General features: G+C 43.3%; 2 protein-coding genes across 2 annotated transcripts; one reads left to right on the top strand and one right to left on the bottom strand.

Annotated features, from left to right (window-relative positions):
* Nucleotides 1–37,837: 37,837 nt before the first annotated feature.
* On the bottom strand, nucleotides 37,838–183,432 carry PUS10 (pseudouridine synthase 10). The gene is made up of 19 exons (XM_073628101.1): nucleotides 183,192–183,432; nucleotides 181,411–181,612; nucleotides 178,789–178,924; nucleotides 173,740–173,955; nucleotides 159,120–159,206; nucleotides 140,167–140,201; nucleotides 129,959–130,070; nucleotides 123,443–123,504; nucleotides 121,060–121,105; nucleotides 114,495–114,559; nucleotides 109,994–110,079; nucleotides 107,964–108,089; nucleotides 95,797–95,853; nucleotides 93,357–93,433; nucleotides 88,626–88,678; nucleotides 86,010–86,127; nucleotides 71,946–72,088; nucleotides 51,722–51,821; nucleotides 37,838–38,067 (listed from the first exon to the last, which is right to left on the bottom strand). Exons 3-19 carry the CDS (start codon nucleotides 178,912–178,914, stop codon nucleotides 38,029–38,031), a joined length of 1,548 nt encoding a protein of 515 aa, XP_073484202.1. The 5' UTR covers nucleotides 178,915–178,924; nucleotides 181,411–181,612; nucleotides 183,192–183,432; the 3' UTR covers nucleotides 37,838–38,028.
* Nucleotides 183,433–183,655: 223 nt separating this feature from the next.
* PEX13 (peroxisomal biogenesis factor 13) lies at nucleotides 183,656–201,350 on the top strand. The gene is made up of 4 exons (XM_073628102.1): nucleotides 183,656–183,845; nucleotides 188,925–189,631; nucleotides 197,470–197,595; nucleotides 200,126–201,350. Exons 1-4 carry the CDS (start codon nucleotides 183,769–183,771, stop codon nucleotides 200,419–200,421), a joined length of 1,206 nt encoding a protein of 401 aa, XP_073484203.1. The 5' UTR covers nucleotides 183,656–183,768; the 3' UTR covers nucleotides 200,422–201,350.
* The last annotated feature ends 2,039 nt before the right edge of the window (nucleotides 201,351–203,389 follow it).

Below are 203,389 nucleotides of genomic sequence, written 5' to 3'. Positions count from 1 at the left end.
TATCACCGTACTCAAGAGGAGTAGGAGAATCTATTTTGGGGTGTAATTTTTGGTATGTACATGCTATGTGTTAGAAACATTGTGTAAATGGACAACTTTGTGTAAAAAAAAAATGTGTTCTCGTTTTCTTTACACATTTTCCAAAAACTTGTAGAAAAAAAATGACATGTTCAAAAGACTCGATATGCCTCATAGATTATACATTGGGTTGTTTTCTTTCCAAAATGGGGTCATTTTTGGGGAGTTTTCATTGTCCTGGTTCTCCAGGGCCTTTAAAAGTGTAAGAGGTAGTCGAGAAATTATATGTGTAATTTATGCTCCAAGAACGCCTGATGGCGCTGCCTGCATGTTGGGCCTCTGTATGTGGCCACGGTGTGTAAAAGTCTCACACATGTGGTATTGCCATACTCAGGAGGAATAGTAGAATATGTTTTGGGGTGTAATTTGTGCTACGCATATGCTGTGTGTGAGAACTAACCTGCTAATATAACAATTTTGTGAAAAAAAAAAATCTTGATTTTGCAAAGAATTGTGGGGAAAAAATTACAACTTCAAAAAACTCACCATGCCTCTTACTAAATACCTTGGAATGTCTACTTTCCTGGCTTGTTAGGGTCTCAAGAAATGAGATAGGCCGTCAGTACTTCAGGTGCAATCAATTTACAGAGATTGGCACCATAGCTTGTGGACTCTATAACTTTCACAAAGACCAAATAATATACACCAATTTGGGTTATTTTTACCAAAGATATGTAGCGGTATAAATTTTGGCCAAAATATATGAAGAAAAATTACTAATTTGCAAAATTTTATAACAGAAACGAAGAAAAATGCATTTTTTTTACAGAATTTTCAGTCTTTTTTCTTTTTTAACGCAAAAAATAAAAAACCCAGTGGTGATTAAATACAACCAAAAGAAAGCTCTATTTGTGTGAAAAAAGGGACAAAAATGTCATATATGTACAGTGTTGCATGACTGAGTAATTGTCATTCAAAATGTGAGAGCACCGAAAGCTGAAAATTGGTCTGATTAGGAAGGGGGTTTAAGTGGCCAGTGGTCAAGTGGTTAATATGTTCCTAAAGCGTTCCTATTTTTCTTCTGTGTTCAATATTTCTAGGATTTGATCCCATTTGATGTATTGTAGTATTGAGCACAGTTCAGAAAAGTTTGCTCGTTTGAAATTTAGAGTTCGTGTACTACCCTCATGAATCCTTTTCTTATGATTTACTCTAAATGTGATCATCCTGTGATCTCTAGATCCCAAGTTGTCCTGTACTGCCACATCTGAGATCATACTTAGATCGTTTGTAATTAACCACTTCAACCCCAGAAGGTTTTACCCCCTTAATCACTTCCCTACCCGCCCATAGTCATATGACGTCCGCAGGTGGGATCTCTCATCCTGGGCGGACATCATATGACATCCTCGGCTTCCCGGTGGTATAGGGGGGCGCGTGCGTGTCACTCGGGAGCCGTTGCACGTGCCCGGTGGCTGCGATGTCCGCTGGGCACCCGCGATTGCTGGTAGCAGAACAGGATCGTGGATCAGTGTGTGTAAACACACAGATCCACGTCCTGTCAGGGGAGAAGAGACAGATAGTGTGTTCCTAGTATATAGGAACACTGATCGGTCTCCTCCCCTAGTCAGTCCCCTCCCCCTACAGTTAGAATCACTCCCTAGGTAACACAATTAACCCCTTGATCGCCCCCTAGTGTTAACTCCTTCCCTGCCAGTGAAATTTATACAGTAATCAGTGCATATTTATAGCAATGATCGCAGTATAAGTTTTACTGGTCCAAAAATAGTGTCCGATCTGTCCGCCGCAATGTCACAGTCACGATAAAAATCGCTGATCACCGCCACTACTAGGAAAAAAAAATTTATAATAAAAATGCCATAAATCTATCCCCTATTTTGTAGACGCTATAACTTTTGCACAAACCAATCAATATACGCTTATTGCGATTTTTTTTATATTTCTAGAAGAATATATATTGGACTAAACTGAGGAAATTTTTTTTTTTTTTTAAATTTGGATATTTATTATAGCAAAAAGTAAAAAATATTGTGTTTTGTTCAAAATTGTCGCTTTTTTTTGTAGCGCATAAAATAAAAACCGCAGAGGTGATCAAATACCATCAAAAGAAAGCTCTATTTGTGCGAAAAAAATGAGTGTTGCCTGACCGCGCAATTGTCATTCAAAAATACAACAGTGCTGAAAGCTGAAAATTGGCCTGGGCAGGAAGTGGGTGAAAAAAGGCCCTATATTAAAATGGTTAATGACCAGCCATTTTTTGCGATACGGCACTGCGTTACTTTAACTGCCAATTGCGCGGTTGTGCGACACTGTACCCAAATAAAATTGATGTCCTTTTTTTCCCCATAGAGCTTTCTTTTGGTGGTATTTAATCACCGATGCAGGTTTTATTTTTTGCGCTGAAAAAAACAGAAAGACAATTTTGAAAAAACATTTTTTTACTTTCTGCTATAAAACATATCCAATAAAAAAAAATTTAAAAAATCAAATTCCTTCCACAATCTAGGCGAATAAGTATTCTGCTACATATTTTTGGTAAAAAAAAAAATCCCATTAAGGGTATATTGATTGATTTGTGCAAAAGTTATCCCGTCTTCAAAACTATGGGATATTTTATGGCATTTTTATTTATTTATTTACTACTGGTAATGGCGGCGATCGGCGATTTTTAGCGGGACTGCGACATTGCGGTGGAGAAATCGGACACCTGACACTTTTGACACTTTTTTTGGGACCAGTGACACTATTACAGTGATCAGTGCTAAAAATATGCACTGTTACTGTACTAATGACACTGGCAGGAAAGTGGTTAACAGGGGAGATCAAAGGGTTAAATGTGTTCCTAGTGAGTGCTTTCTAACTGTGTGGGGGTTGCTCTGGGTGAAGACAGAGATCAGTGTTCCTGCTTAAAAGGAACACAAGATCTCTATCTTCTCCCCTGTCAGAACGGCGATCTGCCTCGTTTACATAGGCAGATCGCCGTTCTGCCTCTCTTGGGTATGATTGCGGGTGGCTGGTGGAAATCGGGTCCGCCGGACCCACTGATTGGCTCCCCCTTTGTCCAATCAGCACGCAAACATGCCAACAGTGGCGCGTGTGCGCCACCCAGTGGCTATCACACGAGCAATAGAGCCGACCTGTCACAGTGCAAGTACGTTAGGCGGTCGGCAAGTGGTTAATAAATCTAGCAATGCATTCTTTCTAGTCGGGGAATCCACCAATTAAGACATGAAGTTGTCCTGTAAGACATTCATAAAATGACGGACCTTTAATGAGTGAGCTGTCCCCTCAGCCCAGACAATATCGGAATAATTGAAGTCCCCCATTGTGATGACATTTCCCTGCCTTGCTGCCATTTCTAACTGTGATAGGCGGTCCAGCTCCTCCTCCTCCTTCAGGTTGGGGGGCCTGTAACATACCCCCACTATCAATTTCGCACTTCTTCTCTTTGGAGTTCTACCCACATGGGTTCCACCTCCGCCTCGTCCCATTCACAATGTCACCCCTCTCTACCACCCTTACATAATTTCTGATATAATGACACACCCCTCCCCCTCTTCAACCTTCCCTGTCCCTCTGATACAAAGAATACCCCTGAATATTTGCCAGCCAGTCGTGTGAGCTGTCAAACCAAGTTTCTGTTATTCCCACAAAGGCAACCTCGGCCCTCCAGCTATGGTGAAACTACAAATCCTATCATTCCTCTGCCTCTAGGAGTCATGCCTGTGATTGTCAGGGTCTTGCAATGTCTCATGGGACTTGTAGTTTTTAAAACAGCTGGAGGGCCGAGGTTGCCTACCCCTGTACTAGACTGTCCTTACTGCTTTTGTTTGCCAGTGTCCAATCTCCTGAAGGCAGCAGCATAATAACCCAACGTGTGTGGGCTCCATCGGACATTTTCCATCGGATTTTCCGACACACAAAGTTGGACAGCAGGAGATAAAATTTTCCGACAACAAAATCCGATCGCGTCAATTCCGACCGTGTGTGGCCTGTTCCGACGCACAAAGTGCCACGCATGCTCAGAAGAAATTAAGACACGGGACAGCTCGTTCTGGTAAACTTAGCGTTCGTAATGGATAAAGCACTTTCGTCACACTGCAATGTTCAAAATGGTTTAATACAGCGCACTCTCTTCTTCTTTATAATGTGACAAGAATTAAGTCGTTTTGATGCTCATATTCACACACACTTCTCACAAACTTTTTTCGTTACTATTTATCGGGATTCCCTCAATATATTTTGATTTCTCCCATCTGACAACATATTTTTTTTTTTAGGTTTTTTTACTTTAATGTAGAATCTTTTTTTGTGTTTCTCTTTTTATTTGTTTTTTTTTGGTGATTTGGATTTGTATTCCCGAAAATGTTTGTGTGTTTTTGGTGACAAGTTCCCACAACACCATTGATATGTTGTTCTATTTAATCTGTAGGAGATTGTTTGTTGTTGTTGTCTCTTGTTAATTTCACATTTTATGTTAGAAATGTACCTGAATCGTCACCAACAAACTGTCCTTTTTGGATGAAAACACACACAGGAGAGTAGAATTTCCCGAAAAATATTTTATTAAGGGCTCACAACTAAACAAAGAGGGAGGCAACGCTGGAGAAACTGCAGAAGTGGGTGAAGCCTTGGACCCCCAGGGCAGACATCAATTATTTCAAAGCAAAATTGGTGGCCTGAGGAGTCCATATCTAAGGGAGGGCAGTGTGGTCCAGAAGTCCCAGAGATCCGGAAAGCAGCAGATGACATCCATGTCCCCAGGCTGTGGTCATACGAGAGACTGCATCTTCTGTCAGACCAGACTGAACCAAGGGCAATCACTCTTTGGTCTTCCTTCCACGCTTCCTTACAGGCTTTGGCTGTGGTGGTGGAGTTGTGGCAGCAGGAGGAGGAGGAGGAGGATCGTCCCTCTCCATGACATCTGTCTTGTGTGTCAGTTCCCCACTCTCCCCCTTACGTAGGACTTTATAAATCAGGTCCTCAGAGATCTTGCGTTGGCCCTCCTGCATGCCCTGCAATTTTGTGGCAGCCATGCAGGCAAAGGCCTCTTCAGGACTGGGGAAGGCTCGGAGGGACGCCGAAGCCTCCTGGATCAGCCTGTATGCTGAATCCTGCACGGGACTCGGAGTGGCCTTCCTGGCCCTTTTGTATGGCAGGCGGAGGGGAGGAACCTGAGACTCAGTCAGGCTGCGACTGGTCCCAGGCTTCTCTTGGCTGACACTTAGCCCCGCCTCCTCCTGGCTGCCACTAATCCCCGCCTCCTCCTGGCTGCCACTAATCCCCGCCTCCTCCTGGCTGCCACTAATCCCCGCCTCCTCCTGACTGCCACGTTCCACAGCCTCCTCCTGGCTGAGGTCTTCCTGTGTATGAAAAAGGGACATAGTTTTAGTATTTTATTCATCAATCACACACAATTTTCACCTCCTGACTGCTGCAAATTGAATGTTAACAAATATAACAGACTATCCTTCTGAGCCCAGCAGTTTTCATTCTTGTCCCAATTTTGGGTGCCCACTACTGTCTATTGATATGTAAAACACTTTTTTCAATCAGCAATTAGTGATCAATAATAACATATAGTAAACATCATTTATTTATTGCCCAGAAATCTGTAGAAGAATTCTATACCTGACTCCAGCTGGGCTCCTCCACTTCTTCCTGGCTGGAAGGCCCAGGTTGGACATCAGAAGCCTCAGCTGAGGTGGAAGGAAGAGTGGAAGGAAGCGTGGAGAGGGATTCCCTGACTTCAGTGTGGTCTGACAGAAATCGCAGTCTCTCATAGTACCACAGATGATAAACATCATCTGCTGCAGCTCCGGATCTCTGGGAATCTGTGACCTTCTTGCGCTCCCTAAGATAAGTGCTCCTCAGCCCACCAATTTTAGCTTTTAAATAAGGGATGGTTGCTGTGGGGACCACCGGCTTCACCAACTCCAGCAGTTTCTCCAGCGCTGCCTGCCTCTTCTGTTTGTGATTATAGTGGGGGTGTCTCACCTGCCACAGACAGGGCAGCTCTCTGTACTTGTCTATGAACAGGGGCAGGAAATTGTGGTCGTTGAACCCATCCATTTTCTATGCAAGACACAACACAAGACAAAGCCTAATGTCAGGCCAAACTCCCCTAATCTTGTTACAATATAGGCTTCAATTTCAAAGCAGTATAGGGCCAAGTTTAGATCCTACCTTCGTTAGCACGATCGGCGTCTCCGATGCTCCTTCCTCCGCTCACAGATCGTACGTAAGACGCGCGCGTTACGATTTATACACACTGCGCATGCGTATAACTCCGCCCGCCCCTGACGTTCTTTCTATTCTATTCCCCGCCCCTTTTCGTTCGGCGCAGTGGAGGAAGAGCACATGGCGGAGAGACAGCAGGATCCTGAGAATTGGAGCAACGAGGAGGAGGAGGAAAGGCCGGAGCCTGAAACGTCCCGATCCAGAAGGAGATTAAAGGACTCAAATATGTCCTTTGGGGAGATGTTGGAAATGGTGGACATCCTGAAGAAGGCTGACTATGATGGAAAGTATGGGCCTTACCCCAACCCCAATGTCCGAAAGGCCAAGATCATGGCGAAAGTGGTCAGGAGTCTGCACCGGAAATTCGGGGTACGACGATCGAAAGATCAGCTCAGGAAGCGGTGGTCGGACCTGAAATTACGAGAACACGAGCAGTACAGAAAGATCCGGAGAGTGCTGCAAAAAAGTAAGTATTTGTGCTGTGTTCCTATTGTTCTTGTGTTTATTACGTTCGTGCTGCTCCATGTGCTTTTAGGAACTGTTGTACAGTTTAAAATGGCAACTTTCATGTTCATGGGCACATTATTCGTTCGGATCACACTTTTTTTTGCGGACTAGAAAATACCATTGTTTAGGCCATATGCATTTGGCCACCATTTTGAGGCCCTATACTTGTCTTCAAAGAATTGGGTTGTGTAGATGGCTTTGTTACTAGAATGAAATGCAAACTAGATTGTGTGTAAGGAGAGGACACTCAGCAGCTGTTTTCACATCTGGACACTGGAGCACTAGTGTGGGACACAAGAACACCATTTTTATTAGGGGGGCCACACAGGTGCTCCAGTGTATACTATAGGGGGGCTACATCTGTGAAGCTTGTACTAAACAGGTAAAGTATTGCAGCTTGACAAAGGACACTAAAAAAGCTACATGTTGGAACTCTGCTAAAATATATCATTGTACCCCACTTCCAAGCAATGTTTCATCTTTATAGTTCTGACATTAAATATCTGTGTGCTAATTATACCATTTTTGTTTTACGTAGGGGAGAAAAGACTCGGAGGACACCCCTCATCCGAGGAGACCAGAGCCCCCCCCCTCTGGAAGAAGGTGAAATCCCCCCAACACAAGATGAGCAGGAGGAAGAAGACGTTGTGGAACTAGTCCCCACAACAGGTGAGTGTCTGCGACCACAGGCTCAGATAAGAGATGGATGGCGGCATATTTTTTAGACCTAATTTATTTTGGGTTCCTCTCTTTTTAGGTGATCGTGAGGTTGTGGATGAAGATCCTTTCACATCCGAAAGTGCCCAGATCCTGATCGGGGAGATCATGGGGTGTAATTTACAATTGGAAAACATCAAGCAAAACATCAATGATGTTATTCCAAAATATAAAAACATCATTGATGTTTTGGAGCGAGTTTAAAGCCCCTCCAAATCACTTTCTTCTTTTGTCTGCTACAATGTGCGAAATGTTTTTGTGATTTTTCCCAAAGCCAAATTTGGAGGATGCACACAGTGTGCCAACATGTGCTATCTGCCATCACGGGAGATCAATGGACGCGTTTTGGGGGTGCAACCCCTTCCTCAATAATAAAGTAGCGGTGAGGAAGGGCTTTCTCCCCCAAAACACGTCCCTTCATCCCCCGTGATGGCAGATAGCACATGTTGACATTGTGAAATTTGTGTGCATCTTCCAAATTTGGCTTTGCCAGGGGTGATTTCCCCCCATCTGAACGCAATATCAAACACAGTTCCTAAATACTCATGTCTGATATTGCCTTCAGGTTCTACCAAATGTGAACTTTGTAAGATCAAGATTTGTGTCTTTCTTGTGGGTTTTACACAGGCCTGTTTTCTATAAAATGGACATTTTGATTTTGGATAATGACACCACAAAAATTGTTATACAACAAACATGTTGGTTTGTCAGAAAAACCTTTGGTAAATGCACATGTGATTGTGCAGGTAATAAAAAGATTGTTCATCAAGAATGTGTGGATTATTGTCTCAACGCTACAACACTTTTGGGGTGATGTAATTGTTGTTTTATGAGAAAATGGGGGTTATTTCCTAAGGGGAAATCCACTTTGCACTACAAGTGCAGTTTCAGTGCAGTTGCAAGTGCACTTGTAGTGAAAAGTGTCTTTGCATTTAGTAAATAACAGCCAACAGTGCTTTGTATAAGGTTACACAATCACGACATTTTCTGGACTCCACACATTTCTGTCAGGGTCAGCTCAAAACAAACACAAGCAGTAAATGTCCACAAAGAAGAGCCTGGGGGGAGATGCCTGTCGAGAACTTCAAGTCCTGCAGACTTCTCCCTGTGGCCAAATACCGCAAGGTAGCGACCAACCTCTGCTCCGGAGTGATGGCTTGCCTCATGCAGGTATCCTGCCTGCTGATATAGGGGGTCAGCGAAGCCAACAAACGGTGAAACACGGGGTCCGTCATCCTGAGAAAGTTCCTGAAATCATCAGGATTATTCTCACGGATCTCACGGAGCAAAGGCATATGAGAGAACTGGTCACGCTGAAGCAACCAATTCTTGGTCCATGAACTCCTCCCCACCCTGTTCATGGACTGGACTTGTGTCAAGGTCAGGACCCCAACACCAAGCCCCCGCACAGCACGAACTCTACGAGGAGTACGCATACGAAACATGGCTAGAAAACGGTCGGCTGCTCAGAACGAAGTAACAGAACGCACTGAAGAACAGCAAGGCCTGTGAAGAGCGACCTGAAAAACAGCAACGAGCGGGCAAGATCACACAGAAAACTCTGATACGAACTGACTGCACGCACTGAAGAGCAGATACAAACCCACAAGCACAAACTGAACGTCAGAAAACGATCTGAAAGCCACGAGTCTGAAAAAGCGCGAATCGTCTCTCACCAAACTTTTACTAACACGAGATTAGCAAAAGGAGCCCAAAGGGTGCCGCGCTTGGTTCTGAACCGGCCTTTTCTAGTCTCGTCGTACGTGGTGTACGTCACCGCGTTGTTGTCGATTGGAAATTCCGACAACTTTGTGCGACCGTGTGTAGGCAAAACAAGTTTGAGCCAACATCCGTCGGAAAAAATCAGAGGATTTTGTTGTCGGAATGTCCGAACAAAGTCCGACCGTGTGTACGGGGCATAAGGCTCTACATGTTTAAGCTCTGTATGGAGTAGGGAGAAGTTTTTTTTTAATTGGAGTCTAAATCTTTGATAGGGAAATTTCTTCTTAAAGCGGGGGTCCACCTATCTATCGTTTTTTGTTTTTTTAGTTCATTCACAAACTTTTCTTCTCAGCATTACATACTCACATATTGTGTGTAATATGTCCGCCTGTGTCAGATTTCGTCGGAAAGAATAACTTATATTATTCACTGCAGGCGGTTTCCATCTTCATTGTGGGCATTTGAAGCCCACAAGCATTTATTTCCTGGATGTGGTGAATGCTGTGCTCCCAGCATTCACTGCTCATTCCCGCACATGCTCAGTGGCATCCTGGGAAGCCTGAGACTAGCTCCCAGGAGTCTGGGAGAGGCTAGAAACACACCTACTCCCACGGGAGGAGAACCAGGAAGTGCAAGGAAGAATAGAAAAATAAAAGGTAATTACGGAGATTTAAATTTTTTTAAACGGCATGTCAGCATCTAGGCAAGGAAGAGAATACATACAGATATTGTTCAAAATTTGGGTGGAACCCCGCTTTAAATCCTGTCAATATAATCTCGTAGGAAGTGAGGAAAATGCCATAAAAAACAGACAAGGTACCACATCATTTTCTTTCTATGAAAACACTGCCTATTTTGCTAATGGTCTCCTAACTGTTGAGATCTACCTTACTGTTGTCTGTTGATGATGAGAAACAGAGGATGTGGTCTCCCTTATAGAGATACAGACAGCAGGAAAAATCTGATGTAGTATCTAACCCCTCCTTGCTCAATTGACAATAAAAAAAATGGCTGAAATCTTTTCAGTTACAGAGTCCAGAGCTTTATCTAACTTATTGATCACAAAGCAGCATATTCAAATACTACTTCCCCTTTGCAGACTCTGCTTCTCCAAAAAGAGTTTACCTTTTTAAATCAGTTAGATTTATATTTTTAAAGAACAAAAGTTCCTTCCATTTTTTTGATTATAACATAGAAAGGAATAAGGGCAGAGAGACATATGCATACATAGTGGAGACCGCCCATAACGTGGTTTAAACCTGTCAAAGTACTTTAAAATTGCTCACACTTTGAAAGTAAAGAGAAATAGGATCATAAAATAAATAAAGCATTAATAGGGAAATGACAGGACACAAATTGATATAGCAAAGAAGAAAAAACGACTCCTGCGCACAAGTGGATCACCATATAACTGGTACGTCAACACAGGCCTTGCTGCCCTCAAGGATGGGGGATCCTAGTAGAAACCGAAAGAAAAGAGAAACAGGGGCGCACCAGCCTTGTGCATTATCTTTTAAAACATTTATTTATTTATTTATTTTCAATCTTTATTTATCAAAACATTTTCAATAACACTTTATCCAACTTAAATACATCCAAATCATAAAATAGTTCTATTATTCTTTATGAGACATTATTCAAATTTCTTTTTCATTTTAAGTTTTTATACTGTTAAATCAAGGATGTAAAACCCATATTTTAAACCTACCTTCCCACCCACATCCCCACATTCATACCCATTCATACAAAAAAAAAAAAAAAGCCCTTTTAAAGGGGGTCTCTTCCTATTATGCTTCCTATTATGTTCTTTGTTATTACTATATTGTCCTCAGAAATCTCGATGAGGCTCTGAACTCCTCCCATCTAGCCCATATATTTAATATTTGTTTTCTTTAACCCTTCTTCTATCATCATTCTTTCCTCCAGGGCACGCATTTCCGTCATCTCACATTCCCATTCAATAACAGACGGTGCAAGTGTAATTCCCTTTTTTATATTTTTTTTGATCCTGGTATCATGGATAGTACTGCTACTTGAATTTCTGGATACAATTTGGTCCCGGTCAATGCTCTAAAGATCTCAAATATTTTTTGCCAGAATGGTTGGATTTCTAAGCAATAGTACCAACTATGTGATATTGTACCCTGAGCTAAATGACACCTCCAACAGGTGTCTGTATTATCCGGATTCATTTTATGTAAGTCCACAGGGCATCTATACCATCTGGCTAGGATTTTGTAGTTTCTTTCCTGATGTTTAGCCGATATTGAGAGTTTATGGGTCGCTATAATTGCCTTTCCCCATGTTTCCCTGGAAAATTCTCTTCCAATCTCTAGTTCCCATTTTTTAACATATGGTAACGTCTGTCTATTATTTTCTGAGATTAAACATTTATAAATCTTAGATAAGACGTGAGTGGGTCTGGATTCTTGCAAAAAATGTTTTTCTAAATTTGTCAAAGGTCTATCTATTAAGGACTCTTTTGTTAGAGATTCTATATACCGCTGGAGCAGACCATACTGCATCCATTTATTTTTATGTTCTACCCCCAACTTTTCTAATGGGAGGAGTTTATTCCCTTCCATCATTTCCACTATCCTAGTGTCCCCACTTCTTTTCCATTTAAGGAATGTTTTAGATTTAAGTGCCAGTGGAAACTCTGGGTTGCTAAATAATGGAGTCATAGGGCCTCTATAAGTAGATCCGCTCCCTCTTTTTATTATTGTATCCCAAGCTTTTAGTGTTGATATCACCAGAGAGGGCATCTCCCTCTCCGGCGGTCTTTGCGCTCTTTTAATCCAGGGAAGGGATTTTAACTTAAGAGCTGTAATCTCTTCTTCAAGCTTCACCCACTGTTTATTATCTCTGTTGTGAAACCAATCTACTATTCTAGTTATCATTATTGCTCTAAGATACATATCTATATCTGGAAGGGCGAGACCCCCCTCTTCTTTTGTTTTATTTAACACCGTTCTTTTAATTCTGGGGGTCTTGCCTCCCCAGATAAATTTTCCTATTAATCTATTCAATTTTTCCAAAGTATTTGTTGAAGGAAAAATGGGTATTGCTTGAAGAATATATAATATTTTGGGCAGTATATCCATCTTTACTATACTTATTCTACCCATCCAGGAGAACATCCCCTTTTCGTATTGTTGTAACGTTCCCATAGTTTTTTGCACCATTGGGGCGTAATTATACTCTTGCAATTTGTCAAGATCAGTAGGGATATAGGTACCTAGGTATTTAATTGCATTCTCTTGCCATTTGAATGAGAAATCTTTTTTAAGGAGTTCCACCATGGCGCTTGGTAAGTTAATATTCAGAGCTTCAGATTTACTATAATTTACTTTGAAATTACTTAATGCACCAAATCGATTAAATTCAGATATCAAATTTGGTAATGATATCAATGGATTTGTAATATATAGCAGAATATCGTCTGCATATACAGACATTTTATACTCTATATCTCCTGCTTTAATTCCTTTTATATCCCTATTTTTTTGGATCGCTATTAATAGATGCTCCATCACCAGTATATATAATATTGGGGATAGTGGGCAACCCTGTCGGGTTCCATTTGTTATAGGGACTACCTCCGATAGATCACTATTCGCCCGTATCTTAGCTGTTGGATTCTTATATAAAGCCATTATTTTATCCAAAAGTATGGGACCCAATCCCCACTGTACTAAGGTCTCCCTAAGGAAGCTCCATCCCACCCTGTCGAATGCTTTCTCAGCATCAATCGCTAACAGGCAGGATGGGATGGAGCTCTTCTGTGCGTGTTCCATTAAAGTGGAGTTCCACCCAAAAGTGGAACTTCCACTCATCAGATTCCTCCCCCAATCCGGTGACACAGTTGGCACCTTTCAGGGGGAAGGGGGGTACAGATACCTGTATATTACAGGTATCTGTACCCACTTCCGGCATAGATAGCCGCAGAATCTGCGGTTATTTACGCCACTTCCTGCTCCCTCCCCGCTGCCTGCTGGGAAACACACGGGTCCCAGAGGCAGCAGGGACCATCCGTATTGCGCTGCGTGACTCGCGCATTCGCAGTAGGGAACCGGGAAGTGAAGCCGCACGGCTTCACTTCCTGATTCCCTTACCGAATATGGAGGCGGCAGCACCCGAGGACGGAGAGACGCTTCGGCCTTGGGTGCCGACATCGCGGGCGCCCTGGACAGGTAAGTGTCCATGTTTTAAAAGTCAGCAGCTGCAGTATTTGTAGCTGCTGACTTTTAAAAAAAAAATTTTCGGCGGCGCTCCACTTTAATGTAAGTGTTTTTAGAGTGTTATCTCTTGCTTCTCTTCCCTCTATAAAACCTACCTGATCTAAGTGTATGTATACTGGCATTAATGGGGCGAGTCTATTGGCAATTATTTTAGCATACAATCTCAAGTCGATGTTTGTTAAGAGATATTGGTCTATAATTTCCGCATAGAGTATGATCCTTCTCTGGTTTAGGTATAAGTGAAATATAGGCCTGCATACTTTGTGGGACAAAGGGCAGTGATGTAGATATTGCATTAAATGTCTGCTTCATAATGGGGACGAGTTCTTTAAAAATTTTATAGAATCTTGGGGTAAAGCCATCAGAGCCTGGACTTTTCCCTGGTACTAATGCATCAATTACATTTTGTATTTCTATCTCTGAAAAGTCCTGGTCTAATTGTACCCTATCTGTCGGAGCTATTACAGGAAGTGCTTTTTCCCTCACGTAATGTTCTATACTTTGTTGGATTCCCTCTGGATCACTATTCATGGGATAGTTAGGAATATTATACAGTTTCGTGTAAAAAGTCTGAAACTCCTTCAATATCTCCTTTGGGTCGTATCTCATATCCCCTTTTTCTGACTTAATCTTAACAATAGGCTGTGTATTGCCCCGATGGTGCAAGGCTCTAGCGAGAAGTTTACTTGGTTTATTACCCTGTTGATAGTATAGGGCTTGGTTACTGTCTCTTATACGTAAAGTTTGCTCATTTACCAAAGTTTTTAGTTCTGTCTTCATTTCCGTTAACTCTATTAATATTTCACGCACTGGATTTTGTTTATGTTGAGCTTCTATTTTGGGTATTTCTTTTAATAGTTGAGCTATTCTATTGCCTTTTAGTTTTTTCAATCTAGCCCCGTGTTTTATAAAAAGGCCTCGTATTACGCATTTTAATGTTTCCCACTTGATCGGTAAGGATGTAGTATCCTCTCTATGATCATGTAAGAAGTCTGATATTGCCTTCCTTATTTCTGTCATACATGTTTTATCATGTAGCAGGTTATCATTAAGATTCCAGTTCCCTTTATTCTTATTATCTTTAAGCAGGTCCAGAACCAAAAATACTGGTGCATGATCTGACCATAACGAACTGCCTATTTCGGTAGATAGAGTTACCGCCATCCCCATTTGGTTTATCAAAAAAAAGTCCAGACTATGGTATGTCTCATGAACTGAAATGTGAAATCCTTTTCTGTTGGGTGTAATACCCTCCATATATCAATCAGCTGATGTTTTACTAACATTTCTAAAAAAATTTTTTTTCTCCCTGCCCATCTGTGCTATTAAAAGGTGCTGTAGTATCCATTTCCCTATCAAGGACAAAATTGAAGTCTCCTCCGATTATTATTATCCCCTCAGCTTTTTCCATAAGCTGTGTCAACATTTGTGTTCCTATTTTATGTTGTCCTTGATTAGGTAAATATATATTAATAAATGTGTACTTTTTGCCATATATAATAAGTTTGAGTAGTATTGCTCTTCCATCCTTATTATGCCATTCTTCCAGCACCTGATGAGGTATTGTTTTATGTATTGCTATAGAGACGCCTTTTGATTTTGAGTACCTATAGGAGTCATGATACCAAGTAGTGTAGAATCTATTTTGTAAATTCGGGACGTGATCCGTACGGAAATGTGTCTCCTGGAAAAAGATTACCCCAACTTTTTGTTTATGAAGAGAATACAGAACCTGTGACCTTTTTGTTGCTGAGTTAAGACCTCTAATATTATAAGAGCATATTTTCATATCTTAGGACCAGTAGGGCCAACAAGAAGAGAAAAAAACAAAAAAAAAACAAACAAAAAAAAACCCGCCCTCAAAAAAAAAAAAAAAAACCCACAACCCGCACTCACACTCCCCTCACACAGTCTGTCCTAAATCTATTTGACTAAATAAAAAAAGTCTTTCTTACTATCTAAGTAAGTTCCCTACTATGGGGGGTTTTGAGTCTGATGACCAAGGGTCGCCTCCCGATCGCCGACCTCCCGCTGCATTTTACCATTTCTTTTGTCTTTCTCTTATTTTGGGTCTCTTTCGCCTCTATTTTCTTTAACTCCCCTTTTCCCTTCCTAACCTCTCTTTCCTTGGGGAGGGGTGTAAAAGGGGGGGGGGGGGGGTCATTGTAATACTTCCCAAATACGTTATTTATCCTTTTAACCTTATTGTTTCATGATACAACTTTTGGTCCAAGGGGAAACGTGCAAATATAATTATGATATAATTATTTCCTCTATAAAAAAAAAAAAAAAACACCCCATACTCCTATTTTAATTCCTATTTTCCCTTTCATGTCACAGCGTAAAAATTGCGTAAAATTAACATATTTCAAAATGATTACATAATAAGGCTTACCGATATCATTACCTCCAAACACATTTCATATATCCCAGTGTGATATAACATACAAATAACTTTTAACTTCTTGGTGTCATTATTCGAGAAAAAAAAAAAAAAAATCCGTCCTGTGCTACTATTTACTGTGTACCTTCTGTGTTCATAGTTACTTTTTCATATCATTTAATGTATAAGCTTATAAAAATCATTATCTACCTATGTGTATATTACCTATCTTTTAGTGGGAACAACATAAAAATAAATATTATCTCCTCCATCTAGTGCTTCTATTTACTGTGTACCAACTACGTTCATAATTATCTTTTCATATCACTTAGTGCATGAACTTATAGAAATCATTACCTACCTGTGTGTACAATACATATCTCTTAGTGCAAGCAACTGCCTATAATCCTACAAATAAATATTATCTTCTCCATGTTATGTAAGGAGAGAGAAAAAAAAAAAAAAAAAAAAACACCAAACGACCCCCACCCCCTAACCACATTTCAATTATACCTCCATATTCCAAATTATCCAGTTATTATATCACGTTTCCCCATCCTTTCATCTCATTCCCCCCTCCCCTCCTCCCTCTCCGAGGCCCACTTATAGTTTCTTAAATGTTTGCATAAAATTTATTGGCCAGTCTGGTAATGCTAGCTCTGAAATTTCTAGAACCGCTAAAAATTCCGGTAAGTCCTCCAGATCTCTGAATGAAATAGTCTGTCCTTCCTTTTGAATTTGCAACTGAAATGGAAATTTCCATCTATAATGGATATTATTTTTTATTAGTTGCTCCACTAGGGGCTTTAGCGCCCTTCTGCGATCCAGTGTATATTTTGATATAATTTGAAAGAGCAGGAGAGGTCCTCCTTCAAATTGAATATTCTTACTTTGGCGGGCTGCTAGCATAACTTTATCCTTAATATGAGCATAATGCATTTTGCAAATAACGTCTCGAGGTTTATTTATATCTGGTTTCCTTATTCCTACTACCCTATGCGCTTGATCAATAACCAGATCTTTTATATCAATGTCCTGGGTAATTTCCTGGAATACTTTTTGTAGTGTTGTTATAAGCTCTTTTGGTAAAGGTAGATAGGTCCGCGCTTAGGACAGTGTGAGAGCTGCTGCCTATCCCTAATTAGTACCCCAGGGGGTCCAATTATTAAATAAGTAAATGAAATGAGAATAAAAACGGCGCTGCCCTCTAATTTAATGAATGCTATATACCAGTGTGGTAAGTGAATCCTAATGATTATAATGTATGAGAGCTCAGTTAATAGCTATCAATGGTGCGGTCTACACCAAATATTCAGAGGTAACCGAAAAAGGCAATAACACCAGTATATTTTAGATACTGCTGAGTAAGTCATATCCCTCCAGTGGGGTGAATGTATCAGCCAAAGTAGGATATAAAGTAAAGAGTGAAAAAAATATGGTGAACTGTGTGGTTAAATAGGAAAAAAGTAATAGGTTTCCACAGGATTCAAAAGTTTTGGGACAAGATGGCGCCAGGGATAATGTTGATTGTATAGTAAAAAATTATATGTGCATATAGTGTTGGTGTGATGTCCGTGTTGCCCCTTCCATGTGTATGTACAAAATATATTAACTTGGGTCGTGAGTTACCCCAATGTTCAAAAATATTGGGACAACGTGGCGCTTGTGGGACGTGAGATGTCTTTCTGTGACACACTACTATCAAACTCCCTGTGTGTTAAATACAATAAAATAAAAAAAAATATATATATATATAAACATACATAAACCATAAATTCCAATTTCTTAAGTGTATAACAGACAATCGTTAGCTTTTAAAAGGTTTGATATATAGTCCATGCAAAGAGTTGTGTATTTATAACCAAGTGGAAAAGCAAAGTTCAAATATAAATGCTGTTTATTTCATCCTTGGGGACACACCACAGTGACTTCTGTGCGTTTCAATCAAGATGGTGACTTGAAGTGCTCACCCCCCAATGCTACCCCACTCACCAGAAATGATCACCCCTGCAGGGGTACCGAGCGACAGAGTGGGAGAAACTCCGATATGTGTGAACCCAGCCTTAAAAACCAAGTTAACAATAGCAGATCAAATACTTGTGTCCTGACAGATTCTACTATGAAGTCATCTATATCTGCTGCACATGGCCATTGCCAGGTTCCTCAGGCTGGGGGAGAAGCCGACCCACACCAGGAAGCAGTCCTGCAGGCTCATCACATGGAAGTGCACCGCTTTGTCGCAGAGCTTGAGTTTCTCCCACTCTGTCGCTCGGTACCCCTGCAGGGGTGATCATTTCTGGTGAGTGGGGTAGCATTGGGGGGTGAGCACTTCAAGTCACCATCTTGATTGAAACGCACAGAAGTCACTGTGGTGTGTCCCCAAGGATGAAATAAACAGCATTTATATTTGAACTTTGTTTTTCCACTTGGTTATAAATACACAACTCTTTGCATGGACTATATATCAAACCTTTTAAAAGCTAACGATTGTCTGTTATACACTTAAGAAATTGGAATTTATGGTTTATGTATGTTTATATATATATATATATATTTTTTATTTTATTGTATTTAACACACAGGGAGTTTTATAGTAGTGTGCCACAGAAAGACATCTCACGTCCCACAAGCGCCACGTTGTCCCAATATTTTTGAACATTGGGGTAACTCACGACCCAAATTAATATATTTTGTACATACACATGGAAGGGGCAACACGGACATCACACCAACACTATATGCACATATAATTTTTTACTATACAATCAACATTATCCCTGGCGCCATCTTGTCCCAAAACTTTTGAATCCTGTGGAAACCTATCACTTTTTTCCTATTTAACCACACAGTTCACCATATTTTTTTCACTCTTTACTTTATATCCTACTTTGGCTGATACATTCACCCCACTGGGGGGATATGACTTACTCAGCAGTATCTAAAATATACTGGTGTTATTGCCTTTTTCGGTTACCTCTGAATATTTGGTGTAGACCGCACCATTGATAGCTATTAACTGAGCTCTCATACATTATAATCATTAGGATTCACTTACCACACTGGTATATAGCATTCATTAAATTAGAGGGCAGCGCCGTTTTTATTCTCATTTCATAAGCTCTTTTGGGCCCACTGTCTCTTTTAAACCTCTAATTCTAATGTTGGATCTTCTGCTTCTATTCTCCTGTTCGTCTAAGTTATTTATTACTTGCTTTAGTTGGATTTCTTGCTTCTGCATTTTTTCTTTTACTTTTAACAGTTCCTGTTCCGTTTTTAACACTCTCTTTTCTATTATGTCCATCTTTTCTTGCGTATTTTTTGTAGATATTTTAAGCTGCTGAATCTCCTCTTTATATGATTTTTCCAGCCTATGTACATATTGATTCATATCTGCCCTAGTTGGAAGCGAACGGATGTATGCTTTTATATCCCATTTTTCTTTATCTTTCTCTTTTTGTTCATTTGAAGATCCTGTTGTGTCCATTAGTGAGCTATTTCTGGGGTGATTTAGTTGTTCTTCCCCTGATGATCTAGATATTTCTATCGGTTCTGCTATATTTGACAGATCATGTGATGTTTGTAATGTTGCTTGAGGGGAATGTAGCTGTAGCTGTAACTGTTGAAAAAATTCCTTAATATCAGTTGTTTGTGTTGGTTGTACCCCTGTAGTGCTTTTGTTAATACCTTCTGTTTTGCCCTTTTTACTTTTTTGAGTTTGCGGTGTCTTACTGCTTTTCTTAGGGGCCATGCTTCTTTCCTTTCCCTTTCTTTCCTCTTCTTCCTTATGCCCTCTACCCCTCTTTCTTTCTTTACTCTTTTACCTTCACTCTCTTCACGCTTTTTTTTCAATTCTTTCTTTTGATGTTCTTTTATTTTTGCATTAGGGAAATAAAGAAAAATAAGAGGCAAAGGGGTATTTAAAGGAATCCTGTTGTCTGTTACCTGCTACTTGCTTTGTGGTCCCTTTAATTCAGCGGTTTTATGTTTATTCACCTCTAATATAGGTATCAATCTGTATAAACAGCTGTAGAATTTTCCTTCTCCTTTCACTTTTTCTTTCTTTTTCTTTTTCTTCCCTTCCTTCTTTCTCTCCTCTTTTCTCCTTCCCCTTCCTTTCCTTTTCTCTCTTCCTTCTTCCCTTTATGTATTTGATTTATTTAGGAGCTATATCCTTTAAGTCTTTAGTATGTTAGTATGCTACAAGGATTTCAAAACATCAGAGTGTTTCAACAGGTGACATAAGAAACAAGGAAAACAAGATTTTATGCCGCTCCTGTATCCTTCCTGCAGCTCCGATCTGTATGCAGTGACATTCAATAGTTTAGTAGTTTAGTAGTGAGGCGGCTGACCTTTATGCTTTGGAGCTGCCGGGTCCGTCTGTTCTCTGCCGTTCCGTTCCGTTCTTGATGACTCTGCCGGAGAGGACGCCCTCAAGCGGGGACCACTGCCGTCCGCTTCCGCAGACCCACAGAGGCTCCCGCCCCCCCCACGTCCGCTGTCTCCTGACACTGTTCTCGAGGGAACTCCCGGGACTCCACAGGCTTATCACCCGTTGTGTCTCTCGCAGGTCTCCGCTCCTATGAGTCACGGATGCCGCCTCTACCGCTCTCGCTGCCACCCCTGTTTTGTTGCAATTCAGCTAGGTAGGTAAGAGGGGGATTGCTCAAGAGGAAGCCGGCAGCATATCAAAGGCATGCATCGGCTGTATAGACGTCAGACGCCCAGTGTTTGCAGCATGTCAGTCGATGATCTGCCTAAGCGGCCATCTTGGTCAACAGCTCCTCCCCCCAATCACTTGTCTCTCCCAAAACTTAAAACATTTATTGAATAAAAATAGTAATGCATAGCTCTGATGAAGAAGGGACGTTCCCTTCGAAACGCGTTAGCTGATTGTGATGCCTGTGTGTTCCTCCACGATCCTTGGAAGGTTTTGCTCATCCTAAGTCGCATGCTGTTTGTCAGTGCACTTTTATGTTGTGCCTCCTCTACCAATTGCTTGTGAGTTGTTAATTTTTACTATTTTTATTCAATAAATGTTTTAAAAGATAATGCACAAGGCTGGTGCGCCCCTGTTTCTCTTTTCTTTCGGTCACAAATTGATATACTCATGAACAGTAGAATGTTGGAAGTTGTGCCAAAAAAGTCTTTTTTGATGTTCGTTCCTTGACAGGGATTAAAAACCACTAAGCAATTTCAATAAACATATCTAGCATGAGTGTCGTTAAAAACAGGGATGAGAATTTACTTTAAAGTCGTCCTAAAGGTAGAAGGTTTTTTATCTTAATGCATTCTATGCAATAAGATAAAAAACATTCTGTGTGCAACTCCCCCCTCAAACTTTCCTGAGCCCCATTAATCCAGTGATGTTGCATGAGAGCCTTGGCCGTCCCCCTCCTCATTAGCTGAGACAGCAGTGAACACAATTGGCTCCCGCTTCTGTCAATCAAAGGCAGCAAGCCAATGAGGAGAGAGAGAGCGTGTCAGAAACCACGAATCAGACCGAGACAGAAGTACAGTTAAATCACACTTGTTTAACCACTTGCCTACAGGGCACTTTCACCCCCTTCCTGCCCAGACCAATTTTCAGCTTTCAGCGCTCTCACACTTTGAATGACAATTACTCAGTCATGCAACACTGTACCCAAATGAAATTTGCGTCCTTTTTTCACACAAATAGAGCTTTCGTTTGGTGGTATTTAATCACTAGTGTTTTTTTTTTTTTGTGTTATAAATAAAAAAAGACTTAAAATTTGGTGAAAAAATGCCTTTTTCTTTGTTACTGTCATAAAATTTAGCAAATTAGTAATATTTCTTCATAAATTTTGGCCAAAATGTATACGACTACATATCTTTGGTAAAAATAACCCTAATTAGTGTATATTATGTGGTTTTTGTGAAAGTTATAGAGTCTACAAGCTATGGTGCAAATCACTGAAAATTGATCACACCTGATGTACTGAAAAGCTCATTTCTTGAGACACTAACAAGCCAGGAAAGTAGAAATACCCACAAAATGACCCCATTTTGGAAAGCAGACACCCCAACATATAATCTATGAGGCATAATGAGTATTTTGAACTGTTCATTTTTTTTCCAGAAAATGTGGAAAAAAAATGAAAACGCAATTATTTTCCACAAAGTTGTCCATTTTTTAAGATATTTCCAACACATAGCATGTACATAGCAAAAATGACACCCCAAAATACATTCTGCTACTCCTCCTGAGTATGGTGATACCACATGTGTGAGACTTTTACACAGCCTGGCCACATACAGAGGCCCGCCAGGGAAGTAGCACCTTCAGGCGTTCTACAAGCATAAATTACACATCTCATTTCTCAACCACCTATTACAGTTTTGAAGGCCCTGGAGCCTCAGGACAATGGAAATGCCCACAAAATGACCCCATTTTGGAAAGCAGAGACCCCAACGTATAATCTATGAGGCATAATGAGTCTTTTCAACTGTTACTTTTTTCCAGAAGTTTTAGGAAAATGTAGAAAAAAAATGAAAACGCATTTTTTTCCCACAAAGTTGTCAATTTTTAAGATATTTCCAACACATAGCATGTACATAGCAAAAATGACACCCCAAAATACATTCTGCTACTCCTCCTGAGTATGGCGATACCACATGTGTCAGACTTTTACACAGCCTGACCACATACAGAGGCCCAACATTGAAGTAGCACCTTCAGGCTTTCTACAAGCATAAATTACACATCTAATTTCCTGACAACCTATTATTTTTGAAGGTCCTTAAATTTCTAACACATAGCATTTACATACCAAAAATTACACTCCAAAATAAATTCTACTGAGGAAAGGGTAAAAAAAAGTATTACCTGTGGTTTTAGTAGTGTCCCCAAAAGGAGAGAATTGGTGTAGGCAGCAGGCAGGGATGTGCTTAGCAACAACAGTAATTATCCAGGCAGCAGGCAGGAATATTGTCTATAGTCAGCACAAGGATTTCGTCAGCACAGCCAAAGCATTTGTCCATAGAAATTGTCCAGGCAGAGACAGCCATAATAGTGGTCCTGGTACACTCATTATTGTACCGCTCTCCAGCCCTTCGTAAACATACTGCCTCTTGCTACAGCTAATTATTTCCATAGTCCAGGTAGCAGGCAGAGGTGTGGTCAGTTTATGCTGCAGGCAGGGGGATGGCGGCAGTAAGTCAGCAGCAGGCTGAGGGCCACAATCAAGTAAGACCTGTGCACAGGGGTACAGGGGTAGAGGCTTCGACCCACCCAAATCTCTATGAAGCCTCCAGAATACAGACCCTAATCCGGAGATTACGAAACCCGGAGACAACAAAAAAAATAGTTTTCTCCATCCGGAAAAACATTTTTGGAGCCCCTCACGTGTGAGACCCCTGTGTCCTACAGTAGCAGGGCAACAGATCAGTCCAAGCGGTATGCAAAAGCATAGTCCAGGGGGGCGTGGTCTGGACATGACTGAGTGAGGACGCATGTTTTAGGAGCTCCTGGTCCGACTCGTCCTTAAACAGCTTTTTTCCAGTTTATCTTATCTCGGTACATTTGGAATGTACTCCGCTGGGAAGCGGAGAGGAAAGCAGAAGAAGAGGGAATCCCCTAAGTCACACAGGAGTGCAGATATCCAGCAGTACCTCCGACACAATCAGGGGGCCTCTCCGGCCACCAAGATGGCGGATACCACGAGGCCTGGCCCTCCAACAGAACAGCAGCCGCAGACTTCCTCTACCTGCCTGCCACTGCCAACTACCCCAGAAATGGACCTCACCACCCCGGAGGTGTTCCGACTGGAATCACAAAAACTATCACAGCCATGTCCCACGCCGTTGCTCCTGAAAGCTGACGCCGAACTGAGAGCACTGCTGCAGGCTCTCACAACATGCTCGGACATAGAAGCTATAGTCGGCAGAATGGAAGCAACCCACCGCAAAGAGATGGCAGTGGTGAGGCGGGAGGTACGGACGCTATCAGAACGAATGGGGAATGGAGAGACCTCCGTCTCTGCATTGGAGCAGCGGATATCGGCGGTCGAGGCAACTCAAATATCCCAGGCTGAAGCTCTCCTTACACATCAGCTTCACATGGAAGAAATTGAGGACCGCAGCCGGCATAATAATTTAAGCCTGAGGGGCCTGCCAGAAGCCACAGGAACAGAGGACCTAGCGGCATCTGCCCTCGCAATGTTCAGAGTCCTGACGGAAGACTTATTCCCCCCCAATCTATCCTTTGATCGGATCCACAGAGCTCTTGGTCCCCGCTCGGCTGATCCAGACCGACCAAGGGATGTCATCTGTCGAATCCACCAGTATACCCACAAGGAGTTAATACTTCGCACAGCATGGGAAAAGGGAGACCTTGATTTTGACATCGCTGTCATCCGTATCATGCCGGACTTATCCAGAGCGACCTTACAGCGGAGGGCTCTCCTGAAACCAGTATTGGAAGCTGCCAGGCGCGGTGGGCTCACATACCGGTGGGGCTTCCCCATCTCGGTGACATTTAGAAAGGCTCAGCAAGCTTTTATGCTCCAGACCCTCGCAGAACTTCCTGCTCTATTCTCTTTTATGGATACAGATCCCATCGAGGTACCCGATTGGCTGCAGATGCTACAGCGATTCACCCCCCGCTCCGGAGAGTCAGGCATAGGAAGAGCCAGATCACCTAGACCGCAGAGGAGTCGACGCAGGTCCCGCCTCACCTCGGCGGAAGCGCCGAGGGAAGACTGATCGTCGCCAGCCATGCGGTGAGATATCAGTAATAGCTCTCCACCCTGATGCACCTTCTCCCTCCTCCGTGTTCTTGTACACTCCGAATGTCCTCCTCCTCCCCATGTTATATTTTTTTATCCTCCTGGTTTACAGCTGTCTGCCTCTCCCTCCTGGGACTTTCCCCTATGGATTGAGACTAGTCATGCTCCCTCACCCCACTCCGACCGTGACACTGGATGCCACCAACCTCCCAGAGACGATGGCAGTTTTGCGGAGAAGCTGAGTGAGGGGAACGCTTTGCGGGCACTATACATGGGCAGACCCACATTCGTGCCTTCTCTGCACTTATAACAAGTTTTACAGCAGAGCACATTCATCTCTCGTATTTGCTTCCCTCTCTCCTCTCCCCGCCCTCATTACCTCTAGTGGACACCCCTTAACAAAGAACTCAAACAAACTCTTTTCGAGCAGGAGGGCTTATGAGCCGTTATGCTGCCTACCCAGAGGGCTTCGGATATGGGGACTGGAGATGTCTGAAGATTCAGTAATCCTTGAGGACTGAGGATACAAGGAGACTGTGCTTCGACCTGTTAATGTGCATAGAGGTTTGCTATTCTATATAATCACTATATGCTATGGTCTGAAATGTGGGGGGGGGGTAAATAACTAACTGAAAATTACTGTACTGTGCTTATCTCATGCTGCTATGGTTATTTTATACAGAGAGCACCCACATTTTATAGGTTAAATATAGGGCAATATCTCAAGAAATAAGCTGTACCCACAACATCACTAATGTCCCCAGGTGACCCCAGAGGGTTTGTTAAAATGGGGGAGGACTGAGATTAGGTTGGTCCGTCTAGATTAGGGGGAAGGAAAGCTGCAACTTCCCTTATACTACTAATAGACGAACTAACTATAATAATAGGAGGGGGGATGGGTAAGCAATCGGGTCTGCTTTATTTTCAAAAGCATGGCCACACAACAAGACACTTAACAGAAAGCACCGGCTCCAACGATCCTTGGATGGCCCGGGAGGAAGTTCAAGGGGACAAGGGGACGGGTTGAATGGAGGGGGACACCAACCTTGCGATTTGGTGGAGGGCCCCCGAAGTGGGACATACATCACGCTGCCGTACACGCCGCATCAGGGAGGTGGGGATCCCCTGTGGTTGTCTTTCCACACCTCTTCAAAAATGTCTTCCTTTTTTCCTTTTTAGTTACGCAATTCAGTTGTTAAAGAGTTAATTGTTAATATAAGTTGTCAAGCTGGGAGGACGGGAGTGGATCGGGAGACTCTCTCTCGGTCAACTCTTACCTCTTCTCCATTAGGACGAAGCATCTCCCCGGTGAGAGTCGGGACATGCTTCTTGGCAAATAAATTTATTTGCATTAAAGGACAGTGAGATTTCGCTGTTTAGTATCCGCCTTGTTGATCGGGTACATACTCATCTTTTCCGTCTTATTTCTCTTTTCTTATCTCCTTTATTTTCACGCCTTTACTGACATCTGTCTATTCTAACACTCTTGACTTTCCCCCATCCCACTCCCCTCACTCCACCTTCTCCACCAAAAACTCCTAAGCCTGGGTGACAATGGACACCATCAACATCTTTCGCTAAATACAAAAGGTTTAAACATACCAGAAAAGAGGCGCATGCTGCTACATGACCTTAAAATAGCACACGCTGACATAGCGTTCCTTCAGGAAACGCACTTCAAGACGGGTAATCCGCCGTGCCTTAAAAAACGTTATTTCCCACACTCCTACCACACCACTAATGTGGTGGCCAAATCAAAAGGTGTGTCCATACTCTTATCCGCAGTGGTACCCTGGACGTGTAGTGACACCTTGGTAGACCCCGAAGGCCGTTATGTGTTTATTAAGGGATGGATAGGGGACAAGAAGGTCACATTGGCCACTATCTATGCTCCCAATGACAGACAGGACGCCTTTCTGCATCGGATTTTGAATTTACTCGCAGAATTCAGGGAGGGTCAACTGATATTGGGGGGTGACATCAACATACCTTTAGTCCCAACGGTAGACACGTCTTCACGTACTTCCTCCGTCCGCACAAGCACACACAAACGTATAACCCAGGATCTTCACACCGCCCAACTGATAGACATTTGGAGATTACACCATTCGGGAGAGAGGGACTACACTTTTTACTCGTCTCCGCATGAAGTGTATTCGAGAATAGACTATTTTTTTGTCCCACATAGTCAACTAGAAGCCGTGCACAGTGTGGAAATAGGCAATATTACATGGTCGGATCACGCGCCTATTACCTTGCGTTATGGTCTGTCATCCGCCTTGAGCACTAGATCCAAATTCTGGAGACTGAATGAAAGTCTACTCCAGACCCCTGCAGTCCTGACAGATGTCACAAACGAGTTAAAACATTACTTTCACACTAATGACACTGGAGAATGTGACCCTGGTATCTTATGGGAGGCCCATAAGGCTGTGATGAGATATTAATTAAACATGGCACTCGCATCAAAAAAGAAAGAGAGCAGCAACTCCTCCAACTCCTCCAACTCCTCCATAAGATACATGTAGCTGAATCGAAACACAAACAAACACCAGTTGCCTCACTAGAAGTGGAACTACTGTCACTTAGAAAGCAAGTAGTAGACCTGCTACATTATAGAGCCAAAGCGGCGCTACAAATATGCCGAAAACTCTCTTACGAATCAGGGAATAAATGCGGGAAACTACTTGCGAAAGCAGTTAGAAGTCATAAATCAAACACATACATCCCCCACATCATCACTCCATCGGGACAGAAAAAGACCACACAAACCTAGATAGCAAAAGAATTTAGAGACTACTTCTCTCTTTACAACCTCCCTGTGCGACACCTGAAGGACACGACGATAAATGATTACATATCAGCAGCTCAAATCCCCCAAGTTTTGACAGCAATTAGTACAGAATTTCCATGGAGGAGCTGCAACGAGCGGTAGGAGGGATGAAAACTGGGAAAGCCCCGCGCCTGGACGGGTTTACTTTACAATATTACCAAACCCTCCTGCCACTCCTGGCCCCTCACATGGTGAAGTTGTTTCACAGTCTGGGAGAGGGAGCCCCTCTACCCAGAGATACTCTGAGGGCACATATTTCCCTTATACCGAAAGAAGACAAAGACACGGCGGCATGTGGAAGCTATAGACCTATTTCCCTGTTGAACGTAGATCTTAAGCTATTTACAAAAATTTTGGCTAATAGATTGACTCCACATGTACCGAACTTGGTACACTTGGACCAGGTGGGGTTTGTCCCTGCCCGAGAGGCGAGGGACAACACCACCAAGGTACTCAACCTTATTCATGTAGTCTCGACTACTGAAACCCCATGCGTCTTCCTTAGTACAGACGCAGAGAAGGCGTTTGACTGGGTCAATTGGGTTTTCATGTCCTCAGTTCTCAAACAGATTGGCCTGGGACGTAAGATGCTACAGTGGATCCTCAGCATATATTCCAACCCCACTTCCCAAGTCAAAGCTAACAGCATACTATCAGATGCATTCCCTATATCAAACGGCACCAGACAGGGATGCTCACTTTCACCCCTCCTGTTTGCATTAGTCTTGGAACCCTTCTTGTGCACTGTACGATCTAACCCGGGTATCTCTGACGTGACAGTAGGAGGCACCCAATACAAGATCTCAGCCTACGCTGATGACCTGATGTTTTCCCTAACCAACCTAGTGGTATCCCTACCAAACATCCTCAGGGAATTTGATGTATTTGGGAACCTATCCAACCTAAAAATCAGTTTCGATAAATCGGAAGCGATGGGGATTAACATCACACCGAATAACTTAAGCTCCCTAAAATCACAGTTTAGATTTAAATGGTCAGACACCTCCCTTAACTACCTGGGAACCCAGATTCCAAATGACCTAAAACACGCTTTCAGACTTAACTTCCCACCGCTACTGACTAAGACCCGCTTACTTTTGGAAGAGTGGAACAAAGGACTACACTCCTGGTTCGGTAGGTGTAATCTTCTCAAAATGTCCATACTCCCAAAATTTCTGTATTTGTTTCAGGCACTGCCGGTCAGGATTCCATCCCAATACCTTAAACAAGTACTTTCCCTTTTTGTTAAATTTGTTTGGGCGAAATCGAAATATAGGTTGTGCAGGCACTATTTAACATTACCCAAACATTTTGGAGAACTGGCCCTCAAGATCTACGAAACTACTACCGGGCAACTCATCTAGGTAGAACTATAGATTGGAACCGGCACGGTCGGAACAAACTGTGGATACAATTGGAGCAGGCCCAATCCGTGGTCCCACTGAAGGGAGCGGTTTGGTGCTTTGACCAGCTACCGCCAGTATTGAAGTCGCACCCGGTAATAAGCACGACCCTTAGAATAGGCGCATCTCTTTTATTCACTAACTCCCTCTCCTCTAAAGACTCCCCCTTGTATCCGATATTGGGGAATCCTTCTTTCCCCCCGGTTTAGAACGGTCGGAATACAAGACACTTACATCATCCAACAGGGATCGAGCATCACATTTTTTGATTGCAAATCATTGGCCCTCTATACCTGACCTGACTGATCCTGGGGGACAATTCCGACTGCCATTCTGGAAAGCAATTCGCATACATCATTATCTACATTCGATCCCCAACCCAGCACAATTTAACCGCGACCTGACGACTTTTGAAGCTTATTGTACAGACGAGGGAATACTACCCCGGGTATTATCTAAATCCTATGAATTAATCAATTCCCCACTTGAACAACCTGACCTGACATTCATACAGAAATGGGAAACCGACTTACAATGCAAGTTTACTACCGCCCAAATTCAAACGATTATCAGATTCTCCTTAAAATCGTCTATCTGCACAAAGACACAAGAACTCAATTACAAGATCCTGACCAGATGGTACTATACTCCTCAAAGGCTACACAAATGCTTCCTGACTACAACAGACAGATGTTGGAGATGTCAGACAGACATAAGGACACTCCTCCACATCTTCTGGTCTTGCCCTCTGCTTCGACATTACTGGACAACAGTCCGGATGATCACTCAAAAATTTACGGATCACACGATAAGTGATGACCCAGCTTTCATTCTGCTCCATGCTACCACAATACCAGCAAGAAGTTACAAAAAGTCCATAATAAGACACTTGCTGAATGCAGCTAAACACTGCATCCCACTTATGTGGAAGAAAAACTCACCACCGACTATTGGAATGTGGCTACACAGAGTGGAGGAGATCAGGAGGTTGGAGGACCTAGTCCTGACGGCTCAAAATAAACAAGAACAACATTCCAAAGTTTGTAGGCTCTGGAACTTGTTTATACTATCCGATGAAGGAACAGCGCTGCTTGCCACATGAATATTAAAATCCCACAGGCCTGAAGATGTCCTGCCTTCTCACCTGGGCTTAATCCCTCCCTAAACTCCCTGATCCTCCCTCCCCTCTCAATCCCCCCCCTCTCTGATTTTCTCTCTCTTCCTCTCTTTACCTTCTCCCCATCTTCTCTCTCCTTTCCCCTTTCTTAACCTGTACTTTCTTCCTCTCTCTAGCTACTCTGGCATTACACTCCCTCTTTTCCCTTTATAAATGTTTCTTCTTTTTTATTAAAAGAAAATTGGAAAACAAGAATGGGCAGCCTATTACCTTACTGACATCAACACATGATTTTCATAGAATATAAGAGGATATAATAATAAAAAGATCATACATGAGAGAATGTAAGCTTATGTAGTGGAATGCTTTTGGTTGTATCACCATCTGACGGAAGATGTTGACATGAGGCTGCGACCTCATCTGTTTACATGTTGTTACTGTTTTACTTGGGCTCTGCCCTTTCTTGAAGTTTGATAAAATTTATATTTGAAAAAAAAAAGCATAGTCAATAAAACAGGCCAGGGTCAGATGACGTGTAAGCCGTCCAAGTGGTTGGCAAAAGCGTAGTTGGTAAAACAGGCCATGGTCAGTTCACATGTAAGCAGTCCAAACAGTAGGCAGAAGCGTAGTTGGTAAAACAGACCAGGGTCAGTTCACATGTAAGCAGTCCAAACGGTTGGCAGAGGCATAGTCAAAAAACAGGCCAGGGTCAGTTCACGTAGAAGGCAGTGGCATGGTTATTTGAGGAAGCATGGGAAATGGTCAGCACAGATGATGAAAATGGGGAAATGGTTAAGAATATGGGCTGATATTTTAGGGATGTGTGATATAGTCTGAAGCATTCATCAATGCAAAGGTTGGGTTCAAGGGGACACTGGGATCAATGGTAGCTGGTATCTCTTCGAAATCCTTTACTGCTGCATACTCAACATCTTTTTTGGCGTTTTCGGCCTGCTTCAGATGGTGGAACGTGGTCCGGTAAGTGGCGTTCATGAAGTTGGCTAACAGCATCAGAGCGAAGGTTTTCTGGGGGGGGTCTTTGATGGTAGATGAGGGACGTGACAACTTCTTCAATTAATTTTAGGAAGTGGGCAGGGCTTTCGGTGGATTTGGTGTAAATTACAGTGGGGACGGAAAGTATTCAGACCCCCTTAAATTTTTCACTATTTGTTATATTGCAGCCATTTGCTAAGATCATTTAAAGTGGAGTTCCACCCATTTTTATAGCTCTTCAGCATCCCTCACTAAACTGTGCACTGTAAACGAATTGGATATTTTTAATTTTTTTTTTCTCAGCACTTACTGTATATCTGCTGTATTCATTTTTCACTTCCTCTTCCCTGGCCGCGGCCCATCGCATCATTTCCTGTTTGCAATGCCATCTGGGAGGGGGCGGCAACTTCCTCTGACACTGCCGTTGCTATGGAAACCTGACCTGAATCCTATTACACTGCTTGTGCTGCACTGAGCATGCGCGAGATCTGCAAGGATGAGATCCAGGAAGAAATACAGTCTGGCTTCAGATGCCCACACTTAAGATGGCCACGGCCTGCTGTAAGTTTATAAAATAACAAACTACTGCTATAAACAAACAAAACTGACCTTAGTTTACAGACGAACTTTACTAGAATACATTAAGCTTGTGCATTATAGGGGTATTTTTATTTAAAAAATATAATTTCGGCCGGAACACCACTTTAAGTTCATTTTTTTTCCTCATTAATGTACACACAGCATCCCATATTGACAGAAAAACACAGAATTGTTGACATTTTTGCAGATTTATTAAAAAAGAAAAACTGAAATATCACATGGTCCTAAGTATTCAGACCCTTTGCTGTGACACTCATATTTAACTCAGGTGCTATCCATTTCTTCTGATCATCCTTGAGATGGTTCTACACCTTCATTTGAGTCCAGCTGTGTTTGATTATACTGATTGGACTTGATTAGGAAAGCCACACACCTGTCTATATAAGACCTTACAGCTCACAGTGCATGTCAGAGCAAATGAGAATCATGAGGTCAAAGGAACTGCATGAAGAGCTCAGAGACAGAATTGTGGCAAGGCACAGATCTGGCCAAGGTTACAAAAAAATTTCTGCTGCACTTAAGGTTTCTAAGAGCAGGTTAAGGTTTCCTTAAATAGAAGATGTTTGGGATGACCAGAACCCTTCCTAGAGCTGGCCGTCTGGCCAAACTGAGCTATCGGGGGAGAAGAGCCTTGGTGAGAGAGGTAAAGAAGAACCCAAAGATCACTGTGGGTGAGCTGCCAGAGATGCAGTCGGGAGATGGGAGAAAGTTGTAGAAAGTCAACCATCACTGCAGCCCTCCACCAGTCATGGCAGAGTGGCCCAACGGAACCCTCTCCTCAGTGCAAGACACATGAAAGCCCGCATGGAGTTTGCTAAAGAAAACACCTGAAGGACTCCAAGATGGTGAGAAATAAGATTCTCTGGTCTGATGAGACCAAGATAGATCTTTTAGGACTTAATTCTAAGCTGTATGTGTGGAGAAAACCAGGCACTCCTCATCACCTGTCCAATACAGTGCCAACAGTGAAGCATGGTGGTAGCAGCATCATGCTGTGGGGGTGTTTTTCAAGGTTTACCTTCCAACAAGACAATGACCCTAAGCACACAGCTAAAATAAGGAGTGGCTTCACAACAACTCCGTAACTGTTCTTGAATGGCCCAGCCAGAGCCCTGACTTAAACCCAATTGAGCATCTCTGGAGAGACCTAAAAATGTCTGTCCACCAATGTTTACCATCCAACCTGACATAACTGGAGAGGATCTGCAAGGAAGAACGGCAGAGGATCCCCAAATCCAGGTGTGAAAAACTTGTTGCATCTTTCCCAAAAACACTCATGGCTGTATAATGCTGGCCATACACTATACGAAAAATCGGCCGAAAAATCGTTCGTATGGACACTTCGTTCGTTTTTCGGCAAGTTAGTGGGTACAAATCGATAATCGTTTGTGACGTTTTTGTGGAAAAAAAACGAACGGCATGTTTGGAAAATTTCTGCCGAACGTACGATAAATTGCAAGGTTAATGTGTTTCCCGTCCGAACTGCCTGCACTAGGTATATGTAAAAAAACGAACACAAAATTATTTATTCATGTCCACTGAACAGATTATCGGACATTATATGATGGCACGATCGTTTGCGGTCACGGTCGAACGTTCGTTTTTCGAAAATGGGTTCGGCCGATTTTCTGTATAGTGTATGGCCAGCATTAGATCAAAAGGGTGCTTCTACTAAATACTGAGCAAAGCGTCTGAATACTTAGGACCATGTGATATTTCAGTTTTTCTTTTTTAATAAATCTGCAAAAAACAATTCTGTGTTTTTCTGTCAATATGGGGTGCTGTGTGTACATTAATGAGGAAAAAAAATAATTTAAATGATTTTAGCAAATGGCTGCAATATAACAAAGAGTGAAAAATTTAAGGGGGTCTGAATACTTTCCATCCCCACTGTATGTAGGCATTATAAATGGCCAAATTAATTAAATAGAGTGCTACTTTCTTGTATCAGAAACGGGACCTCCTTATTGCTAAATAGGGCTGAAGCATTTGGTCATTGAAATCCACCCCCCCCCCCCCCCCCCCATGTACAGATTGTAATCTTGTACACATTTTGGCTTTACTATGGGACCTCGTCTTCTCTGAACTTCAACTGTAGTGTCGTCATGGATGGTGGACATCATTTACACATTCCTGGTATCCTTCCACCTCAAGGCCAGCACTTTGTTGCATCTCAAAGTTGCTCTTTCTCCCCTTCGCAATTTCTTATTTACTATGGCTTGTGGGAAGCCCTTCCTATTCTTTCTGGAGGTTCCACAGGCCAGGGTTTGTGCGAGGTATAGGTGTTTGAAAAGGGGTAGGCGTGTGTAGAAGTTATCCAGGTATATGTGGTAACCTTTCTTCTGCAGTGGGTATGCCAGGTCCCATACAATTTTACCAGTTGTGCCCATGTAGGCTGGGCACTCAGGGGGCTGGAGCTGGGAATCTCTTCCATCATATATGCAGAATGCATACAGATATCCCATGACTCTCTCGCAAAGCTTATAAAATTTCACTCCGTATTTGGTCCTTTTGCTAGGAATGTATTGTTTTATTCCTAGCCGGCCTGAAAAGGGTACCAGGGACTCATCTACACATATATGCTTATCGGGGACATAGAGTTCTGCAAATCGTTGGGAAAAGAAATGAATGAGTGAGCGAATTTTATATAATTTATCGTAATTTGGATGATTGCAGGGAGGGCACTGGCTGTTGTCACTGAAATGAAGAAAGTGCATTATCATCTCGTATCAGGACCTGGACATTACAGAAGAATAAATGGGCATGTGGTGAATGGGGTGGGTGGACCAATAGGGATGTCCTTCATTTTTTTTTTGTAAGCCCCATGTTTATGGTGAGGCCCATAAACATTTTGAACTCCTCCAGAGTCAAATCCTTCAACTAGAATGGACGGGCGTATGAAGATTAGGGGTTGTTGGCAATATGCTGCTGGGCATATAAATTGGTCTGGTCCACGATGAGTTGCAGTCAAGTGTTGGGCAAAAATAAATTAAAACAATCAATTTCAGAAAAATTTTGGGTATTGGCCTGCACACCTGGCTGTGCGGTGAAAGGGGGAATTCTTGCTGATCCTGAGTCAGAAGACAGCCATGTTGGACTGGCAAGACCATCTGGGAGATATGTAGCGGCCCTTGCTCTTGGGGGACGTGACACTCCAGTGCTGGTAGTTGGAGTTCCTGTGCTGGCATTTGGGCATGATGCTGCGAAGTGCTGGTACTGGGCATTTCTTGTGGCCTTTCTCTGGCGGCAGCTCTGGTACTGGGCCTTTGGTTTTGGGGTCTATCGCTGGCAGCAGCGCTGGTACTGGACCTGGGAATTTGATCCTGGGGTATATTACTGGTGGCTGCCTGGTTTCCAGAGCACCGTGCTCTTTTAGGAGGGATCCATTCTTCCTCGGATTCATTTGCCAATCCACTACTATCAATCGGTTCAAAAGCTGAATTTAATTCACCGGAATTGGCATTTGAATCTGATGAGAACTTCCCGCTGCTCTCATCAGTCATGGAGAGGATCTGGAATGCCTTCTCACTTGTATAGAATCTTTTGGACATTTTTTCTGATGGGCTGTGCGACAGGTGACAAATTACAGTTACTGGTGGGCGACAGGTGATGGGTGGCAGGTGACGGTCACTGATGTGCAACAGGTGATCAGTGACAGTAACTGATGGGTGACAGGTGACGTGTGATGGTCAATGGTGGGTAGCAGGTGACGTGCGACGGTTACTGGTGGGTGACAGGTAACGTGTGACGGTCACTGATGGTGACTGGTGCACTTTATGGGACTGATAGGTGACAGATGAGGGTCACTGATGGATGACAGGTGCACCGCTGACGGCAGTCTCTGACGGTGACAGGTGCACTTTGTGGGCACTGATGGGTGACAGGTGCACTTTGTGGGCACTAATAGGTGATAGGTGCACTTTGTGGGCACTGATGGGTGACAGGTGCACTTTTATAAGCACTGATGTGGTGACTGTTGGGTGACAGCTGTAATGTGGGGGGGGGGGGCGATGTGACAGGTTCTCTTTGTGGTGTTGGTGCAGTACACTACAAAACACACATAGATCGGTCACTCACTGCTCCTGGCTCTTTTCTCCTCACACTGGAAACGGTGTGTGAGGTGAAGAGCCGGTAACAGCTAGTAACCGGTCTATGTTTACATTTAGTGATCGGCTGTGAATGGATCACAGCCGATCACGTGGTAAACAGCCACCAGCCATTGGCTGTTTATCCTTGTTGGTGACGAGCAGTGTTCCTGGGAACACACCGCCACCGACGTGACCGCGCTGCGCGCTCCCAATCGCGCGCATGTGCGGTCTAAGGTGGGGAATACCCCTTTGTGATCGGCCATGACGTAATGCCCAATGGCTGTTCACCCCTGTCGGTGACGCGCTGTGTCCCGGGGACACGGCGACACCGACAGAGCAGGGCTGCGCGCCCGCGTGCATGCCCTTTGTGAATCAGCCGCTGTCATATGACGGCGGCCCAGAACAAGAGCCGCACTGCTCCACCGTCATATGACAGTGGGCGGGCGGCAACAGGTTAATAAAAGTAAATAGAACAAACATAATATTCAAAACATAGCCAAAGTTCGGTAACCGGAACGGATAGTCAGACAAGCCAGAAAGTCAGGAAGCCCGGGATCAGCGTAGTGGCACAGCAAACAGGATCTGGTGCCAGAAGCAATGTCAGCAAAGCAAGTCTTTAACAGGAACACAGGAGATAGTCTCTGTGATGTTAACCAAGGTGAAGGCAGAGATCATCTAGGCTGGATGGCTTAAGTAGGCAGGACTGACGAGCAGGATATCATCAACAGGTGAGTCACTGTGAAGAGATAGGAGCTGGCAATTAGCTGACAGCTGAGCAGCCAGCTCAGAGAAGGAAGGGCTGAGCCCAGCCCTGACAAAGGGGGCGGCTCGGCTAGGGTGCCCCCATAACAAGCTGCTTGTTGTGGGGGCACTCAGCAGGAGGGAGGGGCCAGGAGCACCGGCGAGGGACCGGAGAAGAGGAGGATCTGGGCTGCTCTGTGCAAAACCACTGCACAGAGAAGGTAAGTATAACATGTTTGTTATTTTTAAACAAAAAACAAGACTTTAAAGTGGCTGTAAACCCTAAACATTCCTTGCATTAAGGTAAAAAATGTTTAGGTGTCAGCATTCCCCCTTACCCCCCCCTTTTACTTACCTGAGCCCTCATTCGATCCAACGCCGTGCACGTCTGCAGCTCTTCTCTCCCTTTACTTCTGCGTCTCACTGGTTTGGCTGGGGCACCAGGAGCCATTGGCTCCCAGTGCAGTCAATCAAAGCCAGTGATGAGGGAGTGGGGCCGAGTCCTGTTGTCTGTGTCAATGGATGCAGGAGGGGGGCTGGGATGCGAGCATGCACGAGTGCCCCCCCATGGGAGGTGGCTTCCCATGGAGGCTTTGGACAGAGGGGAGGGGCCAGGAGCGTCGGCGGGGACCCGAAAAGAGGAGGTTCGCGGCTGCTCTGTGCAATTCCATTGCACAGAGCAGGTAAGCATAGACATGTTTGTTATTTAAAAGAGAGAAAAAAAAATTACCTCTACAAATCACTTTAATATCACTTTAAGGCTCCATGAACACTGGGCTTAAAAAAAATGCCAGTTCCCCTGGCAGAAAAAAAAAAGCTCATATAAAGCGTTTTTGTACACAGTTTAGGAGAGTTTCGCGTTTCTTCTGCCAGAAAGCGGCAATCAGAAAGGCAAACCAGAAAGGTTGTTTTTTTCCTGCCTCTAAGGGATCGTTCACACCATATGTGCATGAAAACTGATGGGAAAACCGTGCAGATTTCACTTGCAGAGACATCAGTTTATATCAGTCTTCATGCGCGTCAGTTATGTGCCCTATTCACACCAATGTTGATGTCATGTCAGTTTTTTCCCGTGCAGAAAACTGAATACACGTCGCAGATTCCTGTGCAGAAAAAATCCACATGGTGTGGTGTGAACAGGGCACATCGAGAAAAATTGTTTTTTTTGAGCTCTTGCAGAATGCGTGCAGAAAAACTGACGTCTCTGCACCATGGTGTGAGCATTAAGCTTAAAATATGCCTGTAATCATCCTAATGTGCATGGACACATAGGAGAACATTGAGTTGCTTCTACAGGCAGAACACAACACTCCTGCAGAAGCAAAGTTTTTTAAGCCGTGTGCACTGAGCCTAAGGTTTCAGGAATCTTCAAGGAGTATTTCAAAAGAAGATAAAGTAGGGGCTTTACAACATAGAGCCATAGAGAATGTCATCTGAAATTATAGCAAAAATGCAACGGTGATACTGGATTTTCCACTGCAGTAAAATTGTTTATTTCCTGTTCATGATTATCACAGGCTAAGAACATAAAAAGATTTGAATACAAGTAAAATGCATTGTGAAAATAAAAAGCAGATCAACATGATCCAAATAATACTGCAGTGTCCTGCCTGTGTCTGCAAGATTGGTCTTCAGGGCAATCCTCCATCGAACAGAGTATTCAGTCATCCAAAGCAGGAGGCCAGTCCACGTCCACAGACTGAAGGAAGAATCAAAGAGAAAATACAATTAGCACAGGCTACTACTGTAGCAATGGTTACTGCCATTTGGTATAACATGCTACACTGATTGATAGCTACTTCCAACTGCTAGCAATTTTTATAGAGTGAATAAGCAACTAAAAATCAATTGACCGACTAACAACCGGCTTTTGCCGATGGGACATGGTGGAAAATCAGCATCCGATCAGTGCCAATGGCTGCGAGTGCTGATCAGTGTATTCAGGTGGGGAAGGGAGGGTCCTGTCAGAATACAATAGCACAGCAGGGGAGATCGCTGCATCAACATCACTTGTGTTGGTACGGCGATCTGTCAGTTTATCAGCATTTTTCGTTGGGTTGAATAAAAAAAAAAACTTGCAGTATGTACCAGGCTTTAGGCTAATGCTAAACAACAGACCTTTAGTTAGCTTAAGCCTGGTACACACTATTCTATTTTTGTTTTGTTCAACCCAGCGGTGTTAGTACAGCAATCTCCCAGCTGAGCAAGAGGACTGTCCACACTATGGCAGACTTACATTAAAATCATGCCCTCCAGGGGCATGCAGGCACCGCTGTTGGCGCTTCCATCTTCACCCGATCTTCTTTCTGGGTTTGCAGGCTCTGGCTGTTTGAATGGCTGAGCCATGATGGCGTCACTCCTGTGCATGTACACGGTAGTCACAGCCATGGCACAACGCTCTCAACTGACGGCATACTCAGTGTGCTGTCAATTCAGAGTGCAGTGCACCAGCGCCTGTGACATCACCGGCTGCTTCCTGTGGGAATATCTGCTAAACACCGCAAGTTTAGGAAATATTCATTGTACCTATAGGTAAACATTGTTATAGGTTGGTACAAGTTCAAAAGCAGAGTTTACTACTGCTTTAAGGCTAGGTGCACACTAGTGCGGCTGCATGCTCAGAGAAGGGTCTGGTATGGATTTTGGGGGACCTCACACCATTTGTTTTTTGGAATTGGGTGTCCTCCCTACATTTGTGCCTCCTCTATTTTAAGTGCATTGTGGGCAGAAGTCATCCTTTGGTGAGAAGTTCACATTTATTACTTTTTTACAGTTGCAATAGACACACACATTATGGCCCACAATATTTACCCACCTGGCAGCCAATGACATAGGTCAACCAACACCTACTGGCAAATTTTGATCACAACTTGCTAGTGTTATGACCATCCATGATTGACTTGTGTGCCCCACCCCTTATTCCTCCATCCCCACCTTTCTCAACTTGCCTTACCTTCTTGCCCCCTCTTATCTCCCTATGGTTGTTACTACTACTTGATTAAACAGGACCTGATCTGTGATGCATTAGGCAACACTCTCTCTGAGAATCCATAGCTGTGCTTGCCTTCTTTGATTCAAATGAAACTTCTCATCTCGAGACCCTGTTGCCACATCATTTATTTTCTTTTTCATGCATATTTTACAAAACTGAGGCTAAATATGATAGCTTGTTTGAGCTCACTGTAGTTTATGGATGCTTTGATTTTACAGTTTTGCGTGCTTTGGGTTTTATCACATTTTAGTGAAATATTTTAACCACTTGACCTCCAAAAGATTTATCCCCCTTCATGAGCAGGCCATTTTTTGAAATATGGCACTGCGTTACTTTAACCAACAATTTTACGGTTGTGCCACACTGTAAAATTTATATCCTTTTTTCCCCCACAAATATTTCTTTTAATGGTATTTGATCACTGCTGCATCTTTTATTTTTTGTGGTATAAACAAAAAAAGACAGACAATTATGAAAAAAATAAATATATATATTTTATATATATATATATATAACTTTTTGCTATAAAACACATCCAATAAAAAAAATTGAAAAAAATCAAATTTCTTCATAAATTTAGGCCAATATGTATTCTGCTACATATTTTTGGTAAAAAAATCCTAGTAAGCATATATTGGATTGGTCTGCGCAAAAGTTATAGCATTTACAAACTATGGGATATTTATTTATTTTTTTACTAGTAATGGCAGCAATCAGCAACTTATAGCAGGACTGCGATATTGTGGTGGACATTCTGACACTAACACTTTTTGGAAACCATTGACAGTGATCAGTGCTAAAAATATACACTGAAAAGATCAGTGGGGTAGTTCCGCGCTATGGACTAAATGGTAAGACCCCTTTCACACTGAGGCGCTTTACAGGCAAAAATAGCGCCTGTGAAGCGACTCTCAAGCCACCCCAGTGCTTTCACACTAGGACAGTGCGCTTACAGGACATGACAAAAAGTCCTGCAAGCAGCATCTTTGGGGCGGTGTGGGAGCGGTGTATACAGCGCTCATCCACCACCCCTGTCCATTGGAATGAATGGGCAGCACAGCCGAGGCGCCAGCAAAGTGCTTCAGCAGCGCCGCAACAGGGGCACTTTTAACCCTTTATTTGGCCGCTAGCGGGGGTTAAAAGCGCCCCGCTAGCGGCCGGTATAACAGTGGTAAAGCCCAAAACTACAACGCTAGTCTTTTCAGGGCCATAACCTATGTACTACTATCTACCTGTCTAGCAATGTCAGAACAAATGTTGCATATTCCAGTACTGGACATAGTTAAGAACTGTGTGTCCCTCCCACAGCTCTGCTAACTGCACAGGCTATGTACAGCACAGTGATGATGTCACTGCTATTTCTACAAGGTAACACCTGGGCTTGCAAATACATTTGATGCACACAAAAAGGATTTATATTCTTTGTGGCTATTTATGAATATATTTAAATTAAGATTTTTGTGGCTGGATTAAAATGTAAAATTCACCTATGTGCTATAACCAGAGGAAGGTCTTATATGATGTGGGCACAGCAGCTCATTTTCAATCCTTTATCTACTTGAGACATTTTGAAAAGCTGTTTATGATGACCTGCGTGTTTACGTGCGACTTTTCATGGGTGTTATGTGTGTAGAGAACGATCCATTATATAGAACTGGCAGTTGTCAGAACCAGATTTTCCAGTCTAGTCAACAAAGCTTACTTACATTAGCCCCTGGTCAAGTTGTTCTGTAGAAGTGATCAGGCAATTAAAAAAAAAACACTAATTGATGCAGATAAGTACTAAAAGCCATTAAAGTGTTACTAAACCCACAACAGTAAAATCAGTCTGTATATGCAGCAAAGCATACTTGTTATACTCGCTGTGGATCCTAAGGGGTTAATCCTGCGCATTGTCTAAAAAGGCTGTTTGATCCGGTCTTCTCTGATCCTCCCCTTCTTCCACTGTTCCCAATCCATCTCCTGATAGAACAGAGCCTTGGGGGCACTCTGCACATGCTCAGTTTGGTGTGTATTGCTAGAGAGCTTTTTTTTTCTTGGGAGGGTGCATGTGATCAGCACAGGGCCAATCAGCACTGTCCAGACAGAGGATCAGGGGTCCTGCAGCCTCATAGGACAATCAGGAGAGAATGAAAACTCCTCCTGCGAGCTTTAACCAGACACTGATAGAAGTCACCTGACTGTTATATACTGCTGATGAGAAAAGATATTTTTAGTTTATATTTACTAAAATAATTGCTTTTCCATGTTCTGTGTACTGTAGGAGACCAGATAATGATGAATGCAGGGTCCTGGGTTTAGTAACACTTTAAGAGTATTTCTGAGAGCAAATGTTTTAGCCTCTTCCAATGCCTTGCACAGCACAGCTCAGATTGAGAGTAGTGGGGAGAGGTGGAGGTGGTCATCAATGTGTCCCATCGCCAGCACACACCCTGATCTGTGGTGACAACAGGAATGGCATAATCTTTTCCACTTTATTGTAATGCCAATACCACAATCCACAGGAATGGTTACATAGATCAGGACAGTCCTTAAAGCTGAACCTTCAGTCTTACACATGTACAGTATTCCATTCCTGTTTGGAAATTGCTCACTCAAATTTCACTGCATACTGTGACAGTTCACCATGTGCGTTAGAAGCTGCAGCAAGTCATACAGAGTCGGCTTCATTTCCTAGCTGGTGGTCATCCAGCATCATTTAGCACTTTCCTCCCTAGCATGACTGTCCCTGGTCCACCCCTTTTATCCCAGCATCACATGTGGGCATTGCTTGACAAATGCAGCCTGCTTAGGAATGCCTACTCTTGCAGACTAACAAATCCTGCCTAAAACAGCCCACTGCTTGCATCAAAGCTGAGGACTCTTCAGAAGAGCACTAAAGCACAGTGCTGTGATTCTTTTCAGAAAGCTATATACGACACCCTAGTGGCCCCTCCCACCAGACATGATCTGTCTGCATTGCACAGAGAAGCAAAGAGGCCCGGTGATATCACTGGGTCTAAAATAAGGTACATAAAAAAATGTAAAGGTTCTATTTAAAAACTTTATTAGCATGTTCAGGAGGGTGTTAAGAAGAGCCATGGATAGCAAAATATAAGCAGATTAACTTTAACGGAATGCGATGTTTGCAGAACAAAGTTGTAAAATGTAAGCCACAATGATGTGTTGCATTGACTTCCACTTTAATGAGGTAACTTTGATTGGCTTAGCAGCAGCACTTAGGCCCATTCACATTTGGCATTTTGTGACCTCGGGCAGAATCACTGCAATTCTGTCCATGATCCCAAACCGCACTGCATTAATGACAAAACGCTCCACATTAATTTTCAATGGCGCCTAAACGCTGGATGATAAATTGCATTGGAAGTGCACAGCATACTAGCACATTATGAAAGACTTCTCTTGAAACTAGGCTCACCAGCGGCGCGCTGTCACCACTGCAGAGGCTTTCATCTTCACCGGGTCTTCCTTCCGGGTTTGCAGGCTGCGGCCCCTTGAATGGCCGAGCCGCAATGACGTCACAACCACGGCACAGAGCTCTGCACTTAGGCCGTTCCTTCAGAGCGTATGTGCTGGTGACGTCACTGGCTGATGTTCACTGGAATATCGCCTAAACAGTGCACGTTTAGGAGATATTCATTTTTCCTACAGGTAAGCTTTATTATATAAGCTTACCTGTAAGTAAAAATCAAATGCAGGAGTTTACTATCACTTTAAGCTCTGGATTGACAACAGCTTGTATAGCACCAACCATAGTAAAACCCAAACAGCATCAGGAAGAGGCTTAGACAAAACGTGACAGGTGCTGTATAATCTCTGATTTCTACTTCCCCTTTTTTACACCTGTAGATCCTTCCTCACCTTACACTGTGTATAAAAACAGCAACAGCAGGAAACCTGCACGTCAGCAGCAACATGTTAATCTAGATTCATATACCTCTTTCTAACTTACAGTCTACTCTTCTACATAGGATGGAATTTAAAGCAGTATTAAAACCAAAAACAAAAATGTAATACAGTTGTGCTCATAAGTTTACATACCCTGGCAGAATTTATGATTTCTTGGCCATTTTTCAGAGAATATGAATAACACAAAACATTTTCTTTCACTCATGGTTAGTGTTTGGCTGAAGCCATTTATTATCAATCATCTGTGTTTACTCTTTTTAAATCATAATGACAACAGAAACTACCCAAATGACCCTGATCAAAAGTTTACATACCCAAGTTCTTAATACCGGTTATTGCCCCCTTTAACATCAATGACAGCTTGAAGTCTTTTGTGATATTTGTGGATGAGGCTCTTTATCTTCTCAGATGGTAAATTCCTCTTGGCAAAAAGCCTCCAGTTCCTGTAAATTCTTAGGCTGTCTAGCATGCATTGCACGTTTGAGATCTCCCCAGAGTGGCTCAATGATCTTGAGGTCAGGAGACTGAGATAGCCACTCCAGAACCTTCATGTTATTCTGCTGTAGCCAATGACAGGTGGACTTGGCCTTGTGTTTTGGATTATTGTCATGTTGGAATGTCCAAGTTCGTCCCATGCGCAGCTTCCTGGCTGATGAACGCAAATGTTCCTCCGGTATTTTTTGATAACATACTGCATTCATCTTACCATCAATTCTGACCAAATTTCCTGTGCCTTTGTAGCTCACAAATCCCCAAAACATCAGCGATCCACCTCCGTGTTTCACAGTAGGAATGGTGTACCTTTTATCATAGGCCTTGTTGATTCCTCTCCAAATGTAGCGTTTATGGTTGTGGCCAGAAAGCTCAATTTTCGTTTCATCAGTCCAAATGACTTTGTGCCAGAAGGTTTGAGGATTGTCTCTGTGCTGTTTGGCGTATTGTAAGCGGAATACTTTGTGGCATTTACGTAGTAATGGCTTTCTTCTGGTGACCCGACCATGCAGCCCATCTTTCTTCAAGTGCCTCCTTATTGTGCATCTTGAAACAGCCACACCACATGTTTTCAGAGAGTCCTGTATTTCATCTGAAGTTTTTTGTGGGTTTTTCTTTGCTACCCAAACAATTTTCCTGGCAGTTGTGGCTGATATTTTAGTTGGTCTACCTGACCGTGGTTTGGTTTCAACAGAACCCCTCATTTTCCACTTCTTGATTAGAGTTTGAACACCGCTGATTGGCATTCTCAATTCCTTGGATATCTTTTTGTATCCCTTTCCTGTTTTATACAGTTCACCTGCCTTTTCTCGCAGATCCTTTGACAATCCTTTTGCTTTCCCCATGACTCAGAATCCAAAAACATCAGTGCAGCACTGGATGAAAGATGCAAGGGACTGTCAGGAGTCCAGAAACTCACTGACCTTTTATACACACACACTAATTACAAACAAACAGTTCACAGGTGAGGATGGTTACCTTTAATAGCCATTCAACCCCCTTTGTGTCAACTTGTGTGCATGTTATCAGGGGCCAAAATCACCAGGGTATATAAACTTTTGATCAGGGCCATTTGGGTAGTTTCTGTTGTCATTATGATTTTAAAAAAGTAAACACAGTTGATTGATAATAAATGGCTTCAGCCAAACACTAACCATGAGTGAAAGAAATGTTTTTGTGTTATCATTCATATTCTCTGAAAAATGGCTAAGAAATCATAAATTCTGCCAGGGTATGTAAACTTATGAGCACAACTGTATATTGCAGCTTATCGGTCATTAGATTTGGTAGCCTTCTTTTTTTTGTTAAGCTTTTTGTCTTTTATTTCACCTAGTGATCTAGCCAGTAACACATTTCCAGTCTTAAGCTGGCCATACATTAGTCATTCAACTGTCTGGTTGAACTAAACAAAAACTGATCAAATTCCCCCACATTTAAGCTGGATGAGAGAATCCTCCCTGCTGTTTCATTGTAATCTGACAGCGGGGACTCTTCCCCGTCAGAATACACAGATCCGTGCTGCAGCCATTGGCTGCAAGCACTGATTGAGTGCCGACTGTTCAACAGAAACTGGTCATTAGACGAGGTACACACGTTCCAAAATTTAGCCAGTTCCTGCTGTATCAGCCAAATTTTGGTACGTGTATACCCAGCTTTAAACTAACAGATTTGGATGAACTTGATTAACAAATTGAAGCTGAACTCCAGGTAAAGCTGGCCATAGATGGATCAAAACTTGGCTGGTTCAGCAGGGATTGACTAAATTTGATCCATGTGTGACCGCTCCACAGAAGTTGATCTAAGGCTGGCCACAGATTATTCTTTTTTTTTATTTTTGTTTTTCTAAACAGCCAGTGGGCTGGTCAGAAAAAGGATTCCCCCATCCATACATTCGAGGTGGATGGAGGAATTCTTCCACTGCGCTATTGCTTTCAGACAGCGGGGACTCTTCCACTGTTAGAATATACTGATCAGTGCGGCAGTCAAATGGCTGCAGCCCGCTGATCAAGAAAAATTTTACAATATCGTTGGATTGACTTCTGTTGAGCAGGAACAGCGGTAGATCAATCAAAATTCATCTGGTCCCTGCTGAACTGGCCGAATCTATGGCCAACTTGACAATCAAATTCTTTTGAAGAGGAATGTAAGGAAAATGTTCTCGATCAGTAGCTGCAGTGCTGATCAGAGTATTCTGACAGCGGAGGAGCCCCCACTTTCACAGCAGAACACAGTAGTGCAGCGAGGAGAATTGCTCCATCCACCTTCAATGTGTGGAAGGGAAATCCGTTTTATTTATTTATTTATTTTTGATTGACTGCTGGCTGATCAATAAAAAAAGAATAATCTATAGCCAGAAATAGATTGACTTCGGTTAAGGTGGAGTGGCCACATATGGATCGAAATTCAGCTGGAGCGTCCCTGCTGTCAGAAAACAATATCTTAGTGGGTAGAGTTCCTCTATTCACCTTGCTTGTCTGGATGGAGAAATACGTTTGTTTTCTGTTTAGCCAACGCTCCATCTATGGCCAGCTTAAGCAGTTACAGCAATAGTTTTTTTTTCTTTTGGAATGAAGAAGGTTTTCCATAATTAAATAAAGGCTGACCATTGTAAGCTCCCCTGCCAGTGGTAAATGGTTTGTCCCAACCCTCTAACTGCTACTAGAAAATAAAGGAAAAAAGCCTAAAAAGAGAAAACGAATACAGCCGTCACATTAAAAGAGAAGTATGGGGTTTGGGTTTTTTGCAGATTTATACTTACCTGGGGGAATGCAGCATCAGTCCAATGCTGCATCTGTCCCCTGCTGGCTCTAATACTGAGAATCAAGCGATCTAACACCACAGAGCGCTAGGATCTCACTGCTCCCCAAGCAGAGAGCTGGTGGCTGTCAGTCACCGCTCTCTGCACTGCCTCTTCTTCGATCACTGTGGATGGGGCGGGAGGCTGAGCCATGGTGCCATTCCAGGCATGTGGGCGGATCCCAACCCCAGTGTTGCGATCTTGCTCGAGCCTGGACCAGCTTTGTGAAGTCAGAAGATAGGGGACTTTAGCCCGCTGTCTGCTGAAAATGGGTCACAGGAGTGCAAAACTAACTGCACTCCTGTAATCCACAGGAGACGTACAGCCATATGAGCTTTGGCTGTACTTCTTTAAAGTGGATATAAACCCTCATACATACCCAGTGAAGTGAACGGCCTCAGACAATACACAGGGATGAAACAAATCTCCCTACATAAGTTATACATGTATATATGCTGTCTTCAACTTTCTAGACTGTTTAGAAAGTGCACATCGTGTTAGAGATTTTTTTCTTCCTGATCAGCACTGGGTGTGGATTCTTGGCATACACTGTGTGACAGCTGATTGGATTAAAGGCACACACCCCCACTCCACATACGCAGAGGAAGGAAGAAATGCGCAGAGCTGTGCTGTGAATAGACCAGCTGTCTGCTAATCTATTTCTATGCACCATCCCCGACGCAAATTTTAGGCTGGTTTTATCTCAGTTGTCAGAGAGCTTGTCAGAAGTTATCATGCTGTTAACAGAAGAACTGAGCAGCAGAAAGACATGGGACTTAGAGCTTTGGAAAGCGATAAGTAAACACTACAAATAGATGTGCCCAGATCAAATTCCATGAATGGGGTTAACATCCACTTTAAAGAATTGGTAGGCTGCAATTTAATACATTTTTGTTTTTAGGTTTTGGGTTTAATACCTCCCTTACCCCTTCTAGGGCACATTTTACCAATATTGTTTTATTTTAACTTGTTTGTTTAGAAACAGCTTGTATTAGTCCCTGTGACATCAATGCCAAGATAATAAAATTCTTGCAGGAGTAGCTGCTGGGAGCTCACTTCCTAATGACATAGGCACACTCCCAGAACTACTTCTCCCAAGAGGTTTTTCTCTACACACAGGGGTTGATTTACTAAAACTGGAGTGTGGAAAATCTGGTGCAGCTCTGCATGGTAGCCAATCAGCTTCTAACTTCAGCTTGTTCAATTAAGCTCTTACAAAAAAACATGGAAGCCGATTGGTTTCTATGCAGAGCTGCACCAGATTTTGCACTCTTCAGTTTTAGTAAATCAACCCCACAGTGTGAGGACAGGCTCTTGGGAATTAAGGAAGGAGCTTTGTTTTGCTGGGAATGAAATCAAGGTATGCATGTGGAGTGGGACAGAGATGGGTGAGGATAGGCGGAGTGCTGACAACACTTAGGAAGTTCAGTGTCCTTTGCTGTCAGCCCAAACAGGAAGTTAGAAGCAAACTGGATTTTGTGCAGATTTTTCTTGTACTAGCAGTAATTTATAGACAAAAAAAAAAGGACATCTCCCGTGGGATTTTGTTGCAGCAATTGGATTAAAAAACAACCGATTAAAAAAAAAAAAATAAAAATAGAAAAAAGTTTTGAGCACAAAAACATAACTTCATACGAATTTTTAAAATATAAGGCAGGGATATGCAATTAGTGGACCTCCAGCTGTTGCAAAACTACAAGTCCCATCATGCCTCTGCCTCTGGGTGTCATGCTTGTGGCTGTCAGAGTCTTGCTATGCCTCGCAGAACTACAAGTCCCATGAGGCATAGCAAGACTCTGACAGCCACAAGAATGACACCCAGAGGCATGATGGGACTTGTAACAGCTGGAGGTGCGCTAATTGCATATCCCTGATATAAGGCCCAGTCTAGACAATTCCTGGTCTATTTCGCAATGGAATACAGAAAATGTAAAAACATGTACTTAGTTACTATATATATATATATATATATATATATATATATATATATATATATATATATATAGCCACCAAGATACCCAACGCGTTTTGACTAATTCTAGTCCTCCTCAGGGGTCAGTATGGTGGGAATATACGTAATAGACCAACTAGAGTCAGAGAGGCTATGATGCACTTCAGAGGTCACAGACAAGAGGCTGACTCAGGAGCTCACAGGGGATCAAAGGTAGTCATATACGAGTGGCCACACCCAGAACCACACCACCGCGCATAGCCAATTGTTAACAGATATGTACATGCAGCAAATGCTGGAACTGATTTTAAATGAGTGTACGTATGCAAGTAGATGGCTTATGTTTAGAGAAAATTAAGCTCCATATGGGCCTTCAAACTGTCCATCATGTTGAATGACCACGGTGGACAGTTTGAAGGCCCACAGGGAGCTTAATTTTCTCTAAACATAAGCCATCTACTTGCATACATACACTCATTTATTATCAGTTCCAGAATTTGCTGCATGGGCATATCTACTAACATCTGGCTATGCACAAAGGTTTGATTCTGGGTGTGTCCGCCTGTATATGACTAGCTTTGAGCTCCTGAGTCAGCTCTTGTGTCTGTGACCTCTGAAGCGCATCATAGCCTCTCTGAATCTAGTTGGTCTATTACGTATATCCCCACCATGCTGTCCCCTGAGGAAGACTAGAATTAGTCAAAACGCATTGTGTATTTTGGTGGCTATATATAGTAACTCAGCACATTTTTACATTTTCTGTATCCCATTGTGAAATAGACCAGGAATTGGACTGTCTAGACTAGGCCTTATATTTTAAAAATTTGTATGTACAGTAGTTATGCTTTTGTGCTCAATAAAACTTTTTTCTATTTTTATTAAAAAAATCCAGTTGTTTTTTAATCCAATTGCTGCAACAAAGTCCCATGGGAGATACCCTTCTTTTTTGTCAATGCCAATACAGGGATGGAGCAGATATGTTACCCACTTCACACACACCATTTTTATTTTCTTTAGCAGTATTTTATAGGGATAAAACGATAAATTATGCAGTCATTTCAGAGAAGAACTGAATATGGTTTTTTTGCCCTGATATGAACTTTAAGGGCCAGTTCACACCAGATACAGTTCCGTGTGCTTTTTTTTCTGCACTAAAAATTCATGCAGAGTGTTTTCCATGTATTTCAATGGCTCTAGTTCACACCATGCAGTCAGTTTCCAGTTAGTTTCCGGTGCAGAAACTGACCGGAAACTGACTGCATGGTGTGAACTAGAGCCATTGGAATACATGGAAAACACTGTGCATGCATTTTGTGCAGAAAAAAAAAGCACCGAACTGCATCTGATGTGAACTGGTCCTTAAGGCTCTTACTACTTGATTGAACATAGACATCTTCCTGCCTGTTATCTCAGGAAGACATCTGCCGATCTATGGCCTATCTTACAGCAGAAATCAGAACGTTTTTTTTTTTCTGTTAATAACTGCATCAGTATACATTTTACAGGATGTTCATCTTACTGTGAGAGTTTCTCATTTCATTAAAAATAAGATTGATAGTTGTGGAGGTATTTATGAATAGTCCGAGGTGTTTATGGAACGTACAGTACGTTACCAAATAAAGGATGTTGTACTTTATCTAATGCACCCAATATAAAGCAACAAATGTTTTTTTTATAAAAACACTAAATTATTTTTGCTTGTATGGTTTTGTAACCCTTTGCCGCAAATAAAGGAATACACCAATAAAACGTGTATTATTCAAATATATTCAAAGGATAATTGTATGTTTGAGATACTGAAAATCAAAACTGCTTGAACAAGGCATAACTTACATGAGTTTAGTAAAGCCCTACCCAGGTCTTTATTACATGTGATTCCAGAAAAACAATGGTGGAAAATAAAACTTTGTGATCTACAGCAATTCCATGAATGCAGTGCAACATCTATTAACCACTTCCATACCGTGTCTATTCTGGCACTCCTCTCCTACATGTAAAAATCATCTTTTTTTTGCTAGAAAATTACTCTGAACCCCCAAACATTATATATTTTTTTTAGCAGACACCTTAGGGAATAAAATGGCGGTTGTTGCAACTTTTTATCTCACACAGTATTTGCGGAACAATTTTTCAAACGCTTTTCATGATTTAAAAAATAGCAAAACAGTAAGGTTAGGCCAATTTTTTGCATAATGTGAAAGATGTTACACCAAGTAAATAGATACCTAACATGTCACGCTTTAAAATTGCACACACTCATGGAATGACGCCAAAATTCTGTACTTAAAAATCTCCATAGGTAACGCTTTAAAATTTTTACAGGTTACATGTTTAGAGTTACAGAGGATGTCTAGTGCTAGAATTGTTGCTCTCGCTCTAACGCACGCGGCGATACCTCACATGTGTGGTTTGAACAGCGTTTACATATAGGGGTGGGACTTATGTGTGCGTTCGCTTCTGAGTGCAAACTACCAGGGACTGGGGCGTTTTAACTTTTATTTTTTTTTTTTTTACTTTATTTTTACACTTTCTTTTACATTTTTTTTGTATCACTTTTATTCCTATTACAAGGAATGTAAACATCCCTTGTAATAGGAATCGTTCGTGACAGGTCCTCTTTATGGAGAGATGCAGGGTCAATAAGACCCCACATCTCTTCTCCAGGCTGGAAAGCATGAGATGGGAAAAAAAAAATCCACGATCTCATGCTTACCAGCCACGATCGCGGCTTTGTTTACATCCGCGGCCCAGGAGTGACGTCATAACGTCACGCTCCGGGCCTCCAACGGTCATACAGATGACTGGTGACCATCTGGTCACCGGAAATATCTATGGTCGTCATCCGGCGGCTGACGATTCTTTCTCCGGGTCCCAGATGGCACGGGAGAGCCCCAAGAAGCACCAGATGGCAGCAGGAGGGGGGGGGATGTTCCCTCCCGTCACCTGTAAGAAAGATCAAGCGGGGGAAACCATCGCTATGATCGTTCTTATGGTCCACAGAATCGCCGGCTGAAAACAAGGATATCTGAATGATGCCTGTAGCTGCAGGCATCATTCAGAGATTCCCACTGAAAGTCAAAGACGTCATATCGGGAAGTGGTTAAATAGGAAAGTATACTTTGAAGAATTCCATTTGCTGTATGATAACATACTATATAAACATGAACTGCCAACACAAAATAAAAGATGAAAAACAAAAAACCAAAACTAACCTCCACATCCAGCTCCAAGATATCAGCAGTAGTCTTCATTAGTGACTCAATATTTGGAACCGTTCTCCCAAAGTCACTATGTACAAATTCCTTTATATAGCTATCGATTTGTTAAGTACATTAATATATAATGACAAGTAATGCTACAAAAGAAGTATGACAAGCTGGCGAAACCGGTCCATATCATTATTTATTTTATTTATTTATTACAGATACTTATATAGCGCCGTCAATTTACGTATCACTTTACATTTATATATTGTACATTCACATCAGTCCTTGCCCCCATGCAGCTTAAAACCTAAGGTCTCTAGCTCACATTCATACATACACATACTAAGGCCAATTTAGACAGGAGCCAATTAACCGACCAGCATGTTTTTGGAGTTCAGGAGGAAACTGGAGTACCCAGAGGAAACCCACATAGGCACAGGGAGAACATGAAAGCTCCAGGTAGGTGGTGCAGTGGTTGCGATTCAAACCGACGACCTTAGTGCTCCTAGGTGGAGGTGCTAACTACTTAGCCACTGTGCTGCCCTATATCAACTACTGTACATTTGCATACGTAGAGTATTTATGCTAAATAGAGGTTTTAGGGCTGGTTCACACCTAAATACCACAGGGATGCTTTCATTTGAATGGACTGAAATTGCACTGGATCACGCAAAAAGTAGTGCACTACTATTTACAAACACACTGCAGTACCATTCGATCCGGTGCAGACAAATGCACAGTGTTTGCGATCTGTGTTTAGGAATAAATTGCCCCCCCCCCGCTCCGCAGAAAAGAGCACACTCAGTGCACTGAACACATTGTGGAAAACACACATAGAATGCGAGTTTCCTGCACCGCGTTTTAGTGTGAACGAGCCATTATGCTGACCATACACTGCACAGTTCCTGGTGAAAAGGGGTAAACTGGTGATCCTACCCATCCCACTTTGACAAGAAACAATTGTTTGATTGACTTTTGTCGATGAAGCCTGCTGGAAAATTCTGCTCCATACAGCTGGTGCATCCAATCAGATGCATTCGCTGTTCCGAGTATTCTGACATCAGAATACAACAGCCCTGCAGGGAGTGTTAGAAATATCTGTGAAGATCTCTTTTGCTCAGCCAGCAGGCTGAATGAAAGAAATCTAACAGTGTATAGCCAGCTTTGGTAGTATAAAGCTGGTCATAAACATTAGATAATCACCACCAAATACTTCTCAGTCAGGTTGGCCCTGACCTCTCGACAGGAAAAAATGATTGGACAATTTAGAATACTAGTTCCGATTATATCAGTGGGTTTTGGAACTCAGGTCTTACACAGGACCAGCAGCATTCAGCGCAGGAATTTAAAGCCTGATAAGCGTGGTAAAAATTAAAGCGATCAGAGCAACTTTCCACAAATTTACATTGATTCTTTGTTTGACAGAATCTGCAAACACCCTTTATTCAGTTATGCTTGACCGCTTTTTTTTTTTTTTTTTTTTTAACCTGAAAACAGATCTGCATAAAAATTAAAGCGGAGTTCCGCCTCAAAAAAAAAATTAAAAGTCAGCAGGTACAAATAACGCAGCTGCTGACTTTTAAAAGAAGGACACTTACCTGTCCAGGGCTCCCGCGATGTACTCACCTGAAGCCGATCCGTCCCCTCGGCTCTGGGTAGAGGCGCCGGCATTGCGGCTTCACAGCCTGGTCCCCTACTGCGTATGCGCAAGTCGCGCTGCACGTTCTGAGTGGTCCCTGCTGTCTTCTGGGACCTGTGTGTCTCCCAGAAGACAGTGGGGGAGGGACATAGGAGGGGCCGGACATGGCGTAGATTGCCGCGGATACTGTGGCGATCTTTCGCCAGAAGTGGGAGCAAATACCTGTATTAGCCAGGTATCTGCTCCCACCCTGAAAGGTGCCAAATGTGACACTGGGGGGGGATTCGGACAGCGGAAGTTCCATTTTTGGGTGGAACTCCGCTTTAATATAAAATGTCTTACCTTTTTTCTTTATTATGTTTGAATAGGATGGGGAATGATAACAAAAATCCCATCATCTTTTTACAGAGAAGGTGAAACAAAAGGAATGCAATTGCTGTACTCTGTCAGGATAGGCAGTGCCTGTGCTTAAAGGAATGTAATATACCACGGCATAAATAGTTATATAGTTGGACTGTTTCAAAAGAGTCAACACATTTCGTGGATCTGAGTCACCTTCATCAGGACAATAAACCTATTGATAATTAATACAATATACATATATACTGTAGTCCTGTAAAAAATGCATAGAAAAACATGGAAATTCTGTAGTCCTTTATGTATTTCTGCAAATTTTAAATAAATTATATATACAGTATCTCACAAAAGTGAGTACACCCCTCACATTTTTGTAAATATTTTATTATATCTTTTCATGTGACAAAACTGAAGAAGTGACACTTTGCTACAATGTAAAGTAGTGAGTGTACAGCTTGTATAACAGTGTAAATTTGCTGTCCCCTCAAAATAACTCAACACACAGGCATTAATTAAAACCGCTGGCAACAAAAGTACACCCCTAAGTGAAAATTTCCTAATTGGGCCCAAATTAGCCATTTTCCCTCCCCGGTGTTAAGTGACTCGTTAGCGTTACAAGGTCTCAGGTGTGAATGGGGAGCAGGTGTGTTCGATTTGGTGTTATCACTCTCTCACTCTCTCATATTGGTTACTGGGAGTTCAACATAACACATCATGGCAAAGAACTCTCCGAGGATCTGAAAAAAAGAATTGTTGCTCTACATAAAGATGGCCTAGGCTATAAGAAGATTGCCAAGACCCTTAAACTGAGCTGCAGCATGGTGGCCAAGACCATACAGCAGTTTAACAGGGCAGGTTCCACTCAGAACAGGCCTCACTATGGTTGACCAAAGAGGTTGAGTGCACATATTTAATCATATTTAATTACTAAAAGGCAGTCCATGAGCTCCAGTCAATTGATTTTGTGTGTGATTATTATGTACGGCAAGCAGGAGGCAGTCCTCTCCACCTAACTGATCATCCTGCAACTCTGTAGTACAGTGGTTCTCAATCTCCCTAGTGTCGTGACCCCTTGGTAAAATTTCCCAAGTTGTGGGGACCCCTAAAAGTAAAATTATTTTTGTAGCGTGGGTTTTCAGCACCCAAGGCAAGACAAGTAATTTGCGCCCCTAACCCACGGACATTTAGTGCTCCCTGAGTCCCTTCCACTCGTACAGTATTAAAACCTCTTATGGTACATTTTAGGATGTACCACTCTCTTTGTTCTCCTTTTAACGCTCTCTATCCTAATTTCTTGTTTTGTTTTTCTCCATCCCTCTCTCTAGCCATCTTTTTTTGTTTTTTTCTCTTACTCTTTCTCTCCCTTTTTCTTTGCTCCTTTCCCTCTTTTCCTCTCCCTTCCACGTATTCTCTATTTTTATTCCTTCTCTTACTCTTTGGTGGGGATGGGATGAGTGGCAGTGCTGGCAGGGAGTTGGGATTAGTGGCAATGTTCTGATCAGCCAACTTAGGTGCTCTTGATTGAGGTCATCTGCTGATCTGAAAACTGTAGTGGGGACTTTTAATGGCAACTATAATCACAGGTAGTGTTACACACTGTGTCTCCGACTTTGTGGTGTCTCACAGCAGGGACACCTATGCCGAAATCAGGAGATAGGGTCTCCTCCAGCCCCTTCCACTTCACATTCCACACCAGTCAGCTGACCTCTAGTCTCTGCCCCCCAACCATGTCGTGAACTGAATGGGTGGCTGCAAAGAGGCTGAGTGGGCGGCTTCGGCCTCCAGGAACAGCCCTACTGGGCAGCTGCGAAAAGGCTGGGAGAGCAGCAAAGGCTTCGGGAACAGCCCAGGATTCGGTGACCCCTGGCAAATCGTCATTCGACCCCCAGGTTGAGAACCACTGCTGTAGTATCTTATGAGAGAGATTGTAGCAGGAGCTGATCTATGTCAAATATTTGTACACACAGCCAAAGCACAGGCACCACAATTTACTTATTAGCTTGGAGAATTGCCTAAACAAAGATTGTGGTGCCCTGATGAAAAGTAGATAAAGGTGTCAAGGAGAGAGAAGACTGGAACAATTACTTGTATTTGTATTTTATGTGAAGTCATAGATAAGATCCCTATTGCAGGTTTATCAGACATGGAAATTACCAGTGAATATGCAATGTATGTTCAGGTATTTGTATAGTTCGATGGACGTTTGAAAGAAGGAAAAACTGGTTGGTTTTCATTACATGTGCTATGGATGGGTGGAATGCACACACATTCAAAGACATTTTTAAAATGGAATTTCTATGGTAATTTACCGGGTAATTCCTTAAAGCTGAAGTTTATCCTCCTTATATTTTGTTTTCTTTGGTTCCTCATTTCTGCCCTAGTCAACATGTCAACAACATTTTTAACAAAAACTTTTCATTACTGATTACAAGCTCTGATTGATTACTGATTACATACCTTATTTTAGAACCAGTGATTTAAATCACTGGATCTCTGTATGCAAAGCAGATAGATTATAGCCAGTGGGAGGAGCCAGCAGGCTGCTGTACATAGTTTCCTGAAAACCTCAGCATTCCTTTAAAGAGCCCTCAGCCAGGGCCATCTTAATAACATCATGGGCCCCTGGGCAAAGTAATGCACTAGGGCCCCTACCAGGGAGATGGTGACCTGTGGCACGTTATGTGCGTGGTGGCAAGGAGAGGGTGTGGCTAAATGATGCTAAATATTGGGCGTGGCTTTTGAGTCTGATTAGAAACAAAAAATACATACAACCAGGGAATTATCCCAAATTAAATTCACCCCCTATACACACTGCCCCGCCTTCTCTACACACTGCCCCCCCCCCCACCCCATATACACTGACTCTTTTTCCCTGTACACACTGCTTCCACTAATTTTTGAAACTATCCCCCTCCCTGTACACAATGCCTCTCCCAGCCTATCAGCGGCCTGTATTTATGTATGACTGTATACAGTTGGGGGGGGGGGGGCAGGAGGGCACAGTACAGAGGGGTTGGGGGACACAGTAAAGGGGAGGTCAGGAGGGTACAGTATAGGGTGTAGTAATGTATAGTGTCAGGTTCGGGTAGTATAGTGGCAGGTTTGGGTAGTATAGGGTGATATAGTGGCAGGTTTGGATAGTATAGTGGAAGGTTTGGTTAGTATAGTGGGAGGTCTTGGTAGTATAGGTGGTATAGTGGGAGGGTTGGGTATTATAGGTTGGTATAGTGAAAGGTTTGAGTAGTATAGGTGGTATAGTGGCAGGTTTGGGTAGTATAGGGTGGTATAGTGGAAGGTTTGGGTAGTATAGGGTGGTGTAGTGGAAGGTTTGGGTAGTATAGGGTGGTATAGTGGCAGATTTGGATAGTAAAGGTGGTATAGTGGCAGGTTTGGGTAGTATATATGGTATAGTGGCAGGTTTGGGTAGTGTATATGGTATAGTGGTAGGTTTGGGTAGTATAGTGGCATGTTTGGGTAGTGTAGGGGGCATAGTGGCAGGTTTGGGTAGTAAAGGTGGTATAGTGGCAGGTGTGGGTAGTATAGGTGGTATAGTGGCAGTAGGGCAGATGGAGTCGGTAGTTTTTATTATTTTATTTTTGTATTGTATTTTTTATCTATTTATTTATTTTTAAAATTTTTCCTGCGCTTTACTAAATCGGGGGTTGACGTCTGTCGTAAGGGCCGCATAGTTGGTAGAAATAAGCTTATTAGGGTCTGGTTGTCTTAGTAGTCTCTCTAGCGGGGGTAAGTTAGTGGGATTCTTTAAGGAGCCAAACTGAGCTCGTATAGCATGCCTAAGTTGGTAATAGTGGAACAAATAAGAGCGTGATAGGTCAAAGTCTAGTCTCAGTTGTTGAAACGTTTTAAAACCTTGGGTATCATACAAATGACATAGGTATTTTATTCCCTTGGAGTACCAGCGCTTAGTGTCGGGCAATGAGTATAGTTCCTGCAGAGTAGGTTTGAAACACAGGGGGTTATTTGGGGATGTTGACCAGGAATGTCTAGAAATTTTTGTAACGCTATATCGAAAAAGTAAGACGGGAAGTGGCTAGCATGGAGGTGCCTGGTCGATTTGGGACTTTACCTCTATAGACAATGTTATGTAGGGTTTCCATAGAAGACGCAATGGCTCCCTCAGTGGTAGTACATGCATTTGCCGAGACTGGGCATAGCCAGTCATGCACATGCACTAGCTGTGATGCTAAGTAATAAAGAAAAAAATTTGGAAACGCCAACCCCGCCATGTGTGTTGGCAATCTTAACGTCTCCAGTGCCACCCTGGGGGTCCCCCCACTCCACAGGAACGTTGTACAAATCATATCTCTCCGTTTAAAAATATATTTGGGAATTTTGCAAGGGGAGTTAGCCAACACGTATAGCAGTTTTGGTAGGTAGATCATTTTAAGTAAACTTGCTCTTCCCATAAGATCCAGGGCAGGGCCGTCTTTAGCGCAGGGCAAACGGGGCACTTGCCCTGGGCCCAATCTTTGTTGGGGGGCCCGCGCTAGCCGTGAATTGGGGCCCCGATTACAGCTTTGCAGAGCGCACAGAGGACACGGGAGGATGTATTCCTCGCTAGCCAGCTGAGAGGGGGCGGGGCCGGGAGCTCCACTGACGCTCTGACCCCGCCCACGTGCAGCCTGTGTACTCGGAAAAAAGCTTCTGTAGTGAGAGCCAGTGATCGGAGTAGGAGTGTCAGTGGAGCTTCCGGCCCCGCCCCCTCTATACTGGCTGCTGAATACAGAGGTCCGGGGGCGGGCCGGGAGCTCCAATGACACTCCCACTCCGATCACTGGCTCTCACTACAGGCGCTCTATTCCCAGTACACAGGCTGCACGTGGGCAGGGACAGAGCGTCAGTGGAGCTCCCGGCCCCGCCCCTCTCAGCTGGCTAGCGCGGAATACATCCTCCCATGTCCTCTGTGCGCTCTGCAAAGCTGTCATCGGGGCGACCATTCACGGGTGAAGTGGGCCCCCCAACAAAGCATCAGTGGAGCTCCCAGCTGCTTTAGTGAGAGCAGAGACTGGAAGCCCCGCCCACAGTCCTGAATGTATGTAGTAAGTTTGGCTGGCCAGGTATGTCCTTACAACCATAGAATGCCTGCATGTTTAAACCCTGAGCTGTGTTATTTAACTGTAAAGCTGTGCATTGCTGAAAGTTCTCTGACCATCCCCTGTATAATGTCTGCAGTCTCTGATTGTCTCCTGCAGTATGTCTGCAGTCTCTGATTGTCTCCTGCAGTATGTCCGCAGTCTCTGATTGTCTCCTGCAGTATGTCCGCAGTCTCTGATTGTCTCCTGCAGTATGTCCGCAGTCTCTGATTGTCTCCTGCAGTATGTCCGCAGTCTCTGTTAATCTCCTGCAGTATGTCTGCAGTCTCTGTCTCCTGCAGTATTTCCGCAGTCTCTGATTGTCTCCTGCAGTATGTCCGCAGTCTCTGATTGTCTCCTGCAGTATGTCCGCAGTCTCTGATTGTCTCCTGCAGTATGTCCGCAGTCTCTGTTAATCTCCTGCAGTATGTCTGCAGTCTCTGATTGTCTCCTGCAGTATGTCCGCAGTCTCTGATTGTCTCCTGCAGTATGTCCGCAGTCTCTGTTAATCTCCTGCAGTATGTCTGCAGTCTCTGATTGTCTCCTGCTGTATGTCCGCAGTCTCTGATTGTCTCCTGCAGTATGTCCGCAGTCTCTGTTAATCTCCTGCAGTATGTCTGCAGTCTCTGATTGTCTCCTGCAGTATGTCCGCAGTCTCTGATTGTCTCCTGCAGTATGTCCGCAGTCTCTGATCCCAGTACACAGGCTGCACATGGGCGGGGTCAGAGCGTCAGTGGAGCTCCCGGCCCCGCCCCCTCTCAGCTGGCTAGCACGGAATACATCCTCCCATGTCCTCTGTGCGCTCTGCAAAGCTGTCATCGGAGCGACCATTCACGGGTGATGTGGGCCCCTCAACAAAGCATCAGTGGAGCTCCCAGCTGCTTTAGTGAGAGCAGAGAGTGGAAGCCCCTCCCACACACATGAATGTATGTAGTAAGTTTGGCTGGCCAGGTATGTCCTTACAACCATAGAATGCCTGCATGTTTAAACCCTGAGCTGTGTTATTTAACTGTAAAGCTGTGCATTGCTGAAAGTTCTCTGACCATCCCCTGTATAATGTCTGCAGTCTCTGATTGTCTCCTGCAGTATGTCTGCAGTTTCTGATTGTCTCCTGCAGTATGTCCGCAGTCTCTGATTGTCTCCTGCAGTATGTCTGCAGTCTCTGATTGTCTCCTACAGTATGTCCGCAGTCTCTGATTGTCTCCTGCAGTATGTCCGCAGTCTCTGATTGTCTCCTGCAGTATTTCCGCAGTCTCTGATTGTCTCCTGCAGTATGTCCGCAGTCTCTGATTGTCTCCTGCAGTATGTCCGCAGTCTCTGATTGTCTCCTGCAGTATGTCCGCAGTCTCTGATTGTCTCCTGCAGTATGTCCGCAGTCTCTGATTGTCTCCTGCAGTATGTCCGCAGTCTCTGATTGTCTCCTGCAGTATGTCCGCAGTCTCTGATTGTCTCCTGCAGTATGTCCGCAGTCTCTGTTAATCTCCTGCAGTATGTCCGCAGTCTCTGATTGTCTCCTGCAGTATTTCCGCAGTCTCTGATTGTCTCCTGCAGTATGTCCGCAGTCTCTGATTGTCTCCTGCAGTATGTCCGCAATCTCTGATTGTCTCCTGCAGTATGTCCGCAATCTCTGATTGTCTCCTGCAGTATGTCCGCAGTCTCTGTTAATCTCCTGCAGTATGTCTGCAGTCTCTGATTGTCTCCTGCAGTATTTCCGCAGTCTCTGATTGTCTCCTGCAGTATGTCCGCAGTCTCTGATTGTCTCCTGCAGTATGTCCGCAGTCTCTGATTGTCTCCTGCAGTATGTCCGCAGTCTCTGATTGTCTCCTGCAGTATGTCCGCAGTCTCTGATTGTCTCCTGCAGTATGTCCGCAGTCTCTGATTGTCTCCTGCAGTATGTCCGCAGTCTCTGATTGTCTCCTGCAGTATGTCCGCAGTCTCTGATTGTCTCCTGCAGTATGTCCGCAGTCTCTGGTAATCTTGTGCAGTATGTACGCAGTCTCTGATTGTCTCCTGCAGTATGTCCACAGTCTCTGATTGTCTCCTGCAGTATGTCCGCAGTCTCTGGTAATCTCCTGCAGTATGTCCGCAGTCTCTGATTGTCTCCTGCAGTATGTGTATTAATGTGCCCCTTTACTTGCTCAATTATTTGGGATTGCTCCACTGCTCAGTGAGAGGTAATGATGTGCATGAACCTCTAGCAACCAATCAGCAAACAGTAGTGATCTGCTTTAATCTCTAGCAACCAATCAGTAAGTGCTAATGATGTGCTGTAACCCCTAGCAACCAATTAGTGAGCGCTAATAATGTACATTAACCTCTAGCAACCAATCGGCAAGCAGAAATTATGTGTTGTAACCTCTAGAAACCAGCCATTGAGCAGTAATGATAGGCTGTAACCTCTGGCAAACAATTGCAATCGCTGCGTGATCTGCTGCAGTAAACTGATTTTGAGTCTACCTGCTATTTTTTGTATGTCTCAGAATGGAGGGGGGGCCCCAAGAAAATGTTTGCCCTGGGCCCAATCAAAATTAAAGACGGCCCTGATCCAGGGGCAGGTACATCCACTGTCTAGTTTGTTCCTGTAAGCGACTCAATATGGGGTCTAAGTTGTTAGTAATGTAGGCGGATAGAGGCGATTGTACCAAGATCCCAAGATATCGAAAGGAGGATACTACCTGTAAGTTGGAGTCTGGGTGGATCTGAGAGATTGCTGCAGAATCCAGAGGGAATAGGCTGGATTTGTCCCAGTTCACCCGGAATCCGGAGAAATCTCCAAACCTATTGATCTCAGCCAAAAGCGATTGAAGTGATGCATTAGTATCTGCCAGATACACCAAGGTGTCGTCTGCATAGAGCGAAATACGCTCAATGGTAGCAATAGGCAGGCCTTTAATGGAAGGGGGTGTACAAATTAGTGCCGCCAACGGTTCCATAGCCAAGGCAAACAAAAGCGGGGACAATGGGCATCCCTGCCTCGTGCCCCTTGTAATGGAGAATGACTCAGTGATTGAGGAATTAACTCGCCCTCGGGCTCGGGGGGATACATAAAGTAGTCTAATCCATGCCACCATGCGAGGACCGAAACCATACACCTGCAACACCCGAAAGAGATATGGCCATTCCACGCTATCAAATGCTTTACATGTGTCTAGAGACACAATGGCACGTATACGGGAACACTCATGGGGGTATTGCAGGTTGTGGAATAATCTGCGGATATTCATTCTGGTGGACCGTCCAGGTATAAAATCCCCTTGGTCACTATTGACCAGAGATGTAACTACAGCATTTAAGCAGTTTGCAAGCACTTTTGCTAAGATCTTAACATCCACATTTATGAGGGATATTGGGCGGTATGATTCACATTTAAGTGGATCCTTGTGGGGTTTCAGCAGGAGCACGATCAAGGCTTCTCGCATAGTGGGGGGAAGAATACCAGCATCCAAGGCCTTATTATATGTACGTAGCAGAAATGGGCACAGTAGGTGCCTAAATTGTGAAAACCATTCAGTGGGATAACCATCCAGCCCAGGAGTCTTGTGGGCCGGCATTTGTGCAATGGCCACCGCAATCTCTTCAACCGAGATGGGGGCCTCTAACATATCCCTCCCCTCAGTAGAAAGGGAGGGGCGAGATATGTCAGCAAGGTATTCATTTAGCTGGGATTCATTGTACTCAGCCCTGGAAGTGTAAAGTTCTGTGTAGAAGTTTAAAAAAGTTTCCATAATATCCCCAGGAACCTCACTTATTTGACCTGTCTTAGTATAGATACGAGGAATAGATATCGGGGGGCGATCAGGCCTTGTTAGATATGCTAAAAGGCGTCCAGCCTTATTACCATGTTCAAATGATTTCTGTGCCGTGTGTAACAATTTCTTTTTTGTAAGGTCTAACAGACGTATTTCATATTCCCTACGTTTCAATAGTCATGCTTCTCTTGTGTCAGAGGTCGGGTCAGAGGTATATACAGATTCTGCTTGTACCATGGCGGCTTCAAGTTCCGCCGTGTGCTGTTGGTTATTTTTCCTCAAGGCCCCAGTGACAGACATAAAGGTGCCCCTCAATGTGGTCTTGAAGGCCTCCCACTCTATAGAAGGGTCCACTGTCCCTACATTGTCTCTCCAGTACTCCCTGATACCTTGCCTACATGTTCCCTGTACCACCTCATCCTCCAGCCAATAAGAATTTAACCTCCAGATGGAAGGGCCAGAGCCCGGGAGGATGGTGAGGTCCACAGAAAGGGGAGCGTGGTCTGAAACACCTCTAGGTAGGTATGAAACCGCAGCGACAAAGGGAAGAGTGTCCGCTGGGGCGCAGGCCATATCAATCCGAGACATAGTGCGGAATGAGTCTGAATGACAAGAAAACTGACTATCACCTGGGTGTTTCCAGCGCCATAATTCAGTAAGGTCATAAACCTGCATCCAGTTCAGAAGGGAGGGAAAGGGTCTACCCCCACCCCCCAAGGGGTCCATGGCTGGATCCAGTATAGCATTAAAATCACCGATGTAGAGTAGAGGTCCGGGGGGTCTATTCAACAAGTAAAGTGACAATTTCGATAATACCTCCGCCGAGAAAGGTGGAGGAACGTAAAGGTTTACAATAGTAAACGTTATTGAGGAGATTTGCAGAGTAAGTATGACATATCTCCCATTTGGATCTGTCTTGACCCCCCTAGAGTAATTTGTATGTGTAGCGTGATAACCCTGAGCCAGCCATGGACGCTTAAGGGCCCTCACCCTAGTATCAGTTAGGTGGGTCTCCTGGAGACACACCACATGAGGACGGCACTTCTTTAGGACTGAAAAACGAGAGACCGTTTTTGAGGGGCATTCAAACCTCTAGTGTTCCATGACACTATTTTTAAGGACCCTGTCACTGTAAGACAAACAAAATATCATGGTCATAAGGACATGTAAACACATTCTTATCTAGTACCTCACAGGCCGCGCCAGGCCACATGCATTTAATTATATCTGTACCACATTTCAGATATCTGTTTACTCTAATCTGTATTGTTAATAGACAGACCAGAGTAAGCCAATAAACTGCTCCGAGCAACATCTATATAAATTGTAAAAAGGAAAAAAGGGAAAAAAAAGAAGAAAAAAAAAGCACAAAAAAAAAACGTACCGTGCTTGAAAAACCCATAGCCCCCACCCCGCTCGGCCATCCCCAACTTAGCGAGCCTTGGATCCCGAAACCCAAATAGACCCCTCCTACCCCGTAAAAAAGGGGGGGAAACGTTATTGAGGGTCCAACTATTCCGTGGTCACACCACTGTCCGGTGGGGAGGTAACATGGAGGTCGGTGTGGCTCTCAACTGACAGTAGAAAAAATAAAGTTATGTCCTGATCCAGGATGTCGTTTCTGCACATTTTATGGGAAGACAAAGATAAGATCAGTCCTTCTTGATAACGAAGAAAAGAAAAAGAAACAGCAGGTCAAGAAGAAAAAAAGGGGGGAAAAAATAGTAATCATAACTATAACGATAATTCTTTGGGTAGGGTACGGGTCCGGTGTGTAAACCGGTAATGTTCCTTACAGCTTACTAGGAATGTTAAAGGTTGTTGCAGGATTACAGGTTTTTTTTTTTGTTTTTGTTTTTTGTAGGACCTCTGGTATAGGTGGGTAGCCCCATATGATGAGGTTGGCAGTTAGTGAATGGGGGACTGCAGAGTTTCGTCCATAGGGAGTTCAACAGAGGGGAACATTAAACAGGTGAAGCCGTCAGTGACCTCTGCGTCTGTCTGCGGGTCCATAGCGGTCATTTAGCCATGCCATGGCTTCTTTAGGACTGGTGTAAAAGTGAGCTTTACCGTCGAATATGATGCGAAGCTTGGCAGGAAAAAGCATGGCGTATTTCAATCCCTCCTCATGTAGTCGATTCTTCACTGCTGAGAATGATATGCGCTGGCGCTGCACCTCAGCAGAGAAGTCAGGATAGATAGAGATATTGTTGCCGTTGTACTTAAGCGGACCTTTCTCTCTTGCTATTCATAAGATGGCCACTTTATCCTGGAAGTTAAGGATGCGAGCGATGATTGAACGCGGAGGTGCTCCCTCTGGGGGAGGACGTGGAGGTGTACGGTGTGCCCTCTCAATCACATATGAAAACGATGGTGCATCAGTGCCAAAGATATCCCTCAGCCAGGAGTATAAAAATTTTTCAGGGTGTGAGCCCTCTGCGCGTTCAGGGAACCCAACAAAACGTAAATTGTTCCTTCTTGAACGATTCTCCAAATCGTCAATTTTGGCGCGGAGGGCTGCTAGTTCCCCAGTATTATCTCTCACTTTAACAGTTAGGGGGTGCACAGTGTCCTCCACAGAACTGATACGTTCCTCCACATCCCCAGCCCTGTCACGGAGGTTCTGGACATCCTGTTTCAGGAGTGAGAAGTCCATCCGTATAGAGGATATTTGAGTAGTGCGTGAGGCCTTACAATCTTGTATAGCCAGCATAATGGTGGCCAGGGTTGGTTCAGCAGGGGGATTCAGCTCGTCATTATCAGCTGATTGCTGGGGGTCCTGAACTGTCTGGGGGTCTTGTGATAGCTGGGAGACAGTCTGAGTGCGGAAAATAGCAGGAGTAGAAGCACTCACCACACTAGCAGAGCTCCGGTCGTCAGATAGATGTGCCTGCAGCGTGTCTGCCTGAGAGGCCTGTGTCCCGGCACCATCTTGCCTCCGGAAGCCCGCCAGTAGGTCCGACGTGGATGGGGGCCAAGCCGGCCCGTATTTCACCATGGTAGCCAGCCTGCCTTGTGCCCACCGCCGTGGGGAACAAATTGAGACCCTCAGTGAGGAGATAGGACTCAGGATGCCTGCAGGATTTTAGTTAAGAGCCGGAGCGATGTAACTATGCGGCCGCTCGCTCCACCATCAAGCCACGCCCCCTAGAGAATACAGTTTACTATGCTTCAATTATAAATGAACACAGTGAAAGATTGCTACAGATTCCGAAAAGGAAGGGGCCAGTAAATGACATATTTACCAGCCCCTTTCACCCTCTGTCCATCCTGAAACATTCCCTGCAGCAGCCGGCAGGAGAGGAAATAGGTAGGGCTGTGGGGGGGCATTCAGCAGGGGGAGGCTGCAGCACACAAGATGATTAGGGTGTGCTCAGGCACGCCTGTGAAACACATATAATAATTTAATAAAGAATATTGTGGAAATCTCTTACATTTTGCATATATATATATATATATATACCTGAAGTATAAAAACCACTTAACCATCTTCTTCCAACTATTTGCCTTCAGAACTACTTCATAGAGCACCAGGTGTGAAATACCTAACCATTATGAGAGAGTGAAGAGAAACCAATAACAAACAAGGCCCAGAGGGTCCCACAATCAAGCGGCGCACATGTGGGGGAGTTAAAAGACACAACAGGAAAGGGGAAAAAGAAACAGCATATAGGCTACCACCAAAAAAACAGCAGACAGAACTTGCACTAGTTGCTTCTACCTTGCCCTCAAGCATGATCTACATGTCAGAGATGCAGGCGAGATGACATCATGCAGACTTGCCTGTGCTTTTAAGGAGAAATGGCATACTTGCCCTTAATTTATCTATTGCTATACAATATATATGCTCCAACATGGAGACTCTCAGACTGGGGTTAGGACTGCACTATATAGAGGAGCCTCGGTGAGGCAGTGTGGCTTTTTTCAATGGCGGCAATGTAGATTATGCACCTTTTTAGCATCAGGCTGGGTTCCCACCTCCGATGAATGCGTCTCACAGCAGGGGTCCGGTGCGTCCCTGTTCTCCATTTCAGGGACAAATCAGGGCCAAATTTTTGCCTGACTTCGGCCCTGAAACGAAGCCAAAGACGCACAGCGTTCCTGTGCAAGCCACTCCACAGCCGTAACGGAGATATGTGAAGTGGCTCCATAGAGAGACAGTCACAATCTCCTGTCATGCGAATTGGATGCGGGGAAAACTGCATCCAATTCGCATAGATGTGAACCCAGCCTCAAGCTTTGCGTGTTAAATGTGCAACTCAGTGTCTGCTTTCCTATTGACAATGAACGGCACCATAAGTGCGATGTGTGTTTTGTAAACACATACGCAATTGTGCGAAAAGACCCTACTGTGTAAACGTGGAACATTATCTACCGTCTCCTAACAACTAAACAGCAAGTATATGAAATGTATGGCTACCTGAAATATGCACTCTGTTGACTTCTTCTCAGGGTAAAAAAAAATTCCGCATACACATCTGACCTCTGGCTGTTTGACGAGTCCCTTCACAGCTTTCACATAACACACTACTCATTTGCCTGGGAGGCTGCCAGGGCTGTGTACTGTACAAATCAATCTGTGTTGACCTCTTTGTAATGCTGCTTAGACAACCTGCACAAACATCTAGTTTAGTCTAGTGCATGATTACTAGCACTATGAATTATGGGAAGGCACAAAGGAAAGGAAGAGGCATCCAAAGCAAGACTTGGTTGATCATTACACTCACGGCCACTTTATTAGGTATACCTGTTCAATTGCTTGGTAAAACAAATTGCTAATCAGCCAATCACATGGCAGCATCTCAACGCATTTAGGCATCTAGAGGTGATGATGAAGACGACTTGCTAAATTGCTAATCAGCCAATCACATGGCAGCATCTCAATGCATTTAGAGGTGATGATGAAGACGACTTGCTGAAGTTCAAACTGAGCATCAAAATGGGCAAGAAAGGGGATTTAAGTGACTTTGAACATGGCTTGGTTGTTGGTGCCAGACAGGCAGATCTGAGTATTTCAAAAACTGCTGATCTACTGGGATTTTCACACACAACCATCTCTAGGGTTTACAGAGAATGGTCCGAAAAAGAGAAAATATGCAGTGAGTGGCAGTTGTGTGTACAAAAATGCCTTGTTGATGTCGTTGGAAAATGGGCAGACTGGTTCAAGATGATAGAAAGGCAACAGTAACTCAAATAAGCACTCGTTACAACCAAGGTATGCAGAATACCATCTCTAAACACACAGCACATCAAACCTTGAAGCAGATGAGCTGCAGCAGCAGAAAACCACACCGGGTGCCACTCCTGTCAGCTAAGAACAGGAAACTGAGGCTACAATTCACGCAGGCTCACCAAAATTGGAAAAACGTTGCCTGGTTTGACTAGTCTCCATTTCAGCTGCGACATTCAGATGGTAGGGTCAGAATTTGGAGTAAACATGAACGCATGGATCCATCCTGTCTTGTATCAACGGTTCAGGCTGGTGGTGGTGGTGTAATGGTGTGGGAGATATTTTCTTGGCACACTTTGGGCCCCTTAGTACCAACTGAGCATTGTTTAACCACTTCAGTACCTGTCCATTGTCAAATGACGTCCACAGATGGGATCTCCCATCCTGGGTGGATGTCATATGACGGTCTGAGCTTCCCGGCCGCCTAGGGGGCGCGCGCGCCCGCCGCGTTGCTCGGGGACCCAGTGCGTGTGCCCGGCTCCGCGATGTCCGCCGGGCACCCGCGATTGCGTGTTAACCGGGCCGGACCGTGGATCTGTGTGTGTAAACACACAGATCCACGTCCTGTCAGTTGAGAGGAGACCGATCTGTGTTCCCAGTACAACAGAACACTGATCGGTCTCCTCCCCTTGTACGTCCCCGCCCCATACAGTTAGAATCATTCCCCAGAAAACATATTTAACCCCTCGTCTCCCCCTAGTGGTTAACCCCTTCACTGCCTGTCACATTTACACAGTAATCAATGCAATTTTATAGCATTGATCGCTGTATAAATGTGAATGGTCCCAAAAATGTGTCAAAAGTGTCCAATGTGTCCGCCATAATGTCGCAGTCACGAAAAAAAAAAAATCGCGATCACCGCTATTACTAGTAAAAAAAAAAAAAATAAAATGTTTTTTTAAAAAATGCCATAAATCTATCCCCTATTTTGTAGACACTATAACTTTTGCGCAAACCAATCAATATACGCTTATTGCAATTTTTTTTACCAAAAATATGTAGAAGAATACGTATCGGCCGAAACTGAGGAAAAAATTTGTTTTTTTTTTTTTAAAAATTGGGATATTTATTATAGCAAAAAGTAAAAAATATTGTGTTATTTTCAAAATTGTCGCTCTTCTTTTGTTTATAGCGCAAAAAATAAAAACTGCAGAGGTGATCAAATACCACCAAAAGAAAGCTCTATTTGTGGGGAAAAAAGGACATCAATTTTATTTGGGTACGTCATTGCACGACCGCGCAATTGTGGTTTAAAGTGCGACAGCGCTGAAAACTAAAAATTGGCCTGGGAAGGAAGGGGGTGAAAATGCCCTGTATTGAACCGGTTAAAGCCACAGCCTACCTGAGTATTGTTGCTGACCATGTCCATCCCTTTCTGACTACAGTGTACCCATCTTCTGATGGCTACTTCCAGCAGGATAATGCACAATGTCACAAAGCCTAAATCATCTCAAACTGATTTCTTGAACAGGACAAGGAGTTCACTGCACTCCAATGGCCTCCACAGTCACTGGAACGGGAGATTTGCATCATGGATGCGCAGCCAACAAATCTGCAGCAATTGCATGATGCTACAGTGCATCCGGAAAGTATTCACAGTGCTTCACTTTTTCCACATTTTGTTATGTTACAGCCTTTTTCCTAAATTTTATATTCTACAAACAATACCCCATAATGACAACGTGAAAGAAGTTTGTTTGAAATCATTGCAAATATATTAAAAATAGAAAAACGAAAAAAAAAAAACACTTGAACATAAGTATTCACAGCCTTTGCCATGACACTCAAAATTGAGCTCAGGTGCATCCTGTTTCCACTGAACATCCTTGAGATGTTTCTACAACTTGATTGGAGTCCATGTGTGGTAAATTCAGTTAATGGGACATGGTTTGGAAATGTACACACCTGTCTATACAAGGTCCCACAGTTAACAGTGCATGTCAGAGCACAAACCAAGCCATAAAGTCCAAGGAAGTGCCTGTAGACCACAGAGACAAGATTGTATCGAGGCACAGATCTGGGGGACAGGTACAGAAAAATTTCTGCAGCACTGAAGGTCCCAATGAGCACAGTGGCCTTCGTCATCCGTAAATGGAAGAAGTTTGGATTCACCAGGACTCTTCCTAGAGCAGGCTGCCCAGCGCCAAACTGAGCGATCGAGGGGGGGGGGGTGTTTTAGTCAGGGAGGTGACCAAGAACAAGATGGTCACTCTGACAGAGCTCCAGCATTTCTCTGTGGAGAGAGGAGAACCTTCCAGGAGAACAACCATCTCTGCAGCACTCCACCAATCAGGCCTGTATGGTAGAATAGCCAGACGGAAGCCACTCCTGAGTAAAAGGCACATGACAGCCCAACTGGAGTTTGCCAAAAGGCATCTGAAGCACTCTCAGACCATGAGAAACAAAATTCTCTGGTCTAATGAAACAAAGATTGAACTCTTTGGCCTGAATGGCAAGCGTCATGTCTGAAGGAAACCAGACACTGCTCATCACCTGGCCAATAACATCCCTACAGTGAAGCATGGTGGTGGCAGAATCATATTGTGGGGATGTTTTTCAGCGGCAGGAACAGGAATACTAGTCAGGATTGAGGGAAAGATGAATAAAGCATTGTAAAGAGACAGCCTTGATGAAAACCTGCTCCAGAGTGCTCTGGACCTCAGACTGGGGCAAAGGTTCGTCTTCCAACAGGACAACGACCCTAAGCACACAGCCAAGATAACAAAGGAGTGGCTGTGGAACAACTCTGTGAATGTCCTTGAATGGCCCAGCCAGAGCCCAGACTTGAACCCGATTGAACATCTCTGGAGAGATCTCGAAATGGCTGTGCATGAACGCTCCCTATCCAACCTGATGGAGCTTGAGAGGTCTTGCAAAAAAGAATGGGAGAAACTGCCCAAAAATAGGTGTGCCAAGCTTTGTAGCATCATATTTAAAAATACTTGAGGCTTTAATTGGTGCCAAAGGTGCTTCAACAAAGTAATGAGCAAAGGCTGTGAATACTTATGTACATGTGATCTTTTTCGTTTTTTATTTTTAATAAATTTGCAAAGATTTCAAACAAACTTCTTGCACGTTTTCATTATGGGGGATTGTCTGTAGAATTTTGAGGGAAATAATAAATGTAATCCATTTTGGAATAAGACTGTAACATAACAAAATGTGGAAAAAGTGAAGCGATGTGAATACTTTCCAGATGCACTGCATCATGTCATAATGGACCAAAATCTCTGAGGAAGGTTTCCAACACCTTGTTGAATCTATGCCATGAGAAATGAAGGCAGTTCTGAAGGCAAAGGGGGGTTCAACCTGGTATCAGCAAGGTGTACCTAATAAAGTGGGCAGTGAGTGTATATGCTTCTGGGTTCACAAACCTCTGGCCTACAGATTCAGTTTTAAAAGCAAGTTTGTGCAGTCAAAGCTCCTGCGTGGGCGGACTAGGGGCTTTCTTTGTATTACTGCGAATTTTCTGACATGTTTGCAATAAAATTATTGAACCAGAAAAGCAAGTTCGTGAATCTTTAGTTAATTTGCTCTCAGTAACTAAAGCAAATTGTACAAGAAAAAAAAACAAAAAAAAAAACAATGAAAATATATGTATAATGCCCATTCAATTTTGAATAGTAACCGAAGCGTATGAAAGTATCATCTGTGTCTCTACTGGTTTACAACGCCTTGTTTCAGCAATACTTGGAGAAAGACAATCAACGCAGTTGATACAGTTTCTGATATTTTTATTTGATACATAATATCAGATGATAGAGTGTCTGATATAGTATGTTGGTTATGTGATACGTAATATCAGATAAAAGAGTGATATGTTGGGTATGTGATACGTAATAATATATAATAGAGTTCCCAATGTGATATGTAATATCAGCAATCTCTCACTTTCTGCCTAGGATCATATTCTGTATGACAAAGAATGTCTTTCTTTAGCCACAAGCCTCTAAATGTCTCAGTCTTAGAGGACTACAAGGGCAGGAAGCTCCAGAATAACAATTTGCAGAGAGGATGCATATAATGTATGCATCAGCAACTCTGATATGTATTTATACTGTTTAATTATGTACAGGTTTTTTATCCTGTTAAAAAAAAATAATTATTCCCATCAAAAATTAAAGTCAAGCAAAGTAATTTTAAGGGAACTGAAAAAGGATACGTTCCTGCCTGTGTCTTTAAATATAGTCGGAAATGGTGCTCATCGACATATTCCGTAGTCATGGCATGAATCAATCGTACTCTTGAAGCCAGTGGCCGCCGGTGAAGAACACGAAGAGGAGTCTTCTGTACAATCTTCAACTCCTGAAAGAAATGTTCTTTTATTCAGAGTAAATATGCCGCTTTTTGGATCTAAGGATTTGCTCTATAGTGTAGATTTAAATCCTATCTGAATAACAGTTAAAGTGGTGTTCCGGCCGAAATTATACTTTTTCAATAAAAATACCCATATAATACACAAGCTTAATGTATTCTAGTAAAGTTAGTCTGTAAACTAAGGTCTGTTTTGTTGGTTTATAGCAGTAGTTTGTTATTTTATAAACTTACAGCAGGCCGTGGCCATCTTAAGTGTGGGCATCTGAAGCCAGACTGTATTTCTTCCTGGATCTCATCCTTGCAGATCTTGCACATGCTCAGTGCAGCACAAGCAGTGTAATAAGTTTCAGGTCAGGTTTCCATAGCAATGGCAGTGTCAGAGGAAGTTGCCGCCCCTTCCCAGAAGGCATTGCAAACAGGAAATTATGCGATGGGCCACGGCCAGGGAGGAGGAAGTGAAAAATGAATACAGCAGATATACAGTAGGTGCTGAGAAAAAAATTTTTAAATATCCAGTTCGTTTACAGTGCACAGTTTAGTGAGGGATGCTGAAGAGTTGTAAATGTGGGTGGAACTCCACTTTAAAGTGATACTAAACAGAGAAGTGTTAATTGTATGGGACTGTATGTTGTTTTTTTAAAGTCCTCTAAGTAGCTAGTTCCTGTAGCACTGTTGAGTGGTCACATGATACTCCCCTGCTCTTTGGAATCTGCAGGGAGAGAACTTTGGGAGGGGCTTCTACTACTCTGCTGATGTATGCTCTGTGCAGTATGAGTCTGCCTAGCCAGCCCTGATTGGTGCTGTGCCAGTCACATGACAAAAAAAAAAAAAAAAAACAGTTTCAGAAGAGCAATTAAAGTGTTACTAAATCCAGGACCCTAGATTCACTATATCTGGTCACAGTACACAGAACATGAAAATTAAATTATTTTAATAAATATAAACTGCTAAATACCTTTTTGCATCAGCAGTATATTGCAGTCTTGTGACGTCTATCAGTTTCTAAAGTGTGTAGGATGAGTTTTCATTCTCCTCTGACTATCCTATGAGGCTGCAGGGCCTTTGACCCTCTGTCTGGACAGTGCTGATTGGCCCTGTGCCGGTCACATGCACCCTCCCAAGGAAGAAAAAATTCTCTAGCAATATACACCAAACTGAGCATGTGCAGAGTGACTCCAAAGGCTCTGTCTTATCAGGAGATGGATTGGGGACAGAGGAAGGAGATGATCAGAGAAGTCAGGATCAAACAGCCTTTTTACACAATGCAGAGGATTAATCCCTTAGGTTCCACAGTGAGTATTACAAGCATGCTTTACTGCATATACAGACTGATTTTACTGTTTTGGGTTTAGTAACACTTTAAAATTAGATTATAAATATCAAATAACTGATTTACAGTTCCCAATAAATCTTTATTGAACATCAAATGTGTATTTTTAGTGCAATTATATGGTGTAGGCAAAGTCTGATTGCATCTACATCCAAGGCTCTTTTTCTTTTACTTACTTATATTAGCAATTACATTAGATACATTTAATACTGATTTATATGAAAACTAAGTGTTTATGTGAAAGGAGATGTATAGTTACATAGTTGGTAAGGTTGAATAAAGACACTTGTACATCCAGTTCAACCTGTGTGGCTGTGTGTTTATGTCAAAAATATTTTTCTAGATCCCTGTATACGGTGTTCCCTAAGATGCCCATCCAAGAGTTTTTTTGAAACTATCAATACTTTCCACTGACCTCACCGATTATGGAAGCGAGTTCCACATCTTTACTGCCTCAACAGTGAAAAACCTGCTACGCAGTTTAAGGTTAAACCGCTTCTCCTCGAATTTCATTGAGTGGCTCTGTGTCTACTTACACTCCCTGAGACTAAATAGTTTATTCCCTAAGCTAAAGATTAAGATATTTGTTTTTCACCATCATATCCCCTCTCAGGCGTCTTTTCTACAGGGAGACTAAGTTTAGTGTTTGTAGTCGTTTCTCATAACAGAGGTCCTCCAGTCCCCTTATTAACTTTGTTGCCCTTCTCTGGACTCTATCTAGTTCCAGCACATCCTTCTTGAGGATTGGTGACCAGAACTGGACAGCATACTCCAGTAATGGCCGAACTAGAATAATCCTGCCACTATAAAGTGGCAGGATTATACAGTAGTTTTACCTTGAGTAAATCCCCTTTTTTAATGCATGCTAATATTCTGATGGCTTTGCTTGCTGCAGCTTGGCATTGCATGCAATTGCTGAGTCTTTCATCTACTAGGACCCCCCCCAGATCTTTTTTCGTCCTGGATTCCCCCAGAGGTTCTCCCCCTAGCGAGTAACTTGCATTAATATTTTTAGCCCCCAAGTGTATTACTTTACATTTTACACTTTACATCATTAACCTCATTTGCCATGTGGTTACCCACCCCTTTATTTTATTGAGGTCTTCTTGTAAAGTTTCCACATCCTGCTGTGAAGTTATTGCCCTACTTATCTTTGTATTGTCAGCAAACACTGAGATTGAGCCATTTATACCAACCTCTATATAATTTATGAATGAATTAAACAGAATTGGTTCCAGGACAGAGCCTTGGGGTACCCCACTTACCACTCTAGACCAGTCTGAGTACACACTATTTATTGTCACCCTTTGGACGCACCCCTGTAACCAGTTTTCTATCCAAACGCTATAGTCCATGCCCATGAGAATAATGGACATCTCTTTTTGCAGCATGTAAAAGGAAAGGAAATAAGGATTTTTGACTTACCTGTAAAATCCTTTTCTTGGAGTACAGGACACAAGTTCCTTTTAATCCTGACCATGGGTTATATAAACCAGGAGACTGGACCTGGGGTGTACAGTCCATATTCCCATTGCACACGTTCTTGGAATAAGCTCTTAGAGTACTGGATGCTGTAGCGACTGCCAGCTGGGGTGTCCCGCATTGCACTCCAAGAAAAGGATTTTACAGGTAAGCTGGAATTATTTTATAGTTAATTATATATTTTATCATTAAAGTTTATTTGAAACGTGTTTCTCAATCATACGCTACAGGGTGCAGATTTCTTTAAATCCTGACCATTAAACATCCCCAAGCAATACAAATAAGGGGTGGGCAAACGTCAAACTATGCCAACAGGCCTAAAAACAAAGGAATCCCAGCTCAAAGAGTGGCTTGAAGCACCTTACGGCCGAAGTCAGTGGAAGCAGAGGCTTAAACATCTGCCTGAACTTCACAAATGTGAGAACAGAGGACCAGGTGATGGCCTTGCAATTCCTAGAAGCCTGGTGCTGAAAAGTCCAAGAGGCACTGACTGAACAAGTTGAGTGAGTCTTACCAGGGAAAGGAAGAGCTGTATCCCTCAAGACATAATCTTTTATAACAACCTGCCTTAAACCGCCTAGATATGCCTGCAGGCAGGAGAAACAGAGAATCTAAAGTTCATATGAACATAGTAGCTGAGAGTTAAACTCACGCTGTGCGCAATGCATCTAAATTGCACTGAATTCTGTTTGGGGTGCTTCAGAGCAGGACAAAGAGAAGGCAGAACAATGTCCTGAGAAGGTGGGGGAAGAAACACACCTTACGAAGAAAAAGAGGCCCGGGGGCCTCAAAACCACCTTGTGATTTTATGAAGAACAAGGAAAGGTTCTTAACAGAAATAAGGTCACTGATTCTGGGACCTGCCTAACTGATGTGACAGCCATGAGAAAACTACCTTAGGAGTAGTAGGATGCTAGACCAGTCCAAATGGCAGCAGGTCTGGATGGTCTGGTAGTGTACATATAGTGTCTTTCAGGAGTCAGAGAATGTCTGAGTATTGAGTTCTTCTGGGCTACTTTGGTGCCACCAAGATCACTGGAAGATGCCTTCCATCTTGTTCCTGCAATGCAGTTAAGCAAGAATCTGTAGCAGAGGAAAGGCACATATAAACCGGAACTGATCCCACAGGGTCATAGGTGTGTCCACTGTAAAGGCCTTTGGACCCTGATCCTGAACACAATCTGTTCACTTTGTTGTTGAATTGGCATGCCAAGAGATCTAAATATGATGTCCCCCAGCAGTGAGAGATGTCTTTGAAAACCTCAGGGTGAAGAAACCAATTCTAGCACATCCAGTGGCTGATAACTGACAAAGCCTATCTGCCAAATTACTTTTACAGGAATGTGGACAAGACTCAAACGTGCCTTTCAGTCAAAGGGTTAATTAGGGCCACTTCTTGAAGGGTTTGCACGGCTTCTGGTGCTGCCCTGACACTTGATAGAAGCCATGGCTGTGGTATTGTCTTTTTGAATCCTCAATGATAGCCCCTGAAGCTAGTTGGAACAACTCAGCAGGGACAGGCAAATAGCCCTTAGTTTGAGAATATCAATTGGAAATCTGGATGACCATGTCCTTTGAACCGTTTCTATTTCTAGGACACTTCCCTAGCTCAACAGGCAGGCATCTGTGGTGAGAACTGTACAGGTCAATTGGAGATATGACTTCCTCAATTCCCGCTCAAGGCTAGTCAGCCACCAGGTCAGAGATATCCTGGTCATTGGATAGAGGCTTGCCTACTGTCAATTGAAAGAACGACTGCTGCAAGCAAAAAATGGAGACGTGTAAATACGCATCCTTGATGTCTGTTGATGCCAACACTTCCCCTTGTTGCAGCAATACAATTACAGACCGGGACAATTCTAATCCATTACAATTGGACCCACTTAGAACATGTCTACAACCTTCAGCCTCAGGAGTGTATACACACCAAAGTTCAATATTGAAACCTTTTCTCTTAAACCTATTTATAAATGATAGAGTTTGGATTTAAAAGTACCATTTCTGTGTTTGTAGATGACACCAAGCTGTGTAGTGGAAAAACATCCTTCCATGATGTCTCCAACTTACAAGCAGACCTTAATGCACTGTTTAATCGTGCAGCTAGGTGGCAAATGAAGTGTAATGTTGATAAATATAAAGTTATTCACTTGATGGCTAAAAACATGCATGCATTTTCTATTTCTAGGAGTACAACTGGGGGACTCAATGGTCAAGAAAGATCTGGGTGTTCTGGTAGATCATAGACTTAATAAGAGCATGCAATGCCAAGCTGCAGATTCTAAAGCAAGCAAATTAGGTGCTGCCAAGGGGTGACTAACCCAGAAGCTGCCCAGCAGTCTTCTATTTTCTAATAAATTTGGAACTACAGACCAGAAACCTGCTCTCAGGAGAGAGAGATAATCCACGATCTAAGGACTATAGCAAAAAACCCAGGACTGCTGATAATGGTGGTGGTTGGATGGGGGGCTATATCAGCTGTCATAACAACTTTGTTTGCTATTGTTCTCACCTGAAGGTGACAGCATATATCCCAAAGGTCAAGATTTCATAAGCCTGTGCCCTGTACTGTACAAATAAGAAAATACAATTTGCTGCTTTAGATTCCATGCCATACCATATAACTCAGATAACTTTTCTGTGATACTTTCATAAGTGAAGCCCACTCACTGTATATGTAAAATACATTACAGCCTGTGAGACAATTTAATTTAATATGCTTGGTGGAGTCCCTTATACCCAGCAAGGAGGAGCCCATTGTCTATTAACATTTTTCCCTCCAGTGCAACACTTGTCAATGTAGGAAATTTCTGCTGAACATATAAATTCAGTTTTTCATTACCACACCTGTTTTTAAGAAATATATCACACAAATGCATCTTTAAAATGAAAATATTGTAATAAGGTATATATTTTATCTCCTATATCCACTTCCTCTTCATGGGCTAAATTAAAGATGTAGACCCGAAAAATAAATTTTGAATGAAGGCTTGTACCTTGTACAGTATAGGATTTCATGTCATCTGTGCACATTCTTGTCACAAAGAGTTAATCTTGCTCTCAGCAATCCTATCTTTTTCGGTGAGATAAAATGGACAGACAGAGAAATAGGAGTCAGTTTCTCCCCCTTGCTGTGAGTGACAGGTGATTGTCTCTCTCAGGCTCATGCATGAGATATGTAATTCTGTGTACTTCAGATCCCCTCCTCCTTTCTTCTCCAGCTCTCCCAGGATTGGCTGCTCTACACCTCAGCAGAGGTGACCTTTCTGGGTTTTGACTGAATGTTAGTGATCATAGCAGAAGTTCAGTGTAAGAAATACATTGGAGAAAATGCATATTTACAAGGGGAGTGTAGAGATGGGCAGGGAGTCTACTGACATCACGACTTCACCCACCGAGCTCCGGACAACAGACTGCAACAATCTGCAGTTTTTCAGGTCTTATAACAGACAGAAGGGAGACATTTGACAGGTAAGGATACATGCAGGAGGCATGTATATCCTTATAGATAACCACTATGGCAGTAGTTTAGAAAGGATGAGAGTGGGTTTACATCCACTTTAAGGTTTACCTTATACCAGTGATGGCGAACCTTGGCACCCCAGATGTTTTGGAACTACATTTTCCATGATGCTCTACTACACTGCAGAGTGCATGAGCATCATGGGAAATGTAGTTCCAAAACATCTGGGGTGCCAAGGTCCGCCATCACTGCCTTATATAGTAGTAACTTTATACAAAAGGTCATTCTTTGTAGGTTTATTATTAAAAACAAAACACCATAAGTTATAAAATTAAATCAATAACATCCATAAAGATTACCGCAAGAATGACCACAATCTATAAATATAAATTATTAACTATTTATATAAATCTACAAATATATTAAGTAAATATCAGTGAGCTGATGTCACAGCTATGAAAAGTCCCAATCAATACAGGGTATGGTATTATTACCAACTGCAGGACGTAGAAATAGGAGGAATATAAGCAACTTTAAAGTGTTACTAAACCTAAAAAATAGGATTTTTTAAAACAGCTTACCTGTAAAATCCTTTTCTTTCGAAGGACATCACGGGACACAGAGCCACAGTAATTACTGATGGGTTATATAGGTATCACTGGTGATTGGACACTGGCACACCCTATCAGGAAGTTCAACCCCCTATATAATCCCTCCCCCTTGCAGGGATACCTCAGTTTTGTAGCCAAGCAATATAGTGTATTAGAAGAGGGGCGGGACCTCTGTGTCCCGTGATGTCCTTCGAAAGAAAAGGATTTTACAGGTAAGCCGTTTTAAAAAATCCTATTTTCTTTCTCGAACATCACGGGACACAGAGCCACAGCAATTACTGATGGGATGTCCCAGAGCAATGCTACCTGAGGGGGGGAACCACGACCAAGTAGGGTGCACTCAGACCTGAGGACCCTGTACCGCTGCCTGCAGCACACTACGCCCAAAGGCGATATCCTCATGCCTTCTCACATCCACCTGATAGAATCTGGTGAATGTATGAACTGAAGACCAGGTTGCGGCCTTGCAGATTTGAGCCATAGAGGCCCGGTGATGCACTGCCCAAGAAGCACCAATAGCCCTTGTGGAATGTGCCCTGATCTGAAACGGAGGATTCTTCTGTTTCAAACCGTAAGCTTGAATGATCAACTGTCGAATCCATTTAGAAATGGTAGCTTTTGACGCTGCCTGTCCTCTATTGGGACCCTCTGGCAGCACAAACAAAACATCCGTCTTGCGGATCTGAGTAGTTGCCCCTAGATAGGCCTTAACTGCTCTTACTACATCCAACGAATGTAGAGATCTCTCTTCCGGAGAACAGGGATCTGGAAAAAAGGAAGGTAGAACAATGTCTTGGTTTAAATGAAAATCAGAAACCACCTTTGGTAAAAAACTAGGATGAGGGCGTAGTACCACTCTATCCTTGTGTATAATCAAATAAGGCTCCTTACAGGAAAGAGCTGCTAATTCTGATACTCTTCTAGCAGAAGAGATGGCCACCAGAAAAATTAATTTCCTTGTCAACAAGACCAAAGGAATCTGACTTATTGGTTCAAAAGGCTGTTTCTGTAACACAGCCAGGACCAAATTCAAGTCCCAGGGGTTTAGGGGCGCTTTAACCGGAGGATTAAGACGCATCACCCCCTGCATAAAGTTTCGGACCAAAAAATGTGAAGCAAGTGGCCGCTGAAATAATACTGATAAAGCAGAAACCTGGCCCTTGATGGTACTCAAGGCCAGCTTCATCTCTAATCCCATCTGTAGAAAATCAAGGATTCTACCTATGACATATTTCCTGGGATGCCAACCTCTGGATTCACACCAGGTTATATAAGCCTTCCAGACTCTATGATAAATCATCCTGGAAGCTGGCTTCCTTGCATTAATCAAGGTAGATATGACAGGACCTGAGAGCCCACGACTCTTCAGAACGTGGGTCTCAATAGCCAAACCGTCAAATTTAGCGTTTGTAAGGCAGGATGGAACACTGGACCTTGAGATAACAGGTCTGGGCGTACCGATAGGGTCCACGGGGAACCCACCGTCATCCTTACTATTTCTGCATACCAAGTCCTTCTGGGCCAAGCGGGGGCCACCAGAAGTACCAACTTCCTTTCCTGCCTGATCCTGCGAAGGAGTCGTGATAGTAGCAGAATAGGCGGGAATGCATAAATCAGTGAGAACCGATGCCACGGAATCACCAACGCATCCGTCCCGCATGCAAGAGGATCTTTTGTCCTTGACACAAATCTGTCTATCTTTTTGTTGAATCGGGATGCAAAGAGATCTACATCTGGAATCCCCCATCTTTGGCATATGGCCCAAAAGACGTCGGGATGCAGAGACCATTCCCCTGGAAGTAACTGCTGGCGACTTAGATAGTCCGCCTGCCAATTTTCTATTCCCGGGATGAAAACTGCCGATATGCATGGCACATGCATCTCTGCCCAGACTAAGATCTGGTTCACCTCTTTTTGAGCAGCTCGGCTCCGGGTGCCTCCCTGATGATTGACATAAGCCACTGCTGTGGCATTGTCGGACTGGATCCTGACCGGACAACCCTGTAGCCTGATAGTCCAGGCTTTTAGAGCTAGATGTATCGCCCGGATCTCCAGAATGTTGATGGGTAAGGTCCTCTCTGTCTTGGACCATACCCCTTGGACCGCAGCCTGTTCCAGAACTGCTCCCCAACCTGACAGACTGGCATCTGTTGTTACCACCGTCCAGGTAACCGGTAGAAAGGATTTCCCCTTCTGCAGGTTTTCGGGTATGAGCCACCAATTGAGGCTCTGACGCACCGCATGCGACAGGTGCATCGAAAAGTCTAATGCCTGAACCTTCTTGTTCCAGGTCGACAGAATACTGTGTTGCAGCATTCTTGAGTGAAACTGAGCATAGGGTACTGCTTCGAATGAAGACACCATCTTCCCTAGTAGCCTCATACAAAGGTGGACTGAGGGACCCTTCTTGGTCCTTACTGTCAGAATCAGCTCTCTCAAAGCAGTGATCTTTGCCTGGGGTACAAATATCTTCTCCTGGCTTGTATCTATAATCAGACCTAAATACTCCAGTCTTCTTACTGGTTTTAGGAAAGACTTTTCTAAGTTGAGGATCCAACCCAGGTGTTCTAGATACCTGACCGTGGTCCTCAAGTTTCCCTTCAAAGAGGCTACTGACCGGTCTATCAAGAGCAGGTCGTCTAGGTATGCTATGACAGCTATACCCTGAGCCCTTAATCTGGCCAGAGGAGGAGCCAAGATCTTTGTGAACACTCGAGGTGCAGTGGCTATCCCGAAAGGCAGAGCCACAAACTGGAAATGGCGCCCTCCTACCTCGAAGAGCAGAAACTTCTGATGAGCAGGAAAAATGGGCACATGCAGATATGCATCTCTGATGTCTATTGATGCCAGAAATTCTCCTCCCTGCAGGGTGGGAACTACTGTTCGAATTGATTCCATGCGGAAGGATTGAATCCTTAGGAATCGGTTCAGATCCCTTAAGTCCAGAATGGGCCTGACATCCCCATTTGGCTTTTGGACCGTAAAAAGGTTGGAATAGAAGCCCAATCCCTGGTCCTTTGCGGGAACTATCATAATGACCTCCTGCGACAAAAGTCGCTCTAACGCTAGAAGGAGCGACTGCTTCTTCTCTGGGTCTCTGGGAACATTTGATCTGAGGAACCGAGGAGAGGGGAATTCCTGAAACTCCAGCTTGTACCCTAAGGTTACCGTGGAGATTACCCATCTGTCCTGGAAGTCCTCCTGCCAGAGCTCTGAGAACTGTCGCAGTCTTCCCCCCACTCGAGTGAGCGGGGGCGCCCCCCCAGGGGGAGGTCTTAGTGTTTTGCCTAGTAGGCTTCTTTCCCCAGGACTTCTTTTGTCCCTGGGGTTGACTCTTGTCTCTGGACCCCGATGGAGGCGGCCGTCGAGACTGCCTGGACGCTGAAGCCCCCGGCGCTGGGGAAAGAGTCCGTTTGAAAGAGGGACGCTTACTCTTCTTCTTGACAGGTAAGAGAGTGCTTTTCCCACAAGAGATTCTCTTGATATAGTTATCCAAGTCCTCTCCAAACAACCTTGCACCACGAAATGGAAACCCAGCCAGTAGCTTCTTACATGGTGCTTCGGCTGACCAATTTTTCAACCATAGGATTCTACGTATATGCACCAACCCCAGTGAAAGACGGGAGGTTTGCACGATAGAATCTCTAATGGCGTCAACCACAAAGCATAAGGCCGCTGGAAGGTTAGCAAACCCCTGGGCCTGCTGTTCAGGTAATACTTTGATGACCTGCTTAACATGGTCTCTTAAGTATTGACAGACTCCAATCGCTGCTACTGCAGGTTGGGCCACTGATCCTGCTAAGGAGAAAACATCCTTCAATAGGGATTCCATCCTTTTATCTACAGGATCCCTGAGCATCTGAGCATTGTCTACAGGACAAGTCAGGCTATTATTTACGGAGGAAATGGCGGCATCAATAGCCGGTATTCCCCACATTTTAATAAACTTTTCTTCCATCGGATAAAGTGTTGAAAACTTTCTCGGCGGAAAAAAACGTTTGTCTGGGTGATCCCACTCAGAATAAATAAGCTTTTCAAGTAAAGTATGAACAGGAAAAGCATGTGCTGCTTGGAAAGGTTTCAGTGACCCCAAAGCAGAAGAGGATTCTTTAGCAGTTTCAGGTATGGGCAACTTAAATGTGGAGCGGACCAATCCAGTGAGGATCTGCACTAAGACTTTCTCCTCTTGGGAAGTCGCAGAGGGTCCCTCTCCACCTGAATCCTCCGAAGAGGAATCATCCATCCCATCCCGATCCTCTGAAAGGGATTCATCTCCTTAATCCCAGAGCTCCTCTGTCTGAGGGTCTTGGGGAACAGAGGAAAGCCTAGTGCGTTTTCTTCCACTGAGTGAAGACGTAATCACGGCCATTAATATTTCCTCTAGACCATTAATGGTTGAGGAAAAAACCTCTTGTGTAATATATACAGGGGCTGAAGTGCCAGAAGCAGGTGTAGCCCCTGACCCCGATGGCTCTCCCTGGCTAGCCATCCCTGGCCCATCTTTAGGGGGGAGGATGCTGCCGACAGGGGGCCCTCAGAACCTGAACGAGATCCCCTAGTGTCTCTGGTTCCTGGGGTGCTTGAACCTCTTCTACCCATAGTGCAAAGCAACAAGGTGTGAGGTATACAAATGAACACTGCCCGCTGAGCGATGTAGTCTGGCTAAAAGCCTTGCTACCCAATGCTCAGTCTGGTGTTACTTCAGTAAATGCTGCCTAGGAGAATGCCTGTGTCCCACCTTACATGCGACCGTCAGCTCTGTGTCTCTCAGAAGGCTGTGTGCACCTGTACAGAGTGCCTTTAATAGCCTGCAGCTGGCCTGAGTGGGAGTCTAAGCACCTGTGCTGACGTCCCGCCCCCTCCTCTACCGCCCCCCCCCCCTCGAGTTTTGAAAAAAACGAGCGCTTCCCGCGCTGCCGACTCTCCTGTCATGCTTCCGGAGAAAGGCTGGGGATGGGGGGGGGGAGGGAGGGAGGCTGGTAACAAGATCTGCCTGAACGGCTATCTTGAGAGATGGTGGCCATTAGGCCGCAGAGCCCAGGTGGTATAACCACTTTCTAGACCCCTGTGGCCCCTCTCTAGCCTGGGGGGGAACATTCAAACATGAGAAATCCCCCTTTCCACCTTACCTGTTTGCAGCCTGCTTGAGACGCTGGGACATAAACAGCGATGGAACACCTGAGACAGACAGTCAGCATGTGTAGGTTTGTGCTCTTGGCAGCCCCCGGTGGTCACAATAGGCATAGCATGCATTTACCTTAAAGGAGAAAAGCCACTAGAACTCAAAAATTCTGTGGAATCTACTCTTACCTTATCCAGCCGCAGGGTGCTGTTTACACAGACCCAATCTTCACCTCTCACGGTGGGCTCCGTTTGAAAAAACTGTCAGAGACTGGGGCCCCCATCAGTAGGGGGATCCAACAGTTCTGGGACCGTAAAGCACCTCGCCAGAAATTAGGAAGTTTAAAGCCATTTTCTGATCTGCGGGGTCCAGCTCTCTAAAAAGAGAAGCATTACGGGTAAAACCTCGTTTCTTCGGACACGAGGCCCGGGTACCATTCAATTCGGCCATGAAAAGACACTTTGAATGGATCCGGTTCGCCTGGCTTGCCCCAGTATAGGATCTTAGGATATTCCCTTTGGAGCTCAGCACAGGACATCTTTACACGTCCATCACCTAAGACACTGGCGTAAAAACTGAGGTATCCCTGCAAGGGGGAGGGATTATATAGGGGGTTGAACTTCCTGATAGGGTGTGCCAGTGTCCAATCACCAGTGATACCTATATAACCCATCAGTAATTACTGTGGCTCTGTGTCCCGTGATGTTCGAGAAAGAAATGTTTTTTACCTTAATGCATCGTTTGCATAAAGGTAAAAAACATTTTCCGTTTCTCTGTGCCCCCACATTCCCCTGTGTGAAGGGGAAGAGAAGGGAGAAGAGATCAGCGCTGTGCACAGCTGCATCCATTCTCCCCTCTTTTCCTCTTTACATAGCACTTGAGCAGCAGCAGGAGCCATTGGTTCTTGCTGCTGTCAATCAGATGCAGTGAAGAGGACGTGGGGGGTGGGCCTAAGTACCGCGGTGTAAATCTATGGAGTGCAGCTACATAGACACACAGGTCGGGAGTGGGCAAACTACGCTCTCCCCATAGCCAGCAGCTGGCTATGGTAGTCCCTAAGAAGAAGAGGAGGAGGAGGAGCCAAGGTTACTGCCGGGGACCCCAGAAGAGGAGAATCGGGGCCACTCTGTGCAATACCACTGCACAGAGCAGGTAAGCATAACATGATTGTTATTTTAATAAAAAATAAAAAAATTACTTTAGTAACACTTTAACTAGTTGATTAGTTGTTTATGACTAGAAAAATAGGTATTGATATGGTAATCTATAATATACAATTATTACCAATGGTATGTACATTTTCTTGGGTCCCATTTGGTTATTTTTAAAGAAAACTCCCAAAGACATTATACAAGAACAGTTATCAGAAATGTTCCTCTAACTAGGGAGGAATAAAAGTCTAATAAAGTAAAATTGTGGAGCCCAGAAAATTATGAAGGTTCTTCAATGGATGCTTGGTCAATCCATTGTCTTCCCAGTGACTTAAACTAGCCCTACACATAAAGATGTCTCTCATTCAGCTCAGGGGGCTGAACAAGGAGAAATCCACAGATTCCTCCCCATCCAAGGCCAACAGCATGGATGGATTAATCGGCCGCTGGCAGATAATTTTTTCTGATAGCAGGCACCCTTGTCTGTCAGAATAAATGAAGAATGACTGCAGTCACTGTTCGGGTTACTTTTTTTCCGCCTGGCTTCATCAAATTCTCAATAGAACTTTGTTGACCCCGATGGTGTTGGCAGGGCCATCCTCAGCTAAGATTTTGTCTGAATACAGTAATCAGCTGCAATCCAAGCCACGTATGGAAGCTCAAGACACACTAGAGTTGCACATGTAGTGAAATGTAACAGACTTGTTCCACAGAAATATTCTTTATTAATGCACAGAAACAAAAGGCACAAACCTTAACATTATCTAGAAGGTCAAGATCTTCTTTTTTGATGTTTTTTTCTGTCCATATAAGAGCGCTGTAGCATTTTGTCTTCTCTTCCTCCCCTTCCTTCATATGAGCAACTGCCTCCCTATAACAAAGCACTATTTCATTATTCTATTTTTCATGGAATTGTATGCACTTCATTGGCCCTAAACTCATCACATACTGTATTTGTGTAGCCAATTTGTGGTTAATTTAAAAATAGCCAATTCTGTTCTTTTCGTTTCCAATGGAATCAGTTTATAAACCCTTCTTCCATCTTCATGGCACTCTTTGATTTAAATAACCTTTAAATCACCTTTAAAAAACTTTTTTATGAATTATTGTAAAACCTCCTTTATTCATTTGCAGCTTTAAATTAATACCATGCACAATATCATAATGCTCCTCTCTAGGTCTCCATACAGCTCAGTCTCTCCACTGCCGGGTTTCCAGCATTGTTAAAGGTCTGTCCTCACCGACCAAAGTACAGTTAGAAAAAGATACAAGTGCTGCATGCACCTCAATGTCTTCCACTCAGTAGCCTATTGAAAATAAGTCACAACACCCGCCTGAACACCTCCCTTTGTTTTGTTTTTTTCTACTTTTAGGCAGAGATGTTAGGGGGCTAAAATCTCAACTCAATTTTGAAGAAAGGAAGTCAAATCCAGATGCCTTGGTTTGAAAAATACATGTGATTATTTAATAAGAAGAGCTGCATTACTGTGTCTTTTATATCTGCCTGAAGATCTGCTTTAACCTCCATACATACCAGGATCACGTGCTTCTTGGCTCAATACATCAAGTCATGCAAACTTACACAGAAATACCTTATTTGCTTCAAGTCCATACTTTGCTACTACATAAAACACAGACCTACACTTGGCCATTAAAGTAGTTGTAAACCCTCACATATACCCAGTGACGTGAATAGCCTCAGATGATACACAGAGAACTGAAACAAATCCTTCTACATAAGTTTTACTTGTATATCTTTAGTTTTCTACACTCTTGGAAAGTGCAGATCGTGTTAGATATCTTTCTTCCTCTTTCAGCAGCACATAGGAGTGGGTGGGGAGTCTGGACTCACACTGTGTGAGAGCTGATTAGAAAAAAAGGGACACACAGACCCCCCCCCCACAGGCAGGGGAACAAAAGGAACATGCAGAGCTGTAGCCTGAAAAGACAAGCTCCCTGCTAAACACCCTCTAAGACACAAATTTTCAGCTACTGTTATCTCATATCGGAGAACTTGTCAGAAGTGACTCATGCTGATAACAGAGGAACAGAGTACCAGAGAGAAACGGCACTTAGAGCTTTGGGGAGAGATAAGTAAACACTACAAATAGATGTGCTTAAAGTCAAATTTCATGAATGAGGATTACAACCACTTTAATGTCCTGTAAACAGAAAGCTCCTAATTCCGAGTTTTGCTTGCACAAATCAAGATGGTTATCACTCCATAGTCAGTGATAATGAAAATCTTCAATGATACTTATTTTTGGACAAACTTATACAAAAATCTCTCTGCGTGTTGGCGCATTCTTTCACTCTTCTGGGTCCATCTGACATTACACACTGACAGGCTAATTGCTCTAGGGTGGATAACTTCCCCATCTAAAGCCGGCCATACCCATGCCAAAGTTTTGTTTGTGGGTGGTCCTGTCCACCTCCCCCATCCTAAAGTCCTTAATTAAAAAATGAAAAGGTACCGGGCAGAACAATCGGCAACTGGACAGCAGCTGAATCAGCCACTGTACGGTTATTCTGACAGTTATTCCTGGTGGCTGTCAGAATACAATAGCTGCAGAAGGAGATTTGTCCATTTGTGCTTTATAGCATGGATGGAGGAATCTGCCTTCAGGCTAAAAAAAAAAAAAAAAAATAAAATCTATCAGTATACAGTATGGCCAGAGTAATGCAGGGTACATCCTGAACGGAAAAAAATGTACAGATTTCCATACTAACACATCCGATGTTAGTGCTGTATGAACAGACTGAACCGACCGTTTACCTGCAGAACCGACCGTTTATGGACGATTTTCGTGCCCAGTGTCTACCCAACTTAAAGATGAGTTCTGCCCCCCCACCAAAAAATTTAAAGTCAGCAGCTACAAATACTGATGAGCTCTCGGGTGCTGCCACCGCCGTAGTAAGGGAAACTGGCAGTGAAGCCTTTTGGTTTTTACAGCTGGCTCCCTGCTGCACATGTGCGAAGTGCTCTGAGCTTTCTAACTGGCCCGGCAGTAGAGGAAGGAGGTGGGGCCGAGGTTGTCTCTGCGCAGTCTCCCGAAAGTGGGCAATGTGTACCCCCCCCCCGAAAGGTGCCAAATGTGGCACCGAAGGAGGGGGGGGGAGAGGAGGCAGATAAGCGGAGCTTCCACTTTTGGGTGGAACTCCGCTTTAAGACTTCATGGGCATGTTATATAGTGGCAAACCACCACAAAAAAAATGTGTTAATATTTTAGACAAAAACACACACTGCAGTAATTCTGCAGGGACTAATCAAGAAACGTAACCAATACTGACACAAATCTAAAATGCTGCTGAATGAAGAATGCCTTTGTAATCAATGAAATCAAAACAAATGCAGTAAAATACTCTCACCTGGTGACTATCTGCAAGTCTCGGACTTTGATTTTGTCAGAACTGTTTATTTTCTGCAGAGTAATAAAAATGGAAATGTTCACCATTAAAACACAAAACATCCTTTACAATGAAATAGTGATTATTAAAGATTAGAAGCAACCTGCTGTGACAATGAAGATAATAACAATTTCAGACAATACAGGAAAGAATGAAAAACATTGTGCTTAAAAATATATATTTTTTCAAAGCAGACTAAAAAAAAAATTGCATACATAGAACAAGAAACAGGATATAAATAAAATTTGAAATATAGGTAACACAGGAAATGTGTATAAAATGACATGTAATCATGTGTATTCAAGTTGCTACAAAGCATAGGTGAATGAAAGCAGAATAAAACCATAATGGGGTTCGTGTAAATTTAACAAGCCATTGGTTAGTTATTTTCAAGACATTCATGAATAAAACACCCTTCCCAAATCAAACTGAAAAACAGATATAAATGTTTTAGAAGAATTAGTTGGTTACAATACAAACAAAAACCAAGATAACACATAAATCGTTTATTAATCAAGCACCGTAAAAAATGTTCTCTAAAACGGATCTCAATTGACCAATTTTTTTATTTATTTTTTTTTACATTTGTTTCCTCTTTTATTGGTTGAACTAGATGGACTTGTGTTTTTTTTCAGCCAGACTAACTATAAAACTATGGTATGTAAAATTCTAATACAAAAATGCACAAATTTCTGGCTTTACCTAGAGACCCACTAATTCAATGGACTTGTTCAAACTAAAATATCAATAAGATATTGAATGGTTGTCATGTAACCCCTCCTCAAAGCTGGGTTTTTATAAAATAACACTTACCACTTCTCATCATTTTTAACCCCGAATGACATAACAAACCTTAATGCCTCAACCCTGGTTTGCAACTTTGGCATGGGTATGCCCATATCATTGCAACTGCTTGGTGTAACCATGTGAATTATACTTTGTAAATTTCAGGACAAACTGAGCTTTCATTTGATGATCTATGTTAATGGATATCTCCTGACTTCAGAGGAAAAAAATCATCAAAAGAAAATGAAAAATAGACTTCAGCTGTATATAGCTTTGTCTTTACAATGACCCATAACAAAAACAAAAAAAACATCAACACTGCTTGCCCCACGGCCCCCCCAATATATGCCCGATCCAGTGCTGTGCACGGGTGCTTCAGCTCTCCCGGGTCTCCCTACCCTCCTTGCTGTGATTGGGGGGGGGCAAGCCACGCTCTGTAGGGGGAATAATTCTATAAAACTGTTGCGCCACTTTTCTGCCGTTATTACTTCTTGTTAACGTATTGCACCAAATTCATGAAGCATCTGACACACTTGTTTCCAACAGCAACTTGGGCAGAAAATACAGGTTTCTAAAATGCGCCACTTTTACAATGTGTCGCATTTGATGCCCCACTTTTACACTGTGTCGCATTCGATGCCCTACTTTTACATTGTGTCGCAATGAATGTGCCAGATGTAAAAGTGGAGCTAATTAAGTCCAACTCTCTTTTGACATACAGACTAAAACTGGCTCAGACAGATTTTGCAAAAGTGTCTCAAATGCATTCTCAAAGTGGCGCAGCATGAGCCAAATTTAAGTACAAGTTCTAGACAAGTACATGAATTTGATGCATTCTTTACCACTTTTAGAATGCATGAGGGACACTTTTGCAAAATCTGTCTGTGCCAGTATTTATGAATTCCAGGGTGTGTGTCTTATAGACACACAGAGGCGGCTCGGGAGCGAGCACGCACAAGCTGCTTGCTCTGGTGGCACTCAGCAGGGAAGGAGGAGACAGGAGTGTCAGCGGGGGACCCTCTGTGGGCGACTGCCCTGTGCAAAACCATTACACAGGGCAGGCAAGTATAACATGTTTGTTATTAAAACAAAACATTTAAAGCTTTAGTGTCACTTAAAGGCCAGGTTCACACTAACATTCTGTTTTTCTCTGCAGGTAATGATCATGCTGGGCAGACTTTGGGGGGGGGGGGGGGGTGCAAAGCACTTTCCCCCTTTTTTTCCCTCAACTTTATAGGAATGTCACAGCTGTGGTACATGAAACACAGGCTGATGCAGAGAGCTGCGGAGCAGTGTGGAAAAACTGCAGAGATGTTGAAGTGTTTAGCGACACTCTGCCCCGCATCTGACAGCTGAGTAGAAATGCGAATGGAGCACACAGAAAAACCATTGTTTTCTGGCGCTCCCTATGGAAATCTGTATTTTTATTCTGCAGAAAAATGCAGCTCTCTGACAAGTATTAATCAACAATGACATCAACAACTTTCCTGGGTTAGCTGCACTTTGCCATAGACTTCCAATTATATCCTGCAGGTGTGAACCTAATGCTATCACTGACACTCATTAACCTAGATCAGGGGTAGGCAACCTTAAAGAGGTGGAGATCTACCTGAACGACATAGGAGATGTCAAAGATCCCCAGGCACAGTGTCGCCTCCTCACACCTGATTTAAATCTCTAGTTGCCGTACTACCTCGTCACAAACGCATGCATTGCACCACAATCATGGGTTTAAATCTGGTAGTGCGGAGGCAACCTATTGTCTCCTCACCACCTGTCAAACACACTCAGATTGCTTTTCAGAGGAGCAGCAGGGCCTGCTGCACTTGTGAATAAGCCCTTAGTTGCATTTGGCAGCTGCACCCTTAATGCTGATTCACACGTAAATTTGGGGGGGTTGCAAAACCCTACGGTTGAATCGTGGTTTTACCACCCCCAATCCCTACCCGTTTAGCTCAGGGGCGGCGTGTCCATTGAGGGCGCACAGGCCCCCCCCCCCCCCCCTACATGCGTCCGGTCTGTTTTTTTTTTTTTGAAGCACCCGATTGGAGCCAGAGGCTCTAACAGGCTTCAAAATAGGGTGGACTCGGGATTCAGAGCAAACCCCCCCCCCAAAAAAAAACACCAGCTGCCACTGCTTTAGCTGCTGAGGCAGGCAGCAGCCAAAATTGTACACATGCTGCAGCAGGAATTAAGCATCTTGGTTGCTACTGCCTGTCAATTGCAACCCATTCAAGTAAATAGGGTTACTCTGCAAGCGCCCGCAACTGCATTCTTCTGGGGGGTCCAAGGGGTTAAATCAAGTGGTGAGAAAGCAACACGACACTGCCTGCTTTAACCCCTTGTTTGCTGTACTGCACAAGGTTGCAGGGTAGATGCAGAGCGGCCTCATTCACTTGTGCTACACTCACCCACCATGACAGGGCGTATAACTCTTGCTGCGGCTGCAACACGTCTGCACCCCTGGCCACTGCAGCTAAAGGGGGTGCGGTTGGGAAGGGGCAATAAAAACACGTCTTAATTATGAGGTTTTACAATTCCCCAAACTGGAAATGTTAAATGACCCCATACTGTTCTGAGCCCCCTATAAGGCTGCTTTCACAATGATGTGCTGTGGTTTACCTGCACTGCGGGTGCAGTGCAGTGCATCTGCAACTTTCCTGGGTTAGCTGCACTTTGCCATAGACTTCCAATTATATCCTGCAGGTGTGGTGCACTTTCTGAAAGCACACCAAAACTCCTGCATTCAGAAAGTGCACCAAACCCCACAGGATATAATAGAAGTCTATGGCTAAGCGCAGCAAACCCACAGGAAAGCTGCAGGTACACTGCACTGCATCCGTGGTGTGGGTAAACCGTAGCACATAAGTGTGGAAGCAGCCTTATACTATTATGCCCAGTGTATTGCTTCATACTGACCTGAAGATCTCTTCTTTCTTGCTGCTGGCACCACTCTGGAGATCGCTAGCCGGGATAAGAGGTGGAGTGCAGTTGGTATCACTCCACATGGGACAGAAGCCAGCACTTCAGAGGAGGCATTGGCTTATGCGGCTCTTGCTCCCTACTAAAGCTCCACCTTTACAAGTAGTCCCTATGCATTGCGCTCTGTTTGATGCTCTGAGATGGTGGGTCAGCAAGCCCAGACCGTGATCTACCAGTTGCTGACCCCTGACCTAGATCAAACCCTGATCTTTTTTTATTACACAGATTTCATTTTAGTGAGGAGGAAATAAAAAATTTAAGAAAATTTACTAATGCTGGAGCAGACAGGATCTGGAGCAGCTGTGCGGAGTAACCAATCAGCTTCTAACTTCATCTTGTTCAGTAAGACCCCATTCACACAGGGGCAACACGACTTGCAGGTCGCCTCAGCGAGGCGACCTGCAAACGAATGCCCGGGCGACTTGCAAAACGACTTCTGCATAGAAGTCTATGCAAGTCGCCCCAAGTCACCCCCGAAGTCGTACAGGAACCTTTTTCTAAGTCGGAGCGACTTGCGTCGCTCCCCTTAGAACGGCTCCATAGTACAGAACGGGAGGCGACTTGTCAGGCGACTAGGTCGCCTGACAAGTCGTCCCTGTGTGAATGGGGTCTCAAGCTTTGAAAATGTTCTAGCATTTGACAGTTGAATGATGGTGAAGCGGTTTCCTTAGTCCTTTTAAGGGCCAGGGCAGGTACACTTTCCTGTCTGCAACACACCGAGATACTGTACTTGAGAGAGGATGAAAGTCGCGATAAAACCAGGAAAACAGAGCTGATTGTTCAATGTTCATGAAAAAAGTCTTTTTTGCACGGACTGAAAAAAATTGCTTATAAAACCAACTATTTACTGTTGTGTTATAAATTTCACTTGGGATAACACCAGAAATGGAAAGGTATGAGTACACTGTAAAAGGATCTTCTTACCTCCTGAAGATCCTTCATGTCTTGTTTGGTAAACTGGACTTTATGAGGATTTACAATTTCAACTGCAAAGGGTCTTCCTAAAAAACAAAAAAACAAGCTAGTAAACATGATATGTGAATGTGGCTCAGCTGAGGTTCTGGATAAATATCTAAAAAAAAGGAGGTGGCATATAGTATCCATATCTAAATACAACAACACAACCCAAAAGCTTCAATTATTTGCTTTCTGTGTTTGGAAACAATATAATAAAGGGTTACCCAAGAAGCAACCCCACACCCTGATAAAAGCTATATTTGGTACCAGGAAGCCCTCCAGGCTTTCTGAAAGCGGTTGTAAACCACTGCACCTTTTTTTTTTCTTACCTACAAGGCAAAGGCATAATGTGCTGGTATGCATCGCATACTAGCACAATATGCAAAGGTTACCTGAAAACTAAGCCTTCCAGCAATGCAATATAATTGCTGGAGACAGCTACCATCTTTACCCATCTTGTTTCCGGGTTTGCGGACTCCGGCTCTGTGACTGGCTGAACCCGCAATTACGTCACTCCTGCGCGTGTGCGTGGGAGCCACCTGTCACGGCATAGGGCTCTGAAGGTGCAGCTTCCCCTGATCAGGCTACCACTGGCTCATGCTGCTCTTAAGACAACCAGAAAGTTTTAGAGTCCATTCACACAGGGACGACTTGTCTGGCGACCTAGTCGCCTGACAAGTCACCTCCCGTTCTGTGCTATGGAACCGTTCTAAGGGGAGCGACGCAAGTCGCTCCGACTTAGAAAAAGGTTCCTGTACGACTTCGGGGGCGACTTGGGGCGACTTGCATAGACTTCTATACAGAAGTCGCCTTGCAAGTCGCCCGGGCAGTCGTTTGCAGGTCGCCTCGCTGAGGCGACCTGCAAGTCGTGTTGCCCCTGTGTGAATGGGGTCTTAGGCTCCATGGACACTAGCATTTTTTTAAAGCTCTTAGAAGCTGTTATGAGCATTTTTTCTGCTCCTATAAGCTAAATAGTGTTATCCTATGTGTCCATGCACACTACTTTAAGCCATTAGCATTTTTTTGAGCTTCAGAATCTAGGAGCAGAAAAAAAAAGTTTTTTGTAGAGTTTTTGGGAGCCTTTACCTGGCAAAAAAATGCTCCTAAATGCTACTAACCGCTTTTTTCGAGCAGTTTTTATTTTTTTATTTCTTCATGCACTGTAAAAATGCTACTGCTTCTAAAAGTTACTAAAATGCTACTAGAAGCCGGCACAAAAACGCTTATCAGCATTTTAATCCAGCATTTTTTTGAGCTTATAAAAAAACGCTAGTGTGCATGGAGCCTAAATGTTTTCAGCTGCTGTAGGTTTGGAATAAGGTTAGTGATACTGTTTGATGGATTTTTAAACTGGTTTCACACAGAAGCAATTTGAAAACATTTGTATACACAGTCAAGGACATAGAGACCACTGCACAGACACCAGGCTTTATGCAATTGTATCAATCCTGAGCCAGCATCTTAGTCTAGGAAGTAGATACCAACTCTGGATAATGCTTCAACACAGAAGGCACCTTAAGCAGAAAGGAACCAATGGAGAGTTACAAGGGGAAGTACTTCGATATTTGAAAGGTAATAAATAGGCACACTAATGCCGCGTACACACAACCGGACTTTCCGGCAGAAAAGGTCAGACAGAATTCCAATCGTGTGTGGGCTTCATCTGACTTTTTCTTTCGAAAATTCTGATGGACCTAGAAATAGAACATATTTTAAATCTTTCCGACAGAATCAGTTCCTATCGGGAAAACCGTTCATCTGTATGCTATTCCGACGGACCAAAAACAACGCAAGGGTAGCTATTGGCTACTGGCTATTGAACTTCCTTTTTCTAGGCCCTTCGTACGTCATCGCGCTCTAAACGATTGGACTTTGGTGTGATCGTGTGTAGGCAAGTCCGTTTCCGCAGAACTCAGTCGGAAAAACCGTCAGAGTTTATTCTGACGGAAAAAACGGTCGTGTGTACGCGGCATTGCAAAATTATGCAGCATGCATGTACCGAACGTGAAAAACATAATATGATAGGTCAGCTTTAGGTTAACAAAAGAAACCTGTAGCGAGAAAAATAAGCAGGAAGGGGGAGGATGGTGTAATTATTTGCTGAACTTTTTCTGAAAATATTAGCTTTCTTTTCTTTTCCTTCTGTTGTATTCAGCATACCAAAACCCAATCAAAATCATCCTGAAAAGGTAACTAATTAACTGGGTGCTTCTGGCTTAAAGTCACTGCCCAGGCACTGGCATGCAGGTTAAAAAGTCATAGTGCTGTCCAAATGCTTGATCTGCATACTTTTTACAGGTGTCTCTGAGAAAACTTGAGCCATTCGAAGAGCATAACAGAAAGGCAACTAGAATTTTTGGACAGCGAGGTCAGGTTTCTAAAACCAAAGGCTTCATATTTACAGTACCTCTACCAAGGGTCCTGACGTCCACATCTTCCCTTCCAGAAGATGAAAAGTTGAAGCCTAAAAAATATTGAGACATAAAACATATCAACCATCATTATAAATGACTGCTTGCCTTTTGCATTGCTTACAAAACAGCATTACTGGCTTTCATTTTGTTATACAAAAGTAGAATGAAATTGAAGAGATGCAATGTCAATATATATAATTGTGCCAAAGAACATGTGGTTGAATTATTATTTTGTTTGTACATATTTTAACTATTGCCTATATAAATTACCCCTGCATGCCTTCAGAGTGGGACCCATATGTTCTTGGCAAAGAGGATCCCAGGAGAAGATAAGTTGTCTGTGCAGCAGAACAAGTGTTAAAATGCCTTGGAGAGGGGGATTAGGGGCTCAGTCACACCACAACACTGTGGGGGAGATTTACTAAAACTGGAGCACATGGGGCGTGGCCTGGAGCGGCATGCAGTAGGACGCAACTAGACAGAGCTCCGCCGGCCATTGATCCGTTTCTCACATCCTGGGACCGACAAACGACTTTCTTTAGCCCTGAACATACCGCCGCTGTACCGGCAACTTACAGGAGCCATGTCACCTACCAAAAAGGCATCTGCTGCGGCCGCAAAACTTGAGCAATACCGCCGGCCAGGCACGGACCCCTCCAGCCAAGATGGCGCCGCCGCGCCGGACGAAGAACCTCCTGCTGGGACTGACACAGCGAGGGTGCTGGAGGCGATCTCATCATGCCAGGAAGCCGTAACAGTATGCCAGACATCCCTCACAGCGCGGATAGAAGAGGTTAAGGTGGACATTTCACTGGTAAGACAAGATTTTCAAAAACTAAAAGGCAGGGTCACTGAGGCAGAGAACAGGCTGAGCAATATGGAGGACTCCCTCCCCCCCCTGCAAAATACAACATCTGAGCTGCAGCATCAAGTGAATCAATTGATTCAGAAACAAGATGACATCGAGAATCGCCTCAGGCGATGCAACCTCAGATTTGTGGGTCTCCCTGAGGGGTCAGAGGGGAGAGACCCCCCCACGTTTCTTGAAAATCTGCTCTGCGATACATACGGCAGAGATTCCTTTTCCCCTACATTTGTAGTAGAGCGGGCACACCGCATGTCGGGCAGACTACCACCACCTGGAGCCCCCCCACGCACCTTTATTGCGAAGTTCCTGAACTACAGGGATAGGGATGCCATACTTCGCCTCAGCAGACTGAAAGGGAACATCCCTTTGGGAAACAAAATGATAGCGATTTATCCAGACTTTTCTGCAGAGGTGCAGCGGAAAAGGCGCACATTTATGGAGGTCAAAAGGCGCCTCCGCATCAAAAACATCAAATACGCCATGCTTTTCCCGGCCCGCCTCCGGGTAGAGGGAGAGGACAGAGCACACTTTTTTGAGGACCCGGAAGCCGCCATCGCCTGGCTGGAACAGAGGGAAAACCACGGATAAGTCTCAGCCTCACTTTTGCTCACCTATATGCCCCTGTGGTCCCTGGGGATCTTCCACTCTCCTGCACTCAGTCCCTCTCTACGGATTGAATTTAAGTTTGAACCTTCACGCAAAAAATCATGGGATGGATTGCCCGTCCCTACACTCCCTTCTTATTCCCCCTCCTATTCTCCGGGGACGGATAACCTCTTTTCACCTCTACAGGGACTGGATATACCCTTACACATCATGGACTACGACCGGACTTTAACCAACACCGCAGCAATATATCCCTTCAAGAGCACCCAGATGACAACAAACAATGAGATCTTATACCACATACCACCTAGAGCAACTGTTCAATGGGCGTTTTGCAGCCCCACGCCACCAAGACATACCTCAGCTACTTACCCATACTCACCCTAACAGGGTCCACATAGGCAACCGACGGAGCTTGACAACGTCTACAAAGTACTCACCAAGAATGGCGAGTAAAGTCCTAAAATGCGCAACGACACGCAGCGTATTTTCGCCCCACGCAATACAGTTTACCACCTGAAATGGAGCAAACCATCTCCGGCAACGCTACGCATGCGACTTGGGACTTCCAAGACTATTGGTAACCCTAGTATAGCAACTGCCATTCACACATGTTCATGTTCTAACCTTTTTTCCACAGGTGGGACAATGTTTATGCCCAGTTGGCAGTTCGGGATTGAAGCTCGCACCAGGTTTGGAAGGTGCAGAGCGGGGAGGGGGGAAGGGGTTTTCAGATTTCCGAATGTTCTACTATTCTACCCAAAGTCTAAACCATTTGATTGCTATCACAATAACCTCATGGTGTTCTTGTTACCGGTCACATTTTTCGGTGTATGTGCTAGGCAATTTGGGGGATGGGGGGGGGATCTGGGTCCTGGGGCTCAATACTACATGCACACATCCAAATGACTAACTTAAAATTTATTACATGGAATATCCGTGGGCTCAGGGAGCCCATTAAAAGGTCGGCGGTGTTTTCAATACTAAAAAAACAGAGAGCTGATGTGGTGGCTCTGGTAGAAACACACGCTGAAGGCCTCGCACATAGAGTGCTTAAGAGACCGTGGATTGGATGGGCGTACCATTCAACACACACTACACTATCTAGGGGAGTCTCAATTTTAATCGCTAAAAGCACTCATTTTGAGCTCCAGGACTCAGTGGTCGACTCATTGGGCAGGTATGTTTTACTGAAAGCTAAGATACACGGGGATACGCTTCTCCTTATGGCGTTCTATGTACCACCGCCGTTCAGCGCGGGTGTCATTGCTGCTGGGTTCGACTTCATGGCTTTGCATCCTGGCACCCCTGCTGTGTGGCTCGGTGACTTCAATAACGTTCTAGATCCAGCCATAGACAGACTCAACACGTCGACTACAGAACCAATGGCGTCACACCCCACAAGATTTGCCAGACTCCTATCTGATTTTAACCTAGTGGATACGTGGAGGACCAGGAACCCTGCAGACAAGCGATTTTCCTGCTTCTCCACGTCCCACCGAGCCATGTCCCGAATAGACCTAATATTGGTATCTAAAGTGCTCCTCCCTAGACTGTTGGACGCGGGCTTCTCTCCTAGGTCCCTATCGGATCACTGCCCTTACTGGGCCATGCTTTCCGTCCCCCACAACCGTCCTCCGACGTCGTGGAGGTTAAACCCCTTCTGGCTGACACTGTTGCCGGAGGAGGATGACCTCTCGACGGAGTGGGGAAACTACTTTCACATCAACGAGGGGTCCGCCTCGGTTCAGGTAGTGTGGGAGGCATTCAAGAAACACGCACGTATGATACTAACCAACAGAATTAACAACCTTAAAAGAGTGTCAGAATCGGCTATAATTAAGGCGGAGGAGAGCCTCCGGGATGCTGAAAAGACATTTCTCGAGGCCCCCACTGCAGATAGAGCTGACAACCTCAAACTTTGTTCAAGGGTGTTGACCCAGCTACACTACGAAAAGTCCAAAAGAAAACTTTTTTTCCATAGGCAAAGGTCATTCGAGCATGGGGAACGGGCGGGAAAACTCCTTGCATATTTGATACATAGCGAGGATAGACCCCCTGTGGTAATCTCACTGCGTTCATCCAGTGGAGCTATAGAAACAGAACCACATAGAGTTACAGATATCTTTAAAAAATTCTTCCACAAACTCTACACAACAACAGCCTCACCCGACACCACCCCAATAGAAACATTCCTAGGAGAGCTGACAATCCCCCAGCTCTCTGCGGAACAAGTTGAGGAACTAGAAGCCCCACTGACAATAGACGAGGTATCGGGAGCCCTGGCGGAATTCCCGGCCTCGAAGTCCCCGGGCTCGGACGGCCTACCAGTGGAGTTCTACTCCACATACTCGGAAGTACTGATCCCCAGACTGCTACAGCTATATGAGGCCATATTCAAGGACTCTAGACTACCAGCATCCATGAGAGAGGCCACCATAGTATTAATCCCCAAACCTGGGAAGGACCCACTTATTCCCGAGTCCTACCGCCCCATATCTCTACTTCAAGTAGACATAAAAATCCTTGCAAAAATTCTAGCCATCCGCCTCAATAAAGTAATCCTTTCCTTAATTCATAGTGATCAAGCGGGGTTTATGCCGGGCAGAAATACATCCTTCAATCTTAGAAGACTGTTCATAAACCTACAAGCCACACATGACAATATAGGGTCCAGAATAATCGTCGCCTTGGATACAGCCAAGGCGTTCGATTCAGTGGAATGGGAATACCTGTGGAGGTGCCTGGGCAGATTCGGATTTGGCCCTAATTTTATAAAATGGGTACAACTCTTGTACCAATCTCCATCAGCAAGGGTATTAGCGAACGGACTACCATCTGACCAATTCCTGTTATCTAGGGGCACGAGGCAGGGGTGCCCTCTGTCGCCTCTACTGTATGCACTGGCGGCAGAGCCCTTGGCCGAGGCCATCCGGGCACACCCCGAAATTAAAGGACTTAGCAGGGGAGATGTGACCGAAAAAATCAGCACCTACGCAGACGACACCCTGCTATACCTGGATGACTCTGAGAGTTCCTTACCCCTAGCACTGGACCTTATAGAACGATTCGGCAGGTTCTCCGGCCTCCGGATCAACTGGGACAAATCCCAGATATTACCTCTTGACAGCTTCCCGCAACCCAGGGACAGGGCCGAACTACCCCTGCAGAGAGTAGACACTATAAAATACTTGGGTATAAAAACCACAAAAGACCCAGCAGACTACGAGACACTCAACATAACCCCACTGTTTGCAATGCTTAAGCACAAAACACAGGTGTGGGCCCGCCTTCCACTGGGAGTAATGGGACGAATTAATTTGACCAAAATGGTCCTCCTACCTAAAATTCTCTACATGATCTGGCACTCGCCAATATACCTGGTGCTTAGGCATTTCAAGCTGATGGAAGCCATCATAAAGCCATTTGTATGGGGCAATAAAAGACATAAAATAGCATGGCAGAAACTTAAAAACCCCACGGACCTGGCGGGAATGGCTGTGCCGGACCTTAATATTTATTACATCGCAGCGCAGCTATCCCAGCTATTCCATGTGGATAAGACAGACAGGAAAAGATTCCTACACTTAGTGTGCCCAGGGTGGTCCCAGGTGTCACAGGACCCACTAACTGTGATAGCGGGGAAAGCCACAGGGGCAGACAGGAACACCAACCGTAAAACACTACCTTATCACTATACCAAAATATGGAATCTGTCCATGCATAGACTCCAACTACCAACAATTAACGAGTTCACTCCTCTGTGGCACAATTCGAACCTCCCTGAGTTTGATGTGCTACCAGACAGTGAACTATGGAGCTCCAGAGGGATCATTTATCTACTACATATTGTACACCACGACAGGCTAAAAACGTTTGATAGGCTAAAAACAGAATACATGCTCCCAAACCAAATGCTTTTCAGGTACATGCAATTGCGTCATGCTTTTTACGCGCAGTTCCCTTCGGGGGAATGTCACATGGTAGGCAACCCATTAATGGAAGCAGTGAAATGCCCTGACCCAAAAAAACTAATCTCCCAGTTCTACTCAATGCTAACGATACCACAGGCTACTTCATCAGCCTACGCCCTGAAAACAAGGTGGGAAGGAGAGGTAGGCACACTGGCAGACGACGAATGGAGTGATGCTCTAGACGCATGCAAACTAGTGTCCCCCAGACTGTCAGACCGCTTGACCCAACTTTTCATGATCCACAGAGCATACCTCACGCCATTAAGATTGTCCAAATACAGGGAGGGTCAATCCACAATGTGCATAATTTGTAACCAAGCTACCGGAACCTTTTTTCATTTATTGTGGCAGTGCCCCCAAATCCAGGCATACTGGGTACAAGTGGTGAGATTCCTCCACGACACAATGGGCTCCCCCGTAACACTGCAGCCCAAACTCTGCCTATTGGGTATTTTATCAGATCCCGAAATAAATAAATTCCAAAAGGTCTTTGTGCACGAAACACTCTTTTCAGCTCGAAAAGTCATCGCTAGGGCCTGGATGAGACCTAATCCTCCGGAGTTCCCACACTGGCTAGCTGAGGTCAACAATACACTACCCTATAAAAAACTGATCTACATACACAGAGGTTGCCCCCTAAAATATGAGCAAATATGGGACAAGTGGACACAGTCACCTGACACCTGTACTTAAAAACAAATTAGGTGACAAGGTAGCCCGGGGGCTGAGCCCCCCCCCCCCCCCCCCCGGCCACGTATGCTAAGATACTACAACACGATCAAGCCAAATTAGCACAATAAGACAGAATGGCTTTACAAGCACACCATGGGTAAGAAGGTAACCAAAAGGAAAAAAGAGCCGAGACATGGGTTAAAGTATTGAATAAAACTCTACTTATATGTTTTGGAAAAAATACTGTTACTCTTTATGGTTCTCACAGGGTACACCATACTCCTTTTATTTCCTGTCTTTATTTTTTGTTAATCCTCAATAAATCTGCATTTAATGTAATAAGCTTTGACAGAACATACCTGATTCAACTACATTGTTAGAACTATCACAACTTTGTTCCGTGCAAGGCCCAACAAACTGGCATAATACTCTTGCTAATGTATAACCTGCAGATTTTACAAAGTATTTGTGCACAATGTACCTCTGTAATTCTTTATTTTTTTATGACAAATAAAACTTTTCTGATTAAAAAAAAAAACTGGAGCACATAGAATCTGATGGAGATGTGCATATTAACCAATTAGCTTCTAAGTTTTAGGCTGCATTCACACCTGAGAGTTTCAAAGTCACTCGTTTTTGTTCAGGCCACCAATGTAAAAGGCAGAAAAATGCCTGTAATCTGCCCCAAAGAAGCTCATGTTCTTTTTTGAGCTTTGGGCATTTTTCAGGCGCTTTGCTTCAGGTGACAAAATGCTCAGATGTGAACAGGTGCCATTGAAATGAATGGGATTTTGCTTGTTGGGCTTTTTTTCTGGCATTTTACGAGCTGAAAACGCTCAGGTCTGAATACAGCCTTAGGCTCCATTCACACTAGCGCGTTTTTTGATGCATTTTGCATTTTGCAGAAATGCATGGGAATTTTTTAACATGGGTTCCTATGGAACATGTTCACATCAATGCTTTTTTGTATCTCTGCGTTTTTGGAAAGGGTCGGGGACTTTTTTTCATGCAAAAAGCAGCGTTTTGCATGTAATGGATTTCAATGGACAAGCATCAAAAACGCAAGTGCACCGTTTTTGCAGCGTTTTTGCAGCGTTTTTGGTGCGTTTTTGGTGCGTTTTTGCCGGTTTTTTTATTTATTTTTTTTTTTTGTAATTTTTTTTTAAGACTGTAAAAAAAAATGAAAAAAAAAAAAAAACGCAAAACGCAAATCGCGGCAAAAACGCGGCAAAAACGCTACAAAAACGCTGCTCAAAAACGTGCCAAGCATGAAAAAAAAACCTCCAAAAACGCTCAAAAGCAACATGCATAGGTGTGAATCGAGCCTTATGGTCAAAGTTAAATTGAGCAAGTTGAAGTTAGAAGCTGATTGGCTACCATACACAGCTGCACCAGATTGTGCACTCTCTAGTTTTAGTAAATTAACCCCTATGTGTTAAAACACACATGTTGCTATGCATTGCATTGTGTTAAACAGCCTATGGAGCTGAAACACACCACAATGCATACAGAAACAGGACAGGATGCATTTTCCCACAATACAATGAAAGTCACAGGGCACCGTGCATTGTTCTGCTTTGAGGTGCGTGCCAGAGCACACGTTTTAAGGTGTGCTAGGATACCATTTGCAATGACTGGCAAAGCAGGTAACAATATCGCGCGTTAGTTCAGTGCAACGCCGAGAATGGGCCCTTATGCCCCGTACACACGATCAAACTTTCCTCCAACAAAACCCTGGATTTTTGTTTGAAGGTTGTTGGCTGAAAATTGTCTTGCATACACACGGTCACACAAATGTTGGCCAACAATTATGAACGTGGGAACGCGGTGACGTACAACACGTACGACGAGCCGAGAAAAAGGAAGTTCAATAGCCAGTGCGCCCCCTTCTGCTTGATTCCGAGCATAAAAATAAAGATAGTGTTGGCTGCGCTACCCCCAATATTATAACATAAAATAGACCACTTTTTTCTGTGAACTAGATCATATAAGTGACATAAATAAACAAGATGTAAATATGGCACAATAGTATATGGTCGCTATCACATATCATCACTCTTAATCATAACCATAAAAACAATATATACTTCAAAATAACACCACTTAAACTTCCAGTATCTCTGTATTAAATTCTATATAATAATGTCCAATTTATGCTGATGCTTGCGATGTGCCAATTGGACAGTGAATCCCTGTGTGGACGGTCCACTGTGAATGTGCTATTTCTGTGCTCTTAATTCCTCCTTGGTAATTCATTGTGACTATTACACCACTTCAGTGACAACACCACCACCACATTGATCGGCCACTCACCAGATAATGGTATTAATGCGCCTTTGGTTCATTTAAGAAGGGATAACCATTCCACTTGTGTTGCTTGTTTATGCTGTCCCCAATACAATTATGAGCAAGTAGTATCAATCCTCATAAAAAACAAACAATCAACAGTGATCATTGTGCAATATGCTAGCACTGTTTATTTATGAACAATTAAAAAGAGACTGTAAAACTCACATGTTCTGGTGCCCAGGAGCCGGCACCAAGCTTATCCAGCAGTTTGAATGGATAAAGATGTCGCCGTGTGTTTCCTATGCCGGCGTGCGGTGCAAGCCTCGTTCTCACCCGGCTTGCGGTTCAGATCTCGCTTTCGCCCGGCAGGAAGTGATGTGACATATTGTGTTTTCCCAGAAGGCTGCTGGGAAAACACAATACGTCTTTATCCATTCAAACTGCTGAATAAGCTTGGTGCCGGCTCATGGGCACCAGAACATGTGAGTTTTACAGTCTCTTAATACACAGATATTGGAAGTTTAAGTGGTGTTATTTTGAAGTATATTTTGTTTTTATGGTTATGATTAAGAGTGATGATATGTGATAGCGACCATATACTATTGTGCCATATTTACATCTTGTTTATTTATGTCACTTATATGATCTAGTTCACGGAAAAAAGCGTTATGATATTGGGGGTAGCGCAGCCAACACTCTTTATTTTCATTTCACCTATTAGAGGAATTTATTTCTTGACTGCAGCAACCAGCTTTATATGTTTTTTGGTATTGCTTGAAAATTAAGAGTTATTTTGCACCGGTGACTTTCACACACTTATTTTGATTCCGAGCATGCGTGAACTTCTGTGCGATGGACTTGTGTACACACGATTGGACTTTCCAACAATAAAGTTTGGTTGGCGGAAAACTTGAGAACCTGCTATCAAACATTTGTTGGCGGAAAGTCTAACAGCAAATGTTCGATGCAGCATACACACAGTCGGACTTTCCGACAACAAGCTCACATCCAACATTTCCTGTCGGAAAATCTGACCGTGTGTACGCAGCATAAGTGTTTAGGATATACTTCAGGGGAGGTAAAAGAGGAAACTAAAGCTAAATTTTTTTTTGCCCCCCATTTTAGATAGCGTAAAAGGAGGGGTTTTCTTTCACTTCCTGTTCTGTAGACCTCAACAGGAAAAAATAGTTTGCCTTTAGCTATACTTTAAGTGTAAAGAGCACCCTTTACAGATCAAAGAAACTCTGAGGGTCTACGATTTCTAAACAAAAAAAAGCACCGCCATCTGTAAGAGAAGTGTTTATATACTCACCTGTCCCACTTCCCATTTCTCCGAACCTTACTCAACTCTCTTGCAGAGCTACAGCCTCCATAAGCCACCAACAGAATCTTCACATCTGACCTTACCAGGAGTGGAGGTCACTCTGCCCACCGCCACTTGCTGTGGTTCTATCCACCAGTCCCTATGTCAGTACTGTGTCCTCTAGTAGACAGGGGTTACTACAGCATGCATAGGCATCCGACCTGTAAGTGTATTGGAATATTCTGCCAAAGTCTGTAGCTCTGCAGGACACGTAATATTAGAGAAATGGGCAGCAGGACAGGTGAACATTAACACTCTTGCAGGTGATGCTTTTTATTTATTTTATTTTTTAATCAGCTTCAGAGTCTCTTAAACAGGTACAGGAAGTTTAGTGATAAGGCTTCTTTAAGGTGTTACTTGAGTGCCAGTGTAAGAGTTGGGAGGGGGGAGTGTTAGGGCTTGTTCAAGGGGTTAGATTGGATGGTAAGTTTTTGGTAGGGAATGGTTAAAGCATAAGTTTGCCTTTGTAAAAATAATTAAATAAATAAATAAAGAAATGCACATCTGTTTGCAGGTATAAAAAATGTGCATTTATTATATTTTTTTTTTACTAGGAGCCTACAAAGCATTGCACCTGCGAACAGCAGATCATAGGTGCAATCTCAGGCTCATGCAGACTGTCAGTGTATCGGTCTGCTCGTATCTCATACAAGCAGTCAGTTGCACACTGACAGGAAGCATCAATGAACTACCTAGTGTGCTCAACAGCACCCTGTTAGTTCACTGAAACTACAAACCAACACCTCTGTGAATAAATGACGCATTTGGGTGGGGCCTAGGACGGCTGCAGTTTTTTTAAACGTGTGACAGCAAGTGCAGGGAAATCAGGGGGTGTGGGGCTGCTGCTAAAACAACATGTTACATAGAGCTGGGTTTGTGTACCTTGTACTGTACGGACTCTGGATTTGATTATCTTATTAATTTATTTTTTGTGGTTTATGTTTTTGAGTTTTTTTAACCATTTTTAATAAATTGAACTGTGTGGATAGTACACTATGAGAGACAATCTCTTCTTTCCATGAGGAAATTATTTGGATACATCTGCTATAAGGGACGCCTGAGATACTGCAGAGGCTGGAAGCTGGGAACATCGGCCTAGATTGCGGATCTATATGCGCACTACCCCTGTAGGGGTCAAAGGAGCTGGTGAGTGGGGACCCATAAAGGGGAGCATGCAAGTCACCTGTCAAGAGTTATGAACACTAAAGTCACCTGCAATTATTTCTTTTAAACACAAACTTTTATCTGTTTAAACACAAACATTATTTATTTTTGGAATGGGTGCACATATATGTGTGTTTCTTTGTAATTGATGCAACTTATTTTTGGTGTAACTGGTGCGATTCTTTTCTTTTGATGCATATATTTTTTGATTTTTTTTTATATATTTAAAAAAAAAAATGTTTTGGTCACTACATATTTTCTTCTTTCTCACTACACCTAATTTTGAAGGACTTTTTGTTTTTATCACTTAGTGGTGTTTGGACATTTTACAACATTACAGCCACAGGATATACAAGAACTTTGGACTTTATATCACAAACATGCTTTTTTTCTGTTTTTAATACCAGGGTGTATTCACTAATACTACCTATTATTTAATTTATTATATTTTTTTCAAGTATGTTTTTAGAGGTGTCAGAAGGAGCACTATTGTACACTTATCCTTATTTGAGGTTAAGATAGAAGATTCCTCAATAGGTGGACCCATACATCTTCTCACCCCATATGCTGGGTGCGGTATTATCATATAATATTGTGACCCAATTGCCCATGACATATAAAGAGTGACCTGGGATATTACTCTTCAGGGTATTGGTGTAATTTCATCAGCGTGTATTCAACCTATAGTGTTTTTTTAGGTATTAGTTTGCCCTTATTTAGGCGCACTTACACACCCACTTACCTCTTATATAGGGTGTGGACCTAGTTATACCACACTGACCCTATCAGCTGTAGAGTCTTTTTGGGTTATATATAGGGTGACCTGATAGAATGCCTCTTTGCACATAGGTAGCGCCAACCACCCCACCTTTGGTACACTTTCACTTTTAAGAGCTTCCTTTGGGGAGTTTTTTAGGGGAGGCTGCAACCTCATTTTACATATACTCCTTTTCCTAAGCGCAGTACCTTTTATTTGTAAATCTGAACATGTTACATGTTACACCCTAATTATGGGTGTAACATGTTGAGAAAGGTGAACTTATCCCTTAAATGTTATGAGGATGTTTTCACTTAGGGGATGCTGTGCTTTAATTTATTGATAGGATAGCTGTGGAAGGGACTAGGTAAAATGCGAAATCACTATATATTTTAATCAGAGACATTCACTAAGTTTTAAAGGTGTTACACACACATCACCAATGTCCTGAACTTTGATATACTTACTGTCAGCTTTAAAAACCGCCATAAGCCTTTCTGTTATCAGCTCCTCTACTGAAGACTCCATCTTCCTCTCTCCATCAATAACCCAAGGGGTCTGTGGTAAATTCCGGGAGTACTTATTGTATCTTCCTGCAATGTGGTAATAGGTATAAATTTCCTAAATCAATGCATTAAGTCACATTAGGCTCCTCATTAATGTACACACAGCACCCCATATTGACAGAAAAACACAGAATTGGTGACATTTTTGCAGATTTATTAAAAAAGAAAAACTGAAATATCACATGGTCCTAAGTATTCCGACCCTTTGCTGTGACACTCATATATTTAACTCAGGTGCTGTCCATTTCTTCTGATCATCCTTGAGATGGTTCTACACCTTCATTTGAATCCAGCTGTGTTTGATTATACGGATTGGACTTGCTTAGGAAAGCCACACACCTGTCTATATAAGACCTTACAGCTCACAGTGCATGTCAGAGCAAATGAGAATCATGAGGTCAAAGGAACTGCCTGAAGAGTTCAGAGACAGAATTGTGGCAAGGCACAGATCTGGCCAAGGTTCCAAAAAAATTTCTGCTGCACTTAAGGTTCCTAAGAGCACAGTGGCCTCCATAATCCTTAAGTGGAAGACGTTTGGGACGACCAGAACCCTTCCTAGAGCTGGCTGTCAGCCAAACTGAGCTATCGGGGGAGAAGAGCCTTGGTGAGAAAGGTAAAGAAGAACCCAAAGATCACTGTGGCTGAGCTCCAGAGATGCAGTCGGGAGATGGGAGAAGGTTGAAGAAAGTCAACCATCACTGCAGCCCTCCACCAGTCGGGGCTTTATGGCAGAGTGGCCCAACGGAAGCCTCTCCTCAGTGCAAGACACATGAAAGCCCGCATGGAATTTGCTAAAAAAAACACCTGAAGGACTCCAAGATGGTGAGAAATAAGATTCTCTGGTCTGATGAGACCAATATAGAACTTTTTGGCCAAAATTCTAAGCGGTATGTGTAGAGAAAACCAGGCACTGCTCATCACCTGTCCAATACAGTCCCAACAGTGAAGCATGGTGGTGGCAGCATCATGCTGTGGGGGTGTTTTTCAGCTGCAGGGACAGGACACTGGTTGCAATTGAGGGAAAGATGAATGCGGCCAAGTACAGGAGTATCCTGGACAAAAACCTTCTCCAGAGTGCTCATGACCTCAGACTTGGCCGAAGGTTTACCTTCCTACAAGACAATGACCCTAAGCACACAGCTAAAATTACGAAGGAGTGGTTTCACAACAACTCCGTGACTGTTCTTGAATGGCCCAGCCAGAGCCCTGACTTAAACCCAATTGAGCATCTCTGGAGAGACCTAAAAATGGCTGTCCACCAACGTTTACCATCCAACCTGACAGAACTGGAGAGGATCTGCAAGGAGGAATGGCAGAGGATCCCCAAATCCAGGTGTGAAAAACGTGTTGCATCTTTCCCAAAAAGACTCATGGCTGTATTAGATCAAAAGGGTGCTTCTACTAAATACTGAGCAAAGGGTCTGAATACTTAGGACCATGTGATATTTCATTTTGTCTTTTTTAATAAATCTGCAAACATGTCAACAATTCTGTGTTTTTCTGTCAATATGGGGTGATGTGTGTACATTAATGAGGAAAAATATTAAGTGATTTTAGCAAATGGCTGCAATATAACAAAGAGTGAAAAATGTAAGGGGGTCTGAATATTTTCCGTTCCCACTGTATGTGTGTGTATATATATATATATATATATATATATATATATATATATATATATATATATATATATATTTTTTTTTTTTTTTTTTTTTTCTCTCATGCTTTCAAAATGTATTTGTCAAATGCTTTTGCTACCAGCATAACTCACTGTGTTAACAGACAGTGCTGGGCCCCCTGTGCTTTGGGTACTCTGGTAGTCACATGGTCTGCTAAGACTATAGTACTTGGTTGCATGAAAGTGAGAATCTGATTTTCTTCTGTCTGGATAAGAGGCTAAAGCTGAAAACCACTTAAAATGGAAAATATAGTACCTGCCACAAAAACTGAAGCATGATTACACTGCATGTCCACAACTTCACAGGTTGTCTTTGGAGAAGATGGTGGCCATGGGAAATGCCTAAAAAAAGAAAACATTTAAGATGCATTGACCTGGAATTTAATGCTAAAAGCAGACATTATTATTAATAGTTGCTATTGGAGACGGTAAAGCCTTCTGTAAGTAAATCATTTAATACTCAAAAGTACTCTTAAAATGGGCCTGTCATACATTCTAAATGTCAGAAACCAGAATTTTGCAATTACATCCCCTGTCGATAAAAACCTCTTCAGTGCCCGGTCTGAGATTGCTTGCAGCATTCCATTGAGGCCACATCTTTCCTTGGTTTCAGGCCATTAAGCCCAGCCTGTAACTGTTACCCCCTCCTTGTCCCATGACCATGCCTTTATTGGGTAGCTAGGCCAAAGCATCATTTCAGCTGGGAAACTAGTATTCACAAAGGAGAGTTCATCAAAGGCAGCCCTTTAAATCATTCTTTAAATCATTCTCAGATAGGACACTAGAGGCTTTTGTGGACAGGAGAAGTAATAGCAGGCAAACAGCAGGGACCAGCTGAGATTTAAACCATCTATGGGTAGGCTGAATGTACCCAAGTTAATCCATTGACTCCATACAACCAGTATGGTGGATTTTCAGCATGCGATTATTTCCAGCGGCTGCAGCGATGGTCATTGTGTTCTCCCAGCAGAGATGGCTCCCCGCACCTCTCAGCGCACCCCCTGCCATGAAATTGCAATATCTCAGTGGGAGGGATTCCCTCATCAACAATGACTGTGTTGATGGGGGAATCGAGCGATTTTTCTTCCTGCAACCCATGGCTGCCCTAAGCCAGCCATAAATGGATTGAATCTCGGCCAGTTTAGCAGGGACCGGCTGAGATTTGAACCATGTATGGCCAGGCTGATTATACTCAAGTTCATCAATTGATCAACTTGGGTACAACCAGCCTGTTGGATGTTTCATGTGATTACTGCCAGTGTTCTCCCGGTTGGGACATCTCCCCCCCGCCGGAAGAACACATTAGCTCCTTGGGAGGATGGGAGTCGAGCAATTTTCTTTCCTGCAACATGTGGTTGCATGAATGAAAAATCACTCCACCTATGGCCAGCCTTTGTCTCAGATTTTCAGAAGAGAGGAAGAATGGACCCCTGGGGTGAGATTTTTAAAGGCACTCAAAACGTGTAAGTTCCATAAAAATATAACAGTTTGAAAACCATGATTAAAATCGTGTAAAAAATGGAAGCACATGGAATTAACAGAACACACTGGAAATGTACATATACAAAATTGTACTATCGATGGATATCCTCAACCCAACGCATTTCGGAGTCTGTGTTTGTCTCCTTCGTCAGAGATAAAGGAGGATACATACATCTAAAATGTAAGCACAGCGTATCAGCATACCAATGGCTTATGTTCATTACAAAAAGTATATAGAGCAAAAGATAGAAGGATTGCCCTCTACTTACAGCAATTCCAGCAGTGTATACATATACAGTCCATGACAAGTTTAAGAGCAAAACACGGTCTCAGGGAATCCCTGGTCACCTTGCTCGTGGTAGGTTTAAGTTATACTGATATCTACAGATAGATCGTTTTGAGTGCCTTAAAAATCTCACTCCAGGGGTCCATTCTTTCTCTATTAGATTTAGGGATGTGGCACATTGAGGAGTGATAAACCACTAAACAATTTTTGCCGATATTCAAAAGAGCTCATTTTGACAGCTGACAGACTTGACCGGCATGAACGGCAATCATCTGATAACGCAGTTTTCAAGTGGCCTGGGGTGAAATCTATCTCTACAGCCATGGTCAAGAGTTTTGAGAATGACATAAATATTACTTTTCACAAAGTCTGCTGCCTTAGTATTTATGATGGCAAATTGCATATACTCCCGAAATTTATGGAGAGTGATCAGATCAATTGCAATTAATTACAAAGTCCCTCTTTGCCATGAAAATGAACTTAATCCCATAAAAAACATTTCCACTGCATTTGTGAAGAAGGCTTCAGGGCACCCAAGAAAGTCCAGCAAGCACCAGGACAGTCTTCTACAGTTGATTCAGCTGTGGGAAAGGGGCACCACCAGTGCAGCGCTTGCTCAGGAATGGCAGCAGGCAGGTGTGAGTGCATCTGCACGCACAGTGAGGCGAAGACTTTTGGAAGATGGCCTGGTGTCAAGAAGGCCACCAAAGAAGCCACTTCTCTCCAGGAAAAACGTCAGGGGCAGACTGATATTCTGCAATAGGTACAGGGATTGGAGTGCTGAGGACTAGGGTAAAGTCATTTTCTCTGATGAATCCCCTTTCAGATTGTTTGGGGCATCTGGAAAAAAACATCCTGAGACCATTCATGTGTAGGGTTGCTTCTCAGCCAAGGGAGTGGGCTCACTCACAATTTTGCCCAAGAACACAGCCATTAATATAGAATGGTCCAAAAACATCCTCCGAGAGCAACTTCTCCCAACCATCCAAAAACAGTTTGGTGACGAACAATGCCTTGCATGATGGAGCACCTTGCCAGAAGGCAAAAGTAATAACCAAGTGCCTTGGGGAACAAAACATCAAAACTTTGGGTCCATGGCCAGGAAACTTCCCAGACCTTAAATCCCATCAAGAACCGGTGGTCAATCCTCAAGAGGCGGGTGAACATAAAAACCTCCACAAATTCTGACAAACTCCAAGCATTGATTATGCAAGAATGGGTTGTCATCAGTCAGGATGTGGCCCATAAGTTGATTGACAGAATGCCAGGGCGCATTGCAGAGGTCTTGAAAAAGAAGGAAGGGTCAACACTGCAATTATTGACTCTTGGCATAAACTTTATAGTAATTGTCACTAAAAGCCTCTGACACTTATGAAATGCTTGTAATTATACTTCAGTATATCATAGAAACATCTGACAAAAAGGTCCAAAAACACTGAAGCAGCAGACTTTGTGAAAGTGAATATTTGTGTCATTCTCAAAACATTTGACCACGGCTGTACATTGGCAAGAAGATGCTCACTGGCTGACTACTCAAACTGATTGTAAGGGTTCGTTTTTTTTCTTTTCAAAAAACCAACAAATCATACTTACCACCACTGTGCAGCTCGTTTTGCACGAGTGCCCCCTAACATCCTCTTCTGGGGACCCCCGGCGGCTCTCGTGGCTCCTCCACACATCAGATAACCCCCTAGGAGAAGCGCTCTCCCGAGGGGGTTACCTTGCGGGCACGCTCTAGAGTCCAGCATTCAGCGTCCATAGACGCCGAATGTATGACCCGACACCGCTCCCGGCGCCCGCGTCATTGGATATGATTGACAGCAGCGGGAGCCAATGCCTGCGCTGCTATCAATCTATCCAATCAAGAGCCGAGAACCCCCTGCAGAGAGACAGCGTGTTCCCGCCGGGTCAAGTTCCAGGGCTCAGGTAAGTAAAATGAGGGGCTGGGGGGGCCGGTCACTGCCAGGTGTTTTTTCACCTTAATGAATTAAGGTGAAAAAACACGAAGGTTTACAACCCCTTCCCTTTAAGCCCCGTACAAACACGGGCCGAATGTCGGGAGACATCGGCCAGTTAAAATAAAAATTAAAAAAAAACGGCCAATATTCGAGTCGGTGGGCTGTTGGAAAACCAATGGCGGAGAGCACTGACTGAAGTGTTCTGGGGGGGCTACCCCCTCTCCCCTGTCAGAAGAACACAACAGCTTAGCAAGGGAAATCGCAGTACTAACTTTGCATAGTTAGTACAGCGACTCTGACCAGAGCTGACACATAGGAGATGAAACATAGTGTGTGTACCAGGCTTTCAGGGGAACACTGATCAAGCAATTGACATTTTTATTTCCTGAAACAAGTAGAATAAGCATAGTCTGAGTGCATTTATCTCCTTCCTCCTCTCTTCTGCAGTGACAAACCTGCTTAGTCAGCAGAACCAAACATGTTTATGGAGCACCCTGGGGCGCTTTCATTTGCTGCTCTAAGGACAAATAGGAGAGCCACTGACGGCCTGAATTTCAGTCAATTCCTGCAGAAACACCAAGTAGATCATTGTCCACCTTGGAACCTGCTTAGCAAGTCTTTGCAAATTCAGCAAATCTATCATGCCTGTTAAAAAGCACCTATTCATACCATACACAGAACTATATCAACAATGGGTAATGTGAGATTCTGCTCATCAACCCCAACAGAAAACAAAAAATTAGAATTGCTGCTTTTTTAAGAAATATTTGCTTTGTCAGTGCAGGTTTTCCACCAGTAACTAGAAGCATTATGCTATTAACGACACAGCCCACATAACCATCTAAGTAGACAGATTCGGCTGGCCAGGAAAAGACTGCTTCTTTGAAGTCTGAACATCTTCCAAAAACTCAAGACAGAGAAGGCAAAATAAAGTGATTAATTTGCAGATCATTAACAAATGGTAGATACTCCTCCACATTGTTCTGTTAATAAAGACAGCTATACTGAGAAGACAAGTTTACAGAACTTACCTCCAGAAATCATTTTCTTTTATCTTCTCTAGAGCTTTCACAACTGCCATTCTGGTAAAGACAGACTGCAGATATAAGAACAACTAATATTAAGGCTGTTATCTAATGGGGGAAAAAAAGATTTAGATCCATGTATGGCCAGCCTAAAGTAGAAGTCCAGTCAAATCCTATCTAAACCTAAAGTGGTTCTAAAGCCTTAAAGTTTTACACCAGAATGCATTCTATGCATTCAGATGAAAAACCTTCTGTGCTGCAGCTGCCCCCCAGACCCATCTTTTTCTTACCTGAGCCCAATCCAATCCAGCGTTGTGCACGAGGGCAGTGGCTCCCGCCACTGTCTCTCTCCTCATTGGAGAGATTAGTAACAGCGATAGCAATTGACTCCCACTGCTGTCAATCAAATCCAGTGACACGGGAGCGGGGGTGGGCCCGAGTTCTGCTGTCTGTGTCAATAGACGCAGCAGCAGGACTTAGGAGCGAACAAGCTAAGGTGCCTCCAGGGAAAGCCGCTTTCCCTGGGGGCACCCGATAAAGAGGAGGGGCCTGAAGCACTGGCAGAGGACCCCAAAAGAAGAGGATCATAGCTGCCTGATCCAAAACCATTGCACAGAGCAGGTAAGTACAGTGCCTTGAAAAAGTATTCATACCCCTTGAAATCTTCTACATTTTGTCATGTTACAACCAATAACGTAAATGTATTTTATTGGGATTTTATGTGATAGAGTTAGACCAACACAAAGTAGCACATAATCATGAAGTAGAAGGAAAATGATAAATAGCTTTCAACATTTTTTACAAATAAATACGTGAAAAGTGTGGTGTGCATTTGCATTTAGCCCCCGAGTCAAAATTTTGTAAACCACCTTTCGCAGCTGCAAATCTTTTTGGGTATGTCTCTACTAGCTTTGCACATCTAGAGAGAGACATTGTTGCCCATTCTTCTTTGCAAAATAGCTCAAGCTCTGTCAAATTGGATGGAAAGAGTCTGTGAACAGCAATTTTCAAGTCTTGCCACAGATCCTCAATTCGCTTTAGGTCTGGACTTTGACTGGGCCATTCTAACACATGACTATGCTTTGATCTAAACCATTCTATTGTAGCTCTGGCTGTATGTTTAGGATCGTTGTCCTGCTGGAAAGTGAACCTCCGCCCCAGTCTCAAGTCTCTTGCAGACTCTGACAGGTTTCCTTCTAAGATTGCTCTGTATTTGGCTCCATCCATCTTCCCATCAACTCTGACCAGCTTCCCTGTCCCTGCTGAAGAAAAGCATCCCCACAACATGATGCTGCCACCATGTTTCACGGTGGGGATGGCGTGTTCAGGGTGATGTGCAGTTATTTTTTCGCCACACATAGCGCTTTGCTTTTAGGCCAAAAAGTTCAACCTTCTTCCACATGTTTGCTGTGTCCCCCACATGGCTTCTCGCAAACGGGACTTCTTATGGCTTGCTTTCAACAATGGCTTTCTTCTTTACACTCTTCCATAAAGGCCAGATTTGTGGAGTGCACGACTAATAGTTGTCCTGTGGACAGATTCTCCCACCTGAGCTGTGGACCTCTGCAGCTCCTCCAGAGTTACCATGGGCCTCTTGGCTGCTTCTCTCATTAATGCTCTCCTTGCCCGGCCTGTCAGTTTAGGTGGACATCCATGTCTTGGTAGGTTTGCAGTTGTGCCATACTCTTTCCATTTTCAGATGATGGATTGAACAGTGCTCCGTGAGATGTTCAAAGCTTGGGATAATTTTTTTTTTTTATAACCTAACCCTGCTTGCTTTAAACTTCTCCACAACTTTATCCCTGACCTGTCTGGTGTGTTCCTTGGATTTCATGATGCTGTTTGTTCACTAAGGTTCTCTAACAAACCTCTGAGTGCTTCACAGAACAGCTGTATTTATACTGAGATTAAATTACACACAGGTGGACTCTATTTACTAATTAGGTGACTTCTGAAGGCAATTGATTCCACTAGATTTTAGTTAGGGATATCAGAGTAAAAGGGGCTGAATACAAATGCATGACACACTTTTCATATATTTATTTGTAAAAAATGTTGAAAACCATTTAGCATTTTCCTTCCACTTCACAATTATGTGCCACTTTGTGTTGATCTATCACATAAAATCCCAATAAAATACATTTACATTTTTGGTTGTAACATGACAAATGTAAAATTTCAAGGGGGATGAATACTTTTTCAAGGCACTGTATAGGCAAGTTTGTTATTTAAAAAAAATAAAATAAATTAAAAAAAATAAAAAAGGAAACTTTATAACCACTTTAAACCTGCTCCCACCCCCATTCTAAGCCCAATACTAACTACCCTGTAGAGCAGTGGTCCCCAAACTGTGGCCCACGGGCTGGATGTGGCCTTTTGCTTGCTTTTATCTGGCCCTTGGGGCACTAGGGGCATCCGGGGAATAGGCAAGTATAATGGCATAGAATGGGGGTGAGAGCAGGTTGAAGATGAGATTACACTTGTGTTTTAAGCAACATGTTTTGTTAGCTTTTCCCAGTTTTACTTTTGTAATCAGTTTTCTGTGCTCCAGGTAAGACTGGGAACTTTTGGCCTGCGAGGCCTAAAGCCTAAAGAGGAACATCTCCCCCTCACACCCATAAATATTTTCATAAAACAGATGCAAATAACACAACCTATATGTATTATCTTTTGTTTCTATAAATGATCTCCTCTGAGTTTATGTTTCAAATTGTCCCCCAGCTGCACTGACACATTCCCTGCTCTAGCTCTGCCCCCTGTGCCTCCAGGACCCTTTTGCCTACAAAACAGCATCAATTCTTCTAGGTACACTTGCACACAGTTTTTGAAGAAACTCGACAGGTAGGTTGTTCCAGACATCTTGGAGAACCACAGATCTTCTGTGGATGTAGGCTGCCTCAAATCCTTTTGTCTCTTCATGTAATCCCAGACAGACTTTATTTTATTGAGATCAGGGCTCTGTGGGGGCCAAAGCATCACTTCCAGCACTTTTGTTCTGCTGCAGAATACATTTGGGGTCAATCACACACCTCACTGATGGTATGGCATGATGCATCAGCCTTCGTCTGTATTTCTCGGCATTGAGAACACCATTGATCCTGACCAAATCTCCAACGTCATTTATAGAAATGCAGCCTCAAACTTGCAAGGAACCTCCACCATGCTTCACTGTTGCCTGCAGACACTCATTATTGTACCGCTCTCCAACCCTTTGTGAACAAACTACCTCCTACTACAGTCACATATTTCATATTTTGACTTATCAGTCCAGAGCATCTGCTTCCATTTTTTTGCATCCCAGTTCCTATGTCTGTTTGCATGGTTGAGTCGCTTAGCCTTCTTTCCATGTCCTATTCTGTCTGAAGGTAAAGATCACAGGCCTCAAGAACAACAAAGGTTCGGCCTTGTCCCTTGAGCACATATATTTCTCCAAATTCTCTGAACCTTTGGATGATATCATGTACAGTAGATGATAGATTTAAAAGTTGTTGCAAATTTACATTAAAGAACATTATTTTGATATGGTTTGACAATTTTTAGATGCAGCTTTTCACAACCTTTGCCCATCTTTACGTCTGAGACACTGCGACTCTCTAAGATGCTTTTTTTATACCAACTCATGTTATTGACCTGTTACCGTTTACCTAATTAGTTGCAAAATATTCTTCCAGCTCTTCCTTGTTAGCACCACTTCTTTTGCCAGCTTTTTGTTGCCCTGTCTCAACTTTTTTTGAGACATGTTGCTGCCATCATTTTTAAAATTACATTTTTTTTAAATTAAATTAAAAATTAAATTAAATTACTTTTTTTCTTAAAATGGTACATTTTCTCAGTTTAAACATTTGATATGTTTTCTATTTTGAAAAGAAAAACATGGGTTTATGAGATTTACAAATCATTGCACTTTGTTTTTATGTAGATTTTATACAAAGTCACAACTTTTTTGGACTTGGTGTTGCATATTGTGGGGTTCAGCTTCAAGCAGAGAGCTCGCAGAAAGATAATCCAGGCATTCAGTGAATTTAAAGGCTTCCTGCCCATTTCTTTTAGGTGTGCTGCAGCTTGCTTAGTTTCTTGCTGTTGTGCAAGGTTATGCTTATAAGCCTGTTGCTGTGCAGCATTATTTTGAAGCAAGGCCTTTATCAAGTCCTCCATACTAAATTCACAATTACACCACACAGCAGTGTGCCTTTAGGTGGTATAGACACAATCTGCTGTCCATTTAACCACTTGCTTACTGGGCACTTAACCCCCCTCCTGCACAGACCAATTTTCAACTTTCAGCGCCGACGCACTTTGAATGACAATTGCGCGGTCATACAACACTGTACCCAAATTAAATTTTTATAATTTTTTTTCACACAAATAGAGCTTTCTTTTGGTGGTATTTAATCACAGCTGGGATTTTTATTTTTTGCTAAACAAACAAAAAAAGATGGAAAATTTTGAAAAAAAAAAAATCATGTTTCATAGTTTGTTAGAAAATTTTGCAAACAGGCGGCACTGGTGGGCACTGATAGGCACAGTTAAGGCGGCACTGATGGGGACAGATAAGGCGGCACTGATAGGTGGCACGGATAGCTGGCACTGATGGGTGGCACTGATGTGCAGCACTGTTGTTGTGGCACTGATTGTGGGCGCTGATGGGTGGCACTGTGGGCACTGATGGGTGACGCAGGTGGGTACTGGTAGGCGGTACTGCTCCTATTACTAGGTGTCACTGGCAGGGAGCACAGATGATCGCCGTGATCGGGACTGATGTCCCTCTCACGGCCGCCGGTGATCGCCTTTTTTTTCCCTCCTCACGCTGTCAGCGCGAGGAGAAAAAATAGCCGATTACCGGTTCTGTTTACATCACATGATCAGCTGTCATTGGCTGACAGCTGATCATGTGGTAAGGGGTCGGGGCCGACCCCTTACTCTGATCTGTGATCAGGCGAGTCTCATAGACTCGCTGATCACCGAGCGCGCCGTGCGCGCCCTGCAGGGGGTGCGCAGGCCGCTCGTGCACGGGACGACGTCAATAGACGTCGTCCCGGCAATGTAGGTCTGCGCTGTTGCCGTCATTTGTCAATAGCGCGGATCTGAAGAGGTTAAGCACTGCCCACACAATCGTTTACACTCCTCACGTCAATGCATCTTTAACATCAGATACACAGCGTAACCAGCAAACATGCCTTTCAGAGAGAATCACCAGAGTGACTGCTTGCATTTGAGCACCAATTGGGGGGTTCAGCTTCAAAAAGAATGCTTGCAGAAAGGTAATCCAGGCATCCAGTGGGTTTAAGGGCTTCCTGCCCTTTTTTATTGGTTAGTGTTGCAGCAAAATAAGACCCAAAACAGGAACTTCCCTCACAAGGGTAATAGTCACATATAAAACAAACACAAAAATGATTAAGCCTCCTGGCTAGTAGCGAGACCACACTGGGTCTGCTTCAGATCTGCAGACATGTTTCTTCACAGCCTGCTTGCATCCTTTCCCCAACAACTGATTAACCTAGGGAAAAGACATAATATACCCCAGGTGGGGAACAAGGTGTGGCCAGCGCTTCACCCCCTGCATCCTGGCAGCGGGTGACGTGCAGTGTGACGTCCCCGGGGAAGGAGCTTATACTATGCACGTCACCCGCTGCAATCTCCCAGCTGTTTGCATGAGAACATGCCTTTTTATCCATTGAAACTTTTCATTGATAATTTTATTGCGTGCGCTTGTTAGCGCCATATTTTATGCTTTTTACTTACTTGAATAAACCTACGGAGTACACTTAGAGCGTTTTTTTCTTTTTTGGGGACCGTTGTGTCTCCACATTTTTATTGCCAGTATTGGGAACCAATACTGCTGCATCTCACTGCTGGATCGGTGTTTCATGGTGTTGGATTGGGGACCCCCACAGCTGTATTGGAGTGTTCCTTCATTTCTCAGTGGATATATGCGTTTCTGACCTCCTATAATAAGAGGTCCACCTGATCCGGTAAGCGCATCTGTTTGTCTGTGGTGGAGGGTATTGTGACCGACTTACCACTGGAGAATTTATTTCCGTTTCCAACACGAGGGAACTTGCCATTCTTCATTTTGGACACCTGAGTCCCTATATTTCGAAATGGACTTTTTTCCTCATATTATTGCGCTGCACTAACATTGTTTTATAAATACTGTACTGATTAAACAAAAATCGTTTGTTCTGGTATCTTTCAAGAAAAATTTTGCTTGTCCCTTCGGATAATCTTGCATGAACTGTCGTGATAGGCTATCGAAAGCTGTGTACTAACGATCAGATTATCGTACGATCGCTTCGAAAGCGGTATTTTCCGTCCTCACCGTGTGTACTAGGTAATCCTTCCACCCCTTTTAGCTTTGGCAATGCTAAAATCTAGTTGGTCCTGCCAATAAAGTTTATTCTTTACTTCAAAATTTGAAAGAAACAAAGAAAGGAATAAAGAAAGGAATTAAGAAACTGAAATGAAAGGAAAGGAAAGAAAGATTGACACAATATCAAGCATTTTCCAGAAGGTACATATGTAGACACACATCTGTACCCTGAGTGTGTTTTTCACATCAACTTCCACTTACGTGTTTATTCTTAGCAGGTTTGAAACAGTCCTTGCACACGGTAGCTCTAGGAACAGATGAATAGTAATGTATGACTGGGAAAAAGGCAACTGTTGCATTTTATTTAAAAATTACAATCTCCGTTTCAATTTTCTTTTTCAGTTTCAAATAATTTTTTTCAAAATCAAAAAGTATAAACTGACATCCCGATGAATCTGACACTTCAGAAGGGGGAAACTAATCATGCAAAATTCATTCTCATTCATTCTCATTCTAGTTTTCAAATGTAAGAACATGAAAATGAACCTGATTGCAGGGAATGTACCACTACCACTATTTATGATACCAGTAGTCCCGGTATCATGCCCTCTAACCATTCTGTTTAACAGTCAATGTGGATTAAAACAGCTCATTCCTAATTATATTTCCAAATACTAAATATAAATACATATGATTTGTTCACTTTCTTTTCTTTCCTGCTTCCTTTTCAATTGGGAGGAAACAAACATTTGGTTCTGAAACCAGACAGCCCCTCCAAAACCACTATGAAGATTGACAACTGTACAGTAATGATTTAAAGCAGGGCTCGACAAATCCCAGGCTCCAGGTCACCATGGCGACTAGAAACTGCGTCCTGGCACCTGGGTTCACACCTATGTGTACTGAAATTGCAATGTAATTCTGTGCGATTTCAACACGGGCACGATTTTGTCTCTCATTCTCTCTCCAAAATTGCCCCCCATTGACTTCATTGCAAAATTGCGCCCTATTGACTTCAGTGCCAAAACACCCCCCATTGACTGCAGTGCAAAAACTCCTGTTAAAAGCTACCCCATGTGAACCATTATCTCTGCATGCATGATGTGTTCCAGACTCTATCACTTGAGAGTCTGGAATGCACCACTACAAACTCGCACAGGAGCCTTTCCTTAATGGCACTCAATGGCAATGCGTGTGGATTGTTTGAACCACCTCAATAAGAACACATAATATCTAGCCTGTTATGCGAATCTGCAAGTTTGAAAACACATCCAGAATCGCCTATGTGTGATCCAGGGCAGATCCATTCAGACTTGGGCATTTTGGGATTGCGGCAAAATCTCTGTGATTCTGCCTGTGATCGCAAAACGCTGGTTCAAGTGCTGATATTTCCAATGACACCTAAAATGTGGTGCAGTTTTGCCGTGATTGTCATACAGCAAATCGCATCTCGTGAAGCTCATCTCCCAAAAGAAGCTCCAGCTCTTTTTTGGGCTACAAGTTTCACGCGATGCAAATTGCAGTGCAGTAAATTGCACGACAATCGCAGAAAGTCGCATTGCAAAACACATGTCGCCCAAAAAAAACTCTGCTCCTTTTTGGGTGACAAGCTTCAATTCAATTTTCTTGCGACAATCGTGGCAAAACCACACCATAAAAACATAAAAAGATGTCATTAAAAATAATGACAAATAGTGCGTATTGAGATTGCAGGCAGAATCGCAGCGATCCCAAAACGCCCAGGTGTGAACGGAGCCTAATGTAGTGGAGTTTCCCCCAATAACAAGTTTTTATTGTCATTCTTTTTGGTCAGCCTACATCTATGACATAAGGGTATTACGTTGAGGTTATTGGCTGGTTATTGGCTGAAAGCAAGTTAGGGTTAGGGGGCGCAAATTACTTGCCTTGCCCAGGGTGCTGACAATCTATGCTAAGCTAAAAAAACCTGGCTCCTAACTTTTTTAGCTGGCTCCTAGATTCAAAGCAAATTTGTCAAGCCCTGATTTAACCACTTAGCGATTGCCCCACCTACAACTACTGCGGCAGGGCGGTTGCTCTGTCCACTTGAACCACACATGTGATTGTGAGTCATGGTGATTGTGATCATGTAGTCCTAATGTTGGTACTCCTGGCATAACTGTAGTGAATCTGCAACACAACACCCAAAGGAACAGCTAAACGGCGCAAATGCTATAGCAAAAGTAAATGGGGCACTTATCCATCCTTGTAAACAGGGTCAGAATTATAGGTGGGACTTGGACCTGGCAATGGTTAGGAGGGAGATGCACAGCTGATAAAGGTTTGGACCACACCATTGTAGACTATTTATAATTATCAATCACAAGAAATTATATATATATATATATATATATATATATATATATATATATATATATATATATATATATATATATATATATATATATATATATATATATATACACACACATATATTTATTGACATTGAGTGACTCATTCAGTTGTTAATTCTAGTTTTCTAGTTTAAGTATATAATTTTCTAATGACTTACAGTATATTCTAAACGCCCTCTACAGTGCTTTCCCTAGTCTACTAAATGAGATGTATTTGGTGAGGTGCTGCAGTAAAACCAACAGTTTCAAAGCACTGGGGCAGTGTCACTTACAGGAAGTGGCAGTCCTCGTCAGTTTCTTGGTGACAAAACACCACCCCGACTTCAAAGGCACTCTAAAAACAAAACAACAAAATATATACAGTATATATATCAGTAATAAGAACGAGGTAAACAAGCATGGGTAGTGATCATGCCTGCACAACAAAAGAGGAAACTGATCCCATGTCACATTATATCATATCACAATTAAAACAAGTGTAAAGAAGAGGAACATCAAGAAAACATGAAACAATAAACAAGTGCATTCTGTGAAACAAATACCGTATTTTTTGGACTATAAGACGCCCTTTTTCCCCCCAGAAATATGGGGGAAAATGTCCCTGCGTCTTATGGTGCGAATATGACAGGCACCGCCCCCCCCTCCCCACCGCCGATGGCACAGCCCCCTGCCACGGCTCGCATCGCCTTCCGCCGCCACCACCGGAAGAGAGGCAGGAGAGCGGAGGACGGACTTCCAAAACCCCTGTGGGTATCGGGCGATCTTCCGGCTGGTTCCTGAGACAGAAAATAGAGCTTTTTGGCCGCTCAGTCTGTCATGTCTTCTGTTAGGTGGAAGGGATAACATCAGGTAAGGCTGCGTTTGTGGCAATATTCCCTCTGCATTTCTATGGCAACGGTCACTCTGCATTTTCTATGGCAACGGTCACGCTGCATTTTCTATGGCAACGGTCACTCTGCATTTTCTATGGCAACGGTCACTCTGCATTTTCTATGGCAACGGTCACTCTGCATTTTCTATGGCAACGGTCACTCTGCATTTTCTATGGCAACGGTCAGGCTGCATTTCATGGGCACTGGAAAATATTTTAGTACACCATTTGGTTCAGAATATTTTTTTTTTTGTTTTCCTCCTCTAAAACATAGGTGCGTCTTATGGTCAGGTGCGTCTTATGGAGCAAAAAATACAGTAAGTAAAGCTGAAAGTCAGGTAAACAGCTAAATACAGAGATGAAATGTATATGGTCCCATTTACACTACCCTGAGACTAAACCAGTTTAGTGTGCAGGCAGCAGCTGTTTTGGGCAGAGGAGGCAAATGAAAACAAAAACAAAACATCAAAGTGAGTCCAAGAGTCACCAACGTGACATGAGACGTGAACAGATTCTCAACTGTTGTGTCACCGACTGCCTCCACCTCGTGCATGAACCACCAATGATAAAGATGTGCTCTTACCAGAGAGCGTTGACCCCCTATTACGGGAGGTCAACAAGGACTGTCGTGTATAGGATACTCCAACTCCGTTAAGAGATCCACATAGGGTATGCAGGTGATACAGCTCCAAATAGCCAGTTGGAAAAACAACGAATCCTCGCAATCCAATCGTAGCACCAAATAGCATACCCCAAATGAGAGATAAAGACGCCAATATAGTGTATAAATTAGGAAAAGAAATGGGAAAGGGACAAGTGGTTGAATGGAGGACCAAACCATGGTATTCATATGCCAAATAAACTTTATTAGTGCAAAAAATATAAAGATAGAAAAATTACGAGAGACAACGTCGTCACTCTAGAATATTGGACAACCAAGACATGGCTGTAAACATGTAGAATAACTGCATAATACATGAATCTCATATATTTCCATATATCTGAGCCACAATGGTCTACGAGTGGATTTTATCCTGAACACCGAGCCATACTTGTCCCTTTCCGGCTGGTTGTATGCTACATGTCTCAAAGATTTCCACAGATGGTGACCGATTAAGGACTAATTGTTCAGGGCTTCCTGATATCTGAGGAAATAGTGCACCGTAGCATAAACTATAGCTAATTGTCAATTGGTTATACAAGAATTATTGCAAATAGCTCAGCAACTGTATTGCATGAAATGGGGATCCCGTTTAGAAAAAATCCAGTTGAGTAAAGTGTCATTGCTGTAAAGTTGCACTTACATAGATTTGATTAGTGAGATACTGTACATATGTACTTATTTGCCTTAGGATACATACAAAAAGGCTTATGTGCCTTGAACACATCAATGCATGAACGGCAAGAATACCTGTATACCTGCATGTTTGCATACCTAGGTACCTACATAACAGCATACCTGGGTACCTGTATACTTACATACCTAAGGGGTTGCATAGCAGTAAACCAACGTTGTTTTAGGCCTGCATCCTGGCGGTGTCTACATCTCCCGATGGACAGTGGTGTTAGGTCCATCTGAGCCACTGTGATGTTTGGCATTGCAGTGTTTACTGACGCATTCATTTTTCACCAGATGGACTGCGGCCGCATCACCTTGATCATGCCTGATCTCTGTTGATCGAAGAATAAGCAGCATCAGGCCTGCTTAGTATATGGATGGGAGACTGCCCGGGAATACCAGATGCTGTGTGAGGGAGGCATCTGAGGCTGCTGCGTTTTCAGAGTATCTCAGGCCAGAAGACCTTAGGGCAGTGACTGAGGTGGTTTGCTCCATTTTTAGCCGGCAGAAGCTTGGTAGGTTAGGTACGCCTCTTTGGGCCTTCTGGGTCTGCCACAGGGTCGTCAGTCTTTTGCCTTGCATTTGACTCTTGGAGCAGAAGGTATTGGCTCATTATTAATAAAAAAAAAAAATCAACTGGTAGCGGTCCCAAAACCAAATGGGGATAGAAGGTCTAGCTTAGATCTTAAGCCGCTGGACATCCTTCTGTTTCTGTCCATTTAGAGAGGTAGATTTCGGAGTCCATAGTCATCAATGACCCATATCTTCATGCGCCGCTTTTTTCCAGGCTCACCAAGGGTTTTTGCAATTGCAATGCAAAGTTGTCTTTTTTATTTTTGTGACTCTGCTGTTCAGGCTGGCCACAGCTCCGAGGGTTCACAAAGGACTTGCTGAAAACTCAGGGGGTGCCAATCTCAGTATACCACAATAATCTTTGTTCAGGAAGCAGTTGGTTCCAGTTTTTCCTTTGATACATTTCTACGTACAGTCCTACTCCAGGTCTTTTGTAGATGAACATTCTCTCTGTCTGGAACACGAGGATCCAAGCATTGGGGTACCGGAGGACTCTGTTCCCGGGGTATTGCAGAGCTCAAATTGGTGGTTGATGGTTCAGAATCTGCAGAAGGTGAAATTCTTCCTTTCAGGAATTTGGAGGATAATAACCACTAGTGCTAGTCTCTCCAGTTGGTTTGAAGGTGACTACAGTGGACTTGGTCTCCACAGGAGAGGTTACTGCCCTGCAATATCTTGAAACTTTTGGCCAGTAAACCAGGCTCTGTATTATTGAACAAATCAGTTGTAGATTCAATCCAACATTGCCTCTACAGTGGCATATATTAACCACCAGGGTGGCACCAGGAGTTGTGCGGCTCAGGAAAGTGAACCACATTCTGTCTGGGGCAGAACAACGGGTGCTGTCTCTGTCACCAGTACATATTCCAAGTATAGAAAATTGACAGGGGGGGTTTCCAGTTATCAGCAACTAATGCCGGGACCATGCGGTCCTTGCTTCCCAAGACATTTTTTGGCAATTTGTCAATGTTGGGGAACTCTGCAGGTGGATCCAGTTCTACCTAGATGACACCTTCCCTCTGTTTCAACTACTACAGCATCTTTGAATCCGGGAAGTGGTAACACCGATAATAGGGTTAGCCAAATAAGGCCAGGAGGGCTTGGTACACCGACATAGCCTTGGACATTTCCAGTCCAGCTGGACCTAATGGTCTTGGGTCCTGTTATCTCCGCACTGTTGAGCATCTGGAAGCCAGCTTCAGGGAGCTTCAATTACAGGACTTGGAAATATTTTATGCCTGGGGTGAAGCCAGGTAGAGGCAGCTGCAGATATATGTGAATGGAAGTCTTTTTCCTTTCTCCAAATTGGTAGGGGAAAGGATATTGGCCCTAAGTACCATTAGGGGTCAGATTCGCCCCTATCCATTTTTTTTACAGCGCTGCACTGTGCTGTGACATGCAGGGCTATCCAGAGAGGTGCGATATTATGCAAACATCTTGCATAATATTGCACAGCCCTGGAATACAGAGAAACCCCATGCTCTGGTGTGAACAGGACACACAGAAAACTTTTGTTTTCTGTGTCACTGCAGTTACCCGTGTTTATCCATGAGGAAGAACACAGGTAACAGCATATCGTATGAATGGGCCCTATAAGAGAATATATGAGAGCTACAGTATTTTAACTGACAAATGATTTGTATTTCTGTCTATCCATTTCTGAGATTTACACAACCTTGCCACACAGCACAGCCAGGTGGATTACATAAGTTTCTCTGCAAGGTCCCTTTTACACAAAAGGTCCATAAAGGACAATGGAGGGGCTGATCGGGTCCGGCTGAAAAACAGACAGCCGGACCCGATCAGGCCTTCCATTCGCCTTTATGGGCAGTCGGATGTAAATGGACCTGGCTACCTTACCTGAAAGCAAGGTTCATAAAGACATGAATGAGCAAGTTTGGGGTGGAGGAACTTGACTCACCTGCATAGAATCCTAACCTCAACCTGATAGAACACCTTTGGGATGAATTAGAGCGGAGACTGTGAGCCAGGCCTTCTCGTCCAACATCAGTGCCTGACCTCACGAATGCGCTTCTGGAAGAATGGTCAAACATCCCTGTAGATATGCTCCTAAACCTTGTGGACAACCTTCCCAGAATAGTTGAAGCCGTTATAGCTGCAAAATGTGGGCCAACTCAATATTGAACCCTATGGACTAATGCTCCGTACACATGGTCGGATTTTCCGACGGAAAATGTGTAATAGGACCTTGTTGTCGGAAATTCCGACCGTGTGTAGGTTCCATCACACATTTTCCATCGGATTTTCCGACACACAAAGTTTGAGAGCAGGATATAACATTTTCCGACAACAAAATTTGTTGTCGGAAATTCCGATCGTGTGTACACAAATCCGACGGACAAAGTGCCACGCATGCTCAGAATAAATAAAGAGATGAAAGGTATTGGCCACTGCCCCGTTTATAGTCCCGACATACGTGTTTTACGTCACCGCGTTTAGAACGATCGGATTTTCCGACAACTTTGTGTGACAGTGTGCATGCAAGACAAGTTTGAGCCAACATCCGTCAGAAAAAATCCTAGGATTTTGTTGTCGGAATGTCCAAACAAAGTCCGACCGTGTGTACGGGGCATAAGACTGGGATGCCATTAAAGTTCATGTGCGTCTAAAGGCAGGTGGCCCAATACTTTTGGTTATATAGTGTATGTCCTGGTGATGTTGGCATTCCCTGGCACAATATAGATACGTGCAAGCCATTTTTTACCGTTTATACCAGACACACAAGTTATTAAAAGCACAGACATATACATGTAAAAGGAGTATTTGTGTCCAAATGTACTGTATTACATTTTGCTCTTTTTCAAACTGATCCTAGTCCTTTAAATTGTAAGCTCCTTGAGGGCAGGGACTGTACAGGTTCATAAAGTGCTATGTAAGTTGCAGTGCTTTATAAATACTTATAATCGAAAAAAGAAATAATAATTATGATTACAGCAAAGGTACTGAGAATCAAAACTTCCTCCGGAATTCACAAAGAGTGTCGTGGATGCTTATTAGAAACCGGTCTCTTCTTTTGGTGCAACTTGCAACAGGCTCATGTCATGTGACACAATTTACTCCAACCTAAAAGAGGTCTTTTTCACCTCCACTTTTCTCTTCACCAATATGGCAGGAATTCTTAATGAATTTGTCACAGTCATAGCGCCAGTATGTAAAAGTGTCACAAAGTACCTGAATTTGTTACACACAATGGAAGGCAAACTGTCACAAGGCTTTCATGAAATTGACACAGGACTTTCTAATATGGCCATAAGGCCAGAAATAGTCACCGAATCTTTATTTAATTGGTCCCTTATCTTCCAGCTAGTGATGACCTGGCAAAATAGGGTTGCAAAAAAGTCTGTGTGCTTGTGTAATGAATTCACACAGGCGATAGCACACCTTACCATTTCCAACAACAAGAACTCGTGGATTCCTGCATCTAGATTAACAGGTGTGTGCAAATAACTGGGGCAATTCAGCCCATACAATGCAATCACAGGTTACAGCAGTGACTGTTCCCACAACCAGCATTTACTTGCAATGATCGTGGCTGGATGTATATGTGTGCACCCAGCTGATTAAGGAGTGATCAGCACCAATGACTGGCATTTAAATAAATACAGATACTATGTAATTCATGTGTATTCAATTTTAAAAGGATGAGACCCCTAAGCCCCGGTACACACAGGGGCGATTTGTCAGGCGACTTAGCCGCCTGACAAGTCGCGTCCCATTCTGTACTACAGAACCGTTCTAATAGGAGCGATGCATGCAAGTCGCTCCGACTTAGAAAAAGGTTCCTGTAGTATTTTTGGGGCGACTTCAGGCGACTTGCATTGACTTCTATACAGAAGTCGATTTGCAAGTCGCCGCTGAAGTAGTGTGCAGGTCGCCTCGGTGAGGCAACCTGCAAGTCGTGCCGCCCCTGTGTGAACCGGCAGTAAGGAGAACAGAGACAGAATGAAAGAACCATGCATGGGTTTAGTAAACTCTGAAAGTTACCTTGCTCACAGCTTGAACCCCCAGTTCATCAGAAATCAAGGGGTGGATTATCCACTTATAAGCCTCCTTTAGCTGGATTATGTCCCCTTTGTCCAAGACACGGCCATTTTTCCTGTTTAGAAACAAAACCAGGTATATTTAGGATACCCATTACATATACATTACATAAAATATCTGCATATTGCCACTGCAGTGCCAGTAGTCTTTCCCTAAAATAGAACTACAGTCTCCATTTAAGAAAAAAAAAAAAAAGTGCTGCAAAACAGGTGTACGTGTGTGTGATTAATTATATTTAAATGAAAAAACACAGAGAATAGCGCACACATACAAAAATGCAAAAAGAGTAACTTAAATCTTACAAAGCTGCTTAAAAGCACCTATAAATATGAGTATTTAGTCACATAATATAGCCAGACCATGCTTAAGCCCACCACTGCGCCAAAGTACCCCATTTTCAGGGGGTCCTACACTATTCATAAAAAAGAAAGATAAATCCCACTTCTTCTTTTGCCATTTTTTGTATGTGTGCGCTGTTCTCTGTGGTTTTATTGATATATAGGTCTTTATAGCAACAGTAGTGTTTGATATTCAGGTTTATGCCCCTTTCACACTTGTATGACTTGTCCTACGATTTAGGACTGCAAAGTCATATGACAAGTCATTCCCCATGATTTCCAATGACTACTATTCATATTAATACGACGTCAAGTCGTGCCGACTTCAAAGTAGTCCCTGCCCTACTTTGGTCCGACTTTGATCCTACTTCAGCCTATGATCCGAATTTGGCATGCGACTTGTGCTCTGATGATTTTGAAGAGGAACTCCACGCCAAACTAAAAAAAACCGCTTGGTTTCCCCTTCCAAGAGCATACCAGGCCCTTCGGTCTGGCATGGATTTTAAGAGGAACCCCCACACCAAAAAAATGGCGTGGGGACCCCACAAAATCCATACCAGACCCTTATCCGAGCACGCAGCCCGGCAGGTCAGGGGAGGGGGAGGGGACGAGCAAGCGGGGTCTGCGGGCGGGGAGCTTATCTGAATCTCGAAGCCCCCTTTAACAAGAGGGCCCCCAGATCCCGGCCCCCCACCCTATGTGAATGAGTATAGGGTACATTGTACCCCTACCCATTCACCTGCAAAAAAAGTGTCAAAAATAAAACACAGTAAACAGGTTTTTAAAGTAATTATTAGGCAGCTCCGGGATCTCTTCCGGCTTCTTCTCCACTCTCCGGCTCTTCTGTCTCCTCCGCTGATGTCTTCTAGCCCTCTCCGGTTCTTCTCCCTTTGTCCGCTGTCTTCTGCCTCTGCTGGGGCTTCTACGCTGTCTTCTCGTTCTTTTGCCCGGTCTTCTCCGCTGTCTTCTCCCTTTGTTCTTCTTCCGATGTTGACTCAATGCTCTCTCCCGCTGTAATGATGGGTGCGCGGTGTGCCACTACTTATATTGGCATGGGGCGGGGTCACCGTGCGTCCTCATCCGGAGGCCCGCCCCATACCAATATAAGTAGTGGCACACCGCGCACCCAGCATTACAGCAGGAGAGAGCGTCGAGTCAACATCAGAAGAAGAACAGAGGGAGAAGACAGCAGAGAAGACCAGGTTCCAGATTTTGATAAGCTCCTTGCACGCAGACCCCACTGTTGAGGGCATGCGGCCTAGTACGGTTCGGGGGGGGGGGGCTCGCTCGTCCCCACCCCCTTTCCTGACCTGTCGGGCTATGTGCTCAGATAAGGGTCTGTTATGGATTTTGGGGGGGGGGGGCCCACACATGCCAGACCGAAGGGCCTCATATGCTCTTGGAGGGGGAACCCATGCCATTTTTTTTTTACATTGTGCGTGGCGTTCCCCCTAAAGATTAACACCAGGCAGTGCCTGGTATTGTCGGGGGTCAAACTCGGATCCCTGTTCATTGAAGTCGGACGCATGTTGGACTTCAAGTCGCAGGGCAAAGTCGGATCCACAGTCGTACGACTGTCTTGTCAAAATCGCTGCAAAATTGCGCGACTTTGAAGTCGCACAAGTGTGAAAGGAGCCTTAGGGTGTGCCCCCCAACTTTTTGTCTGTTTGTTACACATTGAGTCCAGAACAGACTCCTTGGGGTGGAGCACCCCACCCTCCCACACCAGTATTTCATTGTCAGTGTCCACTAATTAGTTGCTCAAGGAAGTCCTTTCATAGTGCAATTTAAGCAATGTAGTCTGCAGCTTGCACACATCTCCCATGTAAGGGGAGAGTATCTCCCACGGTTAAGAGAAGTGGGATTTATCTTTCTTTTTTATAAATATTGTAAGACCCACTGAAAATGGGGTACTTTGGCACAGTGGTGGGCTTAAGCATGGTATAGCCATATTATGAGACTAAATCTTTATTTACTCAATAAGATTAGGTGCTTTTAAGCAGCCTTGTAAGATTTAAAAGTTACTCCTTTTACATTTTTGTATGTTTGCGCTAGTCTTTATAGCAGCATCAACTTTAGATATTCAGGTTTAGGGTGTGTGTCCCCCAACTTTTTGTAGATTATATATATCCATATATACACACACACAGCCTTGAAAAAGTATTCATACCCCTTGAAAATTTCCACATTTTGTCATGTTACAACCAAAATTAAAATTAAACGTAAAAAAAATAAATACAAATAAATATCTGAAAAGTGTGGCGTGCATTTGTTACAGCCTCCTTTACTCTGATATCCCTAAGTAAAATCTAGTGGAACCAATTGCCTTCAGAAGTCACCTAATTAGCAAATAGAGTCCACCTGTGTGTAATTTAATCTTAGTATAAATACAGCTGTTCTGTGAAGCCCTCAGAGGTTTGTTAGAGAACCTCAACAAACAAACAGCATCATGATGGCCAAGGAACACACCAGACAGGTCAGGGATAAAGTTTTGGAGAAGTTTAAAGCAGGGTCAGGTAATAAAAAAATATCCAAAGCTTTGAACATCTCACGGAACACTGTTTAATCCATCAATCGGAAAATGGAAAGAGTATGGCACAACTGCAAACCTACATGGACGTCCACCTAAACTGACAGGCCGGGCAAGGACAGCATCAGTCGCAGAAGCAGCCAAGAGGCCCATGGTAACTCTGGAGAATCTGTCCACAGGACAACTATTAGTCGTGTACGCCACAAATCTGGCCTTTATGGAAGAGTGGAAAGAAGAAAGCCATTGTTGAAAGAAAGCCATAAGTAGTCCTGTTTGCAGTTTGAGAGAAGCCATGTGGGGGACACAGCAAACATGTGGAAGAAGGTTTTCTGGTCAGATGGGACCAAAATTTCACGATTTGGCCTAAAAGCAAAACACTATGTATGGCGGAAAACTAACAATGCACATCACTCTGAACACACCATCCCCACTGTGAAACACGGTGGTGGCAGCATTATGTTGTGGGGATGCTTTTCTTCAGCAGGGACAGGGAAGCTGGTCAGGACTGAAGGGAAGATGGATGGAGCCAAATACAGGGCAATCTTAGAAGAAAACCTGTTAAGAGTCTGCAAAAGACTTGAGACTGGGGCGGAGGTTCACCTTCCAGCAGGACAACGACCCTTAACATACAGCCAGAGCTACAATGGAATGGTTTAGACCAAAGAATATTCATGTGTTAGAATGGCCCAGTCAAAGTTTAGACCTAAATCAAATTGAGAATCTGTGGAAAAACTTGAAATTTGCTCTTCACAGACGCTCTCCATCCTGACAGAGCTTGAGCTGTTTTGCAAAGAAGAACGTGCAAAAATGTCACTCTCTAGATGTGTAAAGCTGGTATAGACATCCCCAAAAAGACTTGCAGCTGTAATTGCAGCAAAAAATGGTTCTACAAAAGTATTGACTCGGGGGGGCTGAATACAAATACACGTCACACTTTTCACATATTTATTTGTAAAAAAAATGTTGAACCATTTATCATTTCCCTTCCACTTTACAATTATGTGGCACTTTGTGTTGGTCTATCACATAAAATCCCAATAAAATTAATGTCAAGGAGTATGAATACTTTTTCAAGGCCGTGTGTGTGTGTGTGTGTGTGTGTGTGTGTGTGTGTGTATATATGGTAGCGTGTCAGCATAAGCCTTGGTCATGAGAGGACATGCAGGCTCTGCTCCCAGTACAGGCAGAAAACTGACTGTGCTGGTATGGATGTGCTTCTATGCTCTGGTGTGGTCAGTTTGAAAAAAGTTGGGGGATTGGGAGGATCACCAGGTATTTCACACAAAGGGAGAAATACAAAAGAGAACAGGATACTATTTTAGACAAGTACATGGTACAACAGACACATATCAGGAATGTGAAATGTTGGAATAACATACTCTTTAACTATAAGTGCATCTACACTTAGTTTTCTCTCACAGCCCCCTGCAAAGTCCTACAAATACCTGCTGGGTCTCTGACAGGGAAGTAAACCTAACATGGTTTCTTGTAATAGAGTGGCAACAAAGGTATACTGCTCCTGAATTCAGAGCAAAGTTGCCACTCTCATGTATGCTTGCACTACAGTGAGATGAGTAAATGTTGCAGGGGGCATGACTATTGGATATTGACTTTTGGCAGCAGTGGGAGCCATTGGCTCCTGCTGCTGTCAATCAGACAGTGAGCCAATCAAGAGACAGAGGGGGCGGGCTGAGCCGCTGCTCCGTGTCTAAATGGATACATGGAGCAGCAGTTTAGCTCGGGTGCCCCCACAGCAAGCTGCTTGCTGTGGGGGCACCCGGCAGGAGGGAGGGGCCAAAAGTGACAATGTGGGACCTGAGAAGAGGAGGATCCGGGCTGCTCTTTGCAGAATCACTGCACAGAGCAGGTAAGTATATGTTTGTTTTTCTTAAAAAAAAAAAAGAAGACTTTAAAATCACTTTAAACAAAGCAAGGTTAAATCAGAACTCCAGACAGATATAAAAGACAGGAATTACTGCATCAACATGTAATCATGAATAAAACATTACATTTATATTTAAATCAAAAAACAGTTTTAGCACCTGAATTTGATTCCAAACTCTTTTAAAACAGCACTTAAAGTGGAACTTCACTCTCCCAATCAACATTGATTATTTTTAATTCTCATGCTGCTAGCTAATGTAAATAGATAGGAAAGTATATCATATTTACGTCTTTTAAACTTTTTTTTTTTTTTACATTTCTTCGATTACAACCTGGTTTCTTGCCTAGGCAAATTATGTCATACATCCCAGGAGTCTTCAAGAGGGGAGGAGAGTAGGAGGGGTTTTCTCAGCTAAGCACACTCTCCTGCATGCATGCTTGAGCTAAGGGCAGATGGCTTCCAGGAAGTAATTGCCACTTGAATCATTTGCCCTTACTCAGGATGGCAACGGCCAGAAATGCTAGGGCTGGGGGGAGGGAGGGGTTCAAAGTGGTTGCTCAACAAATAAAGCATAGGAGACATGGACGGATGGGGAAGTTTGCTTTGAATATTAAACATTTATTAAATAGTGTTGGTTTGTGGTGCTCAGATGCAGTGAAGATCTGCTTTAACCACAACCAAGGCACTTTCACCCCCTTCCTGCTTAGGCCAATTTTCAGGACAGTCACACTTTGAATTACAATCGTGTGATCATGCAATGCTGTAGCCAAACAAAATTTGTATCATTTTTTTGAGACAGATAAAGCTTTCTTTTGTTGGTATTTATTCACCACTGAGTTTTTTTATTTTTTGCTAAACAAATGAAAAACAACCGAAAACTTTGAGAAAATTTCTTTGTTTTGGTTATAAAATTTTGTAATTAAGTAATTTTTCTCCTTCACTGATGTGCGCTGATGAGGCGGCACTTATCGACACTGATAGGTGGTACTGACAGGCATCACTGATGGGCACTGGCAGGTATCGTTGATGGGGCTGCACTGATAATCATTGCACCAATTATCAGTGCAGATTTCCCCTGTGAGAAAAACCACTTATCAGCTCTCCTCTACTCACAAACTGTCAGCATGAGTAGAGGAATGCCGATAACCAGCATTGCCTATTTACGTAGTGATTGGACACGTCGTAGGCTCTTTACCGTGATCGGAGATGTGGTGTGTCTGAGCGACAGACTGCACCACTGATCGCCAGGCTGCGCACCAGCAGCATGTTCTGAAGGACGTCATAGGACGTTCAGTCAGAACATTTAAACCACTGCCCAGCGGTCGTTTTGCTATAGGCTGGACAGAAAGTAGTTAAACAATTACATGTCAGAGGCCACAAATATTGTAACGGCTGACTTTTATAAAATAGGCACTCACCAGTCCAGCACTGTCTACTCCCAGGCCGGTTCTTCACCGGTCTTTGGGTTCACTGTGCCGCTCTCTTGGCTGTGGGAAGTCAGCGGTGACTTCCTGCTGTTTCACCAATGGCACACAGGTGACGTGCTGCGTTTGCAGACTGGTCCTGCAGCCTCCTGGCACGTGTGACGGGGCTATGGACCTATACAAGAAAAGCTGAAGTGGGAGCGGATACCTGTCAAAAATAGGTAGCCGTCAGGGCTGGCTCAGCCCTTCCTTCTCTGAGCTTGCTGATCAGCTGTCGGCTAATTGCCAGCTCTCATCTCTCTCCACATTTAACCAGCTGTTGTGGATCTGCTCGTCAGTCCTGCCTTCTTAAAGATCTCCAGCTCACTTCATTCCTGCCTTCGCCTTGGTCACATCACAAGAAACCATCTCCTGCGTTCCTGTTTAAGGACTGGCTTTGCTGACATCCCTTCTGGCTCCTTATCCTGCTTGCTGTTCCTCTACTTGGATCCCTGACTTCTGGCCTGGCTGATTACCCGATCTGGTTACTGAACTCTGGCTTGGCTGACTACCCGATCCGGTTACTGGATATGCTCTGACTACACTTACTCTATTTATCTGTTTATTTTTATTAATAAACAAATGTAATTTTACTGTAGTTCTGTCTCGGTCTGGTTCATGGTTTCTGACAGTAGCTGCTCCCGGAAATATATAAAAAACAAAAAGACAAAAACAGAAAAAAAATGTTTTTTCCAATGATGGCAGAGAGAAAAAAAGAGGGAGGAAGGATAAGCAGAAATTCCCATTTTAACTGAAGTTCCACTTTAAGCTAGCCATGCTCCAGTAGAATTCCATTTAAAACGTTTGTTCAGTTTTCTAAGAGCTAATAGGGACAAATCGACAATCTTTTTTTGATCTTAGAAATCAGAAAAATGTTCTCAATTGTTATCAGAACACCAAAATTCTAACTGTGGTTTTTGGTCGGGCGAAATTGTGCTTGGAAAACTTTAATCTGGAAGTGAAACTTTCCTTATCACAAGCGTTCAATCTTTCATGTAAACTATTGTATATGCTATAGGAATGTATGAAAGATCATTGCAAATAAAGTTTTCAGTGTAGGGGATCGAGTGCATTTAAGTGAACTGAAGTATAATTTTAATCAATTCAGAATATCAAGTATTACCAAAGTTGACGCATTGGCAATCAAACTAGCATATGAAATTTGCTGAGTCCATGATGGTGCCATCAAATGTTCTGGCAAAAGATTTTCCTGAATTTTTATAGGAAAATTACAAACTAAATATTACTGATGTATGACTAGCTTTAGAATGGGGAAGTGAGAGGCAGGACTTGAGGCCAAACTGGGGAGTTGCATGTAAATATGGTAAGAAGGAACATGCTGATAGGAGGAGAGGACAGAGTGAGCAGAAAGAGCAAAAAATTACCTCATCAATCTGCTGCCACTCTTTCAGCCTAGGTTCACACTTGTGAGATGTGGGAACCAGAGCGATTACAGCACCGGTCCTGGGCTACTAGCCAGGCCTTAAGAGTTACTCACTACCAGTTGCCACATCCACCCCCTACCCTGCCCTGCCCCTAATTCTGTCCCTAAACACGCCTTCATAAATTATATCATGAAATGGCACCGATAAATGTTTTATGCAGAATTAAAGCGGACCTTTTTTTTTTTAAAATCCAGTAAATTCTTTATTGAGATATAATACAGTGAAAAAAAAGTCAAAACACAGTACGTACAAACTACCCAAATACCATCTCAATACATATATCCTCAATAGACCATGAACACCCCTAAACAAAACAAAAAAACCCCAACCAATACTTACTATAGAGCTCCTTCCAAATTGGGGCCTAGAGCATCCATTTTCTCCATATAGTCTCAAATTTCCCTTGACAGCCTTGATGCAGTTAATATATGTTTCTTTTAGTAGGATTTCTTTTATTTGCATTCTCCATTCCTCCACTGTTGGTGGATAAACTGAGATCCATTTTTGTGCTATTAAAGCAGACCTTCAGTAATTTTTTCAAGTTTCCATCTAATAAATCTGCTGCCCTTGTTGTTTTTAACTTTGGATAGTAAAACATTTTTTTTTTTTTTTGCCAGTAAATACCTTATACAGCCCACTTCCTGTTTCTTGTCTGGTCATTAGCCTAGGCTTAGGACATTATGCACAGCTCTCTCTCATTTCAGAGTTTGCCAGGAAGGGAGGAAGGGGGGGGGTGAGTCATAAGAGGGCCAATGAGAGCTGCAGAGCTGGAGGTGTGCCTCTGTGTGTCTGTGTAAATCCAGGAACTGAACAGGCAGCAGCTTCAGCTGCCCACAGTTAAAATGAATGCAGCCAGACTTAGTGGAGGGAGATTTCTGCAGCATATTTGGCAAGTACAGAATCACAGTATATATAAAATAATATGTATAAGTGGTTGGAGGGAAGCTTCAGAATGACAAAGATGTTTTTATTACAAATTATGTGAGCAGACTGTAGCACTGTTACAAAAATAAATATTAACCAGCCCATAAATGCAACCTCATCGGTGCCCACCAATGCAGCCTCATTGGTGCCCATCAATGCAGCCTCATGGGAGCCGATGCTCCTCCCAGCGATCGGCCAGGAAACTATGGGGGAAGGAGAGGAAGAGGAGAGCCGGCCGGATCACACAGAGGGGGAACTCTGCTGTCAAAGTCCCGCCACACCTGAATTGGCTCCTATGATAGTCGTCAGACTACTTCAATTTTCCGGCACTGGATCAGTGTGCGTTCTATCACAGGAGGCGGGACTTTGACAGTGGAGATCCCCATTCTGTGTGATCTGGCCAGCTCTCCTCTCCCTTCCCCACAGTTTCCTGGCCGATCGCTGAGAGGAAAATTGGCTTCCATTCAACCATGCCCCCCCACCTTCGATTCTGCTCCATGCTTGCCCTCAGCTAATTTCTACTTGCCGAATGAGAGCAGGCGAGTGTAAATTTTGAGGCCTGGTTTAACAGATTCACATGCTGCTAAAAACAGAAAGGCTCATCAACGATGAAACTCCATGACATTGAGCGGCTTCCATATCCATGACAGTAGCTTTCACATGAACCCTTCAGCGTTCCTCTACCGAGAGAGTGGCAATCGTTCCTGAAGGTTTATCATTGATGAGCCTTCCTGTTTTTAGCACAATGTGAGTTTCCCAACTTGTGAATCTACTGAACAGTCATACAGTCTACACTTAGAGATACTTTTCCTATTTATTTTTGTTTCCATGTTGAGTCAGCTTCTGCTCTTAGGGCAAACTTGCCCGGGTGGATGGACTCATAAAACTTTTTGTTTTTATACTACAACTCACAAGAATTTAGGACTGTCTTCTATTACTAATGTGGACAAAGCTTGTGGCCATGGGGTGTATAATCCAATGCGCCTATTTTTATTTTGTTTTTTAGTGGAAGGAAGCTACTATTTTATTTCTGAACTGTAATTCGAGTTATCCAGCTAGGGGTGCAGTGTGATGGGGCTGTGTAAATATCAGGATTGGATAGCAATACAAATCCTGTGTCAAGTAAACCGGCTCCCAAATATTTGATCTGTGTATTTAGTTGTTTGTCTGGAGTTTAGCTTTATATTACCACAACCAATATGGTGGTTCCCATTACTAAGAAACATGAGGGTATGCAGCAAGTCAATCAATTGAACTGTACAGAAGGTGCTAATGGGTGGACTAACTCCTCTATTTAATTTAAGGAGTGATATATTGGGGCAGATAGGGAGGAGGGGGGGGGTGAGGAATTACAGTTTGGCAGTTTCCCATTAGGAAACGGGTTAACAGGAGAAACTATTAAACACTAATTCTGCCAACTGGTGACCTAATCAAATGCTCAGAAATCATTGACCCAGTCCACTCTCAGAGCCTGACAGATGCATTTCACTTTCATTATACATATATAAACAAAAATGTGTAATATCAGCAGGGCTAAGAGTTAAACTCACAAACAGCATTACTCACTTCATTTCCTGTTGTGCTTGCAGCCACGCACAATGCTATGTTCGAGTCACACCCCACCATGAAAAAAAGAAAAAAAAAAAAAGAAAGGAAGATTTTTTCATTATTTCTATGTTTGTTCACATTTCTTTTTCATAAGTAACAGTGTATGGTTACCTTTATACTATATCTGAATAATAAAACTTGCCAAACATTTTTGCATTTGTCTGATGTTCTTGTATACAATGCCTTCACACTCCAAAAATGTAAATTGAAGCGCCACACCAGTGCTAAAAGCTCCAGATACAACAGTTTCCGATAAAAGTCAGGGGGACAATACAAAGAATAGCCAGTGCATTTTGGGGGTCCAAAAAAAAGCTCCCTTCACTAGGACTAGAATCTTCATATCAATACAATGGGGGAGATTTACTAAAACCAGTGCACACAGAGTTTGGTGCAGCTGTGCCCAATCAGTCTCCAGGTTTTATTGGCAAAGCTTAATTGAACAAGGTGAAGTTAGGCCCCTTTCATACGGGCGGACCGTTAAGGTCCGCCTGTGAGTTTTTTAGGCAGACCTGAAAGGACGCTCCATGCAGGTCTATGGAGTGACGGATGTCAGTGGTGACATGTCCGCTGACATCCGTTGAATCCAAACGGATGGAAACTTTATTTTCCATCCGTCTGGCGGAACAATCCGATTAAACAGACAGGCGGTCCGTTTTGATCCGATCCCCCATAGAGGAGAGTAGAGCTCTGACAGGTCCGTCCCTGCACAGTGAGCGGATACGGACCTGTCATCTGCCGGCTCAGCGGGGATCAATGGAGCGATTCCCACTGAGCAAGCAGAGTCCGTCAAAACAGAAAGCCCCAAAAGCTTTTTGTTACTATGCACAGCTGCACCAGTTTTAGTAAATATCCCCCACTATCCGCTTCTCAGGAGAAGTATGGACTTAAAAAAAATCCCAAACATTTATACTCACCTAGGTGGGTGCATCATCGATCTGACGCTGCATCTGTCCACCTCTGGCTCTGCAGTGAGAACTGAACGATCAAACACTGCTGATCGCCCAGTTCTCCCCTCTGGTCTGAGAAGGGAGCAGTGACCATCAGTCACTGGCTCTCTGCTCTGCCCCTCCAGCCTTCTCTGGAATGGTGGGCTGTGGAGGGGGCAGGAGGGGCTGGCTCAGGCTCCCAGCGAATTGCTGAGAGACTGAGCCAGGTGCCAGTCCAGACTTCTGGCGGCCAGTCAACCAGTACAAAGTAATGGCAGGCTGACAGCAGCTGTCACTGTTCGCATGTAGCCACACACCAAGCGGTTACCTGCAGTTGGGGAAGGGTATCCAAGCCAGATATGGATATGATATGGAGATGTCCTTGTGCTTTTTCTAGCCCTGGTGAATAGGGCGTTTTTGGACCACCAAAATGAGGTGGCTACTCTTTATGTTGTCCCCATGACTTTTATCGGAAAAAAGTAATATCTGGAGCTTTCAACAGTGGTGTGGCGCTTCAATGTACATTTTTTAGCGAAGACTGAGGCACGGCAACTTCTGTTAAGGTCAGTTCTGTCAAATTCTACTAATTTTATCCTAATGGAAATTAAGAGAGGGAGCCAGCGAGAGAGGGAGAGATACAAAAGCTGCCATTGCAGGCCTCCTTTAAAAATTTTAGTTGCCTGGCAGTCAAGATAAACTTCTCACCTTGACAAGCATACAGCAAATGAAGCCAGAGTGAAGAAAGGCCTCTTAATCTGCATATTCACTTCAAGAGGGTCAGCATGTCACCCAGGAGACTATCATTTTAAGAAGAGGGGGTCCAAAATAATGCAGTCAGATATAGCCAGCTTCACACAGGGCATTTGAAAAGAACCTAGACTAGACCTTGGGTGGAACCAACTAGGCTCAGACAGATAATGGTTTTGAAATGAGGGGCACAATAGCCTGCATTTTCAAAGGTCTATAGTCAGTCATTCTAAGCATGAGGAGGACAGGTATGAAGTGAAGATGAAAAGAATATCATTCAATGGGTAGGCTCTGTCTGAGTCAGCTAAAAATAACAATTGTAATAACAACCAAGCCTGGAATTAGACCATGTACACCTGAATGATGATGCCCTTTAGCAAAAGCCCTCCCCCTTATCTCAAGATTATTTTGGCAAAAACACTGCTAGAATTAACTGCTTTATAAAAAAAAGCCACCTTTTATTTGTAGGGGCCACGAAACAAGAGAGAAGAGAGATGGTTTCACATTTCTTGAACTGTAAGGATCCACAACACCCCCTTATCGCTACAGTTTTCTTACTAAATTTACCGACCATGTCCACAGGTAGCCAGAAAAGAGAAACAAGAAAAAAGTTATTGCAAATAGTTAATTCTGAGGCCTAGTTCGGCCTCTCCAACCATGCTGTCCTAGGCACCAACTTGTGAATGCAGCCCTGATAGCAACTGGTGTGTACAGCTAAAAAAAAAAAAAAAAAAAAAAATGCAAGTGTTGGTCTGACTGGAAAATGTATAGAAACATTTGAAAGGGAAATACTCTTTTTTTTAAGTTTTGTTAAATACAGTATCCCACAAAAGTGAGTACACCCCTCACACTTTTGTAAATATTTTATTATATCTTGTTTATATTTCTTCATGTGACAACACTGAAGAAATGACACTTTGCGCCACCTTCCGTTTGAGGATGCCCCACAGATGCTTAATAGGGTTTAGGTCTGGAGACATGCTTGGCCAATCTACCACCATTACCCTCACCTTCTTTAGCAAGGCAGTGGCCGTCTTGGAGGTGTGTTTGGGGTTGTTATCAAGTTGGAATACTGTCCTGCGGCCCAGTCTCCAAAGGGAGAGGGATCATGCTCTGCTTCAGTATATCACAGTACATGTTGGCATTCATGGTTCCCTCAATGAACTGTAGCTCCCCAGTGCCGGCAGCACTCATGCAGCCTCAGACCATGACACTCCCACCACCATGCTTGACTGTAGGCAAGACACACTTGTCTTTGTACTCCTTACCTGGTTGCCGCCACACACGCTTGACACCATCTGAACCAAATAAGTTTATCTTGGCCTCTTCAGACCACAGGATAGCCATGCAGACCAATTTGATGCAGTGTGTGGCGTATGGTCTGAACACTGACAGGCTGACCCCCCCAACCCTTCAACCTCTGCAGCAATGCTGACAGCACTCATATGTCTAGTTCCCAAAGACAACCTCTGGATGCGACGCTGAGCACGTGTACAAACAAGTGTAGCGCTAAAGATATAGCAAGCTTATGAAATAACACATATGCAAAAACGTGGAAACAAAAAGCTGTGTCAGTCCACAGTATGCAAAAAATACAGTCTCTAACGCTCTTCGGATATCTCTTCAGATGCACAAGACTGCTGTAAATCCAGAGGGTATATGGAATTGCTTAATCACCACGTGGATAACGCATGCAAAAAAATATGGTGTGACAAACCCTCCACACAGAAAGAGTGAAGGCTTACCAGAGGAATTGAACTCATAAGAACATATGTTCAATGAGTCAATCTAGCTTGTATCACCAACAGGTAATAAAGGAAGGGACCTCCAAATTAAATGGCAGCAAAACTCCAAACGTGTCCAGAGCCGTGAGGGAACTCTCTTTATAGTAGATGGCAAACCTTCCAATGGATCATCTCAGACGAATAGCCCATATGAAATAAAGAGGGGGGGCCACATAGCATAATACCGTTTGTAAAATAAATTTATTTAAAATAAGTAAACAACTTACATTTCTGTAGTAAAAAAGCGCTTATAAGTAAAAATTATGGCAGGCAGTGGAGTCTCCCGACGCGTTTCGTCTTATAAGACTTCATCACCCCAGATGGGGTGACAAGCTTTGGCTGTACTTCTCCTTTAACTACTCAGTATAAAAATATGATTGAGTTATGCTGACACATAACTTTTTTGATTAATGTACAATATGAATTTTAATAATAGGTCCATTTTAGATGTGCACCTTTTATGAGAGGAATACAGGGGCCGCCATCATTGCTGGCCTTTTGCTAAAAATTCTTATTACTTGCATCTGGCTTTTGTCCATTAGCCTGTGTCTTCAATATTCTGAGTCACAGACCTGACAGAAGAATGCTTCAAACAGATGTTAGAAAAAGAGTCTGTACTTGCTTTTGGTCCGTGACCCTGGAAAAGTAAAACTAAAGCATCAGCCTGACAGCTATAGAACAAGAACTCTTAAAAGGAGATGTCGGTAATGGCAGCCTTGATAATTCTCTTTATAGGGGTACTTAAAAGGGAGTCTTTTGGAAAAGGAATAAAAAGGGACCTGCCACAGTTTTGTACTGCGCATGCACCAAGGCTGTCATCCCTATGCTTGCTCTAATCACACTTCATAATCCAGTGAAGTCAGTGCTACCTGGTAAATACAACGAGTGCCTTCACTACAGTCAAGAGATTGGGACAATTCAGGGGAATGGAACTTGCTAAAGGTGAAACATAACACATTTACAAAGCACTGAAAGCTGAGAGGGGCTTTTTCTCTTTGTTTTTTTAGTCTCATATGTCATATTAGTCTCCCTGAAGCATTCAAAGTGATGCAATAGACTGAGTACTGAATCCCTATGTGTGTTTTATTTGCTGTGGGAGGGAACAAGACTTAGGGACTGTTAAGGGGAATCCCTCGAAAGTTGTCTAACACGATGTGTGTGAATCACCGAGAACAAGTGAGGGCAGGAAGTACATGCAAGCAAAAGATGACGTATAACACAGTAACAAGAGGATTAAGATCTCTAAATATAAGTATACGATTAGAAAACTGCCAAATATTCACACTTTCATATGTATTAACTGGAAAATAAGTGGGTATCTAGTCCTTTCATATATAATGAAAACTGACAATGTTAATCCCATCCTAAAATTTTTTTGATCTTATGGAAACAGCTATAACTACTGAAGAAGTACAGCAGACTATTAAATCACTGAAGGTGTGAAAAAAGCTTGGACCAATTATTATTTTTGGCAATGTCTTACAAAATTGTATATGACATTTTTTTCCACGTTTGACAACAGTGTGGTCGATTTTCCTAAGCCCAGACTATCAAACTATTGTCCAATAACCCTTTTATAAGCACTGACATCAAGCTCAAGCTCTTGGCCAAGATCCTTGCCTCAAGCCTCAAAAAATGAATACACGTGGGATTCGTCCCAATCAACAGGCGGGTGACTATGTACTTAGGGCATAGTTTACTGCTACTTGCTCCAAGATGGAATCAGGAATGCATTTTTCTACCATTGGATACGCAGAAGGGCTTTCAATTCAAATCTCCTGGCCTGGTGAGCATTTCGCTTTCCGTAAGTGAGAATTTAGAGAACATTTATAAGACTATATCAGTTTCATCCTTACAAGAATCTTAGGCCCCGGGAACTGAAAAATTATAAATTTTTTCAATAATTAGAAATAGAAAGAAATATTAAGCTTCTCACAAATTTTAAGCACATCTTAAGTGGGAGGAGGAAATGGGAAAATTCCTGTCTATTAACAATATTTGGACATGCATTTCCAGGAGCGCCATTAATATTACTTCTCTGGAGAAGTCAAATAAGGTTATGTGCTGGTATCTTACACCCTCACCTACACACATTGGCAAATGTGTTCTATCTTACAATCTGTCATGTTTTCCTAAATGCACAGACCAAGGCACAATTTAGATATTAAGGGCCTTTCTGAGGGTGCAGAGACTGCGGTCACGTATATATACCATTTAATTTAAACAATCCTGCATTAAAACTTATGCAAGGATTCATGGGAGGTGCTTTTGTACAAACCTACTGAAGTTCTGATAAAAACCTGAACATAGTTTAGTTTCGATCACGGCCACATACACTTTCAGATAACATATGGGTGACAATGAGATTGTTCGCAGTCCCTTGGAAAATGACCGACCACTCATAAACACTAGAAAATGGACGCCACGATACCAGATTAGACTAAATGTAAATGGCCGCCGTAATACAATCTAGTAGGAGATTACTGGAGAATGGCCGCCGCATTATGAATACCATATATAAGGACATATTGTATACCATCCGTTATCCCCTGATAAAGTCACGTAACATGTAGGGCGTAACAGAGCGGAGGTATACCGAAATGAGGTGCTATTTCAAGCTCGCCGCTCGTGGAGTATTATCTGTATTATACTGTCAAAAGTGAGTAAAAAGGCTGTTTTTATATACAATAAATGCTTTTAAAATGTTACTACACTATGAGGAGTCTCTTACATTGCCAACTTACCCGGACCACATCGGGAGGGACCCCCCAGGTGCACTATAAGGAAAAAAACTACCATCACAGAGATTCATCCACCTGACAAATAGTAGGACAACTCCTAGAGGCAGGAGGACATATACCAAGGATATATACCAACACATGCTGTTACCTTACAGCAGTAAGCTGAGGGGCTTGTGAGCACTTAGGTGTCACAGCACTATAAAGAAGAGACACCAGATCAACACTTTACGCATGGTGAAGGGATATTTATATTCATATTGAGTCATTATACGGACTTTGTTCAGATACACTTTTATTGTTCTTTATCTTATCATATAATTTTGTTTTGTGCATTTCTGATCCTATTAGCCTCCACTATTACGTTGCACTAGCACTGTTTGCACTGATTAAGAATTTATATGTTTGTGGATTCACTTATACGGATAAGCAATATTAGAATATGTATGTTTAGTAACATATCTAGTCTTTGTTTTTCTGAGGAATTGTATATACATTTTGGCATCAACACCATTTGACTAGAAGAATTGATCACAATAAGACCATTCAAACTAACAGCGCAGCACCAACACTGTTTTATAGAGTTTAGTATCTGGGATGTTTCCCCGCACTTCTTTTTCTCTTGATCAAAATAATAAAAACTCACAAGTTATCATTCCTCTGTACTCTACTGATACAGCTATGGTAAGTCCAACCACAATGTCTTTTATCCCTCTCACTTCCATTCCAATTTATTAAGAAATGATCAAACCAAGAGATTGAGAATTTTCAAATTGCCATGTGCTACTCTTCGCAGTTTGGTAATAATTTTAAATATACATCCTTGGAAATATTGGTTAATTTCATGTAGTGTATATTCATACCATGTATGAGGACAAACACCCTGCTACATTTTGTCAGTTTTGATATGTGATCTTTCAGAATTGAAATCAATACAAGTTCTTCTGAAATAAAACAGGGCATTATAATGAAGTCTTAAGTAGTATTAACCCAAAAAACAAAAATATGTTATATTGCAGCTTTCCAATTCTTAAATATGGCGCTGCGTAATTTTTTTATAAGATTTTTTCCTTTGTTTTTAACCAACTGCCCACCAGGCGAATTCTAGCACCCCTCTCCTACATGTAAAAATCATAATTTGTTTTTTTGCTAGAAAGCTACTCAGAACCCCCAAACATTATATATATATATACACATATATATATATATATATATATATATATATATATATATATAATCTGAGACCTTGGGGGGAAAAAATGGCGGTCATTGCAACTTTTTTTGTCACACGGTATTTGCGCAGCAATTTTTCAAAAGCAATTTTTTTGGAAAACACTTTCATGAATAATAAAAAAAAAAAAAAAAAACACAGCGAAGGTAGCCCAATTTTTTTGTATAATGTGACAGATGATGATATACTGAGTAAATAGATACATCACATGTCACGCTTTAAAATTGTGCACACTTGTGGTATGGCGCCAAACTTCAGTACTTAGAAATCTCCATAGGCAACACTTTACAATTGTTTACAGGTAACTTGTTTAGAGTTACAGAGGGGATCTAGTGCTAGAATTATTGCTCTCGCTCTAACATTCACGGTGATACCTCACATGTGTGGTTTGAACGTTGTTTACATATGCGGGCATGACCTATGTATGTATTTGCTTCTGCGTGCAAGCTCATGGTGACTTCATTTTTTTTTTTTTTTTTTAGACTTACCCTTTAAAAAAAAAAAAAAATTTGATCACTTTTGTTCCTATTACAAGGAATGTGTAATCCCTTGTAAAAGGAATGGTGACAGGTCCTCTTTATGGAGAGATGTGGGATCTATAAGATAGATCAATACGTTGTATAGTCACATAGTTAGTAAGGTTGAATAAAGACACCAGTCCATCCAGTTCAACCTGAGTGAGAGTGGGTGCGTGTTTACAATTGTCCCTATCTCTATACATTGTGTCTCATTAAGTATGCTCATCTATTATTAGATATTTAGGGTACCCATATAGCGCCGTCAATTTACGCAGTGCTCCACACATATATCGCACACTCACATCAGTCCCTGCCCTCAAGGAGTCCACAATCCAAGGCCCCCAACTCACATTCATATACTAGGGCCAATTTATTTTGGACAGAAGCCAATTAACCTACCAGCATGTCTTTGGAGTCTTTGGAGTGTCGCCCCAGTCGAAGTGCATCTATACCATCTAGTCACTATCTTGAATCCTTTTTCTTGAGTCTTGGTGGCTAAAGATAGTTTGTGTCAGGATGAAGCATTTTTGCCCCATTTGTTTTTTAAGGGTAACTTTATTGTACACAATAAATAAGTACAAAATGGAGTAAAACACAGAAAATTGAGCAAACAATGGTCAAGTATCACCAAAATATACGTTATGTCCATTCATTGCACTTAAAACAAATATTGAAGAAACCATTATATAACCCAGACCTTAGTCATAAGCTTGAAGTATAAATTAACGGTACGACAGTGTAAATCAATACAGTAATCAAGAAAAAAAAGATTTAAAAAAATAAAAATTGTAAATGATCCTTAATAGGTCCCTATCTTCGGTCAGTGTCTTGGACAGTAGGTGGTATAGTGCGATCTGAACTCACCCATAGACCCAAGATTTTTGCAGGCTCGTAGTTACAAAAATAATAAATGCACATCTCTTTACCTGCTAAAAAATGTGCATTTAAAAACATGAACAAAACATGAATAAAATTCCTGGGTAAAACAATCTGCAGATTGTGTAACAACTAGCGTAGTGTGAAAGAGCATAAACTCCACCCAACTCAACTTGGGTGGAGTTTATGCTCTCTCACAGCATTTGGGATATTTCACATAATATGCACTGTGGACTTTTTCATGGACTGATTACTGTGATTCATTCAATCATTTACCATTTCACATTAGCGCGACAATTTTTTATTTTTTAGGGTTATAGGTAACACTGAAGGCGCACTGTGATAGGTAGGATGAGAACCAGGAGAGAGCAGAGTCTTGAAGGCCAAGAGAGTGGTGTTTTTTGGAAGAGGAGGGGATGGTAAACAGTATCAAAGGCCGCACAGAGGTATAGAAGTATGAGTATGGAGAAGTGGCCATTGGTTTTAGCAGTTAGTAAATCATTAGTGAGTTTTATTAGGGCAGTTTCAGTGCAGTGTAGTAAGCAAAAACCAGACTGTAAGGGGTCAAGAAGGTTGTTGTCAGTGAGGTAGGAGCTAAGACGGTTGTAGCCTAAGCATTCTAAAAGTTTAGAGGTAAACAAGAGCAATGAGATGGCTCTTAAGTTGTTCAGGCTGGTGGGGTCCAGTGAGGGCCTTTTAGGTATGTGGGGTGATTAGCGCATGTTTTAGAATGGATGGGAAGGCACCAGTAGAGAGGGAGAGATTGAAGATGTGAGTGAGGGAGCATAGGATAGAACAAGGGCATAAACACAAAGCATTGTAAATGTTGCCCACAGGGAATAAGCTTCAAATGTTCATTTTTCTAGATCAGAAAATGGAGGTAAACCTATAAAATATAGGGACTTTAATTAAAAGGGTCTAATAGGTGCCTATAGACATCAGAGAATTTTCACATAATCTTGCTATGAGAACATTCATATATGCCTGTAGGCCCTACATACCATGGTAGTGTCCTCCTGGCAGAAGAGTTGGTCAGCCAGGTCGGAATTTTCCCAACCATTCACTATTGTTTTCATCAGAGAGAGGCTGGTATAAGGGGATGTCGGCTAAGCAATCTCTCTTCACTCTACATAGTCAGACATATTTATCCAATGTAAACAAATGCTTAATTTGTAAAAGATCCTTTATCAAAGTTTTTTGGTTGGCCAGGACCTGCATGTAGCAACTGTGGTGCTCAACCACTTAAGTAACAATATCTCAATTTTTGTGGTGGCCTGGTAACAAATTTTTGTAAAAGATCACCATCATATGTCCATCATATCACCATCACCTATGTGTGTGTGGGCTACGTTCTCTTGGACATGGCAGCCCATTCATTTGAGTAAGCTGCCATGCCTGCATTTCCCACAGAAAATGCGGCATGCACCTTTTTCAAAATGCAGCCTGCAGGGAAATCACATGTCAAGCCTTAAATTTGCATGCGCCCGTGAAATTGCGACATACTTCATTACCCTATATTTTCCATAGATGATACATTAAAAGCCCCCTATAAGTCATTAGTTTAGCATTACGGAGGAGGTCAGGTGGTAGAAATATTGCTGTGACTCCGACACGTGCGTTTACGTTCATACGTGCGTATCTGTGGGGGATTTTATGTACTTGGTGTAACTTTACATTTTAACAGTTTAAAAAAAATATTTTTTTAATTACATAGGGGACAAAAAAAAAGTCCCCTATGAGTTGATTTTTGCAGTGACAGGTTCTCTTTAATGAGACATCCAAGGTCAAAAAGACCCCAGATATCTCCCCTGTGCTCCACTGAATGTAATACAATGCAGATCACATTTCAATACATACGTTCCGGGCCGTACATACCCGGGAACAGTTTGCTTTCCAGGTTAGCAACAAGTTGGGGAGGAGAGCGGCCTGGTATAGAATTCTAATTGCTAAACAGTCCTGGGTCTTCTTTGTCATATTTTTCATTTCAAGATGTGCCAAATATTTTCAATTGGTGAAAGGTCTGGACTGCAGGCAGGCCATCTTGTTCGTTTCATTTCAAATCCATTGTGGTGGTGTATAGAGCCAAAAAGATTAGAATTGTGTCGATGTCCCAATATTTATGGACCTGACTGTACCTGTCTGACTGTTATTATTTGTGGGTCTCTGTTTGGTAATTGGTTTATTGTGCACTGTGTTATATTGGAGGTTGTTGTATTTATATTTTCACGTATCTTAAGAAATCACAATATTTTCACTTTACATGCGTTTGGTTTCCTCTGTTGCTGTCTTTTGGAAGGTGACTCCACATACTTTTTTGAACATTACTCAGCTTGTTTCCAAAAGGTGATAATAGAGTGTGAGTTGATTCTGTACAGTCCCTTGTCAGACAGGCAGAATGTAAACTGCAGTTTGTGAAACTACTAGCATGGTCTGATATATTGCAATCAGCCCCAGCCAGCCCACGACAAACCATCTCTGTTACCAAAAACCTGCCTGCCCAAATGTCTTTTTCCCCCCATCACCCATGGCAACCTCAGTCTCAGCCCAGTATACTCTGCTTCCCACCAAATATCAATACCCCTACACCTGTCCTGCCTTTAATCCACCTGCCTCTTCTCTGCTACCTACAACTACCCCACAAAACGTCCTCTAGCCACTGTTCCCCCTTCCTTACCATATTCCAGCCCTTCTCTTCAGTCTTCTTCACCCCTTACCTACAGTCACCTACAGAACTTCAGTAGCTAAGCCAAAGAAGAAACTGAAGGTTTTTCCAACTCATACGATCCTGCCAGTAACCCAACCTGCCTCCACACCAACCAATCTGCTCCAGCCTGAAGTTCCGGTGCCTGTGTCCTGGCCTGAAGTTCCAGTACCTGTGTCCCGGTCTAAAATTCCGGTGCCCGTTTCCCAGCCTGTGGAGCCGGTGCCCGTATCTCAGCCTGTGGAGCCGGTGCCCGTTACCCAGCCTGTGGAGCCGGTGCCCGTTACCCAGCCTGTGGAGCCGGTGCCCGTTACCCAGCCTGTGGAGCCTGTGCCCGTTACCCAGCCTGTGGAGCCAGTGCCCGTTATCCAGCCTGTGAGGCCGGTGCCTGTTACCCAGCCTGTGAGGCCGGTGCCCACTACCCACTCCGCTGAACCGGTGTTCGTCACCCAGTTTGCTGAACCGGTGTCCGTCACCCGGCCTGTTAAGCCGGTACCCTTCATCCGACTTGCTGAGTCAGTGCCCGTTACCCAGCCTGCTGATACGGTGCTTGCTGCCTAGCCAGATGACCTGGAGCCTGCTACCCAGTCAGACGTCCCAGAACCTGTTGCCCAGCCAGACGACCTGAAGCTTGCTGCCCAGCCAGATGATCCGAAACTTGCTGCCTAGCCAGATGACCCGAAGCTTGCTGCCCAGCCAGATGACCCGAAGCTTGCTGCCCAGCCAGATGACCCAAAGCTTGCTGCCCAGCCAGATGACCCGGAGCATGCTGTCTAGCCAGATGGCCCGGAGCCTGCTGCCCAGCCCGATGTGCCTCTGTCTGCTGCCCAGCCCGATGTGCCTCTGTCTGCTGCCCAGCCCGATGTGCCTCTGCTGCCCAGCCCGATGTGCATCTGTCTGCTGCCCAGCCCGATGTGTATCTGTCTGCTGCCCAGCCCGATGTGCCCGTTGTCCAGCTCGATGTGCCCCCAGCCCGGCTTGATGTGTCCGCTGCCCGGCTGGCTTGATGTGCCTCTGCCTGTTGCCTGGTTTAAAGCCATGGACCTTTTACATGCCCAGCGTGGTGTGACTCTGCCCGCTGCCCAGCTTGATGCTTTGGACTTTTTTCTTGCCTAATTTAATATGCCTCTGCCTGGCTTGATGCCATGGACTTTTCCAGCAGCGGCTAGTTGGAGCGGTTAGCTGTGAGGCCGGTGCCTGTTACCCAGCCTGCGGAGCCGGTGCCCGCTACCCACTCCGCTGAACCGGTGTTCGTCACCCAGTTTGCTGAACCGGTGTCTGTCACCCGGCCTGTTAAGCCGGTACACGTCATCCGACTTGCTGAGTAGGTGCCCATCACCCAGCTTGCTGAGCCAGTGCCCGTTACCCAGCCTACTGGGCTGGTGCCCGTTACCCAGCCTGCTGATATGGTGCTCGCTGCCCAGCTAGATGACCTGGAGCCTGCTACCAAGTCAGACGTCCCAGAACCTGTTGCCCAGCCAGACGACCCGAAGCTTGCTGCCCAGCCAGATGACCCAAAACTGCCTAGCCAGATGACCCGAAGCTTGCTACCCAGCCAGGTGACCCAAAGCCTGCTGTCTAGCCACATGACCTGGAGCCTGTCTAGCCAGATGGCCCGGAACCTGCTGCCCAGCCTGATGTGCCTCGGTCTGCTGCCCGGCCTGATGTGCCTCGGTCTGCTGCCCGGCCTGATGTGCCTCGGTCTGCTGCCCGGCCTGATGTGCCTCGGTCTGCTGCCCGGCCTGATGTGCCTCGGTCTGCTGCCCGGCCTGATTTGCTTGCTGCCCAGCCTGATGTGCCCGCTGCCCAGTTTGATGTGCTTACTGCCCAGTTTGATGTGCCCGTTGCCCAGCTTGATGTGCCTGCTTCCCAGCTTGATGTACCTGCTTCCCAGCTTGATGTGCCTCTGTCTGCTGCCTAGTCTGATGTGCCTCTGTCTGCTGCCCAGCCTGATGTGCCTCTGTCTGCTGCCTAGTCTACTGCCCAGCCTGATGTGCCTCTCTCCCGTTGATGACCCTGGCCTGGCTACGTTTATGATTCTGGCATTCCCATTTATTGTATATATTTGTCTGACTGTTATTATTTGTGGGACTCTGTTTGGTAATTGGTTTATTGTGCACTGTGTTATATTGGAGGTGGTTGTATTTATTTTTCACGTATCTTAATAAATCACAATATTTTCACTTTACATGCGTTTGGTTTCCTCTGTTGCTGTTCACGCAGTTCTGGTCACACCCGATTCATGACAAAAGGTGTCTAGGGGTTCCTTGAGCAATGACCAATTTTTAGTTTTTTTTTTTTGATCTTATATAGATATGTTCCCACTGAAACCAATTATATTTTAACCTATCTGAAAGGGGGAAATTCTTCCTAATGACCACAAAAACAAAAAAGTGTTCTTCCCAATGACCATCACAATAATGTATCATGAGTTGTAGATATTTAAATTTTTAGTAGGGGTTCCCTGAGACCTGAAAGTTATTTCAAGGGTTCCATGTTGAAATGGTTGAGAAAGTCTGCTCCAGTAGGAACAAAACAAGTCTGGGACTTTTATTCTGCAAATGCTCTGAAGAGTCAGAGTAAAACAGTTAAGATCTTGAGCGTGAAGCTGAAGGTATTTAGGTAGATGGCTTTAACGAAGGGCGTGGAAAGAACACTTAAAAGGACAACTTCATCAAAACAGGACTCATCTGATCATCGAAAGCCTGCCCCTGAAAAGTCAAATTTGAACATGTTGCTTGTGTATGAGCTCCCTCTGCTGGCAGCTGTAATGCCACTGATAGTAAAAGGAAACCTGAATTGAAAGGAATATTATTTAGATTGTTACTTTTTATCTAATTCTCAAAATGCTAGTTGACTTTCTCACCAGGCAAAATAAAGTACCAAGAAAAAGTAATCAAGAAAATCAAGACAGCCAGGCAGTTAACATTTTCAACAGGGTAGTTCAGCAAAGGCTACCTACAGCTCTAAAAGGACGGAAATATGGGAGCTGCCATTGATTAGTCAGTGGTAGGGAAGTCAGGAGGGGCACAACAGCCCCTGGAGTTCGTAGATTCAGGAACAAATCAGAAATGACAGCTGAATTATTTATAATCTAACAAACTCACTTTAACGGCAAAGTGTAGTTTTATAGTACTAATAGATGAATATAAAATTCAGACACAGTATAGAAACATTTTATTTTTTGGATGGTGTTCTACTAAGACCTGAGCATATTTCTTTAGTATGTTCATTTTCTTCCTGTGCATTTAAAAGACCAAAATATGATATTCAGGCTAAGCGTGGAATACATCTTTCCTCCTTCATCAATGCATGCCTAAATTTCTGGACTATTGTTACCATCATGTCTCGAAAACACCAAGGCCTTTATTAAATGCCAACGCTATCAGCCCACATACCAGTAGGTGCCCTCTCCTACAAACTTCATTACCCTTACACCAAAAAGGTCTAGAAGTATCACTTCAGCCACATTTGGCTCAATGTGGATTTGACCACTTGACCTCCGGAAGGTTTTATACCCCCCTTCAGGACCAGCCAATGTTTGCTATTCAGCACTGCGCTCATTTAACTGACAATTGCTCGGTCATACAACACTGTACGCAAATGAAATTGACATCATATTTTTCACACAAATAGAACTTTTTTTTGTGGTATTCGATCACCACTGGGTTTTTTATTTCTTTTTGTATAAACAAAAAAAAAAAATTTTTGAAGAAAAACCCCACTATTTTCTACTTTCTGTTATAAAACTATTTTTTTTTTAAATCTAAATTTCTTCATAAATTTAGGCCAAAATGTATTCTGATACATGTCTTTGGTAAAAATCCCAATAGGTGTATAATAATTGGTTTGTGTGAAAGTTATAGTGTCTACAACCTATGGTATATTTACTGGAGTTTATGCAGCTTTGACGCTATACTGGTATTGGCAGTGATCAGCAACTTAAAGTGGGACTGTGATAGTGTGGAGGGCGATCTGGCACTAACAGACCCTTGCTGGGAGATACACTAACTCACACTGAAATATATAGCGACACTAATACAGGTGATCAGATACAATACTGTTGGGAAGCACAACATGTCTTAATGTGAGACATTTCTGGACTGTTCCATGGAGGCTGCTCTGAAGAAGGGGTATGGTGTGCCATTCAGGCACAAAGCGGCATATGTTGGAAGGTGCAAAATGTTCCTTTCCATCCAGATATTTCTGGACTGTTGAAACCTGGTAATACCCAAGCCATCTGGATAATGCTGGGGGGTAGTCTTGGGATGCCAGTCAAGCAAGATTTTATTCTGCACATCACCAGGTGTTCTGAAGCAAAGATCTCGTATTCCCATACCCCACCACCGGGGGTATGCGTGAATCCTTTTTCCAGATGCAGAATTCTGATATGCACTCTTCCGTTATACACACCCTGCTGGGTAATCCTGCTTGACTGGCAGCCCAAGACCATCTCCAGAAGTATCCAGATGGCTTATGTATAACCAGGTTTCAGCAGTCCAGAAATATCTGATATTAAAAAAACAATGGTGTCCCAACAAATACTGTACACTGTATTAATGACACTGGCAGGGAAGGGGTTAACATCAAGGGGCAATCAAGGGGTTAACCATGTGCCTAAATGTACTGTGTGTAACGTGCTGCTTTTACTAATAGATCTAGCTGTTTTTGAAACAGCCAGATTGCTGATCTCTGTACAGAGCTCTGTGTGTTTGTGTGCTATGATTGGCTACAGCTGATCAGCAGGTCTCAGCCCGAAGGGCTGGTTCCCACTGGTGCGATGTCCGACATCGCATGCGATTCGCACCACAATACAAATCACATGAGATCTCTGTGCGATGCGATTTCAGCCATACAGACAGTATGGCCTAATTTGCATCGCATTTGGACCAAACTCACACAGGACCCTTTTTTGGTCACACCCATGCGATCTGAGTGTCAACCAGCCCTAAATCAGTGGCCGGGACCTGCTGACAAAATTCTGTTATAGCAAGTGAAAGCGCGGGTTAGCAGGGGGCGCCCCTAACTTGGTACAGGCTGGATGATGAACATGTGCATGATCCAGCCTGCTGTACTGTGGGCAGGCGAGAACTTGTTATGACTTAACAGTTAAAAAGTTGAAAAAACAGGATCTGCTCAGCATTTGAATTTTTCATCTGGGTATTGCTGTAGTGCACCAAGCATCCTAGCTTGCCTTTTGTCAGTAAATTCATGACCTGAAACCCCTTGCTGGAGATGAAGGAACTGCCTTTTCTCCTTACATTATTACTGGTGTAATAAAAACATGTCAGTACTTTGAAGTTTCTAACAGTCACCAAATCTTGAACTTTAGAATTTGATTGGTGAAACAACTGGGTAGTATTGTTTGGTTGCCAGTGGGATCCATCGATTAATCTCTCCAGGTCTCCTGAAATTCACAATACTTATCCCCAGGAGATCCAATCCCAAGTAAGATCATCTTGCCTTTTTTTGTTTCTCCTGAAATGACGTGCTAACAAGTTGAATTTCTGACTCTTCTATTCCCTATGTTTACAACTATGTTATCAACAGGTGCACCCTTCCAGCAATAAGTGATAGACAATACATACGAATGCATGCTACCTACAATCCCTACTCCATACATATCAGGTCCAATGATTAGATTGGCAATAGTTTGATAAACATATCTGGGAACAATCATTTATAACATCCTCTTCTCCTAAAGTTATTTCAGCTCAATAAAACTTATCTTCTGTGTTTTCAACCAACCTAACGTGCAAAAGCAACAATGTTTCTGATGTATCTATCACAAACAAGAACCATATATGTGAAACCAGAAAACTTATCAAACTTTCTAAATTTAGCACAGCTGCTGTGTTTGCGGGACCACATTAGTAGCTCACTGAATCACTCCATGCCAGAAACTGCTCTTCAATTGTGTTTTAAAGTGGTTATAAACCCTTACATATATGGAGTGAAGTGACCGACCTCAGGTGATACACAGAGGTTAAACAAATCCTCCAACATAAATTGTATCTGTTTGTCTGCAGTCTTCTCTTCTCGACATCTATTTAGAATCCAGAATTTATAAGGCTTGTCTAAGCTGTTGGGGGTGGAGAGCTGAAATTACAAACTGCAGAGCTCACTAAGGAGAGCTCTGAGAGCCGACTGGAAGAAAGGGACACACACCCCTTCACACAGCACACAGGGACAAAGCTGAGGCTGCCAATCACAGGCTGTGCACTGGAAGTCCCTCCCATCACCTTTTTTTCTCTTGGCGTCAGGATAACTTGTCAGAAGTGACTCTGAATGCATACAGCAGAGGAACAGGGCAGCAGACAGAGATGTTTGGGACAAGTACATAATATAGAGGGATAAGCTTTGTTCATATATTTCATGTCTGAGGTTTACAACCACTTTAAAAACTGTAACTGTCAACAGGACTTGATTCATCCTGAATTAAGGGCTACTGTTTTTTATGTAAATTGTATAGTTTTGATTCTTATTTTTCTTTAGGTTGTGTTAGTTCTTTAGTTGTTTTCATAATATCTTGTGAGAAGCATTTCTTGTTGTAAGACTTTTGTTCTATAAGTCTGTATTTACCTCTGTATTGACTGCCTTAAATGTTGTAAGATTCTTTTAAAATCCTAATAAAAGCTTTTGTAATAAAAAAAAACAAAAAACAAAAAAACACTGTAACGGTTGTCCAAATACTGCACTGGCAGCTATTTTGTGGACTTAAACATTTTTTAATCTCGTGATCTTGTGAAGCCGTAGGTTCCCTTGAAAGGACACTCAACAAAGAATTCTATTTTACCTTTTCAGCAACCTACCTCTGCTACTCCAATTAACCACTAAAGTCCCCCAAATCCCTGTGGAAATTTGGACTTTAACATGCCCATGAGGCACAGGGGAAGCATTAGAGATATAGGCTATATATATATATATATATATATATATATATATATATATATATATAAATATACATACATACATACACACACACACACACACACACACACACAGATATCAACTTCAAGTAGAAACCATTAAAGTGTATAATTGTATGTGATTTAGCCCTACATTTTCTTATTGACACCCTAGCAAGAGAAACATTTGAAGCCAATTGGTTGCTAAAGAAGAAATACAGAAAGTACTACAGTTAGACTGTTCATACAAGAAGTCTACTGGGTATTAGACATGCATCATATATAAATATTTGTTCTGTCCTAAGGAACCAGAATATTTTGTCTTCAGCAGGTTAGAATAATGTGATGGGTTACTATTTGTGACACCTTCACTTTCTCATCCCCCAGGTCAAAGACAGTGACATTATAGGCTAAAACTTGGTCATGGGAGCCTAAAGCAGCACCTAATGGAAGACAGAATGGGAAAGAAAAATATACTTTACCTCTCTCACCAAGAGCTGCGCTGGCAAAGACACTGAGAAAACAAAGTCTTTGAACTCATATCCCTCAGACTGGACTTTATGAAAGGTCTGCATTAAAAAAAAAAAAACAACACAATCAGAACATGCAAGACTGGACATTTTCCATCTGTGCTACAGTTTGGGGTCAATGTATAAAAGTTCTCTAAATGAATCTGACAAACATTCACACAGCTCCAAAGAAATTGATCATATTCAGTTATAAAACTAGGTCATATGACCGCAAGCGTCATCTAGTCACCAAAACCTATTTTTTTTCTGATTGAGATATTTAAAAACAAATACTGCATTTTGACCCCTAGATGGTGCTAACGATCATACAAGATGGTTAAATAACACTGAATTCAGGAAATTTTGTTGGAGCTGTGCAAATACGTGTCATTTGTTCAGCAAACTTTTTATACATAGACGATTTAAAGTTGATATATATTTATGGGGGAAATGGGAGCTATAAAACAGTGCTCCCCTTCTGAATGTGGAGGTGTAAAATGCTTTGGTGCTGTGTAACTTAGCCTTCAGCACAGTCAGCAGAGACCTTATATTTTCACTTGGTGAAAGGTCTGGACTGCAGATAGGCCAGTTAAAGTGTAACTTCACTTTTGTTCATAAAAAAAACATTCCACTCTGGGTAATCTATGTACATTGCAAGGATTTTAACAAACTTTGTTGCAGATTCCTACCTTTTGTTATTCTGAAGAAATCACTCTGTGTCTATGTGGGAAAGTGAGTCTAATGGGAGTGTGGTTTAGAGTTCCCACCTCATCCCTTTAAACCCGAACACATATTAATTACACAGGTTCTGTGGATGATTAAGGTGGTAATTAAACTCACTTGTTGCCTTATCTGCATTTAATTAGCCTCAGAACCTGTGTAATTCAAAGGTGTTTGGGTTTAAAGGGATGAGGTGGCAACTCTAGAGTGGTTTCATAATTATCAATTAGCTGTGCACCTGCAGGACACTAATGCGGAAAGCTGCTGGGCCTGCATTCCTTTAGACGTGATTTCTTATTGGGAGTATCTCACCAAAAAAAAAAAAAAAGGATTTTTATAACAGCTTACCTGTAAAATCCTTTTCTTTGAGTACATCATGGGACACAGAGCCTTAAGTAATTACTTATTTGGTTATAGGCCACCTTCGGGTGTTGACACTGGTAAACCCAATCAAGGAAGTTTACTCCCTATATAACCCCTCCTCCTTCCAGGAGCACATCAGTTTTTGTAGCAAAGCAAAATACTGTATTTATTGGCGTATAACACTCACTTTTTCACCATGAAAATCGGGTGCAAAAACAGCATGTGCGTGTTATACGCCAATAGTTAAATTTTAGCTGCCTCAGAGGGGACGGGGGGGGGCGTTGGCGGGACGAGCGCCGTCAGATTACATGCAGTGAGAATCTCCTGTTTACTTGGCGGCCTCTGTAATAGGAAGTCCCGTATCCTGGGCCGCCATTGGACCACTGTTCTGTCTATCATAGGATTCTCACTGCATGTAATCTGTCGGCACTCATCCTGCCCCCCTCCCTGTCCCCACTTGCTGCAGATGGGAATCGATCAGGCTGCACTGATGGCAATGGTGAGGCTGCTGCATTGAAGGCAATGGTGAGGCTGCTGCATTGAAGGCAATGGTGAGGCTGCTGCATTGAAGGCAATGGTGAGGCTGCTGCATTGAAGGCAATGGTGAGGCTGCTGCATTGAAGGCAATGGTGAGGCTGCTGCATTGAAAGCAATGGTGAGGCTGCTGCATTGAAGGCAATGGTGAGGCTGCTGCATTGATGGCAATGGCGAAGCTGTACTGATGGCACTTGTGAGGCTGCAGATGGGCATTGATCAGGCTGCATTGATGGCAATGGTGAGGCTGCAGATAGGCACTGACCCTTATTTTGCTTCAAAGTTCCTTATTTAAAATTTAAGTTTTTTTCCTGAAATCTCCCTCTTAAAATGAATGTGCGTGTTATACGCCTGTGCTTCAATCCAAAAAAGAGGGGAGGGACCTCTATGTCCCATGATATACTCCAAGAAAAGGATTTTACAGGTAAGCTGTTTTAAAAATCCTATTTTCTTTATCGTACATCATGGGACACAGAGCTTTAAGTTATTACTTAATGGGACGTCCCATAGAAATTCTACTTGAGGGGAGGGAGACACAACCCAGAGGGTACCCCCAGACTTGTGGATTTATACTGCTGCCTGCAGCACACTGCGCCCGAAGGCGATATCCTCATACCTCCTTACATCCACCTGATAAAATTTTGTGAATGTATGCACTGAAGACCAAGTTGCGGCCTTGCAGATCTGAGCCATGGAGGCCTGGTGACGCACTGCCCAAGAAGCACTAACTGACATGGTAGAGTGTGCCTTAACTTAAAACGAGGGAATCTTACCACTTAGATCATAAGTTTGAATTATCACTTGTCGAATCCACGTAGTGACAGTGGATTTCCATGCTGCCTGTCCTTCCTTAGGACCCTCTGGCAGAATAAATAAGACATCAGTCTTACGAATCTGAGCAGTTGCCTTTAAATAGATTTTCACTGCTCTCACCACATCAAGACAATGTAGTGACTTTTCCTCCCTGGAACATGGTTTTGGAAAAAACAAACAATGGCAGGACAATATCTTGGTTCAGGTGAAAACCTGAGACCACTTTTGGCAAAAAGCCTGGACGAGGGCTTAACACCACTCTGTCCTCATGAAAAATCAAATATGGCTCTTTACAAGAAAGAGCAGCCAATTCCGAAACCCTCCTTGCTGAGGATATAGCAACCAAAAATACCAACTTCCTTGTCAAAAGGACTAAGGGAATATGTTGTATCAGTTCAAATGGCTGTTTTTGTAACACAGGCAAAACTAAGTTTAGGTCCCAAGGGTTCAAGGGAGGTTTGACGGGCGGATTAAGCCACATTACCCCTTGCATAAAACCTCGGACTAAGGAATGAGTAGCAAGTGGTCTTTGAAATAAGACCAATAAAGCTGAGACTTGGCCTTTAATAGTACTAATAATAGGCCAATTTCATTTCTACCCCTAAGTGTAGTAAGGCAAGAATTCTGCCTATCTCCGAGGGTGCCAACCCTTGGATTCACACCAGGAAACATAAGCCCTTCAGACTCTGGAAGCTGGCTTCCTTGCATTAATCAGGGTAGAAAGAACTGACCCGGAAAGCCCACGTTTCTTCAGAATCTGGGTTTCAATAGCCAAGCCGTTAAATTTAGAGACCGTAAGGAAGGATGGACTATCGGTTCCTGAGAGAGCAGATCTGGCCGTAGTGGGGCCTCCACTACCATCTTTACGATTTCTGCATACCATGATCTTCTTGGCCATGCTGGTGTCACCAGAATTACTGGCTTTTTTTCCAGCTTGATCCTGTAAAGAAGTCATGGCAGCAACTGAATAGGGGGGAATGCATAGATCAGTGAGAACTGATCCCATGGGGTCACTAACGCATCCGTTCCGCATGCGAGTGGATCCTTTGTTCTGGCCACAAAATTGACTAACTTCATGTTGAACCTGGAAGCTAGAAGATCTATGTCCGGAGTCCCCCATCTTTGGCAAACAGCCGAAATATGTCGGGGTGAAGAGATCATTCCCCTGGGAATAACTGCTGGCGACTTACGAAGTCCGCCTGCCAATTCTCTACTCCCAGAATGAAGACTGCCGAAAGGCACGGAACATTCCTTTTTGCCCAAGTTAGAATATGGTTCACCTCTCTCTGCGCTGAGAGACTTTTGGCGCCCCCTTGGTGATGGATATAGGCCACAGCTGTGGCATTGTCAGATTGAATCCTGACAGGGGAATCCCGTAACCTGAAAGTCCAGGCCTTTAGAGCCAGACGTACTGCCTGAATCTCTAGGAGATTGATATGCAAGGCTCTTTCGGTTCTTGACCACTGTCCTTGGACAGTTGTCTTTTCTAGTAATGCTTCCTAGCCTGAAATACTGGCATCTGTCGTTACCACTTTCCAGATGACTGATCTGAAGGATTTTCCTTTCAGCAGATTCTGGGATAGTAACCACCAAGTGAGGCTTTGGTACACTCTTGGGGACAGCTGTATTGGCAAGTCTAAAGCTTGAATTGTTTTGTTCCAAGCAGACGGGATACTGTTTTGCAACAGTCTTGAATGAAATTTGGCATAGAGAACTGCTTCGAATGAAGCCACCATGGTTCCTAGTAACCTCATGCAAAGACGAATGGAGGGATCGCCATTTGACCTGACCATCCGCACCAGCTCTCTTATGGAGTTGATCTTTGCCTGATGCAAGAACACCCTTTCCTGGGCTGTGTCTATGATCAGACCCAAGTACTCCAGCCTTTTTAGCGGTATTAAGGAAGATTTCTCTAGGTTGAGAATCCAACCCAAACTTTTCAGATAGTTGGTTGTAATGCGTACGCTTTGCTCCAAACGAGCCACCGACTGATCTATTAGAAATAGATCGTCTAGGTACGCTACGACTGTTATGCCCTGTTCCCTTAACCTGGCTAGAGGTGGAGCACCCGGGGTGCTGTGGCTAGCCCGAAGGGCAGGGCAACAAAATGGAAATGCTGCTGTTCTAATCAAACCGCAGAAACTTTTGATGAGCGGGAAATACAGGGACATTCAGATATGCATCCCTGATGTCGATTGATGCCAGAAGTTCTTCTCCTAGAAGGATATAAACTACTGACCTAATTGTCTCCATGCGAAAGGAGCAGATCTTCAGGAACTGATTTAGATTTTTAGGCCCTGCCCGCTCCAAGAAAAAGTTCTGCCCCTTTTTCTATTTAAAATGTTACGGCATCTGTGCGTGGTGTTTTTTGGATTCCAGACCCAACATGAGGGGGGGTGGGCAGACACTCATCCAGCAGTAGGCACAGATAAAGTAAGAAAAAACAGCCACAGTAAAACATTACCTGTATTAGCGGGAGGGGGGGTTTGGGGGTGTAATGTAAGGGGGTACAGCGCTGCTGTCCCCCAACCCTCTGATCCCATCAGGGAGAAGAAAACACTTTTGCAGTTTTTTTTTCTTACCTTGCAGAGTCTCCCTCTACACGCTGCTGCAACCAGACACAGACTGAGCTTACAGTGAAGACAACAGAGTAAGGTATGTGCATAGACTCCCTCTAGTGGAGATTTAAGGCATGACAACATTTTTTCCCTAATGGAAGAAATACATAGATGTTTTTAATACCCAAGTTTCTTCCCTTACCTTATCCTCGCTGCAGGATTTGCTGAATTAACAAACAATCCAACCTTCACACATCACGGCGGGCTGCGTAGCAAACCTTCAAGGACTGGGTCCCTAAAAACGGGGCTCCAACTGCCTCAGACCTGTAAAGAGCACCCCACCAGGAAAGCTTTAGGTAATGTAACAAAACCTAAGCCCTGGGTTCCTGGGGTCCAGCCATACAAAGAGAGGCGTTACAGGCAAAACCTCGTGCTTTGGATATGAGGCCCCAGGTACCATCCCTTTAGGCCTCAATAGCACTTTGGATGGATCTGGTCTATGGAGGCTATTTAAATCCAGCATGGATCCCTCCTGGAGCTCCTCAGATCACATCTTCACTCGTGACCAACACCTTTAGACACTGGCGAAAAAACTGATGTGCTCCTGGAAGGAGGAGGGGTTATATAGGGAGTAAACTTCCTTGATTGGGTTTACCAGTGTCAACACCTGAACGTAGCCTATAACCCATTAAGTAATTACTCAAGGCTCTGTGTCCCATGATGTACGATAAAGAAATAACATTTTTGTTGCAGGGGATGCCTGAAACCTGGCTTGTATCTTAGTGCAGACTTCTGGGAAAATTGGTGAACCAATCACATAAGCAGGAAATTATGTTTCTGGGGGGTGTTATGTACACATTCTGTGTATAGAAAACCTCCGGGTAGCCATATTGCATTGCATTTTCAGAATATTACAGAGCTGCAGATTGAAAAGGCAAGATAATTTTTAATAACATTCAATCACAATACGTGTCGCAATTGTATAGGCTATATTATTTATGCAGTATGAATCTATAGCATTGTCCTGCTAAAATATGCCAGGCCTTCCCTAAACAATACGACATCTGGATGGGAGCGTATGCTGCTCTAAAATCTTGATATATCTTTCAGCATTGATGGTGCCTTTTCAGATGTGCAAACTGTCCAGGGTGGATATAAATCAATGATTTAAAAAAAAAAAAAAATCAGATTTGTTTGATTTAAATCGGTTTTCTTGATTTTTATCAAATTTATTTTAATATAATGCTTTTGGGGTAAAAATCTATCTAAAGATAGTTTCTATTTAAGATACATTAATCATTTAGTTTATTCAGCATGAAATGGAGCTCAGTTTTGTAGCATTAGGCTGTATATTCTGCAATATTTACATTTTTGGTAAACTCATTCAATGAATCCAAGCTCTGCAAGCTGCGATAACATGCACTGCATTGATGCATTCACACAATTTCACAGTAACCATGAGATAAAACAAAGTCTAGGAATAATCCTTTATCCCATTGTATTGTCTATATACAGTGCAAACTGTATAATTGAATCGGTTCTGATATCACAGTTTTACTAATCTGACAGCTTAATATTCTAAATAGGAAACCTTCATTTTGTTTGAAAATATTAAAGATTCTAACTACCAGTAAAAATAAGTCCTTACATTTAAAGAGCACCTGTCATTTCACATCCATCATTGCAGCGCCTGTTAGCGGCATCCACTCACCTGCTGCCGCCACGTCCCTCACCTTGTTGTGTCACTGCCGCATCACCAGCCGTCCCATTAAAGTGAATGGGACAGTCGGTGAGTCAACAACGGGTCAGAGGAGGAGCCGCTGTGGGACAGAGATGACAGCTGCTCTTTAAAAATTATGATTTAAATTGAGTTGATTTAAATCAAGCCTTTTTTACTAGTGATTTAAATCGTGATTTAAATCGAATTGATTTGAATCAAATTCACCCTGTGTCATGGTTATGCAATAGAGTTTTGTCTGTCAGCTTACCTGTCTCCATGTGTTCATCTATAAAGACCAGCTGACTCTCACCTGACTGCTTTTATAAACTCTCCTCTAGCATGGCTCCACCCCAGCTCCTATCAGGGAACCCTATATTACCCTGTGCACTGCAAGGCAGCAGTGCTGATCAACCACTGTGTGTTAGCTTTCGTGTGTACTTGCTGTGTTTCCTGCATCTGATTCCAGTTACCGACTTTGGCCTGTTCTCGACTATTCCTGTCTGCTCGTGACCCTGACCTTTGGCTTGTCCCCGACTATCCCTCTTTGCCTGTGACCCTGAACCTTGGCGTGAACTCTGTTGTCCTTGTCTGCTTGTGGCCCCGACCTTGGCTTATTCCCTTACTATCCCTATCCTCCTGTTGCCTACTGTGGGTGTGAGCTGGGGGACCTTGGGGGTCGCGACCTGGAGCCAGGTGCAGCCCAGTCCATCCTCACCACTAGAGGCTCTGGTGAACACCTGCTGGCTCTTAGACTCTGCGCCCCCGGGAATATTACGCTCTAACCCCGGTGGGATCCGTGCTGGTGTTCCAGCGGCCCTGCCTTCCATACCACCCTGACTCCCATCCGCAGCAGTCAGCCGTAGGGTCCACTACCTTGCGGTGCACTCCTGATCTCAACGGTGTGCATCTGTCACCTAGCCTCAAGGTGACCTGACAGTTTGATCAGCCATGGACCTGGCTGATGTGCCGCTACCCGCAGATGATCCGTTGCACAGGGGCGGATCCAGGGGGGGGGCAACGGGTCAATTGCCCCCTCCGAGAATGCTGGGGAGAGGGCAGGCAGCTGGGTCCGCGGGAGAGAGAGAGCAGACGGCCGGGCGGGTGACAGTCTGAGACTGACTGTCAGTCTCAGACTATCACCATTCCCCCTGGCCATCCGCTCTCTCACCCGCCCACTGTCAGTCACTGACAGTGGGCGGGTGAGAGAGCGGACGGCCGGGGGGGCTGGTGACAGTCTAAGCCTGACAGTGGGGTGGGCAGATGAGAGCGGACGGCCGGGCTGGCCACTGGTGACATTTAGAGAGCGGCCGGGCTGCTGGCCAATCAGGGAGCCGGCGGGCGGGGGAGCAGAGAGATGACATCATCTCTCACCGCCCGCCCTGCATCCCTGCAGTTCCGCCCTCACTGTGCAGGTAGCTACGGGCAGCAGAGAGATTACATCATCTCTCTGCTGCCTGATTGGTAATCTGCTGCCTCACCCTCTGGGATACAGAAAGTGACAATTGTAACTGTAGCAGGCAAGTGACAATCTTCATCTGGTGGCAGGCGACATGGCAAATGACAATCCGCAATGTGTGGCATGTGACGTGACAATCCGCATCTGGTGGCAAGGTGACGTGGCAAGTGACAATCCGCATCTGGTGGCAGGTGACGTGGCAAGTGACAATCTTCATCTGGTGGCAGGCGACGTGGCAAGTGACAATCTTCATCTGGTGGCAGGCGACGTGGCAAGTGACAATCCGCAATGTGTGGCAGGCGACGTGACAATCCGCATCTGGTGGCAAGGTGACGTGGCAAGTGACAATCCGCATCTGGTGGCAGGTGACGTGGCAAGTGACAATCCGCATCTGGTGGCAGGTGACGTGGCAAGTGACAAACCGCATCTGGTGGCAGGTGACGTGGCAAGTGACAAACCGCATCTGGTGGCAGGTGACGTAGCAAGTGACAATTGTAGCAGGCAAGTGACAATCTGCATCTGGGGGCAGGTGACGTGGAAAGTGACAATCCGCAATGTGTGACAGGGGATGTGGCAAGTGACAATCCGCAATGTGTGGCAGGTGACGTGGCAAGGTGACAATCTGCATCTGGTGGCAGGCGATGTGGCAAGTGACAATTGTAGCAGGAAAGTGACAATCCACATCTGGGGGCAGGTGACATGGCAAGTGACAATCTGCAACGTGTGGCAGGTGAAGTGGCAAGTGACAATCCGCATCTGGTGGCAGGCAACGTGGCAAGTGACACGCTTGGGGCTCCCACTGATTCTGCATTATGGTGAGTTGAACTATTTCATTTTATATAACAATGTAATAATAGAAAAAATGCGCTTCAATCATCCTGACACCATAACAACCATGGTGCTGTGATGATTGAAGCGCCAACACCAGCCATTTCCCTGATAAATTCCCCCCAAAAAACGTATTTTCTGGCAGTGCCCCTCCCGAGACTAGACTCTGGATCCGCCCCTGCAGTTGCAGGGCTTAGTTTGCAGACTTGAGACCTGGGAATCGCATCAGACGCAAGTGATGCGATTCCTTCAGGATTTGGCATCCTGTTTTGAACAGCTTCAGGCCTCATTAGGACCCCCGGTTCAACAACCTCAACCACTCTCTGCTGCTGCACCTATCGCACCAGTCGCAGCCACACATTCATTACAACTGCCAGCTCCGGCCCGTTTCTCTGGGGACTCAAAGGCTTGCAGGGGGTTCCTTAGCCAGTGCACAATTCATTTTGAACTTCAGCCCCAAAACTTCCTGTCCGAAAGTAGCCTATATTATATCCCTCCTGTCCGGCGAGGCGCTAGCTTGGGCTGCCCCTCTGTGGGAACTGAATGATCCAGTGGTTTCTAGCCTGTCTGCTTTCTTGAAAATTTTTCAGAATATCTTCGAGGAACCGGGTCGTGTCTCCTCAGCGGCAAGCGCTTTTTTACATCTCCCTCAAGAGTCCGCTTCTGTGGGACAGTATGCTCTTCAGTTCCGTATCCTCACAGCTGAACTGAGCTGGAATAATGAGGCCCTAGTTGCAACTTTTTTACATGGCCTCTCTGATAGAGTGAAGGATGAATTAGCAGGAAGATCCCTTCCTGCTGATCTGGACAGTGTCATCACCTTGTGTAACCAGATCGATATTCGCTTTCAGGAGAGGGCCCTGGAAAAAAAAGACGCCAGCACTCCCTTAGGCAGCCCGAGCTCCCAGTCCCTTCTCTTCGATCCGAGGAGCACCCCCTGCCCGCTGAGGAGCCTATGCAGCTGGGCTGGACCAAGTTGTCTCCTGAAGAACGCGCTAGGCGCAGAACTCTGGGCCTGTGCCTTATTGTGGGGCCAAAGGTCATTTTCGGGACACTTGTTCTCATCGTCCGGAAAAACGATCAGGGCTAATACATCTGGAAGGTGGAGTATTAGACCCTGAAGTATCACCTTCACCTTCTCGCCTTCTTCTGTGTTCCTTCATCCCGGTGCTTCCGCTCGTTCGGTCTCGGCCCATCTGGATTCTGGAGCCGCTGGCAATTTCATGGATTGGGAAACTGCATCTTCCATGAGACTTACCCTTTTGCCCCTTTCAACGCCATTGGTGGTCTTGGCGATTGATGGCACTGTTCTCTCAGGGGGTCCTATCCGCTTCCAGACCCTCCCTGCTAAGATGTCGGTAGGGACACTCCACCAGGAGTGGATATCCTTCCTTGTCTTACCTAAGGCTTCATCTCCTATCATATTAGGTCTTCCTTGGTTACGGTTCCATTCTCCAAACATTGACTGGACTGCTGGACAGATCCTGGCTTGGGGTTCCTCCTGTTCCTCTTCCTGCCTAATCAAGGTTACCCCAAAAGAGAAACTTCCTGTTGCCACCATCCCAGTATCTTCTGCTCTTCCCGCTGCATATAGCGATTACTGGAATGTCTCCTGCAATAGTCGGGCTGAGGCACTCTCTGGGTCATGTGGCACTCTGGATGAGAAGCCCACCTGTGAACCTTAGCCGATCATTCACTCCAGTTTGCATGGTCATTTACCTTTGCCTGTTCCTGGACCCCCTTGGACGCACACCCAGGCTGACTCGTCTACCAGTTCCACAGTCGCTACGGCCTGTGATGCGATTCTGGTGGTCGCTGCACCTGGCAATGCTGTTCAGTCGGCTTCTGCACCAGTTCAGCCTATGCCCACTGAAGCTATCCAGCTTGACTTCTGTGACACATCACTTTCTAACCAACCTGGTCTCAGGGATCCACTGACTTCTGCCCAGTCTGATGATTCTGTGCTGGATGTCCAGCTCATCTTTAAGGGTCTGGGGGACCCTGCTCAGACTCCTGATGGTCTTCTTATGCCTTTACCCATTCCTAAGAAGCCTTTAGCCCTCAATAAGTCCTCTTGTCCTCTCCCTACCTCGGTTTCGGTCTCTGAGGATAATCTTAAATACGAGGTTAGTCAAGTTCTGGATTCCCGGTGCCGTAGAGGCATTCTTCAGTACCTCGTACATTGGGAAGGGTTTGGTCCTGAGGAGAGGTCTTGGATCACTGCATCTGAGATTTTTGCTCCTCGTCTGTTGAGGAGGTTTCATCTGGAGTTTCCCTTTAAGCCAGGACCCAGGCAGGGGAGGGGAAGGCCTCATAAGAGGGGGAGTACTGTCATGGTTATGCAATAGAGTTTTGTCTGTCAGCTTACCTGTCTCCATGTGTTCATCTCTAAAGACCAGCTGACTCTCACCTGACTGCTTTTATAAACTCTCCTCTAGCATGGCTCCACCCCAGCTCCTATCAGGGAATCCTATATTAACCTGTGCACTGCAAGCCAGCAGTGCTGATCAACCATTGTGTGTTAGCTTTCGTGTGTACTTGCTGTGTTTCCTGCACCTGATTCCAGTTACCGACTTTGGCCTGTTCTCGACTATTCCTGTCTGCTCGTGACCCTGACCTTTGGCGTGTCCCTGACTATCCCTGTTTGCCTGTGACCCTGAACCTTGGCGTGAACTCTGTTGTCCTTGTCTGCTTGTGGCCCCGACCTTGGCTTATTCCCTTACTATCCCTATCCTCCTGTTGCCTACTGTGGGTGTGAGCTGGGGGACCTTGGGGGTCGCGATCTGGAGCCACTTGCAGCCCAGTCCACCCTCACCACTAGAGGCTTTGGTGAACACCTGCTGGCTCTTAGACTCCGTGCCCCAGGGAATCTTACGCTCTAACCCCGGTGGGATCCGTGCTGGTGTTCCAGCGGCCCTGCCTTCCTTACCACCCTGACTCCCATCCGCAGCTGTCAGCCGTAGGGTCCACTACCTTGCGGTGCACTCCTGATCTCAATGGTGTGCATCTGTCACCTAGCCTCAAGGTGACCTGACACCCTGAAGCTGTCTAGCCCCAACACACTAATGCATACCATCGGAGATGCAGGCTTGTAAACTGAGAACTGATAACAAGCCGGAAGGTCCCTCTCCTCTTCAGTCCAGACACAGCTCTCATGGTAGCCAAAAAGAAAGTCAAATTTTGGTTCATCTGACCACAGATTAGTTTTCCACTATGCAACAGACCATTTTAAATGAGCTTTGGCTCAGAAAAGGCAGCATTTCTGCATCATGGTCAGATATTGCTTCTTCCGAAGCATGATCGTGATTTGACTTCAATTTTTGAATGGCATTGCGAATTGTGTTAACAGACAGTGATTTTTGGAAGTATTCCTGAGCCCATCCAGTGATGTTCATAACAGAATCATGCCTGTTTTGTAATGCAGTACTGTCCGAGGGCCCGCCTTCCCTTGTGCACAAGAGGTTTCTCCAGTTTCTCTGAATCTTATGAGAATATTAAATACTGTAAATTATAATAGATTTAAAATCTTTGCAATTTTACATTGAGGAACATTATTCTGAAATAGATGCTGCTATTCACAGATTGGTAAACGTCGTCAATCTTTATTTCTGAGACACTGTGGGGGGAGATTTACTGGAGCGTGCAAAATCCGGTGCAGCTCTGTACAGAAACCAATCAGCTTCTAGGTTTTATTATCAAAGCTTAACTGAACAAGCTGAAGTTAGAAGCCGATTGGCTATCATGCATTGCTGAGTGCTCCAGTTTTAGTAAATTCCCCCCTCTGACTCTCTAAGATGCCCTTTTTATACCCACTTATGTTACTGACCTGTTGCCAATTAACCCAATTAGTTGCCAAATGATTATTTGAGTTCTTCTTTGTTAGTACCACTTACTTTGTCAACTGTTTGTTGCCCTGTCTCAACTTTTTGGAGATGTGTTGCTGCCATCAGTTTCAAAATGTCCTTTTTTTTCTTCTTCTTAAAATGGTACTTTCTTAGTTTAAACATTTGATATGTTTTCTATTTTTTTTTTTTTTGTGAATACAATATGAGTTGACAAGATTTGCAAATCATTGCATTCTGTGTTTTTATGTAGATTTAACACAGTGCCCCAACTTTTTTGGAATTGGGGTTGTACAATAAACTGCATACAACCACTAAAGCATATCTAAAACCAAAAACAAAAAGTTATTCTATTACAGATTATCATTCCTTAGATGTGATGGCTGCATTGGTTTTCTTTTTTCAGTATTTTTTTTTCATTTTCACCTGGTGATTCTGCCAGTAATACACTTCCTGTCCCTGGGTGGACAGGCTCACTCCTCCACTGTATCTATGGAGGAAGCCATGTCTATTACCCTGGCTGGGCTTCAAATATCTCTGCCTTTATTTATCTCCGTGAAACTGGGGATGAGGAAATGAGTAGTTTACAGAAGAAAGATATGATTTAGTTTAGCTCACAGAGGTGAAAAGGATACTGCTTTTCAAGTATGATCAACAGGTCTTTTCTGTCTTTAGCCTGAAAAATGAAAACAAATTCTGCCACCACATTAAAGAATGGCAATCTGCACTTTATTAGTAACCCTTTAACAAAAATGCATGATGATCTAGATGTGTTAGCATTAGCGTTTTAGACACATTGAGGTTGATTTACTAAAGGCAAATATACTGTGCATTGCAAGTGCACTTTCTCCAGAGCTTCGTAAATTAGGTAAAGCTTTATTTTGCAAATACTAAATCACATACAGGGAAAGTAAAAACAGCATTTTTTGCTGTACATGATTGGATAATAGAAATAAGCAGAGCTTCCCCTCATCTCAGAGCTTCCCCTTAGATCTAGAGCAACTGCACTTGCAGTATATTTGCCTTTAGTGATTAAACTTTATTGAATTTTCATTTCAATTGACTTGAATTGCAAATGAACATACTTCTTAAAATAATACTGTATATTTACTCCTGTCCAAGCATTGTATAGCATTTTAAAATGCAGCAAAGTGCAAAGTTATACTTACCCGCAACCTGGCAGCCTAGTAAGGACTTAAAAACAGATAAGCACGTTCTTATAAGATTACTGTATCACTCACTACCAAGTATAATAAGATGAAAAGAGAGTTAAATAATAGGCCACCTAAGATGTTTTACCATATACTTTTAGTAACAAAAAATCCCCAACTGGAACTGCTACATCTCACTGAATATCCTATGACAATACTTTTTAGGTTTTGCAAAAGTTCTACTTCTAACTGCGCTTTGGTCCTTTGGTCTGGCAATAAGCTTCTTAGGCACCAAGTGATGCATCTGGCAAAGTGAAAGGCCAAGGCCATGGTGGCACTTGTGTAGGAAGGGAGGCGGGTTGTTTTATGGGTAGACAGCGCTGTGGTCATATTGTTTTTGATAATGCTATGGTCTCCAAAATATACAGATGTGACACACTATGACACATCAACATTTTACAGCAACCTTTAATAATAAAAGCGATTCTGGGTTTCATAAATACCCAACAGTTCTACATGAAAAGTTCTGCAGTTTGAAATCAAAGTAGAACTTATGTGATAAAACTTAAGTATCAATCTTTATAACCCCCAGCCTCAGTGTAAATTACCTTCTTGACAAACTCAGCATCACTGAGGTGTTGCAGAATCCCCAAACACAAATTACAGGTTTGCGAAGCCCCAGAGGTCTCTGCGCTCTGCGCTTCTTCAGCAGGACACCCATCAGAGTCATCTAGTCTAGCTTTCTTATTTGGTGGAGCATTGTCACCGTCAGCTGCACCTCCATCTCCGGGAGTCAAGAACTTCCGCAGCTCTTCTATCAGGTCCTGAAAGACACAGCAAATTGACATCTTTGTTTTATTGCGTTTTAATTAGTGTACTCGCCTTACTTGCTTTCTATAAGTGCCTGAATAGACCATAACAACAGTTAGATCACACTTTGTAATTTGTGTCATAAAGGTTCGGCATCAGAAAGACACAGCGCATATGTAAGGACAATTTAAATAAAAAGTTACTCACCCTAAAACAGTGGCTGTGTCCCTCATGAGGCTAAATTCACTCAGTAGTAAAGATCTACACTCACTGACCACTTTTTTTTTTTTTTTTTTTGGTACACCCTGCTAGTACCGGGTTGGACCCCCTTTTGCCCTTAGAACTACCTTCATTCTTTGTGGCATAGGTTCAACAAGGTGTTGGAAACATTTCTCAGAGATTTTGACAGGGTCATGCAGTTGCTGCAGATTTGTCGGCTGCACATCCATGACGTGAATTTCCCATTTCACCACATCCCAAAGGTGCTCTATTGGATTGAGATCTAGTGACTGTGGAGGCCATTGGACTACAGTGACCTCATTGTTATGTTCAATATACCAGTTTGAGATGATTTGAGCTTTGTGACATGGTGCGTTATCCTGCTGGAAGGAGCCATCAGAAGATGGGTACACTGTAGTCATAAAGGGATGGAAATGGTCAGCAACAATACTCAGGCCGTGGTGTTTAAACGATGCTCAGTTGGTACTAACAGGCCCAAAGTGTGCCAAGAAAATATCCCCCACACCATTACACCACCACCCCCAGCCTGAACTGTTGATACAAGACAGGATGGATCCATGCTTTCATGTTGTTTATGCCAAATTCTGACCCTACCATCTGAATGTTGCAGCTGAAATTAAGACTCATAAGACCAGGCAACATTTTTCCAATCTTCTATTGTCCAATTTTGGTGAGCCTGTGCAAATTGTAGCCTCAGTTTCCTGTTCTTAGCTGACAGGAGTGGCACCCAGTGCGGTCTTCTGCTGCTGTAGCCCATCTGCTGTAAGGTTCAATGTGTTGCGCTTTCAGAGATGGTAATCTGCATACCTTGATTGTAAACGAGTAGTTATTTGAGTTATTGTTGCCTATTATCTCGAACCAGTCTGTCCATTCTCCTCTGACCTCTACTATCAACAAGGCATTTTCTTCCACACAACTGTCGCTCACTAGATATTTTCTCTTTTTCGGAACATTCTCTATAAACCCTAGAGATGGTTGTGTGTGAAAATCCCAGTAGATCAGCAGTTTTTGAAATACTCAGACCAGTCTGCCTGGCAACAACAACCAAGCCATGTTCAAAGTCACTTAAATCCCCTTTCTTCATCATTCTGATACTACATTTGAACTTCAGCAAATCATTTTCACTATGTCTAGATGTCTAAATGGATTGAGTTGCTGTCATGTGATCGGGTAATTAGCAATTTGTGTTACCAAGCAATTGAACAGGTGTACCTAAGAAAGTGGCCGGTGAGTGTATATTTGTCATAATAACTGTTATTTATACTGACATCTATTTTTTATCACCATTCACCAATATTAAAGTAGTATAGGCAAAATGTTTTTTGAATTTTTGATAGAGCAGAGAGGTAACAGCTGTCAGGTTTTTATTACTGTCTGTGCCCACTTTAGGGAGATCCATCCTCTCTATTTGTTATGTTTACTATTATTGCATAGAGTTAAAGAAAATCCCAAATTTTGTGTTGTTACCAGAATACAAATAGGGTGAAGATCTTTCAATGGGGACACTAGTTTTGGGGACCCTAGTGACACCCCAGAATTCTCTGGGTTTCCTATCAATTCCTGTTTTGGTTATGAGACAGAAAGTGAAGGGAAATCTCCCCAAAGAAACACAGGTTCCAGATTACCTCCCTGCCAGTTCTTCATTGTTGCTGTCCTTACACAGTAGGTGTTTTTTTTATTGGTGGAATCGTGTACTGTACAATTACAGTAGATCCACTCTGGGTCCATGTTACTAGCCTGCTCTGCTTTTCTAAAAATCAGTTCTAAGCGAAATCAGCCTCTCCACCTCCAGCTTCTGAATGTCTCTTGTGGTTATGACATTAGATTTTTTTAGGGATAATAAAATCTAGCCAGTTGAATGGTGCAGGAGGGGAGCAGCACAGAACAACTGGCCAAGGTGGCAGGAAGTATAACTGGCCCTGCATCAGACACTTTTGATCATAAGGCTTTTTTGTGTATTTCATATTTAGGGTTCATGAATATGTGTGTTCTTATCCTACATTTGACATGAGTTTAACCACTTCCATACCGGGCCTATTCTGGCACTTCTCTCCTACATGTAAAAATCATCATTTTTTTGCTAGAAAATTACTCAGAACCCCCAAACATTATATATGTTTTTTTAGCAGAGACCCAAGGGAATCAAATGGCAGTCATTGCCACTTTTTATGTCACAAGGTATTTGTGCAGCAATTTTAAATAGATACCTAACATGACACGCTTTAAAAATTGGGCACACTTGTGGAATGGTGCCAAAATTCGGTACTTAAAGTGGAGTTCCACCCACTTTTACAACTCTTCAACATCCCTCACTAAGCTGTGCACTGTAAACAAATTGGATATTTTTTTTCTCAGCACCAACTGTATATCTGCTGTATTCATTTTTCACTTCCTCCTCCCTGGCCGCGGCCCATCGCATCATTTCCTGTTTGCAATGCCTCCTGGGAAGGGGAGGCAACTTCCTCTGACACTGCTGTTGCTATGGAAACCTGACCTGAAACCTATTACACTGCTTGTGCTGCACTGAGCACTGAGGAAGAAATACAGTCTGGCTTCAGATGCCCACACTTAAGATGGCCACGGCCTGCTGTAAGTTTAAAAAATAACAAACTACTACTATAAACTAACAAAACAGACCTTAGTTTATAGACTAACTTTACTAGAATACATTAGGCTTGTGTATTATAGGGGTATTTTTATTTAAAAAGTATAATTTCGGCCGGAACACCACTTTAATCTTCATAAGCGATCCTTTAAAATTTTTTACAGGTTACCAGTTTACAATTACAGAGGAGGTCTTGGGCTAGAATTGTTGCTCTCACTCTAACGTTCACGGCGATATCTCACATGTGTGGTTTGAACGCCATATACATATGTGGGAGTCACGTGCATATTCGTTCAATCTGCGTATGAGCACGCGGGGACGGGCCCTCATCTCTCCTCTAGGCAGGAAAGGCTGAGATAAAAAAAATAAAAAATAAAAAAAAAATTTTAAAACGATCTTGGCCTTTTAAGCTGAATACACGGCATTATTTACAACTGCCAGGCCAGACATGACGTCATAACGTTGCTCCTGGGCCTCTGAAGATCATAGAGACTGCCGGGGACCATCTGGTACTGGAACTTCTGGAACTTCCGGCACCGACGAATTCCTTCTCTGGCTAGCCGTTTGCACGGGCGAGCCGGTAGAAGCACGGAAGGGCGGCAGGAGGTGATGTCCCCACCTCCCGCCGCCTGTAAGAATGATCAAGCGGCTGAACTTCTGCTATGATTGTCCTTACAGTGCAGGGAATCGTCGGCTGAAAAAGATGATATCTGAATATCTGCTGCAGGTATCATTCAGATATCCCCAGTCAAAGTTTAGGAAGCCATATGACGGCCTTGGGCGGGAAGTGGTTAAAATGCATATCAAAAGCAGGTCAGCAGATTCCCATGGACTTAAATAGAATACTGCATTTCAAAAGCTGTGTTTTTAGCTGGTATAGAACCATACTTTGTGTTTTTATCTATTTTTATTAAAAAATTGTTTACACTATGGAGATTCTCTCTTTTTAAAAGAGAAGTATGGGGTTTGTTTTTTCTTCTGAATCATACTTACCTAGGTAGATGTCCCTTGCCGGCTCTAAGACTGAGAACCGAGCGATCTAACACTGCTGATTGCTCAGTTCTCAGAGCTCCCTGAGCAGAGTGCTGCAGAGGGGGCGGGAGAGGCCGGCTCAGCCTCTCATTGGTGGCTCACTGAGAGGCTGAGCCAGGTGCTGGTCCAGGGATGTGGGCAGATCCTGACTTCATTGTCATGATCTTACCCGAGCCTGGACCAGCTCCATGACATCAGCCAACAGCTGGCTACAGCTCACTGTCTGCTGAAAAAGGGTCACAGGAGTGCAGAATAAACTGTACTCCTGTGATCCACAGGAGAAGTACAGCCAAATGAGCTTTGGCTGTACTTCTCATTTAATTAATAATGTGGAGTACGGGTTGTTGAGCAATTCTGAGGAGGACAGAGCAGCTACGAATTTACATTGCCCAAAGTGAGGAGAAGCACTGTATGACCTTTTGTAATTTAAAGGTCAACAAAATCTGGTTGTTATTGAATACAGGTATTAATTATTATTTTTCATTGCTTATTGGTTAATTCGTTCACTGGGTTCACAGGTTTATGACAGCATTTTTTAGCACTGTGCGTTATATATGTAAATTAAAGCAGATCAAACAGCTTATTCTTGTCAAATACTGCATACTGCATTTGAATGCATGTGTTTGAGCAGCATTGTGTTCGAATACAAGAGGCAGTGTTTAGCAAGAACGTCTACCAGAGCCCTTAATGAGTTTCAAGCACGGATCCTCTTCCAGTTAGTGCCCTAATCCTGCTTGCTCCAAATTTACAACATACTCTTAGATTGTAAGCTCTAACGAGCAGGGCCCTCTAATTCCTCTTGTACCAAATTGTATTGTAACTGTACTGTCTGCCTTTATTTTGTAAAGCGCTGCGAAAACTTTTGGTGCTATATAAATTCTGTATAATAATAATATTATTTTTACATTTTATTTAAAGGATACACTATTCACTTCTATTTTATCATTTGGGATTGATAAAATGGGGATACCTTGTATGGAAGACGGTAAGGAGTTGGGAAGCCAACACAGCATAATCGAAGGACACATCTTGGACAGGTCCCTGAGGAGAACAAGATTTCAGCAACTGTCCTATACTTCTCTTCTATCAGAAGCATGCTGTAACACCTGAAAAAACACAATAAACATTAAATGATCAGGTTCTTACATAGCGTATCAGAGAAACATAAAAATACTAATATCTTACACAATAGTATACAACCTATAGGGGATCAGGTCATCCCAGGACATTGCTAGCTTTTTTCATCAATCGGAGGACCTTGTCTAAAAAAACTCAAATGGTTTATCTGCATCTGTCAACTCAAACTCTGTAACTTGCCTGCAAAATGATTTTTGGTTTACAAAAATCATATATAAAACGAAATGTCTTATAGAGTTAGATATTTAAAGAGACCCTGTCACTAACTTAATTCTGACATTTTAAATGCCTATTTGCAGTGTTTTCCTTTCCATAAATAATTTTTTTATTATATTATATTTTATATATATATATATATATATATATCTTTCAAGTTTCTTTTACATTGTTTTTTCAAAAAGAAAACAAAAACATTTTCATACAAAGTGAATTCAAATGTAACTAAATGCAAAACTTTTTTTTTTGTTTTGGATAAAATGGAGCGGGATTAGAACATGTCAGCTTTTTATTGCTCTCTGTGTCCCCATTAGTTAGGTGTAACCTATTTGTCCTATTTACTGCTGTCACCAAGATTGAAAATAAAAGAAAATCCCACATTTTGGATTGTCACCAGAACAGGAAGTGGGGAATGTTTCATTGGGGACACCAGTTCTAGTGACCTTGGTGACAACCAGGGATTCTTTTACTTTGGAAGGATTTACTCTCACTTATTTTTGTTGTCTATGGGACACGAAGTAAAGGGAAATCTTGATAAAATAAAATAAAAAACTGACAAGGGGTTATATTTCTTCCTTACTCTTTCTAAAATTAAAAAAAAAAAGTTTGCCTTTAGCTCCACTTTAGAGTCAAAGTGTTGCTTAATACAAAAAAAAAAAAAACAGCACAAAAAAGGACATAACTAAGGTTGGCCATACATTATACAATTTTCTTGTTCAATTTCCTTTAGATTTACCTTCAACTATGCAGTGCAAGGGCCTGCCTGACTGCATACAAATTGAAAGTGTTTTTAGGTTTGACTTCATATTATATGGTTTTGGTAAACCTAAAGGATTATGTATGGCCAGCCTTATGATCAGTAGGGTGTGTGCCTTGTGCCTATTACTCTCCTATTAGTATAAATCCTCCTCCATCCATGCCCCGAGCATCCCGCAACCATAAGCTGCCAGTGCACTGGGGGTTAAAGTATGATTAAAGGCAAATACTTTTTTTTTTTTTTTTTGGATACAGTAAGGGAGGGTTATAACCCCTATCAGTTTGTATTTTGCCAATTGTGTCCCATTGAGGAATTTGCCCTTCACTTTCTGTCCCATAGCCAAAACAGGAAGGGAGAGGAAATCCCTCCAAAGTGAGGGAATCCTGGTGTGTAACCAGAACTATTGTCCCCATTAGAAGATTTCCCCTCTATTACTGTTCTGATGTCAACCCAAAATGTGGCATCTTCTTTTACTTTCACTTTTGGTAAAAATGGTAAACAGGACAAATAGAGAGGGTGACTCTCCCTAACAGGAGCACAGACATCAATAAAAACTGTGAGGTGTTCCAATCATTTTCCATTCAACACAATACTAAAAAAAAAAAAAAAATTGTTTTTTTTCTTTAGTTACACTTTAAAGTGGAAGTTCAATCAAAACCTAACTAAGTCTTACTACTCACACCCTCATTCTAAACCTATTCTATCGACCCTGTAAAAGGAAAGATGCCTATACTTGCCTATTCTAAAGTCACTCTGGTTACATGATTGGATCCCATCGCTGGCTTCAGTGTAAAGGAGGGACAGCAAACAATCGATGCCCCATAGTAAGGCTATGGGTGACGTCATTGCCCAAGCTCTGCAGCCGTTGTCGAAGATCTCTCCTCTACACTGAAGCCGGTACTGAAGAGATAATTGAACCGGAGCAGCTTCAGAATAGGTAGTAACACAGATCTTTTGTTTCACATGGTAAATTAAATAGTCTTAGAATGGGGATGGAAGTAAGTACTGTCACAGGCTCTCATTAGGAGAGTCCAATTATGCCCAACCTTTTGGTCCAACTGCTCCATACATTAAAGCCATACTACTACTTCTGGGAATGAAACCGGATCTATGAACGGAGGACGATTGAAAGGTCTGCCCCTCCATTTACAGATGTCATACCACACAGCAACTGGGCAAAAAGTGTGGGCATAGTCAAAGAATTCTCTGATTGGACAGGATGGACAGCGTAATGTCACTGCTCCACCTCCTCCAATCAGATTATGCTTTGCATTCATTCAGAAAATGTAAATCATTCTCTGAATGGTGCCTGTGCTGAGCAGCTGATCTCCTCTATTCACAATGCATCAGGTGAGCTGCTCAGCACAGGATATGGAAGAAAGTGGAGATCACTGGACTAACAGTGTCTACCTCAGTGATTTCCAGCTTCTACTTACATCAGACCAAGCAGGAACAAGGTATCTATATATAAAATATGCATACCTGGAATTCTTCTTTAAGCGATTCAGTCCCGGAAGATTTTACCCCCTTCCCGACCAGAGCACTTTTTGCGATTCGGCACTGCGTCGCTTCAACTGACAATCGTGCGATGTTGCACCCAAACAAAATTGACGTCCTTTTTTTCCCACAATTAGAGCTTTCTTTTGGTGGTATTTGATCGCCTCTGCAGTTTTTATTGTTTGCGCTATAAACAAAGAAAGAGCGTCAATTCTGAAAAAAAAGCAATATCTTTTACTTTTTGCTATAATAAATATCCCCCAAAAATATATATAAAAAAAAAAAGTTTCCTCAGTTTAGGCCGCTGTGTATTCTTCTACATATTTTTGGAAAAAAAAAAAATCGCAATAAGGGTATATTGATTGGTTTGCGCAAAAGTTATAGTGTCTATAAAATAGGCGAGAGTTTTATGGCATTTTTATTATTTTATTTTTTTTATTAGTAATGGCGGCGATCAGCGATTTTTAGCATGACTGCGACATTATGGCGGACGCATCTCCCCGTTCTGAGGCTCTGTGACACAATCGCCGGGAGACTGGGGATGTACAGGTACGCCCATTTGCCCACCACTGCCATTGTGCCAACGTATATCGGCGTGCAGCAGTCGGCAAGTGGTTAATCACACGATGCCTGCGCTATAGTCCTAAGACGGCTACAGTGTGGGCTTACATTGCCGGGGGGGCATGCATGGACTTCCTCCCGTTCTCATGCTGCATGCTCTGTGATCGTCAATTCCCTGGAACTTGGATGACCACAGATCGGGCAAAGGGCCAATTACAGTGGGCCCTTTACCACGTGATCAGCTGCCAGCCAATGAAAGCTGGTCACGGAAGTAAACAGAAGCTGGTTATCGGCTTTTTTTTCCTTCATGCTGTCGGCATAAAGAAAAGAAGAAAGACGTTAACTGGCTTCTGTTAGAGGGACATCGGCCCCACACAGTGCAGATCAGTGACGCTATTCAAGTGCCCTCCAGTGCCGCTGATCAGTGCCCTGCAGTACTGCTAATCGGTGCCATCCATCAGTGTCCATCAGTATTGCTAACCAGTGCCATCTATCGGTGTTCATCAGTACTGCTGATCAGTGCCCACCAGTGCCATCTATCAGTGTCACCTATCAGTACTGCTGATCAGTGCCATCTATCAGTGTCCATCAGTACTGCTGATCAGTGCCATCTATCAGTGTCCATCAGTACTGCTGATCAGTGCCATCTATCAGTGTCCATCAGTACTGCTGATCAGTGCCATCTATCAGTGTCACCAATCAGTGTCACCTATCAGTACTGCCTATCAGTTCCGCCTCGTGAGTTCAGCCTATCAGTGCAGGAGAAAAATTACCTGTTTGCAAAATATGAAAAACTTTTTTTTCTTCTAAAATTTCAGACTTTATTTAGCAAAAAAATGAAAACCCAGTGAAGATTAATTGGTATTAAAAAAATGATAAAAATGTCATATGAGTACAGTGTAGCATGACCATGCAATTGCCATTCAAAGTGCGACAGCGCTGAAAGCTGGCCTGGGCAGGAAGGGGGTAAAAGTGCCAAGTGGTTTAGGGTTGGCAACCCTGTGTGTAAGCTCTGCTACCAGTCATCACATGTGGTGGAATAACAAGGAAGAGGGTGTTAAATACAACATTTTTTAGGGTGTTATGTCCAGCACTGCATTCCATATGGAGTATTCCAGACAAGACAGACCCCTCCTTCTATACAGGAAGATACAGGAACAGTCTTCCCTACACATGCTCTATTACACATGATGCTCCTCTATTACCTGCTCAGTGGACACTCGGTGGCCCCCAGCTGATGTACAGAGCGAGAAGACTTTCTAATAGGCAGGGAAGAAATGTGAGCCCAGTCACTGTATACAGACCACCATGTCACAGGAAAGTCCCAATATCTTCAATCCCTCCACACAGTGACCACACATCACATGGACCCAAACACTCGTGCTTCCTGTTTCGGGGGAAGAATTAGGATAGCGGACAAGTAACTCCTTTGCCCAGTATAAGACCATACCAATCGAGCACCGATGTCATGAAGAAGGCCGGGCCCACCTATATTCAGCGGAGGCAAACAAACACCGCTTTCCGGGGTTTGATTAAACACGCTGAAATCAGTAACACTGCGTGCAGAGTTCTGTATTATTTGTGAGCAAAGAGCAATTGTTGGTGGATGGTGTATGCCAGGTGATTGGTCTGGTCTGACGCTAGCGAATGTCAGAGGTTGACTAGTAATGCCTGTGGATGGCAAGGCAGTGAGTGAAGTGATCGGGGAGCCTCGGGATAGTTCTGAAGAGGTTGTCGGCTGTCGATTGGCCGGGCCTGTGTATGGCTTTGCGGTAGAGCGGGATGGCGGCTCAGCCTGCTCCTCCTAAACCGTGGGAGACCCGGAGGGTCCTGGGGGGCCTCCCAGCCAGCTCTTTCCAGTGAGTGTGTGGGCTTCTGGGGGGGGGGGGGGGGTTGTGAGGAGGAAGAGGCCATACTGGGGGGTGAAGTCCAAAGAGCAGAGACGGGGGTAGTGTACACCTGTCACCATAGGTTGTGTATGGAGCTTGAGCACTGTACAGGCCACAGGGAAGTCCATGTGTGTGTGTATATATATATATATATATATATATATATATATATATATATATATATATATTAATTGTGCAGCTCTAGTGAATCATGACACCTGTTTAGTGCAATACATATGTATACGGTTGCAGTTTTGAAGTGGTTTACCAGGGATATGGCTAATTTAGTCATAACCCTGGTATTTATTTTTTTTCAGCTGGCGACTCTTTCTCATAAAAGCGATCCGAGCGGCTGATTATCCACGGGATCGCTTTTAGAAGTAGAGGGATGGGTGTCTCCCCCTCCTTGCCGGTATTTCTTGTGTTTACTGTTCTCATCGGGGAGCCCTGGAAATGATCCGGTGGTTCACGTGGCTTGCCACAGAGGTGAGGAAAGACCAGATCGTCTCTGATCACCTCTATGATCTTGGAGGACCAGAGCAAGTCATGGCGTCACTTCTGGTCTAGGGCGGATGTAAACATTTTTTTTGTTTGAAAGCATAAGATTAATGGGTTTCTTTTTTTCCATCTGATTCTTTCCAGGGTAGAGGAAAGATTTGGGGATGTCTCGATAAAGAAGACCTATCATCATTATTATTATTATTATAAAGGATTTATATATAAAGCGCTGCGCAAACTGTTGCTGCTATATAAATCCTGTATAATAATATAGCCCCAACAGTTTGGGCAGTACTTTACAATATGAGGGCAGACAGTACAGATACAATTCAATACAGGAGGAATCAGAGGGCCCTTCTAGTTAGAGCTTACAATCTGGCATCCCTTATTTTTATCACAAGGGATGTTTACATTTCTTGTGATAGGGAAAAAAGTGATCACAAAAAAAAAAAAAAAATGAAAGGAACAGTGTAAAAAACAAAAAAAAAACAAAAACTTTTTGTTAAAGCATCCCCATCCCTCTGTGCTCGCTTGCAGAAGCGAACACATACGTAGGTTGTACACACACATGTAAACGGTGTTCACACCACACATGTGAGGTATTGCCCCAAATGTTATAGTGAAAGCAATAATTCTAGCACAAGACCTCCTCTGTAACTCTAAACTGGTAACCTGTAATCGTTTTTAAAGCATTGCCTGAGTTTGTCACAATTTTACAAGCGTGTGCAATTTTAAAGCGTGTTGGGTATCTCTTTACTCGGCATAATATCTTTTGTATCAGGGTTCCTCAAACTACGGCCCTCCAGCTGTTGCAGAACTACACATCCCATGAGGAATTATAAAACTCTGACATTCACAGACATGGCAAGGCATGATGGGAATTGTAGTTCTTGAACAATTGAAGGGCCATAGTTTGAAGACCCTTGTTTTATATGTTCCCAAAAATTGGGTTATATATTGCGTATTTCCTTTAAGATTCATTAAAGTCTATTTTTTTCCCCAAAAAATGCATTTGAAAAACTGCTGCGAAAATACTGTGTGACATAAAAAAGTGCAACGATTGCCATTTTATTCTCTAGGGTTTCATCTTAAAAAAAAAAAAAAAAACACGTGTGTGTATGTAAATATATAACACTATATTGTATTGGGATGCCTGCCTTTACACGCACATGACATTTAAAGTGGTTGTAAACCTAAAAATAAAAAAAACCCTATAAGGCAAAGGCATAATAAGCTCCAATGATGTCACTCATACTAGCACATTATATTACCTGGGGGGGGATTTTTATATATATATATATATATATATATATATATATATATATATATATATATATATATATATATATATATATAAAGAAGCTTTACTACCGCTTCCAAAAACACAACAACGTAAGAGTAGATTTAGGCCTGGTTCGCAACTATACATTTTTCAGCGCGTTTTCAGTTTTGCAAAAACGCACTACAGTTGATTTAATATGGTTTCCTATAGGTCACGTTAACATCTGTGCATTTTCCACTGGTGCGTTTTTTGGAAAGGGTCAAGGACTTTTTTTGCCCGCAGCAGGTTGCGTGTTTGGTTCCATAGACTTCAATAGAGATGCATCAAAAACACACTGCTTGCGTTTTTGATGCATTTCTGCTGGTTTGTCCTGCAAGACAACAGACACCTCCCAAAATGAATGCTTTCCCTGTGTATTACACAAGGCAATAATGTTTTCATTACATGTTTAAATTCTTTCAAGTCCTGATTAGAATGACCTGCCTATGTAATGCCCCTTGTTACCATAAAAGTACAATTCTAATCTTAATGTGATGCCTACGTAATCATGTGTATAAAAACCTTCAATTACACCAAAGAAACAGAACAGTTTTTTGAAAAGATGTGGAGCGTATCTTTTGTGTCCGTTCCCTACTGCAGTAGTTATTATTTGGAACCACTAATCAATATAAGGATAGGAGTTGCCTATCTATAAAATTTCCAGAATAGCATTGAAAACGCGCAGTGAAAAAGCATCAACCGCAACCTGCATAGGGGTGAACCAGGCCTAAGACATGCAACTAAATTGCCCTTGCCTCTGAAGGCCGAATGTCATTCAGATCGCGCTCCAGAGGCTACTGACAAGCGGTGAGGAAGTGATGCGATACATGTTTTAACCCCATTTTTGTTTTGTGTTCCTGCTGCGGAGATTACTCCCGCTTTGTCCTGATGACCATTGTCTCTGAAACAGAAAGTAAGGGAAATCCGTAAAGAACTGTTATGAGGGTAAATCTTCCACTAGATACAGATGTTATGGTGACAACTGTCATAGATAGCAGTTATCCTCACCTGGGTAGAATTTCTTCCACTTCCTGTTGTGTCTCCAAGACAGGAAGTGAAGGAAAATCTCAGCAGGACACAGACATCAAGAAATAACCTGATAGGAGTTAAACCTTTCCATACTCTAATCAAAACAAAGTTTTAGCTGCATGTACACTTCATTGCAGAGTGAAGTTTAAACATAATATCGGTCATGCTGAGATGGAATGGCAATTCATGAGATTCTGCCATAGTTACTTATTAAATTCTCTTATCTTTTCCAGCACTGACTGTAAGGACAGGCTGTCTTATCATTCTGATTTCAGATAAAAGCTCAGAACTCGCACAGCCATTAGCTGTCCCACTAAAGTTATTGCAGCTTATATTTTAGCTTTTCCCTTTAACCACCTCACTCTTCCTGGATTAGTTTGCAAATTTTCACTTTCTCCATTGTGAAGGGGTAGGCTTTCCAATGTAAACACTGTGATCACTGGGATTAGCCATCCCAATGATCACAAGGTACCACGTGGGCTCTGATCATCTGTGTCTTTTGCCTATGATTTCCATTGCCTAATGTCAGTTTGTAGGGTTTAAAGGGATTGTGCGTGAACCAACAGTAAACACTAGGATGTTTTTAAACGTTCGCTCAGAACAACTACTCCCCCCTATTAGTCATTTTACTACAATAACCAGTAGGGAGGTAAAAGAAATCTTTCTTTATGTGATATCAAGCCTAACAGCAAGTAGTTATCTTTATAATTGTTTGCCAATTATCTGGTTATTCTTTAGGACTTGTTTAACCTGGCATCGCCCTTTGAAGAGTGACCTGTGATGAATCGCTTTTCAGAGGGTGTTTGACAGGCGGTTATGTCGCCTCCTTTGCACTTGTTTTAACCCCTAAATACCCACACCAGCATGCCACAACTGTGTGCATTGCATTGCACACAGTTGTGGGGTGGTTAAAGCGGAACTATACTCACCTCAGCTCCAGCGATGTGGCATCCTGGAGCTCCCCGTACGGCTGCTGACCTCTTCGGGTGGCTGGCTTCCGAGTCTCAATCGCCGCAGGCTTTCATTGGCTGGGCAGGGATGATGTCACTTCCACGCATGCACAGGAGATTAGATTCAGCATTGCCAAATTTGTACAGTGAGCTGCATGTGCACGGCTCACTGTACAAGGGCTGGTAGGCCGGCAGCCAGGTAAGTAAATTTAATGCAGAAGAGACGAGGATTTATTTTTGGCCTAAAATTCTACTTTAAAGTGGTTGTTAATCCATCTATACAAGTCTATGCCAGCCCCTCTATAAGAGGCTGGCATAGCATACTATGTCATTTGTTTTCAAAAACAAGCGCTGTAAATACCTAATTTGAGCGGTCTTCAGGCCGGTCACATCACTCGTGGCCACTTTCCAGCTCCGGGCCGTGATCTTCCTCAGACGTCAGCCGGGGAGATCACGTGGCCGCTCGACTCCTCCGCAGAAGCTGCGTATCGTAGCTGTAAAGCGCCACGTAACCGGCCTGAAGACAGCTCATATTAGATTTTTACAGCGCTCGTTTTTTAAAACAAATGATATAGTGTGCTATGCCAGCCTCTAATAGAGAGGCTGGCAGTGAAAATTTTGGAAATCTAGTTCACAAGAATAGCGGCGGGGGGGGGGGTCGAGCCTGAGACAGAATCACACAGAGTGGGATGACAGGCAGGAAGGGAGGGGGGGAGAGGAGAGCGGAGCAGGCAGCCTATCACGGAGGGAGGCACTTTGACCACGGTGATCAGGGAGGTGCAGCCCTGGTTATCGTGGTCTGTTTAGAGAGGGCAATACGGGAAGTGGTAGGTTTAGGGGTTTTTTTTTCACAGTTTAGAGGGGGCAGATTACACAGCACAAGCGCTGTGCTGTATAATCTGCTTTAAGGGACCAGAATCTACATATTTATTTTTTGGGTTAACAAACACTTTAAGGTGTTGTTGTATTCAGCAGGCAGTACTGTTCGCTAAATGCGACCCATTAAAGGGGGGATAATTGTTGGCACGCATAATTTTTGCAAAGCATCGCAACTGTGGCATGTGTACACTCCCATCCACGGATCTTGATGCCTAAGGGGGGAGGGGTAAAAATGCAGCCCCACTCATAACTGCAAATATGAACGAGGCCTAAATCTGCTTGTATGTTTCCGGGGAAATGCATAAACAGACAATATATTTGTGAGAACTTTGTCTATTTTGTTGTCAAGTTGTGTTTTGTGTTGTTTTTTAGGTCAGCTGACTTGAGGACCACTATTACCAGACCAGGACAGCCAGCTCTTACCAGGGTTCCCCCACCTGTACTACCCAGACCTTCTCAGCAAACCAGAACAAGTTCACTGAATGCCTACCGACCTGCATACAGTTCTTTCTCACCTAGTTTTGGCTCTTATGGCTCATATGGTAGTTCGTTGTATGGTGGCTACAGCCCATACAACTATGGCTACGGCAATGCGCTTGGTTATAACCGATTCCAGACAGATGATGCGACTCCCAGCAGATTTGTCCGTCAAGCTGAAGAAAGCAGCCGCGGAGCTTTCCAGTCCATCGAGAGCATTGTTCAAGCCTTTGCTTCAGTCAGCATGATGATGGATGCTACTTTCTCAGCTGTTTATAATAGCTTCAGAGCAGTTCTAGATGTGGCAAACCACTTTTCCCGGCTAAAGGTTCATTTTACTAAAGTGTTTTCTGCATTTGCACTGGTCAGAACAATTGGGTTCCTGTACCGACGTTTGCAGAGACTTCTAGGTCTACGGAGAGGTTCGGAGAATGAGGATTTGTGGACTGAGAGTGAAGGTACTGTGGCTCGCCTTGGCTCAGAGAATGATGCCACCAACTCGACCAAATCGTGGCCAATTTTCTTATTCTTTGCTGTCATCCTCGGTGGCCCCTACCTCATCTGGAAATTGCTGTCTTCGGGCAATGAAGAAAGTACTGAAGGTAAATGGGAAATGAGCAGTTATAGAGTACAATGTTTAATACTCCTGTATAACTTTTTATACATTTCATGAAGGGTAGTAAAAGTTGATCTTTCCAGAATACTGTATAGGGAAAATAACATGAAAATGTATCCTATGCCATCGTTAATTTAAATCAAAACCGAGGAAGTGAATCGGGAGTGTGTTTGCTCTGCCCTTCCAGGGGAACATTGGGTATCAGGGTGGAAAGTACAAAATACTTACTGTTCCATAACCATTGTCTACACAAATATGAGCTGCTACTTGCACTTTTGACACTAAAGTCTTGTTATGTTTTTTTTTTTTTTTCTTTGCTTAAAAATAACAGTTATACTTACCTCCTCTGTGCAGTTGGTTTTGCACAGAGCAGCCCAGATCCTCTTCTTAGGTCACTCGCCGGTGCTCCTGGCCCCTGCCGAGTGCCCCCAGGAGGAGCCGCTGCCCTGTGTGTCCATTCAGAGACAGAGCCACGGCTCAGCCCCACCCCGTCTATCTCTTATTGGCTCATTGACTTTGACAGCAGCGGGAGCCAAAGGCACCCGCTGTATGTTTCAGCCAATCAGGAGGAAGACTGCCAGACAGCTGAGTCTCTCGTGCAACATTGCTGGATCAAGATGGGGCTCAGGTAAATATTAGAGGGGCCGAGGGGGAGCTGCTGCACACTTAAAGTTTTTTATCTTAATGTATAGAATGCATTGAGATAAAAAAACCTTCTGCCTTTAGAACCACTTTTATGTCTTCATATACATGGCAGATGTGAGGGATATATGCAGTGAGAATTTTCCAGTCATTGCAGTGTTCTTTTTCAGCAGACTGGAACAGGTTGCTGCACTCTACGGCAGCATGTAATCACATGACATTGGGGCAACTGCAATCCCTCTGAAATTTCCTACTGATCCTCTGCAACCCACCTACCCCTTTACTGCCCTCAGTACTGCCAGGTCTTTGCCCCTCTACCAGCTATTTATACTTGCCATGTAAACTTATAGTTTACAGCAGGGATGTCCACACGACAGCTGTGAATGCAGCCCAACACAAAATCGTAAACCTACTTTTATGTTGCGCTCTTTTACTTTTAGATTCGTACACCGTAAGTTATAGGCGTGTACCTTCAGGTGATTGGACACTGGCTCTATCCCTTTAACCCTGCCCAACTTTGAGTCCTCAGTTTTGTGCTAGCATCTGAAGGCGATGAATCTTTTCTCCTTCATGGAGAAACTCACCCCTAGCTTACCTTGTTTATTATTTTACCTTCTGATTCTTCAAACAAACCCTCACTGTCTTCTAATGGCAGCATGGAAGCAGTGTATCTGGATCAGTTCAACCTTGGTAAAACTTCAGGAGCCTCACCTGGACTCAACGCTGTAGGGACAGCCTGAAATGTTGCCTCGGGCACTGGATTCTGTTTGGGTGCTCACCTTGGCACTAAGTGCAACGTGACGAGTTAGCCACAGGGTGCTATACAGGTCCAAGCCTGTAGTCCATAACTTTGGAACCCAATCCTTAAAGACCCCTTTTTGGGGGTATGCATACCATCAGTGGTTTAAAAAGGGTACGAAATAGAGTACAAAACTGTACCACCTCACCGCTTGCTTAAATCAACAAAAAACTGCCCACGGACAATTAGGATTGCCCATAACCACCTCTTATGCCAGGGAGTTGTTGGTCCAGTACCACCAAAAGACAAGTTCAGCGGATTCCAACCAGATCCGTTCACCATACCAAAGCCCAACAGGGATATTCATCCTATTTGGTTTTAAAATCCCTCAACAAATTCCTTAAAATTCCCAAAGTTTGCATGGAATACGCAAGGTCAGCAATTGCCTCACTGAAACCAAGGGAATACCTTGCATCTGTTTACATCCAAGATGCCTATCTACGTGTTTCCATTTACCCACCTTATTAGCGCTTTCTGCGCTTTGCGTTGGCGGACAACCACTTCCAGTTTGTTGCACTTTTTGGCCTTTCCTCTGGTCCCAGAATATTGACAAAGGACCTAGCGCTCTTGCTTGTCTTGTCCTGCTCGGAACTCAAGGTATCTAGACATCTTTCTTCTGAAGGACACATCTCCTTTGCTGCTATCAGGAAATTTCACAAGACAATTCAGATGCTCCAGGTCTTCAGCTGGGTGATCTGTTTTAACAAATCTGCTCTCCAGCCTTCCCTTTGCCTGGAATAGTTTGGGTCTGGTTCTCGACACATCCCAACCAGAAGTCTTTCTACCAGAAAAGAAAGCTTTCTCTTTAGAGCACATGCTCAAGACTTGAGATCCAAGACACATTCCACATTGAGATTCTCCATGTGAGTTCTAAGCCTAATGGTAGCCTCCTTTAAAGTAGTACCATTCACCCAATTCCATTCAAGAACTCTCCAAGAAAAAATCTTGTCCTGGAACAAGTAGGCGCCTTCTCTCAACTTGCCAATGCTTCTGTCCAGCCAAGCAATTTCCTATCTTGGTGGATCACCACCTAACAGTGGGGAAGTTCTTCCTTCCCTGTGCCTGGAAAATTATTATAACAGATGCAAGTCTTCCAGTTTGGCGTCCATGGAACATAGTCATTGAGAGACGCTAAGCTTTCCATCAGCTTCTTGTAGCTCAGAGCTGTCAGGTTAGCCCTGCAGCACTGGATCCCCCTTCTGAAGGGCCATCCAATAAGGTGCAGTCAGACAGTGCCATGGCAGTTTTCTGCATCAACCATTCAGGGGGCACCAGGAGTGTGGCTGCCTTGAGGGCAAACAAAATCATCTTGTCTTGGAAATTCACTATCCAATGATCTTTGTAATCCACATTTCATGAGTGGACAACTGGAAAGCGGATTATCTTAGCCGCCATCACCTAGATCAAGGGGGATGGGCCCTTCGGATGTTTTCAATCAGATATGCCGAAAATAGGGGATTCCCGATGTGAATATCCTAGCCTCAAATAAGTTATGTCAGACAGATCATATATGCCCAATAAATGATGTTACATCTCAGAAAGAGATGAAGAGGAGAAGGTGTACTATGGACGGGACGTTTAAGGCACCATAAGACCAAAATCACAAATAAAATGCAAAAACGTTTATTGTACAAATATGTTAAAAACAGAAGAGAAAAGATTAAAAGCAATACATATTTTTATCTTTTATACATTGTGATCACATCAAGAATCCTAGCCTCCAGATTTTACAACAGAATCTATTTGTTGCCAGAATCTAAAATCCTATTGCTCTAGCATCCTAGAGTTCAGGCTGGTTTACACCTTCCCTCCAATGCAAATACTGCCTTGTCTGCTGAAGAAAATAGAGCAAAAGAGGAAAACTGTGATTCTAATTGCAGGAAACTAGCCCAGAAGAACCTGGTACACAGACATACCCAAACTTCTAGCAGGTGACCCCCTGGCCTCTTTCCAGCAGGCCAGATCTGCTATCGAAAAACCCTCTATTACATCCTACTTCTTAGTCTCAGGCTTCTAAAGCATGGCTGTTGAAACCCAGGTCTTACGGGATAGAGTGGTTTCTGAGTCTGCAAGTCCTGCTTTGCTTTGTAAACCCTCTTCCAGGAAGATATAATATTGCACCTGAAAATTTTTTTTAAAAATGTACCTTGTGTGAACACAGACACTTTAATCCAAGAGATTACTCTGTAGCTTGCATCCTAACTTTGAATCAGGTCTTGACCAGATATTAACCTTACGTATTTTTAAGGGCCTTGCCCTTGTAAAAACCTTCCTTCAGGGTTTATCTTGTCTTCAACCCCTCATGCAGCACCCTGTGCTTCCTTGGTTCTTTCTGACCTGGAGAAGACATCCTTTGACCCTATGAAGAAAACCCCCTAGATCAGTGATTCTCAACTCCTGTCCTCCGGACCCACTAACAGGCCAGGTTTGCAAGATAACTGAAATACATCACAGGTGATATAATTTGCTGCTCAGTGATTGCAGTATTCTAGTCTGCATCTCCCCAAGGTAATACTTAAAATCTGGCCTATTAGTGGGTCCTCAGGACAGGGGTTGGGAACCACTGCCCTAGAAGATCTTTTCTGCAAAGTAGCCTTTGTGGATGCTATCGCAGATTGTGTTTCTGATCTCTTAGTCCTTTCCTCATTGAGCACATTGTCCTCTCATTCTTATACCCTGCTTCTTCCCATCCAAATGCAATATCTTTACATTGCTTGGATGTAGTCAGAGCCATTAGATTAAAAGCTACTGCTTTTATTAAAACTGACAGATATCCTCTGCAATCAGTTCTCTGGTCCCCGCAAGGGACACCCTGCTTCAAAATCCATCATTGCACGATGGGCACGAAATCTGATTGCAAGAGCTTACAGTCTCAAAGAGAAATCCTCCTGCATGATTATGTGCCCTTTCCACCAGATCGCTTGGTGTTTCATGGACATTTCAGCACCAAGCCTCAGTAGCCCAGTTTTATAAGGCCGCCTGGTTTTATATTCAAACTTTTTAAAATCTTACAAGGTAGACACCCGGTCTTCTGCTGATGCAGCTTTTGGCCACAAGGTTCTCACAGAGGCTCTCTGAGGTGTTCAGGCTTTTGTCCCTTATTGTTGGGGCTGTTGGCTTGTTCTGTTTGCCTTATTGCTGCTCACCCTTCCTATTCAGTGCTTGGTGATGTCCCATGGTGAATTTATATTTTGCCTGTGTCTAGAACTGTACGATTTAAGATAGAAGAAATTTGGACTTGTCTGTAAATTCCATATCTTGGAGTACAGTACAGAACACCCTCTCTTCCTTTTATTTGGTTTACTCTGCATTGCTTGCTGCAAAAATGAGGACACGGAAGATGTATCCTCTAAAGCTTTGCCAGTTTCCAAACACCTGAAGGTACACAGCTATAACCCATGGTGTATGAATATTCTGGCTGTGTCCTGTACAAGATAAGATATGGACTACAGGTAAGTCAAAATTCCGCTTTTTGCTAGGTTATCATTAAAATGGAATTACAGTCAAATACTAACTAAGCTTAAGCTTACTCCCAACACCGTTCTAAGCCTATTCTAACTACCCTGTAAAGGAAAAAAAGTCTATACTTACTGAGGTTGCTCTGGTCGATCACATGATCTGGTCCCAGCACCGGCTTCAGTGTAGAGGAGGGACAGTTGACAACAGATTCCCCATAGTAAGCCTATGGGTGACATTATCGCCCAGGCTTTGCAGCAGTTGTCGGCGATCTTTCCTCTTGACTGAAGCTGGCTGCTGGAGCGATCATGTTACCAGATCGGATTACCCTCAGCATAGGTAAGTTTAGACTTCTTTGTAGCAGGGGTAGGCAGCCTTGAGAGGCGGAGATCAACCTGAACCACATGAAAGCGATCAAAGATCACTGGGGTTCGGTGCCCTTCCTTTTTTTTTTTTTTTTTTTTTTTAATTTTTTTATTTTTTTAGCTCCATTTAACTAGTAAAGCCTGAATAAAACTATAATAAACCAATAATACTGTAAGAATATAAACATACCTACCCTAAATGTGGACAGTGTGTGGATAGTATTAGTAGGGCAGTGGACGACATGTGGACAGTGTCAGTATTTTTTTTTTTTTTTATTATTTATTATTTTTTTTTTTTTTAGGAGCTCCATTAGGGGGCTCTGGTGAAATATCAGGGGTCTAAATAAACCACTGATGTCTTACTTTTCAGACAGAGAAAGGGACTGAGAACAGAGATTCCCCAGTTCCTTTCTCAGCAGCCTCAGCTCCTCTGGACAGTGAATGATTAAGAGCTCTGTGCTGAGCAGCTTCCTGTTTATTCACAAACTGAAGTATAGTAATATGCTTCAGTTATGAATGAACACAGTGAGCGATCGGTACCAATCGCTCACTGTGGTCATTTAGAAAAGGAAGATGCCAGTGTAGCACCAATATTTAAAAAGGGCCCAAAATACATCCCTGGGAATTACAGACCAGTTAGCCTAACATCAGTAGTATGCAAGCTCTTGGTGGGGATGATAAGGGACTATATACAAGATTTTAGTAACAAGAACAGTATCCTTAGCAGTAATCGGCATGGATTCATGAAGAATCGTTCTTGCCAAACCAATCTATTAACCTTTTATCGGGAGGTGAGTTGCCATCTAGATAACGGAAGGCCCAGAGACGTGGTGTATCTGGATTTTGCAAAAGCATTTGACACAGTTCCCCATAAACGTTTACTGTACAAAATAAGGTCCGTTGGCATGGACCATAGGGTGAGTACATGGATTGAAAACTGGCTACAAGGGTGAATTCAGAGGGTGGTGATAAATGGGGAGTACTCAGAATGGTCAGAGGTGGGTAGTGGGGTCCCCCAGGGTTCTGTGCTGGGACCAATCCTATTTAATTTGTTCATAAACGACCTGCAGGATGGGTTAAACAGTTCAATCTCTGTATTTGTGGACAATACTAAGCTAAGCAGGGCAATAACTTCTCCGCAGGATGTGGAAACCTTGCAAAAAGATCTGAACAAATTAATGGGGTTGGCAACTACATGGCAAATGAGGTTTAATTTAGAAAAATTTAGGGTGGAAAAGGACCTGGGGGTCCTAGTAGATGATAGGCTCAGCAATGGCATGCAATACCAAGCTGCTGCTGCTAACAATGCAAACAGAATATTGGCATGCATTAAAAAGGGGATCAACTCCAGAGATAAAACAATAATTCTCCCGCTCTACAAAACTCTGGTCCGGCCGCACCTAGAGTATGCTGTCCAGTACTGGGCACCAGTCCTCGGAAAGGATGTCCTGGAAATGGAGCGAGTACAAAGAAGGGCAACTAAGCTAATAAAGGGTCTGGAGGATATTAGTTATGAGGAAAGGTTGCGAGCAGTGAACTTATTCTCTCTGGAGAAGAGACGCTTGAGAGGGGATATGATTTCAATATACAAATACCATACTGGTGACCCCACAATAGGGATAAAACTTTTTCGTGGAAGGGAGTTTAACAAGACACGTGGCCACTCACTAAATTAGAAGAAAAGAGGTTTAACCTTAAACTATGTAGAGGGTTCTTTATTGTAAGAGCGGCAAGGATGTGGAATTCCCTTCCACAGGCGGTGGTCTCAGCTGGGAGCATCGATAGTTTCAAAAAACTATTAGATAAGCACCTAAACGACCACAACATACAGGGATATCCAATGTAATAGTGACATATAATCACACACATAGGTTGGACTTGTGTGTTTTTTCAACCTCACCTACTATGTAAGAAGCTGGTAAAGTACATGTTTACTGATCCCTTCCCTGCTTTCCATTACCCCCCCCCCCCCCCCAGTTGTACCTGCAACAGCCAGCAGGAGAGGAGGGAAGCCAGCAGCGATGTGGGGGGGGGGGGGACCAGGAGAGCACGCGGGGGGCTGGCAGCCAAAAGAGGAACAAGGACAGGAAGGGTGGTGGGGGCGGCATTTACTGATATCAATTGCAGTTCGTCCTGCAGCAGCTGAAAGCCAGTGGAAGGGAGAGGAGGAGAGGCAGCTGTCCACGCTGCAGGATGAAAATACAAGATATCGATAAATATCGCCCCTCCTGTCCAGGTACCAGGGGTCGGCAAGGAAGGATCATGGTCTACCTGTCACCTACCCGTGATAGACAGGTTGCCAACCCCTGCTTTACAGGGTAGTTAGAATAGGCTTAGAATGGGGGTGAGGGAGTATAATTTAGGCTTAGTTACTATTTGACTATACTTTTACTTTAAAGAAGCAGTAACTTTATTTTTTTATTAGGTGAAGTCCACACAAAACTTAATTATGTTGAGATTTGCTTGTTTTAGGGGTTCCCTCAACCATAATGCATGGGCTTTGATGCTGCCTAAGCCACTGTGAAAGTGCTCTTAGTTACTCTTATTTCTTGCCTTTACTAGAAAACTTGGACTGGGCAAGTGGGGAAGGTGATCATGTTGTGGGAAGAGCAGAATATGACTTTGCAGCTACTTCAGATGAGGAGCTTTCTTTCCATGCTGGTGACATGCTAAACCTGGCACCCAAAGGTAATTCCTTTTTTTCATCTTCTCCCTCTTATTTGTGTTGTAGCAGGGAAAGTGTAATGGACGCTGGTGGTAGTTTGCATGGACTGGAGATGTTTTCACATTCTGTGTCATGGGGTTGCCATATTTGTATGGGCTGCTCAAATAGAAAAGAGGACCAGAGGGTGATTAATGATCATAATCATTAATGAAAATAATTAAATACATTTACAAAACCGCATTCTCAAAATTGGTGTAGGGATGTGTGTTATTTTCTAGGATTATTCATCCTCCCCACCCCGAGTCACAGGGTTCCTATTTCCAGGTCCCCTTGTCTACTGATTATTGTTCCATCTTGCATGACTGGAAGTATCCTGTTGGCTCCTGACTTCTTGATGGCAGGCAGTGATCATCTCTATCATACGACAGAAAGGAGAGGTGTCTGCTGATCTACGCTCCCTGCTAACGGGCTAAATGGTTCACTGTGGTTGTAAACCCTTACACGTACCCAGTGAAGTGACTGGCCTCAGGTGATACACAGAGGTGAAAAAAAAATCCTCTAACATAAGTTGTACCCATTTATCTGCAGTCCTCTCTTCTCAAATGCCATTCAAAGACAGGAATTTATAAAGCTTTCCTGAGCTGTCAAAATAGGGCTGAGAGGTGAAGTTACTCTGCAGAGCTCAGTGAGGAGGGCTCTAAGAGCTGATAGGAGGGAGGGGACACACCCCCTTCACACAGCACAGGGGAAAGAGCTGAGGTTTTCAGTCAGCTGGAGATTCCTCCACTGTCACCCTTTTTTCTCTTGGTGTCAGTAAAACTTGTCAGAAGTGATTCCTGCAGATAGCAGAGGAATGAAGCGGCAGCAGAAGTGACACTTAGTGCTCTTAACCCCTTCCCACCGAGTGTACGCAGATGTGTGTACTCAGCTTTCGGGGGTTATACTGGAATGATGCCCGCAGCTGCAGGCATCATCCTGGTACTGTTTTTTAGAGACGGCGATCGGCTTTCCAGGTGTAACAACCGATGCGGCTAAAATCAGCTTGGCTGTTATACCGGAGGAGCGGGAGGGGACGTCCCCCCCCCCCCCCCCCTCCCGCCGCTCTTACCGGGCCTCCCGTTCACCAATCCGCCGCCTCCGGCCAGGGACACAGTGGAACGAAGCCATAAGCGACTTCGTTTCAGCCTCCTAATTGTAAACATGGAAGCGACGTCATGACGTCACTTCCCGTTTACTCAGCTGCCAATGGCGCCGGTTTTAAAAAAATATACAGTATTCAGAATCGCAGAAAACGGCGATCTGAATACTTTGAAGTGCAAAAGACCCCCGATCCCTCCATAAAGAGTACCTGTCACCACCTATCCCTTGTGACAGCAATAAAAGTGATCACATTTTTTTTTTTAACACAATTTATTAATATAAAAATAAATAAAATTAAATAAGAAAAAAAAATGTTTTTAAAGCGCCCCCGTCCCCGCGAGCTTGCGCAGCAAAGAAAACACATACGGAAGTCGCGCCCGCATATGTAAACACTGTTCAGATCACACATGTGAGGTATCACCGCGATCGTCAGAGTGAGAGCAATAATTCTAGCACTAGACCTCTGTAACTCTAACCTGGTAACCGTAAAAAAATTTTAAAGCTTCGCCTATGGAGATTTTTAGGTACCGTAGTTTGTCACCATTCCACGAGTGTGTGCAATTATAAAGCGTGACATGTTTGGTATCTATTTACTCAGCGTAACATCATCTTTCATATTATACAAAAAAATTTGGCTAACTTTACTGTTTGGTTTTTTTAAATTCATGAAAGTGTCCTTTTTCCCAAAAAGTCGCGTTTAAAACACAGCTGCACAAATATCGTGTGATATAAAATATTGCAACAATCACCATTTTATTCTCTAGATTCTCTGCTAAAAAAATACATATAATGTTTGGGGGCTCTAAGTAATTTTCTAGCAAAAAAATACGGATTTTAACTTGTAAACACCAAATGTCAAAAATAGGCTTAGTCATGAAAGGGTTAATTGAGAAAAATGCACACTATAGAAGGATATGCTTTGTACATTTAAGGGACTTTAAGGGCCAGTTCACACCATAGAAACGCAGTCCGGATGCATTCCAGGTGCTTTTCTGTATGCGTGTTTTTGGTGCGTTTTTGATGCAGTCCAGTGCTCCCCCCCTCCTTTTTTTTTCTTAACCTTAAATAAGGATAAGTGTGTTGCAGTGCATTTAGGTGCATTCTGGTGCGTTCCAGTGTGTTTTTGATGCGTTTTACAGCGTTCCAGTGCAGGAAAAATGCAGCCTGTTCTAATTTTTTTTTTCTGGAACTGGAACTGCAAGCACTGGTGTGAACTAAGCCATTGAAAGCCATATACCCTACTTTCCATGCGTTTTTGATGCAGAAAAAAAAAACGCACTGGGCTGCATGTGGTGTGAACTGGCCTTAAAGTGATTCTTTTTCTCTTCCTACACTAACCAGTAGAAGGATCTGCTTCAATACCTAATGTTCTTAGGTAAGCATGTGACCTTTATAACCTGTGTTTGTTTTCAGAACACCAACCTAAAATAAGAGGCTGGCTGCTTGGAAGCTTGGATGGGCAAACTACAGGATTTGTTCCTGCCAACTACATCAAAATCCTTGGCAAAAGAAGAGGACGCAAAGCCGGGGAGGCTGAGAAAAGACAGGAACAGCAAGCGTTCCCCAACAACCCGCCCTTGAGCGCAGTCTCATCCGTAGCCACGCTGGAAGATCAGGAAGCTGCCCTCGAGTCTGTTTTTGTAGAAACAAGAAGCACGGGGCCTGGCGTCGAAACAAGTTCAAGCCATAGGGCCGCATTTGATTTATAAACAAACGTGTTGAGAGAACTGCAATGTGATGCCGTGTCAACAGTTCTAAAGTTACTGTTGTTCCTTGCAATGCATAAATGGTTGGCTGTACTGTAGTTGGTAAGCATAGCCATATACTGTGTACCCCATCTTAACCTGTAGTAATCTGTCAGGATATGTGTTGGATGGATTCTCTTAATTACTGCAGCTGTAGAGCGCGGGATGCTTAAATCTTCACTTAACACTAGACTGGGCTCTAGATGTACTCAAAGGGAATTTTGATCTAAACTAATATATATATGGAGATGTTGGTATATTTATGTGCAATGAAGCTCCTATTTAGTTTTAAGCGCTTGTTGCATGATATTTATCCTGTTTGATGATGGAACATCACATTTAAATTATTCTAACTCCTGTGTGCTTGGTGCAGCCCTGCTTTGCAATTATTGGCAGTCTTCACTTTGGCACTTTGATTCCATTAGAGCAGAAACATTTACCCAAAAGTTAATTCTCTACTTGAGCATAAGAAAGTTAAAGAGCAAAAGTCCATAACAGTCTTTAAATATTGTAAATATTATGAACACAGACATCTTTATTGTTGGGAGAGGCTGTATTGTAGTGTAGAATTAGTGCTGGCATTGGGGGCTGTGCTAAAAGGGGATCTTTACTGCATCTGAGCACCACAAACCAAAAACACTACCAGGGCCTTTAAGGGGTTTCAGATGCCGGGCGGGGTTTATGATCATGTGATTGACTGTCACATGATTGGAAAGCTCCCAATTGTAAACAGCGATGGGGAGCTTTCCATTAGCTTGCCAGTAACTGTACCGGGAGCGTGCTCTCGGCACACATTGTTTTGTAAAATTACACACAAATTTGCAGCCCCTCAAGCATATTTGCTTGCTGTCGGCGCCAAGAGGTTAAATTTTATTTAAAGTATTCAAAGCGAACCCCCCCCCCCCCCCAATCCATCCATGTCTCCAAGCTTAATTTTGTTGAGAAATCACTTTGAAACCCCCCCCCCCCCCCCCCCCCCTTAGCATTTCTGGTCGCGGCCATTTTGAGATTTTGAGTAAGGGCAAATGATTCATGTAGCATTTTCTTCCTGGAATCCATCTGCCCTTAGCTCAAGCATGCAGGCAGGAGAGTGTGCTTAGCTGAGAAAACACCGCCTCCTCTCCTGAAGACTCCTGGGATGTATATCTAGACAAGAAAATAGGAAAATAACTGAAGAGATGTAAAAAGAAAAAGTTTAAAACAAGTAAATATAATATACTTTCCTATCTATTTACTAATGCTAGCAGTATAAGGATTAGAAATAATCAATGTTGATTGGAAGAGTGAAGTTCCACTCTTAAGGAGCTGTCGTTCCTCCCATGTTCAGGTTGGAGATATATGCACAGTAGTGGCAGTTACTTTTGTGGGGAAGCTCAGTGGCTGTAGTTTCTGCCTTGTCCCTTTTATTATTATAAGGGACCCAAAAGAGATCTTTTGAATTTGGTGGAGTGGGTCTGGGTGTAAACTGCTGTTGGGTCTAAGTGCCACAGTCATCTATATTACATCCATCTTAATATATTATTTACATTTTTCTTCAACACCGACAGTAGCTATGATAACATAGAATGATAAGTGCAGTGACGCTGTACATACTTCTATATTTCTTCCGCTTTTTTTGCATTTCTTTTTCCTTACCCCAAATTTTTTCCAGGATGTTCTTTATTTGCAGCACAAAGGATTGAGGTTACTAACGACCATACATTAGTTTTAAAGTGACAGTTCTGTGCTACCTGGCACTTATTTGCATAAGAATGTAGAGTTTTTAATCATTGCGATGCAGTACTGCAGCCATCTAGCATTCTCCTTCTTAAACTGTCCATACGCTGATTGAAATCCGGCTGGACCAACGGGCTGCCTGAATTTAGTCCATGTATAAGTCAATCAACTTCTGTTGAAGAGATGTCAGAAAATGTTTCGATGGTCAGCAACTGCAGCCACTGATCAGTGAATTCTGACAGTGGCGCTTTCCCTGCCGCTGGCTGATCGAAAAAAAAAAAAAAAGTGTATGGCCAACCTTAATATGCACTTTGGAAGAGAAAGTATTATTGAGCTACGGAACCTTCCAGTGTTCACGGAGTGCCTAAAATCGGTTCTAATATGTCCCCTTTTATCTGTTGGAAATGTGAGTGTATTGTTTGGGGGATATCCCTGCCAAAATGCTATTATAAAGTACACCTGTCATGCAGTCTACCACTGATGATTTCATCTTTTGAGAATGCTAGTTGACTGGCTCTCATGTTTGCCTACTTGGAGTCAGTTTAGTGAACAAGCCAACAGATGAGGACTTTTGACTTTCCTGTATGTCTGTTCTGTTTTTCAGTGACTCAATGTAGCAGCCAGTATTTTAGGGAGGAATGCAGCTATATTGGCCCCCATATCTCTGTCAATGCAGTTTTACTTTTCTTTGTTACTACTGATGACTCACTCTTAACACATACAGTACAGCAATGGGTATGCATTTTGTCTTCTTTTGAAATAATGGTAAGGAAAATGAAAAATATGATTAAATGTTAATTTGTAACTGGCACTTTTGAGGAAAGTTTGAACTGTTGAAATTTTTAAATCTCTGTAAAAATTGTATCTTAAATGTTAAAAGAACACAGATCTTCTATATATATATATTGTGTCTAAATGTTCAGGCCAGCTAAACGATGTTTGCTGATGTATCCGGATATGGATCATAGTCCCCTGCTCTGTCAGATTCACACGATATTAGTTTTATTGCTTAAAGAGATTCTTTACCCAAATTGTGAAAATTAAAATGCAGACACCATTAAAAATGTAACATGCCAATGTAAAAGATACTATTTACTGCTAAATGAAGGCTGTTGTTTTTGTCGGTATTTTTAGCTGTCCTATTCCCTGGTCATATCCTGCTGCCCATTTCCAGTAAGAGCAGAGGATTCTGTCCCTTTACTATCAGGTATTCTTT

This window comes from Aquarana catesbeiana, linkage group LG04 (assembly GCF_042186555.1).
Source record: "Aquarana catesbeiana isolate 2022-GZ linkage group LG04, ASM4218655v1, whole genome shotgun sequence".
Taxonomy (NCBI): Eukaryota; Metazoa; Chordata; class Amphibia; order Anura; family Ranidae; genus Aquarana; species Aquarana catesbeiana.
This window is presented reverse-complemented; position numbering and strand designations above follow the sequence as displayed.

Excerpts from the sequence above, each read along its gene's own strand:
- PUS10 (XM_073628101.1), bottom strand. The coding sequence starts at position 178,914 with ATGCTTCTGATAGAAGAGAAGTATAGGACAGTTGCTGAAATCTTGTTC. Across the intron at positions 88,679-93,356 it reads ACATGAAGGATCTTCAGGAG|AAAATAAACAGTTCTGACAA; the intron begins GTAAGAAGATCC and ends ATTACTCTGCAG. Across the intron at positions 86,128-88,625 it reads GACTTGCAGATAGTCACCAG|GGAGGCAGTTGCTCATATGA; the intron begins GTGAGAGTATTT and ends GCTTTGTTATAG.
- PEX13 (XM_073628102.1), top strand. The coding sequence starts at position 183,769 with ATGGCGGCTCAGCCTGCTCCTCCTAAACCGTGGGAGACCCGGAGGGTC. Across the intron at positions 183,846-188,924 it reads CTCCCAGCCAGCTCTTTCCA|GTCAGCTGACTTGAGGACCA; the intron begins GTGAGTGTGTGG and ends GTTGTTTTTTAG. Across the intron at positions 197,596-200,125 it reads GCTAAACCTGGCACCCAAAG|AACACCAACCTAAAATAAGA; the intron begins GTAATTCCTTTT and ends GTTTGTTTTCAG.